The sequence below is a fragment of the Eulemur rufifrons genome, chromosome 16 (assembly GCF_041146395.1).
Source record: "Eulemur rufifrons isolate Redbay chromosome 16, OSU_ERuf_1, whole genome shotgun sequence".
NCBI classification, from domain to species: Eukaryota; Metazoa; Chordata; class Mammalia; order Primates; family Lemuridae; genus Eulemur; species Eulemur rufifrons.
In genome coordinates, this window is record NC_090998.1 from 62,009,665 (window position 1) to 62,274,498 (window position 264,834).

At 35.9% G+C, this 264,834-nt stretch overlaps 1 protein-coding gene across 2 annotated transcripts; it reads left to right on the top strand.

Moving 5' to 3' along the window:
- Positions 1-111,854: 111,854 nt before the first annotated feature.
- On the top strand, positions 111,855-242,894 carry OTOGL (otogelin like). Of its 2 annotated transcripts, XM_069490675.1 has the most exons (58): positions 111,855-111,933; positions 113,232-113,271; positions 114,314-114,362; positions 118,927-118,993; positions 120,713-120,811; positions 122,379-122,533; positions 127,235-127,356; positions 130,482-130,687; positions 135,576-135,703; positions 136,066-136,172; positions 141,454-141,560; positions 142,049-142,174; positions 143,475-143,583; positions 144,470-144,516; positions 144,941-145,086; positions 146,215-146,338; positions 148,030-148,207; positions 151,708-151,832; positions 154,528-154,737; positions 156,603-156,768; positions 157,386-157,460; positions 159,955-160,007; positions 161,596-161,758; positions 168,443-168,550; positions 169,301-169,439; positions 178,767-178,901; positions 184,329-184,478; positions 186,575-186,694; positions 189,492-189,608; positions 191,939-192,095; positions 192,542-192,568; positions 197,863-198,030; positions 199,919-200,197; positions 202,698-202,815; positions 206,622-206,701; positions 207,015-207,083; positions 210,835-210,908; positions 213,113-213,290; positions 213,547-213,689; positions 213,936-213,959; positions 214,052-214,144; positions 216,141-216,330; positions 219,014-219,228; positions 224,456-224,597; positions 225,482-225,667; positions 227,890-228,102; positions 228,518-228,622; positions 228,935-229,042; positions 231,687-231,788; positions 232,105-232,209; positions 232,303-232,343; positions 234,889-234,952; positions 236,088-236,266; positions 236,732-236,836; positions 238,082-238,201; positions 239,519-239,564; positions 241,946-242,025; positions 242,694-242,894. In XM_069490675.1, the coding sequence occupies exons 1-58, from the start codon at positions 111,855-111,857 to the stop codon at positions 242,892-242,894; spliced, it is 7,062 nt and encodes a 2,353-aa protein (XP_069346776.1). The 2 variants fall into 2 exon arrangements, with proteins under 2 accessions (XP_069346776.1, XP_069346777.1); XM_069490676.1 differs by lacking the exon at positions 178,767-178,901.
- The last annotated feature ends 21,940 nt before the right edge of the window (positions 242,895-264,834 follow it).

The window sequence follows — 264,834 nt, forward strand, 5'->3', positions numbered from 1 at the left end:
CAATAAAAAGGCAAATAATCGAATTAAAAATGGGCAAAGGATTTAAATAGACATTTCTCTAAAAAAAGACATATAAATGGCCAATAAGTACATGAAAAGATGTTCAAAATCATTCCCTACTGAGGCAAATACAAATCAAAAACACAATGATATGCCACTTTACACCATGAGGATGACCATAATAAAATAGTTGGGCAATAAAAAGTGTTGATGACAATGTAGAGAAATTTGAATTTCATTTATATCTCATGGGAAGGTAAAATGGTGCAGCCTCTTTGTAAAAGAGTTTGGCAGTTTTTTGAAAATTTACACATAGAGTTACCATACGATCCAGCAATTTCACTCCTAAAGATATACCCAAGAAACCCAAAACCATATCTACACAAAAACTTGTGCTTTAAAGTTCATAGTACCTTTTTATTATTCATAATGGCCTTAAAATGGAAACAACCCAAATGTCCACCAACTGAAAAATGGATAAACAAAATGTGGTGTATCCCTCCAATGCAATATTATTCAGCAATAAAAAGGAACAAAGTACTGATACTTGCAACAACATGGATGAACCTTGGAAACATTGTGCTAAATGAAAGAAGCCAGTCACAAAAGGTCCAATATCATATGATTTCACTTATATTAAATGTCCAGAATAGATAAATCCATAGAGATAGCAAGGAGACCAGTGGCTTCCAGATGTTGGGAGTGATTGCTAATGGATATGAGATTTCCTGTTGGGGTGATGAAAATGTTCTGGAAGTTGTAATGGTTGCACAACTTTGTGGCTATACTAAAAACGACTGAATTGTACATTCTGAAAGGGTGAATTTCATGATATGTTTACATTTCCTCCCAAATGTTAAAAAACCCACATGGGTGAATTTAGCTTTCTAGCATTTTATTTAGAATATTTACATATATGTTTGAGTGAGATTATTCTTACACTGTTTTTATTTAGCGTTGGTATCTGGACCCAAAGAATCTGACTTCCCTCTTACCGTTATCTGTCAACTATCCTTGCTCCTATCCACGTCTAATTCCACTTCTACACTAATTCCTGTCCCCTCTTGCCTGTGTAAGGACATAACTCCAGCAAATTCTCCCCCCCCCCCTTTCCTATATCATCATTTCTTCCCTCTCTGTTTGGTAATTCCAGTGAGTATTCAAAAGTGGTGCCAACTCTCTTATCATGAGGGACCCTCCCTTGACCCCACATTCTCCTCTAGCTGTTGCCACATTTCTCTATTCCTCATGATAGCAAAACTTACTGAAAATTTTACTTATAATCAGCAGCTCACTTTTTAAAAAGTTGTTAAAATTTTTGAGATGTGCAAAGCTTTATTAATCAAGGTACATAGTACTTTTTAATTTTTAAATTTTTAATTATTATGGCTATATAATAGTCGTACATATTTATGGGGTACCTGTGCACTTTTTTCCCCCTCTTCATTCTCTCTTGGATCCATTTTAATCAGGCTTTTGTCCTCATCTACCTGTTAAAGCCACAAGTTACCTCCATGCTATTAAATTCTTTTTTTTTTTTTTTTTTTTTTTTTTTGAGACAGAGTCTCACTTTGTTGCCCGGGCTAGAGTGAGTACCGTGGCATCAGCCTAGCTCACAGCAACCTCAAACTCCTGGGCTTAAGCGATCCTCCTGCCTCAGCCTCCCAAGTAGCTGGGACTACAGGCATGTGCCACCATGCCCAGCTAATTTTTTTTTTCTTCTATATATATTTTTAGTTGGCCAGATAATTTCTTTCTATTTTTAGTAGAGACAGGGTCTCGCTCAGGCTGGTCTTGAACTCCTGACCTCGAGCGATCCACCCGCCTCGGTCTCCCAGAGGGCTAGGATTACAGGCGTGAGCCACCGTGCCTGGCCCATGCTATTAAATTCTAATGATAAGTTTATCCATCATTATTTGACTTAAACTATCAGAAGCATTAGACACAACTGATATCTCCCTTCTTGAAATATTTTCTTCTATTTACATCCAGGGTGCCACTTTGTGGTTATCCTCTTTTTCTCCCTGGTTTTTCTTCTCAGTCTTATATTTGCTTTCTATTGTATAAACAATTACTACAAATTTAGCAGCTTCAAACAACACACACATATTATCTCACAGCTTCTGTGAGTCAGGAGTCAGGGCAGAGCTTAACTAGACCACACAAGACTGCAATCAAGGTTTGGCTGGACCCCATTCTCACCTGGAGGCTCAATTGTAGAGGATTCTGCTTCTGAGAGCATTCAGGTCAGTGGCAGAAGCACTTTCTTGTTGATGTGTGACTGAGGTTCTAGCTTTTGGGGGGCTGTTGGCTGAAGACCATTCTTGGGTTCTAGAGATCACGCACATGCCAGATGGGCTTTCTGGCATGACTGCACACTGCATCCAGACCATAGGAGAACCCAGCACCCCCTCAACCCCCTTTTTAGGACCTTTTGCCTAATTAAATGAGGTCCATCAGGATAATCTCCCTTTTGATTAACTCAAAACAAATAGATTTGGACCTTAATTACATGTTAAAATTTCTTCACCTTTGCCATATTCTATTGTCTAGAAGCAAGTCACAGGTCCTGCCTACACTCATGGGGTGAGAATTATATAGAGCATGAACACCAAGGGGTAGAAATCCCAGGACCCATCTTACAATTCTGCCTGCTACACTTCTCATCTGTTTGACATTTAAAACTGGAATCCCTGGAGCTCAGTTCTTGGGCCTCTTTCCTTCTTTATCTGCTGTGCTGGATCTCTTCCATTTGCTTCTCCACATTGGCTTTTGCCCCTGTTCTTCCTTGATTTGTGCCCTAAAATGTGACTTGAGCATACTGTATCAACAGCTTCCCTTGCCCTTGACTTCCTGTTGGAGGTTGGGAAGAGAATGTGGTGGGGTATTATTCCTCTTGCCTCCTTGCTGCTGGGTTGTCCCCCACCCTTGGCTAAAGGTTACAGCTCTTGTCAGGGGGACATCTCCACTCAGCCACCTCCTCTGAATTCCCAGTAACTCTTTCCTCCCCTGGACCCTTTAAGCTGCCTGCTGTTGGGGTAGTGCATTATTCTTCTTTTACTCTAAACCCTGCCACACCATTTAAATAGACCTTTTGTTAAATCCTTCTCAAATTGCATGGTTGGAGTGTGCTACTTGGAATGACTCAAATAGACATGCTTTCCCTTTCTGATCTCATCTAGCCTCGTGGATTTAAATTCCATTATTCCACTGATGACTCCTAAATTTCTATCCATAGCCTGGACCTCTCCCTGGGATCCTACTTGAAATTTCCACTTGGATACCTTCTATATACCACAGACTTAACACGTCCAACACTTTCAACTCTGATTCTCATCCAACTTCCAACCTCAAGCCTTACCTCTCTACATACTTTCCAATCTCAGTAAATGGCAATGTTGTTATTCCCTCTATGGAGGCCAGAAATCACAGAGTCATAGCTGGGCATGGTGACACACGCCTGTAGTCCCAGCTACTCTGGAGGCTGAGGCAGGAGGATCACTTGAACCCAGGAATTTGAGGGTACAGTGTGCTGTGACAATGCCTATGAATAGCCACTGCACTTTAGCCTGGGCAACATAATGAAACCGGGTCTCTAAAACAAGAAAAATTCGAAGTTACTGTTAACTTCCTTCTTTCTTTTACACTCCCCATCTGATCTAATGACAATCTTCTCATCACTGTCTTCAACATACATTTAGATTCCAACAACTTCTCACGGCTTTCATTGCTTCCACCATGGTCCAAGCCCATCAGCTCTGGTCTGGATCCCTTGAATAGGCTTTTAATTTGTCTCCTTGCCTTTTTCCATGCTGCCCATCCTTCACACCAGTCTTTTCTCACCAAGGCTGTCACAGTGATCTCTTCAATATATAAGCTACATTACTTTTCTCCTCTCCTCAAAACCACTCAGTGGCCTCTTACTTCACCGGGCGTAAAAGCCAAAGACTTTAAAATGGCCTTGAAAACTCTATGTGATCTGGCCTTCTTCTCTGATTCCAACTTCTGCTCCCAGGACTCTTCTCTCTGCTCAATCCCCTCCTGCCACACTGGTCTCTTGCTATTATTCCTTGAGCTTATCATGCATGCTCCTGCCTTAAAACCTTTGAACTTCCTGCACCATCTGCCTGGGACACTTGTCCCCCACATATCTGTATAGCTGGCTTCCTCAAACATCATATTCTCACTAGGTCTTCTCTGGCACTCTTTATAAAATCGCATCCTTCCTTCTCTGTCAGTGCTCTTCTTTCTCTGTTTAGTTTATTTTTCTTGCTAGCAGTTTACCCTCATACATATTATTTATTCACTTGTTTATTTGTGATCTGTTTCCCACACTAGTCCCTCCCTCTCAGCTAGAATGTAAACTCAATAGGGTAGGGACTTTGCTTTGTTCACTCATTTTTCTCTAACACCCAGAAAAATTGCTGGCCATGTAGTAGCTGCTCAAGAAATAGTTGTTGAATAAATGATTGGGTAGATGAATGAAAAAGTTTGTATGATTCGGGTATTATCATACAAGTTTGATAAGCAATGTCTATAAAATCTGTAGAGTTGTTTGGGGGTTCCTGATCTGTATTTGGGGATAGTGCAGGCACATTTCTGGAGCTAAGGGGTCTTTGGTTTAGTCCTTGGTCTCAAGACTATGTCTTTTTTTCTCCTTTCTCAGGTCCAACACTTCCCAATAAAGCACAGTCCCTAGCAGCAAGTGAATTGTTTTTTAAGCCTCCTACATGTTTTTGGAAGTCTCAACCCAGCTGCAGCTTCAGGCAGGGTGCCCAGTTCTGGCCACTCATCTCTCTGAGCCTTGCTCACTGCCTCAGCTTTCTGTTCTGTTTCTGGTCCATGGAGATGTTTATCTTGATTTTGTACCCAGCTAATGTCATAATGCTTTTATCTTTTTATATATTTCCAATCATGGCTGAGTGTTTAGAACAGAGAAGGCGTGGTACTTTATGAACTCACTAAACCATCTCGATTAGAAGTCCCCGCACATTTCCAAACAATGTTTGAATCGTTGCCAAATTTAAAATCCGGGAGACAGCACATAAAAGTTCAGATTTACAGTTTGTCTTGAAAATTTGTAACATCTGGCAACACTAGGTCTGCATTTCTGTATATGACAACCGACTGGAGGTGAGTAAATACTAAGACTCTTCAGTGGGTCATGTGCTCTGCAACTTGCCAAGTCCTCACCACTGCATATTGTGTTAAACTTGACAGAAATGACTTCACTCCTTTGTTGTAGCTGCCTAACTCCTCCAGGTATTTTAATTTGTGATTCCTATTCTGCGTACATTCTGAGCTAAAACACCAGGTAATTTATTAAGAAGTTAAAAAATCAAAACCACCAAAACTGAAAACACAGTCCTTATTTTGAATAGTGTATGAGAGAGAGAGAGAGAGAGAGAGAGAGATTGAGAGATGGGGAGAGAGAGAACGAGAACATTCTATGTTTTTTCTTTCTAGTGCACATTTTTTCTTCTATCTCCATGGTCACAAAGCTTCCAAACCTACCAAACCTAAACCTGCAAGTTTTCCCATCTAGGTCAGACTTAAGCCCTCAGAGAATTTTTTTCCACATAAACATGGCATATAAAACTTCATATCAGGGGATTCCCTGGAATCGAGTGGATGCCATTAAACAATGAGTAACACAGCACTGAGAATGTAATATGTATTCTTCTGTCAAGGTAAGAGCTCTCTAATTCATCAAGAAAGAACTAACTCATTTGATGATACTGACAAGCTTTTCTTCCTAAATTGAACTGAGTAGTTTTGAGAATTAGATTTTTTATGCATGTAAAAATTGAGCTAATAAGTTCCTTTTGCCTGTCTGCAACAGATATTCTTCCCAGAAGCAGCTGTGGCCAGTTTCTAGCATTCTCATGCTTCTCAAAGTTATGTGTCTGATTTATGCTAAATAGTGACTTCTGTCCAAAACTGTACATGTTTTGCAAGAGTAAGCATGGAATGAGCATTTTCCTGGTTCGTGTGATTTGTGGAGCATCAGGAAAACCAATTGCTTTTCATGTTTGCCTTGCTAGTGGGTCATGGTGCCAGAAGTGACTATATTTCTTGTTTACTCAGGTTAATGCAATAAAGCTATTATTGAAGAGCAAGTAAACCCTTTTGTGTGTATGCCACTTGTCATCTCATTATAGATTTCAGGGTTGAAAGGGCAGTTTACACAATGCTGCTTAAATACTTCCTGAATACTTTGCCAGAAAACTTATTACACTCTGACTTAGTACTTATATATACTTGTCACTTAGAGTATATATAAATAATAAGTAGTTAAGGGGGCTTGTATTTGGTCCAGAGAGTTTAATTTTTGAAGGTGTGGTTTTGAAATTGTGGTTTTAGCCTGTTTTTCTGTTCAATTGTTACTTCCCTCCCAGAAAAGTTGGAGCTCTTTCTTCAAAACAAATATTTACTATTATTTATTTACTACATTTCCAAGGAACAGTCATTATATGTGATAAAATTGAAAGAATATCAAACATCAGGCACAATTAAAGTTTAATAATAAAATTAAATATTATTTTTGTTTTATCAAATCTTGTTTCTTCTCCTAAGCCTGAGTTGGATCAATTTACCTTGAATTGCAAATATTATTTTCATTTATTATTTTGTTTTTGCTGGAATATAAGCCCTGAGGGTTGATCTCACTCCACATTTGATCCCTCTAAAAGAGAAAATCTTTAGCTGTTTGCTTAGGAACTAGAAGTCAAATTACAATTTCTTGAGGAGGTTTGGTTTATAGGAAGGGACAGAAAAATGGATTTTTGTGAGCTCATCCGTATCACCTGACCCTGAGAGGAGATAATTCCTTCTGAGCTCTCTAGACTTGAGTTTCTCTTAAGTCAGAGCAGGGTTTTTCTTTCTAGAAGTACTAACAATTTCCATTTCTCCTTCTTACTTTTCACATATGCTTAAAGCCCAAAACACTCCAGTGTTTTTTATTATCTTACAGATTGGCCTACTCTCTCTTTTGGGGCTCCTGGGATGTGTTGGGAGTTTATCTTAAAATTCTAACTCCAGTAGAGTTATTCTTAAAAACTAGTCCAGTCTTTTCTGCATCCTTAGTAATAGTGTAAATTATTGCTGTTACTATTGCTGAGCTACAACCTAGCTGACCGGGATCATCAAGGCATCTCCTTTAGTTAGACTTGTTCAGGGAGGCAGGACAGAGAGTCATTCAGGTGACTTCGTGTACATCGGGATATTTCGTACAGATGTGAGGGACAGCATCAGAAGGAGCCTTTTTAGTATCTGTACACAGTGTCCTTCATGGAATCCCATTTATCATTGTTCAGAGTTCAGCTACCACAACCCTAGTGATCCGATAGCAGCTTTTGTTTTCTCTCTTTCTCTCTCTCTCTTTCTCAAATTTAAAACTACTTTTTGACCTTATTTGAACTTTTAATGCCTTGCTACTCCAAGTCTAGTCCTCAGACCAGAAGTACCAGCATTACCAGAGAACTTGTTAGAAATGCAGAGTCCCAGGTCCCCCTCCAGACTTAAATCATAGTCTGCCTATTAACAAGATCCCCAATCTTGAGAAGTATTGCTCTAGTATACTGACCTCTTTGTTTTCCGCCAGTCCATCAGCTCCCACCTTTTCATCTTTCTTTGTCCCTTTGTTATCATGGCTAGTTTAGATCCCACAGATTTGAATAACACTTTCACCAATACTCTCAACTCTCTTGTCCTGCTGTTTTAAAATTTTTTTTTAATTTGTCTGACAAATGCCCAACTCTGGATGAATGTGTCTATCTGCCTTCCCTAGGCCTATCCCTGAACGGTCTGGCACTGCCACAAAAAGTTACCCAGCAGTGCCAATTGGTGCAACAATTGTTTTATATGTTCTACATTCTATTCAAACCTCAAATATTCTTAACTCCTCCTCATTCTCAGCAGATGACTTCACCTCCTACTGCCTGAAGAAAATAGAAGGCATCAGATGGGAACTCCCTCAGCTTCCTGCAACCAAATTCATACAGATCCATCTGGACTCATGTTCTTCTCCTTCCCTCCTATTTCAGTATAGGAAGCATCCTTCTTCTCATTTAAGGCCAGTCTCTCCACCTATGCTTTATATCGCATCTCCTCAGCCTTTTCACAACCTTACATTATCAATTCCTTCCCTACTCTGCTATTTATTCAACATGTCCTTCTCAATTGTATTATTTCCTATTACATGTAAACATTTTCATATCTTTTCCATCTTAAAAACAACCTTTTCTTAATTCGCACATTTTCCTTCAAACTCTTTTCTATCTTTCCCATTTCTTTCAATCTAAATTTTCCAAAGAGCTCTCATTATATGGTGAGTCCATTTTCTTACCTCTAACTCCCTTCTCAACCCTCTCTGATTTGGCAGTTGTTCCTGGCACTGTAGCAAAACAGCTTTGGCTAAGGTCACCAATGACCTCCATGATTTAAATCCAATGGACGTTTTCCAGTAATTTTTTCTAATCTCCCAGCACTCTTGCCCACTCTTTGTTTTTCGAAATGTGTTTATTTTGGCTCCCAAGACACCATGCTATCCAGGTTTTCCTTCTTACTTTCTAGCATTCCGTTCTCTGTTACTTTGCAGATGGTTCTAAGCTCTTTCCACTTTCCATTTTATACTGTGTTATTGATTAACTTCCCTAGATTAGATGTCATTGGGATAGACTTTGGGGTGCAAGATGTTTATTACAAATTAATACCTATGGAAGGGAGGCAAAGAGATGAGAAAGAAGTTGAACACAGGCTTAACAAACTTTGGCCAAAACAGTAGGGCATTCTGGATCTTGGGTTTATCCCACATTGAATTGAAGTGGCAGGGCCTTCACACTCCTGCCTTGCTCATTCGCCAGATGTGGGTTGCCCAGAAAAGAAATGAGGTCCTGTGAGGAGGCTCTCTCATTAAGGCAGACCCTGAAAGAGCTGAGAGCTGGGGACTCTGCTGATCTCATTCTCTGTCAATCTGGGCATCAAATCCTTTGTTGGAGGGAGACCCAAGTGATGTATCTCTGTGCCTATCACATGTTCTCTTTTCTAGATAGTATTTTTGATATCCATGGCTCGATTTTCATAAATTGGCTAATAATTCCCAAATTTATACCCTTAGACAAGACCTCTGAGTTCTTGACCCTTATACTCAACTGCCTATTCAATACTTCTACTTGGGTGTCTCAAAAAGATCTTAAGTTTAATGTGTCTAAACTCTATCAATCAACAAATAAATCTTGCCAAATTTATCTCCTAGATATCTGTGAATCTATTCACTTCTCTCCTTCTATGCTGCCACTGCTCTAGCCCACGCTGTCATTTGCTCTGGCCTGGACTCCTGCAAAGTAATTCTACTTGTTTTCCCCATATCCACTCGTGCCCCTCTCATCAGTTTACTATATTGTGGCTAGAGCAGTATTTTCAAATGCAATTTTGAGTACATTATCTCCTCTCTATGTCTGACTCCCAACACTTCAGGTACTTCCCATAGTTGTTTTAGATAGAGACCAAAATAATGAAGGTAGCCTTCAAAGGCTCTATGGTTTGGCTCCTACCTATGTCCCCAGATGACCTTCACTCTACTGTTTTCCTCAATTCCTTCATCCAGTGGCACTGATTTTTTTTTTCTTCTTTAGTTTTGCAAATAGGCTCACAGAGCATCTCACAATACTGTTTTCTATGCTAGAAATATTCCTCTCTCATTCTTCAGCTTGTTAGCTCTCACTTCTCCCTAAGTTCTCAGCTTAAGCCTCATTTTTTCAAATAAGCCTTCCACAAGCCTCTCATATCAGATAAGGCTCTCATAGCATTCTGTTTTATTTATTTTTTTGTAGCACATATATTACAATAGAATATAAATGTCTACTCTATGTGATCATTTAACTAATGTTTGATTGATTTCCCCATTAGTAATCTCCACGAGTATAGAGAAAACCACTGTCCCTCTTCAGTATTCCTAGCACTTGGCATAGTGCCTGATCCAGAGTAAGTTCTTAAGACAGTGCATATTTGTTGAATGAATAAAAACCTCCTAAACTAGAGCATCTGAGAGGATTCTTAGCCACCATCCAGGACTAAACTTTTGTTCCAGGCTATTTAAGTGGCTCTTGGTTCAGCCTTTCTTCATCCTTTCATTATCATTTTTCTAGTTTAGATCCCACAGTCCATTATTTGAATAACATTCTCACAATATTCTCAACTCCTTTGTCCTCTGTCTTAAAAAAAAAAAATTCAGGGGGAAAGATTGGCTAAGGTCTGGGAAGGTTGATCCTATGCACCAACCTCAGTCAAATCTTAGGAATTACATCTGGTTACTCTCTCAGAAGGTCTCTATTGGCATAATAGACCTTGGAGAATGAAAAGCTCTTCTCCACTTCAGACCTCTAGTTTATTGACATTGGAGATTAGATGACATTACATTAGAGTCTTTGGTGGATATAAGAGGACTAAAACCTACTCACACAAAAATGGCGGATTAGTGGGGACCTCCTGGCTCTCTGCTCCCAGAGTAGGAGGTGAAGAACGTGGACAGCTACACACGAGTGGCTCGCTCTCCCACAGGAACAGCGTCCTGAATCTGCAGAGAAGCAGTGCGGGACAAGCAGCGCTGGAAAAAAAAAAAAAAAAGGTGAATTGGAGAATGGACCGCAAAGTCCGGAGAGTGCGAGATACCAAATAGGGAAGAGAGTGGGATGGCCGTGCCCGTGGGCCTGCTGGGGCAGTGTGACGTGACCCACAGGAGGACGACTCTTCCTCCACCGACCTCCACATCCACTCAGGGAGGGAAGTGCTGAAGTCAGTGCGAAGTTGTGGCACGGGATGACAGGCCGTGTGGAGAAGACACAAAAGCCGGAAACAGTGTGAACTCTCCGGTGCGCTGTGTTAGGTCCGCACTGGGCGGAGGAGGGACTTGTCTGAGCGGACACTTCCTGGATCCGCAGGAGGGAGTTTGGAGACAGGCACCTCACCTCTGGCGGCCACCAGGACCAGAACACACGGGGCTCTGCCCTTGGAAACCGGCGCAGGGTGGGACCGAGAGTACAGATACCCGCTCCTGGACTGACGTGAGTCACTGTGTCAGGGAAGCAGTGGGGACAGCCAGCGGCTCACTGAGGCAGCCTGCCAAACCCAGCACCCACTGCCTCCAGTGGTGGCTCTGTGTGAGTGGGCAGCCATCATTTTGGGGGTCCATAGCCTGGAAACGCTGGGGCGCATTGCGGTTCTGGGCACCACCCCTTCTCCAGCCCAGCAGGCTAAGCCCAGGCAAGGGTCTCGGCCCCTGCCCCTGTGACAGAGCAGGCCCTGCCCTTGGAGGAGGGGGGTAACCACAAAAGCCACTTTCTGAACATTACCCCCCAAACCTGGCCACTTGCCTTTTCGCCCTGGCAGGTCAAACCCCACCCTTGAAGGGGCAGAGTAATGAGAGAAGCCGGTTTCTGGGCTGGGACCCGCAGCGGCTTCGGGTGGCCCTACGGCTCTGGCTGGGCCAAACGGACAGACTCCGCCCTTGCCGAGAGAAGCCTCTTTCTGGGCTGAGACTCACCACAGCCTCTGGCAGCAGGGCTTCCCCAGCTGGGTGGCTTGACTTCCCCTCCGACAGCGCAGACACTGCTCTTGGAGGAGGGGAGAAATGAGAGAAAACGTTTTCTGGACTGGGGCATGCAGTGGTCTCAGGCAACGCCCCTCCCCCAGCCTGGCAGGGCAGACTCCACTCTTAGAGGCAGGGAGAAAGGAGAAAAAGCCTCTTTCTCTGTGTGACTGGCGTGAATCTGTGGGACCTTGGAACTAAGCCAAAGGGGGCAGATGGTTGATTCCGTCTGATGGGTTGGTTTTGATTATCTCATAAGAACATAACACTAGGGCTCACCCTTGGTGCCCAGACTGCTGTCAGCTTTGGGGCTTGTGGTCTGGGAAGGAAAATCTTGGCCAGGGTCCTTAGCAATTGCACCAATTAACTCCCCCCACCTGGGGCTGCCTCACAGGTGTGGCAAAAGAGCCCTGAATAACATATTAGCTGCTCTCCACTAGCAGCAGATCAAGCAACCACAGAAGTATATGCTCTCAGGCTCGCAGGTACCTGTTGCTCTTCTTACCCCACCTAAAGTGGCAACCAGGCTCAAGTAACCCTTGGGAGTGAAAAGACATTTCCCAAAGACTGGGGCACTTATATACCCCATTTGGGGGTTTAGAGCCCAATACAAAGGCATTGGAATACCTTGATAATCGACGCCTCCACGCAAACTATAAGCAACCCCATAGCTCAACACAGTGCCTTGCATCTCAAACTAGTGGAGGGTGGCGGAGTCTCACACACACACACACACACACACACACACGAGTGATTCACCACCTGGAGACTAAGCAAGGTGTCCAAACTCACTAATCTCTTTTGGCAAGAGGTGAAGACAACATGTCAGGGACAACCTACCAGGCTAAAACACCTCTAAGGCAATACAGGACCACAGTGCATCTCCCCAGAACTGTTAAGGAATGTCCCTTTGGGTACTTGGAGTTAAAGCCATAAACCAGCCCCAGCATCCCCAGTTCTTGACAAAGTAGTCTGATGAGAAAGAATCAGCAAAAAACACAGGAAACATGAAAGATCAGAGAGAAAAGTCACCCCCAAAAGAAAATATTTGATTTCCATCAATAGATACCAACTTACACAGTATGATTAAACTGAATATGGATTGTAAGAAAACTCAATGGAATTGAAGAGAAATAGAAACCAAACATAAAGAAGCCACAAGAACAATACAGGAAGTGAATGAAAAATTCTCTAAAGAAATTGAAATACAATGGAAAAACAAAACAGAAATTTTGGAAATGAAGGAGGCTTTCAAGGAACTTCAAAACACAGTGGAAAGCCTCAAGAACAGAATGGATCATACAGAGGAAAGAATCTCAGAACTTGAAGATAATGCCTGTGTGCTAAACAAATTGGATGAAGCAAAAAACACAGAAACAAGAGACAAGACCAAAACATACAAGAAATGTGGGATTATGTAAAGAAGCCAAATATAAGAATCATTGGCATCCGAGAGAGAAGAAGAAAATACACAAGGCTGGAAAACTTATTTCATGGAATACTGGAGGAAAATATGCCTGGCCTGGTCAGAAATCTAGATATCCAGATACAAGAAGTACACAGAACTCCTGGGAGACTCAATGTGGAAAGGCAATCACCACATCACGTACTTATTAGGTGGACCAAAGTAAACACAAAAAAAGCAATCCTTCAAGCAGTGAGGTGAAAACAGCAGATAACCTACAAAGGAAAACCTATCAGACTAACTGCAGACTTCTCAACTGAAACTTTGCAAGCCAAAAGGGATTGGGTGCCCTTCCTTAATCTTCTAAAACAGAATAATGGCCAACCTAGAATTCTGTATCCAATAAAATTAAGATTCATCTATAAGGGAGAAATAAAGACCTTCCCAGAGAAGCAATCACTGATGGAATTTGTAAAGACCAGACCAGCACTACAAGAAGTACTCAGACCTGCATTACACATTGAACAGCACATTAGACACTCTCCAAAGTAAAATCACTCAAGAGTTAAAGTCTAGAACTTGGACTCCATGATGGCTCAAGGAGTAAAACAAAACAATACAAATTCACTCAACAATATGAACACAAATCTACCTCAAATATGAATCCTCTCAATAAACGTGAATGGCTTAAATTGTCCTCTGAAGAGACATAGACTGGAAGAGTGGATAAAAATCCATAAGCCTTGTATCTGCTGTCTACAGGAAATGCATCTAACCCACAAAGATGCTTTCAGGCTCAAGGTCAAGGGAAGAAAACAATCCTCCAGGAAAATTGAAGTCAAAGGAAAGCAGAGGTAGCTATACTTATTTCAGATAACATAAGCTTTAAAATAGCAAAAGTAAGAAAGAACAAAGATGGTCACTATATAATGGTGAAAGGGAAGATCCAACAAGAAGAATTAACAATTCTTAATATTTATGCATCCAACTCAGAAGCACCCAGATACATAAAGCAAACCCTGTCTGATCTAAATAGCATGATAAACAATAATGCCATACTAGCCAGGGACTTAAACACCCCACTGAATGAACTGGACAGATCTTCTAAACAGAAAATAAGCAAAGAACTAATAGACTTAAACAGAGCTCTAGAACAAAAGGTTCTGACAGATCTCTACAGAACATTCCACCCAAATAAAGCCAATATACATTCTTCTCATCAGCTCATGGAACTGTCTCCAAAATTGATCACATACTAGGCCACAAATCAGGCCTCAAAAAAATAAAAAAAAAAATAGAAATTATTCCTTGTATCTTCTCAGATCATAGTGGTATAAAATTAGAGTTCAATTCCAACAGAAATACTCACCACTTCACAAAGTCATGGAAATTAAACAATCTATTGTTGAATAACTATTGAGTCAAGGAGGAAATACAGAGAGAAATCAAAAGATTCTTTGAACTAAGTGATAACGGTGACACAAGTTATCAAAATCTGTGGGACACAGCCAAAATATTCCTGAGAGGAAAACTAATAGCATTAAATGCTCACATCCAAAAAACAGAAAGCTCAAAAATCAAAAATCTAATACACAGTCTCAAGGAATTGGAAAAGGAAGAGCAAATTCATTCCAAACCTAACAGAGGAAAAGAAATAACTAAGATCAAAGCAGAACTTAATGAAATTGAGAATAAAAGAACTATACAGAAGATCAACAAAACCACAAGCTGGTTTTTTGGTTTTTTTTTTTTTTTTTTTTTTTGAGACAGAGTCTCACTCTGTTGCCCAGGCTAGAGTGAGTGCCGTGGCGTCAGCCTAGCTCACAGCAACCTCAAACTCCTGAGCTCAAGCGATCCTCCTGTCTCAGCCTCCCGAGTAGCTGGGACTACAGGCATGCGCCACCATGCCCGGCTAATTTTTTCTATATATATTTTTAGCTGTCCATATAATTTCTTTCTATTTTTAGTAGAGGTGGGGTCTCGCTCTTGCTCAGGCTGGTCTCGAACTCCTGAGCTCAAACGATCCGCCCACCTCGGCCTCCCAGAGTGCTAGGATTACAGGCGTGAGCCACCACGCCCGGCCGACAAGCTGGTTTTTTGAAAAGATTAACAAAAGTGACAGCCCTCTTGCCAGATTGACAAGAACTCAAAGGGACAGGACTCTAACAAATTCAATTAGAAATGAAAAAGGAGAGGTCACAACAGACATCACGGAAATACAATACATTATCTTTGAATACTACAAAAACCTATATGCCTAAAAAGATAATGTGGAGGAAATGGACAAATTCTTGGAAACATGCAACCTCCCTAAGTTCACTCAGAAGGAAATAGAATTCCTGAACAGACCAATATCATGCACACAAATTGGAGCAGCAATTAAAAACCTTCCAAAAGGGAAAAGTCCTGGACCAGATGACTACACTTCTGAGTTTTTCCAAACATACAAAGAAGTACTCATACGTATACTATAAAAATTAGTCCACAACATTGAGAAAGATGGTATCCTCCCTAACTCATTCTACAAAGCCAATATCACCTTGATACCAAAGCCAGGAAAGGACACAACAAAAAAAGAAAACTACAGACCAATATCCCTCATGAATATAGATGCAAAAATCCTCAACAAAATTTTAGCAAATCAAATACAACAGCATTTCAAAAAATAATACACCATGACCAGATGGGCTTTATCCCAGAGATGCAAGTCTGGTTCAATATATGCAAATCTATAAATGCAATTCACCTCATAAATAAAAGCAAGAACAAAGACCATCTGATTCTTTCAATAGATGCAGAGAAAGCATTTGACAAAGTCCAGCACACCTTTATTATAAAAACTCTAAGCAAAATAGCCATAGACATACCTTAAAATTTTCAAGGCCATATATGATAAACCCATAGCCAATATCATACTGAATGGGGAAAAATTAAAACCATTCCCACTTAGAACTGGAACCAGACAAGGTTGCCCACTGTCTCCATTTCTATTCAGCATAGTGCTGGAAGTCCTTGCTAGAGCAATTAGACAAGAGAGGGGAATTAAAGGTGTCCAAATGGGGGCAGAAGAGATCAAACTCTCACTCTTTGCTGATGATATGAAATCTAGAAAACCCCAAGGATTCAACCAAGAGACTCCTGGAATTGATAAATGAATTCAGTAAAGTCTCAGGATACAAAATCAATACATGCAAATCAGAGGCATTCATATACACCAATAACAGTCAAGCCAAAATTCAAATAAAAAATGCAGTACCTTTTACAATAGCCTCAAAGAAAATTAAATATCTAGGAATATATTTAACAAAAGAGGTGAGAGACATACGGAGAGAACTACGAAACACTAAGAAAAGAAATTGTAGATGTAAACAGATGGAAAAATCTACCTTGCTCATGGATTGGTAGAATAAACATTGTTAAAATGTCCATACTACCTAAAGTGATCTACAGAATTCATGCAATCCCTATCAAAGTACCATCATCATCCTTTGCAGATCTAGAAAAAAATAATTCTCTGTTTTGTGTGGAACCAGAGAAGACCTTGTGTAGCCAAAGCAATCTTAAGCAAAAAGGACAAACTGGGAGGTATCAGTCTACCAGACTTCAAGCTGTACTACAAGGCTATAGTAACTAAAACAGCATGGTACTGGCAGAAGAACAGAGATATAGACCTTTGGAAGAGGACTGAGAATCCAGAGATGAAACCATCCGCATTCTCATCTCATCTCATCTTTGAAATAGCAGACAAAAATATACACTGGGGAAAAGAATCTCTTTTCAATAAATGGTGCTGGGAAAACTGGATAACTACATGTAGAAGATTGAAACTGGATCCCCACCTCTCACCTCTCACAAAAATCAATTCATGATGGATAACAGACTTAAACCTAAGGCATAAAACCTTAAGAATCCTAGAAGAAAATGTAGGGAAGACTCTTTCAGACATTGGCCTAGGCAAAGAATTTACGAAGAAGACCCCTAAAGCAATCACAGCAGCAACAAAAATAAATGGGACCTGATCAAAATAAAAAGCTTTTGCACAGCCAAGGAAACTATCATTGGAGCGAATAGACAGCCTACAGAATGGGAGAAAATATTTGCTCTCCACACAACTGATAAAGGGCTGATAACAAGAATCTATCTAGAACTCAAAAAAATCAACAAGAAAAAATCAAAGAACCCCATCAATAAATGGGCAAAGGACATGAACAGAAACTTTTCAAAAGAAGACAGATAATGGCCAGCAAACATATAAAAAAGTGCTCAACATCTCTAATCATTAGAGAATTGAAAATCAAAATCACAATGAGATATCACCTAACCACAGTGAGATTGGCCTTTATCCAAAAATCCCAAAGCAACAAATGCTGGCCAGGATGTGGAGAGATAGGAACACTCTTACATTGCTGGTGGGACTGCAAATTAGTGCAACCTCTGTGGAAAAGAATTTGGAGATACCTCAAAGAACTAAAAATAGAAATACCATTTGATCTAGCAATAGCACTATTAGGCATCTATCCAAAGGAACAAAAGTCATTCTATAACAAAGACATCTGCACTCTAATGTTTATGGCAGCACAAGTCATTATTGCAAGGATGTGGAAACAACCCAAGTGCCCGTCAGTCCATGAGTGGATTAATTAAATATGGTATTTGTATACAATGGAACACTACTACTCAATTATAAAAAACGATGGTGATCTAGTACCTCTTATATTTTCCTGGATAGAGCTTGAGCCCATCCTCTGAAGTGAGGTATCAAAAGAATGGAAGAATAGGCACCACATGTACTCGCCATAAAACTGGCACTGACTGATCAACACTAAGGTGTTCACACAGTAGTAATATTCTTTGGGGGTTGGGGAGTTGGGGGTGGGTAAACTCACAACTAATAGATGTGGTGAGCATTGTTGGGGAGAAGGGCACACCTCCAATCATGGTTTGGGTGTGGCAAAGTCATAACATGTAACCAAAATGTTTGTACCCCCATAATATCCTGAAATTAAAAAAAACAAAAAACCCCTACACACACTCTGCTTCCCTGACTGTTACGTGTAATGCCATTCTAAGCATAATCCTTAGTAAGTAAGCCCTATCGAATGTGCTGTTAACTTGCATTGAGTAGACTTGTAGGAAAGTTACCTTAGGAATGTTCACTGCAGCTAACTGACATTGCACAAAATCTAAATATTTTGCTCATGTAAACCCATGAATACTAATGGTTTTCTTTTGATTGGAAAATTCTCAAAGTGATTTGTCAACACACAGAAAGTTCACCAGTATTAGCCAGGTCTGAGGCTACGGTTGTGGGCAGCTGTTTAATGCTGCACAATTAAGCGTTTCAAAATGCAAATGCAAGGAAAACCTTATTCAACTGATGCTTCAGGGGAAATTTAGAAAGGCAAATGCAATTATGCAAATTGGACAGCTGCCAAAGAAGGAGTTGGCCAACATCTTTAATTTTGCAAAGAGGGCCATTATCAATTTTTATATATAAATTTCCATCTGCCCTTGGAGACATAATGAGTCCTCTAAGGTACAAAATGAAGAGATGTTTTTCATGGAGAATCAGTAATATATAAACAATAATATTGATGCCAAGATATATATAGCATCTGCTATCAAACAGACAACTATACTGGACATAATTAGACAAGGCTAAGCAGTGTCCAAGGTCTAGAATTTTTATTATGCATGAATTTTTATTTTTCTATTGTGAATAACTCCCTGGTGAGAGTGGACAGATGATAAGCATATCACTTAGCATGTTGTCTCCCAAAACATGGCTTGGAAAAAAAATCTAGACAAACTATACAAATAACCAATGTTTGGAAAATAAATATTAATAAATATATAGTTGCAGTTTTTCTTATTCCCAAAGTGAAATCCTGAATTCAGTGAAAATTCTTTTAGTTTATCTTATAGTCTTCCTTCTTTCTTGGGAAGCCAAGGGAGCAAATGAAAAGAGTTTTTGTTTTTTTTTTAATGTCAAGAACTAATAAATAAATAGATTCCTTCAATATAATCATTTATTGAGCACCAACAATGTGCAAGGCAATGTATTGGCTACTAGAGATACAACAGTGAGTGAAACTAGACAGAGTCTCTCTCTTGGCATTTGTAATGTAGTCAGTATGACAGACTATAATCAAGTAATCACACAAACAACTGTGAAGCCACAGCAGTGGCAAGGCATATTGAAGAGAAATACCCAGTACAGTGTTATGAAAATGGAAAATTAATCTAATGGGTGTGTTGATGTGATCAAGGAGATCAGAGAAGGCTTCTCTGAAAATTGGAACTTTGAGCAGGATGAAAAAAAAAACTTACCAGGAAAAGATGAGAACATAGTGATAGCTCTGTGGTGGGAGGTTGCCTGGCATGAAGAACTAAAGGAAGGCCAGCGAGGCTGCAGTGGAGAGAGCTCATGGCAGGGTATGACATGGCAAACAGGTAGTGGGGGGCTATGCCACGTTAAGGTGTTTGGTCTTTCCCTTCAGAGCAATGGAATACATTAAAGGGTTTTAAGCAGAAGGCACCCAGGTCCAATTTGTATTCCCAAGTTTAATGTCAATTCCATTTACATTGTCAATATAGCTTTGTTAAAATATGTGTGGAGTAATACATGTATGTAGAATAGCCACATATTTTACTTTATATTACAACTTTGCATTTGAGACATTTTGAGAATGAAGTTTCATACTCTCCTCACCACCATTTTGAGAAAAATTTAATACATTAATTGAATTCATTGAAATATGAAAACAGCTTTGCTTTTTAAGTATTGAAACAACCTTGGTCAATGAAGGATTTAAGAAAGGTGAGGATTAATAAGTATTTTCAATGCAGATGAAGAGCAGATGTGAAGCCAGGAATAGAATGATGGGGATGTGTATATAAGAAAACAAAAAGTGGCCGGGCGCGGTGGCTCACGCCTGTAATCCTAGCACTCTGGGAGGCCGAGGCGGGTGGATCGCTCAAGGTCAGGAGTTCGAGACCAGCCTGAGCAAGAGCGAGACCCCCGTCTCTACTAAAAAAAAATAGAAAGAAATTATATGGACAACTAAAAATATATATAGGAAAATTAGCCAGGCATAGTGGCGCATGCCTGTAGTCCCAGCTACTCGGGAGGCTGAGGCAGTAGGAGCGCTTAAAGCCGAGGAGTCTGAGGTTGCTGTGAGCTAAGCTGACGCCACAGCACTCACTCTAGCCTGGGCAACAAAATGAGACTCTGTCAAAAAAAAAAAAGAAAACAAAAAGTATAAAATTAAGTTTGGGTATTTGAAAATGTAAAAACCATAAGGTTAGATCTGAGTATTAAAAGACAATATTTAATCTGAATGCAGAGATATTTATAAAAATGAATGAGGACAAATTATATGCTTTTTTTGAGTTTTCCTTTTTTTTTTCTTTCTGTTTTTCCAGCCCTGCATCTCTCTCTCTCTCTCTTTTTTTTTTAATTTTTTTTTGGAAAGACTCCCTCCTACACTGTTAGTCCATGTGGTTTGAAGAAGACTGATCCCACCTACCAGCTCCAGGAATGGCCTGTGATCCAAGAAGGTACAACTTATGGTATTGTCATTCCTGTAATAATTTCTGAAGCTAATGGGAAAGATGTGCTCTCTTTTGGGGGAGATGGCTACTGTAACAGTGGATTAAGATTCAAGTGTTCTCCTTTGCCACCAATAAGGAAGAACTTGCCCAAAAAAGAAGCTAACAGAGAGGAAAGCAGAGTTAAGAAATGGAGAAGAAAAAGCAGGTGGCCAGTGACAATGGTTGACCCCCTGGAACCACCTGTACTTTGAAATTTCCAGTTATATAGCCAGATCAATTTTCTTATGTCTTTAAGCTAGTTTGAGTTGGGTTTCTGTCTTTTGAAGCTGAGTCCTTCCTTTGCACCAATATTGCAAAAAACTCATACCTCGATCAGTCTAACCATCTGTCTTTTCTCTACACCTGAGATCTTAAAAATAATTGTAAGGAGCCATCATATGAATAGCTCAGAGATTAAAAGTGCTGCTGGAGATCACATAAGCTCGTGGTTTGGTATTATAACAGTCATGGTTCACAGCACAGCTGGGACCTCAACCCTGCTTGGCAATACTTATTTATATACCTATTTTTAATTGACAAATAAAAATTATATATATTTATCATGTACAAAATGTTGTTTTGAAATATATATACATAATGGAAAGGCTAAATGAAGCTAATTCACATATACATTACCTCACTTACTTTTTTTTTGTGGTGGGAACACAAAATCTACTCTCAGTAATTTTCAGGAATACAACACATTGTTATTAAGTACAAGTCACCATGTTGTACAATAGATCTTTTGAATTTATTCCTCCTATCTAACTGAAACTTTGTATCCTTTGACCAACATCTCCCCAACCACTCCCCTCCCCAACTCCTGGCAACAACCATTCCACTATCTACTTCTGTGAGTTCAACTTTCTTAAATTCCACATAAAAGTGAGATCATGCGGCATTTGTCTCTCTGTAACTGGCTTATTTCACTTAACATAATGTCCTCCAGATTCATCCATGATGTTGCAAATGACAGGATTTTCTTCTTTTTAAAACTTGAATAGTGTTATATACATATGGCATATTTTGTGTATTCATTCATCCATTTGTATACGTCTAGGTTGATTCCATATCTTGGCCATTGGGAACAGTGCTGTAATGAACACGGAAGTGAAGACATTGGCAATATTTTTTGTATCTCTGGTTTGAGTCTGTCCTATTCTTCTCACTTTTTTTTTTTTTTTAAATCTCATTATCAGCTGGCCGGTTAGCTCAGTTGGTTAGAGCGTGGTGCTAATAAATCTCATTATGCCCTCTACCCTACTAATTCTATCTTCACTTTTAGTAGAGAATGCTGCTTTTTTCTTCACTGTGAAAATGGAAACCATCTGGTAAGAATGCCTTCAACATCTTCTCTACCTGCCTACCAATGCCTCAGCATCTGCACTCATCCTTTCTTCTTTTCTTCCTGGCACACAAGAAGAGATGTCCTTCCCATTGCTCAAGATGACTCTATCTTTGTGTTTTGGTTTTCTTTTTATTCACTTCCTTGTGGACTTCATTTTGTCAATCTTCTCTCTTATGTTATCAATCTCTCCATATGTCTCTCCCATTTAAAATATTTGTCTCAATTACCTATGGCCCTTTCTCTTTTTCTTCATAGCAACCCTTCTTGAAAGACCTACTTAGATATATCAATTTCCTCACCTTTCACTCATGGTTTAACTTGCTACAGTCTGACTTCTGCCCCTAACTCAATTCTATCCGCTCTGCAAAGCTTGCCAATGACCTTATTGCAAAATCTTTTCTCTCTTCTTCCTTGACCTCTCCAACACTTGATCCTGTTGATGGCTTTTGCTTTGACATGGTCTTCTCCCTTACCTTCCATGAGCCTTCTTTCCCACTGTAGCTCTGAGGTTTTTTCTTCTACAGCTCACCACTGAGGACTCATTCTGCCTCATGATATACAATAATAATAACTCACATTTATTGAACACTGATTTTGTGCCAGGCCAATTAGCTTGTGTAATCTTAATCACTCTTTGAGGTAGGCACTATGATTATCCTTGTTTGGCAAACTGGAAAGTAGAGGCTAAGAAATGTTATATAACTTGCTCAAGGTTATGCAGCTCATCCAGACATGGAATCAGAACTGGAATAACATTATTTTAAGTAATGAAAGCATAACATACAAACAGAAAAGTGGAAAAATTCTAGATGAAGAGTCTAGTGAGCTTTCACGAAGAGAATACACTTGTGTAACCAGTATAAAGATCAAAGAGCAGAATGTTCCTAGCATTCTAGAAATCCCCTGACATCATCACAACACTCCACAGAGAGTAGCTCATATCCAGACTTCTAACAAAATAATTAGCTTTGCCCATTTTCAATTTCATAGAAATAGAATTGTAGAACCATACAGCATATATGTAAGATTCATTTACTGAGCAGTATGTAAGAAAAGCTCATTCATTGTTATTATACTTTAGTTCTTCATTGTGTAAATATACCACTATTTATTCTGTTCTTGAATGGATGTTTGGTTGTTTCCTGTATTTTTTTCCTACTACAAATAGTGCTATGAATATTGTTGCACACATATTTTGATGAACGTTGTATGCCTTTTATACACCCAGAAGTAGAATTGCTGGGTCATGGAGCATGCTTATGTTGGTTTTAGTAGACACTGCCAAATCATTTTCCCAACCGATTTTGTCCTAATGATTGACTACTTCAGATCCTAATGCCCCCAATAAACTCATTATCTTCCCAGTAGAATGCAAGAGTTTGTTTGTTGATTATATCCCTTACATGAGCTCTTCACCCAGAATGTATTTTTCTATGTATGGAGGATACTTTTATTCATTCCAGGCTCAAAATTTATTATTATATTGATCAAAATCTTTATCTTTTTTGTTCACTTCAAAAGTGGAATCTTGAACTGTGTAAAATTTTTTTCAAGTTGGCTTTGTTCTCGTCTTTATCCAAATGCCATGGGTACATCTGCTAGAAGTTGTTACATTGTTATGTTGCTCCAAATGTGGCTGCCTTTCGTTTGCCCACATTGTTCATGAACACTGACATGGTAGTCAAAGAAATCATAATTTTGCCACTCACATCCTTTTGTTTAAAAATTTTTTCTATGGAGGGATTGGGGGATAGGGCTTGGGGAGTGGGGGTGAGGTGGGGATTTTGCTTTGATTAGTGCCACAGCAAGCAATTATTGTTGCACAGTGCTCTAATTGTTATTCCTAGTTGGAACAGCTGACTCAAATCCTAGAAAACCATGTGTGATGGAATACATACTGCTAACCCAGTGGTTTTCTGTAAAGGAAGCCCATTGTGAGAACTAATTTTCCACTGTACACTTTTGAATAAAGTCTCTCTTCATTCTTTGAGAGATTCCTCTGTCCCACAGATATGCATAAGTGAAAGTCTAGCATTACACAGCTGAAATGTTATGTGAACATATGCAAGCAAAAATGCTCCAAATAATATCCTCATGTGTTTGGCTGACTTACATTTACTTCTTGATGACATCACTTATATACTCCAGCTATGTAAACCCAGTTTATCAAGTGAGGATCACATTTTCCCTATCATCCATTGCCACTGTTATGTTTATCAAGGAACAGAACAAAATCATCCATATTTTATTGTTCTTCCATGGAACTCCTTGTTTATTTGCTTAGTTGTTTTAAAAATACATTTGTAACATTAAGCAGTTTCTAAGTAAGTACCTTGGAAATACATAGTTCATGATCTTCACATCCTTAGGAAAAAACCCAATCTTTTGTTGAGAATAAATGCTTTAATTTAATATCTTTTGTTGAGAATAAATGCTTTAATTTAATATAGAGGCATTGAAATGCAATACAGTGTTGGCCAACATTCAGAATTCCATAAATTATTTTTCTATAGAAATAATGTGGAAAAATATGTCTCTAGAAGTGAAATCACTTTTTACTTTTTAAAACTGAGCATAATATCCACATTTACTGTGATCCACAGTAAATGTAAGAAATAAGAAATCTTATAAGTTGCTTTAAAATGTGACTGATTACTATTCTTTAAATGCTAAAATGCAGGCTAAAGGCAACCAAAACTGGCAAAAAGGCAAGACTTACGCTATGACTATGCTTGTTTTAGTCTAGGCTGAATTATTTGTGTCTGATGATCAATTCCAGATAGTTTTCTCTTTTCCTTTTGCATGTGTGACAAGGGTCTATTAGTACCTGTGTTATGAGAGGTGAGTAAATAGCAAATAAGAATTTCTTGCTACCATATTGTTTACTTCTGTTATAACTCTAAATATTCTGTCATTTTTCTTCCCTCTTCTCCTTCCAATAAGTTATTTGAAAATCTTTAATATCTCTCTCCAGTATTGTACTCAAATAAACTAGACTATTTAGAAGAGTTACTTTAGCTTCATTCAGAAGGCAACTTTTTCTTCTTTTTGCATTTTGATTTTTCTGAGAGGGCAAAATTTGTTGCAAATTGAAGTTAATACCGTTGAAAACCTTACTTGGATATCCACAGAGTCAGGTGAGGGTTTAGAGATCCTGGTTCAGTCTCTTGGCTGCTGTGTCATTGTAGTAAGATTACTAAATTCTATCAGATTATATAGACAAAGAAATTGAGGTCTAGGGAGGTTAAATTACTTGCCCAAGGAACACGGCTAGTAAATGGTAGAACTAAGAGATGAACCGGACCACACTTGCCTTTTACTTGTCAGGTCAGGTTGTGAGAATTAAATAGATAATTCTGTTAAACACAGATGATGGTGAATTTCACCTAATAAGTGTTCAATAAAGGTGACTATTTTTTTTTTTTTTTTGAGACAGAGTCTCACTCTGTTGCCCAGGCTAGAGTGAGTGCCGTGGCGTTAGCCTAGCTCACAGCAACCTCAAACTCCTGAGCTCAAGCGATCCTCCTGTCTCAGCCTCCCGAGTAGCTGGGACTACAGGCATGCACCACCATGCCCGGCTAATTTTTTCTATATATATATTTTTAGCTGTCCATATAATTTCTTTCTATTTTTAGTAGAGATGGGGTCTCGCTCTTGCTCAGGCTGGTCTCGAACTCCTGAGCTCAAACGATCCGCCCACCTCGGCCTCCCAGAGTGCTAGGATTACAGGCGTGAGCCACCGCGCCCGGCCTAAAGGTGACTATTACTATTTTCATTGAACCAGCAAGGAAGGAAGAAGGCATAGCAGTGAGAATGAGAGGTAAGATGTCTGTTATATTCATTGCAGATCTCCCATACCTGGAACAGTGCTTCACAATGAAGCAATGCATGCATGTGTGAAGAGTGATCTTAAGGCAGGATTAAACTGGTAATAATTGATAGAAATCTTATGTAAGGGTACAAAACGTTCTAAGACTGTCATGAATTTTCTGATTCCATTAATAGTCCTTAATGTTTCTATAGTGATAATAAAGTTAGGAAGGGTTGTAGGAATGGGAGAAATGAAAACAGCCTACTATAATAACAATGATAATAATTATTTAATCAATTTGTTTAATTAATTCTAATTATGCTTATTAGAAAGAAAATGAATAAAAAGGAGAGGAAAAGAAAGCCATGATAAGATGTCAGGGGGCTGAAATTCTTTCATAGCCAAAAGAAAGAAAGAAAATTGTGTGAGTTTCTGGATTTAAAAAATAATAATTATTCACTCTTCAGGAAATTTTGTAAATCCATACCTGTTTCAAATTACTTTTCTGAATTAGTATCACAAATAACACTAGTGTAAAATTTGTGTCAATTCATCTTTCTATGAGAAGATTAACTCTACTGAAATGTATATATTCACACAAATATTACTACAAAAAATGGTGTTTCATAAAGCAGGAATTTTAGTTTAATAGTTTTTTTGTTATCCTTGGCTGATAATAATCAAATATCTTATTTAAGTAAAGAATACATTTTATTTTTAATAGTTCAGGATAATAGTTTGGCTTTTATACGTATATATATATATATAATTCAGCAGAGAAGAAATTATTAAACTGTTGAAAAATAGTTAATTTATTTGTGCTTTTCTTGTCTTGTATGTGTTAAACATCTGTAAATTGTTATGAAAGACGATAAAAAGACCTCAGCATTGAAATAAGCTAGTCTCCATATTAAGTCTCTTATAATCCTGTGGTGGTAAAAACTTTTAATTCTTGAATATTAGACATACTGTATTAAGCTTGGTTAATGCTATTTTTTGATGAGAAAATTAGGTCATTAGTTTTTGCAAAACTGTATCTTTTTGAGTTGCACTAAAAATTTATAGATTTTTTATTTTAAAGAAAGTTTAATTCTAAAGAATAAATTAAGAAAAATATGTAACAGTATGGTCATTATCACCTGCTTCCAAATGAGAGAGAACCTCATCAAAATTCAAATTTGCTTAAATAATTATAATTGATACAGACTGATTCTACTTAACAAATTTCTGCTTTTAATATACCTGTAAAGAAAGAGAAAGCCAGGCACTCTTTCTGTTTGCTTCATTTATTGGCTTTGACCATAGTTGATGCACAGAGAGGTTAAGTATCTTATCCAAGGCCACACAGCTAGTAAACAATTAATTACTAATAAAACATTTGGGGAACCTCTTTATGCCTGTCCTGTCCTCAGCACTGGGAATGCAGAAGTGAATAAAATAGAAGAGAATAAAAAGTATTGGGGGTTTACAGTTTTAGATGCGTGGCCTGGAAATTTTTCACTGGAAGGGTGACTGCAGAGGGTAAATAAGGAATTACTGAAAAAGAGCGTCCTCTGCTATCCGAAATGAATGAAAATTTCTAGATATAAAGCTCTTTAGGGAAAAACTATTTGGTAATAAATTAGCGTGTGTTGATGATCGAATATCAAATATTAACATTAACCACAGTGTTGGTGCTGGATATTTTCTGTTTGTCCTTCCAGATCACCTGTCCACTGTTCTCCACTCTCCTCTGTGCCCCAGGGACTTGAGAGTATGTGCTACTTTAGTGAGCTGCCTTGTTCTTTGGTTTCTGGTCTGGCTTGGCCAAAGGGAGCCTCAACAAGAGCTAAAGGCAGGGAGAAGAGAGCGGTCAGGTCTTTATTTCTTTGCTGCCTCTCTGAGGGGTCACCATAGCCTGGGTGCTTCCTTCTACCAAAGATTGTGACTTTGATCAGGTGGCTTCCTCCATGGGACTCTATCTTTTTGTGTTGGGTTAACTATTTCTTTCCTATACCCTTCGGGATTAGAATGGTAATGACATCTTCTTGGTACTAGCGTGTAGGTACTGCACTGTCCCTTGTAATTTCCCTAGACCCCATGCACTCCTTTGGAAAGGGTCCCATCATTAAACTTTCTACAGATTGCCTAATTTGAGTTTGCTTCCCATTTCCTAATGTGACCCTGACTGATGCAGTTGACATATTAGCTGCATGACTCCCAAATCTTCACTGTGATGATTTTGAATTTGTTCGTCGCCATAAATTCCTCCAAACCAATGAACATGTGTACTTATTAGATATCTAATACACTCAATGCTTGCATTTTCCCTCCATTCTATCCCTTTTTAAAATGAAACTATTTATAATTGACTCTGAAATCCCTTTAAATTTAACCTTCTTTACCCTCAGAGTGGTTTGGGCAACATCCCAGGACGCTATGGTTGGACATTGCTGGGGCAAGGATGTGCTCAAATAAGTGGTCATTTGCAAAAGAAGCAATGCTTTTACTTCCAGGAAACAATTTTAGGAAATGCCAGGAAGTTGGAGAGAAATTATTTCTGAAAAGTAAGACTAATGGAATTTTTAAAGCAACAATCAAATGTGTTTTTTTTTTTTTCCCTTAAATACCATTAAAGGGTAAAAATTTTGAGAAAGTCATTTAAAGTATTTGAATAACGTCAGGGGAATTACAGATCATAAATAGCATATAAAATTAGAGGCAGTATAATTCAGAGGTTAAGCATAGGGACTCTGGAGGCAGAATACTTGGGTTTGAATCTCTACTCTGCCACTTACTTGCTGGAGGACCTTGGGCATGTTTCTTATCGATACTATACCTTAACTTCCTCATCTATACAATAGGGTTAACTTACCTCGAAGGATTGTTCTGATGAACAAACAAATGAATATATCAAAAGCAATTAGAGCAGTGCTTGACATATAATAAGCAGCAGGAAAAATAGATCTGAAAAAGACATTTTAAAGCCCAGTACAAATGAAATAATGAAAACTTATACTGCTACAGAAATTAGAATGTTTTATAATAGCATTTGAAAAAGTTTTCTGAGGACTGCTTAGTGTTGACGATTTATTTTTATTATAATATTATTTAAATATGTAAAAACATTAAGCTATGTTTTTATATAGCATATGCTTATGGTTCCTACATGATAATAAAACTAATGCAAAGATACAAAACTATAAAACCGATAAAATATAAATTAGAGACACTAATTTAATATGATAGATGATATTTGGCTGACGAACAATTGTCATTTGTTATATGACTACTAACTATTATAGCATAGAATCCTTTGAGTTTGGCATGACTATAATATAATAAATTTTATGATGACTCAGTTTTACCACCTTTTAAAAAAGTTGTGCTATAAGAAAATCTTTGTACAGCCTGTTATGATGTCATTTTGTCTTGACTTGGCACAGATTCATCATTTCTTTTTTCCTAGATGCCATTAAAACATCATTTAGATATTAAGTCAATTTCTGTTCTTTTCTCACTAAGCAGTTACAAAGCAGCACTCCTTGTTGACAGTATAATCATAAATGCAAATACTAACACAAACTGAAAAATCGAATGCTAGTATTCAGTTTTAAGATTGTGCAAATGATCCACAATCTCTTTTTTAATTATATTAACATCAAAGAAAACAGATGACATTAAAAAAGAATATACAGAGAACTCTTAGACTCCTGAAATAACTTCCAAGGGTCAGTTTGAGAAACAATAATTGACAGTATAAAATTTTCCCCTCAGAGACTATAACTATTCTTTAAACTCATTTTATTAAAATTTTTATGAAAATATATCTGACAGAGTAATGAAGATATGATGAGGCAGGCGAAAAAATGCATCCTTTGAAGAATAAAAAATCTGTAAAATGGATTTCTGGGAAAGAATGTTATTGCATATGGATATCTTATAGCTAATGTGATTTTCTAAATTATCATACGAAATTTATTACCACTAGTATATTACTATAATAATTTAAAAATGAGATCTATATATTAGTGTGTGTGTGTGTGTGTGTGTGTGTGTGTGTGTATTAGGGGAGGACAATTGCCATAATTCTTAAGAATTAGGAAAAAAACTTACTAAAGTTCTGATTTATCTTGTTCAATTCTGATCCATGTTATTGCATTTCTACAGTAAATTGAGAGTAAACTCAAATTTTAGTAAAATGAAAGTGTGGCACTATCTTTCGAACATTTAGCAAGATATTTAAAGTCTTGATTTTTCATTAGGATTATTGCAGACTTTATTTACCTAAGTGGAAAAACTGAAAAAATAAAAATTTGATCAGAAAATTAGACTTTTAACTGATTTTTTTAGTTTTTTTGCTGGATGGACCCTACCATCAAGAGCAATATTCCTAACAACCTCCAATAAAAAAATTAAACATACAATAAAACAAAGCAGCAGCAGCTTCAATATCAATGTCATCAACAGCACTAGTGGCAGCAGCTAACTAAAATTTATTGAATTATTGCCAAATGACAGGTACCTTGTTCACTGCTCTGTCTCAATTTTCTCCTTTAATCTTCACAATAACCCTGTGATTAGGTACAATTACTACCCTCATTTTTCAGGTAAATGAGTAGGGTAGCTTGCCTGAGGTCACACGACTAGTGAATGACATAGCTGGAATTTGAACCTTGGCAATCTGACTACTCAGCCTGTTTTTGTGTCTCTAGGCTGAGATGTTTTCTAAAATAGTTCAATGATTGTACCACAATATACAAGTAAAAGAATTTTTTTCTATCCCATTAATAACTCCTTTTTTGGTATGGACTTCTTATGAGGTTAGTAGCTTAAATCATAAACAAGGCTTCTATACATTAGTGTTTAGACTGAACTACTAAAAACATCATTGTTGATAAAGTATATAAAATGGCATTCATTTCTCCTATTTACTAAATTTACAGTAACTGAGGATACTGATTCTTTTTTTTTTTTTGAGACAGAGTCTCACTCTGTTGCCCGGGCTAGAGTGAGTGCCGTGGCGTCAGTCTAGCTCACAGCAACCTCAAACTCCTGGGCTCAAGCGATCCTACTGCCTCAGCCTCCCGAGTAGCTGGGACTACAGGCATGCGCCACCATGCCCGGCTAATTTTTTGTATATATATATTTTAGTTGTCCATATAATTTCTTTCTATTTTTAGTAGAGACGGGGTCTCACTCTTGCTCAGGCTGGTCTTGAACTCCTGACCTCGAGCGATCCACCCGCCTCGGCCTCCCAGAGTGCTAGGATTACAGGCGTGAGCCACCGCGCCCGGCCGATACTGATTCTTAATAAAAAGAGAGCTGCCCCATACATTTGGCAAATCAAAGTTACACTGAAAATTAAAATGAATCAATTGTTACCTCATAAATCTATTCTAATATTTTGTTAAAAATTTACATTTAAAAAAATTAACTTTGGACCTTGAGCTGTGTGGTAAATTCTTCCTTTGCCTGAAGCTGGGGCCTAATTGAAATATTTATTAAGCAGCAGCATTGCAATGTTGGATGCCAAAAGCAAACATGGAATGCATGTATTTCAGATAGTCCAGCAAAGAAGAATTTTCAACAAGATCAACCGTACAACTAAATAAGGTGGCATTGAAAGCACTGAATATATCAACAAAGTAATTTTGAGTTGTCTTGAATTCAGGGATGAAAATAAACAGGTGGAACATCATAGTTCTCTTCTGGCGAATATGTATTTTTAAACAAATGGAATGAAAAGAAAAAAAAAAAAAACCAAATGAACCAAAACACTATGTTCTTACTTAGGTTTTAAAAGCCAAGATCATTTTAACACTTTTTATTTACTACTGTGTGAGTCTGTTGATTCTACTTCAGATCCCTGCTTAAATTCCCAGCACAAAAAAAAAGAAGGGCAAGACATGAATGCCATATTAAAAACATCATATTAATATATTTTTCTGTTTATAAAAGTAAACTGTGATCCTCATTAAAAAATTCCAACAAGACAGAAATATACTACTTGTTTATCATTTAATTTTTTTATTGATACATAATAGATGTACATATTTTTGGAATACGTGGGATAATTTAATATATTCATATAATTTGCAAAGATCAGTTCAGTGTAATTGGGAGATGCATCACCTTACATATTTGTCTTTTCCTTGTGCTAGAAACATTTGAATTATTCTCTTCCAGCTACTCTGAAATGTACAATATATTACTTTAAATGATAATCACCCTACTGATCTATAGTACACTAGGTGTTATTTCTTCTATCTGCATATTTGTACCAATCAACCTCTCTTCTTCCCTCCCACACCCCTCCCCTTCCGGGCCTCAAGTAACCACCAATTTACTCTCTATTTTCATGAGATTCACTTTTTTTAGTTCCCATATATGAATGAAACATATATTTGTCTTTCTGTGTTTGGCTTATTTCACTTAACATAATGGCCTCCAGTTCTAATCATGTTGATGCAAATGACAGGATTTCATTTTTTTTTTTCTTTTTAGAGCTGGATAATATTGCATTGTGTATATATATACTACATTTTCTTTATCCATTCATCCATTGATAGCACTTAGGTTGATTCCATATTTTGGCTGTTGCGCATAGTGCTGCAATAAACATGGGAATGCAGATATCTCTTTGACTAATGATTTCCTTTCTTTTGGATATATACCCAGTGGATCATATGGAAGTTCTATTTTCAGTTTTCTAAGGAATCTTCATACTCTTTTCCATAGTGGCAATACTAATTTACATCCCCACCAACAGTGAATGAGGGTTCCCCTTGCTCCACATCCTCACCAGCATGCATTATTCTCCATCTTTTCAATATAAGCCATTTTAACTGGGATGAGATGATGTCTCATTGTGGTTTTGATATGCATATCTCTGATAATTAGTGATGTTGAACATTTTTTCATATACCTAGTAGTCATTTGTATGTCTTCTTTTTAGAAATGTCTATTCAGATCTTTTGCCCATTTTTAACTGGATTATTTGTTTTTTTGCTATTGAGTTGTTTGGGCTCCTTATATATCCTGCTTATTAATCCCTTGTCAGATAGATAGTGTGCAAGTATTTTCTCCCATTCTGTGGGTTGTCTCTTCACATTGTTTTCTTTGCTGTGCTGAAGCTTTTTAGCTTGATGTAATCCTATTTGTCTATTTTTGCTTTGGTTGCCTATGCTTTTGAGGTCTTACACAAAAATCTTTGCTCAGACCAATGTCCTGGAGCAGAAAACTTATTAGTTAAAGGGCAAAAATGTCCTGTAATTCAATTTTAGTTTGTTAAATCTCTTATAGAATCTTCTTCTGCATATAATAATATCAACAGACTACATACTGCATTTGTACTTTTATGTACATATTGTGTTTATGTGAATATACATATTGAATACATATGTATATATATTTTCTTTTTACAAAAATGGTGTTATATATATGCTGCTTTGCAATTTTTCTTTTCATTGTAACAGTATATGTTGGACACCTTTCAGTGACATTACATGTTTTCCTTCAGTGGCTGCACACTCTTCCTTTGTACCATAATTTGTTTAACTAATATTATTGATAATATTGGGGATGTTTCTAGTTTTCTCTCATCACTGGAAGCTGCAATAAATATATTTGTATGTATTTAATTAGATAGAACTTGGTGACTATATCAGACCATGTTATGTTTTATTGACAAGCAAACCTAAAGTCTCAGGTTCTTGAAACAACAAAAATGCATTTCCTGTTTATGTGAAGCACTCTGCAGGTTTAGATGACTTTTCAGAGTAGTTGCTCTCCATGTGTTGGCTCAGCATTACAGGATGCTTTGATCTTATGACTCATTCATATCAACAAGTACTTTTATGATCACTGTGACAGGAGAAGAGTGAGCCAAAAAGTCAGGCACTGGCAATTAAATCCTTCTTTTGGAAGATCACTTTTGCTATCACATTATTGACCTAAGGAAATAAGATGGTTCTGCCTTACATCATGGAATCATGCATTGCAGTTGTTCTGTGTCTGTAGTTGGGGAGATCCGAATTCTAGCAAACAAGAGGAAATGACTACCACAGTGGCTGACTCACTGATTGTGGACAATGAGAGAGGAATCCAAGATACCAAAGAGTTTTTGAGTTTAAGTAAGTGAGCACAAAATATCATTAATTAGATTCTGGGGTTCATCTGGGAATGATCAGTTAACTAAGACAGGACACAGATGGGGGGAAGAGATGAGATCAGAAATTATACCTGCTCCTGGGCTGTGAGAATTGCCTGAGCAACTGCTGTGGACAGGGAATTTCAGTCTGGAGAAACAAATGTAGTATTAAAGAGGATTGGTCACAGGGTAGGCAAATAGTTGGCAGCAATAAAAAGGTGAATATAAAGTCCCATTATCTCAACAGGTAGATGGCTATTAGGACTTCAAAATAAAAGTTTGTGACACTTAGAATTTCAGTGTTATAATTGGCCTTGGAGGGTGATTGATGCCAGGATGGGATTCAGAATAAGAAATGCAGTATCTCTGAGGGTATAAGACTGCTCCATTGGTTCTCAAAATTTATGTGTACTTTCTAATTCTAGAAAAGATAAAACAAGTGAGTATTATTTTAAAATTTTTCTTTGGAAAATTGAAAACATTATATAGTTATTGTCCATATCCCTAGGGGTACTTTCACACTGAGGATCTGTTTGAATACAGCTGTTTATTATCCTAAATGTCCTCTTCTATATTTAAATGCTAAAGAGATCTTGAAACTAATAAAGTAAAATGCTACAGAGGTACTTGTCTCTTCCCTACCCTTCAGCTATTACCGTATACTCTTCACAGATAACGTGACTTCTTGACTCACTTTTTTTTTGTTTATAATATAAGGAAAAGATTTTAAAACATTTATTGATTTAGAATTAAGACCTTTAATTGATTAATTATCCTCTTTAATTAGACAGCTTTGTTGAGATATAATTCACATAGCATAAAATTCACCATTTTTGATATTGGCCATCCTAGTGGCATTTCCTTATAGCCCATTTACTTATTAACCCACTCTTATTTGGCTTTCATTCTGTACCAAAATCAGCTATCATTATGATCACCAATGACGAGCATGTCTCTAATCTAAGGACATTTTCAGTTTGTACCTTACTTGGTCTTTTAGCAGATTTGGTACTATTGACCCTCCTTCTTGAGATTTTTTATTTCCATAGTTTCAGGTCCTGAAAATGCTCCCGGTTTTCCTCTTTTCCTCTGGTTATCATTTTCTGCCTCGTTGCAGGTTGTTCTTTTCTATAAGTTAACAAGTTGTGGAGTGCCTCAAGGCTTGCTCACAGGCTTTCTCCTTTTCTCAGTCTACATTTTATTTTAATATCCACTTAAATTTCTATCTGTAAACAGATGTCTCTCAAATTTTCATTTCCAGCCCAGATAATTCCCCTGTACTACAAACATGTTTATCCAGTTGATAATTTGGTATTTCCCAAAGGCAACTTAATATTAATATGTCTAAGAATAAACACAAACACATAATCTCTCTCCTTTCCCCCATCACGGCCCTCTCCCATCATTCCATGTTTGAAATGACATTCTCCTTCATCCAGTTAGATGAGCCAGAATTCGAGGCATCATTCGTGGCTCGTTTGTCTTCCTTTACTTCCTATGCCCAATCCTCAGCAAGTCTTCCAAATCTTACCTACTAAATATCTCTTAAAAATGTTTATTTTTGTTTTCTCATATCAATGTCTTTACCCAAGCTCAAACTAGCATCACCTACACTCTGAATTTATGTAGGATTTCATAATCGGTCTACCTTTAGCCACTCTGTCTTTCTGCAGTTTATTACTCATATTGTAACCCTACAGTCAGAATGATCGACCCTCATCCTCTGCTTATAAATAGTCAACAGTTTCCTATTGCTCTTAGAACTGAGTAAAAACTTGTGACCATGACATACAAGGCCATTAGTAGAATGATTACAATCTACATTTGTATTATAAATTTATACCACAATATGCCCTAGTCCTCCAATATGGCCTTGTACTTACCATGCTCCCTCCTGCCCCGGATTTTGTGGATGCTGTTACCTCTCTTGGTAATACTCTTCCCTCCCTTTTTCCCCCTCCTTAATGTCAATACATCCTTCAGATGTCTGCTCAAGGATTCTTTTACCAAGGACGCTTTCCCTAATCCCTGACTTTGTCTTTTCATTGTATGATGCCACATACCTCTCCTTCAAAGCACTTGGCAGTTATTATTGCATCTATTTGTTCAATGTCTGCCTTGTTCACAGTATAATTTAAAAGACAGGAACTGTGTCTGTTTTTGCTTGTTATTATATACAAAGTGCCTAGCAGTGCATTGTCAGTACTCAATAATTTTTGGCAGGATCAATCAATAAGGCAAGAAATGGTTTAGGGCAAGGGGATTTTGCCAGTTTCTATCTGAGGTGTCAGTAATTCAGAGAGATAGAAGAATGTTTTAAAAAGGACATGGATGATGGCATCAACTGCTAGCCACAGGGGAAGAGAGAGGGATTCCAAAAATACAACTGGTTTTGGTAAATAGGAAATTCATGGGAGAATTTGAGAGGGGAGTGATAGTCATGGTAGCCAGAGTCTAAGGAGTTAAGAAGAGAGGAAGAGAAGTACCAAGAATAGACTATTTTTTTCAAGAGCACTTTCTCAATGTCCACTTGAGTGCACTTAAATGTAGAGGCAAAAATATGCCATGAAAAGAGAAAAAAATCAAAGAGGTCACTCTCAGGACAAAAAAAGAAAGACTATTGACTGGGGAGGAAGCCATGTACAGAGAAACATGGATAGTGAATTACAGCAGGTATAGAAACACTGGCAACAGCAAAGTAGGGCAGACTGGGAGAGGCTTAAAATAGAATTTTAATCACCTAATGGGTGGGAAGGTTCTGGAAGGACAGTACGTAGTGCCAGGTGTGGAGAAAACCCTGGAACCTTAATGTATGGCACAGGTCACAGAAACAATTGGATTTGGTGAGGTCCCATATGAAGGGAAAGAAGCCTTGAGTGACAGAATAGGTATTATTATGTAGAGTTAAAGTGAAAGCACTCCAAGGTCTGACTGTTTAGGTTTATGTTGTTGCTCAGTGAATAGCTCTGTGACTTTGAGTAAGAGCCCCAAGGCTCTTTGCATCTCAGTTTCCACTTCTGTAAAATCATTATTCTTAAAATTTAAAAGTAAGCAAGTGCTTACCACGTGTAGTCATTTATGCTACCATCTTTATGCACATAATAATATATAATTCTCACATTGACCCTAGATGCAAATTCTATTTTTATAGGGTTTCTTGGAAGATTAATGAGCTAATACATGTAAAATATTAGTCAACTATCTGGTACATGATACACGTTCAATAAATGTATACGGTTGTTACATTTCTATCGTAGACAACAATAAAGATCCTTTAAGAAAGCAGTATTTAGAGTGTCTGACAGGTAGCTGGCACCAGAGTCATTGATCAGGAGGCAGGGCTGGAGGAGGAAGAGATTCTCAGGAAAGGCAGGACTCGAGTCTCAGAAGTACATGTAAATAAATAACTATAATACATTGTCGGTATGCTTTGGGGAACTTCCCAATGCCCTTTAGGGATTAAGGCACTATTTTCCTAATTTCTGAGAGTGCTGATAGCTTATGGATCTTAACTGGGTCTCTCTATGAAAATTGCTCTCAGGTGGAAAGAACCACCTATCTCAATGGGGCAGCTAACCTGCAGTGTGTGGTACATGCAAGAGTAGTGGTGGTGGCATAAAAAGCTTGGTCCCCTTGTCCCAATTATGGGAAAGCTCTACAGGGCCACCCCAACTCCAGAAATCTCCATGAGATTGGCTGAGGTCTTTGTTGTGACTGCCTTGCAGCTCAGTTTCTCCCTTTGTCCAATCCTAACTTCCTTTACTCCTCACATATTTTGATCACACAACCTTCTCACTAAACTTTATGCATGAAAATCTTCATCTCAGAATCTATTTCCTGGGAAAGCCTACTTAAGACATTTTGGTTACGAATGGCCCAAGGAAGTAAAGTTAACAGTGGGATTCTGGGAGCTGGGCCCCTTGCTAGCAATTGGGATTCCATCCTTGGTGACCAGGGGGTGGGGGGAACTGAGAGTCACTTGTGTGTCTTGGGAGTGCAAGTGTTAAAACTTTCACAGGTGGTAAACCTGGGTGGAATACTCTCTCAAGAGAATGCTCGACTGGGTGTCATATCTCAGGCTTTTCAGAAGTTGTGCTTATATGGCAAATAGAATCATGGCTCAGTGCCATTGAGGCACTAGAGAAAGAATACGAAAAACTCAGGTGGATAAATTTCCAATTGAAGGTGATTACTTCAATTACTAATTGAAGTGTGAAAGTCAGAGGAAATACCTTTTGGCAGCATATAAAGACTTATCTTCTGCAGCAGGGGAGCAGAAAAAGCTAGTATTAAAAGTAGAGCTCTGGAGAGAATTTTTAGCTCCAGCAAGTCTACTATGCCAAAGTTAGGACTCTGGCTGGAAAAGAGTGGGACCCTGAGACTTGGGATTGGGACATCTGAGTTGATGCACGTTAAAATCTTGAAACCCCAGATTCTCCTGAACCCTGTGGTCCTGCAGAAGTGGCTCACTTTTCTCTCTTAGGGGCTATTTCCTCTTCTCCTGTCTCCTGCCCCCAGCTCCAATAGAAAATTATGTAGAAGCTTCCGCCCATGCAATGTGTTAAACTCTCCTCTCCTCCCCCATCAATCCTCACTTCCTGAGGGCCTCCAAATTGATAACTAGGATCAACTTACAACATAGTTCATCTGGGGAAGTACTGGGTCCACTAAGGGAGGAAGGAGCTACATTCCAAAGGAGCGACAGGGACTAGGCACATGACTGTCAATAGACAGAAGGGCATACATGCTAGGAAAGCAGGGCAAGAACATTTAAGGTTTTATTATATGGGAGCACCCTCTTGTGATACTGGATTTTATACCTTGGCAAGAACCTAGGGAGATGATGCTAACTCACTGCTACCTTAGAAAAGGTGATGGTCAACACTAAATGAAGTAGAAATGTGGCAGACCATGGACGTAGAGATCAAAAGGTTTAGAGGAGTGAGTATATTATAGGGAATGGCACTAGATAGGGCAGGAAAACACAGCAGCTGACTTTGTTTGCAGAAGGGTCTTTGTGTTTATCAAAGTGACAAGAACTGTGCTGGTGAGAAGGGTACCCATGCCTTTGAGAAGCCCATAGGCAGTTCTCCTCTTTAGGCCAGGAGATGCTGACAGTAGGAGATGCTGTTACAGTCTTACTGAAAGCATTTGGCATGAGAAAAATGCCAAACTATAATAATAGAGGTTAGGTGGTATCACTTAACTGCCAGATGCAAGATAGGATTAATTGCCATAATGAGCAACAAGTTTGTGGAATGGCAACCATGGGATCAAGACTCTTGAAGAGCTATGGAGAGGATTAATAGAACAGCGTATCCTCAGGGGCAAGACAGGTGGACGTCCGACAAGGGTATTTCCTGGTATGTACAATCAAGGATGGATGATCAGGAGGCAGAGGGTAGCTGCCCCAATAAAAAGTCAGTTTCTGAACCTGATCCAATTTGCATACCTGCAACCTCTTGACTGAAGGAGAGTCTGGGTCCTCCACAAGAAAGGACACTATACACGATGGCAAGCATATCCAGCAGATTCTTCCAATTCATTCCTAAACAGACCTCTGGCCATCTATTTGGGTAACTCTACACTGGGGAAAGTTTCGAGGGTCACTGAATTGTTAAACATATGTCTGAGTTGACATTGATCTTCATGGACCTGAAGAATTATCCTGAGACCTTGTTAGGGAGCAGGTAATAAATAAAAGGGTGGCTCAGATTCAGCTCACGATGAATCCACTATGTTCACAAACCCACTTGCTAGTCATTCTCCTGGTACTTAAATATATAACTACAATGCACATATTAATACTTAGAAATTGACAGAAGCCACACATTGGTTCCTTGAGCTGTCATGAGAAAGTCCACCCAGAAGCCTATGAAATTGGACCTCCACCCTGGCCAAGTAGTAAGTACTGCAGAATTGGGGAAGGGGACCGCCGAGATCAAGGCCATTCTCTTTTAAAGACCTAAAAGATCCAGAGGCTATGGTCCCCATTATGTCTTCATTTACTTCATGAACCTGGGCCCTACAAAAATCAGATGGATCCTGGAAGTGGCTGTGAATTACTGTGAATCCAGCCATGAAGTAGCTCCGACTACTGTTGCTTTGCCAGATGTAGTATATCAGCAAATTAACTCAAATCCAGGTGTGCAGTATCTGGCCATAGATCTAATGCATATGTTCTATTCCATCCCTTGGGAATGGAATAGAAGTCTTATAACCTCTCTGTACTTGAATTTACTCATCTGTAAACTGGAGAGAATGATAGGACCTACTTTAGAGAGTCATTGTGAATATTAAGTTAATTAATGTGTGTGAAGCACTTAAAACAGTGCTGTGCACCTTAGTTAGCATTATATAAGTATTAGCTGTTATTATTTTTTATGGGGAAATATGGTCACCACACCATCATATTATCTCTCCATAAAAATAATTTATATATTATCTATATATTACATTATTTCTGTGGGGAAGAGTAATGACGAACAAATGCATAAATATATTTTTGCTTCCTTGCTTACTGTCTATTCTTCCTATTAGAATATAAGCTCCTGGAGGGTGGGGACTGTATCCCAGCATTTAGAATTTGTGGCTAGCACATAGCAGGCTCTTATATTAATAGAATATATGTGATTGTGTGATTGTGTGTGTGTGTGTGTGTGTGTGTGTGTGTGTGGCAGGGATATATCTCTTTATTTGTATAGATTTACCTGCTTTACTTGTTCATTGGTATCCTGGAAAAACTCTGGGTCTGCAGTGGAAGCAGAAACAAATACTCAAAAAAATCTTTAGCCTAAGTGTGAGATAGAAAGATTTTGCTGCTTTTATAAAGCCATATTTTTACCTCCAAAAATTAGACATGAGGTTGGGGGAAGGGAATGGTTGCATGCAGAAGCAGCTGGAGAGAGGAAGCTGTGAAGGGAGTGGAGTTATAAAGATAGGAAGAGGACAAAAGGGCTCCCCCATGGTTGCCGAGGACCTGGGAACCTAGAGAAAGGGACACCGGGTGCAGCTTTCCTCAAGCATGAATCACCTGTGGGCATCTACCATCCAGCCATCCTGAAAGCCCCTGAGAGAGGATGGGGGGGGGTAGAGGTGCATATGATGGGTTGTAGAGGTCTGTTCAAGGTGAAAGTGGATAGAATACAATAGCAGATGCATAGTCACTGTTACTGAACATGACCACCTACCAAGTCCCAGGATTGTAGAAGCATTTGCTTGATAATCATTACAATGACTCTATTTTGCAGACAACAACAACAAAAAAAAAAATGCAAGGATCAGGCCAATTTTGTAATATACACAAGGCTATAAACCCAGCCAGAATTATGTTTTGGATTAAAACTCAGCTGTTTTAATCCCAAAATTAGATCCTAACCACCACATTATGCTACTTCATTGGGCTCTTGGTCTTGGTTTTCTGAGTGGTGCTTTCTCTGGTTGGACAGGGATTATTTCTATGGAAATGTGGCTATAGTGGCTAGCAGTTCAAATCTCAGGATCCAAAAGGTGGGCTCCTCTTCGATCTAAGCTGAACTTGATCTCAAAGTGCCCTAATTGGTGGAGGAGGAGTAACGGTCTCTTGGGGTATGGAACCTGTGTTTATTGATTGTCCATCATCTGTTGTGCTAGGTTCCTTGTGTATTTTATCTTCTCACAACAAGTCTATGAGTTGGATAGTATTATAATCATTTTGGAGAGAGGGTGGAAAAATGAGACTCAGGAAGGTGAGCTAGTTGTCTAACATCCCATAGCTAGTAAATGTTGGAGTTGAGTCAAGCTTGGGTCTGTCTTACGGCAGAATTGTGAAAGTGTCAATAACTGTGGTCAGCTTTCCTGGTTCTGGGAGGCTCTGTTCAGTTTGAAGCACATCTCAGCCAGAGGTGGAGGGCCCAGGACTGTGTTTAATCACATGTCTACCAACCATAGTCTGTAGAATATACAACATATCTCTTACATTCACTTACCCCTATTTTTAAAACATATATGGTTGCTTTTATTGTTAATGAGATATAAATTTACTTAACATCTTTAATAAATTCATAGTTGTCTTTTGTTATTTTAAGGCAACATATTCGGAAAGTATATCCATGGGTTGAAGGCAGTATTGTGGAATGGTTATGAGTCCAGATTCCGGAGATAGAATATTTGTGTTTGAATTCTGGCTTTGCTGCTTACTGTCTAGCCGTGTGACCTAGTGCAAGTTATTTCAATTTTTCAGGGTTCAGTGTCTTTGCCTGTAAAAGGAAGATAATAATGCCATCAATTTCATAAGCTATTCTGAGGATTAAATAAATCAATCTATGCAAGTTGCTTAGATAGCACTTGGCCCAGAGTAAACATTTTAAGTTTTAATTATTATTATTGGTCTTCTACAGGGAATTTAAGAAACTTTCTTAAGAGAGGCCATACTTGAAGTTAGTAAGAACTTCTGCATTCAAATCCAATTCCATTCCTTAGGAGCTGTGATTTTAGAACGTTATTTAAACTTTCTATGTATTTTTTTATATGGTGGTTTTAATGGTTAAAATGAGATTATATATATAAAGGACTAAACACAGTGCTTGAAAATCCTGAGTGCTCAACACAAGATAGGGATGAGAAATATGATTATCAGTTTAATCATTAGTCATGATGGAAAATTTACTTAAATGATGTCATGTTTCAAAAATATTCACCTAATGAAATGTGTGACAAGAATGAAAACAGCAAAACCACCTCAATTTTTCAGCAAGTTTTATGGGCCTGTTTCTGTGTTAGACAATATTATGCATTAAAAAATGGTGAAGTCTCTGAATAAAATGAGCTTGCCATTTAATTTGGGAGATGAGTCACCCACAAAGGGGGTAGATAAAGTTTGTAAAGCACTCTGTACCCTGACTGTCACAAAGTGGGAGCTCAATCACTGAGAACTGATATTATTTTATTATTTATAAAAAAGTACATAACAAAGAGCTAGACAGCATAATACTAACAGTTCAAATATAAAGCCATGTGTAATAAGGGGCTAATTAGGAGGTAGAGATAAGCTTAAAATAGCAAAATGAATTTACTCTACAGTTGATTGTCACTGTTCATGGTAGTTATGTTCTACAAAGTTGCCACAAGCACTGAATCAGGGAATACTGAAGCTAATTGCTTCGGCAATTAAGCATTGCTCCTAGGGGAAATACAGGGTTAGGTTCCTGTGATCCTCTGGTTATAACATTTTTGTCAAGTGATTAATGCATAACCTTCTTCTAAGTGCGTTTCTGTTTAAAGACGCCTTATTTAATACATATTGTAGATTCATTAACATTGCACTCATGGCCAACAGCACTATAACTCATGTCTGGGTGAAGCTTATCGAACTCACATATTTTCTCTGTAAGGCACATCACAGCCTCTATGTACTCAGGATCACTAGATAGAACTTCAGCACTCTGCTTACGAGCCATTTTAAACAGCAAAATCACCAACAAAAGCACAAAAATGCTAAAACATGGCATTACATAGATCATGAAAAGGATACTTTTTTACAATATGAGAGCTGAAACGAGACAACAGTGTTACTTTGTTTGATCTCAGCTAGGAATGTGCCATTGTACACATTTCTGTGAATGACCTCAGAAGTATAGTGAGCATTGATTTTGGGGTTTAGCCAGTAGGTGAATAATGAGGATCAACTACGTATTGTAAACCTGGAGGGCTTCATAGGAGAGGTGAGTTTTGAGATAGGCCTTGATGGATGAGTAAGTGAAGATGGGAATGATGGGTGGGGGAGAGATGTCAGCCCCTAATGGGTTCTATTCTCATCAATCACACTCTTACCTTCCTGACCACAAATCAGAACCCAAATCTTTGCGCTTTATGATTTACTGCTTATTAAAGAAGCAATTTAATAATCAAACAGGGAGGCATCTAATTTACAGAATAAAGTATTATTAGGCCTCTCTCCATATCTAAGGTAAATTTCTTTTGTCTGTGAATAAAAACAGTCTGGAGATTTCATGTTTGGAGATAGATATCAGTTTAAAAACCAGGGTCCAATCTGCAACTAAATCTATAAAACAGGACAGATTATTGTCATTATTTTGTTGTCGTACATCTATATTAGGCATACTAGAGATAGAAAATTGGGGGGACAACCAAGGAGAGCCTTTTAATGTTCCCTACTCCCCAAATTAGCTCATGTTGTTTTTGATTGTCTTTATTAAGTGGAAAAAAATGATTTCCCCTTAATCCATAATTCAAACATTACTTCTCAAAAGTGATAAAAATAGCATGTAGGTATTAGTCAAAGATTTGTTTTTTCAAGATTTGGCTGAAAACCAAACTAAAACTTTCATGTGCTCCAATAAATCCAGTGTTTTTCGTAGGTTGCTATTTCTAATCCATGTTGCCATGGAAATGGACTTTACATCAGCAAAAAGGGGATGAGATACTGAGTGATTTATACCCACCGTTTGATATTGTAAGTGTTTCACCGCTGCTCTTTTCCTTTTCTGTAGAAAGTGTATAAGGATATTTTTCTTGTAGGACTCCCAGACCTTTAGATAAAGGAGCTCTAGGAATACAACCTCTAAGGGGTGAAGCCACAGCCAGTACCTCCCTAATAAGACATGGGGGACAGGACCTGCAGCAGTAATAAGACAGCAAACCTAGAAATCATGGTAGTTGGCTGCTCTGCTGAAAATGGTTTAATGGAAATGAGAGGTTTACGAGGCATTTACAATATATCCTGCAATGCCGGGTTGGGGTAGAAAACATTTAAAAATTAATATGAGAATTAAATAGCTCAAGAATGACTTTGTTTTCCCCTCTGTAGGATAATTCTTCCTTTGACAAATCCAAGAGCCTCTGGACTCAGTTGGAAAGATCAGTGGTTTGGTTCTAATCACTTGGCATAGAAGAAGCTGGCGCTACTGATGAGTCCACCCTGTGGCCTGTGATCTGTGGCTATTATTGGTGATGCTTTCACATTAATGGAGATAATTTATTAATCAAAGGTCAGCTCTGAAAAGATCAACTACATACATGGCTCCTGCCAATTTTCTTTTTCTCTTGGGCTAGATTCCCCATGGCCTGGAAGGCAGAAATCCCTTCTTCCTGTAGTTGGAAGATTGACAGACACTGAAAGTTTGTCCAAGTACTCAGAACTTTTAGCATCCAACTGGTAGCAAGTATTGTCACTTTAAAAATGTAGTTAAAATAAAACTTATTAACAGTGGAGGCCCATATGGGCCCATATAGTTTGATTTCAACTTTTAAAAACACATTGTTTTTCAAATTGCTGGAAAGTATTTGAATGAATTCACTCTGTTAACCTGTGTTCAGGTGTTATGGGAAACTGGTAACAAGCTCAGTATTTTACAGAAATTAATCTCTTTTCTTTATCCCTCAAGCTAGTGTTGTGGGTGTGAGCCATTCTTACAACTCTAGGGTGTTTATGCAAAGGAAGAATGATTCAGACTGGCTGTAGTCATTGTGCTAAGATTTATTCATCTTAATGAATAAATGCTTTCCTACTTTTGTTTATCCAGTTCCTCTACTTTCACTTTTTCCCTCTCTGTGTTTCCCATTTCAAATGGAAAAAATTCTAGTACATTTTAACAAAATTCTTTTCACTTATTAAGACTTTAAAAATATATATATTTTAACTCCCCTCTCTAGCATGGTAGTTCTTTGACATTCAGGAGTTTATTCTGTTTTTTTTTTAAAACCCTATATTGCTATAGTACTGGGTTCTTAGCACTTATCAAGCATTTAAATAAGAATTTGATAAAGATTTCATAATTCCAGCATGCTAGTGAATAAACATTCAATGAAAGGCAAAATGAAAAGCCCCAATTTTAAAAAGTGAGTTTTCTCTTGCTGTGATTCAAATGTTTGCTTTAAAAGCACTTAAGAAGTTCCTGCAGAATCTCCTACTCTCCCTTTTTAACAAATCCTGCTTGCTCCTCCTACACGAAAGGTTGATGTTACCACCAGAGTTCAAATAAAATGGTATGGTACAAGTTAGTACAGGCCTTATGCCTCTAAGTTCTTTTTGTGTTGGTAAGTGGGTGGAATACATATCCAGTCTTTTCACACAAAGAATTCTAAATACTCTGAATATTTGAGTGTAAGAATCAAGGTAATCACACACCTCCCCACTCTCCCCAACACCCTCCCTTCTGATGTTAAGGCTCATGCCAGAAACAGAAGGCTGAGTGGAGACTGATTTCTCTCCTTTTCAGTGTATATTCTCTTACAACTGTACCGTAATTTGATTAATGTAAAATGAGAAGAATAATTACGTTATAGCCTTGTTATAACATCTTCACCAGGAGGCCATGTAGAGGGATAGTATAACAGGCAGCAGTTTTATAATATAGTACCTGGTCAGGTATATATGTTATGTCATCTAATTATTATAAGAGTGAAAGAAGTTTTGTTTTGTGTTTTTTTTTGTTTTTGAAATCTTCATTTAATAAATGGTGAAGAAACTGCGCTTCACACTGGTAAAGCAACTTTTCCAAGGGCATAGAACTAGTTATAAGGGAACCTTGAGGTTGGAATCCATGTTTATCTGAGTCCCAAACCATACCTGTAAAGTGGGGAAGCTGCTGTAGGTAAAATGCTGCGGTATTGATGTCTTCACTGTAATTAAACAGAAAACCCTTTGGGAAGGGCTCCAAAATTAATCTGTTACATTTCACATTTTTTTTTTTTTCTGGAGAAAGAGTGTTCAGCCTCCAAGAATCAATTGAATCAAGTAATGTTCTTAATTCTGAAACATAACCTTATGTTCTCTTATGTAACAATGTTTCCAATTCAGACTTCTATTAATTACAGACATATGAATCCACTAGTTGATAAATCTACTCAGATGCCTCCCGGACACCTCAAACTCAATACAAGTAAGTTGCTGAATATAGTAGCTGAGGGCCACCTACCAGCTGTGTGAGTGAGCAGCTTCTAGCTTGCTGTGCCTCTGTTTCCTCACCAGTAAACTGGGGAATGTACAGCATCTATCTCACACACTTTCTATGAGGCTTTGGGAAACTAATATCCATCTCTCTCTCTTTCTCTTTCTGCCTCTCTTTCTCTGTCTCTCTCTGTCACTGTACCTATTATCTATCTGTCTACCATGCCTGAAACAGTGGCAGGAACAAAGCTATTGTTATATAATTTTTTGCTTTATTGTCTCTCAAATGGCCTTATTACTTTCCTCCCAGTGCTAGACTTTTTCCTGTGTTCCTTGTGTGAACTGCACCAGTATGCAGTTGTCCGTCCGGTGGTCCAAGCCAGAGGATGGGGGCTCAGCTTTTATTCCTTTTCCCCCCTTCACCCTTAATCCAATTGATTACCAAGCTTTGTTGATTTTAGCATTAAATATTTCTCAAACCATTTACTTCTCTTCCTCTCCACAATCACTCCTCTAGTTGGAGACACAATCTCTTTTACCTTGACTACTTGAATAGCCTTCTTGATGGTCTCTCCCCTTCGATATTCCCCCACTCCCAGTTGCATCCTTGTAGTCAGGGTGCTTTGAAAGACACAAGTCTGACTGTGCACCTCCTCAGCTGTTACAGTTTCCTAGTGTTTCTTAAGGTAAATGACAAAACTTTTAATAAGGTTCTACTGACCGACTTCCTCACCAGAGTCATCTCTTATCACTCTTTGGTCTTTGAGCTCGTCAGAAGGCCTTTCTTTTACTTTCTTGTAGGCTTCATACTCCCGGCTGCAGGGTTTTCTCACTTGCTGTTCCCTATGCCAGAATGTTCTCCCACCTCTTCCCATAGTTAATTCCTATTCATTCTTCAGCACTCAGCTCAAATGTCTCTACCTTGACCCCATGACGATATGTGCTAGAATGTAAGCTCTATGAAAGCGGTCTTGTCACTACTACGTACTCACCACCCAGCAGAGTGCCTTGCACATAGTTGACATTCAATAAATATTTATTGAATGACTTTCTTCATCAAGGAACTTAGTAATAGCTGAATGATATGGAAATACTGTTAGTATTATAAAAATATGTACACTTTTGCAAACATTCATATAACTATTTAAAAAAGAAAAACAGGCCTATAATTATATAACCGGTTTCAGGATAATATTATATTCCAGATACCTCATAACTAGAAACTTTTGCCTTGCTTCTAAAGATTCATCAGTATTATTTCAAATGTGATTGGCCTTTTGTGCCAAGGGATTTTAAAATTTAATTTAGTTCACACAGGAGATAACTTGATACTTCCCCTATTGATTTATTCCAATCACCTACTAAAGTTGGGCTGCAAAGGTCAGAATTCCCAGTATTCATTTCTATTTTAATCTGAACAGGAGTAATGAAGCACTATTAGGTGTGATGCATTATGCCAGGTGCTGTGAGGGATACAGAGATATATGAGACAAGGAAGCTGAAAGCAGCTTACAAACTAATATAGGAAACAAGAGAGCCATTTGAATATCCAAATGCAGTTGATTTGTGGTGGGGCCAGGATCCAGCAAGAAATGTCCCAACCTCACAGCTCTCCCCGCTTCCAGATGGTTGGAGGAGAGTGAGTGCTTAGAAAAGCCATGAGCTTCAAGCTTTTACACTTCTCAACACTGCTTGCTCATTAGAATCACCTGGGGAGCTTTTAAAACTTGATACTTGGAACTGGGTGTGGTGGCTCATACCTGTAATCCTAGAACTTTGGGAGGCCAAGGTGGCAGGAGGATCACTTGAGGCCAAAAGTTGGAGACCAGCCTACGCAACATAGCAAAACCCTGTCTCAACAAAAAACAGAAAAATTAGCCGGTCATGATGGCACATGCCTGTAGTCCCAGCTACTTAGGAGGTTGAGGTAGGAGGATCGCTTGAGCCCAGGAGTTTGAGGTTGCAGTGAGCTATGATCGTGCCACTGCACTCTAGCCTGGGCGACAGAGTGAGACCCTGTCTGGAAAAAAAAAAAAAAAGTTGATACTTGGGCCCTGCCTCACACCAATTAAATTAGAGATGCCAAGAGGGCATGCTCTGTGCTGCATCTGGTAGCAAGCACTTACCTAACTTGCGGGAAGGACCCAACTTGCTCAGCTGGTTAGGGCCAAGGATACACTTAATAGTTAAAAGACATGCCTTGGGTCAGTGGGGTAAGAGCAGGGTTGTGGGGGTGGTGGAGAGCTGTTCAGACACATTTTAAGTGCAAGGCATTTTTGTAAGTGTCTATAAATTATGTCACACAAAGTCTTTAGTACTGATTGTGTATCATCAGTCTTTTAAAAAATCTGGTCAATTTATAATTTTTTGTTACGAACTGAAACATGGTAGAAAATATAAACTAAAATTAAAAAAGAATGTCGAGAAAAGAATTCGTGACTATGTTAGCAATTTCCTGTCTTTGGGTAAAATTTATTTAAAACTATTCTAAGAACATATGCAACAGAGGTAAGCGTGAGTTTAAAACATCTGTGGTGAGGAAGTCATATCAACATAATTTAATTATCACTCAATCATATAATTCTAGAGGTAGAAGAGATCCTAGGGTTCATCCTTCATTTTAAAGTTAAGGCCCAGAGAAGTTAGGTTACTTGCCTAGGGTCACACAGCTAGCTGTTTTGGAAAAGTTTCTTATGTACAAGTTAAGTTTCTAAGGGAAATAGAAATAATAAGACCAATTCAGAAGATGTTATTTTAAGATAATCAACAGATTTTTATGTTTGTATCACATATTACCATTGTTCTTGGGCAGTATCCAAACTGTTCTAATTAAGAACTTTTCTATCTGAGGAGTAAAAATTGTTAGTATTTTTAGCCCAGCCCATATAAATGTTTAAATATATATTAAGAATTGCAAATATCATGAATCTTGATGTTAATAGTAATAATAGTAATAATTTTCAATAACTTTTTTCTTCCTATTCCCCAAATATTGTCTCTCTCTACCATACGCCCCTTTATCTACCCAGAATCTATGATTCTGGATAAGAAGTGGTAAATTGAAATTCCTGGCATGACTACCCTTAAGTAACTACTTCTGAAGGTGGTTTATGGAAAAGTTTACAAAGCACTGGAACTTTGCTGTCAATCCCTGACAGTGTACTCACTGGAAATTATGAAAAGCTTGGTTCTAAAAGATACTGGGAAAAAGTATCAACCATTTGCAGATAAAAACATTTTCATCAAAACATGAGTAGACTATTTTTTGGATCTTTTCAGAGTTAATTGTAAGACCAAATATCAAATGATATCATTAAAAATAAGAGGAAATCATTCCAAGATCCACAAGGATGAATAGATGCAAATCATAACTGTTGCAGTATACTGACTAAAACATTTGTTGATGCCAAGGCCACGGTGCCTCATTCAGATGTTATACTCGGATGTTACCATTCAGTATCTGTTTGTGGCCACATTCATGTATGAAATGATGATGGAAAATTCTTCAGCTCTGGCAGCTTCATCTTCTCATGAAATCATCGTTCCTTCCTACCTTCATTTGGGACAGGGTGGCCTTTCCATTACCAGGAACACTGCATGCTGACGCCACTGCATCTTGGTCTTTATAGACTATGTTCAAGGTCCCATGTCACTAGACTGGTAATCTGGTTTAGGTTTATTTCTCAATGGATTGACAATCACCTTTGTGTTTATTTTATCTCCCTAGAGATTGAGTACCCACTCTACTTACTTCCCTTTCTTCTTCTTTTCTTAATATATTTTTAGTAATTCCTTCTTTTGCCTTCTTCTCCATATATACCCTAAACTGATGCACATTCCTAGATTTTCAGCCAACTGAAACATTAATACAGGAGTTGAAGCCTTTTGCAGCTATCCTCTGAAACATGCCCACACCCACACATGTGCGCACGCATGTGCATGCACACAATCCCATATTCCATGCCTCACTAGTCCTCATAATGTGTGATGCTTTGGATTGAATTATTCCGTATTTTATAACTGCTTTAGCTATATTTAATTAATCATTAATCATTACTGTACAGAAGGCAGTGCAACAGTGGGTATTACATTTTTTTATTTGTTGTGCCTGTCCTACTTAGTTTTATCTATTCAGCAGTAAAATGTATGACATTTATAAGCACTATTAGGAAAATAATGTTTTTGAAGCATTTTCTCTTACTTTGGTTAATTTGCTAAAAAATCTTATTGAATTACCAATTTGACAAGTTTACCAAATGTTTCTTTTTTTCTTTTTAGAGACAGGGTTTTGCTCTGCTGCCCAGGCTGGAGTGCAGTGGCATGGTCACAGCTCACTGCAGACTTGAATTCCTGGGCTCAGATGATCCTCCTCAGCCTCCCAACTATCTGGGACTACAGGCCTGTGCCACCACTGCAGGCTAATTATTTTCATTTTTTTGTTCTCACTATGTTGCCCAGGCTGGTCTTGAACTCCTGGCCTCAAGTGATCCTCCCATCTCTGGGATTATAGGTGTGAGCCTCTTTGCCTGGCCCAAGTATTTCAATTTACCAAACATATGTGTCTTTTAACTGTTTATAAATTTTATAGCAATTTATATTGAATAGGATGGTGTATCATCTGCCTGAATTGGCTGGGCTTGCTCAGGTGTCTGTCAGGGGTCAGCTTGTGGATTAGCTGTGAACTGACTGGTCTAGAGTGGCTGTATTAGTTTTGTATTGCTGCTGTAACAAATTATCTCAAACGTAGTGAAATGTTATTTAATAGAAAAAACAAGCGTTTGTAAGTTGCTAATATCAAAAAGTTGGCGAATGAATTTATTTTTTAATTTACTCATTTACTTAATTGCTTTCAGTGAACTGGCTTTAGAATACTTGATTTTTGGTATATCGACTTGTTTCCCTTTTAAATACATTATGCTTTTTGAATTTTGCAGTAATTCTGATTAATTATTCTGAAATAATTCTGAATAATTGTTCTTTCTGTAGTGACAAGTGGGTGGAATACATATCCAGTTTTTTAACACAAATGATTCTAAGCACTGTGAATCATATCGAGAGGCACACATTTGTCAGTTTGTCCCAAATTGGTGACATGGAATTTGATTACTTGGTTAACGTGACATTTGCTAGACTTTTCCATTGTTAAATTACTTTTTTCTCTTTGCAATTTATAGCATTCTACGTAGGATGTACTTTGAGAATGTGGGAATATTCTGTATCTCAAACTTTTACCCAACGGTTTTAGCACCCATTGATGACTTTTACTTGAATCAGTTATTACATCGGTGATTGCACAAAGGTTTTCTAATTCTAACATTGCTTCTATATTTATTAGCTGACATTCTTCTGTAAAAATTTTCTCCCCCATCCACTTTCTTTAGTTTCACTTCAGACACATGGATTCTTTTTTTAATATATATAATTTACTGTTATTATTATTCTTTCTGATGCTCAAATTATCCCAAATTTGGCTTTAGGACAGCTCTTGTATCTTTCTGACTTGTATCCATCATTGTTTGAGCTCCTCTGTGTTTTATGACGCAACAAAATGCTCCAGGCTCATCTTGTAGTACCCTATTTAGAATCATTAATTTCTTTAAGAAGACTGAGTGTGGGATGGTATTCAAAAACAAAAATCTGAAATGACATGCTTTTATTTCTACTAGGCTACGGTTGCAACTAGGCCCTTACAGCGGTCAGAGCTAGAAATGTATCAAAATAGAAAAAACGAGTTCATGTATATACCTCTATTTTAAATCGAACAATACAGGGGTCTTCCTTACCTTCCTCTATTCCATATTTGCATCTTCTTTTCTGTTTGTAAAAAGGAATTCTGGTTTCCCAAACATTAATATCTTTACTCGTGTGCTTTTTCATGCAATTTGAAGTTCATGGTATCTTATTTTGTCTCTGAGTTATGCTGTAAACATGCATTGTGAGAAATTTTATTTGCTATCCTTATTTATCCATGTGATTTTTTTTGATGGATGTTTAGACAGGTTTGGATTAAGAAGAGTTCATTTTTTATGGGTACACAGAACACTATACACTGGCTTTTAAAGCTTTTAGAACTTGAATTGACCCACATCTCTTCAAATTATATTTCATTATTGGCCAGAGCAACACCCGAGTGGCCACATCCAGCTTCAAAGGATGAGAGAAGTGCAAATGCACCACGTGCCTAAGATAACTGGAATAGCACTGATGACCACCACATCCATCTTAATGACTGAAAAAATGCTTATAAAATATACAACCAATCAATCTTCATTAAGGCTTTGCTTTCTTAGACTAGGTCCCCGAGAAAACAAAGCCCGAGGCAGAAGGTTAAGTTTTAAAAATTCTGTATTAGGAAAATTGGTGAAATTTTTTACTAATGAATTTTTTTTTTTTTTATTAGGGAATGCAATCCCAGGAAAGCTGGTGTTAGTGAAAAGGAGAATGAGACAAGGAAGCAGTGAGAACCAAATGAGGATAACTTCTGAGCTGGCCTGGGTACCACCTGGTATCAAATACAACTGATTACTCAATCTTGAAGGGCCTCCTTCTAAGAGGCCATATTAACTACTGTATCTCTGGATGGTACATCTTGGGAAGAAGAATTTATCCATGAACTCTCATCTCCCATTGCTCAAAGGATTCCTCCATAAAGTGTTAGCTTCCCTGAACTTGGTTTATGTCTGTGTGCTTCACGAGCAAGCGAGGCAAAATCTTGTGACTCACAGGCGACGAGGAAGCCACAGGATAGGAGATGCAAGGTGATCCACTGGCATGAAGTTCGTGCTGTCAGGTAAGCAGAGTTGGTCATTAAAGTAAAGTTTCAATGGACCAATTGTACAAGGGCCCCAGAGACAAATGGGGATGAGAGTATCTGGGGTGGCACATGAGAAGTATCTGATCGCTTTTACCTTTGAATTTTAGTTACCATCTTATTACCATCTATAAAATAGAAGCAATGATAATTATCTATGGGTGACTTAAAATATATATAATAGAACTCATCATGTGTTCTCTAAAACAAGACTTGTTTCAGACTCTTCTTTTTTCATTAATGGGATTAATTATTTTTTACTAATGGCATTAATTATTCAATTAATTCAGGTTTGAGAACTTGGAGTAATCTTTAACTCCTACTTCTTTTTACTCTGCAGTCATAGTTAGAAGCCTAGTCCCGTAGAACCTAATTCCTCCTAATTTCTAATTCTCTTGAATCTTTTGCCTCATTTCTTTCCTAACGCTATCACTTTAACTCAGGCTTTGAGTGCAATTTGCCTGAAATAGCCACCTGATGTTTTCCGTACCTCCTGCTTCTCCTTTCTCTTGCCAGAATAATCTTCCTAAAGCATCTGATCCTATTTTTTCTTCTTCAAAACATCATTTGCTTCCAAGAGTCTACTAAATTAAATTCAGCCTTCTTTCTCTAGGACCTAGAACAATCCACAAATTAATTAAACCTGCCTTTTCTATCTAGTTCTGTTTTATTAGCATCCATGTACCCAATTGCAGCCAACTGGATTCTACAGGTTTCCTGGGACACATACTGTGCTTTCTTACCTTTATTCCTTGCTCATATTTTCCCTCAAATGCCCTTCCTGCTGCTGCTTTTTTTTTTTTTTTTTTTTTTTTCAAAATATTCTCCTTTCTTTAAAGCACATCTTTAAAACTCTCTCCTTCAGGAAGCCTGGGCAGTACTGTCAAACCTGCTGTTTCATCACTGCCGGCGGTGAACCTCTTGCCTGGGTGTTCTTCCTATCTCATGTGGGCTATTTTTTACCTTCCCTTAAAGCGGGGGTGGAATAATGCAGCTTCTCTATTATTGGAGCTGTAGGAACACCCCAAGTTGCTGTCTAGTTTAGAAGCCTGGCAGGCTCAGATGAGGGAAACTGGAGGGAATTCTGCTGCAAAGATACCCATGTTTTGTACTCCTAGATTTAGCTCTATGATCATACAAGTCTATAGAAAGATCTTTTTCAGTTGCCATCAGCTGTGAAGCATGATTGAGACAGATGCTAAATGATTTTTAAACATGGGAAACTACAGTATTTGCTGATTTGGATGATCTGGCAGAGCTGGGAGGATAGAAGGAGTATAATGTCTTCTTCCCTCCCCTGATGGCTCAGGAAGGTGAAAGGGACAATGAATCTCATGTGCTCAAAGTGTTTAATTATAAACAAACTCTAAATTCACTACATTTACAAAAATATAGTAAACAAGAGCTCAAGTAGTAAGTCTCTACCACAGTCATTTGACATAGTTATCCTTTACAGTAATATGAAATATGGTTTAATAGACATTATTTCAAACACTCAGATATCATTTGCTTTATTTGGGTGGAATTATTTTTACTAATAACAGAATTGGGGAGAGATGACTCTTACTGCATGTAAGCTAACATTTTGTACTAGTGAGAACATATTTTGGTAGGAAAAAGATGAAGGCTAAAAATAGTAACCTGAAAAAGTCATTTTTATCAGGCAGATTCTGACTGAGAGAAGTCCTAAAACTCTTAAGTCGTATTTAATCTTAGCATTTGATTTTTTTTTTTTGTCATCTCAAGAAAAGTAGAAAGATTGCCCTTTGATATTGATATTGGATATTAAGCAAGGTTTCTGGTTTCAAAGTAAATAGAATTTTATTTATTGAGAAGAGGCCTGCTCACAAAGAGGAAGCTGGCTAATTTGGCCCATTTCCCTGGAATCACAATTTCCTATCTGATGGGAATTTGAGGAGTGTGATTGTTTATACTCTAGAAAAGACAGTGGGAAGAAGAGAGGAAACAGCACTGAGGGACTGACCTTTTGACCCAACTGACAGCCCCAGAATCCAAGATTTTAGAATTAGGGCTGCAGGGTATTGGGAGTGTATCGTCCTAGGGCAAATGAAATATGATTCTGAGTTCTGTAAAGAACGTAGGACTGTCTCCTGAGTATCTCTTAAATCTATCCTCTTCATCATTTCTCCACAAGATAAAGGCAACAGCTTGCTAGCTGGTCTCTTTGCCAGCAGCTTCAACCTGGCTTCAGTTCACCCTGCAGTCTGCTGCTAATGTTATAACCGCAGCGGCAGGGATTGTCTATTTTGCCCATTGATACAGTACCTGGCAATAACAGACAAATCAAAACATTTAAAAAATTATTGAATAAGTGAATTTTCAAAAATAGCAAATTCAAACAAGGTCACTCCTCTGCTTATAAGCATTTGCTGTCTTGCTGTTGGTTATAGGAAAATGTCTAACACCCTAAACTTGACCCTTCCCGTCAGAGCTAGTGGTCCCTTCCCTGTGCCTCCCACGTACTCTGTCACTATTTTCTACTGATTTCTTGACATGGCATTCTCACACCTAAATAGTGAGCTCCATAAAGGTGACACTATGTCTTTTTTACCTCTGTACTTTCAACTCTTGATACATTTTTTTGTACATGGTAGATATTCATTATGTTTTTCTATTTTAAATAGCTATTTAGTAAACAAGATCATGTTCACTCTATTCATATGATACAGTTCAATTTAAGGAATATCTTTTGAATGCTTATTATGTGTCTAAAACTTCCCAAGATTCATGATTTTGTACAATTAATATATATATATATTTTTACCAGTTGTCTTTAGGGACTGAGGTTGATTTTTGTTTGATTTTTTTTTTCCTTTTTTTCTTTTAAAATAGTTTGTCTTCTTTTATGAAGCAATACTTCAATTCTTTTGATCTTGTTAAATGAGGCTCTCTGGACTTTTTACCCAATTTTTTTTTTCCTGAAGCAAAAAAGAGTTTGAAAATGCTGGTTTTCTTTGGAATTGTATCTTTAGCTTAATTATCTCACCACCACATTTGGCCAATCATAGGATGGGATAGCTTTGGTGATAGATTTTTTTCTAATTTTCTTCTTATGAGCACTTTTTTTTAGGTAATGTAAAAAAGATGTGTGCCAAGTTACATCAAAGCAACTGCAAGACTTAGTGACATAATGACCATATATTCCATTTATTTAGTATTTCTAAATAAGCCAGGCATTATGCTGAATCCTAACTGGGTTATTTTATTTAATCTGCACCACAACCTTGGGAATGAGAGCATAAGGTATTTAAAAAACTTAATTATTTCCCTAATGTTGCACAGTTAGCAAGCCATACTACATGAAGGATTTGAACTCAGCTCTCTCTGATTCTGGAACCCAGATATTACCCCTATTTACAGTGTTTCCTATGCTTGAATAATGTACAAACTCCTTGCAAAAAATATCCTATGGATACACCCTCCCCTAGAGATTTCTTCAAAAATTTCAGTTTGAGAAATACTAATTTAAGAAACAAACAAAACAAAACAAAACAAAAAACAAAAACAAAAAAAAGAAACTAAAGTTTTATTCTAAGAAAATGTCTTTCAATATGAGTTATTACTGCAAAAGAGAAGTTTTAGATTTATAATGGGGTAAAATGACTTGTTAGAAGATTCCATCAACATAAAAACACAAGTTTTTATTGTACCACTATTCACAGTAGCTGAGATATGAAATCAACCTAAGTGTCTATCAATGTATGAACAGATAAAGAAATTGTGGTGCATATACACAATGGAATATTATATAGCCACAAAAAGAATGAAATCTTGCCATTTGAAACAACATGAATGGAACAGGAGAACATTATGTTAAGTGAAATAAGCCAAACACAGAAAGACAAATCTCACACGTTTTCACTCATATGTGGGAGTTAAATATTAAAAACAATTGATCTCATGGAGACAGAGAGTAGAATGATGGTTACCAGAGGCTGGGAAGGGTAGCAGGGAGGAGGACATAAAGTGGGGATGGTTAATGAGTGCAAAAATATAGTTAGTTAGATAGAATGAATAATATTTGATAGCACAACAAAGTGACTATCATCAACAATAAGTTAGGATATACTTTAAAATAACTAAAAGAGTGGAATTGGAATGTTCCTAACACAAAGAAATGATAAATGCTTGAGGTGTTGGATACCCCAATTACTTTGATTTGATTAATTCACCTTGTATGCTTATATCAAAATATCACATGTACTCTGGGAAAATAAACAACTATTATGTAACCGTAATAATTAAAAATAAATTTTTTTTAAAAAAGAAAAAACCCACAAACTTTAAAAAATCTCACATCTTCATGAATTTATCTGACAGTTGGAGTCCTTAGACAGTGGTAGAACCAAAAAACTGTATGGGGAAGGCTTTTGCATCCCTACAATCTCCATTCTTCACCCATATAGTGGTCCATACTCCAGAGCTTGCCTTCAGAACCAAGACCCTTGTTCCTCCAAGGGCCAGAAGTGTTAGCTGTGGAGGGTTCAAAGCTGATTCCTTCCCCAAGAAATTCTTTAGGCTGTGCAAATTTATATCTCCCTGTGTATTTCCTATGACTAGTTGATTGGGATGAGGTGGGAAGTGGGAGGGGAGATAAAAACCTAGCTCTTTGCTTCAACTCAGCTCAGGTCTGAGGGAACATTCCAATTTCAGAGAACCCTGTGAGATGGGCTGAGGCCTCTGTTGCAACTGCATTACAGTCCAACTTCTCCCTCTGCCCTGTCCTGCTTTCCTCATTCCCTTACTAGTGTTGTTGTTGAAAACACTTCACAACAAAACAGGTGTATGCAAATATCTGGCTCAGGAACTGACTCATGACAACTTCTAAAGTCACCTCAAAGAAACACTTAATCTAAAAAAACAAAATGATTTCTGTATGTATGCAGCTTAAGACAAGACTACTAGGCCTACCTTTCAAGCAGACTCTTGCCCCTTAAGTTCCTCTTTCAGATATTCTTGGAAAAAAACTTTGGCTCTAACACACTGCAAGTGCAGACATTAAATTTCTGCAAAACCCTCTTCATCCTTAGAAACAATTTTATAGACGTCAAATCCCTTCCCAGAGGGAAGAATCTATACAACACAAAGTAGATTCAAACAATTTAGATAAAAATCAACAAACCAACCAATAAAACAGAGTAAAACACTCCAAACCATAAGCAGCTTGAATTATCTTATTTGGTTTTCTAATTGGCCAAGTAAATAGAATAATTGACACTAAAACTCTTTATTTTGTATCATGTGGAGCACCTAAAATTATAATACAATATTTAGGTTAAGGAAGCTTAACTGACATTATGAAGATGATAGGATAGTATAAATCTGTAATGGGAGGTTCTCTGTGTGTTTATGTGGGACTAGTGGCCAATCCTTTTCTCCTTTCATAATCTTAAGTAGGAACAATTTGTATTGAGTTTCAGTAACTGGAGGTGTGCCTGAGTTGCTGAGGAGTAAGAATGCAAGAAATGCACTGGTATATGGAGTGACACACACTTATGATTTGTGCTTAGTTTCAGAATGTGATTTTGTAAACTTAAGGAAGAGATGAATGCAAAATCATCATAGAACTACTGTAAATGATTCAGGCCCCAAGTCCATCTGAAGCTCAAACTATCTCATTTGAATCATTTTGGGTTGATTAAGAAAAAAACACAACAAAAAATGCAATTGCCAAATCCATTCTTTTCCTTTGAGTTGTGTAGGTAACCAAAAAGAAAAAAAAAGTACAGGAGATCCCAGTTAGGATTGATATACATGTACACTTCTATCTTCCAAACTTAGTTCTAGGATAACATTCTAATGTATAAGTAGAAAAATAAATACAATCATCCTAACACAAAATAATTTTAAGTGTCCCAGTGTTCCCTTTCCCTGGCCAGCATGACATACCAGGATAATCAATGAAAGGCAAAACTAATTATCCTTTTTTATTTCACAGTGTTAGGGCAAAAAGAAAATGAGACTAGTAGTCAAGGAAGAAGTTTGAAGTAAGATACAATACTAGGTACATTACGTTGCTAATTATTAGCATTATGATTGAGTAGAAGAGAGGAAAGCTCTCCTAGCTGGTTAAGACATGGCAGCCAAGAAAAAATCCAGATGTAGATTCAGAAGATAATTTCTTTGCATAGTCTTTGCTGACTGTGTTTATAGAAGTAAATGTCAAGGTAAGCTTGGCAAGGAACAAAAGAAATGAGTCACATTTCTCTAGTCTCATTCCCGAGATGCTATCTTTTACCTTTCTGAGTATGCATCAGTTTGACACTGCGTTTCTGCTCCTTTATGGGTAACAGTATGCAAACACTCAAATAACAGTAGGACAGTCATTTTTCATATATGCTTTGTTTTCATTTCTATGACTTGGAGAAACCAAGTTTCCAAATGCAGAAGTCTATTAGCTGCTCTGCAACTCGAGTCCTTGCTTGCACTCTCGATTTTATAAAGCAATTAGTTTTATAAATATGCCCTCAGAAGAGAGGGTGTGAGCCTTGAATTAAAAACCCTTTTCTCTGTGTCTCACTTTGACATTGAACAAAACAAAGTTCATTTACAGAGTAGAAAAGTGTGAACATGACTTGTCAGAACCTCAGTCTTTTTGTGTTTTACATATATTTTTCTATGTTTCTGCGACAGCATCTATGTAATCAACTATTATGCAATAACATAGCAAGCCAACAGGTGTTAACAGAAAGAAATTGTGCCAGTTCCTTTCAGAATACATTGACTTTTTTTTTTTTTGGAGACAAGGTCTCACTCTGTCACCCAGGCTAAAGTGTAGTGGTATTATCATAGCTCACTGCAACCTCAAACTCCTGGGCTAAGGTGATCTTCCTGCCTCAGCCTCCCAAGGGGACTACAGGTGTGCACCACCATGCCCAGCTAATTTTGTAGAGATGCGGTCTCACTCTTGCTCAGGCTGATCTCAAACTCCTGGCCTCAAGTGATCCTCCTGCCTTGGGCTCACAGAGTGCTAGGATTGCAGGTATGAACCATCACTCTTGGCCAGAATACATTGAACTTTAAGGTTGAAAATGACTCCTAATACTAGTAAGGGACATTATTTTACAGTTTATATGTTACTTTGTAATGAGAGTGGTATGATCCTTTCTCACCTTTGACATCTTGAATCACTGTCTCATTTTTTTTTTTTTTTTGCTTTTTCTTCACTTCCAAACTTCCTTAAAATACTTACTTGTCACCTCTCCTTCCTAACTGCTTGCTTATTTATTTCCTTGTGGTCTGAATTCAGCGCCGTCACTTTCCTGAAATCTTCTTCATAGTCCCCAGTGATCTTTCAGGAAACATATCTAAAAGCTTCTTTAACTGACTCATTTTTTTGACCTGCCCATACCCTTTGCCTTGTTGATCACCCTCATTGCCTTGAAACTCTTCCTTTGTTCTCTTAACTTCTATGACACTATAAAAACTGGTTTTCAAAACCAGCATATCCTCTCAATTTCTCCATTTTGGTCATGGCTTAAAATCATGAAGTTATTTTTTATTCATCTCCATTCCTTTCCTCCTAAGTCTTGCCTATTTTTCCTTTGTAATATTCTATCTCCTTTTTTCCTTCCAAATCCAGCTATTACCATCGTTGTCCAAGTCCTATGTCATGCTTGTTCTTCTTAACTAGTGTCTTTGTATTCAGTTTTTTCCTCATTCCAATCATTACAAAGCTACTGCCAATTTTTTTCCCCAAAACATTTCTTTTTTTTTTTTTTTTATTGAACGAGTCACTCACCATCATGTTCTGTGCTTGGAAATGGCTGGATTCCAGCCAGTTGGGAATGCATCTGTTCTGATGATATATTCGCCTTAAAATTAGACAGACAAATACTTCCAATGAAAATGTAGAGAAAATATATTAACATTTGTCTTGGATATAGATGCCGAAGTAGGCCAATTTAATCTAAAACTTTGGTTGGATAGCATGCGCTAAATGTCAGAACTGTGCATTCAATGGCAACTTGAAGAGTTGGGAGTTGGAATGGAGCCAGTGCAGAAATGTGTTGGAGAATATTAGAGGCTCTAAGTCAGCAAGAGCAGGCCAGTGTGAGGACAGATGAGGGTTGATGTTATCAAAAGAAACGGCAGCCAATGGACTAGAGTGAAGCAAATTTTGGGGGATATACTACTGGGGATGATGAGGGGAGGAGAAGGGAGTGGCCAGATGAATTCTACAATTTCCGTTGTGATTTTTGCCTTAGGAGTAAAAGGGTGCTGACTGGGCTCAGGAAGACTAAAGAGGAAGGCTAAGAATTTTCCTAGGCTGATTTGCCAGAAAGTGGTTCTTCCGTGAATTCCTTTATATGAACCTGTTATTTTAACCACATGTTCCTCTACATGGAACGTATTTTCTCTAGACAGCCATAAACAAGGGTACACACAGGTCTTTTTCAAATGTCTCCTGCCAGGGGGGCCCTTTCCTGACCACTGTGTATAAAACTACTATCTTCACCCATTCCAAACCTTCCAGTTATCTCATCATTCTCTGTAATTTTTCTCTGGTTTTTTAGAAATAGTATTTGTCAGCAGCTGATATACTATGTATTTTATTTATTTACATTTTTTTTATTTTTCTGTCTCTCCTTCCATTCCACTAGAATGTAAACTCCACAAGGGTTGGAGTTTTCATCTATTTTGTTTGCTATTGTACACACAGTAACTAGAATATTACTTGGCCCATGATAGTATTAAATAAATATTTGTTGGCTAGATTAATGCCCTCACTCACAGGAAAGAAGTGCATATTTCTGGTAAGTTTCAGAAATTAGACTTTACTAATGCAGAAAGGCTATTTTCCTTTAGGATAAGATAGTTGTTTAAAATATAATCAATAAGAAACATTTAATCTCTCAAATTTTATTCTATTAAGTCAGTTGTAGCTATCCAAAAGCTTCCATGTGATATTTACAATGAAATGCCAGTGATTACTATAATTTCATGTTATAAAGGAGTTCTACATAGCAAAGAAAAAGAAAACATCACCAAATGGATATTTTACTTAATATTCAGTTATTATCTATTGCACTTATGTGTGCTTTTGGTGCAGTCCATTGTGAACACTTATTTTCTTGTTTACACAATGAAAGACATTGGTATGGTGTTTCAAAGGGGTCACTTTAACCTGCCCAGACAGTACTTTGATGAACTTGTTGAGAATTCACCAAAATCTTTTGCCAAATTAGATATTTGACCCCAAACAAATCAGGACACTGACTTGGATGTTTTAACATTATTCTGTTCAGTGCTCAGACCTTGATATGATTTCCAAACAATAATTAATGCTGACCAAATTCTGAGAATTTATTTTTAATCCTGATTTTACAGATGAAGAAGCAAATGGGGAAGAAGTTAAATGGCTTAAAGTCCCATCACAAATTAACAGTGAGCTGGGACCGTATGTGAGTCATTCTTGTCTCATGTTTCTAAATTTATTACTGTCACAATCTGATGCCAGGGTAATCACTGGAATCTAGTCTTGGGGAACAAAACTGATCTTTTAGGGTACTGCTGTGATGACTGGGACTTCCCCATAAGAATTCAGGATCTGGAACGAGACCTGGTTCACGCTGATAAAAATGGAGCTCTAATTTGCATTTCTGTTCTTTGGGAAGAATTATCATTTTGGTGTCTCAAACCTTTTAGAAAGAGGAGGTAAAATAATAGGCTCAAAAAAAACTTAAAGAGTTCCACATGTTCTGATATTGATCCAAAGGAGTATTATGGTCTATAAATAAATTTGGGGTTCCTTCTCAGAGGTGATAGAATTAAGTTAGATATCACTTTTCTGGGGAATCACACACTCAATTATATAGCTAATGTGCTCTACAGGGGCAGAGCCTCTGACTCAGGCACAGTGAGAGCTTCAGAGCCTAGCTCTGGGGATTTCAAAGGCAGAGCAACCCTTATAGGGGGGCTGTTCCATTGGTATGGGGACTGCTGATGCCTTGTCGTGCAGTCTCAGTGGCCTAGAGTGCCCCGTAGGTGAGCCATCACTGCTGTTTGGCCCAAGTTTTCCCTCCACACCTAGAACCCATGGATGCAGTCACCCCAGGCTTCCCAAGTGATGCCTGTGGTGTCTGGGGCTCCTGATTTGTTCGGCTCCCATGCCGAGGAGGAGGCATGCTCAGCCCCCTGTCATAGGGCACTACCCAAAGAGCATCTGTTTCCTCCCCAGTTTGGCGGGAGTAATGCAAAGGCTATTGCTGGGAAGCTGAGTCCTGTGTAGACCTGGCTCCATGCACCAGAATTATCAGGATGGCGTCAGTTGCAGAAGGCTGGGATTGGCAATCCCCAGCTCTCTGTTGCACCTGCTCTCCAGTGGAATGTCTCTGCATAGACTCTGAGCAGCTCCCCCATCAGCCCAGAGCTCTGCATCGGAGGAGGGAGACCCCCCACAGATCCAGGAGCCTGTAACTTTTGTTTCTCTCCCAAAAAGCAGTGGCCCCTTGGGTTGCTTCTATCTTGCTGTCTTCCCCTCTGCAAAGCAGTGTGAATTTTATTGGAGCTCCGCCCCCCCGCCCCAGCTTAATCTCCGAGACAGTGGTGAGGCCTGTAAGAATCCGCCATGTCCTGTTTGATTGAGTTGGTAGACGCTGTAATGAGCTATGGAGTTGTTCTCCCTGTCAGTGATTGAATCTTACAAGAGAGAGCCAACTGCAGAGATGTCCTTTTGTGCCTGTGATAAGCTCTGGTCGCTTAGGTGGAGACCTTGAATGCCCTGAGCTTTGGGAGGGGCCTTGTACGTCCTGGAGATTGCTTGATCTCTCCCACAGCAGAGGTGGGTGGAGGCGTGAGGCTGGGTGAAGTCAGGTTGTGCAAGTCTGGAAGGCTTTGCAAAGCTTCAGCAGGGCTCAGAGATCATCTTCCCGGCCACTAGGGGGAGCCGCTGGGAGGAAGGTGGAGTCTGTCTCTCCAAGCGGGAAAGGCTGCTTGTGAGGGAGGGGCCGCACTTCCCAGACTGGCTGTGGGGCGTGAGCTCCGCCCATTTTGTGTCGCCCCTGCCCAGGGGTCCTTAACGTGCTGCACTAGGTTGCTATGGCGCCAGGGGCTGGGATGTTCCCCACCCGCCCTAATCTGACTGTGTGGCTTTTCTGTGGAGGGGATGGTCACTTCCCCAGTTCCCCACTTCTCGGACCCCCACAGTTTTCTCCTGTCAGTTCCGCCCATGTGGGCTCCCTCACCTTCCAAGTCCAGCTCCTAAACCTCCCTTGTGTCCCCCAGTGACCTGCTCAAGTCCTGGGGGCACTGGATCCAGCCTGCATGTCTGACCCGCTGGCATGCGTCTCCAGCAAAAAACTGGCAGGTAGGGAGCTCCGAGATTGGGGACCCAGGTCCCCAAGGCGAGAGGCATGGGACCCAGTCTGGTGGACACTTCAGACTGCAGGACGTGCCAGCTGGGGCAAGGGGGCCGTAGGCCAAATACTCTGTTCAAAGTACTCTCCCGGTTGCAGTGGGTGGGGGAGGGCAGGAGCGTTAAGAGTGAATGGAAGAAAGCTGGCTCTCCGGCCTCTGGGGTCACTCTCCTTGGAGGGGAACCCCACATGGAGTGTCCAAGCTCAGGGATCATGCAAGTTCTCCCCACAATTCCGTGGCTGCCGCAGTGCTTCGGTGTATGGGGGTGTAAAAGCTCACCAGTAACCTGAAAGCCTGCTGACCACTGAAGAATTGTGAGAAAGGGATTTCCCTCCTAGTCCTTCTCTGGGCTCTGAGCCTCCCTGGGTTTGGTCCTCGCTGATTCTTTTTTTCCCTTTATCCTCTTTCTTCTCCACTTCACAGTTTTCCTCGATAAGGTCCCCAGTAGGCTCCAGGTTTCTCTCACTGAAATTGACCTTCACTTTGTCCCCTCTCTCATCTCCCCTATCTGAAACCCTTCCTTTTCTCCACGATGGCCTGACAAGATGTTTCTAGCCAGCCCCTGCATCATTTCTTACGTGGACTCTAGCACTGGTCTCCTCCATACTACCGTAGACTGGTCTTCCTGTAGCATCTCTATCACATATGTAAAATTATTTTTCAATTTCATCAACAATTCTCTTTATTTCAACCTTAGGGTCAATACGACCACATACGATGTTCAGAGGTAAATTACTGGCTTGTATGGATCATTCTGGGTGACTGTACCTGCAGTTTAGTTTTGAAGCAGATTGATTTTGATGTGTGCTTTGTTAACTATTTGTGCTCAGTTTTTTCAGAGATGTAATTATTTTAGAGTCTAACCATCATTAATTAAACAAAATGTCATTTATTATTATCATTTTATTAAAAAGTAGAGCAGAATGTTGAAAAATGAGCACCCTAAAACTAACTGAGTTGGGATCACTCTGGCTCTGCCACTAACTGGTGACCTTGGGCAAGTTATGTCATCTCTCTGTGCTTCAGTCTCTTCATATATAAAATATGGCTAATAATTATAACTACCTCTTATTGTTGTTGTAAGAATTGAATGTCAGTATATGTAAAGTGCTTAGAATAATGGCCAACTTATAGAAAATATATAGTGTCAACTAGTGTCATTACTATTTATTCAATGTGAATTTGAATATTTTAAGTATCTAAATGATGTGAAATTCTGACTAATTAAAAGAGAAGAACTGATATCCCTAAGAATATGAACGTCAATAATTTTAGTAATTGGGTGATTTCCCCCCCACATTTATGAAGTAAATGTACATGGAATAACTTCTTTAAGTTCACCTAACTTACTAAATTTACCTTCAGAAAAATAGTGTACAAAGATTGAATTAAATCCTGGTCATCGTTAATAAAATATAGTTTGCTCCGCAAGATTCATAAAAGTCTTATGGATAATATTTCTATACCTCTTGCAGAAAGATTGGTAATCTTTTTATTCTTGTACCTTTTTTTTTTTTTTTTTTTTAGGAAGGAGCTCTGGCACATTGTTCTTAAACTATATAAAGTAGGGTAGTGATTTCAAGGAAAAAAAGCAAGGTATTTTTTATTTGCTATGGAAATAAAAGCTGTGGAATTATCTTGCTCTTTTTCTTATCTTTTAGCCTTATTTGTGTAACTTTAATATCTGTAGTGTCTTATCTTTATTTTTCTCCTCTAATGAAAATGTGACTATTTACATGACTCATTTTTTAACCATCAAGATAAATCATCAGAAGGTGACAAGGTTCAGGTATGGAAATACAAAAAATCAGACACTTTTATCTGCTGACATTTTCTGTACTGGGGAGGATACTCCCTCCAGAGAACTTGAATAATCTAACTACCTGCTGCTCAGCACTCGTACTGGTCAACCCTAGAAGGTGCTCAATACACATTCAATAAGTAAACAAAGAGATATTTTCTAACAATAGGCAGACTTGTTTCATCAGGCATTTCCGTGCCTGGGATAAAATCTCCTTAAAGGGTGTCAGTCTCCTTTTGCTTTCCTTCCCAGTCTTGTTCCTGGGATCTCTGAGACTCAAATAAGGAATCAGCCACCATTTAAGATTTTTCATGCTGGTTCAACAAAAAGGCAAAAAGTTAAGAATTTCAGGTTATCGTATTCTACATAGTTCTATAAAGTTCCTGATTGATAAATATGTTTTTCTATATATGTTTGGAGTAGAAAGAATATTTTGTATTTTAAAGTCAGCAGCGGAATTCATTTTTGGGAGAGGATAAGCTATACTTAAGAAACTACCCTAATGGCCACACTGAGAATGAAATGGGAAACTGTCTCCTACACTCCCTCCTCACCCTCTCCTTCCTCTTGGGCTTGGTAAATATAGGATAGATTGCTTGCCTAGTACACTGAATGGAAGAACTTTTGAGTTTCTGAAAGAAGACCAAGAGAGGAGAGAGACTCCTGAGAAGGAGAAGATTTGAAAAAGTCTTAGATCAGCACTGTCCAATAAAAACATAATATGAGTCACATAGAATTTTAAATTTTCTAGTAGTTACATTTAAAAACTAGAAAGAAACAAGTAAAATTAATTTTAGTAATGTATTTTTCATCGACAGCACATCCCAATTTGGACTAGCCAAATTTCAAGTGCACAGTAGCCACGTGACGAGTGGTTACTGTATTGGGCAGCACAGATATACGGAGAGAAGCCCAGCATTATGGCTAGGAATCTCAAATGCTTCGAAGAAACATAGTTCTGAGTGGTGGGAATGGATGAGGAATCTTAAATTGAAAAATTTCATTCATTTTCTGTGTTGTGCTGAGATACAACCTCCTCCCCACTTTTCCTATATCTTCAGTAAAATTCTGTCATTGAAGGTGAGATATCTTCAGTGAAACTTCATGATATATGTATTGGCAGGAACTACTAATCCCTAACCTCTCACTCAAGCCAGAAAGGTAATGTTTCTTCCCCACTTCCTGCAGCCTAGTAATGCCATGTCTCATTCATTCTACAGGCTTAACATCTTCCGTATCCCTCTCCTCCTCTCTATCTTCACTTTGCTTTGTTTGCATTGGACACTCTAAGGAAAAGGGACTGTGTTCTATAGTTGGGTCACATGAGGCAGAGAAAATGAAACAGCCATCCAGAGCTGGGTGTGTGTGAGGATGGGACTATAGTAGAAGGAACAATTTGGAGAAGACTTGGAGATATAGTGAGAGTGGCAGAAGAGGGGGTTTCCCACTCTGTATTGGATGGCAACTGGACCCGTTTTGATTGAAACATTAAAATTAAATCTGGAGAACTTGGGACCACTCAGGCACCTGGTGATTCTTATGGGAAGGCATTATGTGTGAGAGGTGGGAAAGATGGGCTGGGATGAACTAACATAGCAGTGTTCCACCTTGGGAAAGCCATTGGATGACAAAGGCTGACCTGACCTAATTGGACATAAACATGATATGCATTGACATAAACAGTCTTTGTTTTCACATTTAATGTGAATATTTATACATTTTGCAGTAGGAATATTAATGTATTTGATAATGGGGTGCTGCCCCATACCCCACTATGGGTGTTACATGATACAAGGTGTATTAACTTTCTGAAGCCCCAAAATTCCAAATTCCAAATTACATCTGGTTTCTTGGGTTTCTAATAAGGGACTGTGGACCTGAATATGATTGGAAAAAGGGGAATGAATACCAAAAGCTTTTCTCAAAACCCTCAAATCACAGCCTAGAAGTCAGTGCTTGACCAGCCTCTGTTTAAAGTAATCCCTGTTGATAGACACATTTTTCTCTCCCAGTAATTGAAAAAGTGTGCTTTCTCTCTTTCCCTTACCAGCCTTCATTTCTCCCATTCTTCATTGTTTGTTCTCTACCTTCTGGAGTGCCATAGGGCTGTGTATAATACCCTGAAAAACATTTGTGCATTGTTGGGTAGTCAGGAGAACTCTTGAGCCTCAAGCTAAGCAGTGCTGTTAGTCAGAAGCTCACTGCAGGGTTTTGTTGAGACAGGAGAGGAGGTTTGACTCAGGTCCACCATGTTTAATAGAGTGTGTTAGTTGCTCTTTACTGCATGAAGAAGGCAGAACATGGGCAGTAAATATGTGCTCAAAGTTGCATTAGTTACTATATTATTTATAGCATAGTGATTCTGACCTTATTGGAAGAGTAAGCTGCTCATGTAGTATGTTATTCAGGTGTACTATTTCTATATCTAGAAGTTTTTCTATGCTAAAATAGTTAATAGTACTCTAGAAGGTGCTAATTTACATTTAGAAAATCATGAATTTGGCCAGAGAGAGAGGTGTATATTTCTTCTGTATATTCAAAGGCATCCAACGTACTCTGCCATTTTGTGCTTCTCTTAATAAACTGTCTGATGCAAACAACAACAAGAAGTCAATAATTATATAAAGGAGTTTGCTCTCTCTCAAATAGAGTCCTGCATGATCAGAGGTCATTGTTCCCTATAAATCTCTCCAGAATATTTTTTTCTGTTTACCTTACTGAGCCAAACTTCTTTCAAGAATTATATCTATCCTTTACGTAGTATTCATTTTGAGAATGCTTTTCTTTCTATGCAGCTATGACAGAATAATGTGTTCCATGCTGAACAGAATGTAATTTTTTATCCAATAAAAATGAAAAAATGAAGCTGTTCAAAAGAAACTTCCAAACTGTCCTGTAAAGGAAACTCCAGAGAGTTACCCCAGCAGGCTGGGAGATAAAAGGGCAATGTTCAGGATTCATCCATCTGCATTTATCTTTCATCTGGGCAGCAGGTGATGTGCCAGTCATTGGATTTTTGCTGTTTCTAAGACAAAAAACAAATGTTACAATTACTAGAGAAAGGAAGATCTGCAGCCTTGTAGTAGACAAAAGAAAACTCAGAAGTAGGTCTTAAGTTCACATTCATTGTGATTAGTTCTCACTCAGTAAGGGGCCATACAGTCACTGTTCACTTTTGGTGAGTCATGGATCATGACTAAAGAGCAAGAGCCCTTTCCCCCCAAAGATGTGTACACACACAACTATTTTACATAATTAGGGCAGTGTGCAGATTCTCTGAAGCTCATATCTACCCCAGTGTAAGGCCAGAAAAAGAAAGGCATAGAAAGCGAATAGAAATAGATGTTTTTTATTTCTTTACTTTTAAAAGCTGTTTCTGGAAAATTATACTTGTATCTGTATTTTAAAGAAATGACAAAAGAAAAAAAGACAAAATAATGCTTAATTATTTAATTCTGGAATTTTCTATGGCTGAAATAATAGATAATAGGAATCATAACAAAATTAATTTCAAAGTCCTTGTGAGAAAGAGTAGGCCAAAACAAATCATCTTCAGATTTCTCTAAAGTCTAAAATATCAGTTTCTCTGGAGACATTAAAAGCAGAATTCTATCCAAAAAAACCTGTGGGAATAGGGCCATCTTATTCATACTTGAATTAGTATTGCTGTTCCAGAGCATGGAACTGGACCTTTAGATATTTGCTGTCTCCCTGTAGATGAACTCCTTGTGGGTTGTAAATGCTCCAGAGCAGAGGGAACGATGGTGGTGAGAGGTGGGGGAAGCAGTCAACCAGTCCTTAATGTCACTGTAAATGTGGATGGCTCTCTTACTTACAAGACATTTAAAAATTACCATTAACCTAAAATACATGGACTTCTGTGCGTTACAGAATCCAACAATAATATCTAAGCAGTAACTTGTCTAGTGTTTTGCAGTTCACTCTACAGGTACTACCATAGTTAATTCTCTTTACAACCATGTATGGTATTTATTGTTGCCATTCTTATTTTTTGGACCAGGAAATTAAGGTCAGACAGGTCAAATAACTGCCCCCCAAGTTTAAGTTGTGATAGATCTGGGGCTTAAATTCAAGTTTCTGATTTCCATCCTTTTTACTCAGCCAAGAACAGTACATTCCGTGTTGGAGTCATCTGGTACCATCAGTGAGAATTTGTGAAACTAGACTGATTTCTCTTAGGGCAGGAAGGAACAGGGTCACCTGAGCATGTTGGGCTCCTTGTCAGAGAGGAGCACTGAAAGGTGGGGTGTTGTAAAGAGTAGGAGCTCCTTTCCTAGGGGTTGGGAGTTTGGTAGCAAAGAACAGAGAAAACAGATTCCCTTACTTTTTAGTTCTGTCAGGGCCCAATCTAAAGTAGCGCAGTTTGATGATGAGGTGAAAGAGGTCTTAAGGCATGAGGGGGAAAAAAAAAAAAAAGAAAAAAAAAAGGCAGAGACCCAATCAGTTTTGTGTTTCATTCTTTGCTAAGGAAGCTTCTAAGATTTGCCCTCCCAAATTCCAACTTGAAGCTGAAAGGTCAGGGGTACTAGAACAAATAGCGACAAAGGCACAGTATGTTCTAAACTTAATGACAAAGTAGATGCAAGTAAATAACTGGAACTGGAGGGGCATTCATCCAAAAGTGCTGAAGGAACTCAAGAGTAAAATAGTCTGTGGGTTTTAGGAAATTTATAGTCACAGATTACCTTTGAGTGTTCCTAGAATTCGAGGACAGGTAATAAACCCAATGCCCTGTTGCAAAAATCCAAACTTTGTCATTAATTTTTGAAATAGAATGTAAATACTTTATTTTTTATAGTAGTTTTAGGTTTGTAGAAAAATTGTGAGAAAGGTACAAATATTTCCCATATATCCCGTCTTAGTCCTTCTGGGCTGCTATAATAAAGTACCATACTGTGGCTTATAGACAACAGAAATTTATTTTTCATAGTTCTGGAAGTTCTCATAGATCTTGAGAAGCCTAGCAGATTTGGTGTCTGGTGAAGGCCTTCTTCCTGCTTCATAGACAGCCATCTTCTTATTGTGTCTTCATATGGTAGAAAGGGTGGGGAGCTGTCTGGGGTCTCTTTTATAAGAGTACTAATGCCATTCATGAGGGCTCCACCCTAATGACCTAATTGCCTCCCTAAAGCTCCAGCTCCTGATACCATCACATTGGGGGTTAGAATTTCAACATAAGAATTTTGAGGGGACGCATTCAGTCTATAGTCCCCCATCCCCATACATGCATAGCCTATCCCTTTATCAACATCTCCCACCAGAGTGATATATTTGTAACAATGGGTGACCCTACATTGACATGTCATAATCACCCAAGTCCATAGTCTACCTCAGGGTTCACTCTTGGTGTTGTACATTCTATGAGTTTGTAGCAATGTATGTGACATGTTTCCACCACTGTAATATCATAGAATATTTTCACTGCCCTAAAATTCCTCTGTGCTCTGCTGTACATCCCTCCTCAGCACTCCCCAATTCCGGGAAGCTATGGATCTTTTTTATTGTTTCTATAGCTTTGCCTGTCACACAGTTGGGATCATACAGTATGTAGACATTTCAAATTGGCTTCTTTCACTTAGTAATATGCTTTTAAGTCTCCTCCTTGTCTTTTCATGGCTTGATAGATCATTTCTTTCTAATGCTATTAAAGTAAATAAAAATGGAGATGAAGCCTGGTGAATCCCTGAGCAGACAAAGCTGGTTAGCTCTTATAAGTGACCTTAACTTTGCTTGATTTGCAAACATTAGCAAAATTTAACTTGTGCTATTTTTTGTTAAATGCCTGTATTAAAGAAAAATAAAACTTAAGCTCAACCAATCAGAAGTCAACCACTAACTTATATAACCAGGGACTTTACAGTAGGATAGACCAAATACAGCAACTGTATAAATATAATCAATCGATTTTTTTTTTTTTTTTTTGCTTTACTTCCAGAGTTCATCCTATAAACACAACCTATAAACACATCCTCCTTGTGTTCTCTCTTTGGGCCACCCAAATCACTTCTGATTTGGAGCTGCCTAATTCACGAATCATTGTTTGCTCAAATAAACTCTTGAAACTTTTTTTGTACTTCCATTTGCCTTTTAACAATGCTGAATAATATTCCATTGTCTGGATGAACTACAGTTTATTAATCCATTCACCAAATGAAGAGCATCTTGTTTGCTTCCAAGTTTGGGCAATTATAAATAAAGCTTTTATAAACATTTGTGTACAGGTTTTTGTGTGAACATAAGTTTTCAACTCCTGTGGTTAGATACCAAAGAGTGTAAGTGCTGGATCACATGGTAAGAGTATGTTTAGTTTTATAAGAAACTGCCAAACTGTCTTGCAAAATGGCTGTACCATTTTGCATTTCCACCAGCAATGAAGAAGAGAGAGTTCCTGTTGTTCTACATCCTTGCCAGCATTTGGTATTGCTCTGGATTTTGACCATTCTACTGATATATTGTGGTATCACATTATTGTTTTAGTTTGCATATTCCTGTTGCAAATTTAAGATGATGTGTAACATCTTTTCATATGCTAATTTGCCGTCTTTTATCTTCTTTGGTGAGGTGTGTGTTACGGTCTTTGGCACATTTTAATTGGGTTGTTTGTTGTCTTACTATTGAGTTTTAATATTTCTTTGTATATTTTGGATAACAATCCTTTATTAGAGGTGTCTTTTGCAAATATATCCTCCCAGTCTGTGGCTTGTCTTCTTGTTCTCTTGATATTGTCTTTCACAGAGCAGAAGTCTTAAATTTTAATGAAGTTCAGCTTATCAATTCTTTGTTTCATGGATCATGCCTTTGATGTTGTATCTAAAAAATTATTGCTTTGCCCATGGTCATCTGGGTTTTCTTCTATGTTATCTTCTAGGAGTTTTATAGTTTTGCATTTTACATTTAGGTCTACCATTCATTTTGAGTTAATTTTTGTGAAGGGTGTAAGGTATGTGTCCAGATTTGTTCTTTTTTTTTTTTTTTGCATGTGACTGTCCAGTTGTTCTAGTATCTCCAGTACCATTTGTTGAAAAGACAGATTATTTTTGCTCCATTGTATTGTCTTTGCTCCTTTGTCAAGATCGGTTGACTATACTTATGGGTCTATTTCTGAGTTCTCTTTCTGTTCTATTGATCTATTTGTCTATTTTTTTTTTTTTGCCAACACCATACTATCTTGATTACTTTATTGTAAGTCTTGAAGCTGGGTAGTGTCAATCCTCCAAATTTGTTCTTCTCTTTTAATATTGTGTTGGCTATTCTATTGTGCCTCTCCATATAATTTTAGAATCAATTTGTCAATAGCCAAAAAATAACTTGCTGGGATTTTGAGCAGGATTGCACTGAATGTATAGGTCAAGTTGGGAAGAACTGGAATCTTGACAGCTCCTGCTGGACAAACTCACCTTGCTTCTTGCCTCCTTCAGGTGTCTCTAGCTCCTGGGCTCCTACAGCATCACCTCTTTTTTCTCTCCATCCTAGGAATGGCAGTGGCTTCCTGCTAGTTCTGCTCTCTGGTTCTCTCACTCTTTCCTGTTTGGCTCTCAGTTTCTTCAGTCACTTGTATGACCAATTCCCTGAATTAATTTCTCCGTTGTAAATTCTTGAAGTGGTTTCTGGCAGGTCCCTTATTAATGCATCCATATAAAATATTTAGTATAGTACCTGGCCAATAATAATTTCTTCTTGTATGATAGGTATAAATAAATATAAACTGAGTAGAAATCAGTAAATCTTTAGCATTTTAAGTATGAGAGAAGTATGACAGGCTCACAAACCCTTATCCACAATTCAAAAATCTGTGAAACTCTGAAGACTGAGTTTTTAAAAAATAAGTTTGTGGTAAATGCCTCTGATTGCAAATTCTGACTTCAACAGACATGACGCTATTTATGGTATTTTTATACCCCACTTAGTGTGATATTATTTATAAGTTTTATTGCAGAAAAATTAATGTATTTCATCCCAGGGGACTGATGAGACTCTGCTGGGGATGTTATATGATAAATGGCATGTGCACATATAAATTCTAAAAGATTCTAAATTCAGCAATTCATTGGACCCAAAGGTTTAGGGTAGGAGATTTTGTGGCTGTATCAGATTTCAGAAAAAGAAAAGGTTATGTTTGAAATGGGCCTTGCAGAATTGGTAGGATGGCAGAGATAGGAGGTAAGGGCATTCTGAGTAAAAAGAAAGTTATGAAGAAAAGTGTGGAAAAAGTGGTACATGTACAAATTGTAAATAGGATTAGGAGGAGAGTAAGAGGAGATAAAGGGAGATAATTAGGATATAAATTATTAAACAAATCATCCAATGTTGAATATTGTTAAGAAATGGAGAACCTTCCAAGAATTTTTAGTAGAAGAGTAATTTAAATGACATTGTGCTAAGGGACATTAAACAAGGTAAGGCTGGCTTAAAGAGAAAAATTTTGGATATGTGATACACTGAACAAGCTGCTTTAATAGGATGGACAAGTGAATTTGAAATGAGGTGGCAGCTTATCAAAGTACAAATATAGAATCTGTATGTGGAAGGTAAAGTAACTCCACCTTGGATGCTAATCCACCCTGTTGACTTCTCATTAACCCTAGTTCTGGGAATGCTGCTAGGATTTACAGTTTATCTATTATTCCTTGTGTAAGAGCCTGTACTTACCCAGCCCTTAGGTCAACAAACATAAATGCATACTTATTGTAAACTCTGCCCTTAAGCAAATTCCTACCCATTCCCTCTGAAGCACTTTCCCTATAGTATATAAGGTCTGAGTCTGGAAGTAACAGTGCAGATCAACCTGTCTTGTGGCTGGCTGCCCACTGTCTGCAAGTTTCCCAATAAAACAACCATGCCACCAAACTGGATTTGTTTGCCTCATCATTTCTTTTTTGGCTCCTGCATTTGGGGGCTGCTTTGCATATACAGCCACTTCATGAAAAACTATAAGACTCGATAACTAACTGAATATGTGGGAAGAGAAGGGTATCTCTCATAATTAAGTTCTTGCCTGGGCAACTGAAAGAAGAGTGCTACCATTAGCGGAAATGTGCAAGGCAGCAGGAGGAGCAGGTTTGGGGGAAGAGGGCGCTTTTAAATTAGGACATATGGAGGGATTTGAGTATTAAAGCCATCTGGCAATGACGGAAGTTTATGAAGATGGCAAGTAAATATCTGCTTTCCTATAGTCATGTATGGATTCATGAAGTGAGAAAAGCAATTTCAAGTATGTTCTTCATTTAAAATTAGCATATATTAATAGAAATCTGACTTCAGAACTGATGGATTTGCTTTGGTAAAGCTCTTCAAAACAAAAGCCTTGCCAATGCTGCAATTTAAATAAATACCTATAACTAAGAACAGAAATTCCTATCTTCATATTAACAATTCACTTCCCTAGCACATATGCCATAGTTCCAGAGTTACAAGTTGAATGAAGACAAAATTATGAAAAGAAATTTCAAAATGATTTTATGGTTTTGACTTCTTATGAGTTTGGAATTACCATTCTAAGGTGATAGGAAAATCTTATTCCTCGAAGGTAGTTTATTAAATAGACATTTATCCCCTTCTTTTGTGAAATGTCAATCACAAAGCCACAGTCATATTTTTATCACTGCTCAAGTACCACTGAAACTGCAGTGTCATAAAAACAGATGCACTTCTCTAATTGTAGAGATGGTGTCTTGCTTATAGGCAAGTTCAGTTTTCAAATACACAATGCATTTCTTTTTATTAAGTGGGTCTCCTTGTGGCTAGAGTGGGATTAGTTTGCTAGGGCTGCCATAACAAAATGACACAAAATGAGTGGTTTAAACACCAGAAATTTATTGTCTCCGTTTTGGAGGCTAGAAGCCTGACAGTAAGGTGTTGACAGGGTGGGTTTCTTTTGAGGGCTGTGAGGATAGGATCTGGTCCAGGCCTCTCTGCTTGGCTTGTACATGGCTGTCATCTCCCTGTGTCTTTTCATTTCACCTCACTTGGTGCATGTCTGTCTCGGTGTCCAAATTTCCCCTTGTGTAAGGACACCAGTCATATTGCATTAGGACCCACCCTTATGGTCTCATTTTAACTTAATCATCTCTGTAAAGACCCTATCTCCAAATAATGTCACATCTGAAGTACTTGGGGTTAGAACTCCAACACAAATTTGTGTGGGGGTTACAAAATTCAACCCATAGCAACACATCATGATAGGGTGTGTCCCTGTGACTCATGTGTCCCATGCCCCTATCCTCATGGAGAAAGGCTGTTGAGTTTCTTGAGAACTGCATAGAGCTAGCTGCTGAGCACATGGGGTGGAAATACTAAATGGTGGGGTGGCATAGACAGCACTAATGAGGAAAATTAATTATCAATTGAAAGATCATTATTTGTTCACTGAGTCCTCTTTACTGCTAAAGATATTCTCTCCAAAAAAAAAAAAAAAGAGAGCCTGGATACATCGTAATTATCTACCTGTGAATAAAAGCAATAACTTAGTTATGAAAAAATTTTTGAGAGATGTTTTTATCTTATTTGTCATAATTAACTTTTATTTACATAATTACAAGTTTCTGACGACAGAGTTTTGTCTTATGCTCAACATATAGTTGTTCTTATGCCCAACATATGGTAAGTGTGTTAAATGAATTAACTAAGAAACAAATAGTTTAGGAGATTCTGTTATGTAATTCTGTATGCATTATCATTTAGAGAGAAGAATAAGGAAAAGGAAACAATAATGGAATGACAGAATCCTCTGTAAATAAAATTTTAAAAAATCATAGAATATTAGAACTTAAAAATTTGGAGACCATTATAAGAGAACTTCAGTTCTTCCTTTATAATGGAGAATTGAATTTCAAAGAGGTCAATGCTTCTGAGATCAGAGAATAAGTTAGTATCAGGCCTAAGAATAATGGGGTATAGTAGAGGAGCAGGCATTTTGAAATCAGAGTTGTTGTTGTTGTTGTTTAAACAGGAATTATTTAGATCTGCAGGTCAGCTGAGGGTTGGGTGATCTCAGCTGGGTTTAGCTGGGCGACTCCATTGAGGTCCTCTGGGCTGCTCATGTGTCTGGAAGTCAACTGGTTTAGGCTGTACTTGGCTGGGTTGATTTGGCTTTTTTTTCTGTCTCTTATTCTCCTCCTGGGATCGGTGGGCCAACTTGGGTAATGTTTTCATGGCAATGACAGGAGCAAGAGAGCAAGCCCAATTGTTGCAAGCACTTTCCAAGCTTTTGGTTATGTTATGTTTCTAGTATTCCCTCTTCAATGGGAGGAACTGTGAAGTCACATGGCAAAGGCCATGGATATGTAGGGGGTGGTTATGAATAATTGAGGCCATTAAAGGCCCTCTTATCACAAATGATGAAAGATGGGGATTGGAAGATTGAAGGTGGAAGTTTGTGAGATGCGTTCCCTCCTCCCACAAGAATGTAGTACATGAAATTTTGGCTTCACTGTGTAGCTTTATGAAAATTGGCTGTCTTCAGTTTCTTTATCTATAAACAGAGATTAACAATCTCTATATTGCCAATCAGTTGTGAAGAATAAGGAGATGTCATTTATACAACATATGTCTTGTAGTATATTTTAAATTTCTCAGATTTCTTCTCACTTCTTCAGGGTACTATTTCAGGGTGCACATATCTAAAAAACAAGACCACTATAAAGCAAAAAGCAAATAAATACACAATGATATTATGCATTAATGTAGAGGAGGAAAAAAATAAGGGGAAAATTCTTGGCATGAAGAGGATATTCAATGAAGATTAATGGAGAGGAATGGAGAGGGTATCCAAGGATAGAGGGGGACTGGCATGAAATGAAATGTGGAAATGTTGTTGAAATGAATAAACTTAGAAAAATCATCTCACAATAGTGCTTTCTCCTTGTGTGGGAGACTAGAGAAAGAGGCCTGTCCGAGGTGGGTCCTTAAAAAGTGTTAAAGATATTTTTTAAGGACTTCCAGTCTTTCTGGTACTTTTTCTTCTAGGATTCTTTAGAGATTTGTGAAACTGGAAAGACTATCCAAAGAAATTGAGATTAGATGTGCTTTGCTTCTCTCCAATCCTCTGATCTTGTCTCCCTGTTTATTCTAATCTTTGCTAACAATATATATACCATTATGTTCTTTATTCATTAAGCATTTATCGAGGCCAGCTCTGTGCCAAGCCTTATATCTGATGTGAGCAGAGTGGTGAGGTAATGGTGGTGGGATGCATGTGCAGAGATCCACGACAAAGGGTTTCTGCCATCAGGAAACTAACTGGATAGTCTCCATTTGCTGCCTCTCCTCACCCCCAGTAACTTCTATTCTCCTCCATCTCCCCTGCACTATACACCCTGCTTTTTGTCTCAGGCTGACCTCTACTCATAGGGTCAACTGACCTCCGTTGCTTCTGGCTTCCATTTGAGTTCAGTCCATGGGATGCACCAGCAGGGGATCAGAGGCTGGGAAGAGAGTGTTTGGTTCCTGCTCTTTGGGCCTGAGGCAGTGGCTGCACTCCTCAAAGTCGCAGTTCCCATCCAGCTGCCACAGCCTTTTCCTAGAGCCCCAGCTCCAGCTTCCCCTGGATTCTGGTAACTGCTCCCTCTCTTGCCCCTCCAGGCCTAGAGGTGTTAATAGATTCCACTGTTGCTAGTCCTGAGGTGCTTTATCAATACTTGCTGGTTTCCCTTAATTCCATCCATACCTTTGTAGACAGTCCCTTCATTAAACCCTCTTCAGTCACTCCTTTTGATCCTGCCATCTGTGTTCTGTAAGGACCCTGACTGATACACCTTCCTACCGTAACGCCATTCGTGACTTGAGAGGCAGATGGTAGTAACATGCTTTCTTTCCAAATGCAAGCTTTGCTGAATTAGTGATACCCTATTTCTTTTTATATATTTTCATACACTTTCCTCTTTGTTTGGAAAATGCTTTTTATCAGTGGTATTTGTCTTTTTTGAGATACTGAAGATAACATGCACTGTGTAGAAAAGTAGCTTTTATACTTTTCCTTCCTTCCCTCCCTTCCACCCTCTTTCCTTCCCTCTCTCTCTCCTTTTATCCTTCTCTCCCTTTTTCCATTTCTCCCTCTCTGCCTCCCTCCCTTTCTTTCATTCTTTCTTCTTAATTGCTATATGCAAAAAAGACAGGAAAGGCAACATCTGAGACTTATGCAATGTTTGGATAAAACTATAGTGCTGGTGTTTGAGGAAAGAGACTAGCATCAAGGCCAGATAATTAGTTGTCCATTTTATATTAGAAAATTTTAATTGCTGGTATTTCTATTCATGCATTATACTTCTAACCTAAATACCTCACTATCAATAACCTCCTTGTGCCCTTGCAATCTCTTGCCAAATCTTATGTACTCTACTTCCCCAATATCTCAAGAATTTCTCTCTTTCTAACCCTATTATAAAATCCCATCTTATGGTACATTTGAAATAGATAATAGTTTGAAAACTTTAATGTGCAATGGCTTAATTTTCCTTTTTTCCTCTATAGCCAAATTCAGCTAAAATCAACTAAACTCAACTAAACTCACTAACTCCATTTACAATTTTGGCAGAAACTCATTCTTGTTAATTCAGGGTTGACTAAGTTTTTCCAGATATTCCTGGATAGAATTAAGATGCCTTAGATGGAGTAACAGACAAGAGCCTCATCCATGGCTTAGGTTTTGCCTACTTTGTTTCCTATCTCATCCTCTCATGGCTCAGTTGCTCTTTACATGAAGCCATGCCGAACCACATGCAGTTCCCAAGCAGTGTCCTTGATTTCTATTCTCAAAGATGTGGTTCTTGTTGCTGGATGAACCACATTGTCTTTTCTCTCTTCATCTTCTTCACTTCAAGTGAATGAATACATGTTTACTCTATTTTACCTCTCTTTAAAAAATTTGATAAATATCCAGCTTCCAAAAGCCCTGCGGAAGTAAGTTCATTTCCATTCCAAAGAGAGGGAAACTGAGGCTCAGAGATTTACCAGCTCCATAAAATTGATAAATGTATGAGTTGTGGATGTGGACTTGGAATTTGCTTCTGATTCCAAATTCTGTGTCTTAGTCTGTACTTACTGTAACCAATCTATTTATTCATACAGTAGGTATTTGTGGAACTCCTAATGTATATCAGTCCCTGGGATGTACAGATGGTTTAAAAGTTCTCACAGTCAAAGGAGAAGGTGAGTACATGGAGAGATAAAATTGGAGAGGAGTTAAATGGCGATAGAGTCAGAGGGCAGAGAAAAATGCTGTGCTCTGGGAAGAAATATTTAAGTTAGTCTTTAAATATAAGTAAGACTTTCCTAAGCAGAATGAATTTCAGGAAGGAATAACTGATACTGTCTTCATTTAAAATTTCAACATTTTGTCATGAATTTTTACATTTATTTTGATTTTTAAAAATATTGTATTAAAATATTTATCTTGATTACTGAGTTTTTTGGCATCCTTTTAAACTTTGTGCCTAAAGCAAATGTCTTGTTCTTCTCGTTCTAGTCCTTTCCCTGGTAACAGTCATGGAATTGGAATAGCTTTTCCAGTGAATGGTGAGTGATTTAGCAGAGTGAAGGGTGTGTTCATCGGAGTGGTGGGTGGGTGGAAACTGTCCAAAGATGGGACTAGAGCTGGACTGTGAGGTGACTATGTAACAGGCTAAAAAGTTTGGTTTTGATTTTTTGAAAGAGTAACTGGAAGTCTTTATTGAAATCAATATAACCAGATTTGAGTTTCGGAAGAATGCTTTCTAGAGGACTGAGTGGAAGAGAGCCAGTCTCAAAACAGGGCAATAAATTGAGTCAGTTTCATTAAACAAGGAAAGAAATACTGAGAACCAAAGTAAGAGTGATAGAAATTGGTATTAATTTGGGGTAATATAATATTACAATTAATTTTAAGGGTTTTCTTTTCTTGCTAATTATAGAATTTTTTTTCTTCTAGGGAATGTTCATCTGGCCAAGAATTATTTTGAAAGTGTAATCATCTGATTTTCTACCTTTTCATATTTTACTTGTCTCTACTTAAGCTATAAAATGATAGTGAATCATAATTTTACACCTCTACCACATAATGCCTTATCTGACAAATACTACTTTCCTTGTTTCTAAAAAAATCAACAGCAGGAAAACTCAGAGTTGATTTTCTTTAGCATCTCACCACCTAGTGAAAAAAAAAGCAAAATAAGTGCTTTTTAGCCTGAGCAAGTGAACGTACTTGAGAATTATCTCTCACAATCCTTTACAAACTCTTTTCAACCCGAATAAGGAGAAAGCTCCTCCACCACATAAATGTTCAACTCATTCTACTGTCATTTTTTCTTTTGTTGACTTAGCAACAGCCTTTGACTCTATAAGAGATTTTTTTAAAAAAAAAATTATAGCCTAGAAGGAGTAAACATTGATTTATATAATGAAGCAAGCATTCTTGGAGGACAATTTGTCCAAGCATGGGTCAACCAGGGCATGTCATGTTTCATTATTTAAATTGTTCTAATTTTGGGGGGAGTCTCAGAGTAAATACAGGGGAACTGAGATATGAAAATGATAAAGGTCAACTGCAGATGGCTTTTAATGTTCCCAATCAATTTGCACCATGTCATCAACAAGAGGCATAGCTATGAAAAGATGAAGTTAAAAAGCATGGAGCAAAGGCTGTAGTAGGTTTGTCCTGGAAAAATATGAGTTACTTTGGGAGGTAATAAGTAACTATTTTGGCAGTGACTCCTGGCCAACTTGAAGGATATTGTTTAATAGATTTTGTCGAATGTTTTCTTAATCTTCATCATGAACCTCAATGCCAAGTGCCTTATCTCAGAAGTTATTATCTCTTCTTTAAGTGGACAGGGGGATAGATGTTGTGAAGCCAGCCTCTAGTTTGGTGAATATAACCTTCTCTAAACAATTAGGAAAATGAATATTTATCTGTATCTGTAGCAGATGTTAATTAGGTTCTGTAATCCTCCTCTCCCTTCCTTTCTTCCTCTTTATTTCCATTCCTTTCCTTTCTGCGAACTTTGGCAATTTGTTCATCTCCAAAGTTTCAGATATCATCTCTAGATTTATGACTCAATCCCCTCAACTCATTCTGTACTTCAGAGATCTAAGCTATAGTTTTCTTTGCCTTCTAGGCTCTTTTCCTAGGATAGCTCATTTTCTGTCCCACCAAACAGTGTACTATTTCAGATTGCCTTTTTTTTTTTTTTCAAATACTACTATTGTTGGCTTAGTCACTTGATTTGAAGCCTGTGAGTAACCTTTGATTCTTTCCTTTTCATTTTTCCTAAAGCCATGTCTTTCATCCCTCCATGTTCGTTCTCACAGAACCCACAGTAGGTCACTCATTACTATATATCTAGATTATTGCAGTTGCTGCTTCCTGGCCTTCTTTCCTTCAGTTCAGCATTCTTCTGCTCTAATGTATCCTGGGAACCTTGAAATATAAGATTGATTGTGTCACTCTTCTGCTTAAAATTCATTGCTTTCTCTTTATAATTAAGGTCAAACACTTCATAGTCTTAACCTATTTTATTGCATTTAGTTTTTGTTTTAAATTTACATAGCATAAAATTTAATTTCTTTTTTTTTATGAAGTTCTACGAGTTGTGAGAATGCATAGTGTCATGTAATCATGACCACAATCAGCATAAACAGGTTTCATCACCCCCAAATCTTTCCTTATGATATCCCATTGTAGTCAAACTTTTCTTCCATTCTTGATCCTTGGTAATCATTGATCTTTTTTTCTGTCCTTATAGTTTTGCCTTTTCCAGAACATGCCCTAAATGGAATCATACAGTATGTAATATTTGGATCTGGAATCTATCACTTAGCATAATGTATCTGAGATGCACCTTTTTATTGTGTATATTAATAGTTCATTCCTTTTCATTGCTGAGTAGTATTCCATTGTATGGGTCACCACAATTTTCTTATACGTTCATTCACTGAAGGACATTTGGGTTATTTATAATTTTTGGAAATTATGAGTAATGCTACTATAAACATTAACATGTAGGTTTTCATATGAACGTATGTTTTCATTTCTCTAGAGTAAATATCTAGGAGAGGATGGTTGGGTCACATGGTAAGTGCATGTTTAACTTTATAAGAAATTGCCAAACTATTTTCCAGAGTGGTTATACCATTACTTTTCCGACAGCAATGTATGAGAGTTCCAGTTGCTCTGCATCCTTGCCAGCAGTTGGTTTTTCAGTTTTTTTCTTTTAGCTATTTTAGCCTATGTGTAGTGATATCTCATTGTAACTTTAATTTGCATTTTTCTAATGACTAGTGATGTTGAAAATATTTTCATATGATTATGTGCCATCAATATATCTCTTTGGTTAAGTGTCTATTCAGATTTTCTGCTCGTAGTTTATTATTTCTTCTCTTATTGTTGAGTTTTGACAGTTTCTTTTATATTCTGTATACAAGACCCTTACCAGTTATATATTTTTTCTTCTAATCTAAAGCTTGTTCTTTCATTCTCTGACAATGTATCTCATAGAACAAAATATTTTGATTTAGATGAAGCCTAATTTATTAATTTTTTATGGATTTTGCTCATCTAAATTAAAATACACTGTTAAAATTCAACAATAAGAGAAGATATAACTCAATAAACTATGAAAGTATGGATTAATTAATCTTTTTTATTCATGTGTTAGCCTCTCATCATTACTTACCAAGGTGCTGGACATTTAATTTATCCTCTATAAATGCCAAGAATGAATAAAATTAAAACATGGTAAAAAAAAAAAAAAAAAAAAAAAAAAAAGCAAAGCAAGTAGAATACCTGGAAAAGTTTTTCAAAATAAAGTAAACTTAATCAGTATTTTTTAACCTGTTGTGGCAAAGAATGCAGAAGGCTGTCTTATTAAAAATACAAATGTGGGCTGGGCTCAGTGGCTCACACCTGTAAACCTAGCTCTTTGGGAGGCTGAGAAGAAATAGCAAAATTAGCTGGGTGTGGTGGCAAAAGCCTGTTGTCCCAGCTACTTGGGAGGCTGAGATAGGAGGACTGCTTTAGCCCAGGAATTTGAGGTTGCAGTGAGCTATGATGATGCCACTGCACTCTAGCCAGGGCAATAGAGTGAGACCTGGTCTCAAACAAATAAACAAGAAAACCCCCAAAAGCTCAAAATGAAACAAACAAACAAAAAGTGTCTGCAAAAGCATAGAACACACAAAAGCACAATGGTACTATTTTCCACAAAGTTTCTATTCCCTGAATACATTCTCAATGGAAATAAAAACAAGGAAGTGTCTGAGTCACTCATATAGAATTAAATGATACAGTGCTTAATTTAATATCTATTTATAAAAATTAAGGCTTTAAAAAGACACCTATCATCAAAGCATTAGGTACAAATTTCTCATTCTTAGGTATAAAGCTCTCAGGTGAATACATATTGAAAATAATATTGGCATATTAGAATGACTCAGGAAATTATATGATATAAAACAAAATCTTCTTATTCAGAAAAATGTGCTACACTGTGTTTCTAAGGGTGAATCAGTGTTGATCCAAGAGGATTTACTGCAGTCATCTGTAGTATCGCCTTGTTCTATGAGAAGCCTCTCAGATGAAGACTCTTAGAGAGATTACGGGACTGAAAGGAATGAGCACGATTCACATTTTTATACAGGGGAACTTGTATCCCTTTACCTAGGAAGGCAAATTCTTCTTTTCATGCATTCTCAGGGTCTACCTCTAAGCTTTTGCCACTTTGAGCTCTTTTTTTTGTAACCTATGTCAGACTGGGTGGCTTGGCAACTCCACTTCAGGTGTGATCCTTGTTTGGGGCCTCCTATCAGGGTGACTGGCATCCTGCCTGGTTCAATCAGGAATAGCCCTTCTCTATAACAAGATGAAGATTGAAGTTTCAATGTGATGGTTCAGATTTAGATATCTATTTAAACAATGGCTGAAAGAAGTTCTTTAAAATGAGACTTTGGAAGAATTGAGGTTTATTTGAAGACACAAAACAAAGCTATCAATGATGTAAAGATAGGTTTTTAAATAGTGAATGTAGGCATGTAAGTGACTAATTATTAATACAATATCTATAATCACTAAGTACTCTTCATTAGAGGACATAAAAACATTTTACTATGGATGGCTAGCAGAGAAGTAGCAGTCCCAGTTTTCTACTCTGCTATAATTTTTGCCCAAAGTTGAACAACTCATGTTCATCTTCTGATAGAAATATTCCAAAAGGTCTAGTTGTAGAAGTTTTCAGACTTCACTGCATTTGCTGAAGCCCATTTCACATATACCATACCTTCTGCCAAACTCTGGCATTATTTTTTAAGGAGTTTTATTGAGATATAATTGATATATGTTAAAATGCACATATTTAAAGTGTACAATTTAATACATTTTAATATATGTGTAAGGCTATCAAGCCATCACCATGAACAAAATATTTAATGAATATTTACATAATCCTCATATGTTTTCTTGTGCCTCTGTAAACTCTCCCTCCCATTCCCTTTAGAAGATCCTTCCTTCTTCCTAGGAAGCCACTAACCAACTTTCTGGGACTATAGATTGGTTTGCATTTTCTAGAATTTTATAAAAATGGAGTGTATACAGTATGTTGTCTTTTTTGTTTGACTTTTTTCACTCAGTGTATTTTTTCGAGATCTATTCATGTTTTTGCGTGTATCAATTATTTTTCCTTTTATTGCTTATTAGTATTCCATTGTATGAATATACCTCAATTTGTTGGTCCAGTTACCTCGTGGTGAACATTTGGGTTGTTTTCAGTTTCTGGTTATTACAAATAAAACTTCTATAAACACTCATGTATAAGTTTTTGTATGGATACATGCTTTCATTTCTCTTGGGTAAAATCTTGGGAATGGGGCCTTTTTGTCTTGACAAGGGGTCCGTTCATTGTCTGTGGCGAATGTGTCTTGCTCTTGTTCTGTAAACCTATATTTTGCTCTTGCTTTGTAATCTTATCTTTCTCTCCTCAATAAACCCAGTTTCGTGCTTAAAAAAAAACTTGGGAATGGAATTGCTGGGTAATATTTTAGGTGTATATTAGTGCAAAAAAAAATTGTCAAACTGTTTTCCAAAGTGGTTGTGCCACTTTACATTCTTGTCAGCAGTGTATGACAATTCCAGTTGTTCACCATCATTGACAACAATTGGTATGATCAGTAAGTTTGATTTGAATCCACATTTTTCTAATGACCAATGTTGTTGAGCATCTTTTCATGGGCTGATTTGCCATTCATGTATCTTCCTGTGTTTTGCTCATTTTAAAAATTGTGTTATTTACCTTATCATTGAGCTGTAGAAATTGTTTACATATTTTACTTCAAAGTCCTTTTTACAGAAATATGTTTTTGAAATGTTTTCTCCCAATGTGTTTTGAACAGCAAGTTTTAAAATTTGATGGAATAAAATGTAATGATTTTATAGTTCTTTTGTGTTATATTTAAAAAATCTTTGCAAAATTCAAGAAGATGAAGATTTTTTCCTAAGTTTACTTCTAGAAATTTTAGCTCTTACTTTAAAGTCTATGATCCATTTTGAGTTAATTTTTGTATATTTTGTAAGGTTATGGTTGAGGTGCATTTCTTAATCATGTGGCTATTCAATTGTTTCAATACCGTTTAATAAGAAGTTTACCTTTTCCCCATTGAATTTCCCTGGCACCTCTGTTGAAAACTAATTAACTATATGTGTAGAGTGTATTTCTGGATTATTTATTTTATTTTACTGATATCATTACCTGCCTTTATACCAATACCACTCTGTGTTAATTATTGCAAACTTTAAATTAAATTTTGAAATCAGAAAGACAAATCTTCCAACTTCATTCTTCTTTGTCAAAGTTGTTTTGGTGATTCTACAAAAAAAGCCAGTGGGATTTTGTTTGGGATAGTATTTAACCCATAGATCAATTTGGAGGGGGGATTATATCTAAACAATATTGAGTCTTCTGATCAAGGAATATGGTATGTATCTTTATTTATTTAGGTCTTTAATTTTTTTGCAGCAATGTTTTGAAGTTTTCAGTGTACAGGTCTTAACACATATTATATTTGTCCTTTTAAAGTTGATTTTAAGCTTTGTTAGAATGAATCAGAGCAACCTTTACTCTAGGGCTAATTTTACTGTACTGCTAATACCCTTTTGAATATTCTAGCCAATGTCTGATGAATTACAAGAGGTAACTAGTGAGGTAGATAGAATTTGTGAGGTAGATAGAATTTTTTAGGTAGATAGTGAGGATTCCGGGTCTCCTAGGGATGAAAGTGGGTGCTGTTGTCCCCATCTTGGTTCTGATCCACCCTAATTCTCCATACCTGGGGGAGGCGGGACTACCCTACGAATCTGCCAATCAGAACTTGGCATGCCAGCTGCAAAAGAATGCAAAGGACTCTGTAGCCCACAGGCCAAGCAGCATGGGTACCATAAAGTCCGGAAAGTGACCTAGAACCCACATGCACCATTAAGGCTCAGGTCATGTGACTCCAATCAAAGTGGTTCCATGGTGACATCTGAACCACGAGGGAGGTCCCTAGCCGGGTGCTATAAAGTAAGATACAGACAGGAGCCAGTCTCTCTTTTTGTGCTCTTCCTTTGGCTTTCACTTTGGTGCAACAGTGGGTCCAGTTGTCATCTGTAGTGTATATACCATACTCTAAACCTTTAGGGCTCTTGTCCTATAATTCTTTCTTTCCTCAATAAACTTCATTTTCGTGCTTGCCTAACTTTGGCATGTCTGGTCATTCTTCGGCCATGAGAGCAACAAGACTGAAACCTGACAGGTTTTCCATTGTGTCTTATGGAACCGTGAACTATTTCCAGAGTTCTGAACTCTAGTGAGTTTTGGAGATTGTTCTCTCAGTTTCTTTCTGGTGTTTTTTCTTTTTCTTTTTTTCTTTTTGCCAGCCTCAGATAGTGTATACTTAAATGCATGCACTAATCAATACTCAACTGAAGACTCAAGAGGGACCTTCTGCAGATCTTTGGAGCTCTCTGTGTAGCTCTTTATTCTTCAGTACGCTGCCTTGTAGTTTCTAGTTGCCTTGGCCTCCTCTATCTCTCAGCCCTGTCTCCTCAAATTAAAGAGATTGTTGGACTATGCCTTGGTTCTCCTGCCCTACACAAGCCGTAGGCTGAGGGAATGGAAATGCTCACCACGCTATTTCTCCTCTCTTAGTTATTACTGTCCTATGATGCCTGAAAGCCATTGTTTCATATATTTTGTACAGGTTTTTAGGTTTTTTTTGGTGGTGGTTGTTGAGGAGCTAAGTTTGGTTCCTGGTACTCTAACTTTGCCAGAAGCAGAAGTAATATTTAACTTTACAAATCTTTCATTTATCTTTATCTTTTTGCATTTGCACCTTTGTGTTTTAAAAGCTACTTCTCTCTACCTAGTGTGGAAATTGTGACTCTTTTTATTTTAACTATTGCTTTTGAGGTAGAAGTTTTAGGTAAGACTTCAATCTCAGTGGATGATTAGGGTATGATATTGAAACTGCTGTGGTAGGAAAAGGTTTGCTACTCACACAGTGAGGCTTTCTACAGAGAGCCAGGCAGGCTCCCAGGCAGGTCTGAAAATAGCTTGAGAGAGCAGGGAGAAGGAGAGGGCTTGGCTTGTGTTGTGATGAGGGGGTGGGGTTGGGGTAAAGTAAGAACTCACTGGAGCAGGCTTACATGGTTTGAACTTCCTGCTGGGGCCAAAGGAGCGAGCACTTGAGCTTTCTTATTAGCTTGCCCGCATGTGGGAGGAAAGGAGAAGTGCACATGGGGAGACTTGAAAGCTATCAGCAGTCAAACATCAAAAATGGAGTCAGACTCTTAATTACAACTCACCCTTGATGTTTGACTGATAAATGGAATGGGCCATGTTTCATTTAATCAAATTTGAGCTTGTTTAAGGAAGTCATTATGGATCTCTATGAGGCCTGTAGCCCAAGGGCAGTAAGGAAGGGAAAAGCTTCATTAAATGCCTGTTTCAAGAACCCAGCATTATGGACTTTGAAAAGTGAAGTAAGTGCCTTGTCACTTTCAGTAACGTTTAGAACTGTAAAGGGGATAAGGAGTATCTAAGTGAGGACTTGTATCATGGCTTTGGTATATGCAGAGATATAGAAGACCTTGATTTACATTTTGGGTATATATGAGGCAAGAGGTTCCCAAGTTTCTTTACTCTAATGGAGGCAATGTTGAATAAGAAATTATTGTGGGACCAGGTGGACAGACCATTGGCTTTGGCTCAAGAATCAGTAAAAATATGGCCATGGTATCCAGTGCTTAGATGATTGTGTAAAGTCTGGCCAATTTGCCAACCCGTGGATCCCATCCTTGATTGGGAACATCTTGCTTGAAGCAGCAGCTCTCCATTGATCATCAATCACAGACAGTGCTGCTGTCTATAAAATACACAAACTCCTTTCACTGTTCACTTAGTTGTTCCCACGGGATTCCCTAGGTAGCCAAGGTTTCTGTGAGAGGAAGAGTGTCCTCCTCCAGAACTGTGGCATATGACAAAACACTGAAGACAGGGGAGGCCTCTCTATCCTGCAAGTGGAACATGCCAGAGGGTCCAGGTTTGGCTCTATCAAGGTTTGGTTTTATCCTGTAGGTATTATTTCAAATTTAGCAAGGAGGCTTTGGTGGCCATGCTGAGCCTGCAAACTGCTACTTTCATATTCCAAGGAATAGCAGGCATCTGGAGAGCCAGAAGTAAACATGACTTCTCGGCCTCTCTCATTTTTTCTGGCATCTTGTAAGTCCAGGATTTTTGTATGATTTTGTGGAGGAGAAACCAAGTCTCCCAAATGACAAGTATTGAACTGTCACTCTTCTACCCTTATGTGTGGCAGCTCGGAGACAGATTTAATTCATTTTCAGGAAAATAAGGTAAGGTGCCTTTTCCCAAACCTACTAATTTGTACTCTCTCTATCAAGGCAACAGTTTCCTGATTCAAGACACTGCCTCTGTAGGTCAGTGTTCCTTCAACAGGAGAAAAGGACACCCTAAAGTGGAACATGCGACATACAGAGAAGAACCAGGAGAATGAGGATATAACGATAAGGGCAATCTGGACAGAGAGGAAGTAGACATAGAGGTTAGGTCCATTGACTCTGAGGTCAAACTGCCTGGGTTATAGTGTAAGCTCTGCAATATTACAAGTTAATTTATTAATCTCATTGTGTCTCAATATTATCATCTGTAAAATGGGATAACAGAATGACCCATAATGTTTTATTAATCATAGCGTTACATGAAATTATGTGCATAAAACTTTTAGTTTAGTGCCTAGCACATTAGTTTTTAGTAAATGTCAGTGATAAGCATTTTACATAAGGATCCTATATGCTCACTGAAGATGGCTGTGTCTTAAAGTTTATAGAGAAAAATGTAATAATCAGGATTGATTAACTCTGCTTATTCCAATTTATTCACAAAAAAATTTGAGGTGGCACTATCACAAGATATAAATATAAAAAAAATTAGAATAAAGAGGCAAATAAGGAGAGGCAGATGAAGCCAAGAAGACATAGAAACACAGGCCACCGAGGCCCAACACTGTATCTGCAAGTGGGCCATGTACTCAGCATTGGGCTTTCAGGCATACAGAGCAAAGAGGGTAGAGTACACATTTAGGGCTACTTCTTCTTTCCAAGATAGTCTTCGTTGTCATACCCTTCCTATGTTTCCATCCTGCACTCCTTATATCTTGGCAACATAGTAATGTCTCACTCTCCCTGAAAGGAGAATGTTTTCAAAATCAAATTCACTATCTCTTTTTCCAAAACAGTTATTTTCTCCTGTCTTCCTAATTTTGGTTAAAAGCTGTACCATATGCCCAGCTCTTAGACATCAAACTTTGAGCTTATCTTGATCCCTTTCTCCCTGTATCTACTTCATTAAGGACATCACTCCTACTTTGCAGTGTCTATCCCGTTAGGCCCCCACCCTTCCCGTCTCACTGCCATCCCTCTGGTTTAGATCTTAGTTGTCTTTTCCTGTCTGTTTTTCCCTCTGCCCTTTGGTCTCGCCCTGTTTCAATCTCTCTAATACATCCCTATCAGATGTATCCTCCCCAAACAGTGTTCTAATCATATTATTCACTTGTTCAAAAACTTTGAGTGGCTCCTCCTTGCATCCCAAATAAAGAATAAATGCCTGATGGTCAAGGAACCTCACAATCTCATCCCATTCTTTATTTTCAGACTTATCTTTCACCACTCCCAAGCACTTAGCAATGTTCTAAGTGCTATCCCCAAGGGTTCTCTTTCCTGCGCCTGCATGCTTGGAGCTGTGTCTTATTCATCCCTGCATCCCACTTAACACAGAGTACATGCCTGCTTAAGAGTTCAATTAAAAACCAATGTTTTGTTTCCTGTGAATTCAAAACCCATGGAGTGCTGCCCTCTTTTGGTTACAATAGCACAGAGTGCAAACCGCCAAGTAGGGAATGATGCTGAATGACTCATCTTTTCCTTTCGGTTAGAACTCTTATGGAAACAAACAAGGCAGGGCGGAATAATTCCATCCTCTTTTCTCATTTTATCTAGCTTCAAAGATTGTTTGTTTATGGAGATAGAAATAAGATAAAAATTCTGTATGGAAAACTTGGAACTCTGCTAATTCAAATCATATATTAATATTATGTGTAAACTGGGAGCTGGGGTGAAGCCAATGGTTACTTTGAACACATCCAGAGGTCCAAGAATCTTCAGGCCCCAACATGGACTTTTAGGTAAAAGGTAGGGGATGAGCAAAGAACAGCATTCCCTAAAGGCCCTTTTGGATTAAGAATAGCTTCCTGATTTAAGGACTACCTAGGCAAGTGGCAAGGTTGTTTTTCATACTGATACTTAGTATTTGGTCAAGTAAGACAAATGGAGCCTGGTGTGGAAGGTAAAACGTACTTCTTTAGACCTTGCTGGGTTCCCAGTTTGTGTCTCTGCCTGAGGCAGTCTGGAAGATCCAGCGGAAGCAGAGCAGAGAGATGACTTGGAGCCCAGGAAGAGTGATGCTCACATTTTTAGGAAAGGATGACAGGTTGAAAGAAGCACATAAAAAAGATTCCAAGTAGATGAGTTCCCTCAATTATAATGTGAATGTTTTAAGGTTGTTAGTTTTAGAATGTTATAACCATGTCTTTATTGCTAATCACATTAAACCTCACTAGGTATAACGATGAAGAATAGTAAATACACACGCACTATACATAACTGGAAAGCTCAATTAAGACAGGCGTTGAGCTTTATCTAAAATGTCAATAAAACCAAACTTCTTTGGATCTGAAAGGGAAAAGCATTCCAAAACTGAAACTCAGCGGGTGACAGGATGTTCCACACCTCTTGGAGGAGGATGGAAAGGTTTGTGGGCTGGTGTTGGATGCAATCTTGGCACCATCTTTGATTAGGAGCTAATGTTAGCAGAAAGATCAGGTGTCAGTCATGAACAGAGTTGTTCTCTACTATCTTGAGAAGGTCACCGGATTCCTGCCCCTTCTTTTTTGAAACTTGATCTGGGACCACAAACAGCCACAATGAGTTGGATCACTGCCATGTGCTCTAAATTGGGCGGACAAGGCTGATTCCATGCCAGGAGTTGACACAGGATGCAGCTTGAAATATTCCGTTGGGGAGAGGGTTGGGATTTCTTTTTCATTTTCAATAATGCTATTTGAGGAGATAGAATTATATGTGAACATCAAAGAGTGAATTAAATGAGATTTGTCATGTACTTGGATACAGGAGATCCACAGAAGTCTGAAACTTTCCTGAGCTAAATTTTATATTCAGTGGATTACTTTGTTATATGGGAGGCTGCTGTTCCTTTTAAAAGAAGTGGGCCTTCTCTTTAACATTGTAAATATAGAACGTGTTCAAAGGTCCATAAGAAACAAAGAAAACTCTCTCTTCTGAGCAAGGATATGTACAAATATATAAATGCCAAGTCTTTTATTTGCATGTGAATTTGTAAGCAGCACCTCACTAGAGCTGAACTTTTGTTATATAAATAAAACCATCTAGTGTATCCAAAGAATTTCAGTCTCTAGAGAACAGGATCGTAAACAATTGATCCTCCATAGACCTTTCAGTATTTTAGTTTGACTGAAGCTTTCCCACAGCACTGCTTTAATTATTTTATCTGTTTTTAATCTTCTAGGGATTTTGTAATTTGGTCTCTCTAAATCCAATGTCTTTGTGTGAGTACATAGGGAAAAAGTCTACCCCACTGTTTTTACAATGTGAAGAACAATGCATCTTTTAAGGCATTTTGATTAATGAATCATAAATAGATACTCAGATTAATAGAGAGCTTGGAAGAAGGACGCGTATTATTCCATTTTTCTGATGGGAAAAAGACATGGAGTGATAAGTTCAAGGTCCCATGTCCCATGACTATTAACTGCTAAAAATAATCCAGATTTTGTGAATCCCAGTTGAATAATCTTTTTATTCAACATTGTCTTTAACTTAATGTTTATTTTCTTTTAAGTATGAACAGCAAGTATGCCTCTGAGTAAAACAAAGAGAATACAATCTTTGACCCATTGACCAAACAAGACCCGGCAGCTGGGAAGTTGGTTAAGTCTCATAAGAATGAGGCTGGATTTTTCTTTCTTTAACTTCTCCTGCTTACTTTAGCAAAAATTGTTTAGTATTAATTCATTTCCTGGAAGAAGTGAATTTCTAGAAGGCTTCTGAAACTCTGATATATTTGTCTGGAAGACCAAAAGGGATGGATTGCAAAACTCATATCATTGAATGTTGGCCAGAGAGTGTCTCCGCTCAACAAAGCTGCATTAGAATCACCTATGGAGCTTAAAATCCAAAGTGCTGGCCGGGCGCGGTGGCTCACGCCTGTAATCCTAGCACTCTGGGAGGCCGAGGTGGGCGGATCGTTTGAGCTCAGGAGTTCGAGACCAGCCTGAGCAAGAGCGAGACCCCATCTCTACTAAAAATAGAAAGAAATTATATGGACAGCTAAAAATATATATAGAAAAAAAAAATTAGCTGGGCATGGTGGTGCATGCCTGTAGTCCCAGCTACTCGGGAGGCTGAGGCAGTAGGATCGCTTAAGCCCAGGAGTTTGAGGTTGCTGTGAGCTAAACTGACGCCACGGCACTCACTCTAGCCCGGGCAACAGAGCGAGACTCTGTCTCAAAAAAAAAAAAAAAAAAAAAAAAAAAGTAGTAAAATCCAAAGTGCTAATGCCTGGGTCCCATACCTAAAAAGTAGGGTTTCATTGCTCTTGATGGGGCTCCCAGTGTAATTCTAAATGTCCAGGCTAGGTTTGAGAACCCCTGTTTGATGCACCTGAACCACGTTATTCACAGGGACAGCAGATCTATGGATTCACATCTTTCTCTGGGGGTGGCCTTTTTTTGCTCAGGAATAATTCAAAGTGAAACTAAGAAATCAGTTAGCAATATGGGAGGAAGCTCTGGAGAGAAAGAAAACAACTGAATGTAGTAGAAAGAACTCATCAAAAACTGATTTGTACTACTTCTTGAAGCTCAGCTAGACTTCCAGGATAGCTTAGGTGATTGGAAGTTGGGGACATAGGTTGAAAAGGGTCCTGGTCCTGGCTCCTGCCAGAGCTGGCCACAGCATCTCTGGCATCATTTTTGTAGCTGGCTGGAATGTAGACTCTACTTTTTTAATTTGGACATATAGCACTGGTGTTGTTTTTATGATTCATTTTGGTATATAATGGCATTAATAACAATTATCTTCATTGAAATTGTATTTGGATGTGACTTATTAGGCTGCTTTATGCACACACTGATATTTGTCAAGTCATTTTTTGGGAACATGACGTGCCCTGCATCTTGACTGATACATGAAAGAGCTTACCCAGTCCAGTAAAATGTAGACTTCAACTAGTACAATTTTAAAATATTTTAATGCTTAGAAATAATGAAAAGAAATTTAAAGAACCACAAGAAAATAATTAAAGCTGATGTCTACCTTTTCTTTTGGACATCATGGTATCATTGATCTCAAATCAATCTTTGCAGTTTGGAAGAGTCAATTCATGACATTATCTTTTGCCAAAACTGTAGGCAAAGCCAACACTTACATCTCAGTTTGAGAGTGAATCCAAGTTTTGTTTAGTGTTAGTATTCTTAGTCGTTCCTTTTTAAAAATAGTTTTTCCTTTACTTTGTAGTTCATACTTTTCCCAGGGTGGTGCAGAGGAATCTTAGCCTGCAGCTGACAGGGAAAGGCCAGCATCTCTACCTCAGGGAGGCCAATTCTCTGATTAGGTAGATTTTCTGTTATTGTAGGGGAGTGGGCTGGGAAGCGACAGGAATAGTGTATCCCACAGGCTTTAGACCACTCTCTCTTTACCTTCTAGGATAGATCAAACCTGGCCATAAGATATCCTCAAGTTTGTTTTTATATTGTGGTTAAAATCATTGGATACTGTCCAGATACTGTTTTGGAACAAGGCAGGAAAGAGCTAAGTGAATTTTTATAAACCATTTAATATGTTTCTTAATATATTCACATTTACTCAAAATTACCAAATATGGTTACATTTTTACAAAGTTTTGTTCTGTTTATTTGTCCTTCAAAATAAGAATGCAACATTCAAACAGTTGACCTCTTATAGAGACAGGATATTGAGATTTTATTGACAACTGGTCCCGTAAAGACTTCCATGTTAAACTAGTTTTATAAAGATTACATTGTAATAGAAAGAGTAGGGGCTGGAGATCAGCAAGTATGAGTTCTGGTCTCAGCTTTGCCACTCACTAACTCTGCAATCTTGGGCAAATTATCTTGATCTGTGTGCACATGGTCAGAGAGGAAGTAGAGACTGCAGCACCAACTTTAAATACTGTGGCACATTCAATGAGATTTATATTTCATTGAAGGAATTCTAAATGAAATTTCATTCAGATTTGCCTGTAAGAAATCCATATTCATATACAAGTTATTACATTAGGCATCTCTTAGAAGAACTACAAATTCTTCTCAAGGATATGTAACAAATCGTTAGTGAAAGAGAGATCAAGACACTCTGACCCATGCCTTTTTTTTTTTTTTTCTCATTTTGCTTTTTCTAATATGAGAGAAAAAAAAATCTACTTCCCTGGATTGTGTATCTTGGAAGTTTGGATACATTAATTTGTCACTCATGGAGACCCGCAGGACATATGGTAAACTTTTGATGAGACCAGAATGACAAGTCAGACCCCAGAGCAAAACTTTCTGCTTGGTGACTGTTTCCGTTCTCAGAGACTTTGCTGTGTGTGCAATTGGTTTTCTACCTCCTGCAAAACCAGTGCAGCAAGCAGAGGGCTCCTGCCCTATGTCCAGCCAGGGTCTGCTGCACGGCCCTGACCGAGATGGCCACGGTCCAAGATCAACCAGGGACCCCCGCCCACACAGATTCTCTCCCAGCCCTTCATTCCTAGCCCCCCTTCTTAGCTCTCACCATTTGACCCGACTTTCTCACAGAATTTTGTGGGAAAATAGAGGCTGTGTGTGCACTCCATATGGTTAAAAGTACATTTCCATGCTGGAAACATTGCCTTCACTAAAATAAGGTCCTAGAATTTACATAAAAAGAAAGTTTTTCCAAGATGCTGTATTACTCAACTGTGACTCCTGTCACTAAAAATAAAAGTAGCATGCTTTCTGCACAGGCAGGTCTTTTTGAAGGAAAATGCTGTGTAATTCTAAGTGAAAAAGAATGTATATATTTTTGTCCAATGTTTTCTTATATTTTTAACTGGCAGGAATATCTATCAAATTAAAAAGAAAAGCTTCTGATAATTGATAAAAATAATTAAAACCTAATAAGTGGTTGTTGGAAATCATATTTAATTTTTTAAGCCATAAAACTCCCAGAAGTAAGCACAATCAGTACATAGAATGTACCCAAATATTTCATAAATGAAAAAAAATTGTGACTTAGATAATCAACAGTTGAAATTGGGAGATGAGGGAAACATCTTCTTCATTCTTACACAGGATGGGAAAATTCAAAATATTTTTTAAAAATATCATTTGAGTTTTAGAAAATTGTGGGTACAATTATTGCAGCCAGATTTGAAGGATTGGACATCTCTAATAGGCTCCCTAAGTCCTTTAAACTGGAAAATATAAAATGTCCTCTAGATGGAGCACCAAGCCTTTTCTTTGTTAAGATAAATAATTCTTATATTTGTAAAATGAACTTCAGAACTTCATTTTAAACAGAAAATAAAGAACCTTATTCTTAACCTGGCACACGTTACTGGGAACATCTACTCTTTGATGAAGGAAATGCTATGTTTCAGACAACGTGACTTATCCAGGAGTAAAATGTGTTTGATTTTTAAGTTCTCCAAGTGAGATCCACTGAGTTCTGGAGGCTGCTGTGCATATGCAAGAGCCAAAAAAGCTACAGATGTTCACTAAGATTTGAGTAAAACTGAGAGGAATGGTGAGGCCTGAGAGCAATCGGGTTAGGAAAGACCCTCTTGTCTAGATGGAAGCATTTTCCAAAGGTAGCTTCAACATCTGCCTGAGTCGTAACCATGAATGTGAAATACAGGAAGCTTGAAGTCATCTGATATATCTTTCTCATTTTACAAAAGCAGAAACTGAAAACCAGAGAGGTAGTGGTCTTTCTCTTATAATATATTGGTGAAGTTTATGGTGGTGCAGAACAAAATTGAATAAGCAATGTAGTGAACTTTTGTTGTTTTAGCTGCCTCTTCCTAACAACACTGATTTTCATTTGGGAATTATATTCCCCCAACTCTATGGAATCTTGGAAAGCTAATAAAGGAAACTGAGGAGTCCCTAGAAACTCCTTCTGTATAACCAAAGGTTAGGCATGTGACCTAGTCAGGCACTCGAGGGACAACAAATCTTCAGCAGAGTTTTTGTAAAGAAATATGAAACAGTTGGAATTCATTTATCTTAGGTGATAACCTAAAATTTATTTTACTGATCATGATTCTTCAACCTTCCTATTAGTTCTATGGGATCTCCCATAACCTTATGATAATTCCCCTCTTTGCTTGACTCGGCCAGAGTTAGTTTCTGATACTTGCAACCAGCAACTACCATCCACCCTAACAGTGAAGCAAGACCTTTTAATTGCAAATTTAAATCACCCAACAGAGTCACTGTAAGTCACCAATAACAATTTAAGACTGATTCATAAAAGGAAAATAAAAACATTCATTTCTAATTGCCCCAGCTAGAAACATAATCAGAATTTTATGTCCTAGATTTCTTGTGCTATGACAAATTTTAAATTGTAGAAAGAATAATCTGACAACACTATCATAATAAATATTTGTTGACTAAATGAGAAAAACTTTTCCATTTTATAACATTATACCAGAGGGTACTCTAAAATTATATTTGAATATAGTACTTGTATTTATTTTTTTTCTGATTATAAAAGTAATATTGATTTACTTTGCCCAGGTTTTCCCTAAATCTTAAAAATTACAAAAATAAATAAACTCTTGCTGATTTTTCCCAGTAGAAATGAGAGAAAAAACAAACTCCAAACTGGCAAAGTAGTATAAGCAGCAAGCCAGAAAAATATATCATGTTTGAGTCAGACTAAAATAACAGTGAAATACTAAGGCCTTTAAAATTGTTTTACCCTTTCAGATTTCATCTCAAAAAGGATTTGGCTTAACCCTGCTATTTAGAAAATATGTTACAAAACCCTTATTTTTCTTTTTAATGTAATTCTTTTGAATGTGTCCAGCAAGTGAACCCCCTTTTTCTATATCTCAGAATACAATTTTTAAAAAGGAGCTTGATGTTTATAAGTTTCTTTAGGCTATAATAACTAATCTTTGGAATAATACCACATTATATGATTTATAAACTAACAAGTCTCATACATCAACAATGAAATCTACTAGAAACAGGCCATTCTTATCTTAATGGCATTTTAAGACAGAATTTGCAGTTGGCTCAGCTTGGCAAGGCAAGGAAAAGAATGTTCTACTGCTCCAGAGTGTGCACGTTGACTTTCAAAAGTGAGCCAGCAGAGGGCCTTTCTGTAGTAGGAACAAGTGACCTGTTAATGGCAGATTCCTAGCACGACTGAAGGAAAATTACCTTATAAAATATAAGCTCATGTTAAAGGGAAATCAATTTCCTAGATATAAGCTAGCTTAAATAAAAATAAAATAGAAAGGCTGGTTAGTAGAATGAAGCTTATGTGATTTAATTTAACCTAATATTTGACTTATGAATGTACTATCTTTTTGAAGATCACAATGTATATTACTCAGGTAGAAGTGCACAAAAAAACTCACCAGCTTTGGGGGCCAACTCAAATTAGATTTTGACATAGATAAAGCCCTCTCATGGCCCTTTAACTGGGTCACAGTGGTGTGCTGGAGGCAGTTACTATTGGCTGGTGAAAGCCAATTATTAAATTTGTGTGAATTTTGTGACCCAGTTGAAATCCCATTGGTAGTTCAAAATTAGCCTTGGTGGGAATATTTATACCATGGAAATCTGTAAACACTATAAATTGGGGTCCTTCCCTGTTCCTCAAAGCTGATTCTTAAACATTTACCAGGACACTATTGGATGTGACAAAAAGGGGATTTCCTTGAGAATTGTGTCATTTAACACCAGCAATACATTCTCATGCCTGTTCATGCCTGCCCTGTCCAGCCCAGCTGAGTACGCAAAAAGTCATCCTTGAAGTGTGGGTTAGTCCTTCAGTTATTGGGAACTCAACCTGGCATTTTCTCCACTAATGAGCAAGGTGGGGTCTGGAGGTGGACTCTGGAGCCATCCCTGGTGTTTCACATGCAGGTGGAGGTATGGGGATAAGATGGTGAGTAGAGGCCTTGGTGTGTCTGTGAGCATTGAACTGCAGCCCCCTCCCCACAGGCATTGCGTAGTTTGTCCCCTCTGGTCAACATGTAGTGGATGTAATTTTCCCAGGGATGGCTAAGCTGTGGCTCAGTCGTATCTTCTAAAATGCTGTAGCTATTCAACTACACACCTTGCATGGCGTCTTAAATTGTTGATGTAATAATCTTGTTAATTTATGAATGTTGTGGGGCCTCAGATTTATCAACACCACACTTAGATGTGCAATGAAAAATTAGGTTTTCATTTTATTTTTTCTGTAGTTGACCTTACGGCTACTGCTCTATTTGGATGACTTAGGTAAATGTCTTTCAGAATTCTAGTCCCTTTCCCCGCTGACATCTAGGTGTGGAGGAGGAGAGTAGCTCACTTGTCCTTGTCTGTCGTTGGCAGGATCTTAGGTCTGGACAGTATTCTCTGTGCTGGTCTCATCTGTGGGTGGCTGATCTGGGCTTCTCCTTGGGCTGATGGTCTCTGCTATACAATTGGTTTCATCCCTAGTGCTCCGCTGGTATCTGCAACTGCTGGTGGAAGCCACTGTAATTCTTTCTTCTTCAGGTTATTTGCTGATTCCAGCCTCTGGAGCAGCTCTCACTGGCTTCGGGGAACCCCTTGAAGTCTTTCTGTGAATCCCTGGCCACACAGTCCAACCTGCAAACTTCTGCTAGGGAGGTGATTCTTGCTGAAACCAGAGTCTCAGCTCCCTTTCCCAGCATTCCCTCAGAGGCACCTGGTGGCGTCCGAGGGCTGTCTGGGAGAGCTGAACTCAGGCCCTCTCTTTGCTTACCCATACTTCACTTCTGCTTTTAGTACGCCCTTTGTGGAGTTGCTTTCCTCCCAGTCCCTCAATCTGGTTTTTAATCTGAAAAAGAGGGAGATAAGTAGTATAAAAATTCTTTTCATTTCTTGGAAAAAGCTTTGCTTTCAAACTTACTGTTGTTTTGCAGACAAAAAATCCTATTTTGTATGTTTGAAACTGAGAATTATATTTTCCTTTTTCTTCTCTGTTTTCTGGCTGAAATCATCTGAATAGTCAAGGCAGATGCAAGGGAGAAGGCCATACACATGAAATTGAAAAATAGAAAAACACATTATTAACATCCTTAAAATATTCTCCCTGTTACGTACATATACTTGACATCTCTCACCCCTGGATTAGAAGCTCTTTGAGAGAAGGCTTGTCTACTGCTCAAGAACTGTTTTCTCTTGAGTATTCTATCCTCTTATATCTGTGTCTTCAGTATTTCCCTCTCTGTGGTATCCTATCAGCTTTTAAATAACTACCTGTATCCCTCTAAATAAACAAATGAAACAGCTTTCCATGGACTTCTCATCTGTCCAGACCTGCCGTTTCTCTAATGTTTCCTAGCTCAGTAAACGATATCACTATGCACTCAGTTGTGCTAGAAAACATCACCCTTTACATCTTCTTTCCTTTCATGCTCCATGTTTGATTAACTAGCAAATTCTGTTACTTTATTTCCAGAGTGTTTCTTAAATTGGTCTCTTTTCTCAATTCCATACCTTCCATACTAGACCAAATTGCTAACATCTCTTGTGGACTACAGTGGTTTCCTGTGGCTGTTTTCCTCTGTTTACCTTTGTTCTCCTTGAATACAGAGTGATCTTAAAATTAAAAAAGAACATGTATACAGAACCAATAATATGTATGTGTATGTATATTTGTGTGTATATATATTTATATATGTGTATATATGTTTACACACAAACAATTCTGTTAGTGTTACTTCTTTGGTTTAAACTTTCCATTAGCTTCTATTCTTAGGATGAAGTCCAAAATTCTGACAATGGCCCAAAGCACTTGAATGACCTCCCTTTGCTGCACTCACATCCCAGCCTTGTACCATTCCCTCCCTAGCTTGCTCTGTTCCAGCTGCACTAGGTCTTTTATTTCCTCAAATCTATCAAATCTTTTCCTTTCTAAGGCATACACATAAGCTATTTTCTTTGCTTGGTAAAATCTTGGTTCTCTCTGGCTAACTCCAGTTCTCAGTTTAAAAGTAATCTTTTCCTAGAAGAACTTCTGGACCCTCCCCTTTCCTGCAAGACTCTTTTAGGGCATCTTGTATTTTTCTTTAATAACACACACCACAATTGCAGTTAAATACTTTTAAAAATTTTTTTTGAGATAGGGTCTTGCTCTGTTGCTGGGGCTCGAGTGCACTGACATCATCAGAGCCTCACTGCAACCTCAAACTCCTGGGCTCAAGTGATCCTCCTGTCTCAGCCTCCCAAGAAGCTGGGACTACACGTGTGCACCACCACACCCAGCTAATTTTTCTACTCTTTGTAGAGATGGGGTCTCGCTCCTTCTCAGGCTGGTCTCCAACTCCTGGCCTCAAGTGATCCTCACACCTCGGCCTCTCAAAGTGCTAGGATTACAGGTGTGAACCACCGCGCCTGGCCTTTATGATGATTTTTAACATTGTTTTCTTGACTGGATTGTAATCTTTGAAGAGAGGTGCTATCTTATTCATTTCTCTATTTCTTCTGCCTAGAATTATAGTGCCCATTAAATTAGTTCAATAGATGATTTATGTAAATTTTATTTTTATAAGCTTCACACCATGTAACATTGTGTTTTACCCATAGTAAGTATCCTGGAACCTATATTAATACTTATTTATAATTTTATGATCTCCTGGCTTTTTATCTCTGCCTTCTTTTAGGAGTTTCTGTCCTTTCTTGTCTAATGGAAAGGAGAGGTCTTTGAGATATATTTGTGTGAAGATGAAAGTAATTTAACTCAAACCAGGAAGTAAGCCTGATGTTGGATTCTAAAATGTATCATGTTATTCTCAGAGAACTTTTTTTAAAAAATGGACACTGGAACCTCTAATGGATCTCAATTGCCTACAGGATCAAGTCCACACAGGTTAGTATGGAACACAAGACTGTCCATGATCTGGACTCTGCCTCCCTTCTAATCTCATTTCCCGTCACACTCCAGCCTGAGCTCCGATCCTGCCAACCAAGCTCTACAAGCATATCAGGAGAGGGAGATGATCACCAGCATCAATATTATCACTGCTAACAATATTTATTAAGCATTAATCTATGACCAACACTGCATGTGGGCCTGTGGGACACACAGTCAGGATCACAGCTCTCAACGACTTATAAATCTGGAAGAAGTGACATGTATATACATGAAAGATAAATAAGAATATAAATCAATTAAATAGTAAGTGCCAAAGAGCAGTTAAGAGCAGAAGCACAATTTCCTGAGATGTGAAATAGTGCTCTGCCTTAGGTTTACGTTTCCAGAAATAAATATGACTCTGGAGAAAGAAGGGAAGGGAGGAAGAAAATATTTAATGTTCTGTCTTTCTCTATGAAGACAAGTTCTGTGATTTATCCATCGCTTGGTGTAGTCTTCTTTCTTCCTCATCTTCAAAACTATTGTACCTGTGACCTGAATTCATAATACAAAGGAATGGATATTTGTCAATGCCTGAGAGCCCTCCTCCAAGACTCCATGGCTCACTAACTTGGAAGATGACATTTTTACAAGCTCAAATATATTAGCTTGACCTGTGGAGAGCAATGCTTAGATTCACCCACATGGAGGAGTTAGCCTGGTCTGTTGGAGCAAGGCCATGCTAAAACACTGAACAAGAAGAGGCTTTGTAACTCTACTTACTCAAGGGTCTTATAACAGAAGCATACATTAATTTATCCAGTCAACAAATATTTTCAAGATACTGAGTTAAGCAATGAGGAAAAGAAGAGATAAAAAATATGCCCCATGTCCTCAAAAATCCACAGCAGGTGAGACAGACCCATACAGAAATGAATGTATACTATGTCGTGATAAGTACAATGACAGTGGAATGAATGATATGTCACAGAGAAAGCTGAACATCTTGATGATGAAGGAAGGCTACACAGAAGAGATAATGTTTAAATTTAATCTAGAAGAAAATAAATTTAATATAGAAGAAAAATGAGAATTAGCTTTGTTCTGGCAGAAAAGTTTGGGGGTATCAGTGCCCCTTTGTCTCTAGAGATGTCGCAATCCTGCACCACCTCCCATCCGTTTTCCCAGAAGTAGTGGCCCCTGGGCATAACCTATGAAGGAAGGTGGAACTAGATTCTTTCTTCCATGCCTTGTGAATTATTTTTCTTCCCCATGTGAGCCAGCTCTTCGTTAATTAAGCAAAAATAAGCAATATTGCAGAGAGAAATAGGAGAATGGGACAGAAACAAGGGATAGTTTTCATGATTACGTCTATCCAGTAACCATTAGTTCTGTGTCTTTAGAGAACCCTGACTAATAAGCCTGTTTCACGTTGGAGTCTACATTTTCTTTGGACTAGTGGCTACCCAGGACATATCCTTCTTCTGGTGGATAGCATAAGTGCAAGAGAACAGCCAATAACTCTCAAGCACATTTTAAACCTCTGTTCCAGTTATGCCTGCTAACATTACTGTGGTCAGAAAAAGTCACTTGGCTAATTCAAACATTAATAGACAAGGAAAATATACATCTACTCCAGTGGGAGGTATTGTAAAAGTACATAGAAAAGTGAAGGCATATAATTCTTTATCAGGGAGGTGATTAATGAAGAACTGGGATTAATAATCTAATCTATGCAAGGGTATTCCTGTCTGCTTCTTTCTGCATACCACCACCTGATTCTTAGATGAAAGTGTTCAGCCCCAACCCACTCCATGCCAAAAGGAGTCTGACAGATCTCCAATCTTGTCACAACTTCTCTGTGTCATTGAAGTTGCCCTGACTCCTACCAATGAAGTACTGTAATAGAAGTCTAACTTATAGGTTCTCCTGGGTCTGACTCCTGATAGCAGAAGAGTGAACTGGACTTAGCAGATTGCAAGGTGGTATTGACACCATTTCACAGTGCCTCATTTCTGTTTCTCTTGGTGTTCTCACTCACAGCTTTTGTCTCTTCCTGTACCCTTCAAGAAGGTTTTTCTGGGGAAAAAAATGTAACTTATTGTGTACATATACATCCTAGTTCTCCATTTTTTTCTGTATCTAAATGGATGATTTGAGAACTGCAAAGTATTAGTCCCTCATCTAATTCATAGTACCCCTTAGTAGAAGGCTATTTTATTAGTCAGGGTTCTCTAGAGACACAGAACCAATATTTACTGGATAGATGTTGTCATGGAAACTATCACTTGTTTCTGTCCCATTCTCCTACATCTATCTGCAATATAGCTTATTTTTGCTTAATTAACAGCATGTATATGATTGAAAAATAGCTCCCATCTCTAATTCTGCCTGACCACAAAACTCCAGGGCCCACAACCTTATGACAACACATGAATTTTATCTCTGTCATTTACATTTCAATACTTGAGAAAGATAATTGGATTACTTCTAGGATAACCCATATATTAATTTGTTTAGAGTCAAGTGCCTATCTTGGGTTGGCCAGAGAGTGTGACTGCATTAATTTCCTATTGCTGCTGTAACAAATTACCACAGATTTAGTGGCTTAAAACAACAGAAATTTATCTTATATGTCTGGATATCAGAAGTCTGTCTCAAATGGATTTCACTGGGCTAACATCAAGACACTGGCAGGACTGCATTTCTTCTGGAAGCTCTAGAGGAGAATCCATTCCTTTGCCTTTTCTGTCTTCTAGAATCTGCCCACTTGGCTTCTGACTGCTTCTTCCATCTTCAAATCTTTTTTTCACTCTGACTCTCCTGCCTCCTTCTTCACTTAGAAGGACCCTTGTGATTACATTGGGCCCACACGTATAATATAGGATAATCTCCCCATCTCAAAATCCCTAATCATATTTGAAAAGTCTGTTTTGTCACATAAGGTAAAATTCACAGGTTCTGGGAAAGACATGGACATCACATTATTCCACATATTACAGTGAGACTCTAAAGATGTGCTGCCAATGGAGCAGAAGCTGTGAGTGAGAGTTTCTTTGCATAAGGAGTGAGGGAAGAGCAGGAAAATGAAATACCATATCTACTCCATCTTCTCAAACAAGAAACTGCTCAGTAGTGGGCAGTGAGGCTGGCCTTCACACTCCCCTTAATCTTTTCATCTTCTGCTTCTTTGCCCTCCAGTGGAATTTGTCAGTGCCCTTGTATTTGTAATTTGCCTGCACTTCTTTTTCCTAATAGAATAAACTTTTTCCTACTAGTTTCGTATTTAATTTTCCCAAAGCTAGATTCCCTCTTTATCACAATACAGATGCCTAATCCCTTTAGGCTTGATCAGAAAATATGGGATGTAGTGGAAGCGGGTTTGGGGATCTGTGCTTCTAATATGCTTGCAAAGTAATTCTTGCACGCACCACAGTTTGAGAACCACCACTGTATTCTGAGTAAAACTGATAAACTTACCTTGTTAGAAGAGAAGACTGAAGATAACCTTCCAAAGGAACTAGTATATTTTCATTGCAGCTTTTGGGAGATAATAACAATTTGCATGTAACTCGGTAAGACTCTAATGCAGGCTGGGAACAGGGGAAGAGGTCATGTCAAGATAAGGGGGAAACATTTTTTGGGGGAGCTGCTCAACCTTTACCTGATTCTCAAATCACAATGAAGGGCTTAGTTCTTCCAAGTTATGTTTTCATGATGATTTTGCTCTGCTGAAACTCACAATAATGCCATATCTCTAAAGGAAGTTTTTCTATATTAATCTTGCCAATTTAGGGGAAGTAAACAATGATAAGCTGATATTTGACACCCCAGAATGGTTGCAGTGGCTATTGTCATGAATCAGGTTGTAAGGTGTCCAACTTGAAATCTTGGTGTTGTATGAAGTCATCTAATAGTGACATTTAGGGATATGACAGGTTTTGTTTTATAATTTTAATAATTTGATACAAGCATGAGATGTTTTGACACACTTTCTTTATGAATTTACAGTAGTATGCTTTGAATAACTTTTGTTTGTAATTAAGCTGAGAAAGTGAGATGTAATTATGCTGAGAAAGTAAAAAAGCAAATATATAAAAAGTACCTAGAAAATAAAAGCATGTATTTATTGATGGTTGGTGGTTTTGTTTTTGGCAATACGGCTGATTAGATGATCTAAACATTTGCCAGCTATAATATACTTGGAAATGCTGAATAAAATAAAGTGTCAGTCATGTAAATGGTGGGGTGAGTTCACAAGGATGTAAGAGAAATCACTAGAGGTTAAAAATAAAGCAGAAACTGGACTTGGCTTTCCTTCACTTTGGGTTTGGGATTTGAATTCATACTCCGTGGTCTGGGAGCCGTCCAGCTGAGATATTATCATGAAATTCCCTGAAGCACTTGTTAGAAGTAGGTACAAAATCCTTTTTGAAGGTGCACATTCTCAGCCCTGGCAATTAAGGATTCCCATAGAAAATACCCTCCTAGACATGGACCCAAAATTCAAAATTATAGAACCCGTGAGGTAATCTATTCTAAGTGAGAGAAGCACAAATGACAAACAACAGGATTAGAATCACCACCACCCGACTCAAGAAATTAAAATAACATTCTCCCCAACAACTCTAAAATAAGTGCTTAAAAATGATTGAAGATATAAACTGGAATTGAAAACATCAGAAATCAACTTCATTTTTATTATTATATAGTACATTATATATTGCACTGTATAGCAAATGCAAAGTGCTATTGTAGTTCAGAGAATGAAGAGAACTACAGAAATTATTGGTATTAGATCTTGAACGTGATGCTAAAATGTTGATAAGGGGACACTTTAATTGGAGGAACATTACTTCTTGCAAGATATCAATTAGACATTGTAAATCAGTGGCACTATAGCAAGTTGAAAAATGAATGTCCCTGTAAAATACAACACATTAACTTCTGAGGGTAAGTTTTAAATTGAAATCATGACTAACACAGATACTACTTATGAAACACAATCATGTCCTTATTCAGAAAAGCTAAGATAGATGCCACTTCTAAATTAAATTATATGAACATCCTCCCAGAAAGTGTCAAGCAACACACATCTTAAAAGCATGGATAGAATACTACGAACTATCTTATAATAAGGCAGTTATACTCAGAGTGGTAAAAATTATCTTAAAGATGTAGGATTCATTTTGCTGGCTCAGTGATAACATAAACTCTGGATAAAATCACCGAACCTGAAATGTGTTAGGTTTAGTAAAACAAGTAGAGAATTATTGCATTTCACTAGTAGAATGTGATATTATGGGAGTCAAATGTTATCAACTTGAGATTTGATCTCAATTAATGAAAAACTATTGTTATATAAATCACCAAAGAAACTAACTTTGTCAAAGATGAACTTCATTAAAAATATCCCTTTATTATCATTGACACATATTCTATAAGGCCCCAATTTTCCCATTCTTGCCAGTTTTTAATATGGTATGTTGACGCCAACAGGCTGTCAGGTGTCAACTTTCTAAAGATCATATTCCATGTGGGAAAATGTGCAGTGCTTTTGTAGGAGAAAGGGGACTGCTTATTGCTTGCATTATGTCATTGTCTCAGACTTCTTATGAACTTAATATCTCTTCACAAGCTGGTGGCTGACTCGCTTTTTGCTAAAGTTCCTTTGTCAGGGTAGAAAGAAATATAAAAGCTGTCAACTAAATTTTGACAGTAATAATTACATGTAGCAGCAGTCATAAATTCCTTTTTTTGTGACTCGGGGTCTAATTTTTCTTCTAAACTCTCTGTTCTATTGTAGCTATTCATGGAAGACTATTTTGCTCATTTTTATGCAGACTACCATTTCATGTAATGAGTTCACAATGCAGTTAGTTGAAAAAGAACTTGGGATTTTTGTTATTGCTTTCTTTGCCATTGTTCATTCTCCTTTCCTAACCTCTTTTCTACTGTGAGCCTGGATGGAAGAAGGGCAGAGAGAAGACGTACACTAAACCTCTATCTATAAAAAAATGGCCACGCTGAGGATTATTATAAATTCTGCTGTTTTCTTTACTAGACAAAACAACTTACAGTTTTTGAATGCATATAGTTCAAAACAAAAAGTAGTAATAAAAGTGTCAGGTGAGATAGCCTTGGAAATTTCAACTTTCTTCAGTGAAAATGGCTGTAATGCTTTTGAATCAAAAATTTAAAGATACTGTGTAAAATTTGAGATGAAAAAATTCAGAGTTACTACCTTTTAAGTATATAAAATATCAAAATTTATATCAGAAACACATACTTTTCACATGACTTTATGTTGCTGTTTATTAACCCTTTCTTAACCAAGTTTTAGTAGTGTTAGAAATAACAGTATTATCAAAATGTTTATTTTATTGAACTGTGAAATTTAACTTTGGTTTACATTTTGGACTTTTCCATATGTGTGTCGCTTATGAAAATTTTTAAGTTTGAAGAAAAAAGTCAAGCAGTTAGATTAGGAAAAATAATCTTGAAGTATGATTTATAGATCTTTCGTATTATAGGTTGAGTTATATGGGAAACTATGAAGTCAAGAGAAACTATTGTATATTAAGGAGCGGACTTAGTAATATATATTGATTATGTCTATTTCAACCCTTTCCAGAAAGAGTCAATAAACTCTGCATAAACAAAATTGTTTCTCTTAATTTAAAAAATTTCTTTGAAAGAAAATGATTGTCTTCTAAACATATTTCAATCTTAACATTTTAGTTTATTCTATATTCACATCTTAAGCATCTAGAATTTTTTTAGAGTTTTGAGTGTAGTTGAGAAGATACATATTTTTGGACCAATATTTAGAATGTAACTATAAATAATTAAGTTAATTATCTGTTTAGAGTTATATGATTATCTAATTAGTTCAAGAGTAATAGACTAGTAACCTTTCAATAAATGTTACTACACACAAACCGTACTTAAATTATTTAAACCTACCCATTAAAAATTCAAAATGAGTATGAGCATGTGTGCATATGTCTGTGTGTGTGTGTGTGTGTGTGTTTATGTGTAGACAGGCACAAAGCTACTTTATAATTTTAGTGAAATTTATGTGTGTTTTCATGCTTAATCTCTTTTTATGGACAAACACCTGTTGGCTCATAAAATTAGCTATTATTTATACAATGGAAAGAAATTATGATCATGTAGAGTAAGAGTAAATGATTATTGAATTTGGGAAACAAAAGGGAGATGGATATTGGGCCATGCAACGTGTTAGGAGGTCAAGGATACTTCACAGAAATGACATTGCAAAAGAGGTGTCTGGGTACAATAGGATGTGTAAAAAATTGCTGTGCTTTTTTGTCTCATAAGCTAGTTCCTATGTGGCTAGACATTCCTTACTACTGTACGTCCATGTGTTAAATGAGTCTGATGACAGTGCAGGTAATGCGTGGGGCCTGCTATAGGAAACATGCACCCATTATATAAGCATGGCTTTCACCAATTTGTGGGCTTAGATCATCTGTATGGTGTTCATTATGAAACATTAGAGCTCTTCTCTGATGCCAACCTAGGCAGTCAATCCCTTCCAGAGAAGAGTGCTCCTGCTGCTGGAATAAGGTCTTTGTTGTCTAATTGGGTACTTGCTATAGAGGATGGAAACAAGGGGTGTGAAGGGAAAGTTTTCAGAGCTAGGTGAGTTGCTTTATTTTCTTTTTGAAGCCATGAATTAGAATATCATATTTTTTAAAAATTTGTTACTTTTGTGGCAGAATGTTTAACAGAAAGATCTGCGGGCCCATGAACATGTCAACTTCAATTATACTGTAATAGGACTTGAGTTGAAAACATATGCACATAGTTTTAGTGTACCTTTTAATTCCTAAAGGAAATCTTTAGTTCTTTAATTCCTAAAGAACATCTAGATATTCTAGGAAAGATTGATAGAATTTTATTTCACTTTTTTTCAAGGGACAGTAATTATTTTGTGAATAAAATTCTAAAACACAGAGGATAGATCAACAATTTGAAATAATGGTTATCTCCTACAGCTTCAGGATATATCAACAGGTATTTTGCTTAATGCTTCTGCTGTCTTTAGAAGTTATAAAAGGTTAATATAGACCAAAAAGGCGTATGATGTGCAGGTGAGAGTGTAACTAATACGGGCTCAGGTAAGAAGCTGCCATGCATTACTAATGAGAGACTCAGCCAAAGGGTTGCCTGCAAGTTCTAAAGCTTCAGATGCTGTATGTAGTTGGAAAGCCTGGCATTTCTTTTTGAACTACCTTATTACATAGCTATATTTGTTAGAATTTGAGCACACTATAAATACGCATACTTCTAAGATGCCATCATAGTAAAGACCAACAATTTGGTTACATTTCAGGGAGAAAGGCTACACTGAAATGAACATTGTGAGGAAATTCAATTTAATGATACCTTGGAATATATTCTTGCTTCATACACTGCTGTTTTCATTACAAGGTAAGAACTTACATTACATTTTTACCTTAATTTATTATCTATTATATTTTAGTTTCTTTTACAATTTATATAAGTTGTTTCCCCTTATACTGTGCAGCACTTTGAAATCATTAATATGGATATGTACTAAATGATACTCAGACCGTACTTTTGAAAATTCTTAACAATGTAGGTAATTTGGACCTTTTAGTTTTCATTTTTAAGTCTTTTTTAATGGCTAGTTAAAATGATCCTTTTATCATGATATACAGTTGTATTGGAAAAAGTTCTGATTCTAACTTTTTCTCTTCTAAAAGATGATTTAAAATAGTTGTCCATGTGTAATTTAAACATTTGAAATTTTATAACAGATAAAGAGAAATTGAGTACTTAAAACTTTCTTTGTGTCATCAACCCAAAGAATGATAAAAAGACATTTTGAGAATGACTTTAACATTTGAGGCTAAGAATTGGTTTTCAATTATTTTTATAGTAATTTTATTTATAAATTAAGTTTTTTTTTTGCTATTTGGTTTTGTTTTTTATTGTAGAAAACTTTCAAACATGTACAAGATTAAAATAATATAACAAACCCCCCTGTACTCCCACCCAGGTTCCATAGCTATCAGCATTTCAATGAACTTGTTTTGCCTTCCTACACTTTTTTTCTTGGAGCATTTTAAATTAACTAAATACATCCCTATATATCTCTAACAGATAAGCACTTTATCACACTTATCAAAATGGGGAAAGTATTTATTCACATCCAGTTGTTAATTTTAATCCCTAAAAAGGGCTGTATGTTTTGGTGCTTTGAAGGGATATAGAAGAAATTACCGAAATGTAAAAGACTAGAGAGATCAAAGATGCTATCTTCCAATTCCAGAAGTTACTGAAACCCCCAGGAGAAAGATGTCATAGAATCTTGAGGGCTGGAGAAGACTTTGGAGATCAATTTGTCTAACACAATTTGTAGTGTGTTTGGTATCTTGTTTAAGTTTGACATATACTAAGTGGTAGGACCAGAACTAAAACGTGAATCTCTGATTCCAAGTTTAGTGCTACTTCAATAGCCTTATGTCTCTGTGTAAACCCATGCACATTGTCCATTCCTTTTGGCTTATCAGGCACTCCAACGTCTTACAAGGAATTTGCTGATCAAAATCTTCTAAAAAATGCAAAATAACTAACAGCAAAATTCAATCTAAGTTTTAGAATTTAGGTTAAAATGATTCGTTAAATAACTAGAACATGTGACCAAAATGGTTGGATAATTTTTTTTTCATTCTTATATACACATATGTATTTTTCTCTGGCAGAATATATTTGTGCATCATCTATCTTGACGGGAACATCAAAGTGAGTATTTCTTGTTCTTTATGTCCTCTAAAACATAAAGTTAATGGGAATGAACAAAATTCAGCAGACAACTATATCTGCTTTTGGAAAAAAATGAAATTTTACAAAAAAACATGAAATAGAGTTTTTAAAAACATTTCCACAAGTTAAAAATGATCAGGCATTCATGTCCTTATTTATAAAGCAAAAATATTTATTTTTATTTTAATTACAAGAGGAGTTCTTGGTGGTGTCCAACGACTGTAGGTACCAAAGGGACATTACTTTCACTTCAAGGTTTGTAAAAAATTTATTTTCAATAATATCCTCCTTTATATTGTTGTTATTAATATACCTTGTTGATTATAAATCTGTATTCTCAACATAGAGTAAAACAGTTTTTAATGATAAAAAGCATAAAATGGTTCTAGTATTAAATAATGAAAATCATGTTTTGGGCTAACCTGATCTGCTTAATGAAAAGCAGAATTCTATTCACCATCTTGATTTTTTTAAATAAGATTTTTATTGATAAAAATAATACAAAATAGAAAACACCATAAAACAAATGTACTGAATTATTACCCATTTGATTTTGATAAATTACAATTTGATATCCTTACATAAATGTTATTTTGCCGTTTATGACATGCAACAGGAGAGGATTAAGTATTATGTTTGAAAAAAGTGGACGTGCTCTTGGCAAATACCAACCTGGCCAGATTTACCAAGTCACGTGGAGAAAATATTATGTGGGTTGGTGCTACAATGTTACACGATTTTGTTTATTTTTCTATCTCAAAGTTCCTTCCTAAAATTCAGTTTACATCAGAGACTGGCGAAATCTGGGGACACTCCGGAATTTTGTAAAATGAGACAGTGCCACCACCCAAATCTAACCCCTCCCAAAAGGGGAGGAGGACCTTTTAAATGTTAAACCAAGAAAGACCTCTTTGATAAAGTGATGGAAATCAGGAGGAAAGCACCAGCTCTCTCTTGGGAAAGGCTTGTTCAGGTTGCTTAGGGGCTTTTGACTATACAAGTTCTTTTTGTTTTCTTCCAGAAACGGGTTTAATGAAAATCAACAGAAAAGAGCTCTTTTAGCAGCACAGGTAGGTTATGCCTCAGACGGAGAGAGAGGCAGAGAAATAATCCATCTGCTCTGGACTCTGCTGTCACTTCAACAATGAGGCCTTTGTGGAGGGGAATAAAATGCTAAAAACAAGACAGGAAGGAAGAGGAGGAAGAAAAGTAACTACTGCTTTTCTACGACCCTCAAATTCGTGCTCAGTTCACATTCGAAGTGGAATACATTTCTCGCTATTCACTTCAGTTACTTACTGACAGGGTTGAATCTCCCTATGGGGGATTTAATCTCATCTACTTGTCAGAAAATTAGAATTGGTTTAAAATTAAGCACAATATCAGTTAAGACAATGACAACAGTTCAAATACATGCAAAAAGGGGCAGAGAGAGATGTAAATGATATGAGTTAAACACTACAAAAGGGCATCAGATACATCCTGGTGTCCTGACAGACAGCTTTTATATTGTCCAATAAATCTAAATCGTGGGTGTCTCTGGATAGGTAACCTGTTTTTTTGTTTTTTGTTTTGGAGGGGCAGGATACCCCTACATTTGAGACCTTCTTACCTGGGTCTTTTTATAAGACACTGGATAACATAATTGCAATTTCTTCAAACTATAGTTGGAATGTGCAAGTCGATAGATTTGAAAACAATATCTCTCTATAAAAGATAGATAATAAAATAGAGAATCCTAACTTAGTATAGGCATTTCTTTGGAAAGTAATGTGATTTGAGTTTTTATATAGCAAACAGTTTAAATATTCAAGAAAGCCTTTGCCAGATGCTGAGTTGCAAGCAATTTCTACTAGCATTTATTTGTATATTTTGTGGTACTAATTGAAGAGGATTAGTAGATAAATGGAAGACAGATTTGCTGTTGTGACAGTTTAGAAGACAGAACTAAATTTATTTATTTTTATCAAAAGTAGAGACCTTTTTTATACCAGAATGGACAAAAGATTGCCTATGGAATAGAAACACTATTTTTTCTTAAAAAGAGTGTTTGGTGTACTTAAATACTTATGTATCATGCGAAGTAGTTAAAATTATTTTTCCCTGAGAAATTTTTAGTATGTGTTTGCCAGTAGACCATATTAACCACAAAAGGACATCTGTATGACTCAGTAGAAAATCTGATTTTGAGAAAAACTGTATTCCAGTGAACCCACTAGATTGAGGAACCTGTGAAATATACCCCAAAAATGTCACATAAAGTGCCCTATGGACAGGGTTATACTATTGTCCATTCGGGTGTTCTCAAGATTTGTATAACTTGCCCCAAAGGAGTTATGTTAATATCTCCCTTCTGTTTATAAGCAAGGTAACACACTTACCTTGCCTTGATTTCCCTTTTAGGGAGAATGAAGAGCACGAAATTTGTACTTCCAATTCTTGTAGCTAGAGAACATGCATCAAAATCATTTATTTTCTGAACAATTTTTAAAAGAAAAAATGTTAGAGAAGGGCAATGATGTCATAATCATGCCCTGTACAGTTTAGGTTTGGAATTTCATGTGTTATTAGGCCATTCTGGTCCATAGATTCACTCCCTTGCTCTAGGAAAACAGAGCACTGATGGATAGATATCTTTGCACATAAGGATTGAGAAATACGATGGCAATGAGGTGAGCAAGGAAAGGGTAGACACAGAATTCTGCAAATGTTGTATCTGTGTGCTGCAGTGATTTCCCATCTAAAGACAATATTTCTCTGTGCTTCTCACTCTCCTGTGGAGATATATTAATAATTAAGAAGGAGGAAGAATGGGCTGTTCTCTTTTATCAGTTATGTGAATATGTACATATACTGTCTGGATTTTTTTGCCTTCATGTTACATTTCAAAATTTCTTCTGAAACAAGGCACTGAGACATAGGTGCAGGTCATTTATTTGGGGAGTGCAAAAGTGAGGGAGGGAGAAAGGTGAGATGAGGAAGGGAGAAAATCCAGTATAGGGTGTGTTAATGAGGGGCTTTCTGCCTCAGGCATCTGGGGCTCAGTCTTTTTGGGGACTCCCTGAGGAACGACGTAGAATGTGTCCTAGAATCATTTCTGCAAGAGATGGGGAAGCTGGGCTATTTATCTACTGACTCCTCTTTCTCTTTGGTGAGGGAGGCCTCTCAGGGGGCCTTAAATCCCCTGGAAGTCACTTCCTATAGTCTTTTCTGCTTGGACTCTGCCCTGAGACAGAGACAGAAAGAAGTTGGTGCTTGAAGTTGGAGGCTGTCAATGTGCACAGAAACCCAGACGAATCCAGAGGTGAATTCGGAGGTGGGCTGAGAGGATGTGGGAGGGACATCAGCGGAGTCTGCTACCCTCATGGCTCTAAGCACCCTGGGGAGGGGAGGCAGATTCCCATTTGAACATGTCTTTTTTCAGTTCAGTTGGTATTTGTTGATGACGTACCTGGAATAATGCTAGAGATATAAACAAGAATAGCATAGCAGGGCTTGTGATTTAGAAACTCCGTGTCTAGAAAGGTAAGCCTGTAAAGAAGTCATTTCTGTGCAATTGGTTTATTGAATCTAAGATACCATCAATTATTTGCCATCATTTACATGACATAAAAAATAAAAATGCTCCCAATTATACAGGTAAGATGTCATTCTAAGTTCAAATATATGTAAAAAAACAATAGAAGCTGTATGTCACATCTTAGTATTGGGGAAAGGTATCATGGGATGCTAGGGTAAATAGTATGCTGTGCCCTCCAGGAAGCTAGTGTGCTAGGTAGTCACTCTCATTTCCATAAAGGATGTGTGTATTGAGTTGAGTGAGAGGATATGGGGCAAAAAACAAATTATGCATTTTTGCCTCGATCTAGTATTATCCAATATATGGAGCTTTTGCCTAATAATAAAAACAGGTAGCATGTTTACAACCCTGATTATGTGCCTGTCACTATTCTTGATGTATCATTTCATTAATCCTCATAATTCTGTTAGGCAGTGACTGTTATGTCATTTTACAGATTGGGAAACTGAGGCTCAGCAGGTTGAATAATTTGTCCAAAGTTATAAGCCTGTATGAGGCAGGGTTAAAGTCACTATACATTTTTGGTGAGCAGCAGAGATGATTGGTTTCCACTAAAGGGATTGGCGTAAACCATTTTGGAGCCAAAGTAGAAAGATTTTGGTGTCAGTAATATAAATGGCTGTGTTAGATTTAGGCAGCCAGAAACAGCATGGCTGAAGAGAGAATGAGGCTTGCTATCTTGGGGAAATCAAGGTCATGACTGTTGTGAGTCTAACTTAGTTTGAGCTCAGAGGCAAGGACAAAAATGGGAGAACTAAGCAGTGAGGGTAAAACCTGGGAGTGTTGAGAATAGAAAACAATGGACTTGAAGCTGTGATGTGGGGCAAAGAGTTTAGAAACAGATCTTCAAAGGGTGAGAGTGTGAAAGTCCTTTTATATAGTGCAGAAGTAGGTTTTCCTGTTAACAGAAAAATGACTGAGATGGAAATTGTGAAAATAAAACTTGACATGAATGAGGGAGACCAGAAACTGCTGAGAAAGGACTTTGTTCCTGAAGTCGCGTGCCTCATCTCTCCTTCCTTCTTATCCTTCAAGCTTCTCTAGTTTTTCTAATATCATCTGCTACTTAATTTGACAATTATGTGGCAAATTTTGGGTGTGTTTATTCTGGTGAACATGTAGTTACTATTGGAAAGGATATTGAGAGACCATATACTCAATTGTCATTGAGCTGGAATAAAAATCTATAACTGATTAGTTTTAGTAATCTACAATTATTTGCTACTAAGCTGTACTGACCTTTATAAATCTTAAGGTTTCATTTGGATTGCTTAGATTAATATAAATCTTTTTATTGCTAATTTTCTTTGTGAGGCGCTATGCTGAAAGCTTTACATACATTGTTTTAATTCATTAGCATAACTACACAATTAAGGAGGTGCTGGTTTCCATTTTACAGTTGAGTAAACAGAGGCACTAAGAGGTTAGGAAACTTGCCTAAGCTAAAGTAATTACATAGCCAGGACTCTAATCCAGCTCTGGTTCTAAAAGTCATGCTCTTAACCACTTCCTTGGGCTCTACAAAAAGATATATTCAGATGTTCTATGATCTTTAAGGTGTCAGCTCTCTGGAGGCTGAAGGTGACACACTGACACTGAAACAGCAGATGCTTCTGTGGATGGACTCTTCGGAGACTGGTGTGCAGGCAGGCAGGACACCACTGTCTTGCTGGTTCATCAGCCCCAGGCATTAGAGAAGTGCTATTTCTGCAGGCAAAGCAGTCAGTTAATCCAAAGAGTAGACTCCAACCAGGCTCCTTTCACAAGGCATGTGATGGGCAGGGGGAGGAGGAAGGGAAGTGAAGACAATGAACAGAAAAGGTAAATGCCTTGTCAAAGTCACTTAAGAGGCAAAAGCAAGGCTTGAAATGAGGTCTTCCAACCACAGCATCAGAGGACCCCTTTCTGCCCCATGGAGACAGCCTCAATAAACCAAGGAAATACAAAGTCAGCACTTTATAATTTCTGTATTTGTAGCTATTTTCCAGATTTTCCAATTTGCGTGTTTGGCTTGAATTAAGTAACTATCTTGAATTCCTTTCTTTCTTTCAAAGTTTGAAGCAACTTCGCCAAGATATTTTTTCCATGAAGCTATTCATTGGGGTGAGAGCAAAATAAAAGGTCAGTGTTTATACCTATGTTTTTACATTTGCTTTTCTAAAGATCCCTTTGGGGGCTACATTGAATCAACTCATTATTGCTTCCGTACTCCACATGAAGGAAACTGAGCCAGGGTGTTAATAATACTTATTAATAATTTAAGTTCACTTCATATAGAAACTTGAATTATTTTTGGAAATAACCAGGGCTAACCATTTAGACAAAACTGATAACTACATGACCAGGGAAGGTATCATTGTGTAAGAGAGGCTTTTTTTTTTTTTTTTCCTGAATCAATTACTTGTTCCTCGATTCCTTCACATCCCTATTTTTCCTTAACAATCTCCCATTCCCATTAAGCGGAATGCTGCTAGTTTGAAGTGTAATTTGAGTGGTAACTATGAAATAGAAATTCTTATTGTCATGTTTAAAATACTAATAATTCTTAATCAGTTTGGGTTTGATATTTGTTTTCAGGAGAATAAACAGGACTGTAAATACATTTTTGAAGGAGATACATTTGTTTACCTAGATATTTAGACATGTATTCATTGGAAAAATGAAAGACTGTGATCTAAGGTAAAGTTTAATGTGTAGATGTGCCCCTTAGGGGGAAAAAACTGCATTTGAGTTTATGAAAAACACCATTTTTCACTTATATTTATGGTCTAAGCTAAAGCAGCCCCTTTTTTTTCACTTAAGATATACTCAGTGATATGTATGTTTTTAAAGGTAAAGAGACATTTTAGATCAATGGATGTTAAGGTAGAAAGGAATCATAGGGGTTTTTTAATTCTTGGCAGAACTGCGGTTAAATTGTCAGTTAGATGAGTATCTTCAACGAACTTGACATATTTCAGAGAGGTCCAACTTCTTGAGTAATATTTTATGGTGACTCAAAGATGTTCTCTAGTTCTCCTGATATGTTAACTTAAATTCTTCCTGCCTGAGTTTTGCCAGTGGCTTCTTGTCCTCTCCTTATTAGCGGAAAATTTTTCACTGTGATTCATTTGCACTTTTAAAACTCACTCTGGGGATGATGGCAAAATTAGGGTTAGGGCTCATAGTTACTTGCTTCCTTTTTTTAAAATAATCCATTGGGACATTTTTTTTTTCCATGAAAGAAAGAAAGAATATTTTTTGGTGACAACAGGCAGTGACTTTGGCCTCTGCCTCATCAAAATTAAGCGTAGGTTTCAAAGAATGTGTTATTTGTAATTGAGCCTGAGGATTCATACACAAACTACAAATGAAATGTTTAATCCTTTTCTTTAAAAGTGGTTGTTTCCTTTTGAGTTTTGTACTTTGCCTGATCCCTCAACTTAATGATAGGTACTATTTTTTAATACAGTGCTTGCTCCTGGAAAAGGAGCTGATCGGATGTGCAGCCGGTGCCAAACTCTGTCAACGGAATCATCTGCAGCTTGTGTATTTCTGGTTCTCATCATCTGGGACAGGGATTCCTTACATGGGAACTTGACCTTTCAATTGCTGGAAGGAGGCTAACCTTTGCTCTCTGGGTAGTTTGAGACGTGAAAGCCTGTCTTTCTTGCTTCACAGCACACATAATGAAATGAAGTAGATAGAGACTTGATGGGTTTAGCTCTTTAGCTCAGTAGGGCAAAAGGCCCAGGGTTCTGTTTAAGTTAATAGTGGTTACAGTTAGTCCTAGCTAGATCTTGACATATAATGCTTATAAGAACTGATGCATGCCAGAAGATAACTTTTTTTGTTCTTCAGGTTCTTGTCCTTATGAATGCCTTAACGGAGCTTTCTGTTCTAAGGCTGGTACATGTGACTGTCAAATATTTCAGGCTCTTGGGACAAGGTGCCAGATCGGTAAGTTTCAGGGATATTTATGAGAGAATTATGAGATACTGAAGAGAACATTAAGGCATAATTTGCTGTAGCAGAGTTCATCCATTGGGAGTTGGGACAATCATATTGTATAGTCACTAAAGAGCCCACGATTCATTCCCAGTAATTTGATATAATTTAGAAACAATGTAAAAGAAAAATAGATATGCCCATTTCTCTTCTCACTGATCTCTACTATTTCCTTAGGCATTTTCTCCCCACTTAATATAGCAATAACCTATTGAAACCAGGTTTCCATTCATCTCTCTTTTGCTTTATCAATCAGATTCATTTTTGGGAACCACTCATTCTTTTTTGACTTTGAATTAAATGAACATTTTATTCATAAAATAGAAATAGTATTGAGAATTCTTCAAGGCAATAGATTTTTTAAGAAAAATTTTTATTCACAGCGTCTAAGATAGGGTTCTGTGTCAACAATGATCAATAAATATTTATTTGTTTAACCAATATTTATTGAGCATCTCCTAGGTCCCAGGCTAGGCACTGTGGACACAATGGTGAATCATATAGATATGTCCCTGCCTCTTGGAGGTTGTAGTCCAGAGGAGGAGACCAATACCCAATACACAATAATTAAACTTGTGACATGTGCTATAAAGGAAAGTACCAAATGCTATGAAAATTGCAACAGAGGTAAGCCATACCATCAGGGAAGACTGCTTGCATAATGAATCACTGTATTTTTCCTGAAAAATCCAAAGTTGGCCAAGGCTAATACATTTACGTGAAAATTATAAAAAAGAAAAGACACAAAGATTGTCCCTTATCTTTCTGCTCCCCATAGAGTATATAAAAATGTTTTACACATATTGAGTGCTCATACATATTATTGATTTTCATATCATTATAAAGGGAAGGGTCTAGAAAGTAAGAATTGAATAGAAGGCTATCTATAAGGTAAGAAAAAAAGCGGACGTGATGACAAGAGGAGATAAAGTTGTATGATTTAAGATGAAAATTGCTTGAAATTTGGCCAGTTTGAGGTAATGAATTCCTACATTCCAGCACACTTTGAATGACTAATGCTACCCACCCCCAGATCCCAGACATAAATGTGATTTTTTTTGGCCAGTGGTTATTTTACTCTGTGGATGCCATAAAGATATTTTTGAAAGACTGGAACACTCTCATGCTGCCTCTGCTAATTTTTAAGGCACTCAGTCATGGCATTTCTTTCTTTTCTGAGCCACTTTATTTGCTTTATCACCATCACCTTCTTTTACTGTATGTATCATTGTCCCTAACCATTCTTTCTTCTGGAGTCTTCCTTTGGAAATAAAAATTAAGGACGTTTCAAACGTAAGTTATTTCACAACTACCTGGAGACCCTGTTTTTCTTCTGGGGAATCTGATGTTTTGAGAGTAATGGGTAATTTTATGTTAGTTATTTATTCCTGTGAAATAGGCCACCAAAGAAGAAAATATTTATTTTAAACAAAATTAGAATCACTTTACATGACTGAACATTGCTAGAAACATGTGTGGTTTATTTTATTCCACTAAACATTATCCTATTTCTTTTCAGTCCCAAACATGGGCAACGGCAGGGATGGGATTTGCAAAACCTGGGGACAGTATCACTTTGAAACATTTGATGGCATCTACTATTACTTCCCCGGAAACTGTTCTTACATTTTTGCAAAGGACTGTGGTAGTTTGGAGCCTCGGTACACTGTATGGGTAGGTGATCTAGGATATAATTAACTTAAAAAATTATTTCTGGAAGAGTGTGTATTTTAAAAGTACTGGACAAATGATGGGAAATATATAATAATTATAGAATGAGTACTTAGAGCTCTGAATGGGGAAGGAGAGCTCTTGGTTCTAAATGGGATGGACCTAATTTGTAGCTTATGAGAATAATTCTATCAAGATGAGGCCTAGGACTGGGGAGAAATAGGGTTTGGGTCCACGTGGGAGGGACTTACAAGCAATGCAGAAGTGTCTATATGATGGATGTCATAATATCAACTTAGCCAGTATTCCTGTTTTTCAACTTTTATTTGATCCTTTTGCAGAGGGAATAGGTTTAGGCACCAACCATATTACTCATACTTCCTTCTTTCTTGACACTTCCAGTGAGATGTCTGCCTGATTTAAATGCCACCTTCAGTATGAATTAGAAGCTAACATTTATTAAATGGAGTACATGAGTTACATAAGCACCGATTATAGGCTGCGGAGACAGGCAGCTGATTGCTAGGTATTAATAGATTGATACTATAATATATGATTGAGCTCGGAGAATTGGTTCTTAGCAGCAGAATTCTTGATTGAAATGAATTTCTAGGAGACATCTCAAAATCCAAGTTACAGAGTGGTTCTAGTTGAAGTAAGGAAGTCAGGGAACTCTTTCCCTGCCCACTACCCTCCCATGAATTTCTAGCAATCTCAAAACACTACCAGGAAACCGCTGTGTTGTCTCATTTAAAAGCTAAAACTTTCCATAGTCAAAATGTGTTTGAATCTCTGTTATTCTTTCCCTTCTAACTTATGTTGGAGTTGCCCAAATTCTCCTCCTCTCTTAGGTGATGCAAATATTAAAAGTAGGCCCTGAAACTTTTTAAGAGCAACAAATCCTTATGACTCAGGAAGTGAGGTGTATTGAAAGTTCACTTACGGGGTGTAAAGAGAAACATTTAGAGGTGTCTTTAGTCAGGGAGTTCCGTGAAATGGGTCTGCAGTGCTCACAGGGCACCTGTTCTCAGTTTGTCATTGTCCTTTCCTCCCCGACTCTCTCACTAGTGATATCACTTGAACACCTTTTGACTCTCTCATTGAAATGTTCTTGTCCAGGGTCTCACTCTTTTGAAGACGAAGGTGTCAACTAGATAATCGATCCTTTGATAATAATGCACAATGCTGAATAATGCCTCCAGAGTTAATAGATACTGGTTTTACTTAGCCTGGTTTTAGTTAGTAGAATTTGTTTTCAAATCAATAAATTCATTTATTTCATTTAAAAGCCATCTTTCCTCAGGATTGTAAAAGTAGTTCACTTCTTTTGTAGAAAATTTGGAGGTCTGAAAAATATTAGAATTATCAGCCAAGTATTAGCATTGCTAATGAATTCACATATTTTCTTCACTTTTTTCTCTGAATTTTATACATATTTATAAAATTTAAACCATGCAAGTATAATTTTCTGCCCTACATTTTCAATTAATACTATGTCAAGAACTTCCTTTCATGTCAAATATTCTTGATAAACACAAAATTTATTAGCTGTATTTGTTCCAATTTATGGAATCCTCAAATGATTTAACTAGTCCTATTTTAGAAATTTAGATTTTTTTAAAAATCAATTTTTTAAAAGATATATTGATAAACATCATTATGCATATATCCTTTTTTATACCCTTGATTATATTTTTTCTATAAATTCCATTTTATTTTTATGAAAATGATACATGCACATAATTTAAAAGATTTCATCAAGGCATATACACCAAAAACTGGTCCCTGCCTTCCTTTACTCTCCACCTCAGCTGAAGTCTGGCTCTCCGGAGGTTAAGTACTTCAACTATGTTAGCTGTTTCTTCTGGCTTTTATCTTACATGTCAAAATATGCCATTATGTCTTTCATTTTTCGAAGTTATTCATTTACTTCTTACTATGGAAAATGAGAAGTCACCTTTCCTGCCCCTAACACACAGACACACACATACCCTTCCCTTCACACCTCCTACTACAGTGATATCACAATTTTTGCTTGAATCAATGTGTGTTTTTTTACATTATTGTCACAATGTAAATATTGTTTAGAGCTGAGCCCAGTGGGTTGTGATGGTTATATTTCTCGTACATTTTTCTAGAGTAGACAGTAATCTCACTTTTTGTTTACTACATTTTCTTTATTCCGTTTATTAATATTTTTCCTCCCAACTCCCTATCACCATAAAACTCTTCTCAATATGGTCAGATACATTAAGCAAACTATCAGTTTCTCTTTTCCCCCATGAGACATCCCTTTCTCAGGTCTTCTGTCTCCTGCTGTGATCGGTTACTTTCAAGGTGTCCTGTGCATCTAACACTTGGCATTTCTTTTCACTGTCCTGCTGGAGAATTTTGTTCTCTCTCATGTTTCTCCTCTTTCTCGGATGCCATCAAATGTCTACAGATCCTTCAACTTTGTGCAGACCAGGGAGATAGGTTCTAAAAAGCTTGCTGGGTGCTCTGAACATATGGCCAGTGTCTGTAGTGCTGATTAAGCAGGGGCCCATTTCCTCTCTCTCTGTCTATTCACTTGTGTTAATTGACTGTATTTTCAAGTTGGTTGCTGGAAAGGGAAGATTATTTCCTGGAAAGCGTGCATAGGAAAAAAATGTAAAATCTTGATTATGATTTAGAAATCACTTTCAGAATTTTGAAGCTCAATTCACTCTCATTTCTGATCATTTTGCATATAACCTCCCCACTCCCTGAAACTTTTAGATCTTTTTATCCTCAGTGTTCTGAGATTTCATAATTATGTGAGTATTTTTTCCCCCATTTTTTGTGCTGGGCACTTGATGGGCCTTTATATTGGAGCTAATATATTAGAGCTCCTAAACTGAGTGATCCCTTAATTTTCTCGTTGATTCTTGCTTATTTTCTATTGTTTTGTTTTTTCCCCTCCTACATTTTGGGAGATTTCTTGCCAACTCTTAGATGTTTATCTTCCAACCTTTCTCCTTCGGTTATAAATTTCTCCTATCATATTGTGAATACCAAATTATTTATTTTTATTTTCAAAAATTTTTTATAGCATTTTCTTTCTATTTCATGGATGGTATATACTCATTTTTCTCTCTGAAGATATCAGTTGTGGAGTTTTAGAACTTTCTTTATTTTTCTAGTTTGTTTTTGATTTCCTTGATTTTTTTCTTTTATTTGCTGTTTGTCCTTCATGTTGCAGACTTTCATTCATCAAATGACTAATGATTCATGACTATTTGTTCACATTTGAGAATCAGGCTCTAAAAGCTGATTAGAAAACTGTGTATATATGGATGGGGGCCTGTTGGGTTAGTGTGAGATTGAGCAGGAATCCTCTGGTTTTATTAAATAAGCCCCCACATATTAGTGTCTGTATTTTTTCCACCATTTTCTTTCCTTAAAGAAAAATCTTCCAACATCTCACGTGAGGTCGGAGGCCTGGATTCCTGGATAATGAGAATATTTTAGGCATACTCCTACTTCAGGCTTTTGTACTTGCTATTCTTTGCCTAGAATGGTCTTCTAGATATCCCCTGTGGCTTGTTCTCCTACTCCTTCACCTTCTCAGTGAGGCCCTCCTTGGCCACTCAGTCTGAAATTGTCCCCTAAACCTTGATACACACACACACACACACACACACACACACTCTATTCCCTTTCCCTGCTTAATATTTTTCCTTAGTCATCTCACATAGTATATATTTTAGTTATATTTAGGTATTTTTTCATTAACTGTCTTCTTGTAATAGATATAAGTTTCACGAGGGCAGATAGTTTTGTCTGTTTTATTGACTGCTGTATCCCCAGAATCTAGAACAATGCTTGGTACACAGTAAGTGATCAATAAAATTTGCTGATTAAGCATAAAGTTAATATGCATTAGATTACTACAATATTTAAAAATCTATTATTGGTCATTTTTCTTATTACTTTTATGCTTAGAAACTTCTTTTCCACCTCTACAGTTATCTGTGTTTTCCTTTAGTTATTTTATGGTTTCATCATTTATATTTTACTTTTTGGACCTCCAGTATCGGGTAAAAAAAAAAACCCTACTGTTTTCTCTTCTCTTTTCTTCCTTTATTCCTCTGTTCTTCTTTTCTTCCTTGCTTTCTTTTTTCTTTTTACTAATAAACTAGTTCTCCCGTAAACTTTCTGAAAAACAATCTCTCTTTTCCCTAAAGTACCTAAGATAAATAAATACATTTAAAATTAATTTTATTTTTAGTGAGTTCGTGGTCACTTTTTTAGCCTTTAATATTGCTTTGTGTAGAGCTCCATTTGAAGCTCTGTTTTATGACTCTCTAACTGGCAAAAAAAACACGGACATAAAAATGACAAGTGTGCTTCTTTGTGGTGCTCTACAGTTTTACTATCAGAACTAATTTCTGCCAATACGTACCATGTAGCTTGAGAATATTAACATCCAACATGTAATGATTCAGATCATTTTAAAAAATATGCTGATTAACTTGTATTTTAGGAAATTAATTTTGTTGTCCAATTTCTGAGGTAATTATTTCTTTTCTCTCAAAAATCCTAATGTAGTTATAACTGTATAAAGTGTCATGAGACTGATGATGCTATAGAACTGTAAACATACATTGTGGTTTTAGTAGCTCAAATGGATACTACTTGTTGTTGTTTGTTTCTATGTCTTCTTTTTGTTCTTGTCCCTTTAAGGTTCATAATAGTCCTAAATGCCTTGGTTCAGTGTATTCTTGTTATCGGTCCATCAGCTTGTTCTTCTCAAACCAGGAGGAAATTCGAATTTATGGTCATGAAATAAAAAAGAATGGAATCAGGTAGGATATGACAAATGATATAATGGAAATAACACCATAGATTAATAGAATTTCCAAACATCTCACACTGGAAGTGAATTGTAGAGAGTAGCAAGAGAGAATTTTTTCCTCAATAATACCCTTAAATGATCTCACACACATATCAAAACTTGGGTAGACTCTGAGGGCAAATATGCAGCCAGGAATATAACCATTTTAACCTTTCTAATACTTGTGCAGAATACAAATGGGTTTACACAGGTGGAGATAAGAATATCACATTTTTTTCTGAGAGATTTAAGAGAGATCTTTATAGCTCAACTCTTTATTTTTGCTCTTTCTTATACCTTTTCTTTTTTCCTTAAAGCAGAAACTTTAAAAATCTATTTTATTTTATATTAAAAAGGATTCTGGAAGTTCTTTCCAAGGTTCTGTGAATGAGGTTTGAGTGTCACTTGAGATTTTCCACTGAAGTTTTGACAGACGCAGAGCCAAAAAATGACTGGCCTTGAATCAGAGAGGACCCCACTTCTGGTTTCCTATCTGCCAAGAATATGACCTGAGAGTTTTGGGGAAGGGGATGTTTATGTATCTGGCGAAAGGTTTTATACATTTTGAACTAAAAAAAATGGAATAATCTACCTTCCCATCTAAATAATTATACAGACACTCAATTTTAAATGTTTCCTGGCTGAGTTTTGCCAGAAGTTGTTAATTGTGGGATGGAACAACTCTATCCATCATTCAGAATTCACTAGCAAGGGTTTAAACCATGGGGATTCTTTCCAGCATAATGGCCTTATCAACCCATGTTGCATTTTCTGGCTTTCGATTCCTGCAGAGGCAACAGAAAGGGCTATCAGGGGAGCTTTGTCACCGTTGGGCAACCCAGAGTAGCTCCTCCCACTCTCTGAGGCTTATTTTCTTGATCAGTTGGGTTCTGTACTTCTCATTGTCCTATAAAATAAAGCTTAGGCATTTGAATAGGGAGATAATGCATTTATACATGTATTTCCTAGAGCTGAATTTAAATAGTAATTTAGGATTCTCTATATGGGATTTTGGAATACAATGGACACTTTAAAAAGCTATTATGTTTTGTAAAACAGAGATGCCATTCACTTAGCTTTTCCAGAATATTAATCCTTTATTAAATCATGGACATAATATTTAATTTTAACTCAGAGAAAGCAATTCTGTAAGAATTTCTGTCTGTATGATAGAAAAAGGGTGATTTTCTTATTATTCAGCAATGTTGTTTATACTAATGCTATGACTGGCTGAGGGCCTAACTCACAGCAAGTGCTTGAGAAATATTTGCCAAAGTGAAATCAAATGTGTGTGGCTCTGTGCATTAAGCTTTACCTCTCTAGATTTCAGTTCTCTCACCTGTGAAATAAGGGGTTTTGGTACAAATGAATCCCTGAATACTTTTCAGCGTTAATCTGTGCATTCATTTTAGTTTGCATTTTAATGTTTCCTGCCTAGGTTGTATGTTTTTCTTTGACTTTTTGGAGTTTATCTAGTTTTAACTATCATTCCCCATCTCCACTAGCATCCTTCTGTTATAAACTTTGGGATAATCACAGTTATCTACCTTTCTTTTTAAAAATTATATATTTAATTGAATTTACCGTGAAAGACACTAAATAACCAAGTGACCAATGACCAATGCCCCCCCCAAAATACCCACGATAGAACAAAATACTTGCACAAAATTAGCATTCCATTACTATGAAGTATATTTATAAAACATGATTCACTTTTTTTCAAGTATAGTTTTCATAAACTTGCAAACTCAAAACAAGGGTATTCCATAAATTCCTCATATTCATAATTTTTAATAAAAATATATTACAGCACTGGTTAGCTAGAGTCTTTTTATTTATTCTCCATTTTAAATTTTTAGTAATTTTTCTATTTTTATAACTCATTTTCTGTAAATAATTATCTATAAAAAAGTTTCGTGCAAATGGTTACAGATATTTTGAATTATTTCTTTGGTGATTATCCCTTTGTTAACTAGTTTGTTTAGTTTTATAGTTTTTGTTCCCTGTAGCCATGCTTTTCCTGGAAAGGAGCTCACTAATTTGAAATTTTTGAGAGAAATGTATGAATATAACTATTAACCACCTATCTTATTTGCATTATGTTTTATAGTTTTTATTTCATATGGCTACCTTTATAGAAATGAGTTTTTTTTTCCTAATTTCTTTAATTGTTAGTATCTATTCTTTTCTGCAATACTCATGGATGGAAGGAGAACAGTGTTCTTTCAAAAAGTATTCTAGGTGACTTACTGTGCTTTTAAAATGTCCAATTGTTAACTTTTCTTCAGTTCTCTTATGTCTCTCACATCCTTTATATGTGCTTATGCTTGTGAAAAGTGGAAAAATTAGACACTGGATCAGGAGCTTAAATATTCCCTGACTCTTACTTAAATAGACCAAATTGTATCCAATTAAAAAATTGTTAATATAACCCGTATGCAATACTGTATAACAAAGCATATCATATCCCTAATAATGTATTTTGCAGCATTAAAAATGTAAATTTTAATCAATCATCTTTATACATTTTTCTTTTAGAAAGCAATAACTTATGCCAAAGTGACATTTTGGAGATAGAAACTCCTATTTCCTTATAGCCACATTTAAAATAAAATTAAATAAAATCAGAGATCATGCAATATGCCTACATATTTTGACCATTGTTTGTCCTTACTTCGAAATTGTTGAGTAGCATTTTTAGATTATCTTTAACTTTCTAGATTGAAAATAAACACATTTAATCTCTAACTATTCTAAACAGGTAGAGTTATTTTCCAGATTTAAAAAAAAAATCACTGATATTTAGTAGCTGTGTGTTTTTGGTTGGTTGAAAAAAATATCTAATTGTAGGTATAAAATCTAAATCAATATGGAAGAACAGTATCATTTTGTTGTCTTTTTATTTCAATACTGAAGTTTTAAAAAATGTTGGTATTTCCTATAGGATAGTTGCTTTGGAAATCTTGCTGCATAGTTCATTCCATAATTTTGAGTAATGTGTCTGTTAATTATCTCAGCCACTTTAAGAAAAAAATATATCATCTCTAATTGATCCTTCATTGTCATTCTTAGATTACCTTTGTTCTGTTTTTCAAGTTTAACATTGCCTCAGACAATTGGACAGGTTTTCATTGAGAAGCTAGCAGACTACATTCTGGTGAAAACAACCTTTGGTTTTTCACTGGCTTGGGATGGAATATCTGGAATTTACCTCAAACTGTCTGAGGACCATAAAGGGAAACCATGTGGCCTATGTGGAAATTATAATGGCATTCAATCTGATGATTTCATAATTCAGCAAGGTAAGTGGAACAGAAGAAATGTGTGGGTACTTTCTAAAGTCTTCATCCTTCACTTATCAAGCACTTTGTACCCAGAAGACTTGTTATAGGTTGGAAAAATTTGTGGCTGTCACTTGCCTGCTTTAGTGATTTTAAGTAAAGATTGAATAGAAAAACATTTTTGTGTCATTGAAAACCATGAGCTACTTTACATTTACTAAATTATCATGCAGAACTAATGAATATTAATTGAGCATTTGCTTTGTGTCAGGAATTTGGTATACATCTGTGTCCACTGCTGTAAGAGCCTGGAATATATATATCAATGAACAAAATGAAGATCCTTCCTTTCTTGGAGGTTATATTCTAGTGATTCAAATTCATTTTGGTCAAAGCTATTTTGCATCAATGTCTTCATAGGAATAAATTAAATAACTGACAAATAATAATAGTTTTGTGAAAACAATAAAATGTGAACAGGAAAGTTGAAGAGTAACTTGGAAAGGTTTTATGTACCTACCTGATCATCTACTAAATCTAAGTTATGAAACTAACCTCAGTGAATTATTAGAAGTGGGTTCTGTTTCAATTCATGTACTGGTGTGCAGTGGCAACAGACTAAGAGAATCACAAGCCATAATTATGATTTAGGTCCACACATAAAGGTGCAATGAAAAAATAATACTGTTCTTAGTACCAGTGGACCTGGCTTTGAATCTTGTTCCAACTTTTACAAGTTTTGTAATTTCAGGCAACTCGTATAATTGCTCTGATGCTGTCTCTTCAGCTGTAAAATAGGGATATAATAATTCTATATTCATAGAGTAGTCAGTAATAATAATAATATATACTTTGATACTATTTATAATAGTAGTTAATATGAGCACATAGCTATATTATTCCCAATCCTCACAACCTCCTGTAAGGTGGGTGGGATTTTTTAATTTTACAGAGAGAACACAAGATGATGTGTCCAATGCAACACAGCTTGTAAATGATACTGTCAGGGCTGGATTACAAATCTGACTGGCTCCCAAGCCTATGCCTAGATAAGTGTGTGAGCAATTGCCTTTGAAGCTGTAAAGTGCTACATACTATTTTTTTGTTTAATATTATAAAATATTTTATATTTATATCATAAAACATTTTATATTATAATAGAAATGAGTTGCCCATATATTGTGTTGTAAGGGATGGTAAAAGGACTACTTAGAGTGTGGGCTCTGGATTCAGACTGTGGAATTTAAATTCTGCTTTACTACTTACTAAACTTTTTAAGTTTAATGATATAATAAGAGTCTACACTTTTTAGAGTTGCAAGGATTAAATGAGACAATCCATGTAAAACAATAGAGTGCCTGGCACATGGATACTACTCAATACATTTTAGTAAATTTATAATCACCTCCAAGTATTCCCCAATAAGCCTATAATGGAGCTGAAATAAAAACTTTTGAAAATGTCTTCACATTGCTTTAAGAAGCCCTTACTAAACTGCAAACATTTCGCCCAAAATAGATAATGTACCATCAGGATTAGCTTACTAGTAGCTAGAGGGGAGAGCAGGGCTTTAAGGAAACACTTTCCCCATATATGAAATGGAGATAATAATAATGACCCTGAGAGCTTCCCAGCCTGAGTATTAAATGAGAAAATATAAGTGCAAGTGTTGAAAGTCTGTGAGCATTACACAAATGTGTAGTTTTGGGATCATCATGAAATGATGTTTTGCATCTAGTTGGGTATTTGGAACAACAGGATTCACAGATTTGGAATCTGGAGACGGTATTAAAAAGTAGGGTTTTGGACTCAGGCAGAACCAGTCAGATGGTAATATTGATTTCTTTTTCTTTTATATCAAAGTTTGATGAAAAAAAAATAATGCTTAGTCTATTTCTTAGTGTTACGGTTAGAAAAGACTGCTTTGGCCAACTTTCCCTAGGACATCCAGGGAACATGGTATGGTGGTCAGAGTAGAAAATAGTATCTGCTCTTATTAGAGATAGGGAGACTCAGATCATGGATTTGAGTTAAGGGCCAGACAGACTTTGATAACCTGGAACATAAAATGGCTGTTCACAATGAGATAACTGGGGGAGCACGCACCAAGGTGTCAGCAGATTAGAGGTGGGAGAAGACTGGCAGGAGAAATGAACTGAGCTATAGCTGAACAGGTAGAAGGTGCTAAAATCTCTCTTTAGGCACAGTGTAAGGCAAAGTGATAAAAAAAAAAAAAATCACCTAACTTACAACTTGTAGGACTGTGCTAAGGAACTGCCCTTCTGTTTCCTCCTACGCTGTAATAATGCAAGAAAATGTCTACAGATGAGCTGTATTATCTTTAGCTTTCAGAAAGAAGCCTGGTATTTTCTTGAAACTCAGCCTGTACTTTGCTGATTAGATAAATCTTTAGAGAGCATTAGATAGTTTGATTGAATGCCATTGAATGCATAATTTCTTAACAGAGATTAGAATTATATTTCTCTCTGCATTCCCACTCGTCCTTCAAGGATGACTTCACAAAGAAATGAGACTTTTCAGAATTTCTGTGCACATAAGAAGATTTTAATTTGTTGTCTAGTTGAGAATTCTGTTCTTATAATTCATGTCTACATCTAGCTACTCTAGCTGCACACCGACATAGAAGTCCTGGTTTACTCTCCTTTTTCCAGCATAATAATTAATAGTGCCTCCTTTGCACACTCAAAAGTATCCCAATATGGACAATAAATTACTCCACTTAGAGCATGTTTTATATAAAGCATTTTAATTTTAGTTTACCAGGCTCCCAGACCACCAAGAGATATGGATTTAAAGTTTCATAATAAGCAGCTAGTATGACTCTTTTATTAATGCTATGTAGTAAAAATAGCTGAATATGCGATTCAAAAGCTGCAATTATGATGAACTCTAAGGGATTGCCCAGGTGGTTTAGTAACATTAAAATTTGTGCATAAATATTGAAATAGGTGGGCCTTCAGACATATTTTTGGTTCTTTAAACTTCTAAAAAATGATGATGTTCTGAAATGTAATATGGCTATAAATTTACTTAAAAAGGACATCAGTTTTTCCATTTTTAAATAAGTATATTCAGCAGGTCCATGCTTTGTTCAGTGTGTAGCATTTCCAATGATACCAGGGAGAACAAAGTTAACCAGACAAATTTGAAAGCTCTAGGATTCTAATAATCTATTTACTAAATATTTCAAACTCTCCTATATTTATTCATTCACTTATTTAGCAAATATATTTTGAGCATCTACTATATACCAGATACTAAACTAGGGATACAGCAATAGAACAGCTGAGATGAGCTCTCTCCCTTCATGTAGTTCATGTTTTCATGGAAGACAAAATAAATAAAGTGACAAAACAAATTAAAATATAATTTTTGTGAGCAATAGCAGCCATGAAAAAAAATAAAAGTGGGGAAAGGAGATAAAGAATGATAGAATAAGTGTGTTTGGTGCTAGTCTGGATCATGGAGCAGAGAAGGAAGGCCTCTCTGAGGAGTCACATTAAGTAGAGGCCTACATGAAGTAAGAGAGGAAGCAGAGGGAAGATTTCAGGGAAGAGTGATTTTGAAGGAGGAGAAGCAAGAGCAAGTGTTCTGAGGTGGGAATGAGCTTGAGTGTTTGAAGAACAGCACAAAGTCAGTATGACTGGAGCAGGTTGAGCAAGAACAGGTGCAGAAGATATAGGAGGGGCTGGTGGGGATGGGAGGAGTAGGGAGTAGGGGAAGTGCAGGGGCCAGATCATGCAAAGCCTTCCAGGCTACAGTAAAATTTGGAATTTACCACTAAAAGAGCAAAGCATTCTTACAGATGATGAATTCCCACAATCTTCCCAGTGAGTGTTTGGGAGTAGCACATAGGCATTATCTTCTTCTTTTGAAGATGCTCAGACAGAGTGGTAACTATTTGGCTTGAGATTTGTGAGTCAAGTGGTGCTATAGATTGTCATCAGTGGTAGATCTATGACCAAGCAAATCTGAGTGGTGAAGAACTCAAAGCTCAAATCTGAAGTCTAACTGTCTTAAAGGGATCTTCAAGATGTCATCTTGTTCGGTTCTGCCGAGTCCTTGAGATCTGAGATTCAGCCTTTGTCTGAATGGGGGCAGGATTAATTTTTGTATCAGGCCCTGAATTTGTTCTTAGGTCACATTGAAAGACAATTTAAACTTGATGTGGAGCCCAGAGTCTAGAGTGCTCACCACCAAACGTCTGTTGCCCACATATTAGCTCCTGAATCTTGCCTTGGAATAATGCTGGGATAGCTTCAGGATTCTCAATACTGTTTTCCTGAGCATGTTTAGAAGCACTGTTCATCGTAGTTAGATGAAATTGATTCACTTCTTAGTCTTTTCTCCTTTAGCCGTCTTTTCCAGTCTTTCACTGTCTATGTGACTATATTCTGTAAGTTCCCCAAGGGCTCCACAAATTTTTGTATTGCTGTGGACTCCCAAAATGGAGCACAATTTCAGTAAGGTTCTGACTAATGTCAAATGTAATGACCGAGCTGCCTGAAAAATGTCACACTGAACTTTTTATTTATGTTTTTTATTTTTGTGCATATTTTTCTTCTCTATACAGCACAAGCTGAATATTGGCTGACTAACACGTTACTGGTGTATTTGTTGTACTCACTCAATTTCAATCCTTCTTCATGTTGTTTTGATGCAGTTTGCTTTTCCCTTCCAATGGTAGTAACTTTTATTTGGTACTTACACTTTGCTGAGTTTGTTTTTATTATGCTAAAGTGATGTTATTGTCTAATACCACATTGGTAATTATAATGTTATTGAGTTTAACCTTTTGACCGGGAAGTTTATGTTGAAGAACTGTGTCTATATTTGTGGAAAATGATATGGTTACACCTATTTGTGTGTTTGTGTTTGTGTTAAATAGAAGACTATACAGAAGACATTGCTATGTTTGGGAATAGTTGGTCGGTGCAAACTCCAGATGACAACAAATGTGTACCCACACCCTCAGATTTTCCAAATCCATGCTCCAGTGGAATGCCAGCATTTGAGGTAAATTGGATGTGAAAAATTTGGGTGTGTTGCATATAATGTACATTTATATTATTTGTATTTTTAGCATTAAACATTTTTTAGTGTAAACATAACATAATTAAAAATATTAAGTCCAGGAAATGTAATTGCAATAGGGAATAACATTATTTCAGAAATAGTGAATGTAATGAGTTTCATAAATGCAATACTCATTATAAAAATATGTAGTTAGAAAAATGCTGGTTAAAATTTATAAGTCAAAATTACCTTCTCTTTCCTTGTAAGAACAGATAGTCTTACAGATGATCTGTAAAAAAGAAAAGAGAGTACACACATACCATTGAATGTGTTCTAGTGACTGGCATCTTTTTTTTGCATAGGCAATCTTCTTCAAGTGTCAGATACTGTTGCAGTTTCCTTTTCTGAGCTGCCATGAATATATCGATCCATATTTATATATTGCCAGCTGTGTTAATGATCTTTGCAAGTAAGTGAAATGATTAGTATTTACAATAAAATTTTCTTTATGGAAAAAGAAGAGCAAAAACTACTTCTGTTACTTAACCATTTCAGCAGTACACAAAATATAAGGGGAAATGTAAAACATAAACTACTAACAGCTATTAAAAGCTTGCCGCTTAACAGGTACAGTCTAAATTTTTTATCGTTTTTGTTTGTTTGTTTTTTGACTCAGGGTCTTGCTCTGTAGCCCAGGATGTAGTGCAGTTGGCATGATTATAGCTCACTGCAACTTTGAACTGTTGGGCTCAAGTGATCCTCCTGCCTTAGCTTCCCAAGTAGCTGGGGCTACAGGCATGTGCCACTGCACTCAGCTATTATAATTTTTTTTTAGTTTTTGTAGAGACAGAGTCTCGTTATGTTGCCCAGGCTGGTCTTGAACTCCTGGCCTCAAGTGATCCTCCCACCTCAGCCTCCCAAAGTGCTGGGATACAGACATGAACTACCAAGACCAGCTAAATTTTTTTAATTGATACATAATAGCTGTACATATTTTTGGAGTACGTGTGATAATTTGATACATTCATATAATAAAATCACAGTAATTGGGATATCGTTGCCTTAAATATTTATCTTTATGCTAGGATCATTTGAATTATTCTATTCTAGCTATTTTGAAATGTATAATTGATTAATGTTAACTCTAGTCACCCTACTGATCTATTAAACAACAGGTCTTATTTCTTCTATTTAAGTGTATATTTGTACCTGTTAATCAACCTCCGTTCAGCTCTCCCTTTCCCCTACCCTTCCTGGCCTTTGGTACCCTCTCTATCTCAATGAGATTCACTTTTTTAGCTCCCACATAGGAGTGAGAACATGTAATATTCGTCTTTCTGTGCTTGGCTTATTTCACTTAAGATAATGACCTCTAGTTCCATCCATGTTGCTGCAAATGACACGATTTTATTCTTTTATATGGCTGAATAATATTCCACAGTATCTATATACCACATTTTCTTTATCCGTTCATCCATTGGTAGACACTTAGGTTGATTTCATCTTTTGGCTATTGTGAATAGTGATGCAATAAACATGAGAGTGCAGATATCTCTTTGATACATTGATTTTTTGGGGGTATATGTCCTGTAGTGGAATTGCTGGATCATATGGTAGTTCTAAATGTTTTACATAAGCAGCATGAACAAAATATAGTAGCTCCTAAGCATTTTTGTGTTACTAGTCCCTGTTGGGATTCTAGAGATATTTATAGACTCTTTTCCAAAACTATGTTTGAAGTGCACAAAATAAAACATAAAAGATTATAAAGAAAACTAATTGTAATGAAATAGTTAAAATAGTAAAAAAAATTAATTTCTTATATATATGCTTTTTATATGCATTTCAGATCTAATAACTGCTGCAATTTGACATAGTGATGAATGCAAACAATGCTTTATGAATCTGCAACAATTAATGGGAAATGGAAATATGAAAAAATGAGATATGGGACATGTTGGTGACAAAGTCATAGATACTATTAAGAACATCGTGATGTGTTTTCTATATGTGTAATTGAAGGAAATGTTAAGTTTCAGTTGGAGATTAGTGAAAATAAACATGTAATATTTTTCTTGTCTGAGGTCACAGACTCCTGAATTCTATCCCAGGTTAAGAACACTGAAAAAAAAAAAAAAAAAAAAGAACACTGAGGTGGTTTTCTAGGCAACAAATTCAATGAGACTTATCATGTTTATCATTGAGGAACTTACCATAAATTACCCATTATGGATGTTAAGTTTTTTTATTATTTTTCTTCAAAAAATTACCAAATGTATGTGATTATCCATCTTGAATGTTCAAGAATGCTTCAAGGAATTTTGATATGTCTGCATATTTTATGAATCCCAAGAGATGTAAATGATACATAGAAATTTCTTTTGCAAAAAACCAGACTAGTTTTTGGTTGAATAAAACCACTTAAATGGCATCTTGATTAACTTGTTAAGAGGTTTAAGTTCATCAGAGGTGAGAACAAAGAGGAAAGGTTCAGGTCATACGAAGTTATGCTATTTATAACTATTCCTCTTTACATCAAGATTTTTACAAAAGTAATGAATGTAATGATGTTTTCCAGTTATTAAAATAAGCTTATTTGTGACATCTTGTCAATTTTGAGTGGAGTGCAATTATACTTTGATTTGTATGTTTAGTCTGTAAATTTCAGGGATGCCTGAACTAATATAGGTGCTTTGAAAGAGCTCTGCCTCTTCCTAAAATTTGAATAATGACCTCATTATATATTTTTAAAAATTTGGTTTCCTCTTTAGTTTTATTTTTTATTGAAGAACTACTTGTTATAAATCTTAGTTCTTTTACTCAGTCTATTTTTCTTGTGGCTACCTGTAGGTAGGCCATGGTTCTTATTTAGCCACATATATGGAATTAAAAATTGTTCTTATTCTACAGTGATTTGGACCATTCCCCAGTAGTCTTTCCAATTGCCTTATCATTAACATCTTTAGCACCCATTTGGAAAGTAGGCTGAGATGAAGTATTGCTTGGTAGCTCCAGGAAAGTTGTTCTTCATTTGTTAGTTTAGGATATTGTGTGGCTGCTTCAACAGCTAAAGTAATAGTGGCTTAAATTAAATTGCATGTTTGTATTTCTCTTATATAAAAATACAATCTGGTAAGTGGTCATGAGTTGGCGTTATGGCTCTGCTCCATGAATTTTCCAGTGACTGAGACATTTTGTTGCTACATCATTCCCTTGGCCTGTGGTATTATTCTTAATTTCATGGCAGAAACTATCATCTCCACATTTTAGCCCTTAAAAAGGGAGAAAGGAAATAGAGGACTGGCATCTTTTGATATGGAACTTTCATGCCCACTCCTACTTTTAATCCTTTGGCCAGAACTTAGAAACATGACCATACCTAGATGCAAGGGAATCTGGAAATGTCTTTGGCTAGTCAGCTACTTACCCAGCAAAACTTGGGAGTTCTGACATTGAAAAGAAGAAGGGAGAACTCGAGACAAAAATCAGTCTCTGCTACACCCACCGTATCTGAAATTTGATCGTTGAAAAATTAACATTGTCTTTTCAAATTTTGGTACCTTTAAATTTTTGCTTTTGAAACTTTGATTCTTTCTCCAGAGAAAATAAAAATAGCAGGATAGAAAAATCCCTTGTACTGGCTGAAATCAGCAGATACCTTAAGAGAGAAGTTTGAAGTGGAGAGGCTGGGTTTGGGGGCAGAGCAGGCATGTAACATCAGAAGAAGTTGAGTAAGTAAGTGGGCACTGGTGAAATGGAAGCAAGAAGCTACCAGAGTTAGTTTTTCACTCCCCTCCATATTTCACTCAGGGGTAGACCTACTTTCTTCCATTCTATAGTAAATGAATGATTCTCTTCATTTCCCATGTTAGGGTACTGTGCCACAAGGATCCTGTACCATGAGAATGAAAATGTGAATTGGTTGAACACAAATTAATTTCCTGCTAGAGTTACAATAGTTCATGAAATTTAATTCAATGCACATCTTTTGAGAATCTCTTCTGAGCTAAGCATTGTGCCACATCTTGCATAAACAGAAACAATTTAGACGTGGTCTCTGTCCTAGGAACTCATATTCTAATAGGGCAGAGAAACAGGGCTCTAGCAATGACACACGTTCTAAATGCAAAGTGCTGTGGAGGTGGAGGAGAGAATTATTAACTTTATCAGGAAGTGCCTACAAAGGCTCTATGGAGAGATAACATTCGACTTGGAACTTGAAGAATGATTCAATACTTACCCTTGAAATTATGCCCTCCTGTTTTTGCTTCTAAGAATGCCAAATGTAGCAGCAAGGAAATGATGATAATTTTGCCACACCAAAGTCAAATGATTTAAAAAACACCATTCTTTAGTGCCTGTTTTGCTTATTAAAGTTAACATCCAAAAATGGAAAAATAAGCTTATTTTCCCCTTGGTAAATTGGAATAATAATTTCTTTCTTGCCCAATTGTTGTGAGTTTTTGTCAGGTGCTGTATATTAATGTGCCTAGCACAGGTCCTAGAGTAACATAGACTGTTAATAAACGGTAAGTATTCTCGTAATAGTTTCCTTTGCTTTGGAAAACCAATATTCAGTTACTTTGCTAAATTTTAAAAGCACCGTTAATTGTAGGGAAGAATACACATAATTTAAATTATAAACTTAAGGTCTTTCCAGGATTCAACAATTTTAGCTTATACTGCTTTTCAAAGAGACTTTTCTTGTTTGTAGGTTTAGAATATTTTCTGAGCTTGTGATGTTTATATGCTCAGTCCTTTCTTTTTTCCTTCTAGAGCTCGTTTAATTGGACTAGATAAGCTGCATGGACTCCCATTACAGTAGCACAGGATAAGTGCAATTTGAGATGGTGGCTTTTACAATAGAGATACTGAAAATGTTAAGGTTCACAAAATGCAACATTCTTAAGATCATTATCTCATAAGCTATTCAATTTTGAGTTTGGATCGGGTTGAAAACCAAGACCACTTCCTTGATATAAACCTGCTTATTTGATAGGTGCCTTATTAATCTGCTTTGGGAATTGGCAGAACTCTAATAAGAAATTATTATTCCGTAGAGCTCCTAAAGTGATTATAAGAAAATAATTAAAAATTATTTACTCTTGGCAATTTTATAAAAGTAATGCGCTTCGGTAATTTAAACTTGAAGGAATTTGAAATCTTCTTTTAAATCTTAAGTTAAATGGTATTTATTCAATCTTTCAAAAATGTTTTGGAATCTTATTGCAAGGATTGCTGAGGAACTACCAAAGTAGTTTTGAGTGCTATAGATTATTGGTATTGGTTTTATTCCAACATGTGCACAATTGAGAGGATAGTCTTTTGCAAATAATTTTCATATTTGATGTTTTTGTTGTAATTTAATTTTACCTGTTTTAGTGAGATTTATTAAATTCCAAAAAGTTTGCAATGCCTTTGTGTGAAAGTGAAAAGTTCTGGGAAGAATGTCATAATTAAAACAGACATCTTATTCAGTTTAGTAGTTCCTTGGCCCAAAAGAAAATTGGCCAAACTATTGAAATACTTTGATGAAGACAATTTAGGCTTATTTAGCTGGGATCCCAGGTTCATATGTTTTCTGCATTGTTGTATATAACAAGATATATTATGAGAGACACATGCTTATATCAATTAACAATGGAATATCCATCATGCACTCAGCATTTCTAGGAATCAGAAGCAGCTCAAAGATATGGTTTCTGTCAATATTTCCTATGTGATTCTGGCTCTATCTTTTCACTTTCTAGAACTGATGATGATGAAACCTACTGTCGAGCAGCCACTGAATATGCTAGAGCCTGTTCTCATGCTGGCTACCCTATTCAAGACTGGAGAGATGACTTTCCAGCATGCAGTATGTTGTTTTCTTTTAATTTTCCAAGCCCTGGTATTTTTGTTAATTTTTTTTATTCTTTTATTTTTTTAAAGATGGGGACTTGCTCTGTCACCGAGGCTGGAGTGCGGTGGCATGTTCATAATTCCATGCAGCCTCAAACTCCTGGGCTCAAAGCAATCCTCCTACTTCAGCCTCCTTAGTTGCTGGGATTACAGGCATGAGCTACCATGCCCAACTATGTTAGGTTTATCCTAGAACTCAAAACTTATCTTAATATTCAAAACTAATAAATTGCAAGGATTTGTTATTAATGCAGTTATATTTGTGAACTTGTATACTTTTCGAAACAAGTATGCAAAAATTGTGTATTTTTGAAATTAAAATTTTTTTGGAAATTAAGTTTTTTGCAATTAAGTTATTTTTTTCAAAGAATAAAATAAATTACAACTTTTTTGAAAGCAAGGTGAATAAAATTGACTTACAGCTCCCCTGTTTGCTCATTTTAGCCGATAAATGTGATGATAGCTTTGTCCATCGGGATTGTATCAGTTGTTGCCCACCAACCTGCACATTTGAGAAGCAATGTCTTGGGAGCAATCTTCATTGTCTTGATGGATGTTACTGCCCAGATGGTAAGTGCTTCATGAAGAAACCATGTCTGCACTCATGGAAACTAGAACCCAGTGATCTAAGGATCATGTTTTCATCTTGCTATCCTCTCCAAGGATATTAGGCCTGTTTTAATTTTCTACCCTTGTGGTATTAGGTCCATGAAGTGACTAGGAGGAAATGGCTACTTTTTGTTAATAAAAGCCTCAATGTTTTGTAAATTTCCCAGGAAACTTGGAATCTAGAATCTTGAAGTTACCCATGGAAAATCTTTTGCTGTCTTAGTATTTAATGATTTATATATTTTCATTTTTTGCAAGATAAAGGCAAGTTTGAGAGAAAGCCTTCACATCTTTCCAATATGAGATTTTAGTACTAATATAGTTTTTTTGATGTAGTTTTAATATTTGAAATTAAAAATAACATAGCAAGTAATAGAGGTGGGGTTTAAAATTAGGAATCAATCTGCTATACGATAGATATTAATAAAGAACATTGAGTATTTACTCAAACCTTTTTATTTTTATAGATTAAAAAAATAGAATCACAGAAATGTTAAGGGATTTTCCCAATGTCATAAACTTAACATGACTGAGGATTACCTGGAACCAGATCTGTTGACCTCGGGCTGTTCTGTTAGTGCTACTCAAAGTATGGTAAACAAGTGCCTATCCTGAGCTGTTTGTGACCAGTCAATGACCGAATAAGGCATTTGCATTAGAATTTCAACCCATGCACAGAAAAAAAAGTCCATGCTTTTTTCTATAAAGTTTTACTATGGAAAAAGGTCAGCTGAATGAAACAGTGTGACTGGTGACATGGTTGACTTAAGTTCTGGTTCAGCCTCCTTTACTTGTCAGAGAGAAGTAACAAACACAGTCCCCCTGTACTGGACATTTGAGTAGCACTGCCCAGCTCTTTGTGATCTGTGAGGCAGTAGTGTAAATCTTTCTCATCCTGGAATAAACAGAAACTAATCCAAAAATATACTTTCTCTGTCCTTCTGGCCCTCCTTCGCTTATATGCAAGGAAACACTTTTTAGTTGCCTTTATTCTGTATGTTCAACCTTGAGTTTTTGATGGAAAATCTTGGGATAAGAAAGCTGAAAGCCAATGAAATGGACTCCTTTATAAGGTAGCTACTGACTGAGAACAAGTTTGTTGGTAATCTCTTTAAAAGTACAGAAATTTGTATTTCTAGCACCTTGTGTAGGTAGGTATTCAACAAAAGTTCGTCGAATTATTATATTTAAGGAATACAATCTTTACTATTTATTTTGCAAATTTGACATGTATTTTTCTCAATTTTTCTAAATTTCTTAGGCCTCATCATGGAAAATGGGACTTGCATCTCTTTGGAAAATTGCCCGTGTAGTTTTCATGGATTAGCTTATTCAGTTGGTTCAAAAATTGAGCAAGAATGTACTGAATGGTATGTGATCAATGTATAGCCAATTATTTCTGGGCACCTGGCTAATTGGCAACTTTGCCATGACAGATGTTTAAAGGAATGTACTAATTACTGATTTTTTTCCCAAAAAATTCCAAGACATGGTTTGCATTTTATTTAAACTCCTTGGGGAAGGGGCATTTATATTTTCTTTCATGATGTAATTCTTGTCACTAACCTGGGTAATTCCATAAAATCTTATATTCATGTTACATTTTCTTATACATAAATCATAAATTTACACATGCTTTTACTCTTAGAACTTGATGGTGCTCCTGGACTTCTCTATTAAGTACTTTAAAAAGTACTTAATATTGCCAGTTTTTGGCCCATGGTTAGAAACATTTAGAATTCCATATTAAAAATTAGCTAACTAAGACCATGGGCAAACATGAAATCCCTCCAGGACAGTCCTAAAAAGAAACGGAGGTCTAAATGTCCTCAGGCTCTTTTCCCTTTGGTGTCAGTGTGTATAACTGAGACGCACTTGGATAACTAACCTTATTTTTAGAGGCTGCTTTTGTTCCTGTCTTATAGGGACTTTGCTTCTGTCCTCCAAAATTCACATCTTTGTGAGGGTGGAAGGCAGAATGTATCTATGTAAGAGGAAATCTCTTCTCTCTCTTTACTGTCTGATGATCTTCATTATTACCAGTGGTTTTTACATATGACACACAGTAGATTATAATTTACGTGCTAGCCAGCCCCGAATGATCAGTCAATTAAGTTTTTGCAGAGGTGTTTTTCAAGTCATATTATTCTGAACCTATAAACATGATGCATTTTGATACGTTAGTCACTACCTCGATGCAAACACTAATATAGCTTTTCTGTACTAGTTGATTAATATTTTTATAATTTCCTTTAGTGTGTGTGTCGGAGGAGTTTGGAGCTGCACTGAGCATGACTGCCCGGGTAATCTTTTAAAATATTTTTAAAGAAAATGTTTCAATTTTCTTTAAATTGAGGAGAAAGATAGCACTGATTTTTGTGAAGACATCTGATGTATAATAACAAGGGATATAATAATCTATAAATGCAGTTTTTCAGAGGATAAATGGAAAATTGAATAACTGATATCTTTGAGCAGGCAATTTTGATAAAAATTTATTGAAGTAGTGTAAATATGATAAAACCTGGAAGAACTATCATTTAATAAATATTAAATTAAATGGAGTAATATAACTTAGTGGAACCAGTAAACTTTAAACACTTTAGATGTTCTCTTCGGTGCATGATTGACCCTGTGTTGACTTCCTACTTTTTAAGAATTAACATGAAATTATTCCTTCATCTTCTCCTCCTTTTTTTTTTCTTTCCTTTTATTTTTTTTTCGTAGTTCAATGCTCAATTGTGGGTGATTCTCATTTTACAACTTTTGATGGTCGACATTATTCTTTTATTGGCATGTGCCAGTACATCCTTGTGAAAGGAACTGGAAAAGATAAATTCACAATTACTTTACAGAAAGCTCCCTGTGAGCAGGTAAGAACCACATTTCCAAATAACCAGAAGAATATGTATTTATTTATTTTTACCTAAACTTCATATCAGATTAAGAATGGTAACATGAATGGAGATAGTTGTTTTCTTCAAAACCAAGATAACATTGATTATAATATTAAGACACACGATTATTCTGTGTATTATAAAAGAAAGAAATAAGTACTGATAATTATTCTATAACATACATTGATTATATGATGTATCTTGATTTCAGAGATATTAAAATGTGAAAACATGTCATAGACTAGATAAAATACTATATAGTTAATTGCATTTTCCTTTTTTTAAAGTATGTATAGTTTTTTGAACATTTTATGCATGATTGCACAATGGTTCTAAATTTTTATTTATTTTAACCTAGGGATTTCAATGAGATGATTTTTGACAGTTTTGGAACAAGTTTCATGTCATTCTAAACAGAAATGATGAATTTCTTAACATGGAATATTTATTTTAGATCTTTTCTTCAAATCATAAACTCATTAATAATTTGTAAATAAAAAAATGCATACCGTTTATTCATCTTTCTAAATCAGGTTGTCAAAATTTTGCCAAAAATCTTTAATTCTCTAGTTTTATTCTAATATAAAGTGGTTATTTCCAAGAAAAATTCTGAACTGCTTTATTTTTTTCTAGTTTGATTTTTTTCTTTGCAATATATGAGAGTCTGAATTATCTTTCTATATAGAATTCTAATTTTCCTGGTTCTTTTTTTTATTGATTTTATGTTTAATATGCTAGCTAAATGAATTTGGAGAGGTGTTTTATGTGCTATTGAAAACATAATTATTGTCACTTTATTGAAAACATTTTTATTTAATGTTCTGTGTAAAATATACATATGTATGTGGTATATTTAATGTATTATGTAAAGATGTATTAGGAACAGAGCTGCATGAAATGGGTTATGTAATAGCTACTTTATTATATTACTACACTCAAGCTTTCTATATACCAGAAATTCTCATTTATAAGCACTCTTTTTCTCCTTTCTTCTCTTTTTTCTCTCCCTCCCCTTCTCCCTTTTCCCTCTCTCATCTCCCCTGCCTCTTTCTATGGTTCTATCTCTATCCCATTCTTTTCACTGATAATTTTATTTTTATATAGAACCTTGGCTTGGTCTGCCTTCAGTCTATAACTCTAATTCTGGAGGATGATTTTAACAAACAAGTGACCCTAAGTAGGGGAGGACAAATCCTCACTAGTCCTAACCAAGGCTTCAATCTGAACGGTAAGAAGCAATGTTAATGGTTACTTTCTTTTTATTAAGAACAACAAGAATAACAACAACAAATACAACCTAAATGGAGTCTCTTCCCATTGTCTGACATTTATTGAGTGCCTATACATTACCAGGGCCTCAGCTACAGATAGTGGAGACACCGTGTTTATAAGACCTTGGGTTTACCTCAAGTGGTCTGGAGTCTGGAAGGGAAAAGAGACAAGCAAACAGCCACCACTTAACAATAAAATGTGATAATCTCAAAGATGTGCATAAGGACTTTGGGAGTCTAAATGGGGTGCACCCCACATAGCACTGGGTGGAGGTACAGGAATGGACAGGAATGTTTTCTGAGGAAGTGATGTCTCATTGAGTATTTAAAGGTGGGGAATTGCTGGGTTGAAGGATATGGGAAAGCATTTCATGCTGAGTAAGGAGGTATAGAATTAATTGTGCAGTATGTTTAGGAGGAACTATAACTAGATTGGCATTACTGTAGCAAGAAAAGGGTGGTGGAGAACCAGAGATGAGATTGGGGAAGTGGGTAAGGATGAAACTGCGAAGGCCTTATGTCCTCATGTATGAGGCATCAAACACCGTGGTTTCATGGGACAGGCCATGTTTATGCCTGTGTTCCAGTACTGTTCTTAATAACACTCTCTTTCACTCTCAGAAATGCCTTGATTTGTATTAAAAATTACAAGCTCATGCTACTCAGATGTCATGCTAAGGAAGTTGAACTTGACGTGAATTAAATATGAAATTGTCATTTTTGACCATTTTTATGTACAAAGATGTAAATCTTGTATGGTTCAAGCAAATAAACAGTGAGTTTTAAGGAGTTGTTTTTTGGTAGACTAGCATGACAACAGTGTGGAAGTCACTTTGAGAGGTGCTAGACAGGAGATGACAGTTAGGATGTTACAAAGTAGGGCATGCAAGGAATGAGAAGGAGGTGATCTAGGGCGGTGACAGTAGAGGTGGAGAGACGATCGGTCAAAAAATATTTAGAACAAAAGTGGTCTGAACTTGGTGACGGATTGGATTGGGGTTGTTGTGGGAGGGTACGAAGGGGGAATGGAGTGAACAGAGAATGATTCCCAGATTTATGGCGTAGGTGACCAGATTGATGCCAGAGATTGTGGAAAGGATATGGAGCAATGAAGAGCAACCCTTCTGGTGGCAAAAACCATTAGTCAGTTTGGGACATGAGTTTTTTGTCTCTAAAGGTGTCTCAGAAAATGGTGTTTGTCAGATTCTGTGCTTCCCATTTTTGCTGACAGTTTCAAGGGAATGAAAAATTTTTGAGAAGTGCCACTTCCTTATTGAATCATGTTCAGTTTGGGGGAAAATTCACACACACACACACACACACACACACTACAAGTTAAGAAAAAGAAATCAGATTTCAAATATCTAAAGACCTCCCCCTTCCCTGTGAGATGCTTGCAAACTGAAATTCTGTGTTGACCTGACAATATCTGCTGAAGACCCAGGAAGGACGGAGAGAGGCAGGGAAATGGGAAAAAAGAAAGCAGCCACAAGGTTGCAAAAATTGGCCCTGGAACATGGGCAGGACCGATGAACCTACCTCCCCATCTTCCCAGTATCTTGGAAGGAGAGTCCTGGTGTTGTATCTAGCATTTCAGAACATGGCCTGTGAATCTCAAAGCTGATTTATGGATGTTCATTTCCCACAGGTATTGTTGAAATTCAAACTCTGTCATCCTTATTTATACTTCTAAAAACCACATTTGGTTTAAAGGTTCTGTTTGCTGTAGATGGAGAAAGAATTTATATTCAGCTCACTAGTGCATGGAAAAGAAGAACTTTAGGTCTGTGTGGCACTTTTAATGGGAACATAAGGGATGACTTTCTGTAAGTATGATTTCTGTCTAGTTAACATAATTTAATGACTTGTAATTTGGAGGATATAAGTTCATTAAAAATGTTTACTTAACTAATAATAGCTTAGCAGTCACTGTTCTAAGGGCTTTACAGGGATCAACATGTTTAAATTGTATAGCAATCCCCTAATTAGTATCTTTATTTTATAGAGAAGGAAACCAGCCAAGGCACTAAACTGGAAAATAAGTCATTCAAGGTCACTTAGCTTACATATACCGGTAGGCTTTGAATTTAGGCAGTGTGTCTAACTGCTACCTGTTATTCTCTCCTCTGCCACTTATCAAGCTTAACAATATTTCACTTTTGAAAAGTTGGTGCCTTAAAAAAATCTCAATCTCATTTTGTATTAGTGGTAGGAAATTATACTTTAAAATATTGATATAATTTGGTATTAATAATACTTCTAAAGCAACATTTGGTTATCTAATTGGATTTTGTGATAGTTGGTGTTTCAATGGAAGAAAAACAATACAACAAATTTGTACCCTTTGTGTTGACAAAGCACTTTTCACCTACATGTAAAAAGAAGCAGTGTATAATTTAGTATAAGTGCTTTGAGCACCTGTTATTGTGCTCAAAACACGGTGGGAGCAATTTATGCAGTATGACATGGTTCTCATCCTCAAGGAGCTTGTCTTACAGATTGGGAGGGCATAAAAGCCTTTAAGAAATGTATGTGGAATCTAAAAAAGTCAGACTCATAGAAGCAGAGTAGAATGGTGGTTTCCAGGGGTTGAGTTGGGGGTGTGAGTGTGGGAAGATGTTGGTCAAACGGCACAAAGTTTCAGCTAGGCAGGATGAATAAGTTTGGGAGATCTTTTGTCCATCACGGTGACTGTAATTAATGTATTTTTATATTTGAAAATTGCTAAGAGGGTAGATATTAAATGTTCTCACACCAAAAAATGATAAGTACATGAGGTGATGGATATGTTCTTTAGCTTGATTTAAGCATTTCACAATATATACTATTATCAAAACATCATGTTGTACATTCTAAATATATAAAATTGTTATCAACTATACCTTAATTTAAAAATAGTTAAAAAAGAAACATTTAGTGTTAGGCAAGGTATCAATCAACAACATATATAAAAATACTGAGGTAATTTCAAAAATTAGGTGTTGGTCTTTGTGGTTGTAGTTTAGAGCAGGCCAGTGTGGGCTGGGCAGGCAGGGGACATTGGGACATTTTATGGAGAAGCCATTCTCCAAATACCATGCTTTTTTTTTTTTTTTTTTTCCTTAAATGTACTCTACACACATTCCTCTTTCTGCTTCAGGTTCTTCCCCTCTCCTAATCTTTCTTATGAACTCCCATTTATTGTTCACCCCGACTCAATTACTTGCCTCAAAAAGCTGTTTTATATCCTACCAGACAAAATTAATTCTGACAATGTGTTATCTATGAAAATTCATTGTTTAGCTGTCTGGTTTCCACACAAAACTGCGAGAGTTTGGAGAATAAGGGTGACGTCCTTGGTCTTTGCATTCTTAGGAACTAGCATAGAATCTTATACAGTGGACAGTTAGATTGAACTGAGGTAGAACTTTTAATGGGGCATCCAGAAGAGAATTTGGATGGGCAAGTAGAACTGGCATTTCAAATTAAAAATTGCAAAACAGAATTTTTTGTATCTTGTCTCTTGTACGATTAATTTGCTTTTAGGCTATTTAGTTTTTTGTTTATTTATCTGCAGGTCAAAATATTGATATCTTTATCACATTTGTGAAACAGAAAATATTAAGTGGCTTGGCCATAATGTTTAGAAAAGATGTTAAGCTTTCTTTCTCTCCCTTGTCAGATTGGGTTAGCAGTCAATGTTTAACAGATGGCAGAACTGTCTGCCTCTTTCTAAGGCACCAGTCTCCTCCATGTATAAACATTCGGGCATGATAAGAGTGCAGGATAATATTTCAGAGTCAGAGATAACTTCCGAACAATGTTTTGCTTTCCAAGTTAAGTGGTTAAAATTCTTTACTTCACAAAGGTTAATGTGAATCTGAAAACATAGTGGAATAGAAAAATATAATTACTTTAGTATTTATCTTATATGCCTTATTATAGTAAATCAACTATGAACTGAAAGGTTATTATATAAAATGGGTCCACATTTTAACTCCTTTTGTTTTAATATTTATTGTTTTAAGTAAATTAAATGAAATAAGAGAGCCAAGCTTTAAGTCAGTTCCTCCTGGGAACCTTGACTATGCCTATCGGGTGATAGGTATCGGGTGATAACTATTTTATTATCCTTGGAGGAGTGGATAGGGAAGGAGAGAGAAAGAATGAGAAGAAAGAGCTAGCAATAATCATGCAATTTCTTTGAGTCTCAGAATTATTATTTAAACAAAATGATATTTTGCATTAGGTGTTTGTTATGGTTCTTTGCACTTCTAAAATGGTTTTGATATTGAGAAACAGGGAAAGGAGGGAAAGGAGAAATGGTGGGTGGTGAGGGAATAGCTTGGGCAGCTCTTTTTGTTTTTGAGCTAAATGGTAACCAAAGTAGTTAATCTATTAGGACACTATAGAGAGCTAAAGACTACTCTTCTTGGCCACGAAGGAGCAATTAACACAGTCAGGGCTGCTGGTGTGGTCAAAAGCTTCCTGCAGGAGACTTACTCCAACCTGACTCTCTAAGTAGCTTTGACAGTGTCTGGCACAGAGTCCAGTAGCAATTGTCAATAAATGTTGGCTGATGAATTAATAAATCTTGATGGCTGCTGGAGGTAGAATTGCAGTGTTTGGCTCCTAAACATTGTTGTGGTTTATAAGTCTGACTTTCGAAAGACAGATGTTTCTCTTCCATTTTAGTTTGCTGAGAAACTAAAGAAAGTGAGCAAACATGGATGAAGGTGCCTTTTACACCATTTTCTCTCCATTTTCTTTTTTTTTTTTTCTTTTTTTATCCACTCATGATGGAATCTCAGTATATCAGGCCTCATAATAGAAATTGAAATATTGAACCAGAAACAGAGACTGTTTATTTTTTGGGACATTTGTCTTTACCCTGGAAAAAATTATGTGAACCATCAATCCCTACCTCTCCACGTGTACTGTAAACCACACACACATTAAGGTTTTGGTTGTTGTGAGTGTTGTGTGGTTAAGTCAGTGAGAACTGGGTTTGAATCTTGGCTTTAATACTTATCAGCTTAGTGAAATTTAATATTTTTCTGAGCTTCTGCTTTGCTGTATCTGTAAAATGGGGGTAAATGGCGTCTTCCTCACGGGGGCTGATATGAAGATTAAATAAAATCATGTATGTCCACAATTTGGCAGACACAGTGTAAAGTCTCAGTGACAGGAAGCTAACACCACTGCATTTTTAAAAAAACTGGTAGAAAATATAAAGCTCTAAAGTTTCTTCATACATTAAGAAAATAGTATCCTCTTATTTAAATATTTGAAGAGTATGAACAAATGCATGAGAGACACTAAGATAAACATAATCTTTGCTTTCTAGTTCTCCATCAGGCATGATAGAAGGCACACCACAGCTTCATGCAAATGCCTGGAGAGTCTCCACAACTTGTTTTGCACCTGTTCATGTCCCAATGGTGGACCCCTGTAACATTAATCAACAAAACAGTAAGTCTTCCTTTCTGCATGTGAATTTAGGAAAAAGCTCTATGTATTTCTATAGTTTTTTAAAACTAGATAATGATTTTAAATTCAGATTTTCTTCATTATGATGAAATCAATGCCATTTTTATATATTTTTGTTTAACATTTATACATGCTTTTTATATAGCCTAAGTTATTTTAAAAAACTGAAAATGACTATTCTATTTTCTACTTTGCGTTTATAAATTTACTTATTTTAGGTGTCTAGAAATCCCTTCTTCTCAAATGTAGGCTAGCATTTTGGAGCTTTTAGTGTCTTTAAATGCTAAAGGAAAGCCTCTAGAAATACTCTAAAATAACTGTTATAGTCCTGAGATGTTCAATGTCAGTTCTATATCGTGTGACAGCTCAAGTGGCTTCTCGTGTTTATTACCATCTCTGTACAGGTTCCTATTCACAGCACATATTATGGCTTTGTAAGCAGAAAGCCAGTGACCCAAAGAGGCTTTGTGCCATCAAGTGGGCAACAATTTGAGATGGTCATGCTTCAGATTTCTGATTTGCAATGACAGTGCAACTCGCATGCCAAGAATTTTTGACTGCATTTTTTTTTTTTTTACTAAAGTTAAAGCAACTATGTGAAAGGCTAGTTCACATTCTAATAAAAGATACATATATATATTTGTAAAATCACTTTATGAAAAATATTAATGTGTATACTTATTCTTATAATTTTAATTTTTCCTTGAATTATTTTGACTAGTTTACTATTTTTATGTAGTTTTAAAAAATGCATTCCTAATATTTGTTAAGCATTCATGAGAAGCCAGTACAATTTCTGGATTTTGTAGTGGTTGTGTGGAAGGATTCTGTTGATAATTATATGGTTTTTATTATTAATGTATAGTTTTGGCATACTGGAAAGAACACAAGATAATCTTGCTCTTAGTTCTTTAGTTCTTTTTTTTTTTTTTTTTTTTAAATCTAAGCCAGCTTTTAAACTTGAAGAAGATTGTTAACCTCTTTTCCTATCTACAATAAGAGGGCTAGACTAGAGTTTTTTGGTCTCTATGATTTACTACTTTTAATCTCACTCCCATTTTACAAAACCTTCCTCCATTCTGTCCCAACTTTCCACTAATCTACTCCTCCTTCAACTAGTCTTGTTTGGTTTGTTTCTAACATTCTTGGCTTCTTCCTGGATATTGTAGTGACTTAATTTTTTTTTTTTAATAGCGTGTAAAAGTTGAAGTAGAGTTCAATTTATAAGTTCAATTTCCCTCTGGTCTGTTCTTTAGTTATCTCCTTTAGTACATGTAATTTTGCTCTATTTTCCATCACTTTTCTCCCCAGACCCCATGTCTTCTATGATATATATTTTAGATATTATCCTTTTTTAACCTTGCCATGAACTGTGGTTTTCTTAAAAAAAAAAAAAATTCAAATGGGCAAATTCAGAAAGCTCCCCAAAGAAAGGAAAATAAATAGACAAAAGTCAATAATTCTGATCTGGATTCTAAAGGATATTTTTTTTTCATGAGGATCTTCTTTAGTTATCCTTTGCTTAATGTCACTGGGGATATATTTGGTCTACAAATCTTAGAGCACACAGTAAAGGCCTCTTCGGTGTATTACTGTGCTCTTTCAGGATCCTTGGGATTAAGAGTATGTAGGTCAACAGTTCACTGCTATAGTCTCAGACATCAGTTTTCAAATACATATGCACACTTAATGCAAAAATGTAATACTTAGGCAATTATCATATGTTTCCTTACCAATAATAAATATATTTAAAATACTCAACAAAATAAATTCAGTATAATTCCTTAGTAGTGAAAAAATTCTGATTTCCAACAGCTTATCTGGTCTTTCAAAGATAATAACAATGAAAAGATTGATTAATTCTATCTGTGATAAAACCCATGCAACCTGGGTCCACTACATCAAGAAACCACAGATGTAGCTTTTTTCAAAAAGATGGAATCTGGTTTGTTTTGTAAAAAATCAACAAATTTTAAGAAGTGACTGTATAGATTCCATGCCCCCCCCTTCAGTAATTTGGTAGTTATATTTTATGGCCTTTGGAATATGTTCCAATCCCTAATTTCTATTCATTACTGATTTGTCCATGCTCCTGATATTGAGCTTCTTATATCTGCCAGACACTGTGCCCAGTGCACTGCGCGTTGTGCAGACATTGAATTCAACGACTGCGTTGCATCTGCCACTTTCACCTCAGGGAATCATTGAAATGAGATGATTCCCAGTCCTTACTGGATAATTGCATATTTCACAGAGTTGTCATAATATCCACAACCTGGAACCATTTTTGTGATATGTGGATGTCTGGAAATAAGCTTCCCAATATTCCCCAAGTCTTTATAGCAGGTTTCCTAAGATGATCCTCAGGCAATGGAGTGATTGAGGCTACTGCTTCAATCAACCCTTCTTGTTACTCATGTTATTCAGGTACAATACACATAATTTTTTTTTTTTTTTTTGCTAAAAAACTGTTGAATATGGATTAAGTGCTATTCCTATTACTACCAAAACATAAACAAACACTGTATAAACTGAAATTATTGGTTCTCTTATTTAAAATAATATGTACTACAGTACATTTCTAAGAAAGCAAGATGCTGGTTAATTCTGGAAATTGATCCTTAGGGGTAAAATCTGGACTAGCTAAGGAAATGCTAAGGGGCCTTTTTTCTGTTAGTCGGGTATGCAGCACACTGCGATGTCATCCACCAGGAGCTCTTTGCTCCTTGCCACGTCTACGTTAGCCCTGGGCTGTACTATCAGCTGTGCCGCCACGACGCATGCAAATGTGGAAGCGCCTGCCTGTGCAACGCTCTTGCCCACTATGCCTATCTCTGTGGCCAGCGTGGTGTTCCCATCCATTTCAGGGACCAGGTTTCATTCTGTGGTGAGTACCGTGGCACAGATAAAGACTATCAGACAACACTTCAGAGATCTTTGTGTTCGTAATTACTGCATTTATTTTTTAAATGAAAGCTCAATATTGCACGTAAGTTATCTGAAATAGTCTTACAATGTACAAATAAGAAAAGCAAATGAAATCGTTGCTCAAGATTGAAGATATGTTGGATAAGACCAATAACTTTTGACTATTTTTGTTATAAGCAAAAGTAGCGTAACTATATGCTTTGAAATATGCAACAGAAATCATTTGAAAAATTTGAAAAAATTCTTATCATGGAAATGTCATATCTACATATTGGAAAGTATGGAAAAGCATTATGTGATACAGTGACACAGCTGATTTGTAGTTAAATAGATAGGTTATGCAACAGGCAATTATGATGTCAAGTTCTTGGGGCTCTAATTGTCACAGTTATGGTGTCTGCTGTTTTCATTCATGGGAGATTATTTCTTTGTGTTCTATATATTTTTTTATTAGCCAATTTTTATAAGCAGGCCCCCCATTAAAATCTTTTTGTGACCTGGGTTTTGAGAACACCACTTTCTCCACCTCCTCACTGCCCCAGGGGTTTGTAGTTATTCCTGGGGTATTATTGGCCAGTTTTCATGTTAATTGCTCAATTTTGTCTAAGACAAAAACAATGTAAATAAAGTAATATAAATTCATATACCAAACCTGTGTAGGATATAAGTCTTTAATTTTGACTTCTTAGAGGTAACTTTAATTTATCACAGACCCAGCATTAGAAAAGCCTTGCTGGCATCTTTCTATACTATGAGCAGATTTCTTCTGGTCTGGGAGCTGACAAACAATGATCATTGGACCTCCTGTGCTTTTGTGAATAAAATTTATTGAAATACAGCCGTGCCCATCTGTTTAGTGTTGCCTATGGTTACTTTTGTGGTACAAGGGCAGAATTGAGTAGTTGTGATGGAGACTTTATGGTCTGCAAAGCTAAAAATATTTTCCATTTGGCCCTTTGGAGGAAAACGTTGCTGACCCGTGCTTTAGTTTTTCATTTCAACTGAGAATGTTGTTCTTTGAGAGTCCAAGTTAAAGGGTCTCTCGGTTCCTTATCTTGTAAAGGGCCAACTTTCATTTTCCCTTCCCACGTGTGTTAAATCCAAGATCCAAAGTTGTCGAGACCTATCCTCCCCTCTTCCACTCCAAGCTCTGGATTTTATTTACCTCCTCACTCCTGGCATCTGATGATGTCCTCCCATTTTTTTCTCCCAAGGTCAATTATACAAAAATGACTTCAATTATGTTTTATTCGCATTTCCTATGTGCTTGTACAAGTATGCTTTTAGATTATTTTAGTTTGCCCATCATAATCAGCTCAGTTTGGTCTAAAGAGAAATTGGATGGGTTTAGAAAAAAGTGCAAACATGATTAAGAAGGCAAACATTAAAAACCATGTGTGGATCAATAAACTCAATTTTTTTCTTATTTGTAGAAGACTAAAGGTTTACTTAGGTTTAAACAATGCCATAAGGAAGATGATGACAATATTGCAGTACATAGATTTAAAATGTAAGGACAGGAAGTTTATTCAAACATAGACAGAAATATTAAAAAAATTATGATTACAGGTTAGTAAAGAATGTTATAAAACATCACAGAAAAATATTTTGAAATAGAATTTTATTCTTCTGCTATACTTCTGCTGAGGCCGGGAGTTGTTTTATTTATCTATTTTCTGTTGTAGAATTATGTAATATTCCATGTTTAGTGATGTAAGGTATCTTTTGTTTCATGATATATGTCTATCATAGACCTCTGAGCAAGCATAGAATATTTCTGTGCCTCGTAGGAATCTTTCTCACGTGATGCTCCTTTGTTCTTAGCTGTGGTGTGCCAGAAGGGCATGTTGTACCATCACTGTTCCTCTTTTTGCCGCCGTTCCTGCATTTCTCTCTCTTCCCCGGAGCTGTGTCATGATGACTGTGTCGAAGGCTGCAACTGTCCCGAAGGCAAATTCTATGAAGACACACTTAACTTTTGTGTGCCCATGTAAGTCACAGGAATGGGTTGACAGCACCCAGTTTTTTTCTCTTTTTCTTCTTATCAGTTAAATGGGCTTTCCTGCTTATTTTTAAAAATATTTCTTATTGTCTTTACTTTATTTTGACCTTGCACATGTTCACAAATAGCTACTGAAAGAGCTAAGAAATCTGATGGTTGATCCTGAAGTTTCTTCCCACTTGCTTTTGTCATATCCAAATCAATAATAAGATTTATATTTCACTGTAATGTGGCAACTTTTAGTAGGCAGGACTGTAATGTCTGTTAGCAATCACATTTCTCAATTCGCACTTGATGTAAAGACTTTTATACATAGGGCTAAATGATGTATCAGTTATGTTTCTCTGAAGTGCATTCAGTGACTTTTCTTGTCACTAAAACAACACGCTTTGTGAGTTGTATTTTAGAAAACAAATCTGAAGCTATGCTTCACATCTATACACTTCTGCCATTTGTATATCAGGATTGCAGGCAGAATAATGTCGACCTTAGAGTGCCTTACAATGACCGATGCAGAGCATAGGGTCTGCTTGAATTTTAGTGATTTTTGGAAAAAGTTATATCTTGTTTTATTTCCTTAAACTTTTTTTTTTCCCCACTTACAGATTTCACTGCCGGTGTCATTATAGGGGCAGCGTTTATCAACCTGGAGAGCTCATTCCGACACCCTCGGGCTTATGGTAGGTTTTAATGATGGGGATTTTACTTGACGTATGACACATGTACTAATATAATTTCTTAACCAAAACTTTAAGTTGATATAGGACTTCTGAAATCTAAAAAATAAAGGTAACTTAACATAACTTTTAAATACATGATAGTCATATATATGTATATATTACTTATATACATCCTCATATGTACATGATACGTGCATATATTACATTTCAATGTGGAACACCTGAGTTTTATTCTCATGACTGTAGAAGAGTGTTATAAATTTGTGTCACACAGTGCAATGGAAGCCTTTTGATTATTTTTGGCTCCTAGATAGAAGTTAGGGGTGAGGCGGATGTTTAAATACTACAATATTACTGAGCAGTTTTAGTTTTGTGGTTCATCTGTGGCTCAAAAAAAATTCCAAAATAGATTTGAACAATGTCCCACACAGAAGATAATCATATCTTCTTCCCAGGGACATCAATACCAGTGAGATAACACTTATTCATAGGATAACATTCATTCTGGCTGCAACCTCTCTGTTAGAAATACAGGTACATCTGTGCAGCAGTTCACATTTATTTATATTCAGTTCCTAACCTCCCTCTTTTTGTTGCACTGTAGGTGCCCACAGATAATAATAGACAGTGGATAATAGTAATAACAATAATGACATCTAACTATTACCGTGCACCTCCTATTGTCCTGGCACCATTCTGTGTTTTATATATATTACTAAAATGCTCATTACTACAACCCTAAGAGATAGGTACGATTGCTTTTTCCCAATTCACAGGGAGGAAAATGAGGCACAGATGCTAAGCAACTTCATAATAAAGCTGGGATTTGATCCCAGGCAATCTGGCTCTTCAGTGCTTGCTCTCCTGCCTACTTTGCTCTCTGTAGCTTATTTTGTATTCACAGCGGAATATTGTTTATGCTCAATTTATCTTTATCATTATCTCCATCTCCCTTCTTCCCATGCCCCATCAGGACACAAAAGCAACCAGTTTTTGAGTCTTTCTCTGGGAGATAGTACTGATATCCACACAGTTTCCCAAGCCAGAAATCTGAGAGTCATTTTTGACTCCTTCCTCCTGCTCGACACGCCTAGCCAATAAATCCCCAACAACTTTGGATTTTACTTGATTTTACTTTCTACACATGGTTGAAAGCCATTCTTTCCTTTCCATTGCCATTGCCTTAGCAATGTCTCTCACCCTCTCGTCCCTGGACCTTCCTAGCTGGTCTTCCTGCCTCTCGTCTTATCCTCCTTCCATTCTGCCAAGTTGTCGTATCTTTTTAAAATTTATTTACGTAAACTTAGCAAAAACAAAGTAACCGCCCTTCCTCAGTGAGAAAAATAAAAATTCAATTAGTATAGTGACCTCATCTGCCACTCCTTTTAAAAAGGCTCTGTCTCAGAATGAGTACGATACGGAAGACCTGGTTATGTGGTTTGAGATCTGCCTGTTTCAGTTCCTCGATGCCTTGCATAGTGTGCATGAACTTAATCAGAGGTGATTCACGCAGTGGTGAATCACACCTCTGAGTGTCGTTCTAGTGTTAAGCAGCATGCAACATATTTTTCATGTGATGTGTTCCTTATGTGTGAGTCAGCGTCTTCATCTGGGCTCAAATATAGAACACATAATCTGGTCCAAAGCTGAAGGAGAAACTGTGTTAGCATTATTGAGAACTGGTATGTTTTTCTCTATCATATCTTCTTGAGGGATTTTCAAAGCTAATTTTGCCTGCATGTGATTCTTGCCTTATGCCCTGACTTTGGAACCTAAATTGCAAGGAAGTTGTGACTTCACTCTATCTTCAATGCTGCTGCCAGAATGATTCAAACCAAACACATCACTTCTGTGTTTAAGGTCTTCAGTCGCTCATCTCAGGGATAAAATCTCAGCATCTAAATATCTCTAAATGCCTCTTTTGCCATCGACATCTCCTGTCCCTTCCTGCATTACACTTTTGCTACATAGAATGCTGTTTTAACCCGTCATGGTTTGTACCTGTTTCCAGTGTTATAGCCTTCTACCTACCTTATTCATATCATAACCTCCATCCATTCTTCAAAATTGTTCAGACTTTACCTCCTTTGACTGCCTGATGTCATTTGCCAACAGATTTTAAAACGTTTTTCTTTGTTATACTTCTATCTCTTAAACATTTCTATGTTTCATGGGTCATGCTGCGTATGTTATTGACTTGTATGTCTTCCTCTCCTACTAAGATATAAGCACTTGGGCAAAGACTGTAAGTTGCAGTCATTGCATCTCCCACGCCTATCACGATGCTCCATGCTTACTGGTGTTTGATAAAAATGTGTTGAATTGAAATAGTTCTCTTCCAATTGGACCTAAGCCAATAACCTATTTATAAAAAATTCTGTGTGGAAAATGACATTTGTATATGTACTCAATCAATTCTTGCACATTAGATTGTTGTTGAAATTCAGAAAAAAACTGAAGTTTGGGTTGATAAAGTAACTTTGTTTACTTCTAGCCAGTGCTCAAATGGGACTGTGAAATGTGATGAATTAGCAACGCCCTCTACTGGTAAGATCTCAAAAGATGTTTCCCTCAAGGAGACTGTATTCATAGCTTGGATACTGCCCCCACTCTTCTGGCAGAAGTCATCAATCCTTCACAGCCCTCCTTGCCAGTGGGCATGAATACAGCCTTGAAAATGCTTCTCAACACAGTGCTCCAGTGCTTCCCAACTTTTTCACGTGGAGAATTATAGTATTTGTAGAGCAGTCTGGGGTGAAATATAGGTGTGCTTGGGGACAGAGGTCATCACCCCAGGCTTGCTGCCTGGATGCTGCCTACCCCAGGACCACCTTAGGGGCCCCAAGGGTTTTAGGGATATATATCCAGGCTTCAGTTGTAACCATTTGTGTAACGGAAATTGAGACACTACTCTAAATCAGCACGTCTCAGATTTTCATGTGCACACTGGGGATCTTGTTAAAATAAAGATTCTGATTCAGTAGGTCGGGGCAATGCCTCAAATTCTGAATTTCTATGAAAGGGCAAGATGATGTCGATGCTGCTGATTCCTGGGCTACATTATGAGTAGCAAGGCTCTGGAACTAGTAGGAATCAGTTAAAAATGGCATATAACATGACATCTACTGGTATCTCTCTTTAGAATGTCATTTTACATTTTAATATCTTTTCTCAGATCCTATGTGTTAGGACCCTATCTATTATTTATTTTTATCACATAAAGAGCCTAAAATTCTCAGTTACTATGGGGGAATTCTAGGCAAATAATAAAGAACACTTGTTTTCATTGATTTTAAGGGACAGGAAGAGTGTAGGGCAATAAAAGTAATCGTGAGCTATTGCTTTGTTATTTATTTGAATGGCCAGGTATATATTATCATAAATTAGCTTTCAATTATAGGACCTGGATTTACTTTGCAAGGATTCAGGCTAGTTAAGGGCTTCTTTGCAAGGTATTTTTATGGACCACACATATTCAGCAGCTATAAGGCCATCCCTGTTTTGCCCTGTGTGCTTCAGGTTACTCATAGGTAGAGAAGGGAAACCCAGGTGGCTAGTCCTTTCACAGAGGAGCCCCAGGATTTGATCCATTTGGCCCCACATAGGGAAACTTCTTTGATCCTTGAGAGCCTAAAAGCTTTCCAGAGGAATATGTAACCTTGTCCTGCCTATAATTGTGTCCACTTCTGCATTTCCCTACTATCGTGAATACTGGTGTAAACAATGACATGGGGTGAAGCAAGATGTAGAAGTATCATGTATTCATTGTGACTTTGTAGAAGTTTAAATATACTGTATATTTAGTCCTCAAAAATTGACAGTATATGTTTGGATTAATCAAAATATCTTGTTTCTTGACCTCAGAAAATTACATCCTAATTAGTTATTGTCTTATGGAAGGCAGCTAACGTTTTCAAACTCAAAATAGGTTTTGGAAGTTTTGGTGATTAAAGGGAATCTAGTTAGAAAATGTTTATTAGCTCATCAACTAAAAAAAAACCACAGAATAAGAGCATCTAATCATAACTGGTAAAATATTTTATGGTGAATTTTCTTTTGATGACAAATACACGTCAACATGATTGCCTATGGAGCAAATATAACGTTAAGAACAATTTGTGCTTTATCTCTGAAGTTCACGTCTGCCCAGAGGGAAAGGAGTATTTCGACTGCAGGTTTCCTAACCCTGAATTACCAGCTGGTGGTATAAATTGTGAGACTACATGCGCAAACCTAGCCATGAACTTCACTTGCGCCCCATCCTCACCCTGTATAAGTGGCTGTGTTTGTGCTCCAGGGTAAGCTTCTTTTTCTTGATAATATGGAACATTCAGGATATGGCCAAAAGCATAAGATCTCTTAAAAACATTATTTACAGAAATAGCCAAAATTATTGTTCTGACTGGTGGTTAACTTTGGGTTGGTAGCTAGAAGACTATTGTAATTATTTTGCTACGCTCATGTAATATTGTGACACATTATTAATGTAAGACACTGAATTGGGGAGAAAACTCATTTCTGGATGAACTTGGAATTTCTCCCCTGATTCAACTGCAATTTTGGGAAAGTGACACAATTAGTCACTTTTCATTCCAAACACTTTTGAAGTGCATGTCTTTTGTATATTCTGTTTTGCATTTATTGTTGCTGGTGTGAAGTTGTACTAGTGGTGCCAATTGTTTTATCTTATAGATATTACAGAAAATGGTGCACTGAGGCTATAAAGGGTAGCTGGTAAGAGTGGCAGCTCTGGCTTCAGACACACCAGAGCTAAATCCTGGCTCTGCTTCTATTAGCTGAGTGATTTTTTGGCAAGTTCCTTTTAAGCCTCAGTTAGGCATTGTGAGATGTGGTGTGTATGTATTCAATAAATATAAGCCACTATTTTATGGTAGCATAATCTACTCTTATTTTCATAAATTTTCTTCCATTGCAGAAATGCCTGCTACACATGAAAGACTAACACAGAATCTGGGTGCTATCGGCTTCCTTGCAGGCACACGTATTATCTGGCAATGAATAGAGGCAGTGCAGTGAGAGGGCCATCTAAGGCAAACAGGTCACCCATTCTTCCTCAATGAACATGTTCACACAAAGGGATTCTTGGAATCAGCTCATATAAACCATGAGCAAAGAAGAGAGAGGGCTTGTGGTTTATTTCCCAGGAGAATCGCATTTGTCTAAATGGCCCCCGTCTGGAATAGGTTGAAGAGCCAAGTAACTTGGGACTGGTATTAACCTCTTTAAAAAGAAAGGGCATAGGAGGCAGAGAAAAGAAGGTCACAAAAGAACAAGTGCCCATGCATGGGAAAAGAAAGTCAGGTAGAAATCAGGTCTTAGAGCAGGTAAGCAAGGAAGGCATTTTAGTAGAAAGGACAAGGGAAATAAAACCTTTATTATAGTAAAATAGTGAAAACCTACAACATGGCTTGATTTATTTGATTTGAATATGATTCTTGGGGATGCATGGGTGATTAAAGCCGTATCTTATTTTATTTTATATACTGTACTTGGTGGTATTATTTTAAAAAATATATCTATTTACTATCAGCTTTGATGTTTAGTTTGACAATTTATTTACTGGCCATTATAAAAACTTGAAGAAATTTTCTCCTACCTTCTCTGACTGTATTGAAATAAATGTAGTTGGAATTGACTTAGAGGCCTCTGACTGATTTGGAAATAATTTATTAGGAGAAGTTTTTTTTTTTTTGGAGACAGAGTCTTGCTCTGTTGCCCTGGCTAGAGTACAGTGGTGTCATCATAACTCACTGCAACCTCAAACATCTGGGCTCAAGCGATCCTTCTTCCTTAGCCTCCCAGGTTGCTGCAGGTGGGCACCACCACACCTGGCTAAGTTTTCTATTATTTTGTAGAGAAGGGGTCTTGCTCTTGCTCAGGGTGGTCTTGAAATCCTGAGCTCAAGTGATCCTCCTGTCTCTCGGCCTCCCAGAACAATAGGATTACAGGCGTGAGCCACCATTCCCGGTCTACGAGAACATTTTATTACAAAGTTGTTTATGGTAATGTGATTTGCCTTATCCTCCCTGTGACCTTGTCTGGCTCATTTTGGCACAATAGCTTATCACTTATTTTCATGGGGCTCCTGATAGTGCCAGCAGTTTATTGACTGTTAAAGGACCGCATAACCCTAGTGTAGAAATCACTGTGGATTAAAGAAATAGAAAGTAGTATAATGAAAAGAGTCAGATAGAAATCACTTCAAATGATGGCCCTCCTCAATAGCTGAAGTACCTCAGGGCAAGTTACTTAACCACTAGGAATCTCAAGTTTCTCTTTATAGAATGGGTATAATAATATTTATTTCTTGGATTGTTGAGTCTACGCACCACGCCAATTATATGCTATGTGATCAGTAAATGTTTATTACTTATCCCTCTGCCCAAACCTGCTTAAAGCAGATACAGGCATACTTCATTTTATAGTGCTTCTCTTCATTGCACTTTGCAGATGTTGCAATTTTCACAGATTGAAGGTTTGTGGCAACTCTGCATCAATCAAGTCTATTGGCTCCATTTTTCCAACAGCATGTACTCACTTATGTCTCTGTGTCACATTTTGGTGATCCTCACAATATTTCAAATTTTTTCATTATTATTAATATATTTGTTATAATAATCTGTGAATTGTTTTGTGGTGTCACAAACTGCACCCATATAAAATGGTGAACTTAATAAGTAGTGTGTGTGTTCTGAGTGCCTCACCTACCAGCTGCTCCCCCATCTCGCTCCCTCTCCTCAGGCTGCCCTGTTTTCTGAGACACAACAATATTGAAATGAGGCAAATTAATAACCCTAGAATGTCCACTAAGTGTTCAAGTGAAAGGAAGAGTCCCACATCTCTCATTTTAAATCAAAAGCTAGAAATGATTAAGCTTAGTGAGGAAGGTAGGCTTCTTGCACTAAACAGTTAGCCAAGTTGTGAATGCAAAGGAAAAGTTCTTGAAGGAAATTAAAAGTGCTATTCCAGTGAACACACAAATGATAAGAAAGTGAAACAGCCGTATTACTGATATGGAGAAAGTTTTAGTGATCTGGATAGAAGATCAAACCAGCCACAACACTCCCTTAAGCCAAAGCCTAAGCCAGAGCAAGTCTCTAACTCTCTTCAAGTCTGTGAAGGCTGAGAGAGGCGAGGAAGCTGCAAAAAAAGAGTTTGAAACTAGCAGACGTTTGTACGTCATTTGAGGAAAGAGGACATCTCTATAGCATAAAAGTGCAAGATGAAACAGCAAGTACTAATGGAGAAGCTGCAACAAGTTATCCACAAGATCTAGCAAAGATAATTGATGAAGGTGGCTACATTAAACAACAGATTTTTCAGTGTAGATGAGATAGCCTTATGTAGAAGAAGATGCCATCCAGGACTTTCATAGTGAGAGAGGAGGTCAATGCCTGGTTTCAAAGTTTCAAAGGATAGGCTGACTCTCTTTTTGTTAGGGGTTAATGCAACTGGTGACTTTAATTTGAAGCCAATACTCATTTTCTATTCCAAAAATCCTAGGACACTTAAGAACTATGCTAAATATACTCTGCCTATGCTCCATAAGTGGAAGAACAAAGCCTGGAAGACAGCACTTCTTTTTACAGCATGGTTTACTGACTATTTGAAGCCCACTGTTGAGACCTACTGCTCAGACAAAAAGATTGCATTCAAAATATTACTGTTCGTTGACAATGCACTGGGTCACCCAAGACCTCTGATTGATATGTACCAGGAGATTAATGTTGTTTTCTTATTAACACAACATGTATCGTGCACCCCGTGGGTCAAGGAGTCATTTCAACTTTCAAGTCTTCTTATTTAAGAAATATATTTTGTAAGGCTATAGGTGCCATAGATTGTGATTCCTCTGATGCATCTGGGCAAAGTAAAAGTAAAAACTATCTGGAAAGGATTCACCATTCTAGATGCCATTAAAAATATTTGTGATTCATGAGAGGAAGTTCAAATATTAAAAGTCACAGGAGTTTGGAAGAAGTTGATTCAACCTTCCTGGGTGCCTTTGTGGGGTTTGAGGCTTCAGTGGAGGAACTAACTGCAGATGTGGTGGAAACTGCAAGAGAACTAGAATTGAAAGTGGAGCCTGAAGATGTGACTGAACTGTTTCAATTTCATGATAAACCTTGAACGGATGAGGAGTTGTTTCTTATGGATGAGCAAAGAAGGTGGTTTCTTGAGATAGAATTTACTCCTAGTGCAGATGCTATGAACATTGTTGAAATGACAACAATGATTTAGAATATTACATAAACTTAGCTGATAAAGCAGTGATAGAGTTTGAGAGGTTTGTCTCCAATTTTGAAAGAAATTCTACTGTGGGTAAAATGCTATCAAACAGCATTGCATGCTACAAAGAAATCTTTTGTGAAAGGAAGAGTTAATGAATGCAGCAAACTTCACTGTCTTGTTATGAAATGGCCACAGCTACCCCAGCCTTCGGCAACCACCATCCTGGTCTGTTAGCAGTCATCAATATTGAGGCAAGACCCTCCACCAGCAGAAAGATTAGGGTTCACTGAAGGCTCAGATGATTGTTAGCCTTTTTTAGTAATAAAGCATTTTAAAATTAAGATAGGTACATTTTTAGACATAATGCTATTGTACACTTACAGACTATAATATAGTATAAACATAACTTTTATATACACTGTAAAAAAAATTCAGGTGACTTGCTTTATTGGGATATTCACTTTATTGTAGTGGTCTGGAACCAAACCTGAAATATCTCTATGATGTGCCTGTAATGTATGGTGATTTATAGCTCTCATTTTCCTTCATCCAGTTTCGATTAGTTATAAAAAAACTCATTAGCATAACCACTTAAAACCACTACTTTGGCTGGGTATGTAGGGATTGTGGTTCATTTCAGTGAGGTATCTCTCACTTAAACAATTGGACAATCAAAGTTTATGTGGCATCTAATGTTTGGAGTGTTGTTTTAAGCTACAGGGATGAGCGGGTACTAAAATACATATATAAGATAATAATAGAATCTACCTTAGGAGATTGTCACCAGGATAAAATGAGTGAGTGACATATTTAAAGTGGTTAGAATAGTGCCTGGGCCATAGTAAGTAGTCAAAACTGTTAGTTTTTGTTGTTATTCTTTTTATCACTATAAGACATTTAATAAAGTACTTAACAGTTAATGAATCCTCCAATAAAAAGGTTTGTATAAATTGCTAAGTTTAGGAAGCATATGAGGGAGGGACATAAAAGATTGTACTGAAAAGATTGCACTGAATTGAGTCTTAATGATGAGTAGAAGCTTGCCAGGCAGAACACAAGGGAAGGGTTTTCTGGGCAGAAAAAAGATACAAAGCTCAGAGTGGCTAGAAGTTTAGGAGGGTTGAGGTGAGAGGTTATGAAATCTAGGGTGTTGTTGGTCTGAAAGAAAGAAATATAAATGAGATAATATATCATTTATATAAATAAGTTTACTTATTCAACTTTACTCAATAATTGAGTATCTTCTATGTGCTAATCATTGAGGTACAACCATTAACGAAATATTCATGGTCCTCTTGAGTGAGGTTGGAAGTCTAGGGGACAGCATATGCATTGAATAAGGAATTACTACTGTAGTGTGTAAGAACGTGAGAGGAAAAGCAGAGCGCTATGTGGGGTTATTTCTGTTTGAGAGAAGAGGCAAGAATTCAGGATTCCTGACTGCTCTGTTAATTTTTATTATCTTGATTTATTATATTCTCAAGCAAATTCAGAAAAACTTCTTATATTTTATCTATATTTAGTAGCTATTTATTGTTATTATTTTATTACTTTAAAAATAATTTATTGTTAGTTTTATTATTTTAAAATAAAAATTATTTTATACATTAATTCATAACAATAAACTGTTATTTAAATAACAAATTATCTTTAAATTTAATGTTATTTCATTATTTTTATTTTATTCTTATATGTTTAAATAATTATTATATTTATAATTTATTACTATCATATCTATTATTTATTGTTATAATTTTGATTACTTATCATTATTTTAAGTTGTTATTTATTAAAGCTATTTTGGAAAAAAGATTTTAAGAATATTAAAAAATATATTTATTTCTATTAAAATATTTGCAACATATTTTATATATAGTTATATATTGTAATAGGTCATATATATTTGTAATATATGTTATATATAAATATTATACATAATATTTATTTCTTTAATCTTTTCATCAAAATATTTTGATAAACACCAAAATTAATCTTCCCTGAGATGATGAGATTAATTTTTATATTAAAAGTTTTATATTTTGTATTTAAGTTTTATATTAAAAATACACTTGTATATGTTTTAATTTTTATATTGATAGATATTTTTAAATAATTTTTAAGGGGATAATCTTTCAAGAAGAAAATAACAATTAAAAGGAAACCAACATTCAAAACTTACGTTGATAATAAACAATGTGAAACACTTCACATAATGGCTTTTTACTTCAAAACGCACCTAAACTCTCATGGTTTCAACTCTAAGCACTCAGAGAGAAGCTTTTGATTGCTCTCTATATCCTGTAATAAAAAATGTTGTCTATTTCATGATATACTATTTTATCAAAAAATTGTTAGATTTCACAGGCTCTTTTAAGTAGCAAATGTTAAAGAAAGGGACTCTTTCTCTTTACTTTTTTTTTCAGAATAATTGACTTTATTAGAAATTTAGGCTTCTGTCTCCCTTTAATTGTACTAAGTGAATAACAAAAGGTAAAAATACCACCTCGAATCATTTGCCTGGCATTTATTTAATACTGCGATATGCAAGGTACTGTGTGGTTAAAAAGTGGGAGAAAGACTGAATTCAACCCCTCAACAGGTCAGATAGAATATACCTTTGATAGCTACAATAAATATAGATGGTAGTGTTGAATATGATACGATTACTGATTTTTGTAACTGAAATTAGTAGTTTATACTAAATAGCATTTTACTTCTTCATTTGGAAGAATGGCAGAGCACAAAGGGAAGTGTTATGTTCCCGAAAGCTGTCCATGTATCTGGAAAGACTGGGAATATCTCTCAGGAGAAGTGATTGCTACACCATGTTACACCTGGTAATGAGATCTATTTATTTCATAAAAATTTTCCTAAGTAATTGTGTTAATTTCAACTATCTTATTGTATTTACTTAGTGTGACTGACTTGAGCAAAAAACAAATCAAGCCAGAGTAAATAAGATTTTAAAAGCATTCAAGAGTTGGTGGGGAAAAAATGACCATGCCATTATTTTTATGCATATTTATTTAGTCCAGAAGAAAAGTGTGAAATATGACAATGTGAAAATTTAATAGGAAAAAATACCTCAAGTTTATAAGAATGTTCTAAATGTCATACAGAGAAGACCATATTTAGTGGAAACTTTTCTGTTTGGGTATAAGTCAAAGCAATATCATAAAATAAAATTTGAAATATAATTTCCTTACAATATGGACAAAGATTCTAAACTCATGAGCAATGTCATGTCTAAAGTATTTCAATTAACTCAAATGTAGGAGATGGCATTTTGCTCCTATGGCTCCCAGCAGACCTATGTTCAGTTTTTCATTCCATTGTCTATTTTCCGTATAACCCAGGCACGGAAAACCCAGGCTTGGTTTTGGTACCTGATAATTTATTTAAACAACATGATAAATGTATGCCTAATTTGTCAATGTAAAGATAGTATCAGGATGAATTGGCAATATTTGTAAGGGCTATTGGCTCATGAATGCTTTTGAATACAAACATTTCAATGTTAATGCCACTTGAAAAACATTATTTAAAGCATATTTCTTAAAACGTTAACTCATGTTATTTTCTAATAGTGTTTGTCGACGAGGAATGTTCAATTGCACATATTATCCATGCCCAGCAGTATGCACAATATATGGGGACCGACATTATCATTCTTTTGATGGACTAGAATATGATTATATCAGTGATTGTCAGGTTTTTTTGATAAAGGTAGGTCACAGTTACTTATTTTTAATTGCATTTGTGTAAGACAATGTAAAAAACAAGTATGTGTTCCATAATATATGAAATTCGTATGTCATTAACAAAACCTGTACAAGTTACAGTGGTTTTAAACTAATTTCCTTAACTCATTCTTAAGCTTTATCATTTATACGTGGTGGGCTAATTTTTTAACTTTCTGTGCCTCTATTTCTTCATCTATAAAATGAGAAAAAGAATTTTACCTAGCTCCTAAGGTAGTTGTGAGGATTAAATGAGATAAGTACATGTAAAGCACTTAGTGCTTGTTATAAAGTAAATGTTAATAATTTTCAACCATTTTTATTATTAACGTGGTTTGGTATAAATATAACACATTAAACCATACATAGGATCATGTATTTTTTATGGTTATGACAATCAGGAGACATGCTTTATGCATCTGATAAAATTTTTAAAATTTCTCATACATTGAATGCATTTGAATTGCCTGCATAATTAAATTTTATTTAGACATCACTGATCATAAAAATTAAATTTCTAAATGAAAAATGTAAGCTTTAGAAAGAAGTCACACAAGAATAAACAAAGTAACATTTTTCCTCCAGCAAGCAAACCTATGATTAATGCATGTTTTTTTTCTGGCAATGGTTTTTATGTTATTAGAGGTGTGCATGTGATCCTGTTCTTCAAGCCTATGTCAAGTGAATAGACTATTATTTCCATTTTATATTAGTTCTGTTAAAAAATGAACAGTAAAATCTAAAACTTAAGCAAAGCTCTTGCTTATGTTTTAAGCCATTGAATTTTGCTTTGGTACTTATCTCAAACTCCTTTACAAATAATTTTAAGGTTTTTAAAGAATAAATACCTGGGAATGAATTTGGCAGTCATATAATTATAGAGGATGGCAAGTTGCCTATAGGGTTTTTTTGTCTTGTGTTGTTTTGATTATTTTTGGAGCACAGGGGACACACAATAATTAGTATACATTCTGATATCCCCTGAACAGGTCTTGTTTTAGCAAACAATTTTACATTAGAATCTTCTCATCTCCTGAGGTTTAAATTATAAATTTAGAAGCTTGGAAAAGTAGATAACAATTTAGGGATTTGAACACCTAAACTAATATACTTCTGTCTCAATATGTATCTGATTGATTTTAATCTAACTCCTCATTTCCCTTGACATTTAAGTGCCTCTGACACTATTTTAAGTCACCTTCACCTTTAACTTTCTGGGTAATATGCTCTTTGAGTCTTTCAGTATCTTTCTGGTTTCTTCTCTCTGTTTCCTTTTTTTCTTGCATAAGCCCTGACCAGAGATGACAAGGAGATGTTGGCTCCTTCAGAGTAAGAACCAAGGCTTAGTTATCACTGTTTTACAAGGGAGGAGCACCATGCTGGGAACATAGTTGTTGTTCATTGAATGCTGGCTGAATTTTGGTTGTCTGATCTGGGCTCTCTACCGTTTTCTCCCAATGCTTGGTGTGTTCATCCACTGCTACAATCTTAACCACACCTATACACTGAAGAGTTCCAAATTGACATGTACAGTTCTGACCCTCAACTTCTAGGCTATCTTTCTGACTCAAGTTCATCCCCACAATAATATATTATTTCATTCTATTAATCTTCTACAAGTCATACTGTCGCCATGTCATTGCTTATTAAGAACTACAGTGACTTCCATTGACCGGCCTCATAGTCAAAATTCCTATGCCAGTCTTTCAAAGTTCTCTGTTGGCTTCATCCCTCCTCTATGTCTTTTCTCAGGGTATTCTCTGTATCTGCTTTCCTGTGCTTCTTCAGAGTGACGTTTCCAGCTCACACTGATCTGTCCTGTTCTTATATCCTACTGTATTTGTGGTTATCACATGAAAATTAAGCAGCTCATTATATTCTGATTACTTTATATGTACTCACTGAGATTGTGTATCATTTTATGTCAGAACTATGTGTTACACTTCTTTTGGGTTCCTCATATAGACTGGCACAATTAGGGCTGAATTATAAAGCTGAAAAATTGCTTGTTTGGTTTTTTCAACAGTCTCAACTAGAGAGTGGAGACCACAAGCTTAAACTTAATTTTTTAGTTCTAGAAATCCAACACTTGTGATAAATGCATATACATGTCTTCAACTTGAACTATCTAGAGCAGTGCTTTTTAAACTTTAGTGTACATGCACACCACCTAGGGATATTGTTAGAATATGGACTCTGCAGCTACTTTGCAAGCTGAGGCAGGAAGATGGGTTGAGCCCAGGAGTTTGAGGTTGCAGTGAGCTATGATGACACTATTGCATTCTAGCCCTGTCTCAAACAAAACAAAACAAAACAAAAAAACAAAATATGAACTCTATTTCCATAGGACTGCAGTAAGATTTGGATTCTTCCTTTTTAATAGGCTACTTGATAGTGCTAATGCTCCATTTCTATGGACCACATTTTGAGTAGCAAGGATATGGAGAATTTTTCTTTCTTAAAAAAAAGATTTTAATTATTTTTGAAATTCTCTCTTCTTCTGAGAGGTCAACTTTAAGTCACATTCAGATAAAACAAGGTTTCTTTGACAATATCACATCAAACATGACATGTTCCCATTGAATATATCGTTGTTAAAGATGTTTGTTTATGGTATCATTTTGACTAGTAAGACAAAAATTCTGCCAAATTTTATTTTCATTTTGTATATGGAAAAATATTTACATGTGTCTACCAAAAGCATTTAAAAACTTGTACATGGATCATCACCTCTGAAAACATTTTCCAATGTGTGTCAATGATGATCCTTGCTCATGCATTTATTTCATTCACTTAATAAAACAATTTTGGGGATCTATTAATATTAAATATAAACTGTGCTAATTTAGATATAACTACTATATATACTCCATATTAATACAGATTTATCCAAGCAAATTCTAAAGTTTTGATGGAAAGGATAATGCCTTAGATTTCTTTATTTTCTTTCCAAGTCATTTTGCAGAATGTGGTGAACTCAGTAACTACTTATTAGTATTTTCTGCCTGGCTTTTTCTTATCACTTTGTTTCCTTTTGCAGTCGAGAAAGCATAGTATTTACCATTATATCTTCAAGTAGTGATTGTGGAAAATATTTCAAGTACAGTATTTGTCTTAACGCTGATTCATGGCATGATGAAAGTATATTCTTGAGTTTTATGCTGAGTGATTGTAGCAATATTTCTTTATTTGTGCTGCAACATAACAGTGTCAGTCTATTTCATAAGCAAGAGTCATTATGATTTGGCATTTAGCCTTTATAATCTGATTTCCTACATTTACCTTAATTTGCTACCGTATCTTTCTGTTAAAATGGATACGTCATGTTCAGTTTCAAATTTTAATTAGATTACCTGCCTGTATATAAGGAAACATGTCACAGGAAACATTCTTCCAATTTTTTAGCAGCAATGAAATTTGGATTACTAACTCAATATCTGGATGAATATCTGTCATCAGGGCTCATTTAGAAAGCGTAAGGCACAAAGAGTCTTAAAAGCCTAAATTTCCAAGTTCTAGAATTGTATGTACCTTTTTTTTCGGAAAAGTAGAAATGTTCTTTTTATTCTTTTATAATGTTCTTTTAAAAAGAAACTTTGTTTACAAACAGTAGACTTCAGAACTAAAGTTTTATTACTGAATTCGATTTAGTAACTGGGAGAAAAGAAAACTTATTAATAATTAATTATAATTATATAATACATTCTTTTATATTACAATGGGTAATTTTACTAAACTTAATAAAGTCCAGAATCAGGCCTCCAAAATATTTCAAGACAAACTGACCAAAACATACAGGATAAACCAAAAAATACTTTATTTGCTTATAAAACGGATAATTGTTGCATACCAAAGACAAATTAGAGATTAATCAGTACAACTTAATTTCCATGGTTTTGAAATATGATCATGACAGATATTAATAGTAAATTTCTCATTCTTGTATTCTTTTCTGCTTCAATTTTTCTTTAGTAGTATTTTGTTTTTGATTACTCCATCTGCCAAGATTTCCCATGACAGAGCCTACGTTTTTCTGGAAGAATCAGTATTTCTTTTGAGAAGGAAAAGATGGCTGCCAGCACCATTCATTTACTTGCTGCTTTTTTAGTGGCAGGAATCACCTCTGTGAATTTTTTCTTCCTTGTCAACCAGCTTCTTTCCTCTAGTGTTGATTATAAATTCCAGGCTTTACCTTTGTTATTTGTAATACCTTTTCATCTGGTGAAATTTATCTTCTATTTCTTTGGGCCCTGAGAAGGATCTAATAATCTAATTCATAAAAATTTCTCTTTTGTTTTCCAACTGTACTTTTCAAACTTACTACTCAATTTTATTTTAAAAGTATGATGTAACTTGATCCTCACATTTGAACAAATATTAAGGTTATTTTGCTAATTTCTGTATTGTATGATTTTAAATGTAATCCAATTCTAGGTAAAGAGTAAGTACTTACCATAACTTCGTTGTGTAAATACTCGTTAAACTTTAAAAATCCAGGTACTCTGATATTTTATTCATTTTGGAGGCTATTTGCTCTTTACTATAAATAGCACATGCTATAGCAGATTATTTTTTAAGCATCTTGAAACAAATTTAGGACAAAAAGTCATAATTGTATTTCTTGTGATAAGATTCTTTTTCAGAGAAAGAAAGAGATGAGAAATCAAACATCATCTTGACCTGTGCTATAAACTCAAAGAAAGAGAACACTGGATGTCTTCAGCAAAGATTGGAAATATAATATCACAACTGTCAGATTTCAGAGCCAAACATAAATTCCATGAATTTATGATAAACCCCAGTCACAGCTAGGATTCTTCCTATAATTTGTTCTAGATTAGGTTTCTCAGCATGGTCTTTGGGTGATATTTCAAATATTCACTGTCTCCTTAAACCTCTGAAAATCTTCTAATTTCATTATTCTCAAATTCTTATACCTTGCATAATTTTTTCACTTCAATATTTCTCATGTTGAGGTATCCTCGCATTGCTAATTTTGCAGGTATGCAGAATGCTCGAGCTATGGAGGCATGGATGCCTCTACCTAGATTTCAAAGGATGCTTCAGAGACTTACTAGAGGGACTGACCCACCATAGAGAATCCCCACTAGGGTAATGGTCAATGGAACAGTGGAATTGGAGCCTTTCCCAAGATCCCAGAACTGTGGATCCACCAGTGTGTAAGACCAGCCTGGGAGAGCTGCAGGCACAAGACTCCAACCCATAAGAGCTGTTGAGTGGGCTGAGCTCAGCAAGGCCATTGGGGCAGGACTGTCTGAGGCCTTGGGGCCCCAACCCATGCCCCAGTGTGTCTGGAAGGTGGGACAGAGAGCCAAAGAAGGTTATTTCCAAGACTTAGGATTTACTGTTCTTTTCCCTATTGGGTTTTAGACTTACTTGGGATGTTACTTTTTTCATCTTGCCTATTTCTCCCTTTTAGAATGGAAATATCTGTCTTATGCCTGTCCCACCATTGTATTTTGGAAGCATATAACTTTTTTTGCTCTCACAGGCTCACAGCTGCAGGGGGAATTTGCCTCAGAATGAATTATATCTTGAGTTACTCATATGATATGTAGATAAGACTTTGGACTTAAACTTTAAAATTGATGCTGAAATGAGCTGAGGCTTTGGGAGCTGTCAGAATAGAATAAATGTATTTTACATGTAAGAATCACATGAATTTTGGCCAGGGGCAGAATGCTGTGGTTTGAATGTGTCCCGCAGAATTCATGTGTTGGAAACTTAATCCTTAAGGTGACAATGTTGGGAAGTGGGACCTAAAAGGAGGTGTTAAGGTCATGAGGGCTCTGCCCTCATGAATAGTTAATGACATTATAAAAAGGGCTTGCAGAAGTTGGTTTGTTCTCTCCTGAACTCTTGGCCCTTCTATATTCTGGCTGGTGAGGATCCAACTTTGCTCTCTTCCCCGGAGGATGCAGCGTGTAAGGTGCTGTCTTGGAAGAAGGTAATGGTCTCACCAGACACTGAACCTGCTGGCACCTTGACTTTAGATTTCCCAACCTCCAGAACTGGGAGCCAACACATTTCTGTTTATTATAAATTACCCAGTCTCAGATATTATGTTATGGTGGCACAAAATGGACTAACACAGACCCTATGTATTAAAACCTTCTAAAATATTTTAATAATATGAGCATAGATTTTCCAATAATTATTTTTCTACTTTTTAATTTTTATTTATTCATTTATTAAATATTTAAGTCTGTACCTTATGCCTCTATGCTAGAGGTGTTAAGGATACAATTATGAAAACATTCCTTTATTCTCAATTGTTTTACACTTAGAGGAGGCATTAATAAACAAGAAGCTATAGCAGCAGGCACAGTGAAAGCTTTGTTGTGGAACCGTAACTGATTTTGACCAGAGAAGCATCATTTCATGGAAGGTGGAAGCATTGGTGCTTTCACCCCATCCATTATAACTCACTTCTCCTTTATACTGGTGTGTTTTCAAGTAGATTTCCTTGGTGGTGAAGCAGGTGGTTTTCCTTCTCGGTGATATTCTGGTTAAGTGTTTGCTATTTCAAGTAACAAACAGTGGGGGGTGCTGTGGTCATTTGCATGTAAAGCGAACTCTCCAAGAACCTCAAGGAGTTGTCAAAGAAGGGTGGTTTTGTCTCCCAGGCAGCAGAGGTTCTTGGGTCCTCTGATGTCATTCGTTCAACTGGGACAATCTCTGTGTGACTGCTCTATTTTCTGCTTACTCAGGCCTGCTTGTTTAACTCTCTTTTCTGTATCTTTTCTCTACTTTTGCTTCAGTTCAGTCATCGTTTCTGCCTCCTCCTATGTTCAGCTTGCTCTCACTTGTTCAGCCCCTACTCTACTTTATATCCTTTCTATGTTTATTCATCCTCAGATCTTACTGCAAAACATTTTTTTAAATCAGTATTTTCTGGTTCAAATTTGAAAGAGAATCTAATTGGCTAGAGTTGTTTTCTTCTGGCAGCATTAAAGTCCTTTGGCCCGTCAATGAACATACTGCTTTGGGACATAAACCATGGCTGCCTCAGGCTCCAGAATCAGCAGGGACTTGGTGTGGGATAATTACCCACAGTTGCTGAGACTGACATGTCCAGTATAATCTCACATGTTACCTTGAAAGGTGCTGACAGTTTATGTTTCAGAATCATTTGGGGGAATATTCTGTATGAACCTTTTAATACTTGAGAATAAGGGGTTTTGAGGAATCTGTATGACACACTGATGTTGACCTTTTTCCTCTAGCTTTGTAATCATTACTTACTACGTTGCTTAGCAACTCTGTAGCATTTCTAAACCTAATATTAACTTGAAATACATTGGAAATGGAAATTGTAGAAATGTGACTCTTAGGCACTGCTATTGTTTCAAATTACTGTCAGCATAACATGCTATTGTAAGACAAACCATACAGAATAGAATATTGCTTGACATTTCAGATTTAATACAAAGAACAAAGCTAACACTGAGGCACTTTAATTAATAGTAATAGAAATGTAATGGCAACAGAAAGCCTTTCAGTCAGCTTTTCACATCCCTTAATCTAACTCTTGCCAAGAGGAAGAGCAAAGCAAAACCCTAAATTATATATTTTTTTCTTCTTTGAAAATTATTCAGAAAGGCAGAAAAGTATGGCATTATTTTTTTGAGTAGTACAATGCTATAATCATCTTAATGACCTTTATTATTCTCCTTTTCAAAATTTAGGCAATGTTTTGCAAAAGGATTAGTTTAAAAAGGAGCAAAAGCTCTCTACACCTATGTAGGAAAAATGGTTACAGAGAGAGACATCAATTATTCCATCAACACTATTCATTAAAAGCCTATCCTTTAGGCACGATGCTATGGTAATTATTAGCAAGACAGGAAGAATCTAGCCAAAGTAAGAGATATTCATTTAGTAATGATGTGAAAAACTAAGTGTGGAGAATTTTCATCAAGACCTATATGATTTCTAAACATTTAATGACTTTTTCTCACTATGAAAATAAACACCAAACTGTATGTCTCAATATGAAAAGGATTCAGGAAATGTGTGTGGGCCTTTGAAAATTGGACATTGAGTTCAAAGAGAAATGTCATATTCCTTCCTTTCCTTTTGATGAAATTCCCTCATTTGACAAATGAGTGAAATGGCTTTTACAGCAGCGGCTTTTAACTTCTGTGGGGGATAACAATCACTTTGAAAATTTGACAAAAACCATGGACTTTTTTCCTAAAAAATAACAAGTATATAAGGTAATGAATGTTAATTACCTTGATTTAATCATTTTACATAGTATATATATGATATCATAGCATCATGTTATACTTTATAAATATATACAAGTATAATTTATCAATTAAAAATTTAAAAAAATGCAGATACTTACAAAAAACATTTTATAATGAATTTCCAGGGTCTGTAGAACCAACAAAGCCCATCCATAAAACTGGGGAACAAAGTTAGAAACCTTGATTCTAGAGATGGTGTTTTTAGTCGATGGAGTGGGGTGTGGTTGAAGGAAATGGGTCTAAATAGAGGTGAAAGTGTTTGATTTAGAGTGTGTGAGACTAAATTATGTTCTTTGAAAGTAAAGATTCTTTACAATCTAAAATTGACTTTTCTCCTCAACCATTGCCAGACCCTTCCTAATTTCTTTACAAGCATAAAAACAAAGGGAACAGATTAAATATTTGAACGCTGTTTCTGAACTTGTTTAGTGAAGTGACCTTGGACAATTAATTAATACTTCTTACCAGCAGTTTCCTGATATGTAAAATAGGGATAATACTGAATTCAAAAAGTTATCATAAGAATTAAATGAGATAACATATGTAAAGTTCAAAGCAAGTGCTCAAACAATATGCATTATTTTATTTACTAACACATACCAAAGTTTTGTATCTATTTGAATTTCAATTTGTGGTCAAATAAGTATTCAGACAGAAAACTCCTTAAAATACAATGGAAGATGTGTTGTCGAAAGTGAAAATACTTACTTTAAGTTTCACCTAAGTGACATACTGGCTTATTGATAAAGAATATGATAATGGTTGATAAATTTGAACTATAGCAATAAAATGGAAAAAGCCTTTACTAGAACAAAATTTTAACAGAGGTATTAAAAGTGTTTAAAGATTGAGCTATCTTACTATATTTCTATAAAATTCTTCATATTAGTTAAGAATAATTTTTATTTTAGAATTAAATTGTTTTTCAATTCCAATGCAATCCATTATAAATCTTGGTCTTTAAGATTTGTTAATAAAAATAACTAAAAATTATATATAATATATACTTATATTAATAAAATATTTTTCCATTTCAGAGTACAGATGATTCAGATATATCTGTCATTGCCCAGAACAAGAAATGCTTTGACAACGATATTGTCTGTTCTAAAAGTGTTTTGATTTCAGTTGGGGATACTGAAATTTACCTGAATGATGCTCCTTACAAAAAGGTTAGTGAATTATTTCTTTTAGGATCATTTTAACTTGTCCTGAGGATACTAAAAATAGAATAGAAGTGATCTGGGGTACTTCTCTCTGTATATGGTTACAAAATCTACATAGTTTTTTTCTTTGTCATTTTATGTGGCTTCAGGAAATCATACTTGACTAGTCTCTTTTGTTTATATTTTGTGTGTGCTATACTGCATATTCCTGTTCTTTCCTCTTCATTCCCATGGTCATCATTCTAGCCCTAGGAAACATCACCTATTGCCTTGATTACTTCAATAGCTTCCAAACCAGACTCCCAGCTTCTGGCCCTAGTTCTCCCTTTCTAATCCATTCTCACACGCCATGGCCAGGATGGTTTTTCTAAAATGGAAATCTAATCTGTCACTCTGGTGCTGTCAAATTTTCAGATGGCTTCCTATTGCCCTTACAGGACCTTGCCAATAATGGCTGTCCCACCTCTCCTGCCTTACCTTTCATTACTTTCTGCTTCAAGCCCACATTCCAGAAGGCAGAGCTTTTGTCAGTCCTTCATGAAGGTCATTGCTCCCACCTGGATCTATCTTTTCATTTAACTTATTCTTCTGTAATATGTATTATCTTATCTCCTTTAGGGGACTCCTCCTCATGCTCTCAAGCACCCTGTTGGAACATGCATCATGCTAGAGTGAAATTACTTGTGAGGTTGTCTTTCCACCATTGTCTGTTATGTGAGAATTGGGGCCACTGTCTCCCTGGTTTATTCTTTTATACTTGGAGCTGGCCCAATTTAAAAGAATGAATAAATTTAATTAATTAATTAATTCATAATGTCTATAGTATATCAAACTCTGTGCTAATCATTGAGGCTACAACAGTGAAAAGACATAGTACTTGCCTTCAAGGAATTTATACTGAGGGTAGGAATATTAATAAATAAGGATGTACAGCACTGATGTTCTATAGCAGCAGTTTAGGTGGGATAAAATGAGAACTTCTGGGAAAAACACCTAAAGCAACCTGAGATGTTTAGGGTGGTTGTTAAAAGCATAGACTTTAGAGTTAGTACTGACTTAGAACCTCTGTTCTATCGCCTGGTATTTGTGTCATTCTGGGGAAGTTTACTTAGTCTGTCCAAGCTGCAGATTTTCCCAAATTTGGAATGATTTTAAAATCTACTTCTTAAGTTTGTGTGGGGATTGAAATGAAATTATGAAATAATGGATTTCAAGAAATGGCTCTCTCCTCTTCCTTTACCCTCCTTATTTTTGAAGGCTCAGAAGACATGCTCTGGATGAAACAATTTGGACTGAGTCTTAAAGGATGAGTAGGAATTAGCCAGATGAAGAGAGGGAGTAGGATGGCAGTCGATACAGAGGAATAATCACTCTCAAAGGAGCAGAATTGAAAGATGATGTTTGGATAACTGCTAGTGGTTCAGTTTGGTTGAAGGACAATATATGGGACAGTGGGTGGAGGGTGTGGCAAAGAGATTTAGGGATGAGTGTCCTGACCAATAGTAGTGCAATAGACAAGGGAGCTGGGTCCAGACTGTGGCGACTCTTGAATGACACAAGATATTTGAACCTCATTTTATAGGCAAGAAATTTTGGAGTTGAAAAGTGCACGATCTGAAAAATGGCCTTTGAAAGGTGACCTGTGTTCTGAGATTTTCAGAACAGTGTTTCTCTAAGTTCAGTCTGTAAGTCTTCTTCATTAAAATCATCTGGAATTGTTATTGTAAGTGCTGGTTTCTGGGCCTCACCTCAGTAACTAGAATGGCTAAGATTGAAAATGAAATTGGTATTTTTGATGGTACCTGAAATTCTTGTGCACACTAAAGTTTGAGAACTGTTGCCCTAAACATAACTTATGTCTCAATCGGAACCATGGAGACCAACTGGGCAGTAATCAAACTTTGGGTGAAACAGAGTTTCTATGGTCATGTTGACATATTTTTAAAGTAATTATAGCAGTTTGGCATAACCATCAGTCAAATATTCATTTATAAGTGAAAGTTCTCTCTAAGAACTCTAAGAACAAGAATATTTAAAAAAAAAAAACTGAAAGAAGAAATATTAATAGTAAATGCTCTTATATAGGCAGTTTGACACAGTTTTGAAATGTTAAATACAGCTTGTTGTAACTTTCAACTTCCAATTTTCACCTGTATGCAGGTGTTGATGAATCTCTTTTATGTAGGTTGTGAAGTATGAAGTAAGATTAAGAAAAGTTATAAAAATAGTTTGACCTTAACAAGTCTCCTACTGATATTTTTTTTCTCAAACATGAAAAGTGAAAATAAGTACTATTTATTTTATGGTAGATGGACTACCCATCCAGGGGAAGAAAAAAAGTCTGTTATTTTTTGTGTGAATGCACAATTCTAATTTTATAAAACATATAAGATATAAATATTTTGTTAATTTATTCAAGCTGTACTTTAAATGTTTTACTTCTCCATATTTCTGACTTATCTTCTTTAACATCAGTAGAGTTTGTTTAAAATGCAATAATTCTCATCTGAAGAGGAGGTCTCTATTTTGGACAATTCGTAATTCCTCACTTTTCTAATGAGAAGTATTACTCATCCGACAAGTAAGGAGTGTGGCAACTCCTTTCAAGAAAAGAGGATTTTTCTTCTTGTAGTAAACTGCCCTGTCAAACAGAAGTGAAAGATTCTATATCTAGAGAGGAATAGAAAAGGCATGCTTTTGCATTCCAGGATAACTCATGCAGAACCAAACTGTGAGCAGAAGAGAAACAATTAAGTCAAAGACAAATCAGATAATAAAAAGATGCTGAAAAGTGCAATGAGAATAAAAGTAGGTTCTATGGCAGAGAATGACTTGGGGGCAGGGCAGGCTCCACAATTTATGGAGCCTAGTGCAAAATGAAAATGTGGGGCCCTTGTTCAATACAGGAAAAAAATCTTTGTTTCCCCTTGTTTTTCAGGGTCTCTCCTGATGTGTCATGGTATTTTTTTTATTTATCATTTACTGCCATGTTCACTTGGGCACAGAGGTACTCCTAGGGTGGGTGCAGACTCTCAGTGCTGAGGGCCCTGGCCCATAACTCCAACTTGGCACTTGGGTGTGCGTCCCCAAGCCCAGCTCGCTCGGCCTCTGAGCTGTGGGTGGAGCATAGCAGTGGTCTCTGGGTGGCGGCAGGGAAGCAGGCAACTGCGAATTAATCCCTGGGAGGTGGGCAGACAGAAGGAGATGTGAGTCAAGGCCCGGCCTGACATACGTTTCTTTATCCTGTTGGACTTCATTGACAAAACACTAGTTCAAAGGTAACATTATTAGAATTTCAAGATGGCAACTACAGAGCATTAAACCCCAAAATGGGCCCTGCTTCTGACCGTAAAACTCTGCCATTGCACTGTCCAAATGCCTACCAATCCAGCCCGTCTTGGGGCTGAGAGCTCTGCTGAGGCAATCAGGGGAGGCCTCACTAAGGAGGAAGCATATGTGTCACAGCTGATGGGAGGGAGGCCCAATTATGCCAAGAGCTGGGAGAATAGAATTCCTAGCAGGAGAAACACCAAGCACACAGGACTTGAGATGGGTGCAAGCTTAGGTTAATTTGAAGAACAGAAAGAAGGCCAGCGTAGCTGAAGCTTCATCAGTGAGGGTCAGGGATTGGGGAGTGGAAGGATATAAGCTTAGGTAGAGCCAGTTAAGAGTATCTACGGTTATGTACAATAGATACTGTTCTACACAATATATTGCGCACCTATTTTAAACATGACCTTTGGTCTAAAAGACACAAAATTACTTATGGATATGACTAAATTTATTTCATTTTCCCTTTGAAGTATTTATTACAAAGTCTGCTGTGGTACAGTATTTTCAAACTAGGCTTCTGTTACTACTTGAAGGAGAAAAATAACCAACAAAATTTCATATTTCCTTCACAATTTTTATTCTGCTTTGGCTAAATTTGTTTTATTTACTTGATCTAACCATGTATCTTTGACTGATTTTATTATCTGACTTAATTTCAAGGTCAGATTCCACATAACCATGCTTAGAATATAGCCCTTGCTCATGAAGAATATTGCATATTCTCATTTTATGATAAAGATACTCTAAAGTTTCCCCATGTGTTCCATCTCTAATTTCTCTCTACCTGTATCCTTTCTACTACATAAATTATTTTCTTTTAGTATACAAGCATGGTTTGTCACTTTGCTGTTCAGAAGCCTTTATTGACTACATTTCGTACATGTGATAATTGCTCTGTACGGGTAACCAGTTGCAAAAGGTCTCAGGCTATGATCCACCATGCTCTGGCCTTTTGGTGCTCCCCTTAGTCCTGAACAAATATTCCACTTTCCTGTCTCTAAGCCTTTATTCAAGCTATTTCTTTTGTCTGAAAGGATTTCTTCTCCATTCTCCTTCCCAAACCACTATACTTAACCTCCAGTATGCTTAACCTCCTATAGATCAGTTCATACCCCACCTCTTGCAAGAAACCCTTCTAAGTCCCTCTGATGGTAATTCATGCCCCCCACCCTCTCTCTCTTCCACATACATATGGTAGTTCCCCCATATCCACAGGGCATACATTCCAAGCCCCCCAGTGGATGCCTGAAACTGTGGATAGTATCGAAGTCAATTGCCATCAACTGGAACACATTTCTGTTCCACATTTCATGTCTTCCACCCACAAATTGAATGCCTTTTCCATCTTAACTAAGCACTTACCATGCACTGTGGCTGTAAATTTTGCAATATGAGGTACAATAGCAAAACTGGCATGAATTTCTTTTCCCCTTTTCACAATTTCACAGATAGGAGATTCATTCTTACAATAGATCTTAGCAACCTCAGGATACGATTTTTTTTTTCTTTCCTTATTAAATTGAGAACTTTCACATTTTCACTTAAAGGAAGTACTTTATGGCTTCTCTTTGGCTGGACTGTGAAGGCAGTATCTCCTAACAAACTCAATAATTCTAGTTTTCAAAAAATATTTGGTGAAGTCAGTAGACTATTTTGTGCTATTATTAACTACTTAGAAACATGAACAAGACCAAATTTCTCTCCTTTGCAGGCAAGGTCATACCTTTTTAGTCCTCAGGGATATTTGTTCTTCCTAGATGTAGAATTTCTGATTCAGCAGGGATATCTTTTAATGTTCTCTTTGTTCATTCCCCTGTCCGTGCTCTTCCCCTTACATAACTGAAATACCTTCTCCCTCTGCCTACTTATCCACGTTGAGCCTATCTGCTACTTTGTGTCTGGTTATCAATTTTATGTATTTCCTATTTTGTGCATTTGTCTTGTCTTTTCTTACAGAATTCAGAAAGGACATGGTCAATCAACAATACTAGTACATAGTTATTGGCAGATATTAACTTAATTATTAATTTGATACATTTTGGTTAGAGAACATGGTATTCATTTTTTTCTCTTTATTTCTTCCCCCCCCCACCCCCCAAGAAACTATCAGGTTTTTTTCTGGAACGTAAACATACCTACCAGCTTTGGAAAGCTGGGTACTACATAGTGGTGTACTTTCCAGAGAAAGATATCACTATTCTTTGGGATAAGAAGACAACTATTCATATCAAAGTTGGACCACAGTGGAAGGTAGGTCAACCTAAGCTCCACAAGAGATGTAATAAATGAAGTTATATTTACCTTTTGATGTTTGATGGAAAGAAAATGATTGATGTTTTCCTTTAAGAACCAGGTAATATTTTCAGAATTACTAACTCATACTCCTGTGAAAAAGAACTTTCCCAAGTTTGTGGTACAGGTCTTTTTGACTTTAGCCTTACAGTATTCAGTTTTCCAAAGTTACTTAGGTCAGCTCCTTTCTTCTTACCCCCTTTCTTGGTTATGTGATGTGTTTGTAATGCAATTATATTCACTTCTTATACTGTTTTCCATATTTTCCTCCACATTCTGGATATTTTCACAAGTTTACATACAGTAAAGTTATTTTAAAAAATGTAAAAGATTTGCTATTATGGTGTCTAGTTCTATGGATTTTGCATGGAGTCTATATCCACCATTGCAATTCTATATAAAACAGATCTATTAACTCCCAAATTTATCGCATTTTTACCTTTTATTGTCAACCTCCATCTCTACTCCCTAAATCCTTGGCAATAACTGATATATTTTCCATTGCTATAGTTTTGCCTTTCCCAGATATATGCATACAAATAGAATTGTATAATATATAGCCTTTTGGGTCTGGCTTCTTTAACTTGGCAAAATACATTTAAGATTCATCCATATTGTTGTGGGAATTAATGGTTTGTTCCTTTATATTGCTAAGTAGTAGTCTGTTGTGTGTGCATACCATGGTTTGTTTATCCACTCATGGTTGAAAATTCAATCTGAGTTGTTTACAATTTTTGGCAATTTATATTTTAAATTATTTTATATGTCATTCTCCATTAAATATTTTTATTAAATGTTGTTAAATATGTTTATTATTTAAAATATTTAAAATCTGATTAAATATTTTAAATTTATATCTTAAAGTTTTTTTGAAACATTGGTATATTTCTTAAAAAGCTAATTTATTTGAAATTGAGATTGAGACTCATGGATATAATTTGTGTCAAATTAGGGAAAAATTGAGATGACAACATATTCTCATAAAAACATAGAAAAGTTACATTTTAATATGCTGTACATCTAAAATTTGTATGTTGAAGTCCTAATCTTTCAGTTTTATGGAGAATAAAGCCCGAAGATCTATTATTAGGTGTGCTGGCATCTTGTGATTCCTTTGATGAATCTGAAATAACTTTTAGTCATTGTTGTCCTTTTTCAGCTAATGTTCTCTGCCATTCTTCATCATATATCTTCCTTTCCTTATTTTTGGAAACAAGTCAACCATTTACTTTTGTACATTCCCCTCACTGATGCTTCAGCTTTTGGATGACTACTGGCAGTAGTGGCCACTGTCTTCTGATAGATGTGGTTTCTGAGAGCAGAGTCCCCATGGTAACAAGTGGCCATGGGAGTTGTAATCCTAGGGTTATTGTCTGCTTTGCTGGAGACAAAGGCAGCCGACTTCACTATTAATGAAGGGATGCATTCTGTTCTACATTCAGCATGTTTAAATTCAAGGTTTTAAGGAGGAGACCCATTGTTTTTGGAAGATTGTCGTTGCTGCAAGTCCTTCTCCTTCCTCTAGGAGTAAAATTTCTGACATTATTTTGAGAAAATCCAGTGGGTATTATTGATGTTAATAGTCCATATGCACATTGCAGTAACAATTTTACAACCCATAACAACCTAAATTATCTTTCTTGCTTCATTAATAGTGTAAAATGAAATCTTAACATATCAGTTGGTGGGCTTTTCATCATTAAAATGTTACATGTGTACATGAATTATATATACACACACCTATATATACTGTAGTGTTTGAATTATACTTTTCCAAGTTGTTTATGTTATTAGTTGTATCAATGCTAAGATGTTAGTAAGTGTGGATAAATAGGATTTGGGGGTTGGTAAAATATTTTTGAGAATTTAAAATAATCACCAAACATAATTAAATAGGTATGAATGTCCACTTTCTTCAAAAGTTTATTTTTTAAATAGATGGTGTGGAAATTCTTAAACATATAATTTAAATCTTTCAAAAGTTTTAGTGAATATGAATCCTTAAATATTAAAGTGAATTTAGAATATTTCCTGGTGATTTTCTCTTACTTTAGAACAAGCTATCAGGATTGTGTGGAAACTTTGACAAATGTACTTCAAATGATATGACCACATCTAATAACTTGGAAGTGAGAAATGCTCAGGTGTTTGGAGATAGTTGGGCATTAGGACAGGTAAGTTAAATATACATACATTAGAACTAAAAAAAAAAATTTAAAATATTTTTCCACTAAAACATTTTATTCTCAGAGGAAAATTTCCTTAGGTAATATTATTTTACATAATTTCTTTTAGTAATTCACAGTTGATGAACTACTTTCATATTCATCTCATGTAATTTTTGTGACAACCTTATGAAGTAAAGAATGTCGTCTCCATATTATAGATGAAATTGAGGCTCTGAGAGGTTAAGTAACAACTAATACTATGGAGGCAGAAAGTAGCAGAGATAGCATTCAAAATTATATCTTCTCCCTTATGTTTTCCTCACCATAGCAAAATGCAGTTAATGTATCTGCATTTTGAAGAATGATAGAAGTTTTGCCACCTCAAAGCAATAAATAAATGAAGGCGGCCATATTAGTGTTATGTGAATAAAGGGTGGATGTGGGGTGATGGCTTTATGGTCAGCTACCTTTGGGAACAGTTGAATAAATTAAATTAGCTATATTTCTCTGGGTTTCTGGAGGCACTATGTGCCTATAAAGGAAGGATGTATTTGCAGGATTTCCTAAACTTACTAACAGAACTTATATTTTTATTTGTTGATTCTCAGGATTGTAGTACTCTATTGAACACACTTTGAAAAATGCTGAACTAGTTCAGAAAACAGAGTCAAATTGGAAATTGATTCTACTCTTTGTTCTACTTTTTTTTAGCTTCTTGTTCTTTTTAATTGATAGGAGTATTTGAAACCACAATTTCCTATTGGTTACCATTTGGTTACTTCACTACTTTGCCTAATTTACCTAATATGTCTAAATCTCTTTTGAAGAATAAAAAGGGGATGGGGTTAAACATTTACCTCATTCAGTCAAATTTGAACAGTATGTTTCAGTGTGGCCTAAGCTTAAGAGTACAAAGATTATATTTTTAATATCTAAAATATCTGCTATGTTGAGAGATACAAAATCCTTTATATAATTATTGCTATCTTACATCTTATCACCTTCAGAAGTTTTTGAAGAAATTATTTTACATTTTCCCTATCTGCAAATGAGTTAAGAAATAACTAATTTCTAATAATACATAAATATTTGGAGTAGTCAAATAATTTTAAACACCTTCAAATGAGTTTTTAAAAATTCACACCCAATGGACAAAGCTAAAAATCAAATCATTTTTTTAATCACTAAGTTTTATTTAGCACTTAATGTTTTCCATTACATACAGACACATAACATGAATAAAACACAGTCTCTGCTCTTAAGGAATTTAGCATCTAGGTTTAGTAGGTAAGGTAGACAAATTAACAGTAAAATGTAGTGAAATAGGCACTTAGATAGAAATGCACACAAAGTGGGGGTCCTGATGGTCCAAGGTTGGTTTCTGGAGAGGGTGCCCTGAAGGTGAATCCTGTAAGATTTAGAGAAGTTAGGAAAGTGAAATTTATGGGAAAGAATATTAGAAGGAAAGAAGGCACCGTGATATATAAAGTGAATTTCAAGTTCAATGTGGTTGTGTTGCAGTGTTTGAAATAGGGAATGGCCAGAGTGCAAAGTATAGATCTGCAAGGTACAAGGGCCAAGAGGCTCTTATAATCCATCTTGAGAGCTTAAGTCAGTGATGACTTAGAAAACTATATAAATTTGAGAGACATTAAAGATGAAAATCATCTGCATCTGTTGAAAGATTATATTAGGAAGCATGAATTTGGAAGTTTCAGGAAAGTCTCCTGGGTAGATGCTGGTGTCCCTCCCTGAGGCAGGGCAAAGACAAGGTTCTGTGGATAGTGGGGCAGGACCATGGTGTGGAGATGAGTACAGTTTAGGATGTGTTGAGAGATATTTAGGTGGAAATGTCAAGTTCTGAAATTCAGGAAAGAGATCTGGGACGGAAATAGGGACTTGGCAGTTACTAGTATATTCAGGTTGTTGAAGCTGGGACAAGTACAGGGTGTCCCGAAAGTGTCCATACATAGGGAAAATGCAACCTTATAGTTAAACGTACCTTTCTTTATAAAATATTCATTATAAAATTTTTCCTCTGTGACTACTTTGTAGGTATATTTAGCTACAATTTTCCATTTTCCCTATGTATGGTGACTTTTGGGACACCTTTATATACAGAATGAGAAAAATAGAGGTTTGAGTATTAAACTGTGCAAAAGAGGGAGGGAGAAAAAGATTGGGAAACAGCAGCCAATGTAGTAAGAGGAAGCCTAGCAGAAAATTGTGCCACCAAAACCAAATGAAGAGAGACATTTATGAAGGGCAGAGTAGTAAACAGAATCAAAGGTAGCAAAAGATTAAGTGAAATGACTGAAAAGTTGCCTTTATATTTACTAATGAAGAGGTCATTGAGGACCTTTCCCAGGACAGTTTCAGGGAAATGGATTCGAGAGGGCAGAGGCCAGATTGCTGAGTGTATGGGATTTGAGCCTGTAGAGATTTGAGAACATACAGCTCCCTAGAAGATGATTGTGACAGAAATGAAAGAGGTAAAAATTAAAAAAAAGAGGTTCATGCTCACGTAGTTTTTTTGTCATGTAAACGCTGCATTTAAGACAATTTAACATTTTGTCTCTAATATTGTCATGATTTTAATATTCTATTTAGTTGCTTTCAAAAATAATATATGCAATGAACAGTGAATTGGATGAGAACAGATGCTTTAGGTAAATCCTGTCTAAAAGGATCAGAATATATTAGATGCAATTGTAATGGACAGAGTCAGGTAGATTACTCCGATTTCAGCTTGAGAAATGAGTGCTTTAGAAATTTTCTTATCTCCCTTAAATTTTTTCAACAGTGCGAAAATGCAGATGAAGCAATTAAACCCTGTGAGGCACATCAAAACAAATTTCCTTATGCCAAGAAGGAATGCTCCATTTTGTACAGCGATGTGTTTGCTTCTTGTCGCAATGTGGTAAATGAATACTTTACTAAATTCTCAAATATGAAGAGGTACTGCTGTATCTATAATATTAAGATGCCTGGGACAAATAATTTAGCTACCCATTGGCTTTTTAGATGTAATGCCTAACCATTGCTAGGAGGACATACTTGTTAGTTTGTTTTTTTCTATAGAAATGATGCATCTAGTTGACTTACTTTCTCCCTCACTCCATCTCATTTGACAGTGTACATTTGTACATAATATTTATAATAATCTGTGCTAGTATATGAAACATTATTTATATATGTCATTCTGTGACGAAAGGCATAAGTGTTTTTCTTCAGAGAACATTGCCAAATGGACATTCTTCTCCTCAACCCAATGTCTAGTTTAAAAGTATTACTAACAGCACATTTAAAATGATTTTAGAAGTACATCACAAGATGGAATGTCATTTATTCAGAAATTTAACTTTCTAAACTCCTTCCCAGCATAATAATTTTAAGTCCCAATAGAAGTTTAAAAAATAGTTTAATAAATTTATAAAAATCAAATAATGCTTCTGTTGTCTACCAAGATATGCTAGTTGTCTGGAAGAAATGCACTTGTGTGATATGAGTCGTGAGCTGAATTGGCTGCTTTTTTCTTAGAATACCATTTTACTTGTAAGAACAAATGGTAGACAAATATGGTTATTCAGACAAGGGTATTTGAGAGATATTTTCTTGAAAATGAGTGAAATGAATCTGTGGCTTCAAGGAAAACACCTGATGGTATTTGTTGTCTTTGATAAAATTTGAACTTTCAAGTGAAAATTAGAATTTTGTAAGACTTAGAGCCACCCCTGTGAGCTTATAAGTTTTGCAATATTCAACGACTCTTCTGATGATCTAGATGGTGATATTAACAAATGTGATTTGCTGCTATTGCATATTATCAAATGTGTTAACATTTGGAAGATCTGCGTAAGTGGGTGAATTTTCTAACTGACCAATGCACGCGATGTTACAAAATTATGCAGGTGTATAAGATCCATTCAAAGAACAAGATAAAACAAAGAATTTTAATATATCAAAGTATAAAATTCATTGAGATGGTTTCAAATTTCACATGCAACTAACCTTTAAGAAAGTAAACATTTTTGGAGTTTTGATATGCTATCAAAAAATATCACAATTACCTGAAAGGGATATTAAAACGCTTCTGTCTTTCCAACTACATGAGTGTGGGACTGCATTTTCTTCATGTACTTCAACCCAAATCAACACAAAACAAAATCGTTGCAACAGACTGGATAAAGAAGCAGATATGAGAGTCCACCTGTGTGCTATTAAGCCAGACATTGAAGAGATTTGTAAAAATGTAAAACAGTGTACTCCTCTCACTAATTTTTTCTCTGTTTTGGTAAATATAGATATTTTTCACTAAAAACATGTTATTTATGTTAAAATATAATAAGTTCATTATTGTTATTTTTAAAATGTCTAATTTTAAATGTTGAATATAGTAAATATTGATAGCTATAATCCTATAAACAAAAGGTCTTTGGGATCGCAATAATTTTTAAGAGTGTTCTGAGAGGTTCTGAGACAAAATAGTTTGAGGAATGGTATATTAGAGGCACATGGGTAGACTAAATCTCTGTTTATAAAAAGGGCTTCTTTTGAGATTTTTCAGAATTTCCAAGGCCCATACCTTCCTGGCAAGAAATATGTCGTCTAGAGTCTTGAACCATAGACCCTGCTGGTTCTTCTCCTGGCTGCCACTTGAAAAGAAAAACTAACCCATGAACTGACCTACAAAATAAAAAATTAGTGACACCAAACCCTGCTTCTTTTATAACACACTGTCAATATATTAAGTTTTGTCAGCTACTTAAATACAGTGCAAATAAAATAAATTAATTAAGTAAATAATGAGAAATTTTTTCAAAGCTCTCTATTGCCATTCACAGTCACTAGAATGTTGCCTAAATGGACAGGGAAAAAAAAGAAATAAAATCATGTAAAAGCACAATTGGAAGCAGAACCTGCTCTTCTTTTAATGCCATGTGAATATGCCTATAATGAAACAATGAACTTCCAAAATTATTAATCTGTTATATTTCAGATATTGAAATTGCATTTATTCATTAATTGTATTATTTATTTTGCTAGTTCTTTGCTATGACATTTACCTAATAAATTTCTTTCTCCTTGGGGCAAGAAAGAGGTTTGAGATAACGACAACTCTCTAGATGGCAGTGTTAAGCTGATAATATCGAATTTTGAAAACATACCAGTTAGTTTTCTTTTACAAGAGTTGACTTTTAATCATAGTCAATACCTATTGAAATTAATCATCTTTCACTTCATTTTCAGATTGACGTTACTTCTTTTGCCAAAAATTGCCATGAAGATACATGTAACTGTAATCTTGGTGGGGATTGTGAATGTTTATGCACTAGTATAGCAGCGTATGCATACAAGTGTTGTCAGGAAGGACTGTCAATTCACTGGAGATCATCTACTGTTTGTTGTGAGTACCTTACTTAGAACATTTATGTGGGAACCTTATGAGGAGGTCCATGTTAATTGTTGATTTATCATAGAGCTAATGCCATAAAACTCATGAAAATAGAATTAATTTAAAATGACTAAATTTCATGGTACTTTGCCAATTTACTTTGAATTTACTTGTGTAGGTGGTAAGTCATCTGAAGAAAGCTTATGATTTGAACACTTTCAGTTGATATTTCTAGATTGGCAGATACATTTGCCCACCTTTAAAATAGTCATATGAAATTTAATTAATTACAATACAACACTAAAGAATCCCCTTTGCTCAGAGAAAGTTCCTAAATAATATGCCATTCTATGTTCTTCCACATATTTATCAATAAATATATGGCTGTGTTCTTGCATACATTCAGATAAGTGGTCAGCTTCTTACATAGTTTAATATTTATTCTTTTTTTCTTTTAGCACTTGATTGTGAATACTACAATGAAGGTATGTGACATTTCAATAAAGAATATCGATATAGTATTCTATTTGATATATTTTCAGATTAAAAGTTTTTAAACAAATTATATTTGGAACAAAGTATACATAGTTTATAACTGGTATATAACTCCTTGAAAGCCTTTAACTTTTAAAATTTTTCTAAATTTCTGAGTATTTGTGTTAAGATTTATTCCCTGAAAAGTCAGAGTATATAATTTAAGTCCTCAGCATTTGAGGCCCTCGGTAAATAGTTTTGAATGATAAGAATGAATCAGTGTAGTTAATTTTTTTAGATAAAAAGGATAAAAGACATACATCAAATGTATATCTTTTACCTTATTTCAAATGTGAGCATTTTTCAATATTTCTTAAAGTTTACTTGTATTTTTAATTGACAAATAATGTTGTGTATATTTATGGGGTACAGTGTAGTGTTTTGATACATGCATACACTGTGAAGGATCAAATCAGGCTAATCAGTATAACCATTGCTTCAAATATTTATTTCTTTGTGGTGAGAACATTTAAAATCCTCTTTTAGCTATTCATTCTTTAAAAAACAGAAAATGTTGTCATTTTTGTCAACATGGATAAACTTAAAGGACATTATGCTGAGTGAAATAAGCCAGGCACAGAGACAAATACTATATGATCTCACTTACATGTGGAATCTAAAAATGTTGAACTCTCAGAAGTAGAGAATAAAATGGTGGTTACCAGACATTGGTGGTGGTGGTGGTGGGGTAGTATATAGGGAAAGGGGAAATGTTGGTCAAAGGGTACAAAGTTTTAGTTAGACAGGAAGAATAAGTCCTCCTGATCTATTGCACAGCATAGTTGACTATAGTCAAATTTTTTATTATGTCATGGAAATCAAAGAAACAAAGTATAAATGCAATGATAATAGCATAAGGAATTTATTTTGCCATCACTAGGCAAAAATAATTATTTACATATTATCAGGCTGTGAACTTAATCATATAATAATAATGAAAACCTCCTATCTTCACTAAACATCCAGATTTGCAATGAGAAGTCTAAGAGTTTGCCTAAAGCTAAGGCATATGTAAGGGGAAACAGACAATTATATCCTCAGTGAAAATTCCAGAAGATAGTGGAGTTGGAGTCTGCTTTTTGTCAAATCTATTTAATAAGGAAGGCACAGCCACCAAAACCTAATTCAGACAAGTGAGATGATGTAAGGAGGTGTCATTTTGTCCGTAACTGGACAAACTCTCTACCCATGATGGATGGGTCAGTTAGAGTAATAATTATAGGAAATCTGGGCCAAGCAAGCAATCTAAGACACTTTCGGGGTAGCTTATTGAATCAGGGAGAAACTCATCAGCTAGTTAATTTTAAAGAAATAGAGATGATTAATTAAAAAGAAAACGGGTATTTTAACTTTTGGCTGTTTTGTTACATTTATGGAAGTTTAATAAAAGAGAACAATTCAACACATTTTCTGTTTAATATTATAAAGACACACACATACACTCTTTCTCTTTCTCTCTCTTTCACACATACACACATATACTCTATATCAATCCTTTGGATTCCATGATTAAAATGTAATTGATTGCCTAGTAATAATAAAATCAGTAATAATACTGATAATAACAAGAACTTTTGTTGTGCTCACTACTTTCTCTATATCATATAATTTAAACTTCAAAATGTTATTATTTTATTTTATACGCTTTATTATCAACACTTTACAAAGGAAATTGAAGCACAGAGAGATTAAATAACTCCCAGAGTCACTTATCAAAAATGTGTTAAACTGGGATTTGTAAACAATTTAACTTCAGAGCCAGTGAGCGTGACCTCCAGGCTATGCAGTTAACACATTTTAGCGTAGGGATGATCACCACGCATTGTTATCACATGCTATATATAATGTACACGGATATCAACTTGAGAAAATGCTCCAATAACTTTCTCACTCAAAAATTCCCATCTCACTCAATTCTGCTATGAAAATCTCCATCTGTGCCTTTGTGATATCTGGCATGTTTTCTGCAGACCCATGGACCCAGAAGCAAAATTTTCTATGCATATTGAATCTCTACCTCTTGCTACTTGGTACATTTTGCTTTCTGTCAACAAGTCTGCTGCATTTCTAGCAATGGTTCTTTTTCCTAATGTGTTATAGAATTCTTCAAACCAGTTCTTCTAATTTCATTTGTCATACTGTATTGATAATATCAGAGGGTGAACATGGGGCATTTGGATTCATGAGACACTCATGGGCTGGGTGGAGTGGCAGGAAAATTTGTTCCTTATAATCAAAGTAATGGGGACAATCATCAACACACCAAGGAAAGTAAGAGCTTGTAAAAGTAATGCAACAGATAGACAATTGAAGAGGAATATAGAATTGTAAAGATTGTTGACAGTAATAATAAAAAGAAAATGGTTTCAAATGATTATTCTTAATTTGTTTCATCCCCCAAATTTCACAACTATTATAAACTTACCTAGTCTTTTTTGGACATTTATAGCTGACATACGTCTCCCTTTATATATTCGCTATATGTAAGACACTATGTTATTAAGATAGTTACATAATTTAAAGCAAATACAGAAATAAATAATTATGATTCCGTAGGAAGAAAAATTTAAAAAGTAGTAGGGGAGTTCAGAGGTTATCATAGATATTATTTCAATAATCCTTAGCCCAAAGATTCTATATAATATCTTTTTTTTTCATTTCTATGGCACTTACTAAAAATATGAAGTTTTATTATTATTGCTGTGGATGAGCAAGGACTTCAAAAGCCTGCTAAAAGTTGTTATGCAAGTTTTAAGTTCAGAGTGATTTTATTAGATAGAATATGCTTATTTCTGTGTTTAAGGAATCACTGTAGGAAATGAGATTGCTTTTAGTAAATGGTGAAATTATACTTCTCCCTGCAGAAAATTAATGATAAGGTCAATGACTTTTGTCTTTCAGTTGCTGGTGAAAATAGTTCAGAAGCAAGATAGCAATTAACTTGGAGTCAATTTGAGTTAGATTTTTATACAAATGGATTGAATTAGGTTTTTTTTTTTTTTTGGAGACAGAGTCTCACTCTGTTGCCAGGGCGTCAAGCTCACAGCAACCTCAAACTCCTGGGCTCAAGCAATCCTTCTGCCTCAGCCTCCCGAGTAGCTGAGACTACAGGCATGCATCACTATGCCCAGCTAATTTTTTTCTATATATATAATTTTAGCTGTCCAGATCATTTCTTTCTATTTTTAGTAGAGATGGGGGTCTCCCTCTTGCTCAGGCTGGTCTTGAACTCCTGACCTCGAGCGATCCTCCCGCCTCGGCCTCTCAGAGTGCTAGGATTACAGGTGTGAGCCACTGAGCCCAGCCGAATTAGTTTTTTATACAAATGGATTTTCAGGTGACAAATGTCTCTTCAGGTTGCTGTAGTAAGTGGCACATGTGGTAGGGAAGAGAAGATTTTGTTTAGGTACCTCCTTTGTCATTCTTATGTTAAATATTCATGAGGGTGCTTCAAGCCCTCAAATTGTAGTTATATATATGTCCTCTCCATTTTGAATTGTATCTCATTATAATTCACATATTTGCTGACTTATTTATGCATTATTTACATATTTATATGAACCTACATATTTATAAATTGAAGTATATTTGCATCTGAGAAGTTTATATGACTCTCCTGTTGTCCTTCCTAGCAAATGAGCCATTAGGTGGTGGATACTACTGATATAATTTTTGTTTTTTTGGTTCTTGTAAATTTTGGCTCCTGGAGAAACACTGTGCATAGTATACATTTGTAGCATTGGTGGCAGGTCCCCTGCTACCAAGCTCATAGAAAAATTTTCCAGTTCCTGCTCAGCTCCATCTCAGTGTGGGGGACAAAGTTATCTCAAGTCCTCGTCTCTATTCAAGGTATCAAAAGTCCCTAGTGAAGCTCTTTTCCTCATGGCTTATAAGAGTCCCCAGCTGCTGAATGGTGACATGTTCCAGATGATGAGCTAGTGGAAGGGAGTACACGTGAAGATAACTTATCCTCTGAGTCCCTCTGCTCTTCTCCTGGTCCTCATGATGGAAATTTTGGTTCTCATTCCCCTTCCTACTTGAGAGACTTCTCATTCCTTCAATCCAAGTATTCCTTCCCCTTTATTCAGACCTGGTCTTCAGTCCTAAAGGGGAAAAATCTTGCCCTTATATTCTTCTAATCTTTTTTTATCTCCCTCTTTAGGGTGGACTGGGAAAGTTAAATTGTCCTTGAGATAAAAAATGAGAGAAAAGGGAAAGTGAAATACACTGAGAGCAGCAAGATAAATCTTTTATGATAAGTATATTAACACTTTACATAACCAACAACACAAACATACATGCATACCTGTTAAAAGTATACAGCTCACAATTATGTAACTTAATTTTTGATGATTCAGAAGAAAATTTGGTTTTATAATATCTCAGTTATATTAAAAAACATTAAATGGCAGAGCTATTGAACTGAAAGTAAACTGACCTCATTATTATAAAACCTACCATAAAAATTTTTTGAATATCAATGAATTTATTTGTTACTTATATACTCATCTTTATAAGATAAACTTTGCCAAAAAATTACCCTGGCTGAATTTTAGGTTTGATTCTAGACCAAATAGTTTTTTATTGTAGTAAATGTTTTCCCCTTTATATGGAACCATTTAAGTGTATGGGAAATGATAGCATAAATAAAAACGTCTTTGACTTCTCTGTTCAGCTTCATCTTCTTTTCTCTTTTTTAGAGACATACCTCATTGGTGAAATTCAATAATTCTCAGAATAGTAAAATATATCATGTTGTGAACTATTTTTTTATGCAATGCAGCCTACTAAGGAGAGATGATTTTTAGAAGATTATCATAATACCTGGCCATTTATACAACTAAACTTCTTATATTTATTGAGGATAGATTAGAATCTTGGAATGTTAGAATCTTGGAAGGTTACCTAGACAAACTTCGTCATATAGGTGAGAAAATTTGCTATCCAGAAAGCTTAAGTTAACCTATCCAGCTTTGCTTTACATATACATAAACACATGCTTATATATTGCATACATAATCATGTTTATATATATGTTCAAAATTACATATTGGCAATATATATGTATATATACATAACACTACATTATACTATTCTAAATTATACTTTTTGAAAAAAATTCAGTTTTATTAGTGATAAATTTTTAATTGCTCCATTTTTTGGAGTTTTTTGCTATTAAAATTTATTTCCTTGAAATTTTAAAATCCAATGCCAATTTATAATTCTCTTACTTATATTTAACTAGGACTTGGAGAAGGACCATATATGCTGGCAAATTATGGGCAGACTGGCCTTGTTCTGGGGGCCAATATGACCAGTAGAAGCGTTTTCTCTTTGCCAAGAAGTGGTATTCATGGCAATTTATTTTTTATTTTTATGATTACTCCAGGCCTTTTCAAAGAGAAGACATCATGTAAGTATAATTGAAAATAAGAATTTAGTTTTCCATGTACATTTTTTAATTTATTCATTTAGTAAATATTAGTAGTGATTTAATATGTTTGTGTCATTGTTCTAAGTGCCCTAGCAGCAGTCCCCAATGTTTTTGGCACCAGGGACCAGTTCCATGGAAGACGATTTTTTCACAGACTGGAGGGTGGAGAGAGAAGGGATGGGGAGTGATGGGGAGCGGCTGCCACTCTCCTCCTGCTGTGCGGCCCAGTTCCTAACAGGCCACGGACCAGTACTGGTCCACAGCCCAGGGCCTTGGGGACTGCAGCCCTAAAGGATATAAAATAAGATATGACATTGGCATATGAACCAGTTATCTCCTTTGTATATATAAAATCATTTCTTTATTGGCATATATACATTAGAACTGCAATTATTTGATTGAGTTTTTTGGTGCCAAGTAAAGCACAACTAAAATTTTCATAGTATTAATCACAGAACTGAATTAGAAATTCTGGAAAACAATCTACTGATTCCTAACATTTGAAGTATTTTAATGCCAGATTTAAAGTAGTAGAAAATAATTGTGACTTGATATCAAAGAAACTAAATATTAAGAGCACAAATCACAGTGTAGACAGTCACTCTGTCTACATAAAGTCTGTTACCCTTACTTGGCCTTGTCTGTCCTGGTTCACTGGTATATCTTCAGTACCTAGAACCTGGCTCTACATTAACTGGTTTGCATGAGCAAGCCTGTACTTCTTGTATGTCCTTGCTACCTGTTCTGACAGGTGGTAGTTTCCTCTTCTGAACCAGTGAAGCTCAGGCTACATTGTTTCTATGTAGTCTACCCAGAACCATGCATGGCATGTTGCATAAGCTTAGGAAATATTCATTGACTGAATGAATCTGATTTAACTTGCACTTATTGTAAGAAATCTCCCAATTCTCTGGTTAAATTCTTTCCTGTAAAAAGAACTCCTTTTCTAGTTCTGAAAGCACCTACCACAGTCAAATTCCAATTTATGTTTGTTATATGTTTTTTTCCTCATATAAAAATTTCTTTTATTTTTTTACCTCTTCCAGTGTTAAGCAGAGGAACTTAACGTTTTTAGGACACAATAAATGCTTTTGAAATCATATTGAATTAGAGAGAGCTCTTCATTTTATGATTTACAATAACCAATGTTTTTAATAGAAAAATCTGAATAGTGTTTATTTAAGACAATCAACTTAAAATCTCAATTAATTTTATATCATGAGTTTTACAAATATCAGGGAAATTTTCAAAGCACATAACAAGAAAGGATGGTAATTCTCCAATGCTTTGTAAAGCCTAATTGCTCATTAGCCATTTGATCATCTTTTGGGAAATAGACAATAATGTTGAGCAAATAGTCTTTTCTTGATGCAGTAAAATCTCTTGCAAGAACATTTGCTCATTAACAACCCAGTGAAATTGAAATGCAGTTGTACACCTAAATTGATCTATTTTTCTGTTCTCTGACTCTTTTCAATCATCTAATTTAGCTGTTTGTACATTTTGTGCATTTATAAATGTTAAAGCTTGCAAGTACAGATATATGACCAATTAATCATTTGATTACTTATATAAAACTATACATTCTGGGGTCCTTATTGATATTTCTTTTTTTTTAACCCAAGGACATAATAAATTATTTCAAAAATGGAAATCACCAGACTGATTTTCATTTGAGATGGCACTGTTACTCACTGCATTTAAATAGTTACTTTTTCCTTTAGAGATTTCCTAAGTCATATCTGAAATCTTTGAGATTGGCATTCATTATTTATGGCAATTTTGTGGTACTATTTTTTGAACTCTATAAATACATTTTATAATGCCAGTGTTTATCTTCCTTCTCCTGAAAATCTATGTTTTACAGCATTGGCACTTGTTTCCTTGGAATCTGCTGAAAGGCCAAACTACTTTCTCTATGTCCACGATGATGACACTCTTAGTTTGAAACTATGGGAGGCAAATTCAGCCTTTCATCGGAGAGCAACATTTTTCCACCATCAGGGCCTCTGGATTCCTGGTTATAGTGCATTTGAGTTATACAGCAAAAAAGGCTTTTTCATCACAGTCACAGATTCTATTGTCAAAGCATCAAAATATGATGATTCTGAAGAATTTAAACATTCAAGTAGCTTCAGTATAGAAGGTATGTTTCCTGAGATCTTTAAAAAGAGAATCCATGGGAAAATTTACATTGTGCAGAATATTTCTCAGTTTTTAATGGTGCGGTCATTCTTCCCGTGTATAAGTAGATAGATTGTATGATCTTACGTAAGTTTCTTAACCTCTCTATTCCTCAGTTTACTCATTTGTTAAATGGGAGAAATAATAATGCCTACTTTATAGGGTTACTGTATTAAAGAAGTTGATGGAAATTGCTTAAATAACCCAAATAAACTTTTTTATTATTATTAACCCAATTATTACTATTATTACAATTATCTGGAGTTTGGAATCAGAGCCCACCCATGTCACATGGTTGTCTAGTGTTTGATTCTATTTTTTCTTTCCTAGAAGACAACTTCTGCTTAATCTGATTCTTAGTGATAAGTACAGCATGTTTATCTCTGTCCTTTGAATACAAGGGTGTCTGGTTTCATTAACCTCTGCAAGATTTCCCTAGCTCAACAGAAGCCTCATCTTATTTCCAGAGATTTTTAGAGGTCTATTGCTATTGAATTTTCTGAGTTTCATAAAGCAATCTTCACTTCTTTATGCAATGTTTAAAAGTCATGCTTTGTTTTTAAAATCTAGAGCTTGATATCTTCCTTGAGTTTCCCAAACAAATTGTTTCATCCTAGTCAACCCTCCTAGGGCAGTTTGAGAGAGCTAAGAATTTGCCTTTTCTGGTGTGGATAAATTTCTGCAAACCTCTCTAATCTTTAGATTTTAGAAAATCCAAATTGAGCTTGAAAATTTTGCCTATAGAATAGAATTCCTGTGTGCAAAGTTTCCTAAGTCTGGCAGGAGATTTTGCACAAACCCAGTTGCCAAAGTTCTGTAAGCATTCTTACTCTGGCAAGGGGCTCAAAGCAGAGCCAAAGGAGCCCTAATACCTCTACCACTTGCATTTCTTAGGTCTAGTCCCGTGAGATACACAACTCGTACGACAAATCAGGCAAAACAACTTTGTTCCTTATAGATAGGCAGCAAGAATCAACAAAAGACTAGGGTCTATTGTGGGCCAGTCCTCCAAGGCTGAGGAAAGCTGCCCAGGGCAAATGGAGTCTTGTCTGTGTGTTTCTCATATTGCAGCACTCCCTAAAAGCACTCTACTCTGGATTTTATACCCTGAGTGCCACCAGGATTGCTCAGTACAAACTTTGCAGGACATCATGTTCTAGGAGGGATGAGGACAGAGGCTGCTGGGTTGTTCCAGATAGTTCCTCCTTATCTCAAGACAATGTATTATTAAAACATTCTGTCCAGTTGTTCTGACAACTGTAAGTAGGAGGAAAAGAGCTGAATCAGCCAAGATCATCCAGGGACCTGTCCTCCTTCACTGTGCTCTTGAGAAAAAGAGTCATTGACATGTTTACACAACATTCCATAAGAGTAGATGTAATATTTTTATATGAATTTACTTAAAGTCGAACTTTTCTGTCCCCTCTAGAAATCTGCTCTCTTAGAACTAGACCTAGCAGTGCCACCTGAGGTTTAGAGAACTTCAGCTAATGGCATCATCACAATCTCAGAAACTGGATCTTTGTGAGCTTCCTAAACCTAGGAAACGCTAAGGGTCTACTCTAGTCTCTCTCTCAGGACGCGTGAGCCCAAGAACTCAAGTTTAGCAGTCACTTCAATCTTTAGATGCATAGGTACTTTCCAAAAAGACTTATTTTCCTTGTCTTTGGAATTGAATTCTGTATCCAAAGTACAAGAAACATACATGCTTCCTGACTTTTATCCTTATCCTCTTGTTCAGAGATAGCCTTGAACTGCTACCAAAGAACTTCTCTATGCTGCAGGAAGGGGAGAGCATAAGCAGAGTTTGTAGGAGGAAAATCTTCAATAAAGGGAGGTTTTTATAACTATAAGCATGTATTATTCAAAACCATCGTTTTGTTTTGTATTCAACAATACTTATATGCAAGGCAATGTGCTAAGTATTGTGAGTAGAAAATGATGGAACATTCTCTCTAGATTCAAGGACATGAATTGTGTGTTTGGTCTTGCTATTGTCCTAATTGTTTGACGTTGGCAAGTCACTTGGCTGCTATGAGCCTTAATTTCTTCATTTATAAATTAAAAATAATACCTACTCAACAGGATTGTTGCAGGATAAAATAGAATAATGGACAAAAATTTACTTTGCAAAATTAAAATTCCAAACAAGTGTTTGGTATTATTATGATATGAAGATCAATGAAAACCCACTCAACATAGAGAAAGGAAGAGGATTTTGAGTTTTCCTTAGCCTTCTCCAACCTCTCTTTAAAAATTATTGGAAGATAGACTTACATTTAGATATTTAACCTGAGCACAAAATGTGACCACCAATTACTATGCTTTTTTCTTTAGGTCTGTCTTCTCATAGCATTATGGTCAAAGAGGAGTCAAACACTAGAAGGATTCATGTCGTAAGTTGCTAGTTTTCAAGCTGAGAATTAAAAATGTACACAATCTAAACTTTACTGTTTCCCCAGAAATCCAGGTAGCTGTGCCTTACAGGAGGATGTGTGAATGGAGGTATGAACCTTGTGCCACTCCCTGTTTTAAAACGTGTAGTGACCCTGAAGCCCTAGCGTGTACATTTCTTCCACCGTAAGTAATTGTTTACCAGTAAATGATCAAATTCAAGTTTTAACAGATTCTGTTCTCAGTGAATTTGTTTTTGGGGGGGGAGGGGTGCTTCAAAACAGCTATTCTCAAGAAAAATTTGCGTTTGCTATATACTCATTCATGAATTTATTTCATTTAAATCAAGAAATAGTTATTGATGGTCTACTATGTGCCAAGAATTCTTCCTGCTGCAAGGGATACAGTACTGAACAAAATAAATAAGTACCTTCCCTTATGGGGCTTACATATTGTTAGGTTGAGCAGAAAATAGACAAATATAAACATAGATATATAATGCATTATTTAGATGGTCATATATGTTATGGAGAAAAAATAATGGAAGGTAAGGGAAACAGAGCATAAAGCATGTGTGTATGTATTTCCATTAATATTAGTGGTCAGGGAAGAACACCCTGACAAGCTGACATCTGGTCAGGGACCCAAAGGGAGTGAGGGGACTGGCCATGGGGATATCTGGGGAGGGGCCTTCCAATCTGAGAAGGTCCTGGCGTGGAAATGTGTTTGGTGTGTTTGATGATAAGCAAGGACACCATTGGCCATTAGTTAGGGCAAAATAAATAAAATTGAGAGAGGAGATGAGAACAGAGAATCCTTGTGGTGGGCAAATCAGATAAGGACTTGTAGCCTGTTGTAAAGACTTTGTCTTTTACTCTGAGCAAGATGGGCAACCTGGGTGTATTTTAGGCAGAAGAGTGACATGATCTGGTTTATGTTTTAAAGAGTTTACGGTATTGAGAATGGACTGTTGGGAAGGGGAAGGACAGGGCAAAATTGTTTAGTAATACAAGAGATAAAGGGGAGTGATGAGAATGGTGGCCCTGGAGGTTGTGAGAAGTGAGCAGATTTAATAGCAGTTATGAGAGAAAGAGGAGTTAAGGGCTAGTTTTGGCCTCAGAAATTATTAAGTGAAACCATATGAAGTTGCCATTTTTGTAGTCAAAACTGCCAAATATCAGCATTTTCAAATAATTTGATTTAATAGAAGGACCAAGTTGCCATTTATTGAGATAAGGAAGATGTTAGGAGGAGCAGCTTGGAGGAAAAGTCAGGAATTTGGTTTTGAGGATTTTAAATTGAGATGGAAAATTGTTTATTGGATTTAGCAACCTGGAGAATAGGAAGAGGCAAAATGGAGACAGAGTGTATAAACCATTTTCTTTCTTTCTTTCTTTTTTTTTTTTTTTAAAGAGTTTGCTATAGAGGAGAACCAAGAAATGGATCAATTGTAGGAGTGAATTTTTTTTTAAGAGAATCATTTTACATTAAGCACTATGAGCTTTTTATTCTATGGCAAACATGGGCTCAGAACAAAAGTTCTGAGCATGTCAGTAAATAAGATCCAGCCTCTCTCTCAAGGAGCTCACATTTTTAGGATGGAGACAGAAACAAAAGTAGATAATGACAATCCAGGAAAGAAGTCCAGAGGAATAACAACAGCTAACATATTAACCTATTTAGCTATTTACAGCATAACACAAACTGTGCTAAGTACTGTAAAATGGGTAATCTAATTATTCCCATTTTCAGAGGAGAGAACCAAGGAAGGCACAGAGAAGTTACACAATTTGCCCTGCATCATACAGTTTGTATGCAGTGGAGCCGGGATTGGGACTGCTATACCCTGTTGTGTATCAGAGAGAAGAAAGTGATGTATCTATTTTCTTAAAAGTAGCCTTTTTTTTTTTTTTTCTGAAAAGAAGTCTTCACCAGTCTTAGCTGTCCCTAAGCTTCTCTTTTGGTATGGTTGGGATGCAGAGAAGACACTCAGGATGAAAGCTCGTCCCCACCGTGATGTTTCTCATCTCCACCTTCACTTCTATCTCCTGTCTACTTCCTGTGTGCCCAGGTGCCTAATTATTGCTCATTGTACTTGCAGCCCTAAGGGGATACTCAGGTACTGAGCTGGGGCTTTAACATACTTCTGTACCCGTCCTCCAAGTCCCAACAGAACCACCACCCTTGTTCTAAATGATTGCACTTTCTGACACATAGCAAATGTTAAAAATAAAAGTATCTCGTGAAAATGAGAACTTTTCTGAGAAAAGATGCCAAGTAGCATACCCTAGGGCACATATGTAAATACAGTTATTCTTATTATATAATATACCTATTATAAGAACAGTTCTACATCTGAGGCATTATATTTATCACTTAGAAATGTAGTAGATTACCAGCTGGATGGCAAAACAAAGAGAAATGTGTTATGTGTGACTATGAAGGTATTTTAAAGGAGAAAGTTAATGGTTTTTGAAAAGTATTTTAAGAGTTTGGCTGTGCTTTTTATGTGCATAAAACAACTGCAAAATAATTGAGTTGCATAAAAAATTGATGTTGACTTAATTTGATGACAGCTACCTAGTCCTAGTCTTTCAGCAATCCAGTAACTTTAATTTTTTCTTTTTTTCTCTGACATCACAAAGTTTAGAGTAGAACAGGAATGTCATATACTGGTTAAAGTTTTATTATTCAAATTCATTTTATGAAATAAACAAATGGTCATATAAGCTAAACTGTTTATGTGGGAAGAAATCATTTGGGAAGGAAGTATCCAAGAGATCGTTAAATGTGTCTCATTAGGCCTCATTAAGACAGAAATTATTAATAGCTTTTCTTCATATTTAAAAAGTGATGCCTGGATTTGCCTCCATGAACAAATGCCCTCTGGTGGCAACACTTACCTCTAGTGTCAAGTTAGTTTGTTTCCATCCTAAATGAAAAGAGGCCTTGAACATTTTTAGTCCAAATTCTTTTTAGATGAAGCAATTGGAAATATTTCTAAAATGTTAAAAATATTGTTATAAACTGCTGGGGTATTCTAGAGGCAGATAAACAAGCCTTTTTATAATAACATTTGCATTAATTCTCTGCAGTATGTATGTATATAGTAATTAGACATGGTTCCACTCAAAGGATTACATTTATTTCCTTTGAATTAGAATAAATTGGATTCCAAGGAGAATGTAATCTTAGTCCTTATTTTGGTATCATTCCTCTAGAAGAAAGATATTCTGATGGCCCCTCCTGTCTTTGGCCCACAATGTGGCTTCTTGAAATTTGAGACTCTCTCTTGGCTTTTGTGCTACATACAAAGACTGGGGATTCTTATCAAGGCCAGACATCCTGGGGCTTGAAACTGGGTCTCCTCAGGCTGGTATACAACCATCTCCTCCCAGGGCACTGCCACAAATTTGGGCCTTAACCCTCTTGAGAACTGTAGCCTCTGCCCCTCCCTCTCCCCGTTCTCAAAGAACTGCAACCTTGTCACACCGCTATTTCTTCTACCTAGAGATCTCTAATATCTTTTCAACAAGTTTCTGACTTAATAATAGGTAGGGAAGGACACTGAAGTTGCTGGTTTTGTCCTGCAAGCATCCACACGGCAAGGATAGTCAAAGAGCATGTCAATCAGCCTGGATGTGAAGTGAGTATAGGAGTGGGAAGTAACAGTGCAACAGATATAGATTAAAATCTCAATAAATTATTCTTCTACATTTCCACTGATTTATTGAACATGGCCTTAGTGTGTCCCTCCATAAGTGTATAGTTTGAATGTTCTGCTTTCAAATTCCGTCTGTCTTATTCATAATGATATTCCCTTATCATCGCTAGCTTATGATTTTATAAAATGAGGTAGGTTGGAGTGGTAGCAAATGGAGCACACCTTGGTGCTTGACAAGAGGATAGAAGAATTTGGGGAAGAATATATCTTAGTTGCATATGTTAAATACAGTTTCTTTCTCTTTTTTTTCTTTTTTTTTCATATAAAGGGTTGAAGGATGCTTGCCTTACTGCCCTAAAAATATGGTCCTTGATGAGGTCACCCTCAAATGTGTGTATCCAGGAGACTGTAAGTGTGAACTTTGCTTAATTTACTCTGAAAAATGAAACACTTGCATAATTTTCTCTATGAGGCAAGTGGTTGTAAACTGAAGCTTTAGGCAGGTAATAAACTCTCATAAGATTCTTCTTCAATATCCCTTCCACAGTTTTTTTTTTTTTGTCCCTAATTACTTTCTAAACCGTATAAATCTTCCCTCTAATATCTGTCCTGTTTTTTCTCTCGAAACATTATCCTTGAAGCTAAAGAGCTCTATACGAATTCTATGGGTCTCACTTTGAGCAAATACAGATTAAGAAAGAGAACCTTTGTTTCTTTGTAGGCATACCTGTGATTCCCACAGAAGCAGCATTAATGCCACCAGAGAAGCCAACTGTACCCATGTTTACAGGTATTGTTACAATATTGGACACTAAAATTAGCATTATGTAATTAAGTCTTGGCACACTGATCACAGCTGCCATTACTAGTACTGTCCTATTGACTAGGAAACCCGGCAGTCATTTTGCTCCATCAGAGAGCTGTTCACTGACTCCCCATGCTGCGTTTTCTCACTGGCTTTTGTATGTATCCACCTCTTTCTCCATTTCTGGTGGTATAGATTACTAGGACTTTCCTCACATCTAAAAACCTAAAACCTAAATCTAGAATTTAGGTGATACTATACCCTGCTTGCATTTTCACAGTGATTGACTTTGTTCTAATGAGCTGTAGATGTAAATCAAGGTTTCTTTTTGCACCTCCGTTTTGAGTTTTGTGTTCTGTCCCAGGCTCTGGAGGCCTTCTGTGCTCCTCTTCTCGCTGCCTGCCTTCACTGTGAAACTTGCCTCAGGGAAGGATTTAATAAATCCACTCACAGTGAGGCCTGACAAATTTCATGTGTTATTTCTGCAGGGATTAGAATTTGGAACTGTTCAAGTTCAGATATTTATTCTTTCAATTTATTCAACAGGCTTTAATTGAGCATCAGCTGTGTCAGGCACCGTCCTGGCACTCGGTGGGGGAGTGAGGTAAAAAAATCAGAGCCTCTATCCTGAAACAGCTAATTGGAGACTATCATAACATTACAATAGGGGTAAGTGCAAGAGGCACGCAGGAAAGGCATTATACTTGTTTTGGAGGTATAATCTCAGAAGGGTAATAGAAGATAGGAGCTAGATTGGCTAGGAGAAGGAGGAAACATGTTCCACTAGAAGGGACAACATGCTCAAAGTTCTGGAAGTGAAAGTCATGTCACCTGAAGGGACTTCAAGCAGGTCAATGTGTCTCGAATATGCAGTGTGAGGAGAATTGCTCCAAGACATGGAATAGAAGAGATTATCAGTGGCAGATCACAAAGGGTCTGTGGGAAGACATTTGGATGTTTTTTAAAGACAGTAATAGCCTCTCTACAGCCATCACTTATGCCACTGTTTATCTTATTAGCTACTATTTATTGAGTACTTACTATGTGCTAGACATTGCACTAAGCTCTTGGCATATGTTTAATTTTTATAAGAGCCCTATGAGAGAGGTGTTAGCACCCTTACAGAGATGAGGAATTGCTCTTCTGTTGTAAAATTTTGGCATCATTGAATTTGGTATAGTTTAAAGCACGTTTTGAGAGGAGCTGGAAGTACTTTACCTACATTGTTTAATCTACAGAGGGAATAAGTCTACAAAATAAAACTGTATATCCTAACACCTGGGGCAGAGACTATTAATTCTTTTAAGTACTGCTATCTACTTTGAGTTCCCTAATATCCCCCAAATTAATATTTAACACATATCTCAAATGTCTAAAACTATGTAAACATTGTACCCCATATTCAGGGGATATGGACTATACTTCATGACCCTCAAAGGTAAGAAAAGTAAAGCTATTTCTATTTATAGATGACATGGTCTTATACATAGATCATCCTAAGGAATCCACTAAAACCTGTTAGCAATAATAAATGAGTTCAGCAAAGTTGCAGAATGTGAGATCAATATACAAAAAAAAATTGTATTTCTATATCCTAGCAATGAACAATCTGAAAATTAAATGAAGAAAACAATTCCATTTATAGTAGTATCAAAAAAGAATAAAATATATAGGAATATATTTAGCAAAAGAAATTAAGGCTTGTACAATGAAAGCTACAAAACATTATTGAAAGAATTAAGAAGCTTACAATAAATGGGGAGAAATCCTATGTTCATGGATTGGAAAAGTTAATATTGTTAAAATAGCAATATGCCCAAATTTGATATAAATTAATACAATCCCTATCAAAATCTCAGTTACCTCTTTGTGGAAATAGATAAACTGATCCTAAATTTGTATGGAAATACAAGGAAGCTCTAATAGCCAAAGCAATCTTGAAAGAAAAAAACAATGTTAGAGGGCTCATACTTCTCAATTTCAAAACTTACCACAACGATGTAGTTATCAAGACAGTTTGGCTATTATAAATCTACACCCAGACAATGCTTATAACCCTTTGGTGATTTTAGATAACAATGGACTCCTTCATTGTTAAGACCAAAGAACCTCCCAGTCATTAGAATATTCTATGACTTTGTGCTTATATTAGACTAGAACTTTGTCTCTTCTTTGCCTAAATATTTATCATGATGGAAATGAAGATATTTAAGACTGTATTAAATATCACGTTCTCCAGATGATGCAAAATCTAAGATATCATAAACATTGCTCATAAGACTAAGGAATGGAAATTTTTGTTCTAATTTACTTGTTCTGCAAGTTAGAAACTATTAAATAAGTACAAAATGAGGGTTATTTGTAGAATTTATTTAACTAAAAAAGTAAAAGTTTTTCTTATGTCATTGTGGTAGGCTGAATAATGGTCCTCCAAAAATTTCCATGTTTTAATCCCCAAAATTTGTAAATATGTGACTTCATATGGCAAACAGACTTTTCAGATGTGGCTAAAGTAAGATGCTCACTAGTTTATACCTGGATCTTGAGATGGAGAAATTATCTTGGAGTATCCATGCGGGCCCAGTGTAATCACAAGTGTCTTTATAAGAGGGAGGCAGGAGGGTCAGAGTCAGAGAACATGATGTGACAACAGAATCAGAGGAGAGAGAAGGGTGGTGGGGGAAAAAGAGAAAGAAAGAGAGGAAAAGAAAGAGAGAGAGATACTGATTTGAAGATACTACGTTGTGGTTTTGAAGATGAAGAAAGGGATTATGAGCTGTGTTCAGGTAGTCCATAGAAGCTGGAAGACACAAAAAACTCAGATTTCCCCTTAGAGGCTTCACTACCTTGATTTTAGGACTTCTTTTTAAAAAATTAATTATTTATTTAAATTAACAAATATAAATTGTATATGTTTATTGTGTACATGTTGCTTTGAAATGTATATACATTGTAGAATGGATACATTAAGCTCCATAGCTGCAAGATAATAAATTGGTGTTGTTTTTAGCCACAAAATTTGTGGTAATTTGTTACAGCATCAATAGAAAACTAATGCAGTCATTTCTTAACTCTAATGGACCAATGGACACTGAAATTACAGCTAAGGACAATTTCAGCCATTTATTTCATCTCTTCTTTAGTTCTTCAGACTAAATATTTTAGAAATCCCTCTAGTACTGACAAAAAGCTGTAGAAAGTGCCTTACAGATATGTTTACCAATCACATCTTCCTTTTCCATGGGTCACCCCTGCACCACACCCACCAACTGAGGTCTCCATGAGATCCACAGCATTGTCCATTCTGCTTACAAGGAACATACTCTCGACATTCACCAATGTAAAAGAGTCAACCTCACTATTTTTTCAAACACGCAACAAAATTTGTAACTCCGGAGGAATCGTTAGTGATACCATTGTTATTTTTACCTGTTCAGACAATTGTGTTGACACCATTAAGACACTGAAGGTGTTTATATAATAGAATGATGTTTAAAAGCCATAGCTCTGGAATCAGAACTCCTGAGTTTGAATTCTTCCTCTGCCACTTACCAGCCTTACTTAGTTTCCTTATCTATGAAATGACAATAATATTATTAATGATTTCAAAGGATTCTGTGGAGGACTCAATGAAATAATCTATATAAAATTTCTTAGCACATTTCTGTCACGTATGAATTCCATAAATGGTAGCTTACCATTCTAGTAATGGGGATTGCATCTTCATTTTTAACAGGTCCAGAAATGATTACTCCATCGGAAATCACTGTGTTTGACATGCTGACACCCACGACAGGTTTGGAATGTGAGGTATGACTGGGCAGTCTCTTCCAGTTACTTGTCATTTCTGTATATCATCTACTTAAGTTTCTGTAATTATCCTAATACTTCTAAACTTCTTTTGGTATGCTCTCTAGTCTGTCTTTGCTAAAGGATAATAAAAAATATGTATTACATTATACCAATTGTGTTTTCTTAACTGACTCAGATATTTCTTATCAATTAACTTCTGGTCACACTAAGAAAAACAAAAAAAACTGAAATAAGATCTTAGATGCGATCTCCTAATAAACAGTTATCTAATATGGGCTTCTCTGTAAATTAAGCATTCATAAGATATTTATTAAGCAGCTACTAAATGTCACACACTATGCAAGGTGATAATGATGCATTGGTAAGCAAAAAAGATAAAAGTCATTGCCCCCTAGAGTTAATCGTTTTCTCCACTGAGACTTGAGCAGCTATCTTCTTACTTCAAATATGTAACTCATTCTGATTAATTATTTATTCAAGCAATATTTGTTTAGCACCATTTCTGGCCTGGCCCTATTCAGATGCTGTGGAAAAGACATAAAAGCAGGAAAAAAAATCCTTGCCTTTCTGGAGTTTACATTCTATTGGAGTTTCTGAGGTTGCCGATAAGCAAAATGAACTACTAGGTCATATAAAATGTTAGAAGGTGCTGCTCAGGAGAAAGATAAAACTATTTTCAATAAGGTGGTCAGAAAATATTCACTGATAAGGTTACTTTAGAATAAAATATCTCAAGACGTTGAGAGAGTAAACAATGCAGAGACCAGAACAACAATGTTTCAGGCAGAGGCACCAGAAAGTGCAAAGGCCCTGGGTTAGGAATGTACTTAACATATTAAAAGAATAAAAGAATAACAAGGAGACTATTAATTAAGGAAGGAATAAAAGAGTAGAAAATAAAGTAGATTATGGAGGACTTTGTAGACCATTATAAAGATTGTTTTGTTTTTTTTTTATTATTCTACATGACCCAGGAAGACACTGTATATTTTTGAGGCAAGAAATTATATGATCTGATTTGCTTCAGGATTATTTTGGCTGCTGTGTTGAGAGTAAGGTGTAAAGAGACAACAGAACCAGTAAGGAAGCTATTGCAGGAATTTAGACAAGAGACGATGATGGTGGTCTGTTCCAGGTGATAGCAGCAGAGACAGTGAGAAATGCCTGGATCCTGGATGTATTTTGAAGGTAGAAGTCACAGAATTTGCTGAAGGATTAGATGTAGGGTGTGAATGAATGAGAAGCATTAAAGATTCTAAGATTTTTTTTCCTTGAGTAACTGAAGGATTGGCGTTAACCAGCCTGGAGACATTGCGGGAAGTAAAGGTCTGGGGTAGGTGTAATCATGAGTTCAGTTTGGCCATGTAACTTTGAGATTAGTCATGGACATCAAAAAGTTGTGGAGGTACAGATCTGGTGGACATATATTGAATATAGGACAGAGGTCAAGATAAGAAAATTTTGGGAATTCTCAGTGGATAAATGGTATTTAAAGTTATGAGACTGGATGAGATCACAAGGGAGTGTATAAAGAAATGAAGAGGTCCACTACAACTTTAATAGATTGAAAAAAGGTAGCAAACATGCAAAAAATATTAACCAGTGGAATAGGCCAAAATAGATGATCTGGCATCCAAGGAAAGAAAATAATGTGATTATAACTTTTGAGAAATCTACCACTTATTTCTTACTGGTTTATCTGGAAGTTTTGAGCTATATATAAAAATTAATTTATAATGATACTATGTAGGTGCTGTCAAATTGATGTCATTTATGAATTTTTAATGAAACATTGGTGTGATATTAAGTTATAATTTTTAAGCTGACATTAACAGAAGTTATATTCATATACTGGCTTTACACAGCATAATATGAAAAATCAGCTGCCACTGTATAAGTTTGCTTGCAAAATGCTAATCTGGAGAATTTAGAAGACTTTGTTTTTGTTCAGATATCGGAGTATAAGGCCAATTCTAATATCAAATAAATATTTAAGTAAAGCTTAAGTTAAGTACACATTGAGTATTGTAAAGAGGGTCATCAAAAAAAAGTTGTAGTGAAATTGTAATTCTTTATCTTTCAAAAGTTTTTATATTTAAGAAATGTATACTATAGCAATATGAATGTGAAATTAAAAAATCATTTGAAAACACTAGTTGAGAATTGGAAAAACCCACTAATTTTTCTCTTTTTATTAACAGCCTCAGCAGTTTGATCCTGTTTACAATTGCAGCCAATATATATGCCTTAATATGGAATGGAAGTTGTACAACTGGTCTCTTAATTGCCCAAAGGCCTTGGAAATGCCTGACTGTGGTTTCCGGGGAAGGCCTGTTCAAGTGAACACTGATATCTGCTGCCCTGAGTGGGAATGTCCTTGTAAGTTTGCATTTCTTAATTAGTGATCAGTTTTTTAATCAGGGGAGATTGTTATTTTTTTGAACCTATCGCCTCAGCAAGTCATTGTTTTTGAGCTTGCTTCACTTGATTTCCAATTTTTGTTCTCAGTTGTAACTTTTAGAGTTGCTTCTTGTCAAATATAAAAATATTTTTATAAGTTTTTTTAAAAAGAGCAATATTTACTAAAAATACAAATAGTTAATAGACTGAATCCAGTCTCCACCATTTTTTTTAGGTCGGTGTTCCATGTTGTCAGAACTGAGCATTATTACATTTGATGGAAACAATGCAGCATTATATAGTATGGCTTCTTATATCTTAGTAAGAATTCCTGGGGAAATTATAGTTGCCCATATTGAAAAATGTTCCATGAATCAGGTAGGCTATAATCCATTTTTGCAGTTATTTCTTTATAAATCTGTAGCTGATGCATATTGCAACATCACGGATTCTCAGAGTAGAAAGGAGTTCAAGAACTCACCGAGATTGATCTTCTTATACTTAAACCAAAAAAGGTTTCCTGTGAATATATTTAGAGGCATGTAACATTAATCCAAACAATATTTTAAAAAGTCAAGTAATGCATTTCTTTTAAAAGTGTTTCTTTCTTTATGCTTTTTTCAGACTGGAAACTCATTTAAAAAGCTAGTGAGTATTTGCAAGTATTTAGTAAGTTCATTCTGTTTATCACTACGATTATGTTTAACTCCATAAAGTTTTAATTTTTTTTTCAAATTAAGACTTCCTCAGGAAGAATCTCTGGACTTTGTTTTAAGAAGTTAAATGTGACGACATCTACACAAAAAATACTTGTCAATCGGTTAGCCAGAAAGGTAAGAAAATTATCCTCACATTAGATGAAAATAAGAAATTGCATAAACACAATTATTTCTAATAAGAGAGAAAATTTTAAATGTATCAGTGGAGTTTCATTGTTCTCATATCTAATTCTTTTCATGAACAGTCTAAAAATGTGCTTCTTAATATTATATTTCTCCTTTAATAATGTGCCAACTGTTTTAAATATTTCTTCTCTATGAGGTTAACCATAAGGGACCATGTTAAATATGCTGACACCCTCTTGGGTAATGTAAGTGGCCAACCTTCTTTGTGTAAGAGTTAATGTTCATGTTTCAAATCAGACAAAGTAGACACTATATAAAGAAGAAGACTCATGATGTTGAAAAGAGTAGTAGCCAAGAATATAGAATGAACACCTCTAAAAGAACAGATGGAAGAACTGATTTTGAAGTGTTGACACCATTAATTTTTTGGTGAATAAATGACTAAAATAAGAAAAAAAATCTAAGGAATATTTAATTTTACTGAAATAAACTGAAGAAGAGCAATGCATTATGAAGAAAGTTTGAAAGAAGACATTTGGATTTGTAGGAAAAACCATCATCGCCAGGAATATATGTTTACCAAATAGGAATATGTTATGAGCTGACTGCTTCACTCAACTCTAAGTTGTTCTCTCTAAAATATGAGAAAAAATGTGTAAATATTTTGTTTAAAATGGCTGAGATGCTATATGCTTTCTGGAAATAATTCCATCTATTACCACAGGTCTGCAGATTCTAGTCTGGAAATAATATTAAAATAAGCGTAAATTATAATAAGGTATTAAAAAGTTTTAGTGAAGTAAAACTTAAAATGTATGACTGAGGTACTTCTTTGGATGAGAGAATTTGTATATACCTTTGATTTTGATGAAGTTCCTATAGTTGCAGGAAGTAGGTGGGAAATCAATTTAAACCTGGTCAGTGCCATTATTGTGAGCATTGGGGTGGAAGGACTAATTTTTGGCTTCAGATGAATTCATAACTGGCTATTCACTGGTTGTGTACCATATTCAGCTAACAGTAATTACTTAAAAAATCATCTAATGAGTATTTACATGATAAAACAACACAAGTCTTGATCTCAAGTAATTTTCAGTTGTGTGTGGTTTGCATATATGTGAGGAAAGTACAGTGATAGAATTGTGACCAAGAATTCATGGAAGTACAGAGAAGGCTCACTTAATGCAGTCTATAGGAGGTCCAAGTAAGTCTTTTCGGAGAAGATAATACTTAAGATAAATCTTAAAGAATGAGTAGAAATAAGAAAGAGGAAGAGGAAGGATGTTTCAGCCCTAGGACAGCAGTATGAGCAAGATATAAAGATGAGAAATTGAATGGTTGGTGAGGTGTAACGTTGAGAAATTTACTGCTAGTTACAGCTCATGCTTCCATGTCATTCCCATTCTTTGCAGCACTGTTTTTCAAAGTATAATCCTTGGACTGCCTGCATTGGTATTACCAAGAGTACATGCTAAAAATACAGTCTAAAATTCAATCCAAACCTAGAAGGTAGAATCACCGGGAATCTTGAATTTTATCAGGCTTGACAGATGGTTGTTATGAACATTACAGTTAAACACACACTGACTTGAAAGATTAAAGAAAGAATCTAGATTAAAGAGCACATCCTGAAAATAACTTTTACTTTAAATTCATATTAGAAACTAGTGGTGTAATCAGCATATACTGAGGGAAACAGTTATAAAAACATATATAACATGAAAGAAAGTTAAGTTTTGCAGAAAACAAAAGGCAATGAGGTTAGAACAAATACTGAATATGGCAAAGCACAGAAAAGGAACAATAAAAGAGCTTAGAGGTTCTGGGAAGCTATGGTAGAAGCAGAAGAGAAATAAATTTTTAAAAATTTAAAAAATAATTTCTACTAAATAAGAAGAAATAGAGTATAATCCGTATTTTCCTAATTTTAATGAGTGTATATTTAAATAAACATTTTCCTGACAGGTGTATTTATGTTATTTAGGTAGAAGTGGATTCTATTGTCGTGCCTTTGCCCTTTTCAAATCGGGAATTGTCCATAGAAGATTCTGGTGCAATGTATGTGATTACTACACCAGCTGGACTAATTATCAAGTGGGCTCATCTTACAGGAATCGTAGACATTCATTTTGGCTTCCAATTTAACTTGTCATCATATACAGAAGGACTTTGTGGTAATTGCTGCTTTTAAAAATCTTGATTTCTTCTAATATTTTTTTCTTGTTTGCACTGTACCATTTTGGACCCTATCGCCCTGCTTTGCAGATTTGAGTTGTCATATTAACTTTCAGTTCCCATGTAATTACTGAAGGAAGCAATGGCTTTCAACAAGTAGGCAAAGAAGCAGGAAATAACAGTTAATTTTGGGTATTCTTACCACTGATATTAGAACACCATTTGTATTTCTGTCAGCTCATTTTTAGTAAGCATTAATGAAGTATCAGCATAATTTTACATATTTTAACTCACTTAATTCTTACAAGCTCTAATAAGTAGGTGTTAGTATTATCTCAATTTATAAGTGATAAAAATGAGGCAAAGAAAGTTTAAAGGCTTAAATATCGTTGCTTCCTCCTTATTCTTATTAAAAGGTTAAAATCAGGTAAGTTGTTTAAATTATCTTAAAAGAACACAATGTTCTGAATATTTGTCTTAAGTTTTATTGTGAATTGTAAAGCTTAGATATACCTTTATACCTACGTTTAATATTGTAATATGTTATATAGATATATAAAGAGTTTTAAGTCAAAGGAAACAAATTAGAATTACTTGTAGGGAGATAACAAAATAAAAAGAATACTCTTTCTGGTGTCTGCTAGAAAGTTGAACATGAGTTATTCCCTTCATGGTTCTGTGCTCTCAAGAAAACATTAGTTTCCTCATCTTTAAAATGGGGACAGCAATATCTACTTTTAAGACTGTTGTTAGGATTACATGTGAAAGTTAATGTAAAAGATTCAACACATCACTCAGTATGCACAATCGGCGAATGTTACTTTTGTACAAATGTATCAATTTTAACCTCACTAAATTGAGTAAAAGTTTATGAATCACCTTGTGTATGTGACACTTATGCTTGATGCTGACAACTTGGAAATGAATAAAACTAACTCATTGCCTTCAACAAATCACATGAAATACCTAAATTTTTTCTTTAAAAATGTAAACATTTAATGGAAAGTTTGCTAAAATGGTTTACACATTTTCTTGCCTATTTAGAGTATGCTGAATGTAGCACAAACTTTTGTGGTAACTTAAGGTTATCATGTGGAATAGGTATTATTGAGTACACATAATAAATCAATGGTTATTGAGTCATAACTCAGAGACTTTGGGAATGTACATATTCTTCTATGATTTATTACTTCTCAGTAAATTTTTCTTTGCTTTTCATGTTTTTTCCCTCTCATTTGCTGCAAGTTCTTGCTTTTATATAGACAGCCACTCTGATAACTTGATTCTTATTTACGCATTGTAGAGAAGGGGCTAACATCACTTTCTTGTTAACCAAGGGTCACCCTCTAAATTCCGTGACCTCCACAGTAGGATAAGGGTGGCATATTAAAGGGAAATCTGGGTGCCGTTGGGATCACTGGCTGGGTAGTGGCTGAAAAGTTTGTAGTGAATAAGATTTTGACCCAAATTGAGCATGGATACCAGAATGGGAGGTCTACATTGACGTCTCATTCTATATAGCACTGTGGAATCTGCAGGAGTGGTGGTTGGAGTTGCAATGAAAACACATTTTTCATAGCAATTATCTTTCTTCAGAAAAATTTAGACTTAAAAATGTAGCTACTTTATAGAATAGTTCACTTAGCTTGAGTTTTTAAATTTTTAAAAAATTGAGCCTGATACCCTGTACATTTACATGGCTGTGGCATCTGCAGTGGCAGGAACCATTATTTATCCTGATATACCTGCTTGGAGATTAAGATTTGATGTTTGAAGAAAATTTTAATTCATATATTTTATAGCCTAGAGTCTTGAGAATTAAGAAAAATTATGTCTTAATGTAGGATGAGATTCAGGTAAAGTATGATCAGGATTCTGGTCCAATTTCTCTATACATTCCTTGGCTCCATACTACACTGAATGAAGAGTAAGCTCATTCTCAGTCTGGTCTTCCTCAAGGAAGCTAGAGGCTATAGCAAGTCAAAGCCTCATAGCCATCAGCAAGTCATGTCATCCCAGTGCCCTAGAATTCCTAGTTCAAGTCCTGAGCTTGGCAATAGTTTTCCTAATGTTGAATGAATCCATTTGTCTAGAGCACTGCTATAAGATGGCTGGTTTATGCCTGGATTGCCTATAATAGTTGCTAATGCAAAGGAGTAAGGATTACCTTTATGCCAATTAAGGCCTTTGCCTGGAGTGGTGTCACGCACTAAGTGATGGGGCAGTGGTAGTTCATAAAAGGAAAAATGTAATGTTTTCAGGCAGAGTTTTCCCAGGGGAATGAAAGCCTGGGGGTCAATCACCAAATGTTTCCCAGTCTGAGAAGCACCTTGCCAGGCTTAAAAACTAGTTCTGAAGTTAGGATATGGTGGTAATAATGGATGAGTATGGGAGCAGAATCAATCTCTTCTTTCTTGTTCTCCTATGATCTCTTCACATATTTTGATTTCTAGGTTTTTGGTTTCTTTCTTATCTGGTTAAGGTAGTTCTATATTGTTTTACCAAAGAATCAGGCACATACTTTAAAAAATTCTATTAATGTTAAAGTTAAAGGACACATACATTTGTTAACTCATTCAATAAATAATTAATTCATTTTAAATCAATTATTAAGCTGATTTAGTTGTGCTGCCTACACTTGGTTTATGTGAATTTTTTCCTTCTGTCATATATTCTTTTAAGGCATTTGCAATGAAGATCCAGATGATGATCTAAGGATGCAGAATGGCACGATTATTACAAACATGGAAGACATAGAATTATTTATCGAGAGCTGGGAAATTGAAAAGTCATTTGAAGTGACAATGAGAAGACCTGTTAGGAATTGCACTGAGCACGATTGTAGCCAGTGCATTGACTTATTAAACAGAAGAGTCTTCATGCCATGCCATGAAAGAGTAAGTTGGAAGCTACCACAGATTAGAATTGTCATGTTAGATATGTCGAAAGTAAAAGCCCATAAATCACTGCTCTCGCTATGATGTTCTTCTGAAAAGAACAAAACCTCAAACCTTCTGCCAGTATGATTTGGAATTTAGAATCACTTATTGTTTATAGACTTACAGAGACAGGAAGGATGATTTTATTTTTTCTGCTATGTTTTATTAGAGTTATATCTACAGCTTACAAAAAATGAAACTCTGTCCTATAAATGAATACCTCTAGGAGAAAGAGATCAATGCCACTTGATTACCCAGCATAGAAACCAAGACAGTGAGGCTTTAATCAATTCCTTATTATCCTGGCCTTTCAGGTGTATACTTACAATGGACTGTCACATTTTCAATTTAATTTGTCTCTATTAGTCTCTAACTTTCTGAGTTTAAGTGGTTAGTAAATATTTTAAATGATCTATATTGTAAAAAATGATCCCGTAGTCAAAGGACAAATATGGTATTTCATGAATCATTTGACTAAAAGTTAGTAAACATCTAGCACATATTAAGCGCTGTGTTACAAAGATGTGATACAAAGATGAATAAAACCCTCTCCCTGCCCTCGAGGAGTCTAGTAGGAAGGCAGGCCTGTGAACAGATACATTATGATATATTAATACAATATAGAGGTGCATGGGAGTCCAGGTTTGGAGAAGACTTCATGGAGATTTAGACCTTTGAACTGTTTAGAAGGATGAGTTTGCCAGGAAAGAAAGAGGAAGACGGAGAGATCTAAGCAGAGAAGAAAATACAGTCTTCCCTCAGTATCTGTGGGGCATTGGTTCCAAGACCCCTGCAGATAAGAAAATCCATACATGCCGAAGTCCCTTATATAAAATGGTGTAGTATCTGTATATAAAATCTACACACATTCTTCTGTATACTGCAAGTCATGTCTTGAATACTTATACTACCTAATACAATATAAATGCTATGTAAATAATTGTTATTCTGTATTTTTATCACTGTATTATTTTTTATTGTTTTGTTTTCTGAATATTTTTGATCCATGGTTGGTTGAATCCATGGATGCAGAACTCCTGGGTATGGAGAGCCAAACTGTATATGCAAGGGAAAGTTTGGTGTTAAAAGCCATGTAAAGAAAACATTGAAAGAGTTTGGTGCAACATGTATGGAAGGGAAGAATCTGAGAAGGAAAGAAGGGGATTGTCAAGTCAGGAAGGAGAAGTCTGTGCTAGATGGAGAAGTATGGACTCTGTAGTTAACCTGCCCTCTGAGTTCCCAGAGGGAAAAAGCAAAGGATATGAAGTCATGGGATAAAAATGGCATATCTTCCTAGACCTTCAGTTTTACTTAGAGATTTGGATGAAAATAAAGTTTAAATGTTCACACTTTTTAAATACATGCACATGAACATGAAAAAAAAAAAAAACCAAATACTTTTAAATTCAAGTATCACTTTAATCTGTTTTTTTAAAGCATCATGATTTTTTAAAATTGCATTTTTAAGGTTGATTAGATCATGAAATTTTCAGCTTGCCTAGTCAAGGTATGGTGAGGCAACACAGGATACCATTTAGTCTGTGATAGCCTCCATTTATCCATGAGGATCTTCCCAGTGAATCTGACAGCAAAAGAAAGGAAAGCTGAAGTCCAAATATACATGGGGAATTGTACTCTAGCACAAGTGGCTAATCTAACAAGTATAATAAATACCTTAATGCTTACTGAAAGTATGATTTTGTTTATTCTGGAAATACAAATGAGCACCAGGTCATGTTATGTCTTATGTTGGAAAATCAGATATTTTTTTCAAGATTGAGCAGTTAAAAATACTACCATAAAAATAAAGCTTAAGAAAAGATAAGAGTAACTGAATGTAGGAACCAATAGCAGTTTCAGACTCCTAAGTACTCAAAGCCTTTAGATCAGTGTTTCCTTGAGAGAGTAAAAGAGACCCTATCAAAGGTTATGAGGATTCTACACATGGTAGCCTGAAGATGTATCTTCAGCCAGCTTCTTTAGCTGCATTCTAGCCATCATGATACAGTGATAACTCTGGCACAAGCACATACAACCTTGGAAAAGGTGTTTTCTTTTTATCCACATAGTGATAAGTACATAAGTTTCTGGATGTTGCAAAACCAAGGTGGAGAAGACATAGTATTGCCTTCATGCTGAACTTGATATTTGATGTTAGATCTCCTCAATTCGCTGCAAATTTCTTAAATGGACACTTAGGAATTGAATGCAATACCAAATTGCCCACTGATCAATGAGATAGGTAGGGCATATTTCTTTTTCTCCCAAAGCCTCAAATCTTAAGACATTATTTTATTTAAAACATACTATCAAGACTATCAAGCATGAGAACGTAAAATTTGCATGGCTTCAAAAATACTTCAAAGAAATTTTGAGTTTATAGTGAATTCTTTGGGGTGAACTCTAATCAACCTAGGGATAAATTTTCCCTTCCTCTATCTTCTGCTTCTAACAGTTAACTTTGGTTAAAGTCCTGTTGTAAGAAAAAAAGAAAGTTAAGAACTAAAAAATGGGAGCGATGTGACGATTTGCTTAATTGATCTGCATGAAGTCCTGAAGATGGACTAGACAGGTGTAGCAGGGAAACTAATTAGAATGCTGCTGGGTACTTTTTTATTTGTTGGCTTGTTTGTTTCAAACTTTATTATGGCAATGATTACACATTCACAAAAGTAAAGAGAACATTATAAGGACCTCTATGTCTTTATCCAGATCCAACAATTTTTAACAAATGGGCTCTCTTTTGTTCCATCTGTCTTCCCCACTCCTTCCGCCCACACCCTACTCCTGCTGAATGATTTTAAAGCAAATCTGCTTTGGGAAAATGGTGAAAGCCTATGTTGGTCAGGGGCATGCAAGTGAGAATAGCTATGTGTCTAGAAAGGAGAGACAGCATTTGGGACTTAGAATGGGCAGGATTTAAGGACCGATTAGATGTTAGTGTTAAGGGAGAGTGGGCAATTGTGGATGACTTCGATTTTCTAGCTTAAACAGGGTATAACAAGAAATTCTTGCTACCTTCTTAATTCTCAATCTGTGCCATCCACATTATCACCAAGTCATGTTGACTCTACTTCCAAAATATATTCAATATCCACATGTTTCTTCCCATTGTGAATGCCAACATCTTAATCCGGACAACCATCATCTCTTACCTGGTATAAGGACAAAGTCTCATAATTTGGTTTTCCCACTAATCTTCATCCTTATTTGCAAATCTCTACATAGCAGGCAGAATTATCTTTAAAAAATGTAAACAAGATTGTGTTATTTTTCTACTTAAAACCCTTCAATGTCTTTCACTCATGTTTAGAGCACATTCCAGACTTCTTACCAGGGCTTATGAGATCCTCTATGATCTGGCCTCGATACTTGTCAAGCCACCTCTTGTGCTACACTCTTCTTGCTAAGCTCCAAGCTATCCTAGCCTCTTCTCAGCTCTCTTAATGTTCCAAGATTTTTGCTACCAATAGGCTTTTATTCTTGCCATTTCCCCAGCTGGAGTACTTCCCTCCTCTAATCATCCTCTTTAGCATGTGTCTCTTCTTCATCTTACTCAAAGGCTTTTTGTTTTTTTCAAACTATGAGGTCCACAGGAAGAGAACATATCTATTTTATTTACCTTTATATCCTTATGTATAGCACAGTGTTAGGTGCTCAATAAATTGTGAAAGTGTACATAAATAAATAGATAAGTAGAAGACACAGAAAAATCAGCTTTTGTGGGTTAAGTGGAGAAGGGAGATGATTTGGTTCTTTTTTTTTTTTTTTTTACTTTGGACAAATTATGTCATGTTGGACATCAAAGTGCTAATCCGGAAGGAACTTAGAAGTTTTAATTTTGCAGCTCAGAAGAAATAAATTGAGGCCAGAGATCAGGCTTGGGGAGTTATTACTATATGGATTTAAAAAAATAATGGTAACTAATTTATGATGTGCCAGGGCCTATTCTGTACATTTTCCATTTCCATATATTAGCTCATTTAATTCTCAAAACAGTCGTAAGTAGTAGTGGTTGTTATTAACTCTATTTTACATATGAAAGAAGATTTTAATATCCAAGATTGTGGTAAAAATCGTGGGAGTGGGTGAGCCTAGGGAGAACATTTGCAGTGACAAAACCTGACTATTGAGGATGGGATCTAGTAGAACAGAATGAGAGGCATGAAGAGGAGACAATAATGACCAAGTAGATGGAAAAGCAACGGAATATGGCATCTTTGAAGTCAAAGGAGAGCGTTTTAAGAAAGAGGGCGTGTTAATGGCAACATAGGCCTCTGAGAGGTCAGGGAAGGTTTGGAATATCAGAGTGTTCACTGGGCTTGACAGATTGTCCATTCCCCATTGTGTGTTCTTGGTACCTTTGTTGAAAACCAGTTGGCTGTAAATGTGTGGATTTATTTCTGGGCTCCCTATTCTGTCCCATTGGTCTATGTGTCTATTTTTATGCCAGTACCAGAATTTTGGTTTTTATAGATATGGACCTTAAAAAAATGATAGGTTATAAAAAATACTAAGTATTTTCATCTGATACTTTGACCTGTGTCAAAATTTACCATCTGAATGTAGATACTTAGTATGTACCTGCTGAATGAATGAGCAGAGAGAAAAATGGAGTAAATGTCAAGTTACAAGTTAAATTATTTAGATTTCACATGTCTCTAAATCAAAATGGAATGTATTTTGTAGGGAAAAACTGAGTCTCTAATTAAATTAAAGTATGCCAAATTATATAAAATATGTGACCAACATTCAATATTAATACAATTTACTTGAAAAGCATTTATAACCTCATTTAAGAAGTGATGCTGTCTACTATTACAGAATGCTTCAGGAGCTTTCAATCTTACAATAGCTCAAACTTTTATTCACTATATAGAAAAGACAATTGTAACCCAAAGTATAATACCAGAAATAGATCTTTGCTAGACCCTACATACTCTGTTTCTTTTCCATCTTTATAAGAAAGATTTGTGTATATTAGTACATGTAATATTTATCTTATTTAAAATGTGTGTTCATAATGAAATCTAATATTAAGAATTTTTGAAAGCCTAAAGTCTAAGAGAAATTATATTAAGTATTAACTTGCTACCTTGTGTTTCTTCCAATAGTCTTAGTCTAGCTTAGGGTCTTCAGAGAAATAAAACAATATAACTTATTTCAAGGCAAAATGTATCCCTAGGTTTCACCCAAGGACTTTTGTGAAAAGATGTGGATCAATTATACCTATTTTTGGAACTATGAATGTGATGCACTTTCCGCCTACGTGGCTCTGTGCAACAAGTTCGACATCTGTATTCAGTGGAGAACACCTGATTACTGTGGTAAGTAACTATTAACCAAATAACATTTCTCAACGATTAACTAACATTCCATTTTTTGCATTCACTTCTTTCTTTCTTCATCTTTTTCTTTTCACAAATTAATTTAATAAGCATAAAATACATGCAGAAAGAATATCATAACAATATCACTCAACTTCAGAAATAAAACAGTTACACATGATGCTCCTGGTGTGCTTTCTCCAGTCTTCCTCTCCGTCCTCCCCCAGAGGTAATCACTATTTGAGTGGCATTGCTGATTCGTCAGGAATATATGCCATCTCCAATTTCACTAGACACTATCAAATTGTTCTCCACTGAGGTTGTACCAATTTATACACTCACCAGCTGAGTATTCATTTTTTTAACTGTATGACTTTTTAAGATCATTGAAAATCAACACAAATTTTCTAAAACATCATTTAGAAACCTCTCAGCAATGGTAATTTCTTTTGACAGTAAAGAATTAAACTTAAACATACACAATTTTTTTCTTTTTTATGACTTGGTTGAGTTGTGAAGTATATTTCTATGTTTATTCTGAGCAGACTATTATGTTTTCTCACTTCATAGAGCAATTTCTTAATAGTTGATTCTTTATTGCCAGCTAGACTTAGGCTGCCTGTTGGTCATATTTATTTGATATAAATCTGATGAATTTTTCCCACCGCAACACCTAATACTAGGTGGACACCTGGAAAATGCTCAAAAATATCCATTGATGGTTTGTTTTTGATTTATGTTTATATAGTAAATGAAAAATGGACTTTCAAGGGACTAAAATATGCAAAATTCATTTTCAAGAAGAAATCTGACATTTCTTTCTTTTACTAGAATTCAAATAGTTTACTTTTATCATTAGCAATTATGTCTTCCATTATTAATAGCTCTGAGCTGCCCAGAGGGGAAGGAATATCAGCCCTGTGTGCGACCCTGTGAAGCAAGAACATGCCTGAACGAATGGTTCTATGGACACTCTTTGTGTCTGAATTTAAGAGAAGACTGTGTGTGCAAAGGTGGAACTATTCTTCACAGGCCATATTCAACCCAGTGCATTCCAGAGAAAGAATGTGGTAAGAAGCAAAGTACAAAGTGACTTCTTATGGATTCAGCAAACAAACCAACAAAAACTTTTTTAGATATTAGAGAAATGTGCTTTTAAAAATAGATCAAAGATAGCCTAGGTGTTGGAAAGGAAGTGAGTTTGTTTGTACTTTTATTTTAATATGATTTCAACTGAAGTTAACAAAATTAAGAGCTTCAGTGGTAATATGTTTTAATTGTTACCTATGCCTATACTAACTGGGAAAGAGCGTGGCAAATTAAGAATTAGGAATGTAGATTGTGAATTGAATTCAAATTCCAGTTATTTCTCATATTAGTGGTTCACTTTTACTTCTACGGGTCTGAAGTTATGTATCTGTAAAATGAGGAAAATAATAGTACTTATCCCATAAAGTTAGTGTGGAGTGCATAACATAATGAAAAGCATTTTGCGTTTAGCACAGTGCCTTGAGAAATGGCAGATAGTATTATTGTCTGGGTGCTATGATTTGCATGTGGTTTGTCTCTACCAAAACTCATGTTGAGGATTGATCCTCAATGTGGCAGTGTTGGGAGATGGAGCCTAGTGGGAAATATTTTGACCATGGGGACACTGCCTTTATGGATAGATTAATGCCTTCTCATGGTAGTGAGTGAGTTCTGGCTCTCATGAGACTGGATTAGTTCTCATAGAAATGGATTAGTTTCCACATGAGTGAGTTTTTATAAAGGGAGGTTCATCCTCATGTTTGGTCCCTTTTGCACATGTCCACTTCCCCTTTGACCTGCCATATTATGACACAGTAGGAAGCCCTCACCAGAAGCTGAGCAGATGCTGGCACCAGGCCTCTTGGCCATCCTAGCCTGCAGAACTGTGAGCTAAATAAACCTCTTTTGTTTATAATTTACCCAGTCTCTGGTATTCTCTTTTTTTTTTTTTTTTTTGAGACAGAGTCTCACTCTGTTGCCTGGGCTAGAGTGCCGTGGTGTCAGCCCAGCTCACAGCAACCTCAAATTCCTGGGCTCAAGCAATCCTTCTGCCTCAGCCTCCCAAGTAGCTGGGACTACAGGCATGTGCCACCATGCCCAGCTAATTTTTTCTATATATATTTTTAGCTGTCCAAATCATTTCTGTCTATTTTTAGTAGAGATGGGGTTCGGGTCTCGCTCTTGCTCAGGCTGGTCTCGAACTTCTGACCTCGAGTGATCCTCCCGCCTCGGCCTCCCAGAGTGCTAGGATTACAGGCATGAGCCACTGCGCCCGGCCTGGTATTATGAGTAACACAAATGGACTAAGACACTAGGGGGAAACATTTAATATTTCTAATTTCATTCTCAAACCATTTTATTTTGATACATTGTCTTAATGGTGGTGGCAGATGCAAAAAGTGCAAAAACTGAGAAAATTGCAGCACAGTATTCTGTGAGTTATAGGGCTCTTCATTATGGTCAGAAGAAAAGAGAATTAGCTAAAACTAAAGAAGAAGGCAAGTAGAAGTGAAATGCATATATAGTTTCAGAAACAAGCTTGTGTTTCCCAGTGTAGAAAGTATCTGGAAGAATTTGAGAATACACAAGTGTGCATATATTTGTTCTTTAGAGATCTGTGAGGTTTGGTTTGCTAGTAGATAGGAAAAGAGAAATTCACTGGAGACTGGAAATATGGTTTACATTTATCTTTATCATTCCTTAAAAGAATGACTAGAAGGCTATATTTATCATAAAATAAAACTTTTAGGTAAAACTAGTAGGCACTAAATGATATTTTGCTTGATTGCCTATTTTCAACTTTTAGATTTTAAAGCAATAATATTTTGAATTTTCATATGACATAAATGTTAATGTTAAGTAGGGACTATTTTGTTTTCTAACACCATCATTTTTAACAGTTACTATTTTAAAACTAATTTAAATTTACATTACTAAGTTTGTTCAAGCTAAAAAAATTATATTAACAAGAGTTAAAATGTATCAAAAATAAGTCATAGATCATCTTATTTATAGAAGAAGACATACAAATTTACAGATGGTGGTAAAAGGGAAAATATTTTCTGGGGACTATATATAAACTTTCATTAAAGAAAATTGTAAGCCGGTAGGTGATGAAAGAAAAGAGGAACCTGAGGAAGAATAATTTGTGATATATCATCTATATTGCTGGACCATGTCACTGTCTGAAACCAAAATACGATGGCTTGATTTATTTTAGTGCCCAAGTTATGAGTGATGTAGCATTGTTGATCTTTTTAAGCATGCACTGATAGTGAAGACCAACCCCGCACTGCCGGGGAGATTTGGAATGGAGGCATTGATGAATGTGCCTTATACAAATGTCTGGAGAATGGAAGCATTATTCCTATAGAACCTGACTGTGATGAAGAGCCCTCTCCAGTTTGTGAACGAGAAGCTGAAGTTGTTATAGGCATCATTGATAAGTGGACCTGCTGTTCAAGGGAAGTTTGTGGTATGTACGCAGAAGCCTCATAGTCAGTTAATTGTACAGCGTATGTTGTTGTTCTTTGTGAAAAAGCAGAGTATGTATGATGCTATGTGTAAAAAAATGTGCCATATCAAAGCAAGTCTTGCAATATTGTGGTTTTTTCGATTTTGTAAATATGCATACAGAACTCTAGCCGTTACAATACACAACAAGATAAAGGATCTGGGAATCTTTGATTTATGACAGTCAGAGGTGAAAGAGCTTAATAGGCAAATCTGAAAGCTGCTGCCTTTTCACATATGCTTCATTTTGTGAGCTGAATGGTTCAGTTACACTGTAAAAACATGCATAGTGAGATTCATTTCCCTGCTTTTGAGTTAGCAGCACAAGATTTTAGTTATGTTCACTAATATTTTAATACTTTGTTTTTTATTTCTAGGATGTGACATGACTTTGTGTGAAACTACCATTCCGACATGTACAAATAGTCAAAAATTGATTGTTGGCTACAGCCCTCTTTCTTGCTGTCCACAGTACAAATGTGGTGAGTAATAAATTAGGAAAAATAAAGGTTCATTGTTTCATTCAGAATAAAGGATTAGATTCTCATTTTTTCTGTCTCCAATGAAATGATTTATTAGAAAAGATTGTGGAGTTGTATTGCTAAAGATAATTTTTAAACCTGTATTTTCTTTATAAATATGTGTATATATAAATAAAGTGTTATTTCTTATATATTTTCACTAAAATTACCTTTAAATATAAGTTAATTATTACAAATTCAAAGAGACCTAAACGCTATTTATTTTATCATCTCACCCTATACAAATTGTTAAATATCTTTATATTTATGCAGAATGTGACCCACTGAAATGCCCCAATATTTCAACACCAGAATGCAGAGAAGACCAATTCATGATTCAAGTTCAACAGGAAGAACCTTGTTGTTTTTCCCCTGTCTGTAGTGAGTATTTTGGAGATAATTTCTTGAAAGGAGATGGATGATCTAGGGAAAATCTCTTACTTGATGTGAATTTCATGGAACTGATGGTAACCAGTATTTTAATGTTATAGGAATTCAACGGAACAAGAACTGTAGAAAATAAAGTATGGCATTTTAAATGACTCTTGGCAATTAATTACAATCAGTAACTTCCCCTTTCAACAAAGACTGTATTAGTCCAAACATGACCAAGATAATAAAATTGAGTTTTTTCCCCCAATGCCTAGTTCTTTTTGAAGAAAAATTTAGCACTGGCTTTCCTTGAAGAACCAGTAGAATAATGGGCTCTGCTAAGACGTTATAGGACCTCTTTAAAACTTTGTCTTCTGTGTATCATGTGTGAGTTATCAATCTCAAAAGAGAATGATAGAAACAAAGATGTCTGGGAAATGACTGGAGCTAAATATTCTATCTGGTGAACTGAACAATGAAAGTAAAAATTCCCTATTTTCCATATCAAATGAAATATCAAAGATTTTTTGGTAGTTAAGGTAGATTTCACCTCCTTCATTAAGTATATTCCTAAGCATTTTATTTTCTTTGTAGCTATTATGAATGGTATTGAGTCTTTGATTTGATTCTCAGCTTTACTGTTATTGATACATAGAAATGCTATTGATTTGCGTACATTGATTTTGTAACCTGAGACTTTGGTGAATTTATTTATCAATTATAGGAATCTCTTGGTAGAGTCTTTGGGATTTTTCTAGATACAAGATCATATCATCAGCAAAAAGCGATAATTTGACCTCCTCATTCCCGATTTGGATACCCTTTATTTCTTTCTTTTGTCTGATTGCTCTGGCTAGAACTTCCAGCACTGTGTTGAATATAAGTGGTGATAGTGGGCACCCTTATCTTGTTCCACTTGTTAGAGGGAATGCTTTCAATTTTTCCCTGTTCAGTATAGTGTTCCCCATTCAGTATATAAGAAACATCATACTGAATGTTTCTCATGTATGGCTTTTATGCAAAAATTTTCAATAAAATACTAGCAAATCGAAGCCAAGTACTTATCAAAAAAATAATCCACCACGACCAAGTGGGCTTCATCCCAGAGATGCAGGGGTGGTTCAACATACGTAAATCTATAAATGTAATTCACCACATAAATAGAAGCAAAAACAAAAACCATATGATACTCTCATTAGATGCAGAAAAAGCATTTGACAAAATTCAACACCCTTTTATGATAAAAACACTTAACAAAATAGGCGTAGATGGAACCTACCTAAAAATGATACGAGCCATATATGACAAACCCATAGCCAACATCATTCTGAATGGGGAAAAATTGAAAGCACTCCCACTTAGAACTGGAACCAGACAGGGCTGACCACTGTCCCCATTACTTTTCAACATAGTATTGGAGTCCTTGCTATCAGGCAAGAGAACAAAATCAAGGGAGTCCAAATAGGGAAGGAAGAGATCAAACTCTCACTTTTTGCTGATGATATGATGTTATATCTGGAAAACCCCCAGGATTCAACCATGAGACTCCTGGAATTGATTAACGAATATAGCAAAGTCTCTGGCTACAAAATTAATATACACAAATCAGAGGCATTTATATATGCCAATAACTGTCAATCAGAAAACCAAATTAAAGACTCAATACCCTTCAAAATAGCAACAAAGAAAATAAAATATCTAGGTATATACCTAACGAAAGAGGTAAAGGACCTCTATAAGGAAAACTATGAAACACTGAGAAAAGAAATAGCAGAACTTGCAAATAGATGGAAAATAAAATTAAGATATGTTTCTTTTATGCCTAGTTGTTGAGGGTTTTTTTTATCATAAAAGGGTGCTGTATTTTGTCAAATGCTTAGATGAAATCAAAACACATCCTTTTGAATCAGTTAAGATTCATTGACTGCAAACAACAAAGCTGATTGATTCTGGCTAGCTTAAGCACAACCAGTTATTGGAAGGCTTTGAGGAAGAATCAAGATGAAGCAGAGTAGACAAGCCCTAGGAAGGAGAGAACCAGATGCTCAAGGTGGAGATCTCTAATGATTGAACCAGCTCCATCTATTTCTTATCCTGGTATTCCTCTATATGTGATTCAAATTCCATTGAAAGCAATTCTGATTAGTCCAATGTGAGTTCCTACACAGTGGCCTAGTGGTGTGGGGCACCCTTATTAACAGTTACTCCAAGACTCTGTGGGTGAGGCATTTCTTCATGGTCATTCAGAGAGTTGTTATCAAAGTTGGGAGGGGATACTGAGCAGCCCAGAAGAACAAGTGCCTACTACAGTGTTCATCCATAAATTGAAGTAATCGAGGGTAGTGAATTAACAAAACTTAAATAAATAAATCAATGATATTTTGATCCTAGTGAGAACAAATTACCCCAGAAATCTGAATGCTCTATCTTTCTGTGTTCTATGTGTCATTGTGCTTGGAAAACATAAAGCAATATACTCAGACAGTATTATTGTTTTTATGACCAAATAAGAAGATATGTCTTATTTTCCTTATTTCCTATTGTATTAAACATGATGCATTTTATTTTGATTTGATTTGTCTATGGTAAACTGGATGAATAATTAATTTGTTTTAGCTCAGCTATGACTTCTGACTTTTTGTTTCACATTTAGTTTGTGAACCTTGCACTGAACCTGTTCCACTATGTACTGATGGGGAATTTCTCACAGTAGATCTTAATACCACACACTTCTGTTGTCCTCAGTATTACTGTGGTAAGTGTATCTTAACTAATTTAAAATATTTAGAAGTGTCCAATATTTAAGAAGTCCAGTGCACCTTAGTTGTACCATGATACCAGACCCTTTTTCAGTGCTCTTCACTTGATGAGCTGTTCCCGCATTCCTACTCTTGTTGCACCTGCTTTCATTTTATCTTCACCAACACATGGCAATCAGATGGTGGGAGAGGCAGCACTTGGGAAATATGAATTCATGCACTACATCGGTTATGGCAGTGAACTAAATGGTGGATAATTAGAAATGGCAATTACGTGAAATCAATCTTTATCCATGTGATTTTTCTTTTTAGTTTGTGAACCAAATCTTTGTCCTATGCCACTACTCACCTGTGCAGAAGATATGAATCTTGTGAAAAAAAATGTATCTGGTCGTTGTTGTCCAACATGGCACTGTGGTAACTAATTTTCATATTAAAATTTTATTCCAATAAGTTGATGTATTTTGATTAATGTATTAAATAAATGTGTTGTTGATTTTTGCCTTTTAGAATGTAACTGTGAAAACCTTGTTATGCCAACTTGTGAAGTGGTAAGAACATATATTTTGATTGGCTTGTCCTATTATTTAAATCAGTTTATTCTTCCTGTATCTCTTTCATTTCTGAGTTCTTCTCAGAGTTAATGAAATTATCCTCATTAAATTATACTTTTAAGTGGGTTAACATAATGTGCTCTGATATTAGAGAATGGTCAACAAAATATTTTATTTGATATATAAATATGTGTAGTATGTTATTTTTTAACATACAGAGTTGTTCAGCCATCAACACAATCGGTAGAGAGAGTGGGGGGGGGTAAACCCACAGCTAATGGAAACGGGGCACACTCTATGGGGGAAGGACACTGTTGTAGCCCTGGCTTGAGTGAGGTAAATGCATTTCATGCAACCAAAATGTTTGTACCCCCATAATACCCTGAATTAAAAAAATTTTAGAGCAATTTTATCACCCCCCAAAAAAAAACCCTGTATTTGTTAGCAGTCACTCTTCATTTCCCTCTAAACTCCCCAACCCTCAGAAATCACTAGTCTACTTTCTGTCTGTCTACATATTCCTATTCTGTATATTTCATATAAAGGAAATCATATAATATGTGGTCTTTTATATCTGGTGCCTTTCACTTAGCATAAGGTTTTCAAGGTTAATCCATGTTGTTGCATATATCACCACTTCATTTCTTTTTATTGTTAAATAATATTTCATTATATGGATATACCTAGACATTTATCCAAATAAGACATATAAATGACCAATAGCACATAAGAAGATGCCTGCTTAACATCATTAAGCATCATTTAAATGCAAATCAAAACAATGAGATACAATTTCACATCTGCTAAAAAGAAAATAACACGTTTGCAAGGATGTGGAGAAATTGAAACCCTCATACACTGCTAGTGGCAAAGTAACATGGTGCAGCTGCTTTGGAAAATAGCTTGGCTGTTACTCAAAAGGTTAAACATAGAGCTACCATATGACCCAGCAATCTCACTTCTAAGTATATAGCCATAAGAAATGAAAACATATGTCCACACAAAAACAAATACTCAAATGTTCATAGAAGCACTATTCATAATAGCCAGAAAGTGGAAGTAGCCTAAAATGATTTTGCTGCTTACTTTAATGGAGAGTGATACTCACTTGGGAGTAGAAAATTACCATTATATTTCATGTAATATTAAATGTTGGTAGAGCAATCAAGGCATTTTCTCACATTGAAATGGGGAACTTACAATAACAGTGTAACTAAATGGGTGGATAAGATCTCAAAGGAAACAAGTACAGAAGGGAAGAATAGAATATTTAAGCCTCAGCTTGAGAGGACAAAGTGAGCATATGGCTTTAACTATTAAAAAACACACGGGTAAGTGACCTAAAAGAGTTAGTGTGAGCCTAATGCATCCTTTTAAAATCTTTGGAATAGCTTATACACTGGGAGAATTTGACTTATTATTTTTAACTCCATTACTCTATTTGTTTCCAGTCCCATTGGAATTATCTAATCCATGGTCACATTATTTATTGTAAAGTCTTAAAACATCAAATGAGTTAATGTTTACGAAACTACTTACAACTTATAAGAACTATAAAGAGTAAGATATTATTAGCTTACAGGAAAAAGTGTCATATATTGCTATGAATTTATTTGAATCATTTATTTTTGTAAAGAATCAAATTCATTTTATTATTCATGCCATATGAAAATTAAATGCACTCAGGATAAGCTGATGCTTACAATACATTTCTTGAAACTTTAAGCATGGCCCTGTGCTTGCTTGGAGGAATTTGTATCATTCCCAATAGGGCAAAGTTTGAGTATCTCTCATGACAACAATTTACTAACAGCTAAAGGTTATATAGCACTTGCTGTGTGTCAGCCCTATTCTAAGGTCTTCACACATATTGATCCACTTATTTCTCTCAACAATCCAAATAGGTAAGCAGTATTATTATCCCCATTTTATAGACGAGGGAAGTGAGGAGCATATTGGTTAAGTAATGTGCCCTAAATCAGTTAGTAAGTACCACAGCCAGGATTGGCACAAAGGCAGTCCCATTCCTAAGACTATGCTATTAACCACTCTACTATACTCTTCTTTGACTGTTCTATATGCCACTGCAGCCTTGCTTAGATGTAGACATCAGAGCCCTGGACCACCTCTATAGAGCAGATCAAGAACATTTCCAAGAAGCAAAGTTCCCAGGGTTGGCAAGTATTATCTTTGATTGCCCTCTGGAAGCCCAGAATCAAATGATATAATTTCAAAGTTAGGACAGCTCATAAAGATCATCCTGTCCACCTTCACTCACTTAACAGATAAGGAAATTAAAGTTTAGAGAGATTGAGTGAGCCGTGGTCACATTATTTATTGTGAATTTTTTCCATGGGCTACTAATTAAGTCACCACTGGGTTAATCCAAGCCTATTCACTATCAAATATTTATTAAGCACCTGCTATAGGTGGTAGACAACTTATTAGATATTATAAATGTATATATATAATAAATACTTATAATTGTTATGTCATAAGCTACATGATAAGTAACATAATAATAATAATATCTTTCTAATAGGGAGAATTTACTACAATAGACCATAATTTTCAGAGTGACTGTGGATGTGTAAAGTATCTCTGTGGTAACTATGTCTTTTGTAACTTTCAAATTATAAATGAATAGCATAGGTATCTGTTTTTCACTATGAATAAATTTAAAATCTAAAGTATTTGGAATATGTATAATGTTATATACATTTTACGCCATTTGCCATTATTTGAGTATAAAAATATAGTATTATTTTTCAATTTCTTCTTCTGTAATATCTCTAAATGTTCTGAGAAATTTGATAACAGGACAGAAAAATGAAAATGTTTTTCAAAGCCTTCACAGAATTTTAAAGAGGACACTGGGGCTTTTTTTAATATGGCTATATTTAATTTTTTTTTAATTATACATCCAAAATTATAAAGTTTTGGCCCATTATTTTATTGTTATTGATGTTAACATTGTAAAGCATAAAGTTGATTTTTCTGTTAAGTAACAAATTGTTATATTTAAGTATTAATAGGCTAATAGGAAAAAACCCTTTTGATCAATGGCTTTAAAGTTTTGTATTTTTATATGAGAGAAGGCTTAAGTTCAGTGTTGGAAAGGCACAAAGAGCTTCTGAATTGAGTTCTTCACTATACCAGACTACCCTGATATGCCTCTTTTAAAGATATGATAACACATTATTAAATCAGCTACATCCATCATGAAATGTGATATACATGACCATTTATTTTGTAACACTAGAAAATTGAAAATTTTCTCTCAAAATGATAATTTAAAAACATGAAATATTATTTAATCCTATCACGAAAAGGGCTATTATTGGATTAGACTTTACCTCCATCCACATCCACCTCCAACAGTGGTCATGTTATATGTCCTAAAGAAGGAGCAGGGAGTAGTTTTCTCATCCCTGAGATTTCATATTCTGCAGCCTGCTATAAAATACAGCTTTTGGAAGAAGTTCAAACTGTAAACAGCAGTTGATTTTACAGATAAATTTCTTATTGTGTGTTAAGGAATAAATGTACTACATTAATTATTAAGTAAACTATTGGGTTATTAACAATATATAAAGGTGAAGATCTTCATTGGTTTTGAAAAACTTGCACATCAAATGAAAATATAGCTCCAATGATAGATTAATAAAATATAAGTTCCAGTGATAGATTAATAAAAACTCAGTAGCATATTTTCTTGTTGACTATTTTTTCTATTCTTAGAAAAGGATGATGTGTGTGTATTTCAAGAAGTATCAGTATTGAATCCTGGACAATCTATGATAAAGTATTTGGAAGGGGACTTCTGTTATACAATAGAATGTCTAGAAGAAAAAGATAACTATACAGGCTTTCACACTCTGAATTTTACCATGGTGAATTGTTCAAAAGAATGTGATGTTGTAAGTATTCTTTATAAGTCCTTCTGAAGAGAGTAATTAATGAGTCTAAAAATGGCACCTACAGAATTTGAGCTAGTGAATGCTTCATGAGTTAAAAATATATACTTGAGTAGTTCTTCTACAGTCAATTATTTTGTAATATATCTATATGCTGTAGATTTTCACTTTCCTGTGTATGAGGAAACTGTTCAGCAGTCTTATTAACTACAGCTTGCCAGCTTGCTTGTCCTGAAGTTGTTACACCTGCTTAGAATCTTGGCTGTTAGATATAAAGATTAACATCTATTTCACTTCTAGTGTAGCCATATAAAGTCAGTTATTACTTGAGGCTCCTCAAATTCCACCTTACATGCTTACAGACATTTGGAGGCAGCTTATAGTTATGTTGGGAAAAAATAATTCCCCAGAATTAATTCATTAGGAATATTGATATTGTGTGGCTAATTCGTGTATCGTTATGTGCAGCACCAGGTATACACTCCATCCCCAAGTGATTACGATTGCTGTGGTATGTGCAAAAATGCATCCTGCAAATTTCATATGGAAAATGGAACATCAGTTATATATGAGGTATGAATTTTTTATTTCCTAAAATCTGTTCCTTGGAGGGTAGCTCTCTGTGCTACTTTCTGAAGAAGACATTCTTGAGTCAAATAAGTTTGAAAAATGCCCCCCCCAACACACATACCCCTACATAAAAAATACACACAAATATACAATACACTTACAACACACAGGACATAGTTACATTTGTTACATTTTGAAGTATCTAATAATTTCTTTTGTAAAGAAACAAGTTTAACTTGTTTGTCAAACTTATTTTATCATAGATCCTCAGTTTTGTTTTCCAGATGTAAGAAATGGGTTTTGGGGAATACTCATTTCTAAGCATTACAAAGAAAAGAACAATTAACATTTCTATGCAACAGCTAATTTTTGATTTCAGATAAGTTAGATATTACTATGTTTCCTAAATTTGAGTATTTTATCTGCTTTTATACTTGAACTTACAGATCTTTTCCAATTGAGGTTCATAGAAGAACTGAAGCTATTCATAAATTTAGAATGTAGAGAAAAGAAAGTAATCAGGTTTATTAAAATTCTTTACTTGTCCGTAAGTAATCTTTAAGCCAAAGTCTGACTATTATTTTAAAATGTGGGTTATAAAATAAAAATGTAGGTCAACAATTAAGCCTAATAGTTGTATAATTATTTCAGCTAACTTTATTCTTAAATAGGAATTCTGAAATCAGGAATGAAGCAGTAGTTATAGTTAAACATTTGTTAAAAAATAGGAATAGGTTTTAAAATAACCATAAGGTATACAAAATTAGAACCATAAGTCAATAAACACTATCATTTAAATATTTTAAAATATTTTTTGGTGATAAGGGAGTAGAAGGAAGAATAAACAAATCTCAGGAGAGGAGGAATATGAGTAATACGATTTGTTGTTTTATAATTAGTGAAGAAATATTAGAGCAAGACCTTTGACACTTGACCAAATAGATAATTAATTTTGTAGTACAAACAGTTACCTAGTTGCTTCTTTCCTCTCTATTGCTTCGCTTCACATTTACGTCTCAGTTCTTGTATAAAACCCAACATATACAACTACACACAATACACGTATATGTATTTTTAATCATTTTACATAAATTTGGAGACATTTTAAGGTGAAATATTTTGTGTCACAAGAAGCTCTCTGCATCTTGACTTGACTTTTGATATTTATTCAGGAGGATAAGAAATATTCTACATAAAAATATAGCAGATTTAAATATGCAAAATAGTAACTTTCTCTTTTATTTTTAGGAGGGAAGTACTTGGCACTATAATTGCACCACATATGAATGTGTTAAGACTGATGAAGGTGCTATGATTCTGAACTACAGTATGGTCTGTCCCCCTTTTAATGAGACTGAATGCAAAATGGTTTGTTTTTCTAAGAAAATTTATTATGAAATACAATTTAGAAAATACATATTAATCTTTTCCGTTATAAGGTCATACTTACATTAGAGCTTATTCATTATGCTGAATATTTTACTTTCATGCATAAATAAAAGCTCTATTGGTTTTCTTCAGTTTGCTGTTTTGAGTTAGATATGGTGTTCCAAATAATTTTGATTCTCTATGAATGGATACTTTGCTATCTTTGGCTTTTTATGTGTAGATTCAAGGATCATTGCAAAATCATTTTGTCAGCAGACCTGGCCTCCCTTTTAGTATGGATTAATAAGATAATGAATCAGAGGTTGGCCAATTCACTTTCTTAAACAAACCTCCAGATTTATGATGTCACTCACCCTTTAATACGTGCTGGCCTATATGACATTTGCTTTAGTTTTCAGAGCACAGGCCACTGGAGAACTCAGCATAAGTCATAGCATTGCTGATCCTTTACTCTATCAATCCCCTATTCTCTCAGAGAAGAGCCTATTGGCAGAGGAGGTTTTTGAAAATGATACAATTTTCATTATTAAAGTTTTTAAAAATAGTTTTAATTATTTGGGTAACAATAATTCCTAAGGAAAAGTGAGCTTCATTCTGTTGCGTAGAGAACATAGTCTCACAGATTTTTTTTCAAGATGTACCTTTTCAATGATGATGGCTAGCTAGCTAGATATAAAATGTACTAAAGTCACAGAATTTCAGCTCTGGAAAGAAACTTAGGCTTCATCTTATATCACAGACTCATGTTTATACAGTAAATTATTCTTTTATTTTAATCGCAATTGGCAGGTTACTAAAGCAATTTGCAATTATTTTAAGAGTTCCTAATCAATAAAAGTTAATCAATAAAATTTTATTAATTTAGGCTTAGACAAGAGTCGTCCTAAGGTAGGGGATTTTTTTGAAAAATAAAATATTAAAGAAAAAGATATTATATTTTAACATTCAGAATATAATTATATTCAGAAACATAATTGAAGTTATTTCAAGGATTTGAAATATATAATGGCCTCTATTTAGAATACCTATTCTTATTTTCTTCTGGTAAAAATATTTTGTGGCATTTAAAAAGTATTCTTTAAAGTAGGGTAATCCTTTGCACTCATTCATATTGCTAATGTAGAAATAATATAATAAAAATCTGTTTCTAATTTTTTAAAGAAAGAAATTCTTATTAGAAATAGTTCTTTGTGATGTTTAATAAAACTATTAGGAAAGTTAGTTTTCTATTTCTAGTCTGAGAGGAGATGGATGAACACTGTATTTATTGACTTTATTCCTTTTCTCTCTTCCTAGAATGAAGGGATTGTAAAGCTTTATAATGAAGGCTGTTGTAAGATCTGTAAGTGAAGACACATTCCATGCATTAGATTGGTAGATTTGTTTTAATTACTCATGACGACCATGTTTTTTCTCATAAACTTCAGTGCCTATAATGCAAAGAGGCAAACAAATTTTGTAAAGTATGTTATTTAAAGCTTTTTTTGTCATATGATTGATAACTTTGCAATTTAGTCTTTATCTTCTGGAGTGTGAATAAGGTGTTTTAATTGAGATTAATTTTAATTTAAATATTGGAAATTTATTGTGGCATGTCTCAAAGGATACTGCATAGGACTTTAATAGATTTTAAGTTAAAATATCTTATGGTCAATTTTCTTTGGAACATGCTGAACTTCCACAAAGTTAAGTAGGTTACAGTGAGATGGCATTGTGACTCCAATAAGGAAGCACATATGGAATGTAGTATTTTCCAAACCTATTTGAACAAGAGCAAGTTTATGGTTCCATACAATAAATTTGTGAAATACCATTTTAGAGAATTGTATTTATAGTCTACTATACGTCAAAGTTCCCATGATTATTTTGGTAATTAAAGTTATGTGAATTCAATCTGTTTTATATTAGTTTGAATTATAAGATTTATTTCATAGTGATGTTGAATGATTTTAAGGACTGAGATAGAATGGAGGTCTATTCATGAGACCATATCATTTTTGTTTTTAAAGTGTTCCTGCATTTATATCAATATAAAAATAAGAGTTTTAAGAAAATTGGCAGAGATAGTAATTTTACAATTGTTTAGAGAAGTTTTCAGGTAAGGGACCCAACACAGTACAAGTTAATAATGTCGTGGTATAGGGATGGATTCTTAGGTACAAATTGGGATGACTCCTAAGAGAGATTTCTGAACTTCTTTCATGAAGGATGAAGTCCTATGAATATGTAAGAGTCTTGTCTATTTTGAGCTGTACAGTCATATTGAACAGAATATTAGAATGCATTAAAATATTGATACAACATAGTTATATACAACTGAACATAGTACAGCTTATAAATCAAGAACTCTCCTAAGTTTTCTACACAATATTTATTCCTTAAAAAAAAATCCCATGAAATAGGTTCTGATATTATTCCGATTTTAATTTTAGAGGGGGTTAAGTAATTTGTCCAAGTCATACCTCTTTTGAGCAGTAATGCTGCAAATCTGCTCCAGGCCTGATTTCAGAGGCTGCTTCTTAACTACTTGTGATATTCTGGAACATCACGCAAACAAGTTTTAGGAGAGGGCAGAGGCTGAATGATGCCTTCTGCTGATTAGTGGCTGGGCTAGAATGAAGAATGACTGAGTTTTTATAAATAGGGCATGTGAAAAGCCAAATTCAACATATACATATGCACCTACAATAAACAAACAAGTTCAACATGAAATGGCATGACATCTACTTTGTAATTCTGTTAGTTTGCAGGGCTGCTGTAACAAAGTAACACAACGTGGGTGGCTTAAACAACAGAAATGTATTGCCTCAGTTCTGGAGACTGGATATCCAAAACCAAGAGTTAACAGGGTTGGTTCCTTTTGAGGGCTATGAGGGAGAGATTTGCTTAAAGCCTTTCTCCTTGGCTCGTACATGGCCAACTTCATGTTCACATATGTTCCTTCTTGTATGTGTCTGTCTCCAAACTTATCCTTTTTATATGGGTAAAGCAAGTTAGTAACAGAGTGAGGTGAGAATTTGTTTTTTGCATATTGATTGAAGGATTACATCCACTATCATAGCATTAAATATATATTCTTAGGTGTATTATCAAGCGATAATCCATCACACAGACTCATTAATATTTTATGAAGGAATATAAAGAGTTTTTATTTGAAATCATAATGGGAGCATTTCAGAGCCATAAAATCAAGTATTACTCATCCATATATTTCAATATGGTTAATAAATAATTCAATTACATTTTTGCATTATTTTGTATTTGTATTCGTTAGGTAATGTGATTTTAAATCTCGATTTTTATTTTAAAATTAAATGTATATGTGTACTTATGCATTAATTATGTATGTATATATTTACTTATACTATGGTTCATTCCAAAAATTACTTTAAACACACATGTATACCACACACATGTTGATGTTAGCATTATTACGTGTATAAAATATTTTCAATTTATGCTTATAATTATTCTAAGATAAGATAAAAAGTAGAAATAAATAATTATAAAGCTAGAAAACATAAGATAGTCTACTTAAAAGGTGAAAATAAATATTGCACATAAAATATGAAAGAGTGGAGTCTTAAATATCTTTTAAAACTGGAATGTATTTCATATAAATATATCAATTTTCAATTGTAAATATATTCATATGTTTAACTGAATTAAGAAACAATTTGACATGGGCCTTTTGATGAATAAGTACATTTTATATTTTATTAGGCAAACGAGAAGAAAGAATATGCCAGAAAGTGATCATTAAATCAATCATAAGGAAACAAGACTGTGTCAGCCAAAGCCCTGTAAGTGGAAAAATATCATTTGTTACATAAAGGGCATGCATCTTTCCAGAAGTATGTGTGTCACAGAACTAATAAGTTTGTAAGCCAACAAAATGCTAACACTTGTAATATTTAACTTTGAGATTATTCCTACATTCTAATATTAAAATATTCTGTGTGTGAAGAAGTATGAATTATTCTTAGCATAATCAACAATTTTGAATGATAATTGCAATCCAGAGAGATGGAAATTAAATCTAAATATATTTGACTATATATTATCTTAACTATAAAATTTTACTCAACAAGAAGAGCCCTACTTTTAATTTTGCCCCTTTAATATGACCTGTCCAATTCTATAGTCTACTTGAGTCATGACATAACACAGGTGACAATAGAATCATTAGGTTGTGATTAACATGTTCCATATGTATGTCTAGCTATGTGTGCACATTTCATCCCTTGAGTTATGTCAGCATTGCTATGTTGGGCATTGCCATAAAACATTTCTTTAATTTATGTGAGTTGTTTCAACTTAGTATTTACCACAATTTTCGAACATGCAGAAGGTTGAGTGTTGAAATGATGGGGAAGAAAGCCTTACTTTCATCTGACTTCTTAGTGTAATCGAATAATAACCAGGGTTTTAAAAATTTTAAGACATTTTTTCTCATTGTCTCTCCTTACAGATAAATGTTGCATCTTGTGATGGAAAATGCCCATCAGCTACCATATATAACATCAATATTGAAAGTCACCTAAGGTTCTGCAAGTGCTGTCGTGAAAATGGAGTGAGAAACTTGACCGTGCCTCTGTATTGCTCAGGAAATGGCACTGAAATTATGTACACTCTCCAGGAACCTGTGGATTGCACGTGCCAGTGGAGTTAAACTCTAGGATTTCAAAAACTCTATACAACATCATATTGTCACATAGAGTTAACTTCTATCACTATTACTTAGGCACTTGGCAGATTTATACTGTTTAACAATATTTTTCAGAATTTTGTTAAACAGTATACTGTTTGGCAGTTTAACACTTGGTATCAAAATATATACAGCTTAAATAGCAAAATTAGATTTATTGCTTTATTCTTTTATAGAAAATCAAATGGTTGCATGTTGTTCAGCTGAAATGCTGTTATGTATAAAATTGCAATATGGAGCAGATCTGAAATTTTCCCATCAATTAGAAGGTTATTTTGCAAAATTCCTTCAATTCCACTCAATAGTTATTTTTTTTGATTTGCAAAGTCTGCCATAGGTATCCAGTTTAATACACCCTTTCATATACATGGTCATAAAGTTGTGTAAAGGACATTGGACACTAAGAAGGGGGGAGGGTTGGAGGGAGTGGAGGGATAAAAACTTACCTATTGGGTACAATGTACACTATTCTGGTGACGAGAACAACAAAAGCGCTGATTTCAGCATTATACCATTCGTCCATGTAAGAAGAACACTTGTACCTCCTAATATTTTGAAATAAAAATTACAAAAAAGACACCCTTTAATCTTTAACCTTTAGTAAATGTAATCAGCTAGAATTGGCATCTAGATAGCCATAAAGAATGGTATGCTTAGAGACAAATCATCGGACCATGGGATTTTAGATTATTTAAAATCTGAATGAATATTGGGGATGTTATGGCAAATTCCACTCATTATGTAGGTGTAATATATAACCAGAGAAGCTGTGTGACTTGTACAAATTTATTCAGTGAACAATCCAATGTTCACAGTTGGATTAAGTTCTAGGTCTCCTTCATTCCAGTCCTATGTTCTTTTATTTTAAACAGTATAGTAAGATGTCTATTAGAGAATCTTTCATTCTTAAAAGAGTTTGCATTGGATACTATTAAAATTTTTAAGTTCAACATGTTGTAAAAAATGCCCCCCATACACTGATATCCCGGTAATAAGGGGCAAGGAAAGATAACATCGTTGCTAAATAAGCGAGGGAGATCTTGAGCTTCTATTTTTTATACCATTAAAAGGGCTATTAAATATATTGCTACTATTTAACAGGTAGTTACTTGCTGTCTCATTAACATCTGATTTTTAAGATGTATTTGCATATTATTGAAGTTGAGTGCTATTTTGCTGTTAATGCTGCTGTTTTGACAATGAAGAATGAAATAAAATTATCTGAATGTATTAATAATTCTACAGTTGAATGCTGCACTTTTTAAATACAGTAGATTTATTGACATTTGCAAGGAATATGTCCTGAGATCTTCGCAAATCCCCAAATTCTTTGCCAGCTATAGTGTATAATTGTCTGAGTTTCCTCCTCGATATAAAGGAGTGAATGACCTACTTAGTGCAATTGTGGGTATGAAATGAAGTCAAACATCAATAAGTATAATAAATAACAATAGCAAAGTTGCACCAAAAAGCAAATACCGGGGCCTGATGGGCTAAGATCAAGCTTGAATTGGGCGAGTTGGGCGACTTGCTTTTACATACCAATGTTTCCATTTCAAAATAATGCTTCCCAGAAATATTGCCACTTATTAAATATTTTAGACCTCCAGGATTACTTAGAAAGGGTAAAAGAACTATATATTGTATCTGCAAGTGTCTACTGTATATAAAAATTGATTTATATTGTTTGTGCTTACTGTAAGTGTTTCCTTTAGATGTTAAAATTTTAATATTCTTTGATTCCTGTCAAGATATATATTGAATTAAACGTTTCGGTTAAAATATTAATATTTGGCTTAAGAGAAAATGTTATGTACCTCAAATAGAAGTACATAATTGTATATTGTCTATCACCCATTTTTTTATTTCCAGTGTCTGTAAAATATTTATTAAATTAAAAATATTAAATACCCTTTAAACCTATTTGTGGGGAAAAGGGAAACAGTCTCCTAGAATTTCATAAACATTCACCAAATACAACCAATATGTATTGAGGGTCTGTCATGTACCAGGCACTATCCTAAACTCTGGGGACACAGGCAAAACAAAACAGACACAGTCCTCACCCTCAGGCAACTTAGAGTCCAGTAAGAAAGCAGGCATTAAATAGCTGTATGTGTGAGAAAGTCCAGAAGGAAATTTCGAAACTTACTGGAAGGTAGTATATGATAAAGGTGGCTCTCAAGTCAGCATAACAGTGCAGAAGGGCCTTCAATAAATAAATGGTGTTGGGACAACTGGGTAGTCACTTGGACAAAGAGAAATTTGGATTCGTACATCCACTGATACCAGGATAAACTAAATGAATCACAGATTTAAATGTTCAAAAACAAAACAAGATAAGGAAAATAGGGAAGAAATTCATTATATTCTTAGAGTGTGGAGGGCCGTTTTAGTGGCGATTCAATGTCTAAAAGCTCAAAAGAAAAGATTGATAAATTTAACAATAAGAAAACTGAAAACAAACAAAGTCTGCCTGGCCAAAAAAAAAAAAATCTAAAAAAAAGTAAAACCAAACAATATTTGCAGCATATCACTAAGGAAGTCTAATCTTGCTAGGTATATACAAAGCTGAAAAATCATAAAAGAAAAAAAATTGATAAATTAAGGAAAATAAGCTAAGGACATGAAATAATGGCTCAAAGAAAAAGAAATAATATTAGTGGATCCTTTAACAAAAAAGATAACTGAGAACACTTTTAATAAAAGTATTTTACATTTAATCTACACTGAAATACAATTTCTTGCCTACCAAACTAGTAAAAATTCAGAAGTTTAACGAACACTTTTATTTATTAAGATTCTGGGAGGACAAGCTCTCTTATGTGCCATTGGTGATTACACAAAATTGTAGAAATCCTAAGGAAAACCCAGAAATGTATACTAATAATAGAAATGCTTTCTTTTTGGTTTGACCAAACTATCTAAGATACATATCCTACACAAACATAAATGTCCCTTGTGAAGATTATTAATTGCAGCATTATTTATTTATTTATTATTTATTTATTATTTATCATAGAAAAGGCTGGAACCAACAAAAGTTGAAGAAACTATGTTATTTCATATAATGTAATACTGTGCAACTGAAAAAAAGAATGGCAAAGAAATTTGTATATTGGTGTGGGATGATCTCTAAAATATAGTTTTAAAGGAAATAAAGTACAGAAATATAGAATAGCATATGCAGAATGCTAGTTTTTTTTTTAAATGGGCCAAAATAAGAAAATATAATTATAGTACTTGTATTTACAGAGGAAGAGTAAACAATGAACTAAGAGAATGGCACAAACAAATGGTGGAGGTGGATCAGGGCAGATGGAGACTAGGATGGAAACAAGACTTCTCAATGTAGACCTTAATATAGTTTTTGATCTTTGAACTATGAATGTATCACATATTCCAAATACTTAAATTAGATATAAAATAAAAATATACTAGTATAAATCAAAGAACAATTCTAAGTTCTGAGAAATGCAAAAAGGAAGAGAAGTAGCCATGAGGATAGTGACATAGAAAAATCTAATTTGGAATGGGTGGAAAGTAAGGCAAAGTCTCTGAGTAAGTGATTTGTAGGTTGAGACCTGATGGATGAGTATGAATTATCCAATAAAGCATTTCCAAGTGAAGGCAACAGCATGTGTTAAGGTCTTGTGGGAGGGAAGGACATGGATAGATCAGGGAATTGATAGAGTGGGAATGTGCATTTTTTTTGTGCATTTTCAGTAATGGAGAGGGTGGTACAGGATGGGGTGGGTGAGATGGACCAGGAAACCAAATAATAAGCAAAGAGACTGGTAAGATGCTATAGCTGTAGAATAGGTGAGAAACGGTAGTGACGGGACAGATGGAAGAAATTGTAGTGTATAAGATATATTTTGGAATTAAATTCAAGAAGACTTGGTAATCACTATCATACAGAAAAGTATTTTGAGAATGCCTCTGAGTTTGATGAGCAACTGAATGGTTGGAGGTCGGGACTTTGGAGAGAAAGGAGCATTTGGGGGGTGAAGGTGGGGAAGGAGGTTTAGAATCCAATTCTGGGCATGTAAATATGGCTGATTAGACAACTGTATGAAGTTATTAGTATGTGGCTATTTCTATTGGTCTGGTGCCAAGACCAGTAGCCTCTGTTGAAAATACCTTTAGGATTTGTTAATATGTAAATAGTATGAAGCTATGAGAATGAAAGAAGTTAGCTAGGGCGAGTGTGTAGTGAGAACAAAACAGGACCAAAGATTGAGTCCTGAGACCTCTGACATCTAAAAGATCATATTGGAAAAGAACAGGCAGGGAAGGAGGCTGAGAAAGAATGGCCATGGAAATTGAAGTAAAGCCTACAGCCTTGATGGGGATCGTTGAACCAAGGGAATACCAGGTCATACAAGGGACTGGAGTTACTGTCTGTCAAATGCTGATGAGGAATCTTTGAATTCATAGAAACTGGTGTTTCTTATTATAGACAAAAGCCATAGTGGAGTGAGTGAAAGGTGATTAGGAGGTGATAAACTGGACTCGATGTGCGCACCCCTCCTGTTGTGGTCGTGCACAGATTCGCTCAGACGCAGGCTCGCGTTTCAGCCCTGCAGGCGCCGAGCTGCTTCTACCCTCGTGATAGCTTCACCTGGGAGCAGACGCAGCTGGACGGGAACAGCACGGCACATGCGCAGCAGGCCCAGGCCCAGCCATTGGCCTGCCCGCCTTTCTCTGGTCGCTGTCTCGCTGTTCTGGGAGGAAGGACTCCTTCCCTCCCCAGTGCCTGCCACGGGAGCTCTGGCTTCCCCCGTCACTTCTGGACCTGGAAGAAACACGTGCTCCCATGAATGCTCTGATGAACTGGGTAATGCAGCCTGAGAGAAAGGAGGAATTAATACCCTGTGAGGTGAACTCTGACCGAGGAGTTGCAGGCCCAGGATCCTGCAGGTACATTGTTCCCTGTCGCTCCTCACTCCCAGCGACGGTTCCACGATGCAGTGGTTCAGCTGGCCTTTCCAGATACGTGAATGTGAGCTGTGGCCTGCTAACAATCTGACCTGCATTTGCTTTTTTCCTCCCCTTCCTCACCTCACTTCCCTTACATCAATCAACGTGTGGGGGGGGGGGCGGCGGGGGGGGGTGCATGCATATCCATATTTCCTCGTAGGCTCAGAAATACACGCCTATAATCCTAGGACTTTGGGAGACCGAGGCGGGAGGATCGTTTGAGGTTAGGGGTTCGAGACCAGCCTGAGCAAGAGGGAGAGAGCCCATTTGCACAAAAAATAGAAAAATTAGCTGGTCATGATGGCGCAACTGTAGTCCCAGCTACTCGGGAGGCTGAGGCAGGAGGATCGCTTGAGCCCAGGAGTTTGAGGTTGCTGTGAGCTATGGTGATGCCACTGCACTCTAGCCGGGGTGACAGAGCAGGACTCTGTCTGCACCCCCCCTCAAAAAAGAAAAAAAACCCTACAAGATGCGATCTTATTAAATCAGTAAAGTCTTTTAACTGTTTAGTATGTCATGTTGGAAGGGAGAAGAGCAAAAAACAAACTCACATTGTTTGCTGCAGAAAAATTAATACAAAATATCCACATAAATAATTTTTGTATTTCTGGTTATTTATTTTGGCTTTTCCCTCTGCCTCCCCTGATCTCAAATGTATAATTTTATAATTTTTAAATTCTTAAAAATTTTATATTTTTATAAGTGCTTCTGCAGCAGAGATAATTGGACTGAGAAAAACTTTAGCTACTTTTGAGAGTTATAGTTGTATAATAATATGGTCACTGACCAGTTTCTGGTAGGTATAGCTCTCCAAACTCTGGGTTTAAGAATGAGAGGTGTGAGATATGTAAGCTATCTCCTTTTACTATTTCTGGTAGACTTTTCACTATTTTACAGATTTTCTTCTGAATTCAGTTTTATTCTGTTAAACAATTTTACTTTGTGATTTTGTTTTATTTTTCAAGCTTTCTATTTCTTCAATGTTTAGAGAAACATTAGTCAAGTATACCTTAAGGAGTGTTGGTGATATACAATTTTAAATTTGAAGACCCATTTAAATATTTTTATGGTATGAAAAATTTGGAAACAAATACTCTATAATTCTATAGCGTGGTTATTATATAAACTGGGAAATTTATAACTTGGATTATTACACATGATTCAAAACTGTATTTTCAAAGATTCTCTACTGACACAAAATGTGTGAAAAAACAAGATATAAAACTATATTATTCCAATCTTGTTTAAAAAAGGTATATGTACATTGCACAGAAAATATCTTGGTAAGGAATACATAAATCTGTTCAACACTGGCTATCTTGGGCTGATGGGATTATGGGTGAATTTCTCTTGTATATATTTTCCAAATTCTCTTCAATAAGCAAATGTTTATTTTGGAATCTGAAAAAAATGGATTTTGTTTTGTTTTATTTTTAAATAGATAGTGAGGTCCTTAGAATCTTAGGAGATTAAAACTAAAATCACACCAAAGCATAAATTTTACTACTTGCACAATGCATAAACAATTCTACTCATTTAAAAATATTTTTTCTTTAGTATTAGCTATTTTGAATGTTATCAATCTCAAACAAATATTAACACTTTATAGAAAATAAGAAACTGATTAGCTTTAGAAAAGGAGGCTGCATTGTAATTTATGTGGAATTTGTGGCCCATATTTGAAGATAATAATGCTTGTTTGTATGTAAAAGAAAAACTCCCACTTGCCTTTTAAAATTTGCCAACTTCGTACTTGTTTCACTTCACTTAAGATTATTAGAAAATATTGAAAAAGATCACTGCATATATCTGTCATTGTCAAAAACTGACCATATTCAGCAGCTTGATTTTGGTTAAAATAACATGCATGTGTGCACGTCTATGTGGCATACATAGTTGAAATGGAGCACAATGTTTTCTTCTTACCTGTGATGAACATTTATTTTTTGGCTCTTTATTTGCACGAGAAGAACTTTATAATTTGTAATCTGTATAGTATACTTTTTTGCTCTCTAAGTCTTATTACTTGTTTTATGTTGGAAGAGTACAAACTCTGAGATTCAAATATCAACACTGAACAAAAGAACCAGAAAATTTTACAATGGAGTTTTCAGGAAAGAAGCTGACTATAATATTAGGATAATAAATGTATAATAAAATGTATGAGAATTATTTTATGTTAAGAACAGTACATTAAAGTACACATTTAGAAAAGCATTTCTTAATTTTAGAATAAGTACCTGGGCTATAAATATAATAGACGGTATCATAAAAGTAGTACCTGAATATCTTTAGTTGTATTCATTTCCTTGCTTTAGCAGCAGCTGGTCTAAATTATATCAAAGAAGAGGAAATTAATTATTTAAGTAATTGGTAAGGAGATTCTATAGCTCTTTATGTAATTAATGGTAGGGAGCCCAGAGTCTAGAACTAGACTGAGTTCAAATCCCAACGATGTTACTTACCCAGGGGAGGTAGTGGCTGCAGCATGAGTGTCACTTCAAGAGATGTCCTTCAAAGAATTTGAGATAAACATTTTCCTCTAACAATAACTAAACTTTGAGATAGGCAGGAGAGAATGAAATTCTGGGACTTGAATGCATTAATCTCTGCTTCACATTAATCTCTGCTTCACTTGCTCTGCCATTGTTTTCTCCCACATATTGCTGGTTCCTCCATGTGCAACTTTGGCCACTGGGACTTTGCACATGGCCACTGAGGCTTTGAGGCAACAACTTTTATTATCTTTGTCAACAAAAAAGAGAGGGCATCTATCTCTGGGCGCTGGTTCAAAAATCCTGTACAATGATTGGCCAATCACAGTGACTGTGGGTGTGTATTAGTTTTCTATTGGTTTGAAACCAACTACTACAAATTTGGTTGCTTAAAACAAAGCACATTTATCATATCACAGTTTCACTGGGTCAGGAGTTTGGATACAAGTTAGTGGGTTTTTTGCTCAGGGTATCCCAGGCTGAAGTTAGATTGTTAGTTGGGACTGCAGTCTCATCTGAGGTTTGAAGTCCTTGTTCTGGGGGCTCCTTCACGTTGTTGGCAGAATTAAATTCTTTGTGATTGTAGGACTGAAATCCTCATTTTCTTGCTGGCTGTCAGCTGGGCACACTCTCAGCTACTAGAGGCCATGTTCATGTCCTAACCACTTGGTCATCTGACATCATGGCAGCTGACTTCTCCAAAGCCAGGAGAATCCCTCTCTTGTTCTGCTACAGTGAAGTCTTACATAACATAACATAATCATGGAAATGACTATCCTGTTATATTCACAGGTCCCACCCATCTTCAAGGGAAGAGAATTATACAGAGTGTGAGTACTAAGGGTGGGAATCTTAGGTGTCTTCATTTTAGAATTTTGACTACTATAGGAGTTAGGGTATTATGCTTAGACCAGCCAGGGTCATTTCCCATTCCAGTGAGCTCACAGAGCTCAGTTGTCTTCTACTCTTCTCTTCTTTTTCTCTGACATTTCAAAGTCTAAGGATAATGAATCTTCCCCTCTGGATATAAAGCCTTTGCAGTCACACAGGGATTTGCTCTGTCTATTCTTTCCTATTCTGCATCCAAGATACTTTCATCAAAATTTCTCAGTAAATGTTTACTAAACTAAATTCATTAATTAAGTGTATTAAATGTGCTGATAATCTCTTAAATAAATAAATTCCTGCGTGTTCTGGCATACTCCTTAACAAATCTATCAAGAAAGCTATAAACTTAATGGACTAGAACTAAATTACTTCATAGCTACCCCCACCCCATACATGAAAATCCTTTTTGTTTAGTCCCAATTCTTAACATGAAATTTGTATTTTAACCCACACCAAGGGATACAGATAAATCCAAGTTTTAATCTTAGATTTTGAAGTGAGGCCAGTAACACTTTACTAAGCATACCATATTTACTCAAAGTAAATTAATTTGGATTAATTTGGTTGATTGAATATGTTTTCATAAAAGATCTATTGTAATAAGTATTTTATACTATATAAATGAACATGCTAGAATGATAATAGTATAAATTTTTAGGGAATTTTACATTGTAGAAAAGGCAAGTCTAATTACAGAACAACAACAAAAAAACTTTTGGCATCACATTTAGGAACCAAATACTGATGAAAAATGCTGCTAATTCATCTTTTATTTTCTTTCTCTTATAATTCAGACAACAAAATAAAGCTTATGAATTTTATAGCAACAACAGTTTTCCCTTAAAAAGTGATAGAAACCTGGCTAACTTTGATTATATATCAGCTTATGAAAATGTTATTTTTATGAGAAAATTTTGAGTAAAATATCTTCTTTGAAAGAGGACATTAATAAATATTTGCAAGAACAGGAAACACAATGAGAAAAGCAAAGACAAAAATCAGTACCATTAATTTTTTCAGTTTTAAGGAAAGATATTCTAATGTTGATCTTTAATTCATCAGTACAGTTTCATTTTAACCTTAGAACAGTACAGTTTTCCACACTCTGGAATGTGACGGATCTTGGCTTCTTTACAGGGTAAAACATTAAGAAAGATCTTTACGTACATCAAAAAGGACTCTGAAAAAGACTCTGAGTTCAAAGCAAAACCACTCTTGATAATGGCAGACTACAGGTTACAGTAATCTTGTAAATCGTGCTTGAGTTTTTTCAGTGATATGACTCATGTTAAAATTTATATTTGCTCTTTCCAAAAATATTTTTCATAATTTACAATGTTAAGTCACAATTGTCACCTAAAAAAAGGGAGACAGTTGAAAATGTATTCAAGTGGGGGAAAAGCTAGAGATAGGGATACCTGTTTATGGGTCAGTTTAATAAGAACAGATGCCAGGTATCCAGATTAAAGGGGAAGAGGGCCTGGATTTAGGCAGTAACGACAGGAGCAAAGAGGAGTTCAGGTTGTGTACAGTATTAGAGTATATAGCACTCAGTGACCCTCACCAGAATATAAGCTCCACGAAGGCATGGACCCATCACAACTGTTGCTAGATCCTCATGCTTAGCATTGTGCTTGGCACATACTGTGCCCTCAATTAATTTAAACTTATTTGTTTATTTTTATTATTTCATTTTATTTTTAAATTTTTGAATTAATATCGTTTTTAATTGACAAATCATAATTGTATACATTTATGTGGTACAATGTGATGTTTTCATATATACTTACAATGTGGAATGATTAAATCAATCTAATTAATTTATGTTTTTGAATGAATAAATGAATGGAAGTTGAAGGTAAGGAAGGAGGTAAATATTGTACTTACTTGTATATTTGTCTCATTTCTACTGGGGATGTGGTCTCAAAGATATGTCCACCCAGTATCTGGTGAAGATATGGGCTCCATGTCATAACAGATGTATAAATAAGACCCAAAACAACATATTTCATAATAGGGACTTCATGTTACAGGATATTATTTACCTCTATTATTGCCTAAATGGCTTTCATCTGTGTTTCTTCATCTGAAAAATAAATTATTTTCCTTAAGTATAAACATACTGAAATAACATTAAAGCTATACTTTTCCTTCTCTCATGAGCAAAAATCCAAAATTTCTTGAATATTTCACTTAATTTCTCTATGCCTACATTATTAGGGCCTAATAAAGGGGTAAGGCAGGAACAAAGCCACATTATTTCAAAGGACATCTTTTTAGGAAGGAGAACATTTTGCTTGTTGGTTAGAGAAACCTTATCGATTAACTTGCAACCAAGTTTATTGGACTAGTAGAGAAATTGAGGTAAACCACAGATGATAATAGTGTTATGATGGATGCTTAATTAAAATGACATTGTTTGCCCAGAAAATAGGAGATAAAAAGACTATATTGAAAATATATACCTGATATTCAATTCACTTGGTGGATTTTTAACTTGATCATATTTCTCAAAGCCTACAAGCTAATTCAGTGGTGATAAAATCATTTTGTGATTGATACCTTCCGCTTTTAAAGGCTAAAAAGATATGTAGGACCTCCAGGAATTAAAACAACATAAATATAGTTCACATCTATAACTGTGCTTGAATTAAGACATAGCCCTTGCCACCATGGAGTTCCTAATCTAGCTGAGGACATAAATACATAAAAAGTAAATTTTTATGCTGCAGTATAAACAAAGGTCTACAGGAAAACATAGGTGCAAATGTTTATGGCCTGTCCCTTATGGCCTGTCATTGAGGGTGCAAGTTAGGGTGCCAAGAAGGAGAGGAGAGAGATGAAGTTTGAAAGTGAATTTGGTGAGAGGTCCATTAGAAACAGTAAGAGTCAGCACAGGCTTTTAAGTAATACTTAAGTAATACTGATTGTATTGTATCACGTGTTTATTTCAGAAAGATCACATTGGCTATGTAGGAGAGACTGGGGGTGTCAAACAAGGAGACAGTCCAAGCATTAGTTTATTGGCAGTAACTGCAGTGAACCAATAATAGTTGCCTCTCTATTCAGTATTTATACTTTACTAAGCACTCTACAAGCTTACTCTTCACCACAATCAACTTTTCAAAGAGATGCTTAGCTAGCAATGGAACGAACTATAGGATCTGAAGTGAGGCACAATCTCTTAAACATGGAATGTGCTTTCCAGAGAGAAAGAGAGAAAATTAAGGTTTTCAATTAAGTCTGTGACAATGGTAATAGAGGAGAAGTAATCATTTTAAAAACTGTTTTAGAAGTAGAATCAGAGGGATTTTGAGGATAAATTGGCATGGATGGTGAGGAAAAGAATCTGGAGATGGTGAGCTGGTGGTGTTTTAGTTGGTTGGCTGGATAAACGAGTCTCGGTTTAGGAAGGGCTCGAAGAGGGCAGATCATGAATTTAGTTTTGAAAAGATGGTTTTGAATTGCCTGTGATGGGCATCCAGATGGAGATGCTCATTTTAGAGGTGTATATATTGCTCTGAAGCTCTGGGGAAAAAAATCCAAGATGGAGTGATTGAGAATCTTGATATGGTTGAAATCACAAAAGTGAATGAAATAGCCCAGACTCAAGGAAGGCACCATGGGTTAAGTCAATTTTTAAGGTGGAAATGTTCCCAGCGGTCCCCACCCTTTTTGGCACCAGGAACCGGTTTCACGGAAGACAATTTTTCCACAGACTGGAGGCAGAGCTCAGGCAGTGATGCATAGCCCGGTTCCTAACAGGCCACCGACCGGTACCAGGGCGGCCCAGGGTTCCAGACCACAGTGTTAGAAGACACACTGATGTGGACTAAGAAGATGGAAGAACCAGGAAACGGTAATGTCAGGGAAGCTAACTTAGGAGATCTAGGGGTTCAATCAGTACTGTCAAATGCTGCGGAAAATGCACACACAATCTCAAACACATTAACAATTAAAGAATGTGGCTTCAAAGCCACATGGATGAACTTAAGCCCAGACTCTGTTCACAGTCACGTAGTCCACTTTATTTTCCTATGCGATGCTAATGTTTCCTGCTCGCGTTCTCCTTCATCGCTCTCCCCTTTCCTCCCTTCTTCCAAATAGAGAGTAATTCGCCTTCACATATCAATGCTGTGGGACTTACCTCCCACTCCTCTGTTTCCTGCCACTTTCCGTCTCCATGGAGACCTTGATTTAATTAACCCAGGGAAAGGGCATCTCTGACCCAAGCAAAAACCGCCAGAGCAGTAGTGGCAAGAGCTGGAGCACAGCAAGAGAAAGAGGAAGAAGGGAGGCTGGCCGCGAGGTGGGTTGTCAAGTGGGAGACTTGGGCAGCCTCGGCCACCCCACCCTGCGCCGTCTCTGCACCGCCTCTGTGCCTCCTGCGCCCGCCGCCCGCCCCCAGCCGGTGCAAAAGTTGCAAAGCGCAAGGGCAGCCGCAACGGGTCTGGGTCCGGGTCCGGGTCCGGGTGGAGTGCGGGTGCGTCGCAGCACCTGCACGCTGCTCAGCTGTGCATCCTGCAAGCTCTGTCTTCCAAGTCTCTGCTCTTCTTTCCCCACCAGTCCTCAATCCTTTCCATTATACTATGTTCTTCTCTCTACAGGTCAAAAGTGGGTTTTGGACTATTTCTAAAACAATGCGACTCAAGGGAGCTACTCTCTATTTCTCCACTCCAGGTGCAAACACTGTGACTCATGGAATTGAATTTGAGCTTGGGAGTTTGGACTTGAGCAGGCAGCCGGGAGCTTTCCACCTTCCCATTCTTATTATAGCACCTGAGCCTTCAGAATTCTAATTTACACTTAGATTTAAGGGGGCAATTAATGCCATAACCCAGAGGATAGAACACTTATGTCAGATTGCTTGGAAAAATGAACAAGGTTAAAGCTTTGCACTTTTGTGCAAGAGTTTGTGGATTTAGTGATTAGGTATTTCTTTTTAACTGGGTTGCATTTTATCTGAAGTAAACACCTGCTTAGTAAGAACTAAAGAGGATTTTGTAGGAAGAAACTTGCTTTGGAGTGAGCTTTAAAGAGCTTTAAGATGATCCAGGGTACCTTTTTATTGTTAAAATGGTATTTTCAGTTTTACAAATATATATAAAATACAGGGATATTCATTTTTTTGTTTATATCTTAAGTTGAATGTAAAAGTTTTTAGGTCCTTCTAGGGACTCTACATTCCTAAGAAATGCTACACAAGCTTTTTAAATGAAAACATTTTTATAATGAGTTGAAATGACATTTGAACATTTTTTCTATGTAAGTTTAAATTTCATCAACAATATTTTGAAATATTTTTCATAATGATGGTGTAATTTTAAAATGTGAGGAATTACTTTCAACGAATAGCAGTGTGTAGGAGTTCTAGATTTCCATCAATTGAGGTTAAATAATTTCACACAATGCAATGTAATTTTGTGTAATTGCCTGATAATTCCTTTTATCTCTAACAACTCCTTTATATTTAATTAATGCAGTTTCTAGAAGCAAATTCATGTGTTATTTGTGGAAAGTAGTTTCCAGTTTTATTAGGTGGGGAATATTATGTGGCACCTACTTATTAATGCCTTAATAATTAATTCAGTTGGATGTGCAGTCTAAATTGAAAAGATATGACATTAAAGTGATACACATGCACACATCACCTAAAGAATTTACAATAGTTTAATTTTGAAGCTAAAAATATACATGTTTAACTGAACTGAATAAACTTTACTTTCCAGATGGAGAAATTAATTATTCTACTCTGGTTACAATATGTTGTTAAGGTAAGACATTTTTGAGTGTGCCCCTTTTGGAATAATTTGCTACTGGGCAGGATGAGATTGCATTAAGTCTATCATTCTGGAAAATGAAGGGTATATTAAAGGGAAATAATACTAAATATAAGGTTTGGTACCTAAGAAAATTTTTCTTTGCTAGGTGTTGCACACATATGTACATACAGATGGTACCTGCTTTCATTGCCTACAAATTTTATTGGGGATAATCATCGAGAGAGAGAGAGATCAGAATTTGGTAAAAGACGTGGTATAGTAAGGCATTTCAAGGTTGGTTTTTGATAGTAATTTTGATATGCATATTATTCTCCTGAGAATCAAAGTCTTCTTTGTCATTTAGGGAACATAAGAGGTCTCTGATCTTGTGGTCTGTCTATTTTACCTTGTTTGCTACTGGTTTCATTACATATAAATGAACAAAGGATCTAAAATGACTCAGAGTCAAACATTTTGTACCCAAATATATTTTGTTTGCAAATGTGTTTTCAAGAATGTCTGTGAATTAATTAATTCAGTTTTATAGACGTTATCACGAACGTACACAATTGACCCTTCTTTGTTTTTCTTACTACTTTGAGTCTCGTTTTCCTTTGTGACCCCAGGAACACCATGTTTCCTAGTTAGGGAAACAGGGATTTTAAATTTTCTTGCTCTTATTTTACTTACCTTTCTTAAGTCATTTTCAAAATTACATTTATAAATAGAGTAATCCATAGAGTAATTCCTATATAAAACTGATACTGCTGAACTGTTTTAAAATTACAATTTGACATATTTTAGGTGTCATTTTTACAAATTTGCTCATGAAATAAAAACGAAGAATACATTTTTACTAGTTTACAGTTGCTTGTCTTTCCTATTTCAGATCTCAAAAAGTTTCCATTATATACCAGTGAATAAACATACAACAGAAATTTTTATTGAATGGGATGAATTTCCTAAGGGAGGAAACCCTGAATTTTATTTTTTGAATTATCAACTTGTTAATGATCTTGCTCAAAAAGTAAGGAATCTTTTTTTGGTTCTGATAAAAAGTAAGCATAGCATAAATTTGTTTTTACTGAATGCCATGTCATAAATAGGAATTTAATAGTTTTTAGTCTTTCTTATTTTATTAATATATAAAATGTTAACATTTTGGAAATATTTTCCACAAATAGTTGATCAAATTAATATTTAACTTTTTTATAGCAATGGCTATGTATTTGCCTTTTAAAAATTTATATACTAAAAGAGATATCATTTTATGTAAAAATAAATATTTGATGTATGTTTATATTCTATATTAAAAAACTGCTTCTTACGAAAGAGATGTACAAAAGTCAAACTTTTAATTAATGTCCTGACATAGAGATTAATGTTCAGTAAACATTTCTTAAGCAATAAATCTGATTATTTACAGAATGCAAAAAGTATTCTTACAGACCCACAAAAGCTTCAGAAATCAATAATAACAATAGAGGAAAATAAAGACTATCACATCATTATACAGTCCATAAAATGTGGAAAAATTTTAAGTGAAAAGTCATTTCAAATTCGTAAGTAATATGTATGTGTTAATCAGCTATATCAATTATATTAGCTAATAATAAAAGGTAAATTTTTATTACTAGATAATTTGGATTTCATAGTGATTAATAGGTATATAACAATACTCCAAAATTGCACCATGATAGTAATATTTTTTAATATAATGTAGCTTTCAAAATTAAGAAAACTATAAACTAAGGTAAGAAAATAATTTTCAGTGGAATTTGATATGTATCAGTATGAATGGGTAGGTATAGTGGAGATTTTAAGTGTAATGCAGATTATATAAAAAATACAATATGGATTTGTAATCTAATTCATTCATTCTAGAGTAGAAGAAACTCCTATATAGTCTAGAAAATATTTTATGGGTACGTATTAATAATATGTTTTCCCATCATGGTGAATATTTTGTAATTTAGTATCCTTTGTGTTTCATTCAGTTGTGTTTGAATCAGTACTAATTATTCTCCCTGATTTTTTAGGTGGAATCTCAACTAGCAATATTAAAATAATAGCAACAAGTACAAGTGTTTCTTTTAACTGGAGTGTGCTCTCTTCCGAAGATATAGCTGTGTCAATATCTCTTAATAATTCTTCACAAATAATGCAAAATAATGTTACGGTTTATGAGTGGGGTAATTTGAAACCTGCAACCTTGTATGCTTTTACATTTGAATTTAAACAGTTGAATTTGGATTTCATAAATATATTTCAGAGACTGGGTGTTCAAGTTGAAACAGGTATATAGATCTTTGGTTTATTCATTAATATATTCTATACTTTGTAGATAATTTGGCAGTTGTATTGTTCTTTTTGAAAGTGGTCTAGCCAACTATTAATCATTGCAAACTGATAATAAATGAATTAGCATAGTCTACTTTTTCTAACTATATCATTTAGGTATTTGACTGATTTCAAGCTAGACTTATCAGGGTAAAGGTAAGAACCAACTTACCAACTTTATTTTCTTCCCAACATTTCATTTAAATTGTATCAAGTGGTACATTATTTTTTTGCTGTGCTGTTGAATTCAGTTTGCTGGTATTTTATTGAGGCTTTTTACATCCATATTCAAAAGGGATATTGGTCTGTAGTTTTCTTTTTTTGTTGTGTCCTTTCCTGGCTTTGATATCAAGTTGATACTGGCTTTGTTGCATGAGTTGGGGAGGATTCCCTCCTTCTCAGTATTATGAAATAATTTCTGTAGTATGGGTACAAACTCTTCTTTGTAGGTCTGATAAAATTTGGCTGTGAATACATCTGGATTGGGATTTTTTATTGTTGGAAGATTTTTTTATTGCTGTTTTAATATTGTTGCTCATTATTGATCTGTTCAGGAGTTCTATTTCTTCCTGATTGAATCTTGGGAGATTGTGTATTTCCAGAAATCTGTCCATTTCCTCTACATTTTTGAGTTTACCTGCATAGAGATTTTCATACTATTCACAGAGGATATTTTGTATTTCTGTGGTATAAGTTGTAATATTGCCTTTTTCATTTCTAATTGAGCTTATTTGGATCCTTTCTTTTCTATTCCTAGTTAATCTAGCAAGAGGTCTGTCAATTTCATTTATCTTTTCAAAGAACCAACTTTTTCTTTCATTGATCTTTTGTATTATTTTCTTGTTTTTAATTTCATTTACTCACTATTAAATTGGAACTAACTGATGAGCACACATGTTCACAGAGGGAAGTAAAACTCAATGGATATCAAACAGCAAGGAGGGAGGATGAGGGGATGGGTGAAAATCTACCTAACGGGTAAAATGAACACTATCTGGGTGATGGGCACACTTTTAACCCTGACTTAAGCATTGCAAATGCAATCCATGTAACCAAAACATTTGTACCCCGTGATATCTTGACAAAAAATTGTATCAAGTGGATTGATTCTCTTTTCCTTAACTCTGGCAATGGCTCAGATAGATTCCATAGCTCTTTGGGTGACTAAAGTACCAATGGGGCCAGGTGCAGTGGCTCACAGCTATAATCCCAGCACTTAGGGAGGCCAGGGCAAAATGATCCCTTGAAGCCATGAATTTGAGAGCAGCCTGGGCAACAAAGCAAGACCCCATCTCTAAAAAATAATAATAATAAAGTATCAATGAACAGTCTCATTTTCAGATATTATTCGGTCATTAATTATGAAATGTCTGATTCCAAATCTGAAGTGTAGTTTATTATATCTTAAACAAGAAGCAGTATGCAGTATAATTAATCAAAGTATGTGCCTAAACTGTTGACACAGTTTTGCCATCTTAACAGTAGCTTGTTTATGCCAGCAGCAAAGAAGCTTGGAGAGCAAGTGGCAATGAATTACTGGAGGTGTTTTCCACAGCTTGTTGAGAATTGAATATTTTTCTTGCAAGAAGTGGTCCAAAGTGTGGAAGAAGTGGTAGTCAGTTGGTGCAGAGTCTGGTGAATGCGGTGGATGACAGAGAGTTTCCAAGCCCAGTTTCTATAGTTTGAGCAGCATTGTTTGTGCGACACGTGGTCCAGCGTAGTCTTGCAAGAGGATTGGCCTATCTCTACTGACCAATCTGAGCTGCTTAATTGCAAGCATCTTCATCATTTCATCCAATTGGTTGCAGGAGACATCCGCTGTAATGGATTGACCAGGTTTCACGAAGCTGTAGATAATACCAGTGCTGGACCACCAAATACCATTAGCTGTTTTTGATGAATATTCAGTTTTGGACTGTGTTTCAGCACTTCATCTTCATTCAAGCATTGTTTCAAATGCTCACGATTGTCAAAAAGAATCCGTTTTTCATCACATGTAATAATGTGGTATAGAAGTGGTTCACCTTTATGTAATGACAGCTAAGAAAGGCAAGCTTTGAGAGGATTTCTCTTCCAATGCTCGTTTAATTCATGAGGAACCCATCTGTCCAGCTTCTGTTTTAAATGATCCAATATTGTTGGAATAGTAATGTCAAACCTTGCTGCTAATTCATGCCTATGTTGAGATGGATTCACTTCCACTACAGCTTTCAGCTCATCATTATCCACTTTTGTTTACCATCTCCCATGTGGCTCATTTTCAAAATTAAAATCACCAGAATGGAACTTTTCAAACCATCAATGTACTGTGCATTCATTAGCCACATCTTTCCCAAACACTTTATTGATAGTTTGAGCTGTCTGTGCTGCATTGGTTCCGTGACAGAACTCATATTCAAAAATAATATGAATTTTTGACTTATCCATGGTTTCATAAAAATTGCTCTACAAAAAAATTTGAAAGATAATCACAAGCCACAATGTGCGTTTACAAGATTGAAGATGTATGTACCTTCATGATAAAAATAAAACAAAGTGCCAAAGTGAAATGTCAGAGATAGCAACTGTCAAACTTAGTACTTAAGGAAATCAGACAATTCATACTTAATTACCTAAGGTCCCTTATTGGGGGGGTATATCTCAGTGGTAGAACATTTGACTGCAAAAGGTCCATTGTGATCTATTATAAGCATAAATTTTTCATACTATTTAAAGCTTCTCCATTTTTTATCTCTGATCAGACCTGATGAAAGTTTAGAAAATTGCAGGGGGAAAGGGGAATGTTTTCAATTTTTTGGTCTGGTCTTTCTCATTTCATGTCCTTCCCCCACATGATGGAAACAGGTATAAGAGAAGAGAACAGAATCATAGAGGGCTGATGAGGAACAGTATACTCTGTGTGATGGCCTAAGCATCCCATTTTAATACCCCCTGCAGGGTTTAAATAATCAGTAAACCACAATACATATATTGTACAAGTGAAGCATAGAAATAAGTAGTAAGAAAAAGATGGTAAGGTAATTGAAGTATTCCTTCTCCCCCTCTTTCTTTCCCTGTGAAAAAACAAGACCACTATTTCTTCAAAAGATCCTTCTCACATATTCCTTACATACTAGGTTGAGGCACTGGTATCAACATAAGTTAATGTGCAGTATCTTCTCTGAATCAGCTGATATTTTCTCTGGTCTGTCTGTGGTATGCAATCTTGGAGAATAAAACTAAGAAGCCATTCTAGCTTTTTCTGGAAGGTGAACACTTTTGAAGTCAAGTGACTGAGATCAGAATGCTTAGCAAGAGTTGTTTTTAGTACTCTAAAATTAAAAAAAATCACCCAAAATCTATTAAAAAACTCTCTACCAGTACAAAAGTAAGGAAAAGAAAAGACAACCTAAGGTAAGGTTTCCTTTAGAAATAAAAAACATTTGTGGTTTTTATTTTAATGAAGTTATAATTGGACAATAATTCTACATAACCAATTCTTATACCTATTTTAAAAACATTTTAATTGGTGGTAATTCATTTACTACTTTTTCAATAATAGCTTTAATATTTTTACTGGTTTGGGAGAAGTATAGGGGAAGTGCACATTTAATACTGTGACGTTTTCACAGTTTACTTCCTTATATGTTAAGGGGTGTAATTTTGAAATGTTATATTACTGAATTCGTCTTTAACAAAGCACTTTTCTTTTGCTAGGTTCATGTTCACAAGGATGGGTAGCATTAAAAAATAACTGTTATAGAATTAGCAATGAGAGTAAGCCTTGGATTATAGCCAAGCAGCATTGTGAGTTATCCGTAAGTTCTGCGCATCTCGTGGACATCAAAAATGAAGAGGAAAAACATTTTATATATTCACATCTCAGGTCAAATAATCAAATAATAATATGGACTGGTCTTGGTGATATAAAGGTCAGTAAATATAAAGAAATACATATATTGTGACAAATGAAACTTTATTTTACCTATGTTCATTTATTCATTCTTTATTCATTGATTCCTTTCTTCATTAATTCAATAAATATTTATTGAGTACTTCTTGTAAGCTAGCCACTATTTCTCTTTCTCTTTCTGTACAAATTCCATTTCAATCCTTTTGTAGGCATCTGTTTCTTTACCTAATTTTGCTTTAATTTTAGTCTTCCCCAGGCCTGTCCTAAGTCCATTTGGGTGATCTCATCCTTTTCTTCACTTAATTTACCACCTAAACTGATTATTCTCAAATCTTTACCTAGGTCACTTTCTTCCTATGAGTTCCAGACATACATTAATTTTCTTCTGATTATCCCTCTGGCTGTTGCTGCAGACGCTTTAACATTGCCAAGACTGAACTTGGCATCTCCCTCACATCAAACCTGTACCACTTTTTATATTTCTCACCTCTGCAAATAATACAATAATGCAAACCCCCAAACATGGAAATCTTCTCCATTTTATTCCTTTCGCTCTACACTTCCAAGCCTGTGAAGCTCAATTTTACTAAAGCGACACAGAAAGATCTGAAGATTTTATTTAATGCTAATGAAATAAGGAGTGTGCAATATTTTTCTTCAACATTTCTTACACTTTAGAATGTCTCATGAAATTTCATTTTGGCCAGCATTTTATAGAAAAACCCAAGATAGGCTGGGCGCGGTGGCTCACGCCTGTAATCCTAGCACTCTGGGAGGCCGAGGTGGGCGGATCGTTTGAGCTCAGGAGTTCGAGACCAGCCTGAGCAAGAGCGAGACCCCACCTCTACTAAAAATAGAAAGAAATTATATGGACAGCTAAAAATATATATAGAAAAAATTAGCCGGGCATGGTGGCGCATGCCTGTAGTCCCAGCTACTCGGGAGGCTGAGACAGGAGGATCACTTGAGCTCAGGAGTTTGAGGTTGCTGTGAGCTAGGCTGACGCCACGGCACTCACTCTAGCCTGGGCAACAGAGTGAGACTCTGTCTCAAAAAAAAAAAAAAAAAAGAAAAACCCAAGATCTAATAAAGTCATCTTTGTCAAGTCTATGTTTTCTTCTGGATGATCCGTTTACTTTTATTTCCTGTCACTCAAAGATAAATTTGTTCCCCACAAGATGTACTTATCTGTAGTGACCCAAGGCAAATCCTACCAAATTTTCTGCAAAACTTTACATAAGCTTGGGAAAAACTCTGGGCAATATTTAATTGCATTTTTATCACTTTCTTACTGAGTTTTCTTTATCTTTTAATAGGCAATGAGTGAAGTTCTAATAAAGATTTCTTAAACCACAGTTCATCTTGGATTCCTCCTTCCCACCGTGCCAGTCTCTAAGTAGGCCAGTTAGACCAGTTAGTGTATATATAGTTGTTTCTTATTGTTAGCACGATTGTTATAAACCATTTAAGTTAGAATGTACTCTTCCAACAGTTATGGTTACTGGTTTCTGTTATAAGGTTCAGGTCATATTGTTATAGCCAAA

Coding starts and splice junctions, on each gene's coding strand:
- OTOGL (XM_069490675.1), top strand. CDS start 111,855: ATGAACATTGTGAGGAAATTCAATTTAATGATACCTTGGAATATATTC. Junction 232,210..232,302: donor TTGTCCAACATGGCACTGTG/GTAACTAATTTT, acceptor TTTGCCTTTTAG/AATGTAACTGTGAAAACCTT. Junction 236,837..238,081: donor GAACATCAGTTATATATGAG/GTATGAATTTTT, acceptor TTTTATTTTTAG/GAGGGAAGTACTTGGCACTA.